Here is a 288,358-nt window from a genome sequence, read left to right on the forward strand (position 1 = left end):
GTAGGGGTAATATGACAGGTTTCTTCGTTTGCAGTTTGAATGTCTCTGGTGATCTTTCTGAGTGGTCACACAGCAACAGGTACAAAGACGCATGAGCTGTCGTAGTGATTTCTCTTAAGTTTACGTCAAGTCCAATTTTAGTTTGTATGGCTTTGGAAACAGAGCAGTTTTTCCGAGGGACTTTATGGTTCCATAAAGTCAACCTTAGTTCCTTAAAGCTGTCTGGTCATATCTGATTCTATCCCAGGCAAGGCCTTAGTAATATAACCAATGTTTCCAATCGTGTCCTGTTGCAAGGAGAACAGATTCTTTTGAACTTATGTACATAATTATATTGCCATGAAAATAAGAACATTCACCAGGAGTTTTTGAATTCCGAAGAAATCAGATAGAGAAAAAAGATAAATCTTTGTTCACAAAGGTGTATTTTACCAAATTGCTGCTAGCTAAGAGAAAACAAGATCCTTAAATATAGAAAAACAAAACATAACCAACGATGTTTCAAACAAAAAACATCATAAAATTTATAATCATCCTCATCAGTTTATTTAGTCCCATGTGATTAATTCTTCTTGATCTTGATCCTTTTTTAAAGCAGTTTTATGAAGCCATTAGTTTCTTCATTAGAGTTCTGTAAATTCTCACTCTGTTCACTGGTATGAGCTGAAGGTTATAAGACATCTGTATCCTAGAGTGCTTGTCAGATTCCTTTCCATGAATCTCTCTGAAGACGAAACACTTTTGCAAAAATATCAGAGTAAAACAATAATTTCTGTAAATGACAAAAGACTATAAGATGTCCATGGTTAAAGACTGATGAGAGCTCATTGCAATGTTATTGACAAGGAAATTTAGTTATTTCTGTGACAAACATTTTAAGATAAAAATTAGAATTAAATGTGATAACATTATACTAGGACATATCAGAATTCTAAGAATTTTATAGTTTCTGGAACACATGACGTACACCTATACAAATAAAACATAAAGAAGGCTTAGTATTAACTACTTATTTAACAATGCTTCCCATGGTATTTAACATATCAAATAGAACTAATTAATTTAACCTCTCCCACTCTCTTTTTCAATGGAGAAAGAGCACTTTGGGGGCAGGTGGCGTTCCAGTGTCTCACTGCAAAAATCTCATTAGTTTGAGGTCAGAAAACTTCATTTAGAGTTTAATTTTTTGAGAGAGAGGAGGAAGTTTGTCAAAAGCATCAAAAAAAGGTTTTAAAACACTTAATTAGAGAGGCTCATTGGTCACTGTGAAACAATACTTAGTTATCCGTTTAACCAAAGTGACAAAGACTTTGTAGCCAAATACATGAAGTTACATAGTTGTCAGAAAAAAAAAACAAAAAACAAAAACCCCAAACCTTAGCTCTTTTAACAAAGAAGACTTGGTTTAAGTAATCAACGTCCTGATGAAGACAGTGTGAAGCACAGTAAATTGTTTCAATAAGGCATAAAATCTTTGCTTTCCAAGCGGATTACTTAAAAAGTAAAGAAAAACTTTCATAATCTTATCAAGAGCTGACCAATGGTCCAAGAAAACTTTGAGCTTTTAGTAGAGGAAAGAAAATTAAGTTTTCGTTTTACATAGGTATATGTACACTAATGATATTTAAGCTTATTAAAAAACCATTTTAATAAATTCATTACATTTTTAGCCAGATTGACTACACCAGGTAAAACTCCCCTTTTCTCTCTCTCTCTCTCCCTCTCTCTTCCCAGTTTTCTGTATCAACTTAGTCTGTCCTTTATTTTCCTCTTTCTTGTTCAGAAATAACCAGTTTTACGTGAGGACAAATTTACTTTCTTAACAAAAATGCACCTTCATACCTCTTACCTTTCTTCCCCTAAAACACATTTTACTTTCTTTGGATACAGAATTCTTTCCCTTATTATTCCTAGTAATTTGAATTACACGTATTAATGAAAAGTCTTCACCCTTAGAAACCTTAATTTCTATGAAAGCTAAGAAATAAGCAAATGTGAACTGTTTCACATACATCCTTTACGCTGACAAATTTACAAATACATTTGATAATTTCTAGGAATTATGCTTCCTTGTAGTGTAATTTTTCAATGTGGCAAAAGACATGTTTACTAACAAACGCAAGAATCTTTAGTTTCTCAGGAGTAGGCAGCCCAAAGTGGATAAACCTGTGTTCAATAATTAAAATTCGCATGTTTTATCTTATTTGGAAATAATCTAGCTTTTCAATGAATTTCCAGCATTTAATTTAACTTAGCAAAACTCTAAGGGTGTAAGTTACCAAAGAGATTTGGGAAACTGTTTAAACAGACATATCATAAAACATAATTATTGTTGAAAAGTTCGCTTAACAATTTTTATCCCACTTATATTTATTTAATTCACTTGTTCCCATGAATCATATCTAGATTACTCACGAAAACTTCATGAGACATCAAAGCAGCCCAGTCATCACCTTAAGTTATTTTTCTTGCTGACAAATTTTGCGACAGAATTAAGACGAGTTTACTTGACTTTCAGCAAATCTAGGTAAGATAAAAGTATTATACTTAATGCTGATAACCCTAAACACATGCCTATTTTAATAAAGCAACAAACTAAAATTAGCTTTTATTTACCAAAATTATCCTAGATCATGTGAACTTGAAAAATATTTGGGTTAGTTTTTATACTTCTGAAAATATGCTTAATTTATATAGTGCCTGTTTGTCTTTAAGCCAGTTAAATGGAGCTCTTTACAAATTAATTTTGGCAATACCATTTGGAGGTAGAAAAATATCATACACATGAGATATATAGATATATGAGATATTTATATCTATCCATATCTATATAAAAGAAAAACATACATCCATAGACATACATGAACACAAAGACAGACACGGAGCCCTGATAGTTTTCGTTCTAAAATTTTAGCTATGAATCAGGTACGACAAAGTAAAACTCACTCATTTATAAATAACAGTTGGAGTAAGTTTACCCACTCAGGTGACTAAAGCGTTTTACCATTTGTGGAGAAGACTTTTAAGATCTGTATTTTGACAGGTCTTATGGAGATTGTACTAGAGTTTGGGCAAGAGAGCTTTTAGAACAGTTTATGTTTTAAAAGCCTCTCCACCGCCCCCCCCCCACCCCACCCTTTCAGTCTCAGGCATTTGTGGACAATATTTTAGTTCTCTCCTGGGGTATTTACAATTCAAAGACATGGTAAGATGTAGATCGTCAATGGACAGAGAAAGAATGTAAGTTTTTTTCCTGGGAGTTTTGGAGTATATTTGTCTATCATCAAAAGTTTAGGGTAATCACTATTTAAAATTTTCCTTCTTTTTCTTATGTGCGGGCCAATTGTACTTCCAATGTCCTGATTTTTTTTTTTTTCAAACAATACCTGCAATTGTCTGACGGCAAATAAGAAAGGGCCTGAGTGGACTTCAAGTTGCTCTCAGAGCTGGGCTTTTGTTTCTCTAAAGATTCAAGTTTAAATCAAGGATTTTTGAGTTGAACTTCTTTTTTCTCTTGCATTCCTACCAGCTGTCATCAAACAATTGGGTAGCTGCTTCCATTATAACGGTAACAGTCTGATTAGCCCACCAAACACACTATTTTGAATTTGCTTTTTTCCTTCAGGGAGAAAATTTCCTACTAAAGCAGAAATGGAAAGATTTCTGTGTTCTGGAGCTTCACGGTTTAGTGCAGTACGCCTTTGAAAAGTCTGTCTAAAGCATTCAACAAAGGCCTTTGGATGTTCTTTCTGAGTGCACAGTTCAACCTTAGACCAATGCACCTTAGGAGGGGAAGCCTCTATTAGGCTTCTATTAGCCCCTGAACCGCGGCCTCCAGCTGATGCATTTCCTGATAATTTGTAGGAGAGCCTGGGAGATCACCTGTCGCCTCCGTGAAAGAGCCTTTGAATGGCCACTAATCTTTCTAATTCCTCTAAATTTGGTAGGATCTTCTGAAAGTGGAGGTAAAAGGGCTTTACCATTTAAAAGGTCTGTTATTGTCCAGGCTACAGAAGTTCTTTTGGTGGGGGGTCCAGGATACACCTGCAAAGGATATTGCATAGGAAGGCCTGATGCTGGGAGAGCCTGATTTAGAACCTCGGAAAGTGAGAGGAGTTGTAAAAGACAGCAAAAAAAAAAAAAAAAAAAAAAAAAAAAAAGCCTTCCTGACTTTCCTGGGCACTTTTGCTAAATTCCTTCCTGGCTTTGGGCATTTACATGAGTAACCTGTATGCCCTGGGCATAGAGACCAGGCTGGAGTGCTGTCTGTAAATCTTGTAGAGAAAGGAAGATTAAAACGGGCAGCTGTGTGTTTAAGGGGTTTTCTGGGGAAGGTGGAGGAATTTGGGGAATTTGCTAAAGAGATGGTGCTGGATTTTAAGAAGGGGGATTTCTTTTGGATGTCAACTTTAATTTTTGTTGTGTTCTAATAATTAGGTCCTGTTCTCTCAGTTTGTTAAGGGAGTCCCTAAGGCGAGCTGACATTCTCTTGTGTCTTCTTTTTAATTTGGTCTTCCTATAAGTATCAATAATTGTTTAGGATGAGAGCTCTTTAAAAAATTTTTTTTTTCTTTCAAATAGAGCCTATTCAAAGGAGCCATCATCTGGCCATTGATGAGTAGGATCTTCTATTAATCCCAATAGTAATTCGAACCAATAAGCCTTTTTATGGCTTAACCACAAACACAAGAGCTGTGCCCAAGGAGAATGCAAGAGATGTAGCCCTCACAAAATGCAGAAGATTCATTCTCAGACTCAGCCTGTGAAATCAAAGACCTCTGTTGTCACAGGTGGTTAAACAGCTGTAGTGCAGACAGTGTGTGGGTCCCCCATGAGAATGTGAGACACATCCAGTCACGAAGCTGCTCATCTGGGACACTGGGCAAGTGCATCTGGAGTGGGCTCTTCCAGCAACAAGACAAAGGTCCCTTACGGGCTGGGAGCCCTTGTGACAAGTTCCCCGGAGAGCTGGCGCAGTCAGACAGAGAAAATGCTGCTTCTGCCTTTGTGTCTCAGAATCCCAGTCTATCTGACCGGCCACCAAGTGCAAGCCTGTACTTGCATATTCCGCTGGCTGAGACCAGAGAGGACATTCTCACTGCTCGTGAGGCCAAGCTCTCAGGACAAAGAACAAGATGAGAGGAAAACCTCCTCTGGGTTCTACATAGGGGACCCACAGCAAAGTTTGTCTAAATAGATGCTGGTCTGGTGAGAACTATGAACTCATCAGCTGGTCAGGCCACCTTGAAAAACAGACTTACAGGACTTATGCCCATATTCTACCCTACGGTTTTCCTCCTTATGACAAACGACACAAAAGACAGAGACCAAAGAAAGCAATGACCACCTCTGGGAGCACAGGGATCCACAGAAAGCCAGAGTACTCATAACAAATCTCTACCAGAATTGCTACACCCAAGTAACTAGCTGGCACTTAAATTTTCTCCTGCTAATCTAAATTTAGAAGAAGAAAAGGACTCTCACGTGCTCACTTCCAGCAGATCCTGCAGGCAGGGATCCGGGAGACGGACATGGTAAGAATTCCTACCTTCTGCCGGCGCTGTCAGAGGTCCCAGGGTCTCTTAGCGGCAGCAGCTCCAGAGCGAGCCACGTCCAGGCTGTGCAGGGTCCCATGCTGGGCGTCAAAACTGTAGAGGGGGAACTTTCCCCTTCTTCCCCTGAAGGTTCTTTGGCTGGTCTAATAATTCAATTGACATAAGACAGATTAACGGGAGAAAAACACATTGAGTTTCATACATATGGGAGTCCATAAAAATATGAGACTCTGAGAAGTGACCAAAGCAGGCAGCTTTTAATATCTTTTAGTAGACAAGGAAACAATCAATTTGTGATGAATTGACAAAACAAAAGATCTAGACTGGGGGGTAGCACATTAGCAAAGAAGTAACAAGATTTGTTGATACAGCCTTTAGGACCTTGAATTCCATACTCTGGTGATAAGGATGCCTTCTGCACCTCTAGTATGGGGAGGGTAACTTCATGTCAGAGATTTATTTCTGCTTTAAGGGGATGAAAGAGGATCAGAATGTCCTTCTTGCACTGGCTGTTTCTTAAGTAACGCTAATTCAAAGTAATCGACACGCCAAAGTGGCACATTTCGGGGTGTCATTCTGTCTCTATCATCATTATCAGTGACCCACTGGGGAAGTTCGTGCTCCTTGTCCCCATACCTCTGGGCTCTAAAGAGTTGGAGGCTCTGGTCTCCAAAAGGGACACTTTCTTGCCAAGGGACACGGCCAAGATGCATTGAACTCCATATAACTGCAGGTTACAGCTTCTGCCAGGGCACTGTGGATTCCTTCTGCTGAGGAACCAGCAGGTTAGAAGACAAGTCACCATACGAGCAGGGGTAATTGACCCTGATCAGTAGGAGGAGGTAGTGCTTCTTGAAACAATGGGGGCAGAGAGGGAGGCAGGAATGTGTTTGGATCCCACATGATCCACGCAGGCCACCTTTTGGTACCTCCTTGCCCCACTGTATCTGCTCATGAACCTGGGCAGCAACCACAGCCTGAGAAAGACCTGATTACCAAGAGAGCAGACCCCATGGGAGTGAAGGTTTGCGTCATGCCACCAAGTAAGCCACTGATTCCTGCCAAGCTGAGGGCTGGTGGTTATTTAGAATGGACGATGGAGGAAGAGGAGGAGATCCAGTTGTGAACCTGGGATCAAATACAGCACCAGACGCAATATTTAACCCCACTAATCTCCCTTTTCTGAGTTCTTCTCTCAGGAAGAAAGGCTTGTGGTGTCCATGGGGAGGGTGCTCCTCCAATTTAAGTGGAGATGGAGACTTGTGCGAACAGGAGCCTATGATCACCGTGAAGATGTGTCTCTCGATGTCCCACTGCAGGGAGCATGTGGACCGCAGACCAGCTGCCGTGCTCTGAAATCTAGCATTACATTTGCACTGAGGTTGGGCTCTCCCTAGGCTGCTCCCAGCCAATGACTTACTGTGACAGGTTTACTAAGCAGGCCGGGACCTGAAAGATGCTGGCCTCCTCTGAAGGGGGACTTTGGCTCAAGGACTCCCCACAGGCCTAGCTGAAACTTTGTTAGAACTATGCTGATGTCTAAGGAGTAAATTCCCTACTCCCTCCACCCCAAGGAGTAAATTCCCTACTCCCTCCACCCCTAGTTTCCTCTTTCTTCTCCTTCACATAGAACTGCATCACAGTCTGATGGCTCCTCTGCCAGGTCCTTCTCCATTTTCCTTCACTGGCATTTCCTCTAGTAAGTCTTTTGCACATATATTCCCATCTTGGTATTTACTTCTTGGAAGACCCAGAGAGATGGCTGTGGGCGTCTGTGGCCGAACGGCAGCTAAGACAATCTTGCATGCTAAGTCTAGTCAACTGGTAGTGGCTGCCAAGAGTGGTGAACTGAGAAAGATTCTAGGGCTGTTTGTGGTCCCTTGTAAAGATGCCATGGTCTATTGGCAAGGTCTGCCATGAGGGTAAGGGAGGAGCGTCTTGACTTTTCATTAGTAGCTACTTCTGAATTGGGATGTTCCCAAATCTCTTTCAAGAACAGTCATGGTCAGAGGGGTATTGTATGTGAAATTTTATTAATGATGAATGATATTCATAATGATAGTGAGTGATTAATGACATCATTAATAATAATGATATAATGCTTACACGATATAATGATGCAATAATATATAATGACTACAGAATATTATATGAATAATGAGAATGCTTAATGATGAATGATAGTTATAAAATGGGGCCTCAAGTGATACTGTGTGTTTCATTATATTATATAAGCAATAATATTTTCACACTAAGATTCAAAGTATGAGGATTTGCTAGTGATCTCCTTCTCTGACTTGGGGTGACTGCTCTGGTGAGCTCTTTCCTTGGCAGGTTTGTATCATGGAACCCATCATAACATGGAGCTTTTCATTGATATTACTCATTTTCTCTCTATCTGATTTTATACTTGCCAAGAAACATTTTGTTATTAGGTTTTATAAGTAGCTTTTCCTACTAGAAAGAGAATTGCTAACCAGTATTCTGGTATTCTAATCTATCTAGCATTTATTTCCTTCCTTTAAAGAATAATTTTTAAAATTATAAAAAATAATATAAGATTATCATTAAAGAGTTTTAAAAGTATAAAAGCTAAATTTGAAGTCCACCTCTTATGCAGTTTCCTTTCAATCCCACTGCATAGGGGTAACACTATTTTTTGTTGTAAATTAATTGTTTTCTCCATTGGGTAGCTGATGCGCAAGGTGTTTTCTTTACGACTTTGTTTAAAAGGAATCTCTTGTGTATTTACCCAGAATGAACTAACAAAACTGAGTTTTTAAACACACAAAACTGAGGATCAACCCTTTCACTGAGAGTCCTTTTTATCTTCATGAGCCAATCTTTTATTAAATTTTTTACACTGGTAAACATTACGCTTCGCAAAAAGCGTAAGCTTTAGTTACCACTCACAGTGGAATATGAGAGATCATTTTGGGAGAACATATGTAGTGCTGTGCTGACTGTGTTTTAAAGTTTATTCAGTCTTATGAACTATGACTCATTTGTTTTTGCATTAAAGTATATTACTTTTTGGTTATTTTCTAGAATAATAACTTTTCACTTCCCCAAGGATAAAATGGGGGGATGGGGAGTAAGAAAAGTGACTTTAAGTGTGAACTCACCTTAAGTAGTATGCACCTACCTGAATAGTTCTGAAAAGAATGCGTGACGACAAATCTGACATAACTTAGGTTGTATATAGATTGGCGCTTTTTAAAAAAAAGAATGTCAATATTATTACCATTGGCCATTTTCAAACTCAAAGCAATTCCTTATGAGAAAAACTAGTTCCCTAAGATGAATAAGGTTAAGCTTTTAGTGTACATGAAATTTAGCTCAAAAGATGTTCCTCAGTGGAAACCACCTAGACCTTTACTGAAAGTGTTTTCATTTAAGAATTTACAAATGACACTTGAACTTAAGATCTCCAAGAGAAATTATTGTTTAAGAAACAGAAAAAGCAACTTACCAAAATCAGGCTGATAAAACTATAAAGGCAAATATAATTTTGTACCTTTGAAAAAACTTCAATGCTGGTTTCGCTCAGTAAGGAATAGGCGACATTATTTTCATAAACACACAAACTTACAAAGTGTAGTCATTGTATTACTTTCTGGTTATATAAGGCAGATAACTTTTAAAAATAATTTCATACTAAAAAATGATAAAATTTTTGTGACAATAATTGTTTAAGGGGGACAAACTATGGTGAACCATAATTTACAAATCTGGTGGACCATGGGGATAAAAATTCGACATCATTCCATGTAGATTAAAAAGATTTTTTTTCTAAAAGCAATTTATTCTCTTGCCCTTTCACAAAATTAGAAATAACTCTTTCAATTAACAGGCAAAATATTGCTACAGAAATAAAGATACTCTAAAACTTTCATAGATCTACCTAATTTTTCTCTTTTTGATTAACAAAAACCTGGAATTATTTTGTAGCATATTTATTAATTGCCAGTTTTCACAAGATGGAATCCTGTAAAAGTAGTTACAAAAATATATAATAGGAATATCTTTGGGGAGAGGTTGTGATTTAGTAAATGCTGCACTTGTTCAAGACAGTCATGGAAATGCAAACCCAGTGCTCACAAGGGCTCTGTTCTCCAAACTTCATTTTCTGATGTTAGAAGTTAGACACAACTTAATAACTATTTGAGGCAAAATTACTGTAGCTTACACTCTTTATAGGATAAAGAGCCATCGGAGTGTGGGGATGTCATTTCAGTCGTGAACCCATTCGATTAGATTAACAGGTTTGATCACCTTCTTTTTGAGATCAATGATGGTTGCTTGATGAGATTTATAGATTTATCTTGATCTTCTCTTTTTAAATTTAAGGTTACCCATGGCTTAGGAAAAATGCCGAAGTCAGTGTGCAAATTTGCACCCTGTCTTCATACTGAGTTTATCTCTGGTTTAGAAGAAACAGCCCTCTGCCCTCATGAAGACAGAGGAGCAACTTCATTTGTCCTAATGCTGTGATTCTTAGTGCAAATGCAACATTAAAAATCCAGTGAAACCACTGCATGGGGTTATCTATTATGCCATTCTGGCACATGATATCAGCTTGTTTTAGAAAGTTCCAATTTGATGTTTTGTCCTTATTTTCATAGATGCATAGAGAGAGACTTTAAATATCAGCATAGAGGAATGGCCTTTTCAGTGTCATTTGCGTTGCAGTAAAAGTCGTGAAGGCATACTTGCTTCCATGCAAATGTTGTCTCATGAACCAGATGACAGCAAATAGATGATAAAACTTTATTAGTAAAGTATTAAAATAGGCACTCAGGAAGATTTTGTTCTTCTCAACTGACATTTCCAGATCTGTTAGGTCTAGTTTTTATAGATCTGATCTAAACTTGACTTTAGAAGAGGGGCCAAATGGATTAAATTCCTAAAGATACCATAAATTTGGGGGCACAAATGAAAAAAAAGCAAAATAAACACATTTGGTAAGACCGACTTTTGGTTGACATGAGGGCCCAGAAGTACTAACCTGCTTTCTGAAAAAATAATTGAGAATACAAACTAATCACACATAATAAACCAGTTTATTAGATTGTCAGTGATACTTTGAGACAAATTCAAGTTATTTTATTGTACTTCATATAAACAGAGGAAGGGAGGAAAGTTTTAAACTTCAAGCTTTGTTCAGCATGTGTGCAGTTAGCATCCACAAAAGCACCATTGGATATGGAAGAATTAGCACCACAGAATTTTAGGACCTAACTGTTAACATGCATCACTGAAAAATTTGGAACATGGAAACTGAAGTAGTACGTGGTATGGTCTATTATAAACAATACAAGGCAATTTATGACTTGTTTTCATACAGTACAATACAATCACCAATCAATGAGAAACTTTTAAGTACAATACAGGACAAAAAACAATTTGTACCCTGTTAACACTAAAGCAGTTACAGATTTAAAAACAGGTTTCTTGTAAGAGGCAGCGGGTTGAAATGTTCCCTCCTCCTCAATTTTTAAATTCAGAGTTATAGAGTTACATGATCTCTTAAGAAAGCATTTTCAAAGCTATGTCTCTCTACCTCAATGCTGACAAATTTTTTTTTGAAAACGACAGGCTTGATGAATTAAAAACAAAAACAAAAACAAAAACAAAAACAAAAACAAAAACAAAACAAAACAAAACAAAAAACCTGACAGAGTCAAGAAGTACTCCAGTGTGGTGGAAGGTATTCCACTTAAGTTTGAAAATGATGCCAATGGTGTTGACACTTTGTCTTCCCTTCCGTGGAGGAATGTCAAGTACAGAAGCCTCGAATTCACGATGAACTTGGGTTCATTTCTTTCACCGAATGCCTTTATTCTGAAGTGTAACATAAGAGTTATTCCTCAACTGTTTTTGTGGTGTCATAGGGCTGTTCCTTATGCTGGATTTGACAACAGTGAAAGGGTTGGTATTCTCTCTGGATTTAGGGTAATTTGTGAGCTAAAGAAAAAATATTAATTTAAATTTAGCATATATGAAATTTTAAAGGGAATTTCACTATTTTCACAGTACAAACCCATAATGAATATCATTGAAAACCTTTCTGTTAGAAAGCATGTAACAAACCCTCAATTTTAAGTCGTGTCTAGGCCAATTTTGGCATATTTGAAGATACTGTATAAAAACTGTGCAGTAGGAGTAGATACAGGTATATTCAGATCTCAATGCATTGATGCCAAGGAAAAAATATTTTTACTTGCCAAGAGAAGAATATACCTTGAAGTATCTATGCAGACACATGAATCAATCATACATCTGCCCAACTTCTAATTCTGGAATAGTGATAACAGGGTCATTTAAGAAAAAGTACTCAATTACAGTACGGCAGCAATTTTTATGTTGTATATATTTAACAGCAAAAACATTTTTGAAAATAGAATCGGTATTATACGGTAAGTTTACAATTCACCATTTCTATACTTGTAATACATGCGTTTATTTTTTTTCCCAGTTTTTAAAAATCCCACTAGGACCAACATCTTTTAGAACAACAATCTAACATTAAAGAAAAACCTTCTAAGGAAAATATTTAGCATCACAGAGATTTGAGAAAAGTCTGTTACTCAGCATCACAAAATACTCAATAGATCTACATTTAAGATTGTTCATGCCAGGACATTAACACACCTTTGGGCTAATATATCTTATTTAAAAAAAGGAAACAAAGAAATAAACCAAAGAACTGACATGGAATTTATCTTTAGTCTCTCCTTGGTAAGAGCAAATGTCTAGTAAACTTGACTTCTTTCTGTACCATGTAATGATGTCAGCATCTGCGAAGCAGCGTTTACATTCGATAAAACATTTAAGATTAGTGATAGGAAAATGGCTGCTAGAAAGGATTAAAAAGAAGTAAAATTATAGAAAAATGGTTTTTTTCCTTAGGTGAACTGCCCCCAAACAAAAAAGAAAGCCAAGTTTGTTTGCTTTGAAATATTCTTCCGTTGAAACACGTTTTTGGATACAAGTTAGCCTATCCTCATAAAGGTCAGAAAGATGTAAGGGTTAACTTGAGAAAAAATTTATCTTTTGAAAAAAATTATCCTATGCTTTTTCTGCTGAGCCAAATCCATTGTCTAAACCAACTACTGATTTTCTGAAGAGGAAACAGCTCTGCACAGCAGCACATCCACATAACTGATTTAAATCTGATAATTTGCCAGGCAAGGCTGGCGTGAGCATAGAAGAAGCAACACTGATTTCTTAAAGTTTTGGGGTTACATTAAGACTCAACTAAGCCAAAATTGAGTAATGACAGGCTGGCTTAATAGTTCTGATTGCTCTTATCTTTTGATCAACACTTGAAAACAAGGCAGTATCAATTAAAACTAAGATTTAAAAAATAAAAGCTGTTTAAAAATTGTTCAATGAAAAAGCCTTCAAATTTTACAACATTTTAACCTTAAATGATTGTAGACTAACTTAGACTAACGGTTTTGCCATGATCACACACTTCTGTTACGCTTGAGTTTTTTTTTTTTTTTCTGTATTGTTCATTGGTTATATTATGTAATGCAATTTTCTGTTCAGTTAAAATAGTTTAAATTTTTACATTTTATTATAAGAAGCTTTAGAAAAACACATAAGTAGGATAAATTTACAAAAGGATAAAGAATAGTTTATGGGATTTTAGACAAGTTCTATACAGACAAATAGCTAGTTCAAGGTAATAAAGTGCCTTCATTTCCAGGTAATTAATTTTTCACTAAAATATTTTAAGGCTTTATAAGAAACTTATTGTTATCAGAACTTTGATAGTATATGGGGTTATGCTATTAATTACCATTCTTTCGTAGTCCTTATTTAATTTAATCTTTTGATCCATTGTGGGTAACTTCTAATAATTAGTAGCTTAAAATGATAAAATTCAACTTGCGAATTCACCTTGTGAGGAAAGGGAAAGATGTATAATTTATAAATGCTGTGATTTGTACATAAGACTCACATTTGCTTGTGAATAATCTAGTTTTGTCATAATATACAACAGCCAATGCCTGCCCACCCCAATTCAACAGAATATTTAATCCATGGAAAACAGGCCATCATTTCATTCATTCATATAGTCTATTGTTTTTACATTTAAAATGATCGTGCAGCCTTAAATGAAAAGGGCCACAGAAAAATCTAAGATAAAGTCTTCAAATACAGGCACAATTAATATTTTTATTGCAATAGTTTATGCATAATCTGTATTGATGCCAACATCTAATGTTAAAGCATTTATATTTGCTTTTATTTTGCTTCTAATACTCATGGATGTATCACAGTAAAATACTGATAACCTAATAGAAATATATACAATAGCCTTAATCATACAGAATTCTATTTCTTTTTCTCATTTCTTTTTGGAGAATATGGGGGTGTTTAAGCACAGCTGTGTACTTAAAATCTGGCAGCTCCAGGTTTTAAGATAAATGATGACTATATGGACATCAACTACTCAATTGGTTATAATCAATGAAAACCAATGAAAATGTTTAAATATTCTTTTTAAGGAATTCATTTTTATCAGCAAATTACTGAAGTCAGATTAAATTGCCATAATATCTAAAATGCTTTTGTAATTGCCACTGGATTAATTTAAAACATTCCTTAAATTAAAGGCTTTGGAGATTAGGATGGAGAAGGAAAAGTACAACTCACTGCAAAGAATGGTTTAAGTTAAATATTCTATATATAATTAGAAAAACAGGAACTACCAGTAGGAAAAAAGTGCTAGTCTTAAAATTGGGTTTGGTTTTGAATCTAAAGCCTGGTAAGAATTATTCCTGTTAATTGAAAAACAATTAAAACGGCATAAACTTTTATCATTGCACATTCCTTTACCAAAGTGCCACAAGTTACCCCCAATTTTTTTAAATGTACACGATGCTACTTTTCAAAATCTAAGTATATAAAGTTTTACCTTTTTTTTAAATAGTATAATACAGTTTCACAAACTTAGCACAAATCTAAGCAGGAAGATGAATGATAACTTTCTAAAAACAGTGTAGTGTCTTAAAAAAATAACTATTAAGAACCTTTGTCGTTATGAAGATTCAAATCCAAGTATAGTTAAAGCATTCCCATAAAATCTGAAAACATCATGAAAGTTGATTTAGGCAAATTTTAGTAACACCCTGCCATGCAATGCACAGACATCATATGCTTTTTTAAAAAACATAGTTAACCTGTGTTTATCTGACTACATTATATACTTAACTCTCTTCAGTCACTGAAGTAACAATATATGTAATAACCGAGTTTTGAAGACAGTATTAAACACTAAGGTTTCTAGCCTTAATTGTTTGTTCGTATTAAGCACAGCAAAATGTTTGATGCATGGGTTATTAATTCTCATGCTTCTATCTTTTTATTCTAAGTAGAAATGCTAAGTAGAAATGGATAGAGGTACTATAATGAGGGCAAAAGGACATTAGTGACCAAAGCATCAACATATGGAATAAATAAAATAATAAGCAACTGTGGCAGAAGTTCTCCATATTATTAAATTTGGTAAATCAGGGGAAGACAATAAAAAAAAATCCCCTTACCATGTAATAATCATATTACTTTATATTTAAAAATAAATGGCATGCACGTCAGGTTATATTTTTAATAGTTTTGTTGTTTGAGTGTGATGAAGTTAAACTAGGGAGTCACCTCATTATAAACGGAGACCAAAGCAAACAAAACATTTTACTGTTCAGACAGAGAAAGTAAAACCATGATTCTCAATGATAGCTCACCTGTCTTTTGTTATGCCTCAGGCTAAACACTGTGCTGTAGTGTCTCATTTAATTAGGGTGAAAAATGCTGGTGAAAATATAAAAGAAGTAATGTTAAAATTAGGATTAGTTCCTAGTCATGGAACATTAAATGACTATCGAAAAAGGACCTTTTTTTCTACAGTTTGAGAATCTTCATCTTGGGTGTAAAAATGACTACATAAAAGCAGATGAAAGAAATGCCCAATTTTATAAATTCTTCTGAGGCTGTAGAATGGGATAGGAATTAATATCCTGGCCCTCTGACAGAAGTAGCAAACTCTGAAAACATAGAAGTAAAATCAGGAAGGATCAGGCCTGATAAATCACTGATGACAACTCCCCCCAAACTCAACATGCGACAGGTGAGTCACAGAAAGGCTCAATATCCACCTATATAATTTAAAGAACCTTCCTGTAGTTTCTGAGTATGAGAATTTAATCTCTTGCTGGTAAGCTATATATAGTTTTGGGTAGTGGTAACATTAAAAATTTTAGAGTAATACTTCAAATAAACATTGAAATGCAAATAGTCTTAATAGAAGCTGTAGATGTGTGGAAACTCCATACGAAATGTGATTTTCCAACTATATTTAGCTTATGTAATACCCCAAATAATACGATTTCACAATTTCTCTTGCTAATACACACAGATTTTTTTTCCTTGATTTTGCAAAAGTTGGGCAGTTGTATTTACCTCATTTAGCTCTTCCTTGATAGCAGTCCTACAGTGTTGACATATGTACTGATTATTCCTACCAGAACCAGTCCGACCATATAATTCAATTCTGTTTTCTATTTTTCAGCTCTTTTACAGCACTTTTCATTTCCAAATGCACCATACTTTGTTATAATAGTCATTTCTCATTGTATCCCTCTGAGGAGGGCAAAGGTAACACGGCTCAAGCCGTGGTGGGACAACACACGTCCCACTGTGACTGTCTCCCACCTGAAGGCAGTAATCCCGCGTGGCCCTATGCTCTGTATCTCTGGGGCCAAAGACTGGCTCGTGTCTGCTGTATAGCCATACCTAGCAGAGTGTCTAGTTCATGCTGTATGCAAAATAAATATTTGTTCATGTAACGAAGGAGAAATGAGATTGAAAAAACAGAGCAAAGAACCTCCACATACTGCCCCCGCATGCCCCCATCCCGCAGCTAAAAGCTGTGCTTGCCCACTCTTGCATCTCTACTACAAGAGGGTAGGTAGTATGACTTATCTTAAATGACAGGATAGAATTGCTCACTCTTAAATCATGATGGCAAAGTCCACATGGTATATGCCCTCCAGAGTGTCAATGACTGGCTGTGACTACAACTCCTCCTAAAACTTTGAGTTAATCACCTCGCTTTTTGCTAAGTATTTAAGTGAAAAGCTGTGCTTCTGCATACAATAGACTAGTCTCTTCTAAAGCTAATTCAGGCATAAAGAATCAAGGAAATAATCCTCACAGCTGCAGTCCTTAGGGCAAGTATGGAGAATATTAGAAGGGAGTGAAAAGACAGTTACACAGATAAGGCAAAAAGAACTGGGGACCAGGGGTTCTTCAGTTTTTTCGGAAATAAGCGCAGGAAAGTTGAGAAGATAGAGATTTTAGTGGGCTAGGAGAATGGTGAGGTTAAATTAGAGGATGTCAAAGCTTTTCCAGCTCTAAAACTCTAATTTGTGCTATCTGGTTCCTCCTCTGATATGATGGTAATCAAATTATACATTTTTTTTAAAGCTCAAATACATTTATTAAAGAAATATTTTTTAAGGAAAAGAATAACCTTGTAGAGTTTTATATTCTGGAACTCTTGAACAACTGTATTAAAAGTCTTCTTTAAACCGTCATTATGCCCTCTTTTGAAACAACACCGTGTAAAGCCTTTTAAATCCTGAATAAATCTACTTAAATTATGTCAGTATAGTGTGGATATTATAATACTTTATATTGTCAGCAAAATTAGTAGCTAGGAGCTTGCTCCTACTCCCGCTACTTTACATGAACGTGTCCTCTAAAGAGAAAGTCTTGCCAATTAAGTACAATTCATGACCTCATTTCCAATTTCAAAGAGAGGAAGGTGAAATTATTTCTTGTGAAAATCGGAGTTACGGTTTTAAATCACACCAGTAGAAAAACAAATGGTAACACTATGAAGCTTGAATCTCTAAACTGTTGAACATGTTAATAAAAACAGCACTATTAATTAGAACATTTGAGAAGTAAAAACATTATTCATTCCAAAATTAAGAAGCAAAAATCTAATTTTTATTAGTCGGAATCATAGATACATGGGCAGAGGAAAAATGATTTATTATCAGCTTTAATTTCTGCTAAGCTTGGACTTTTCAAACCCTTCAAGCTTCATGTACTCACTGGGAAATCAGGCTTATAATTCTTTACTTCGCATCCAAAGATATCTTTGGTCTTTGAATGTTAAACTGACGTCATTACTTATATGGAAACAAGGGCCATGGCCTCACTTCCCACACGGCCACAAACATTATTGACAGTTAATTAAAATTAATTACTACAATCAAAAGAATGATGAACTGCTTAGAGGACTCATGCTTACTGCTCAAAAGTAGCTAATCGTCTTCATAGTTCAGAGTAGATACCCTCGAAGCTGAGTATGAGGTACTGCGAGTCCTCCTTGTGGTTTAAATTACACTAATGAGATTCTCTTGGTAATTTAAATGTAACAGCCTTTTTATGAGAAATAAGACTTAGGCCAAATTCTACACGAAAGTAGGTCATGTTAAAGGGAAGTTTCATTTCAGTATTTTTGGAATTCACAGATCGAAACACGAATGTAGTGAAATAATTTAGGAACATAAAAAGAAATATAATTATCAGAGGGGAGAAAGAAAGTCTGTATTTAATGGTAGGCAGAAAGGCAAAAGACATGAGAAAATAAGTAGATAAGAGGGATTCATAAAATGGGAATAATCTAAACTGTTACTAATATTCTCTCAGTAATCCGGCAAAACATGTCATTTGCATGGCTTTCCATAGAACTGATGCAAGCACTGTAGTACCATATGGTTATTTTTTCCCTTGCTGAATAGTTGTATAAACACTGAAAATGACATACTAACTTTCCATAAAGTTAAGAAAGTGCCTGTTGCGTATGCTCTTGGTATGTGACTTAGTGTTCTGGGACCTCTTTGTGGTTCTGCAGCTTCTCATTTTAGAATCCTCCATGGGAGATGGCATGGACTGGGATGGACCAGCCAAAAACCAGCTTTATCCTCACCTTTAGTTATGTCAAAATTCAGACACCTCTTTGGTATGAACAGGATTCTCTTGAAAAAGACAACAGCAGATAGTAAAAATTCCTCCTTTAGATCTACTGGTACACAATTTATGCTGGCTCACTAGAAGCATGATATAATCTGCTTAAATGTACTGCCATTCTCCAGGATCTCAATGACGCTGTGCTTAAAATGGCAAAATTTAGGTAAATTCAATTAGAACTTCTAGAAAAACAAAAATGCAATCTGGATGTTGCTTTCATTGTATCCATTCTCCTTTCATTTATATAAACTATGGACCAACATGAGTTTCCAATCATAAAACTGAGTTCAAAAGTCTACATTATATAACTTTAAGAGTGCATAAAAACTACCGAGGCATCACCACATTGATAAACAACGAAAGCATTCCTTCCAGCATGTTTTGCTAATAGAGATATCCTAAGAAGTATCTCCTTATTTGGCATTATTTTTCACATTACTTTGTGAGGTCAAAGCAGTAAAGGAAACAGAAATCTTTGGCCATTGCAATTGCTGACATGCACTAGCGCATTATCTCTGTTTTTAATAGAATAATTTAGAGTCTCCCAAGAATACTTCTTGATGCATATAACATATAAGTTGTTTGAATGTTAGGAGCCATTTAATATTAATATTAATATTAGAGGGTATACTTTGTTGCCTCCATTCTTACTACAGGTTTGCTGCCATGATTCAATTAAGATACTCAGGGAGGATCTGCTTTTCTTGCCTGTTTTAAAAAAAGTATCATTAACAATAAAAAGGAACTATCTATTGATAAACTCAACGACATGGATGATTTCCAAACTACTAGGCTGAAAGATGTTAAATACAAAAAATGCACATTAAATTAAATGAAATTCTATAATAGACAAAGGTAACCTGTGGTAATAGAAGTCAGGTCAGTGACTGTTTCTGGAAGTTGGAATAGGGGGTAAATTGCGGATGTTGCCTAGGAAGGGGTACATTGGAACTTTTTGGGGTGAGAAAAATGCTCTTTGTCTTGATATTTGCCAAAACTGACTGGCATAACAAGATCTGGGCATTTCACTGTATGTAAATTATACTTTAATAGCATTATGACTAAACATAATATTCCTGCTGAAGCATCATGAAAGCTGGTGGCATTTTTCTTTTTTTCATTTCAAAACTTCTGCCCTCACACTGTCCCATAGAGAGCAACATATCCTAGAAGGAGGGCCATGGCTAGTCCCCTGCAGAAGACGTGGACTTTGTGTCAGAGCACCAAACTAAAACAGGCTGTTTATACTGCAGAAAACTAAGAAGAATTCTTTTATGGTCCAGAGTAAAAGTGTCAGCTCTAAGAAACGATATAAAATGTCTTATGTTTTAAAAATACCCCAGAACAGAAAAGGTTTTCCAAGTCAGATTTCTGACTGTGAGAACAAATAATTTATAATCGCAGAGAAAAAAAACCAGTACAATTTTGGCCCCAATGCTACTTAAAAGTAATCATGGCAGCATGGCCTTCACTCTTATTTTGGTTCCCCAAAGATGTGTGAATACTGGTGGGACCCCACGAGTATCTAAAGCAGACCGATGAGCTTCAAACACTTAGGCAGGAAGGAAGCAAGATTTTACCTTATGCTACCTGGTGCATAACCAAGTGTATATATAGTATCACATTTTAAAACCATTTTGAATGCCAGGGCCTGATGTATAATGATTACATCACCATTTTAAATCCAAGTGGCCAAGTTCATCAACGTTAAAGAGGTTACAATCAGAGTCAAAATAGTCAATGAATTCCCAATTTCCTACAGAAATAACCCTACTACACTAGCGAACATTTCTAAAAATAAAGTTAGAAAGTTCTTCTGGTTCTGAGGAAAAAAACCCAGAAATATCCTGAAGAGAATTTATCTGCAAGTGATGCCAAGTATTCATGGACAAAGTTAAAACTTTAATTAAAAGCCAGATCATCATTTCTCCAAATTATTTCTTTTTAAATTCCAATTCTAACCCACCAAAGACTTACGATGTCTTAAACCCACATGTCATACAAAGACATATACAATATCTAATTTAACTATTCTTCATCATTTCCCCCTGAGAGCAGAGGAAGAGAATGAAAAAAGTAAGCAATTTCCCTAGCACAGTGCCTATCTTATGGGAGGAACTCAATCAGCACTTGTGAATAAATGAATGAATGCTTTCACTTCCCTTGAATTGTCATTTCTTCCCTCACACAGTGGCTTCTTACTGCACATTAAAAATTCAGTATGATTGAAAAGGAAAAGGATAGGCACATACTCAGTTAAAAAAAACGTAACATGCCAAAACTCCTAAGTCCCGTGTCATTATTGCTGCAGCTGCTGCTGTTAACAACAAAAAAAAATCACATATTTATAAATTGACACAACTGGAAAACAGCAATAATAAATGGATACACCATAACCTAGATTTTTTAGCTATAAAATTTTCCTTTTATAAATTCAATTGACATAAAGGATACTGTTTGCTTCTCTAGAGTGGACAATAAAATTTACATAATTAATAGAACGGATAGTTGTTTTATGTAAATTACTTTTTGAGACAGTAAGAGGTTTAGAGGTTCATAAGTACCAGAGAAAAACAGAATACCAAGTGCTAGAAGATAGAAAAAAATATAGTTCAAGATTATATGAAATGAGGAAAAGCTCAGGATCAAGATGATGGTCTGTAGGAGCCTCTTGACGACGGTAACTGGGGCCTCAATTATAATGGTTCCTCTACTGTCCTGAAAGCAGGGGTTGCCGCGTGCATCAACCATCGACACGCTGTTTTTATCAAAATCAGAAGGGACCCACAAACACAATCTTGTACTAGTTTTCAACTTTAAAATAAATAGGTGAGAAATCTCTTCTAGCTGAGAGAAGAGAACAAACATATTCTGAATGAATCACACATGCCACCTACTGATTTCAAAGCAAAGAAATAGAGAAGTAGATACTGGGTAGTGAAAGGACCATTTAAGAAGGTCTAGCTCAAGTTCTGAAATGACTCATTACATGATTTAAAAAAAAATTTTTTTAAGAATTATTTATTCATTTGTTTTTTTAATGGAGGTGCTGGGGATTGAACCCAGGACCTCATGCATGCTAGGTATGCACTCTACCACTGAGCTATCCCCACCCCTACGTGATTTTGAACAAGCCCTATGACAGGTTTAATATTTTCCCTATTTGTTATAAAATGAGGGTTACATTACTCCAAAGATTCCTTCAGGCAAAAAAAAAAAAAAAAAAAAAATTAAAACTGATGCAGATTAAGACAAGAAAATCACAGGTTGTCAAGTGACTATGGATACTTACACCAATACCAGAAAATGGGTGATTATAATCCTTTTAGTAAGTGGGGCAACTGGTCCCCAAATTATGCAAACTACCTAATGATCATCTTTTTAAAAAATGAAACACAGCAGTTCTGTTTTCCTCCAGCAATAAAATCATCTTTGATATTTCCTTGCCCGTGGATAGCGTATTCATTTTCTTAATGGTGTCTTTTGATGAGTAGAAAATTTTAATTTTGGTGAAGTCTAGTGTTAATTTTTTCTTTTATAAAAGTTAGTGCTTTTTGTTTCCTGTCCAAGAAATTTCTGCCTACACAGTATTGTGCTTTTATATTTTACTGAAAACAGCTTTAAGAGATTATAACTAGCCCAACTTCCTTGCCCCTGCTATACCTGGGAGTTCCTCTGGTAAGAGGCAGCTCCCTTCCAATTTCACAAACTTCTGTTATACTTTCTGGGGAACCATCCATTTTATAGATTGGGAAGAATTAATGATGATGTTTTTCATATTTATTAAATGCTTATCATATGACAGAAAGTTTGCTAACAGCTTCGTGTATCTTAAGACATTAAATTTTCTTTTAAGAGAATTTTGGCTGAATATAAGGTCAGGGAGGCAAGGAATTTTATGTTTTGCTATTGATACATCTCCCTGACCTACGTGATAGTCCAGCATATGGTGAGTGACTGGGAAGTATAAACTGAAGGCTTACTGAATAAATTCTCACAATAACTCTATCAAGTTATATAATCTGCCCCAAGTTATACAATAGGTGACAGAACTTGAACTTGAACCCAGGACTGGCTGACAAAAAAGTCTGTTCTGTTCTATCATTGTACCAGGACAATGACACTGCCTTATAACTGTGTGGGGAACCAGCACCTAGAAATACTGCTGGAATGACTGCTGTTGTTTAAGGGGGTGGGGGAAATTACTTAAACTTAAATTGTTTTAAATTAAAATTGCTGTTTTATTCCTCTCAAAGCAAAAAGCCAATGTGGAACTTCTGTTAAGCTCCTTCTTCATAATCCTAGGCATATTGACCTTTTTATATTTATAGCTATGTGATGATCTGTGCAGATTGAGCCAACATGAAACTTTTATGGCCACAGAAATATATACAGAGAGAAATTCAACCTCCATGTAAGAATTTAGAATTCAGCCTGCTAATTTCTCTATGAGGCTACAAAAGCATGGTTAAGGAACAAGGTCATTTATTTAATGGAATTTCCTAGTCAATAGACCTTTAACCACAATGCCTTCGATCCTATTGAAATTCAAATATTCCTAGTATGTATTATTTTGATTTTCTGCTCCAATAAATACAACATAGTGAACATGATTAAATTTTGTGTGTGTGTGAATGAGATTACCACAGAACTCTAAAATATTACCACCAAATAACAGTATAAATGAAGAAGTTGTGGGTTCTTGAGTTAATTTTATAAAAACTTGGACCATCCCTTTCAAACAGGTTTTTAAAAAAGCCAGCTTCCAACTTATTATGTGGTCATTTATCTCTCGTTCATAAGAATGTAGAGAAAAAAAATCACTAGTTGATTTTTTCATTATTAACAGAATTTATTGTGCAAGTGAAGGAGTTTTCTCTCTTAAATTATCTAAATAACATTTTTTTGAAGGCTACACGGCAATGCAGTGTCCTGACAAGGCATGCGTGGACAGAACAGGAAGGGATCTGTGCTCCAGTCATTAGGAACAAGTTCTGGAAGGCTTGCAAAGGCGCGAAGCTCAGGATAGAGAGGGTCAAAATCTCAATTACTAGAGGCAAAGAGGCTGAAATCCAGGCAAATGGCTTCTGCATAGACATGAGCACCAATATAATGACTTGCTATGCCTTCTGCCAGGGCCAAAATGGATCACAGATTCAGTGCAGAATTGAGCCTAAAAAAAAGATGTGACAAAAAACAGGAAAACACCTAGAAGCCGTTTTTAAAAAAACTATTTAATTTAGCTATAAAAACGTGTGTTTAATTCTACCAAATTTTGATTTCAAGTTTAACACTTTAAAATTTCCGTAGTGTTATTATGAAGGGTTTAATGAGCAATAGGCTCTTTATAAACCTTGGTATTTCATTAGATCGCTAAGTGACCTACAGCAAATCGTGTAACCTGCCTGGGCCTTTTTTCTTCATCCGTTAAGTGACGTTAGTAATACTGAACTAAGCAAATGTAAATCAGTATTTTCATCAGGATGACATGAGATCCAATATATGAAAGAACTTTGAAAAATATGTCAAATTATATGAACATGATTATAATTTAAAATTCTATATTATTTTCACATTTAATTTAATTAGAAAATATTTCAGAATTAATGCCCAGTTATGGGAAAACTTTCATGATAAATGGATCTTTTGTACCAACAACTAATTGAATTCAGCCATTAACAGCTCTTCATTGCAATGAACCTACGGTGAAAATTATTACAACTTCTGATTTACACAGTTATGGCTGAATCAGGCTTATTCCATTTGGATAAGACACTGGTGAGTAATTCACAGTTAAGAACACTGATGGATTGTGTAAATCCAGACATATGGAGAGAAAAGGAGTTTGTGAAGATACTGTATATGTGATAAGAATGAAATAAAATGAAAGTAAGGATGAATACAAAGGCCTGGGGCAGGGAGGGCGAATATGTGATCTCGATGTTACTACTCCTCGCCTTCCTTATGCTCTCCCCAGCTCATTGTCCATGCACACACAGTAATCCCAGCAGTCTTACGATGAGCCTGAATGGGGCTTCACAATCTCCAATCTAGAACTCAGGAAGTCGCTGCCACTTGAACACAGTAGGCACATGAGATGAAACAGAATTATTATTTTTATCCTGGGACATCAAAAGTGACTTGGATGGAGAAGACAGAAATACTGTTTTAAATAGTATTATTGTAGTTCTTTAAGTCTGCATCAATGAAATGTATTTTGAGCACTGTAACAGAATGTAGATGATTCATCATAAAGAATACATTGTTAAAGGGAAAATGACATATAGCATTTTATAATAGCTCCAAACACTTCTCATATATCTACACACTGCCGGGCCTGTGGCAGATAATCAGATGACCATGTGTTGAATGGAAAATGACAGTTTGATTAGACTTCAACAGTTGCTTTGAATCAAATAACTTTGAACACGGAGTACTTAAAGCTAATGGCAGTGGAATATTTTTCTTTTGTAAATCATTGTATCTCTAGTCCCCAGCACAAGGGCTGGCACAGAGCAGCCACTCAGTAGCCACTGAGTGACTACAGGAACAGGATCACTTATCTATTAAGCAAGGGAAAGAATATTCTTGAAGTAAAATTTAGGATGGGCAGGAAACAAAAGATTCCATATTCTACCACACCTCAATTTGTGAGTCAGTCTTTGACGTAAAATGACATGGTATTTCTCGTCAGGTTTTTCAATAATCATTTTCATTCCCACCTGTTACCACTTTGATTTGTTCCTTAAGTACTGTGAGCTTGAAGCAACCAGATTTCAAAGACAAATCAGGAACAGGAACACTTGTGATTAAGTGGAGAGGGATGATTTAAGTCACCAGCCCAGTGCCAGGTGTGGAGGGGAATAGAAAAGAGGAAGAAAAACAGTCTCTGGTTTTAAACTTACATTCAAGTTAAGGAGGTAGGACTTTTATATTGGAAAGTAAGTTTACATTTTTAAATACATTTAATCAAGTTCTAGGCTGTATCCAAAAAAAATCTTTTGGAACTGGAAGAACTGCCTATTTACAGGGCCAAATGATAAGTGTTATTGATAAACACACACATACACATATACACACACATATAAAAAAATTAACTGACAGGGTTAAAAAGCGGACTGGGCAAATTACAGAAACAGGACAATGAAACACTTTACTAAAGCAACTGTAACTAAATATGAAGAATGCCAAGAAGGAAAGGATGCTCAATAAATGTCAAATGAAATAACGGACCTGGAGAAAAATAAGAAGAGGTCACAGAAGGAAGTCAAACATAACTTTAAGAGTAGTTTTAACAATTCCAGGGATACAAGAATCGAAAGGTTCTTCTGATCCAATGCTCACACTGATGGATAAACAAGCTGGGGTCCACAGACATGAAATGAGCTGCCCCAAGCCCAAATAGAAGGCACAACACACAACACAGTGCCCTTAACCTCAACACCATGCTGCTGCACACCAGGAGGGCAAAGGTGAGCCGTTAGCATTTTTTAAATTCCATGGTTGCTTGAAACAGTCCAAATAATACACAACTAAAATGTTTTGGTTTCATAAATTATAGCACAAATACAGTGAGTAATTTGGCACTCACATTCATTTTATAGTTATTTTTGTAACAAAATTATTAAAACTAACTTGTCATTTAGAATTTTTGAATGATTAAAAATCTAATTTAAGAATCCGGATTCAAGTTTACCTAAGATTAATATTTTTCCACATAAAACAAAAAACTTCCATCAAATAATGTGTAGATTTTATGTAATATGTCTCAGGTCAGAAGCAAATCACCTTAATGGAAGGTACTGCTTGAATCCCAGCTTGGTATGTCATTAAATGTACTATCTGGTCTTTTTTTAAAAAATGAGTCAAACAATAAATGGTGATTAACAAACCAAATCGCACATAGTTACCTAATGACCCAAAGGATCACTTACACAGGAGTAGAGTTTAACGTTATTTGAAGAACAATAATAAAAACTAGCTTTAGCTATTTAGCACACAGGTATTCCTAATTCTAAGTAAATTTAATATTAAAATTGATAATGTAGGTAAATAATTGTCAAAAAAAGGCTCAGAACTTGGGGGATTATCAGTCCGCGTTTACTACATTGAAGATTCCTACTGGCAAAATGTTAATGCCCTACCTATTGCTAGAGATTACAAAGAGAGGAAAGGCTAAATTCTAGGTTGTTGGCAGCATATGCCCTGAGGACTGCGTGACATTAAGTGAAGTTCTGTGATTTAAGGGCGGTAATGGTGAGCAATGAAGAAAGACCTTAAATAGTGCTGGGAGGACAGCAAAGAGAAAAAAAAATGCTTAGAATGCTACCGAACCAGATGCACTGCCACTTTTTCACTAAATTTTTTTCAACTCAAAAAAATTTTCCCCTTACCCAGAAAACATTCCTGATCTTACAATGGAAATCAAAGGAATAATGAGATTCAGTTTTAAAGAATTTTCTTTGAAGTAAATGTTACCAATATCTTGCAGCAGATCATTAAAGAAAAATCTGGGTGCTACAAAAATTAGAAAGTTATTTAAAATGTTCTAAATAAATTGCATTTGTCTGAAATAATCATAGGAATACACTGATATTATGTATTGTTAAATTCATAAAATGAAGAAAGTTTCAGTTATCACTATCTGAATCATAATCAACTAGTTTTTGTGTCAGTTCCACAATAATTTAAGCCAAGAAAAGGTAGATTTTGTTCTATGTCAAGATCACAAGCATAATACTCATAATTACAGCATTTCTGGTTATTTAGATAGATGTTGCTTATAGGATTGCAAACTATTGATTTCTTGAAAACTCTTTATGGCGTAAGAAATTCTTAAAGAAAAATTTATGAAAAAGAAGAGTTTTAAAAATGTTTCTTGGGTTGAGTTTTTTCCTCAACTGCCAATGATTTTGAAAATAACATCTGAAACATTTATCTGCAGAAAATGCATTTTTTAATTTACAACTATTTCCTCCCAAATTATGCTTCTAATAAAGCTACACAGTTTCATATTATACTAAGCAAAGATTCTGAAATCATTTAGTGAACATCCACACTGTCAAATTCCAGAAATACCTCCAACCTACTGTATTACTATATAAATAATGAGAAGACAATCCTATAATGTAAACAGGAAAAGTTTAGGAAACTCCAGGATATAAGCCTAATTGCCCTGTTAACTGTAACGTCAAACTTTCGACAAACAAACACAAAGATTCCATTTGGAATTCCTTAGGTCTCAGAAGGAATAAAGGGTTACCTTTCCCTGTAAATCAGTGGAAAGCCTCCAGGATAAAATATCCTTCATTCACAGTCACCCAAAGATTATAAGGATCTCTTATCTTAATAGAAGCACAATTGCCCTGTAATTATAAATCTTTTTTGCATGTGAGAATTATATCAATACAGGATACAAGGATTATACTTGGAGAGTTAAGTGGCAATAACTATAAAGCCATTATTGATGGAAGAAGGGTTAAGAAAATATCTTGCTTATTGAAAAAAAGGTTTGAGAAGAAAGTAGAATGGTGGTTGCCATGGGATGGGGGTGGGAGGATGGCGAGTGTTTAATGAGTACAGAGTTTCAGCTTTGCAAGATAAAAAAGTTCTGGAGATTGGTTGTATAATAAGGTGAATATACTTAACACTAATGTACTGTATACTGATAAGTGGTTAAGATTGTAAATTTTATGTTATTTAATCTTTTAAACACAATTTAAAAAAAAGTTGAACAACACCTGAAGTGAGACATTCAGACTGATTAAGGATATTTTTTCCTACTCCTAGTAAATTGTATGTTTATATCTCAAAAAAAAAAAACAAAAACACAACAGGTTGAGAAAAGTCATTCAAGACTTAGAAGGTCAATTTGTTTGTTTGTTTTTTATGAGGGGGAGGTAATTAGGTTTATTCATTTATGTTTGGAGGGGGTACTGGGGATCGAACCCAGGACCTCGTGTGTGCTAAGCATGCTCTCTACCACTTGAAGGTCAACTTGTGAGAAGGCAAAAGACAAATAACCTATGGATTTGATTCAGGCTGGAAAGACTCAGACTGTTTTGGCTGTGAAATCTAGGGAGTATTCAAGAAGTGGTTACATGTCAAGTAGTTTAAATTTGAATTTAGGAGGTAGGGGAGAAACTGGCATTGATTACTGCCCAGAAAGCTAGCCAATATGTCAGCACAAAATCTTAAATACTTAGATTTGTGTATTCAGCCTCTCTGTGTTTAAAGCAAGCTGTAGATCTTACTTGTTAATAGCATAACAAGAAATCATCATCCGATGGCGCTATGGCTGACAGTATGAAAATCTAAGCAATTCCAGCTGGAAAAATGATATGGAAGAAAGGATGCATGTCTAGGTCCATGATGAAGAATGGCCTCCAGACCACCTGTACCAGAATGAGAAAGACTAAGAAGCCAACTTCAAACCCTACTCTGGACCAGCCAAATCGGAATCTCTGGGGATGGGGACCAGAGCCTGCATTTTTAATACGCCATGTACACTAATGTATGAGAATAACTGGACTAAATTTTTAAAATTCTCCCTTTAAGGCAGAAGCTGCTGTCCTTTTAATGGAGGTTAGAACTCATTAGAGGCAAATACAGAGTTTAATGCTGAAGGGCATCCTTGATGACATTGTCATGGCCATGGTTCTTTGAGTTCTTCAGAGGCACAGGAGAGATTCTCTGCTGTTTCAAAGGAGGGACTATTGGATTAAAATAATCTCTTTGAAGTATTAGAAGAGACACATTCCTAGGTGAGTCACATGATAGTTTGAGCCCTAAGAGCCGGCTGTCTGGCTAAGTTTGAAATTTTCACTGAGACCCACACTGAGAACTTTATAGCTCTAAAGCAGAGATGACAAATAGCAAATATTTGGCACGAATGCTGTTCTTCTCTCTTTCCTCTGGAAGCAGATTTCAAATTCTCAACGCAGCACTTTAGGGCAGCCAATCGATTGTAGTAACAAACACAATGAAACCAATTTGTCATTACTTCCCCAGGCATGGAAGGGGATGCAGAAAGAATTGGGCTCTCTTTATAGTTTTACACATGCACGCACACGGACACACACACACACAATTTCTGTAAAGGAGTAAAATTTACGTGGCTAAATATTTAGAAATGTGTGCTACAGAAATAGTTATAGATTTTGGCATAATATATTTCAATGTACTCTCTCTCTCTCTCAAATGTATTAGTATTTGAAATTTGGAAATGTTAACAGTATTACAGAAAGCACAAATGACTGAAGAAGTGACAAGAAAAAAGTGGACTCTCTAAGTTTCATATTGGTTCACGCTAAATCCCTGAATTTAGACATTATTGCCACAGCTACCCTTATGCCTTTTACAAAGACTTGAAACTCTCCAGTAGAGAATCACACATATTATTTGCAACAATAATCAACTTCCTTGGAAACCTGACCTCTAATACAGATTATTTAAAATGAAATTAGCAAACTGTGGTTTCTTTCCATCTTAAATTAGCAGTGCAAGAAAAAATGAAGAACAAAAATATTATTCTATTGCTTCAAACTTTAAACAGAATTTAATCTGGATTTTTATAAAGAAAAACTTTGATAATATCCAATAATTTGGTCTTCCAATTGACACTGCTATCACTTACATCTTTCTAAGTGAACCCATAGAAGGTACTTTTGATATAGCAATATAAATTCTAAACTTATTCTTCATATAAACTTTTTTAAAATGAATGATTAAAAGTGAACTATTTCTTATGAAAATTATAAAATATTTCATTTTGCAGGGCAAATTTCATGTAACCTATCTTAACTAAATCATTTAATCAGTAAAGCTCATGAATATTTGAAAACTGGTTTTATGTTGTTTTGTGATAACAAGGGGTGGGAGGAAGTGATAAACTTCTCAATCTGTTTTCAGAATAATACTAGGAAAAGTGAAATCACACTTCTTTATCCAACCAGGAAAATTAACAAGACCTCAACACAAAAGTTCCAAGTATTATTTCCAAGAAATTGTCACAGAGTTGAAAAGACTCTTCAAAGTAGTAACAATCCAATTTTTTCTGATTTATTAATTCCCTTTCCACATCCTACATGAGTGCTCATGTAGTTTCTTCCTTAAATAATTCCAGTCATGAGGGGGTAACACTCCGTCTTGAAGTTTTCCCTCATGTTGAGCTGAAACCTTCTATAAACCTCTATTCTGTCTGAAGCCTAACCAGATTATAATTCTGAGGCTTAATTCTTTTAAATCTAAAAATTTAACTGTAGCTATAATATAAACAGGATAGGGAATATTAAGAAAAAGTTACACTGCCCGTAATGATCCTTTTGAGTTGGTGAGCAGTCAATCTTTTTCACAGTTAGGGATTCATTCATTGTTTTGGAGCACTAATCACTAAAGTTGGAAAGAAGTTAATGAACTTGCAGAACTGCCAAGTGTCCATATATGAAGTAATTTAATGTTCCTGATAGGATGTGACCCACTGAAATGACAGGTTATGTATATTCATATATATTAACTATACAGACATATATAAAATATGGTTTTATTAATTTTGATCAACACATTAATTAGAAAATGTCCTCAGGTTGGCAAATGTAAATTATTCTTCAATATGTTAGTTATGTTTTCAAATAATATTCTCAATGAGTATTCAGGTGAAGTATCTCTAAATTTAAATCAATGGGTCCAACTGTTAATTTGAAAAGAGTATCATAAATACACTACAGTGTATATATAGTTCCTCTATCCTATGCATATAGATAAAACATAGGAAGATGGTGAAAATACTGTATGCTTTTAAGAGAAATTAGGTATTTCTTACCACTTGTATATCTTAAGAGATAAGCAGCATTTTAAGCTTTAGCCTTTATTTTCTGTTTACTTAGCCTATTTTAGTAATTATGAACCATTTCAACTAAAGGAGTATGTCACAAAATGTAAATTGAAAGGACTAAACTAATTCCAAGTTCCCTTCAAGTCCTAGTATTCAATATTCCCTAAAACTTAATAATCCTTGAGAATAGAAATTATTCTCTTTCCTTTAGTAAGACCTGTATGCCAGAGTTATTTAATAAATTAAAAATATGCTTCAGTCTCCATAAATTTGGAAGCTAAGTTTTTCATATAAGGATTCATCATGGTTAATTTCTATCCGAGATATCTCAAAATAGCTGTCAAAAAAATCAGAGGGAACTAAGAAGAGTTGCTAAATGTAACAAAAGGACAAAAACAGAAGAAAATAATTTTTTACCTAAACTTTAGTTAATTTATACAAAAGGTTGCTTGTTTTAAGATTTGTAAACTTCAGAAGGCAGCATGAGAAGCACTGAGCTTTTTTTCTATCACAATGTTACAGCTGTTTTGACCCAAGTTTCTCCTTCACTATCTTTTGTAGCTAAGGTAAAATCACATCAGCCTAGAGTATTGGGTCTTAAAGTGTGGTCCCCAGATCAGAAGCATGGGGTCACCTGGGAATGTCAGAAACAAAAAGTCTTGGTCCTCTCTTCACCCCCCATAACTAAGGAATGGAAACTCTGGGGGTGGGGGTCAGCAAACTGTGGTTTAACAAACTTTCTAGGTGATTCTTAATCCCCCTAAAGTTTGAAAACCATTGGCCCAGAGTAATGAAGACAAATGTGTATCTGTAAACAGACCAATCATCTCAGTTTATCCCTTGGGAGTTAAGAAGAAAAAAAACAAAACAGAGGAAACTTGGTAATTAAAATGCGACAATGAATGGAATAATGCAGAAAGAGTAGGATGACAGAAGTTGCAAAAAACCCCAATAAAACTCTCACTAATATTGATGACTTATTGTAACATAACCAGTTGACTTTGGTTCATGAAAATGAACCTGTAGACCCACAGTGAATAGTAATTTGTCTCCTGTCTGCTCTCAGGATAGAATTGGGATGATCATCTGTATTTTCATCATCTGATCCCTTTAAAAAATTATTCACATTTATTTGAAATAGTTGGTTGGGATTAGAGATTCAATCTGTAAACTAAAGATCAAATAAGTTGGATTTACTAGCACCATACTTCAACCAACTAGGCGAACCCTCATATAAGCAAATGTCTTTTGATGGTACCAGTCCCATATACATAGGGAGCAGTTTTGGATAAAATAATTCCCAGTAATCTGAGGCAGACTTATCTATAATGGTAGTTGGGGTAGATTGTGCTTTATTATTTGGGAGTTTAATTTCAGAGTATTAAAGGCAGTCTGGTCTAATTGACTGAGCACAATCTTTGGCTTGGTGTTAATTAGGGTTCAAATATATTAGTCCTGAAATCCTGAACCAGTTTCTAAAAACCTCTGGAAAATTATATTGAAATGGGAATGATAAGAGCATTCTATAAAGATTAGGAATAGTAGTTATAAAGGGCCCAGCAAAGCCTAGTATATGGTAGGTATTCAATACTTAATTATTATTGTTATTAGTATTATAAGTTATTAGTATTGATAAAACTTGATTGACTCCCTTTTGTTACCACCTTCTGTTTAAAAATGGACACGGTGCAATTTTCCTACAGGTTGAATTCATTTTTGAAATTACCTGTCAATCATTCTAGTCAAAATATTTTCTGTAGACCCACTGTGCACTGAAAGGTTGGAGTAGCTGACCTCTAGGTCCATGTCATCCCAAGGGAAATGCTTCCCAGTCACCCTGACCTGTCCGACGGCAGCACGGTAAGTGCTGAAACTAGTCAAGTGAAGAAGTAGCCCTTCTTTCTCAGAGTCTATACTCTAGTTTATTAGGGCAATTTCTAAATTTCCAAACAGAAGCTTTAGTCTTTCTTTATTGAAATGAGTATTCTTAACCACTTTCAACAGGATACAGTGTACAGAAGGGAGGGGAAAAAGGGAAGGTTATTTATGAATGACAGAATTTTAGAATTCTACTTTTATGCCTGCTGATAGCATGGTTTACACTTCTGGGGGAATTTACTAAACAGTGATAGATAAAATTCCATAATAAACTCAACTGGAATTTCAGAGTATTTTATCCTATTGAAATTCTAGAGTAACATCATTGCATAAATCATACTGCTAGTCTGAAGGTCCTAAAGAAAATAAAGCACTTTTTTAAGTAAACTAGCAAAAGACAAGGAATGTTTTATATCTAGATGTCTTCTACATATCCTTATCCTTTTTCCTAAATCATTATCTCATGGTTCCGTTGTTTTATTTGCTGGGTAATTTTGGCACTTAGGTGGGTTCTTTTGGTGAAGTTGCTTGGAGTGTTTGAAATGGGAAACAGAAAATTTTCTACAAAATGGCCAGGGCAAAGAGCTGTCTAAACTATTCTCTTCCATCCATTTAGCTTTCAAACTACACTGAAGAAGCAATCAAGAACCTAAAATGGATCTGCTATTTTGAGAAGAAGGAGAAGAGAGAAAAAAACTTCAACAGCCAATTCACTCCATACAATCTGTTGATCAGATTGCTGCTGTGAACCACCACCAGGCTAAAGATTGTTTTATTATATTGCATGTTTCTGCAATGGAATTTTATGTGCACAGATATTTTTGAAATTAACAAAATACACGTGTGTATATGCACTTCAAAATGCCCTTGCTTGCTCTTAAACACTGTCTTTGATAAAGCAATAGGCACCCAAGAGAGGTTTAGAGAGAAAGGTGTCACTCTTTTTTAATCCTACTGACAATGGTGGTGGCCCTGCATATAGGAGGAGACTGGGGTGCCTTTTAAATAAATGCTTCTAAGTCAAAAACCTGTGTCATGCTTCTCTTCCCCCTCTAATCATCAATCTTTGCAGTTTCTCAAGACTAAAAATGAACAAACAAAAAAACTCAATATGATGTTTTATCCTTGCACACCCTAGCGGTTACAGGTCCTCCAAAGCAGAACCATACTGTTTGTGGTTCAGTATTCTTTGATTTTCTTTGTTAAACAACATGATTTGTAACATAGGACTTTCAGTAGGACCAAGGAGATAGGAGTCAAAGAAAGTACTTGATTCTCAGGGACCACTGCAACGATAATTGCAGTGTATTATTTAGCAATGTAATTTGTGACTATTTCAGGAACAATGGCTTTTCAGAAAGTGATGTTAACTTTAAAAATTCTTCTGCCATGTGGAATATAAAAAAGGATTCCCATATATATAGGACAAGTGATACTACTTCCAAAAAATGAGACCTCATACAGGTAACAAAAATATTTCTTAAAATAAAATTAGAGCATAAGATAGTTACATGGTTCGTATACAAAAACTTGGTCTTAAAGAGGACTAGGAACAAAATTATACTTTGTGTGGCTGAAGAGATTCTTACATGTTATAAAACTGACACTTCCGCATGTTCTTTTTGGCATCATCACAGGTTGCTGCATTATTATAGTTGTTTTTAATATAAAGAGAGAATCTCTTACTCACAATTTCCAATTCTGGTATTATCCATCTATTTTTTCCACACCCCATTGATACAGAATTTAAAAATTTTAGAGTAGGAGGGAACTCTAGATTCTGGTACAATCATGTTCATGTTTCTTTTAAGGGAGCCATCCAACAAAAGTTTTTGCTCAGGGCCAGGCCAGGACACTGGCAGAATTAGGTCTTACTATTCTTTCACAAATGCTCTTTTAAAGATTAAATAAAGAGGAATTTAATTTTGAGAATGACTTATTTCTCCCATTTGGGTTAGACTGATTTCTTTTGTTATAGGCAAGCAAAATAATCAGCCACCCCTTTTCTCTTCTCTATGTCTTCTTTTATATTTGCTACCTCTAGGCAACAACTTCATCAAATCCACAACAAATCATAAATAAAATCCTCAAGAAGAGTGTTATCCCATAGAATCATTTTCTCTACGAAAAATCAAATACTGAGTATTTCTGAATACAGGCATCCCAGATAAAAGACATTCTGATTCTAATCAGATCAAATAAAGTAATCAGATTTATACCACTGTTTTGATAAAGACAAAAACCAACAAAAGCGTTTTTCTCCCAATTTTACACTTTGAGCAACCGTCTCTAGCTTTTACATACTATCAATAGTTTTCTTAGGGATTTCTTTCCCTTCCCTTTTCTTTACTCCTAGTAATTCCTGGGAACAATGAATACTTTGAATAGAATAACACAGAAATAAGTATAATGGAGTAAAAAGAAAGTACAGACAACTCCTATTCAATCTTAGAAAAAAGTCAACAGCGCTAAAGAAGAAACTGTATATTCCATTTAAATAAGTATTTTCTTCATATTCACATTACAAACTAACTTCACTGCAGCAGCACTAATTCATTATGAGTAAGCTTTAATTTACTGGCAGACGCCATTGGCCTCAATAAGAGTAAGTAATTTCTGACAAGGGAAATTCCAAAGAAGGTAAAGTTTGGAAACAATTTACCAGAAAGCACCAACATGGGAAACTCCTTAAGGATGTTAAATTATCATTTTTTAGCCTACTGTTAAGCAAAATTTATTCCCGAAGGTGAATTTACCTTCCTTTTGACCCTTCTCTTTAAATAAGGAACAATACTTATAAACCATTTTAAGCTTAAATAAGTAAATACCCGGCGATCTTTACCAATGTTGCCGATTCTGCAAAGGATAATGAATTATTCATCACTAAAATAAAAGGAGTAAATTCTTTTAAGCTTTCAAAATATATGTTCAAGAGGATGCTGTCTTCTAACAACACCTCTCTCATGCTACAAACAGGAAATCATGCCATCCATTATGGAGATATTATTCTAAAGCTGAAACCAATGCTCTACTTTTTTTAAACCTTTGAACTTTTTCACAAAGTTTACACATACCACTCTGTTAAACACATTCTTTCTAAACCCAAATATTCTTCAAGATATTCCTGATAGTATTGGATCTTTTACTTTGGTTGTTTTAATTCGTAAATAGATAGGATCCTTCAGGGTTCAAGCATGGGACCTTTAATTTTTCAGATAACAACTTTTTTCTTGGTGGTTATTACAAAAGTGACCTTAAAATGCCCCCCATGTGAATAAAAAAGAAAATTATGACTTTTTTGGTGGGGGGAGGGGTTGGGTAACTATTAAAGCAACTTTGTTTACATTTTCAGGAATAGTAATTATGCTAACTTCAGTTTTAAACATTTATTTTTACCATTTCATATTCTTCCAGCAGAGAATGGAGATGATTTAGTTGTACTTCTTACCTCACAGGCCCCAAGTTTTTACTCTTTCCCCAAATCATCATAGAATCTGCTGGTCCCAAAGATACTGGACAGACTCCGGGTCCCTCAACAATTTAAATAATCAGAACTAGTGTTATCCCTTTGCTTAGTCTTGGATTTGATCAGGTGCTAAATGAGTTATTCATTAATATCTTTCTCATCATAAAGATAAAAGCTCGGGTTAGTAAATCAAAAGATTTCAATAGCATCATAACCTTTTGTTGTGGTTCTAGTGCTGATTTGCTCTTATAATGGCAAGGTCTTTGGATAAAAATAATAGTAGCAGAATCAGTAAAAACTGACTAAAAGTGATAATCTGTTAAAGCTTTTAAATATGGGTGTTTTCCCTTAGAGAACACAGTTAATCTAAAATAATACTTGGTTAAATAATTTAACCTCCTGAACTGTATTACTTTAGGAAAAAGACTAATACTTTTTTGAGGGAAGGAAGAGGGGAAGATAGGAAGACAAAAGTGGTTAGGAATAGGAAAGGGAAGAAATACTCATACATTAAAAAATTGATAAATAAATAAATAAATATATATATATTTGCATTTTGAGTAAATTCCAATGGGATTCATTCAAAATTTCCTTGAGGTTCTCTTGGTGTCAAAAATAGTTCAAATTAAATACTATGTTAACTAGATCAAGTATTGAATCTAAGTAAAAGGGGAAAAAGTTCACTTACAATGGCAGATCTAAAATGGATATTACTGGGTACAGGAGAGTGTATATGATACGTTATTAACTGTATATTTAAAAGGAATATATGTGTATTTACACATGTTTGTATATGCAGAGTAACTCTAGAAGGATGCACAAGAAACTGGTAACACTGGTTGCTACTTTTCACTGTCGACCCATCTGGTGCATTTAAATTTTGCACTACTTGCATGTTTTCCCTATTCAAAAATATTGATTAAAAACTCACCCCTTAAACAAATTTAAATTACTTAAAAATCAAGTCAAATTAAGAAAAAAAGATTACTTTTTACATTATACAAGGAAATGTACTAACACAAACTTTTTCTACATAAATTTGGGTATGACAGAGTTAACTATGATTTAAAAACTCAGCTCTCACAAGACATGAATTTAGGAAAAACACACTTTCCCTGTGCCTCATTGTTACAGCATTGTGGACTACAGATTGTCTCGACAGCATGCTAACATCCTCACTCTCTTCCTCTGACTGGCTAACCATGAGCCACCATTTCTGTATGAAATTCAAGAACTCTTTAAGGAAACTTCAGAAAGATTTTAAGAATCTTATTTGGCAGTGATAAATATTACACTTGTATTATTCTGTTGGTACAGAACTAATTTTAACTTTTCTTTGTGGTTTACTTTAGACTTTATCCTGCCAGAGATGTTTGGTGTTTTGGTAAAAGACTTCAAACTACGTGGTGACTAAGCAGAGCTCTTACATAAACCTTGGAATAAGATTTTATAAATAGTTCCAATGAAAGACGTTTGGAAATAAGCAGGAAAAAAAAATCTCACACTAATGAAAAAATTATTTTCAGAACACTACTTCAAATTTCCAATTAAGTCCTATTTACTTAAATATTAAAATAAACCATAAAACAAAAATCTAAAAAAATGATAGTACATAGATCAACTCTCAATGGTAGCTGCTTATTAAAACTGAGTGTCTGAGGGTGCATTCCAATTTCATCCTCTTCAAATTGTGCAGCTCAGATAAATGTTTATTTTACTGAAAATATTTGCAAAATTACAATATAAATACATGATTATATTAAGATAGGATCACTATATATAATGTATTCTTATCCACAGATATAAAATGAATGCAGTAAATATAGTATACTCTCGATGAATTGTTAGTACACAGTGTTTCTTAGTAAAGTACATACAACCTATTATTAAGCAACAATTATCTAGTTCTCAAATGTACATCTTAGGAAGTTTTAGGATGGAAGTATACACTAAATCCCCTAATACCCTTTTTGGTTGGTGAAAGCTGGATTTCTGCAGATTTTGAAATAATATCATATTTATTTTAGCAATTGTTCTTAGGCTCTTGGCATTTCTTTAATTTGAATTTAATTTCTTTAGTCTAGATGTTTTCTTAATGATGCCACATCAGCCAACCATACTTTTAATTCTAGAACAGTATCATGTACTGTCTTTTCATTAGTAATTTAAACACACATCAATAATGAAACAGTATCATTAAAATTCTTTTGGTCTATACAAATTCCCAAAATTCATTTTCAGGGTATTATGGGGAATCTCAATTAGATATAATCTCAACTGTAATACTAATTTGGGCTAGAAATAGTTTTTTTTATTGATTCTAGCCCTTAAGAATACAAATATGAACTCTACTTCAAAATTCTTTGTTAAATGTATTGTGGTTTGTTTCGGAAGCATCGTCTACTCTTGGCCATTACACCGACTTAATGGAAACTTGTTACTACAGCAGTTCCAACACAAACATACGCATGCAAGAGATCACCCTACAGATTCTAACTACATAGTTATCGAAACACACCCCACCAGTCAAGTGGCATAAATGTACATCTTTTATATACAAAAGGTAAAGTGCATTATTAAATTAGTGAACTGACAGATTGTCTGCCTGGACCATATAGCTTTCAAATAGACAAATGTGAAATTCTCCCATTAGAACCAATTATTTCAAGAGGTTCCAACTAGCTTTTCCACCCTGTCATTTACTTTTTGGCCATGCTCTTTAGTGCAAATAAGCTTGTGTTTGACTCAAGTTTAAGGGACATGGCAGTTTGGGGCTTTAACAAGGAAAATTATAAAATGTGGCAGAAGTTTAATACTTTTATAATACATTGCATCTTTTGCATATAAGCAACAGATTAGTGCTGCTTTCAATTGGTAGGAGCACAATGCCAACCATTATGAGGAACCCGTTTCCAAATTTCATACTATTAGCTTATATTATTACAGTTTTGAGTCTGTACCACATTATACTTGGATTATTATGTGCAAAAGTCATCAGTGTTTTAGAATTATACAGTGAACTAGTAATTCTGGTTACTAATTTTAATGCTCACTGTTTGATTTCTAACACATCCAGTTGCCTTAAGAGTTTTATGTCTTCAAGGCAGAGATCCTATTATTTTGAAGAATACCATGTACACTTGCAGCTCCATTTATGTTACAAATGACAATAAATAAAATGTATATTGCACAGAGAAGAATAGTAGCTTATTTTTATAAGATACATGGCAGTAAGCATCCTAACACCAGTGTTTTGGACTGGATCTCATTTGATTATGGCTAATGAATGATTGGAAATTTTAAGTATCAAAAAATCATAGCATCATTTCATTTTCCAATGAGCATTAATTTTGAAAAAAGTGAGACAAAAGGACTGGCAGAAGGCTTAATGATTCTAAAGTATATTCAATTGCCAGCATATATGCATTTATCCAATCCGTAGCTTTGAGATGGTAAAAACTTTGAAGTGTACATGTAGAAAATTTGGCTGCTTAACTAATTCTTTACTTAAATTATTAATGCAAAATTAAACTAATAATATTCATATACAATGAGTTAAAGATATTTAAGTCTGACATAGTAGTGTGTATGTATATATATAACACACGTATACACACACACATATATGTATATATAGACACACACACGCAAATCTTACCTACCAGACTAAAAAGCAAAAAGGAAATTATTTAGACTTAACAGATATAAATATTTTAGAAGGGAAGGTTAAGAGAGTATACAGTCACAGCAATGCAATAGTGATAGGAACACTCGAATATTGGAATAGTCACAGCTCCAGTTTGCCACAATCTGACAGGTTAACTATTATTAATAGGCACTAAGATGGGCAGCAGTACAATCAGTAGTACAGGAATTCAGGTGCACACCACTCCTTCGCAGACCCCAGACCGACTTTTTATCAAGCCTATGATAGTTTACATTTAGGACTGTTTCAAGATCCTTGCTACTTTTAGAGTCTCAACACCCACCATGTGCTATTAACTCTAGTACTAACATTATCTTCTAATCTTCCAAAGTGATCCAGATGGTCCACAATTATAATGAACTAGTGAGATTCCTTCATACTACTTGAGGAAACTGGAAGTACAATCTACAAGCCGACACCAGCATATATGTCTGGGCAACTGATTGCTTGTCTTTTTAAGTAACATAAATCAGTGAAATTAATTTTCTTAATTCATATTAGAAAGGTCTCCTAGGGACCTTACTTAAATGTATTTGGGGACAAACTTCTGGAAGAAAAAAGTTATAGTGATTATGAATTCCTCATCGCATTTAAAAGAAGAGCTACATTCTGATCTCAATCCATGCAGCCAGCTCTCATCAAGGAGAGCTATATTTGAGGGCTGAAATCAGGGTCTGGCTCTTAAAACATGATTGTATGGACTTATTGTGTGGGAGCTGAGTAAAGCCAAGATAAAAGACAGTAATTTCATTCAGAATAAAATGCAGCTCAACAGATAAAATTTCAGGCAGTTCATACAGGGTGGGTTGGTACACATATACATTATATCCACTTGTTTAAAAAATTGCTTAGGTGTTGAAAAATTGCTGTGGCACTTCCCGGAAAGTAATTTTTAATACGAGTAAATGGGTGAGTCTTGCGTAAAGTAAACCTTTTTAAGTATCATTAAGAGCACCTTGGAAAATGCCTGAATTTTCCTTTCAGATATGTTTATAACCAATCTTCACAGAATATTTTTTCCAGACTGAAATTTTATACTTATTCTAAATGCTTTTTAGAAAAAAAGCTTTTTCCCCCTGGAATTAAAACATCTGTAAAAGTCAGGTTTATACTGGAAGTGTTGACATGCTTTGAAGGGTAGCAACTGCAAAATTGCTACTAAATATATTATTCCAGATGTGTTTTTATATAGATAACTGGTGCACCAACCCCTCTGAAACAGTGTTAAAGCAGCAGCATAAAATATAACACCTTGAGTCCATGATATATTTTGGGAAAGAACCTCTCACAGCCTTCAAATTAGCAGGAAAAGCTAAAACATCAAGATTTCCACAGCAAAGCCATAGGATGAAGCCTCCCACGCAACAGTGACATAAAAGTAATTCCTGAAACTTTGGATAGGCAATAACAATATATGGTACAATAATCAGAGGTGAAGATGGGACTGTTAACTAGCTTAGAATAACCAATTAAAACTCTCCCATGGTGTTGATATGGCAACTACAAACTGTAGGGTTACCACAAAATTTGAAATTAGAGAATACTACAGTAACACTAAGATTGGATTCTTTAATGGTACTGTTTAATAGTCAGTGACCCAACGGACAATTAATATATTTCTAACTTGTACTTTTATAAATATATATATATATATATATATATACTATACTTGAAGTCAATTTCTGTTTCTGTGGTAACTGTCCTACAGGTAAGCCTAGCAGCTTTTAATGAAGTAGGAACGGAATACTTTTTGGGGGGAGCTTGTTAAATAGAAATGCACACTTCCAAATTAAGTATATGTATCTTTTTTCAGGCTTATGTCATAGGCAATGTAAATCTTAGTTATGGTATTTAGAAGGTCAGAATGTCACACTTTGTGCTGATTTGCATACTTCAATAGTCTGGAGCAGCTGAAGCAGCTAAACTATTTAGCTTTGGGAAGGCTGGAATTCCCATAAGAATGATTGTGTTCTATGGATAACATAACATGAGAATCAGACTCCTTGAAGTATAAACTACTAGAGGTATTACTAATAACAAAGGGCCAAAAAAGAGGAAAAACTTCTTCAAATGGTTATGGATCAGTACTTTTAGCCAATTTTATGATTTTTAACTTTTGCCTGATGGAGTTCAATTTCATCCTAGTCGAGGCATTCTTGTTCTTCACCACTGGCCCTTCTGCCATCCATTCTCTTTTCTTTATGGCTGTTGCAAATTTTCCTCATCTCTTCTTCATACTTGATAAAATTCTCCCCAAACCTTGTCCAAGCTTTGAATGGAACAGTAATAGTATTACGGTAAGGTGGCCTCACCTCACTTACCTTCAGGAAAATTCCATATTTATTAGAGCCCACATCAAAGTAGAACCTTTTATTGTCCACTCTGAAAGAAGTCCCCTCTGGGAGTTCAACCGGGTCATCGTCTCCAGCTCTTCGTTCCTCGATGTCCCCTTCACCATAGTCTTCAATGAGCTGAACCAAGGCATCCCGAAACTCAATCATCCCCTGTGCTGGGAGGACAATAGTCTGTTCCTGGCCCAAAGTGTGGCCAAAGTAACCTATCATGCCAGTCCCCCGTATCATGGTTTGTCTAATCCTTAGGAAGCGACCCCGCTGATTTTCCTTTAGGTCTAGATAATATTTCCTATTGTCTCTTTCTATGTAGTCTGTTTTGAGGACACTGTGAGGGTGCTCCTCGGACCCCACGGAGACTGGTGGGGAGGGTGCGGAGTGCTTCTGTCTCCTCCTGGAGCTTTGCTCTTTGCCGTGGCCATGCTCTAGTCGGTGGCCTTTCAGGCCCAGGTGGGCATAGTGCTCGATGAAGTCCCCCAGACAGTCCTTCAGCTCCGCTGCCACAGACAGGGAGAGGGTCAGTTTACTCTTTCTGATATTGTCTTGCCGGCCTCTCCCTATCCAGACTTCGGCTATCTTTAGGAACCGGCCCCGGGAGCTCTGTTTCACGTCTAGGTAAAACCTCTTTTTCTGGATGTCCACTCGTTTGGAGGCCAGCTCCTGGATTTCGGCTGCGCCTCCAGCCTGATTAGGGGTGGCTGAAGCCGCGTAGTGGGGGTAGTGGGAGTGCTGGGCCTGGGGATAGAGTCTACTCTTGCTTAGGCCAGGGCCCCCTACATTCTTGCCGCCACGGCCACGGCCGCCGCCGCCGCCTCCCCTTCGCCTGGCTCTTTCCATCTTCAGCTGCAAGTGACAAACAGACACACGGGGTGGGGTGGGGGAGGGGTGTTGAGAACAATCGCAGACGCCCCTCGGCCTGCGCTGCCCCCGCCTCCGCCCGGGACCCCCACACCGGGCCGCGCTTTGCAAGGTGCCGGACGCCGCAACGCCGGGCTCCTGCATCTGCCGGACGGTCGGTGGCTGGCGGCGTCTCCCGGCTCCGCACCGGACACAGAGCATCCCTCTGCCGCCCCTGGCCTCCCGCTCCCGCTCGCCGCCGGGTCGCCCACCTCGGGCTCGGCAGCCCCCAGGTCCCCAGCAAGTAGACACTCACATCAGCACTGCCATCACTGCCGCCGCCGATGCCCTTCACGACCGCCGCCGCCTCCAGCTCTTGGCCCCTCGATTGCAGCCGCCGCAGCCGCCGCCCCCCGCCTGCTCCCCCGCCGCCGCCGCCGCCGCCGCCGCCGCTCGCACCGCCCCCCGCCGGAGCAGCCGGGCAGGGGCATCGCCTGCGGTGCCCACTGCCGCCGCCCCTCCTGCGGCCGCCGCGGGGGCCGCCGCCTCTCCTCGGGCACCCGCCCGACACCCGCCGGGGAGGGGAGGGGGGGCGGGGAGGGTGGCGGCGGGGGGCGGGCAGTGGACCCCGCCTCCTCCAGCACAGCCCGCTGAAGGGAAGACGGGGTCTCACGCTCCCCCTCGGGGCGCGCCTTGACCAAAGCCCAACGCTTGGAATGGAGCGTGAGTGCGAGGTGACAGGACAGGTGTGACGACGTGACTAGGACCGGGGTGGCGAAAGCGTTCTGACTTCTCCAGATTCCGCCGGGACGCAGGACTCTGGCGGCCCACCGGCACCCGTACAGACTACATTTCCCGGAGTGCTCAGCGGCGGCGAGGGTTTCCCCGCGCATGCGCGCCGAGGAGCCAGCTGGGACTTGGGACGGCTGCAGCGCGGCGCCGGGTGAGCGGAGGTCGGGCATGTTCCGAGAATGATGTGTACTCTGAGCGCCGTGACGCCCCGGCGTGCACTCTGCAGCGCGGGAATGAAGTCTGTTGAACTGGTGTCTGTCCTGGATGCCTGGGTTCCAGACCCTGCTGCTGGGGCGTTCCACAAGTCATCCAGCTGAAGGAGAAGTTCCGTTGAACTGGCTCTTCTCAGGGTAAGGTGTCCTCCCTATTCCTGCTTCCAGCTCCAGACCCTGGGGTATCATTTCTAGCCTTCTCCGACACTGGAGGTGTTCATTCCGGCAAAGCAGGCGTCTGGGCTGCGTGGGGAGGTTCCTTAGACGGACATTCTCGTTCCCCTTTCCACTTCACCCAGGTGGACTCCATCAGGGGCCCCAGAAAGCACCCAGGAAAAGTACCCAGATCGCCCAGGCCTTCTCACAGCTGCTGTCAATCCAAAGTGTGCTTACTCGCCCCTCCAGCTTTAACTTGTGCGGCTGATTGGTTGCCTGTCGCGTGCCTTTTAGGATTCTGTCCTTCCGATACAGTCATTACTGCTATAGAATGTGAGACACTCCATGTTTACACAACAGGGTAGAGGGAAATAACTCATTATGTTTAATGTAACAAGTTATGTAGGTTTTTTTTTGAGTTCAAAGTTTTTTTAGTTCAATTCTTAATGGTTTCTTTTTTCTTTTTTCCTGGCTGAATTTGAGTTGTTTTCTGGATATGTTTGAGTATGTAAAAATTCTCCGTAAGGAAAAGGATATCAAAATCCTTAGGATGCTAATTTAGTAGTCTTTAAGCCAGAGTACTTCGGCTTTGTATAGTTTGGTTTGTTAATTTTGGGGGAGTTGCAGGCCGATATGGAGGGCAGTGCAGATTTTGATGTCATTGAAGAGTGGTCTCCCTTTGTTAATTCAACAAGTATTTATTGAGCACTGCCCTAGGCATTGGGGATACCATCAATGAACAAAGCAAACACAAATCTCTCTGCTTTTGGAGTTTACATTTTGTTGAGAGATAGGCAATGTCCAGTGGCTGGTGTTTCAGAAAGTGAAACTCCTGTGGAGAATAGTAAAGGAAAGAGAAATGAAGAGCGTGGGTGGGGGTAGCTGCAATTTTACAGTAAGTGGTCAGGGGAGGCCTGACTGAGAAGGTAATTTATGAATAAAGAGCTGAAGGAAATGAGAGAGCTAGTCCTGTGGTTATCATGGGGGAAGAGACACTGCAAAATCCCTGAGGGAGCCTGCTTGGTGTGTTGGAAGAGCAGCCTGGGAAGCCAGTAAGTTAGAGCAGCGTGAGATAGAGAAGAATTGTAGGAGATAAAGTCGAACAGCAAAGAGCAGAGGGACAGTGATGCAGGACTTTGTAGGCTGTTTTGAGAATTTTAGTTTTCATTCTGAGGGAGAAGGGAACCTCCTGGAGAGTTTTGTCAGGGAAACACCATGATCTGAATGATCTTCAAAAAAAAAAATCGTAAAATATGTATAACAATATGCCAGTTTAACCATTTTTAAGTGTACGATTCAGTGACGTTAATTACACTTCCTTCACATCTAGCAGGAGCAAAAACACCCCTGCCCATACCATGGAAGGAGAATCCTGATCTTTGTTACAGTTGACTCACTTTGGACCTAGTAATTATGAGCAGATTTGGAGACCCAGAGAACTGAGACCTGGGTTATTGTTCCTTTCCCTGAATCAATTGTGTGGTGGAGGAATGGGATTTCTATGTTGGCCTTAAAACAACTGGATTTCATTCCTGGAATTGGATTTGAGTGGGAGGTCAGTCCCATTCAAAAAGCTTTGCTGTTAAACATTGTGGGTGGGGTGAGGAGAGTTCAGTGGGTTTGTTACCCTTGTCTTTCCTAATAGTGTTAAGGTGATCAGCCTCTTTTTTTCCTCCTCTCATTCTTGGTTTTACTAAAATCATAAGACTATGTTTATCCTCAGCATCCCAAGTTGGAAAAATATAAATCACGATTGATCTCATTATTTACAGAGGCCCTTTATATTACTCTCAAATTGCAAGAAAGAGGTAGATGGGAGTTGGGAGGGAGGGAGGAGAGGGAGAGAGATAGACATGCTTGTTGGGAAACAAACTATACACTATTAAAGCTCTCCCTGTACATATTTGATCTCAGTTCCATTCTGTTCCCTGTAGACGCCCCTATTACCTGGTATGTATCCTCCTGCATTGTTCTTTGCATTTATATACATAAGCACAGAATATCATTTTATATTTTCAAATTTAAATGATAACTACTCCTGATACTTAGTTTTTCCTATTTTACTTGACACCTATGTTACAGAACTTGTCATCTTGATACATATAGTTCTATTTTGTTCTTTTACTGACTGCTTATTATGCCATATTATGGATATGTCCTTGTTTATTTAACTGTTAATATACCCTCCCTGTTGCTTGTAGTATGTTTTATTACAGTCTGCTAGAATGAACATCCTTTGCGTACATTTTGTTCACCTGTGTGGGTATTGAATGGTATGGAAATTTAAGTATTTGCTGAGTTCTACAAAATTTGAAAATGATGAGGCCGGTTTCTTGTCCCTTGCAAATATTGTATATGATTAATCTTTTGAATTTTTGCTGCTAATGGTATATCAAAGTTTTAGATAGCTTTGTTGGTTTCATTTATTAAATACTTTGTTCTTTCTTAAAGATTAGAAATGCCTCCTTATCATATGTCAGATTTCTCTATTTATGGTATATTTTGTTCCATTGATTTATATCTATTTTTATACCAATTCCACACTATTTTAATTACTGTTGTGTACTGCTTCATACTTAATAGAGTTTCCCCTTATTGGTCTTATTTTCAAAAAAAAATTTACTGCTTGTGACCAATTTTTCTTTTTAGTGAACTTTAATAAAACTTGTGTGTTCAGTGAAAAATCCTGCTGACATTTTTTCTTGGTATTGCTTCTTGAGTGTATTGATTTAATTAATATTTACAACTTTGAGACTAACTGTCCTGTCAGTATGTCTTTTCTAGCCCTTTTTGGATGGCTTAGTAAACTTGTCTGGTTGTCTTTAAAATGAGTCTCATGTTTTATGTTAGTTTATTCCTTAGTAGATGGTCATTTTTGCTGTTACTAAGTTTAGATATAAATTATATTTTTAAATTGATTCTTGCTTATATTTAGAGAAGTCCTTTATTTGGATATGTTCATCTTGAATCTAGTCATCTCAGGAGTATTATTTTAGGAGACTTTAGCTTTTTGATAAGAGTTAAGCTTACCTTTCTGAAAGCTGTTTAGTAATAGCAGTCTGCCTCTTTTTTTCAAAGCCATTATCATCATCATCACCTTTTTTTTTTTAACATTTTTTATTGATTTATAATCATTTTACAATGTTGTGTCAAATTCCAGTGTTCAGCACAATTTTTCAGTTATATCATCACCGTTTTTATTGTTATCACCAGCCTCATCATTGTTCTGAGTCTTGCGGTACTGCCCTCGAGGATTGTACAGGTTTATCAGCATGTATCCTCCCTCACCTGCAGAGCAGTTAGCCTCTTTTAAAGGTGATTTCCTTCCTTCCTTCCTTTATAAAATGCCGAATACATGGGAGGATTAAGAAAAAGGATGGTTTTTGAATAATTTCTTGAGAAATAAGTGATTAAAATAATTTCACATTCTCCTCAAAATAACTTTCCCTCCTGAGCCTACTTCAAGCCTTTGCTTCTTTCTGACTCCAGTGTTCTCTGCATTTTATGATCTTCCACCTTTAGTCTGATTGGCTGACTCTTCAGGGGAGGGCAGAGATGCACCCTCTCTTTAGGTCTCTCTGAGACCAAGATATGGGATCTTCCTAGTCTATGGTAGGAACAATAGAAGCCATTGGAAAAAATATTTTTGTTGTTTTTTTTACTTTGTTGCTGCTCCTGGGAATTTTGATGTAGTATGAGACCACCTACTGGCACCTGATCTACCTTTTGCTGTTCATTCCTGAAACGAAGGTGCTGGAGTATGTTGGTGGAGAGTTGGACTGGAAGATAACTTTTGCCTTCTAGGAGGTGTACAATCATCAAGTTGCTGATTTTTCCTTTTACTCATTTTACATAAGCTTGCCCTGTCCGAAGAGGCTGTATTTGAAGTTCTTATGAAAGATTTGATTGGGTAAACTTACAGTTGCTTTCAGATTGTGTATTAATTTAACAAATTTTTTCACTCTATCTCTATTTTTATCTTTCACTCTTCCACACTTAAATTGATCTTATTGTAAAACATATGCATTTTTCTTTCTACCTGGCAATGCTGAACTTTAGCCCAATGCAGTTTTACATCCTAAAGTTAAATATCACTCGTTTAGTTAAGTTATAATTATGTGTTAAATTGCTATTTAATGTTATTTTAATTCTTACTTTGATTTCAAAAGGGATTTGAAACTCTCTTCATGTGAAATTATGAAACTTTTGGTATTGTATATTTGTGTGGCTAATTTGTTTATCCTTCTAATTTATTTTTATTTAGGATTGGAGTTAAAGAAACCAAATGATTGACCACCTACTTTCATTTTCAGTTATTTATTTGTATATTAATTAGAATGCAGGCATAGAAAACTTGATTCAAACAGGCTTAAAAATAAAGGAATTTATTATTAAAATGAAACTTGAAGGCTAAGGTAGGGCTGACTTGAAAACTGATTTAGTCTGTCAACTGTGGCTCCATTTCTCATATTTGCCATCTTCTATGTATTTGTCTTCAAGCTGACTTCCATCATGGTGGCCAGCTGGCTCTAGAAGGCCCAGGCTTTTTGTTCTCAAATCGGGGGCACCTCTTCTGGTAGCTTTCTAACAAGAGCAAGATGTATTATTCTTGGAACTCCCCTAAACCCTTCTTTTGTGTCTCACTGCCCTAATTCAGTCATAAATTTTACACTTAACTCAAATCCAGGGGGATGCCTTGAGTTTAGACCCCAGTTTCTGAATCATCATTGTAGCAAAGGGAATGGGATTACTTTTAGATCAGTTGAGTTTACCATGGGAGCTGGAAATGGAGGCAGCTTCCTTGAAGCACATGGACTTCATAGGTAACTGGTCATTAGCTGAATTAAATTTATATTACTGGACAAAGAGTGCAGGGTGGAATGGATGCTGGGTAGGCAACCATCAATGTCCTCTTTTTTTTTTTAAGCATGTTTTAAGGCTTTACTGAGGTACCATTTCAAGATTGATCTTTTTTTTTTAAATTGAAGTATGGCCAGTTACAATATGTCAATTTCTGATGCACAGCATAATGTTTCTGTCATACATATACATACATGTATTTGTTTTTATATTCTTTTTCATTATAGGTTACTACAAGATATTGAATATAGTTCCCTGTGCTATACAGAAGAAATTTGTTTATTTGTTTTATATATAACAGTTAGTATCTGCAAATCCCAGACTCAAAATTTATCCCTTCCCACTTTCCCCCCGATGATAAATTTGTTTACCATGTCTGTGGGTCTGTTTCTGTTTTGTAAATAATTTCATTAGTGTCTTCTTTCTTTCTTTCTTTTTTTTTCAATTAATGTTCTTTTGATAATGAGTCCTATAAAATTTCATCTCAGGTGGTATGAAGTAACAGTAAAAAAGGAAAAGGACAAATAGTCAGCCTAAGCAAGTTTTAAATTGACTTGCTTGAAAACTTTCTGTGCAGTTTCCCAGTTTATGGTGGTTGATTTTAGCTGACTGGCTGTAGCTACTTACAGAACAGAGGAAATTCATTAAAAATAATGAATTATTCAGTTGGGTAGTGAAATTCAGTTATAAAGCACTTCACTGTACCATGGATTCAGTTCAGGTCATGTTCCTGGTTTATGGGCAGTGTGGCTTCTCACAGTGACACAGCACCGTGAGAGGCTCTTATCCTTTTCCCCGTCACTAGCATTTTAGTGGCAGATTATTGTATATATTTGGTTTTATTTGTACTTTATTTCAATTGACTTTATTAATACAAATTTAAATGTGTACTTTTAAAATATAAATTATCTATTACATAATATTTGAGAGTTATGAAAATTTAGTAGATACCTATAAAGAAATAGATCTCCAAAAAAGATTCCTGTTTTAAAAATTGTACTGATTTACTTTAGCTGAACCAAATGCTAATGGTTGTTTTATTTAGCTTTTCTAGTTTGCTTGCTTGGGTTATTTGGAGGGAAATTAAGATTAGCAGAAAAATAGCAATAGAGTAATGAAAGTCTTGAAAGCCTCTTTAATTAGGAAATTTAATGAGGGCTTTGTCATGGATTCTTTGATTCTAATATTTTTTTCCGTCTGCATGCATTGAAAAGTAGAATTCTCAAAAGCAATACAGGAGAGAATACCTTATACAGTATATGTTCTACAATAAATTAATAGATTTTGCATGTCTGTTTATATATTTGTGTGTGTTTATGTATGTATAGATATATGTGTATATGTATATATAAAGTAGTTGCTAATATATTGGTTAAGTATAGATAAACTCAAAGGGCAATATTACATTTTCAAAAATATGTAATATAATAAATTAAAAGAAATCAAACCCAGAATTTTAAAAATTCATTGCATTGATAACATTTGAAAGGCTTTTTGATTGGAAACTGCCTCTGTTAGTAAAAAATACATAATTGTATAGGTGAAACCCAAAATGTCCAACCAAAATTAGGACATTGGTAACTAAATTGAATTGCTGAATCAGTTAAGCTGGTTTGGATTTATAAGCTTTCTATGTTAGGTTATTTGAAAATTTATAAATCCAATCTTCCAGCTTATCAGTCTTTGAAATTTCTTCTTTTTCTATATTCTTTTTTACTCACATGAAAAGTAAGATGAGTATATGAATACTACCGTTGTAATTTAGATTGTAATTGGAAAACTCCTAAATATAGTTTGTGAGGTATAATTACAGAGAAAGAAAATAGATCCATGTTGAAATTCAGTACCCCTTGGGTCAGGTCTGAAGGGTAACATGAAGTCTTTTTGGATTAAGTGAAACCATTTCTCTTCTCTACTTGGATTTGTCATTTAAAAGAACATTCTGCCTATGAAGCACTTCAGTGTTTCATTAACTTTTGATAAATTTATATACTTTGTCTAGTTTGTATGGATTTGGTGTCTCTTTCTGCACCCACAGATTCCTGATCCCTCTCAGTATTCTAAAGGGAACGAGGGATAATAGCAGTAAAAGAGCTATCACTGTTCCTATCAATATACCAACTTATGTACAGTTACAGTTTAAAAGATGTCACATCATGGTTAGCACTGTTCATCTTCACATCAATCCTGTGGTCAGTAAGGCAAGTAGTATATAATGTAATAATGTAATAAGGCAAGTAATATAATGGCAGTTAAATCCCATTTAACAAATAAGGAAATGAAAATTTAGAAAAGTAAAATGACTTGTTCATGGTCACATGGATGCTAAGTGGCCTAGGGTCAATGCATAATTTTCCAAAAAATGTTAAAGACCAACTCTGATACAAATATACAGTGCATATATGTCACATTTATTTAGTTCATTAATGAGGAAACCAACAGGAGATAAAATTGATTCAAAGAGGAACGAAGATGATACAGATATTAGGGTTCTCTAGAAAAACAGAACCAATGGGATCTTTACAGATACAGAAGAAGATATTTACTGTGAGGGATTGGCTTGTGTGATTATGGAGGCTGGAAAGTGCCACAGTCTGCTGTCAGCAAGCTAGAGGCCCAGGAAAGTCAGTGGTGTTGTCGCGTCCAAATCTAAAGGCCTGAGAACCAGAGGGGCCAATGGTGTAAAACCTGCTCAGAGTCCAGAGGCATGAGAACCACGAGTGTCTCAGCTCAAGCAAAAAGCAAGTGTCCCCTTCCTCTGCCTTTTTGTTCTATTCAGCTCTCAACAGATTGGATGAAGCCCAGCATGGTGAGGGCAATCTTCTTTATTCAGTCTACCTATTCAAAAGCTGATCTCCTCTGGAAACCCCCTCCCAGACACACCCAGAAATAGTGTTTGACCAGCTCTGGGCTGGTAACCCTTAGCCCAGTCAAGCTGACACAATAAATTGACCATCACATAAAGACTTTGGAGAAGGAATTTTGGAATAATTGTTAGGTTAGATTACAGAACTGTAATCTACTGGACAGAATTCAGTTGCCTCTTTACTAGACAAAAATTTGCAAGTTAACATGTAACTTCATAAAGTGTGAGGTTTTAATCAGTATAATTATATCAGGATGAGTCAAGTAAAGGTATATTCCATATGAATTAATCCTTGAGTGGGGCTTAAGGGGCTTGTTTTGAATATGTGGTATTGGTGGTGACTTGGGCCAGTGGACCAGAAATCTTGACAAGGCTGAAGAATGACATATGACATTGAAAGGACATGTTGCCATCTTTTTGTCTTACTTCTAACTTTTGGATATATTTTCTTGACACCAAGCAACATTGGAGCCTGGGTTTTCTGAGTCCAAGTCTGGATTTCTTTCCTCTCTACTTCCCTGCTTCTTCATAGTGTAATTTTTAATGCTGGAGCAGTCTGCTAACTTTTGCAGTCAGCTAGCCTTTGTTACTAGTGTTCCTAATACTTTGCACAGTGATGGTGGCACAACTTTGTTCCTCAGAGAAACATTGTGAAACTCAATGGATATTTGTAAAATTTACATAAGTGCCAAAAGTGAGAAATTGAAGTTTTAGCTTATACACCACAACTTCTTTTTTTGACATTTTGCTAGCAAATTTTAGAATAATTTCTAAAGGAAAAGTGAACATTCTTGCATTTTTGATTAAATAATCAAATTTTATAAAACAGTGTATTTCATCAAGCTAGCCTTTATATATTTTGAACAAAACAGACCTGAGCCATTTTACGTAGTAACTGAAAATTTGTCCACATTAAACAATATAATTATCTCTCAGAGTTAGTCATTGAACTACTTACTGATAAGCATTTCTAAGCCCAAGAAAAAATTACCTGTATGTGCCATTTAACTTAACAGTGTAGTGTTTTTTTTGGGGGGGACGCATTTCAAAAAGATTGGGGTACTTTACTCAGTTTAGCTCTCAAGCTCTTAGGCAATTCAGTCACTGATAATAGTAGGTATTAATTTCCTTATGTTTTGAGCAAAAAAAATAGTACTAAATTTCTTTTAAGAGACTGATAAAATAATCAGATTGAGATCAGGAAGCTAGTTACAGGATTGCACAATTAACAAAGCCCAGATTACCTCACTAGTTTAACAGATCTGCTTTTTCTCCCCTGCCTTTATGGATTACTGTGTTTGGGACCAGTGAGGCAAAGGAAATGGAAAAGTTGCCATTTTTCAATTATTCTATTAGATGATATGTTGAAGATTTGTCAAGGACATAAAGGCAATACTAATCCAGAATATCAATGAAAAAAGTGCTCATTGCAGTTATGTATTTGTTAGTATTGGCAGTTGTCTTCAGTTAGAACACTGTATAGGATCCTTGAAAAACACCTAGAAAGACATTATTTCCTTGGCAAAGAAATTCCAAAACCAACTGGAGATGGAATATTCAAAGTGAAAAATGAGTATTTTGAAACACATGAGGTATTAAGGAAACAGTGGGAAGTTGGGACTGGTAATAACAGGAAGGTATAAAGGCTTTATATCAGTTCAATATAAAAAAAAAGATATTTCAATACGTTGTCTTATTCACAGAGAAACTCTTATATATTAAAATTTGCATGTAGTTCTGAATTCTACATTGAATGATGTCACAAAAATGGTGAATCTAATGAAATCCAGGTTGCTACAGTACCTTCTTTTCAGCTTTAGGTGAAGAAATCTGAGTAGCTTTTCATTACTGAAGTGTGTTGACAGTCCAAAGGAAGTTTTATAACCTAAAGGGAAAATTTCAAATTATTCCTTGTGAATGACCCTTACTTTGTGGATTTGTTGAAGTATAATTATTGGCTTCAAAAAATGGTATCCTTAACCGACGTTCTGAGCACTTGAATTAACTAAATCAGAAGTACAGCGATCTTGTGAAAAATATATTAATGTGTACTGACAATATTTATGGATTCAGAGTAAAAATTCAGCTTTGCCAGAGTGAAGTTAAAATAATTTTAGAAGTGATTGTTTAGTTGGTGTTACTTGAATCCTGAAGAAGGATTAATAATATTAGAGCAAAGCCAGTATGTGCCTGAGACAGAGCTTTTGCATCACATTGAAATACTTCATATAAAAATTTCATATATATTTGAAGCTTATATACATCATCAGAAAGAATTAACATTTTCAGTAGAAGAAAAGGAAGGGCATTAGATTTGAAGAATTTTAGCACCCGTGAAGTGCAATTTAAAGAGATTGAATTGTTGGGATGCTGGTTAACAGTGAAAAGAGAGTTTTCAGTGTATTGGAGCAAAGCCTCTTCTTTTGCCATTTGCTGCTACTTGTGCTAACAAAGCTTCTTTGTGATGATAGCTACATAGAATATTAAGAATATGTTGTTCAAGGGTCTTAATCAGGAATTGTGTGTAGCCATTTTAAGCATAAAATGTAGTATACAAAAGTTATATTTAATCAATTTTAAGTTTGTTATTTAAAAAGTTTGAAAATTTTAATTTTTATAAAGGAGTTTATCTTTTACAAAATTTTTATATTTACACTCCCGGAACCCTTTCCCAGCATGCCATAAAAACATTTTCATTTTCTGAATGTGCCACAAACTTGAAAACGTTGTCAACTTCTGGTGTAGAACTTCATTTATAAATGAAGTGGGCATTTGAGAGTCATCATGTATTTGAGTAAAATCAACAGATATCAAGCTTAGTAAGCTGAATAGTTGACCCTTGAGAAAAAGGAATTCCTACACAGAAAAGAAGTTAAAGTCACTATAAGTATCATCAAAGGATTCGAAAGGAAATGTATTAATCAAAGAACTGAAAATAGTAGAAAGGAAAACTGGAAGATAAGAAAGGAATTAAAATAGTATTTCCTAAATAAAATGCTCAATAGAATTACTGTGGTAGAACAGATGATGGCTGAAACTTTAACAGGTATTTGTTGAATGCACTGAACAACTGATGGGTCCTAGGAAGCCTGCTTGATCTTTCCTGTGTTAGAGGACTTCCAGGGGAGTTGTACTGATGGGCTTAGTGTGCTCGTGGGCTAGACCTTGAGATTTACAGCTTTAGACGCTTGTGAGTAGAGAAGTTGCCTGCCAATGTTTCAGTGGAAGACTGGATAGTGGATTCAGTCTTCAGTGGATAGTCTCTTGGTTCCCCAGTTTGCAGCCTCCTAAGGGATCCTAAGAGCTGATGACTGCTGATGGTGAACAAGAGTTATACAGGCAAAGGAAAATAGCAGTCCACCATGGAAATCCAGCAGCAGTGGAAAGAAGACCCACAGAACATCCAGAATAGGAAACTCTTATTGAAACAGATCTTTAAAATAGTTAGATTCCAACTTTTATAAAAGAAAGAAATAAGCACACTTAGGGAGACTCAGCTAGAGTACCAAGAAATTTTCTGGAACTAACAGTCAAAATCTTGTCGACTGAAATAAATGCGCAGCCAAAAAGTTAAGAGTTATGTTTTATTTGGTGGGAGGACTCGAGCCGGGATGACAGCCTCTCAGATGGCTCTGAGGTACTGCTCCGAAGAGGTAGGGGAGAAGCTAGGATATATAGGAGCTTTACAACAAAGACCAGGTAGTTGGAACAATAAAAGATTACTTGTTATCTAAAGAAAACCAGGCATCTCAAGTTAAAGAATTTAGTGCTTTTCTATGTATGGGAGGAAGCAAACATTTGGGCTCACTGAATTCATTCCTTTGACAAGCACCTAGCTATCTAGGGCCAGTATCCTGTCCTTTCTTATTCTGAGTCCACTCAGAGTGCACCATTGTGAGTGGCTGCAGAGGCCGGGCTGCAGGCCTGTCCCCACTGGGGGGTGGCGGCAGCCACTGATGACTTGGTTTCAGCATTCTTTGTTTACTGATATGTTTGCAGTAGTTTCACTTACATTGCAGTATTTTTGTTCACAATCTTAACGTGAAAATTCAGTAGGCAAACTGAAAAAGGACTATCACTGTTGAGAATGAAATTAGCATCATAGACATCAAGTGGAAAAAGTCTCTTGAAATACAGAACAAAATTAAAGAGGTGGTCATCAGAAAGGAGAAAATAGAGACAGAGAAGAAATTCAGGCAAGAAGAAATTCATTAGAATGTGACTAAGTGCTTTTGAAGAAAAAAGGAATCGATTGTGGCAATTAGTAACTAAACCCCTAATACTGAAGTAGTAGGGGTATATTAATTTGCTATAGCTGCCATAATTAAGTACCACAAACCGGAAGACTAAACAGAAATTTATTGTTTCACAGTTTTGGAGGCTAAAAGTCTGAAATGAGATTATTAGCAGTTTTTTTTTCCCCCTGAGGGCTGTGAAGGAAGGTTCTGTTTCAGGCCTTCCCTTAATGGCTTGTAGATGACTCTTCTCCCAGTGTTTCTTCATATCACCTTCCATCTGTGCATGTCTTGTCTCTGTGTGCAAATTTCTCCTTTTTATATGGACACCACTCATTTTAGATTAGGTACTACCCTAATGACTTCATTTAAATTTGACTACCTCTGTAATGACTCCATCTCCAAACAAAGTCACATTCTGAGGTACTTGGGGATTAGGACTCCAACATTTATTGTTTGGGGAAGGGGTACAATTCAACCCATAACAAGGGGAAAATTTTCTGATCTTAAGTAAGGACTTGGAAAAGAGTCCTTTCCAGGAACTCACTGATCCCAAGGAGAATAAAGAATGTACACTTAGGCTCTTTAAAATAAAAGTATCCTTAAAAGTCTTTCAGGCTTCCAGATGGGAAAAAGATTACTCATAATTAAAAAAAAATCTGAAAAACAATGGGCTTCTTACTTGAATCATTAAAAGGCAGAGACAATAAGAGGATACCGACAAGCCACAGGCATTCTCAGTTGGCTGGAACTGTTATGCTCAGCAACACGTTATTCTCTTAACTATTTGAAAAAAAATCAGAGATTTCAGGGTAGGACAAGGTGAAAGAAGAGGAAAGTGTGGTATGCAATACAGACAGACATTTACATGCATATTTAAATTTATATAAACATTTATATTAAAATGGATGAAGAAATTTGTAACACAAGTGTTTAGAAAATAGTAAGCATTCTTGAAATAGAGGAGCAATACTAAGAAAGCTAATAGGCAGTAACCAAATCCATGTCAGTAGAAAACAGTAGTTAGAAGAGTGAGGAAGTCAGAACATTCTAAGAGTTTTGCTGTCCTACGCAGAGGAATGGTGCAAATGTAGGTCTTGGTGGGGAAGGGGTATAGTTTTATTATTTTGCTGAGGTGCCAGAGTGATGGTAGGATGGAAAAAATGAAATTTTAACAATGGGAAATAAGTATGAGTGGTAATTTCATTCCAGTCAGGAAAAAAATGGAAAAAAAATTAGAGGAAGCTAAAGAAAGGAAGATAAATACCAATCAAAGTAAGATGAAAGGGAAAACTCAAGTTCTTATACCGACTGTGAATGAGATGAATCTCCTTATTGAAAGACAGTCATGTTCAAATTGGACTATTCAAAACTTAAACCAGAAAAGTAAACAGCAGAAGTTCCAGGTGTGTGCTGTTTAAAGCCAGCCTTTAAAAAAGTGATAAAGGTTGGAAAGTGGCAGATAAATAGGCAAGATTATTCCAGGAAAGTCTAAACCAAAGCAAATCAAAATACATTATTCATTTCAAAGAGGAATTTAAGATCCTTTAACGGCACAACTTGGGGCATTATGAAATGATAAAAGACTTGATTTTAGAAAAAGATGTGTCACAGTTGTTCATACTCAACAACATAACAGCTAAGTATATAAATAAAAAATTCTGTTATTCATTGACTTGGATTCCTTCCAAGAATAACCTTTATCTGATCAACGATGAAAATCCTCATGTGTGTTGAAGAATTTCCCTACGTCACATCACTCTGCTACTTTAATTTTCTAAATGCTTTCTATCTGTTCCAAGATATCAGTAAATTTGACAAAAATGTTAGGTTTGTAAACAAGTTTACTTTCAAATTCTTTGCCTGAAGGCATTCAGACAAAATCTTGTGTGCGAAGAAGAGTATTTACATCTAAAAATTAAGACATTTTAAATTAGAATGATTTTAGTGGTTTCAGGTAGCTGTAGGGAAGAGTTATTCAGGTTTACTTTTGTTTTAGCAGTGTGAATGAATTACTTACCAAATTCTAAGATTTTATAGTTGTTTTTTATAGAGTCGTTTATTTGCAGAAAACAATTTTCTGGCAGTTTTGTAAATGATCTACTCTGTATATAGCAAAAACTTATTTTCCAGTTTAATAAAAATATATTTTAAGAGTAGACTCTCTTTTGTTGTATGTGTGTGTGTGTGTCTATATATATATATTATATAGACACATATACATGCTTTGGGATCAACTTTTGACTCTTACGAAGGGTTTTGGATTTGTGGCATATATAAACTTAATTTAAAACCATTAACATTTGTAAAATGCTTTACAGTGGATGCAGCATATATATTTTATGTATTTTATCTTATTTAATGCAGGTGGTAGCGCTAAGATTTGAGTTGTCAGTTTTGGTTCAGTGAATCATAGATCTTCCCCAGTGCCAAACTTTGCCAATGATTCAAAGAATACAGGCACGCACCAAGTGCAGATGGAATATTCTGTTTTGTTTTTTGAGGAACCCCAAACTCTTATACACAGATTCCAGAGATGTCCTTTTCTTCTGCATTAGTACATGTTATAGTTTTGGATTAGCAGAAAAGCTTTGAACAATGTGTGCAAAAAAAGTTTTTGCACACAGGAAGTTGTTTTCGTTTTGGAACTCCTCTTTCATATTTTCTTAATTACAGCTTGCTGACTACCTGCCATTTTCCAGCCGTAAGTTAATAGATCCATAATTCCAGGCTTATGTATGATAAGCAATCCAGGCAGTTTAGCTATATCTGGCTAACAGCATTTTCTAGATAGGTACTCTTTGGTAGTTTTCTGCTGATAAATACCATTGATAAATTTACAAGGCTACTACCCAGTTTGAGGTTGATTAGCATGTTTGCTGGGATCCCTGGTTGAAGTCTTTCCTTCCCGGTCCCCCAGAGGGAGGGTAAGTTAGTAGCCTGCTATTAACCCTTTCCTTCCCAGTGTTTAAGACTGATACTTTGTTCCGAATGGACAATTTAAGTTTGCTAAAGTAATCTTTTAAAAACTTCTTCCGTAAGTTATCAGTATTCTCAGTTTTGGGGGGTTGCGCTTGGGAAAATGAGCAACTAAAATGGATACTTGCTGGATATTTAATTCCTTCAGAGTGTGTATCGCTCAACATCAGTAGGGATAACAGTTGTCCCATAATCATAAACAGTTGCTTTAACTATTTCATAGTAACGTCATGTTTCATTCATAAAAAAATTCAGGTGTATTGTCCGAACTGTTGTGCCTTAACTAGAAATTTGAGATAACAGAAACTAAGGTTGGGGTTTGAAGGATTTTTTTAAAGAACTTAAGGCCATGTCAGTTAAGCATGTTAAGTCACATGAGGGTGTGGAAGTGTTTGACCACGAACAGGTAGACTATGTCAGGATTACCCCGTTCATTGTGTTTTCTGTCACCATCCTTGACATTTGGTTTACAATGAGGAGAGCCCTCAAAGCTCATAACAGATTTTTAAAAAATATTCTCAATGAAACTCTTATTCTTAGGGAAGCTGGTTCACTTGTTAGGCCAAGAGTGTAATAAAAAAACTTAATGTAGAAAAGCTTATCCATCTCAGAATTCTCTTCAGGTAGACTTGTGAACAAATTGAACAGATTGCCGAGTTTACTCAGCTCTTAGGAAAGATGATGAGAAAATTAAAGATGTCAAAAATTTATAGCAATTTACACACGCAGGGATTCTCATTGTAAATGAGATAAGGATTATTTTTTGAAAGGATCAAAGTCAGATAATAATAGGGTTTTGAAACTGTTAGAACCTTAGAACTCAGTTAAACTGGCTCACTTATTTTAAAAAGAAGAAATACTAAACCTATGGTTATTAGAGCCAGCATATTGCATCTGTATTTTTCTTTTGCGATTCCAGCTCCTATATCCTATATTTGGGCTTAGATGCCGTAACTTACTTTAAATACGTATGTTTGGTTCTTCAATCATATTGATAGGTCTATCTCTGAGTTTTCTTACAAAGACTGTATTCACAGAGTAATTGTTTTTTGGATTTTACGACTAGCACCTTTTAGAAATGAGTGAACAAACATTGGAAACAACTCCACAACATCGGGAACTTCCTGAATGGATGTCTACACAGAATAAGAGATACACTGTAGAAAAAAGAAAGGTATGCAGTTCATCAGTTATTCTTTCAAGTGGAAAATTTAATGTAAGCCTGACTGTAAAATGAGTCAATCGCATTTGTAAACTTCAGGCCATTATTTACATTTCGAGTTGCTGTTGTGTGGGCGAACTCTGGATCTAGTCATTGAATGGAAAAACGGGATTAAATTTTAATTGGTTTTACAAAATGAGAATTCTTATTCTGTTCTTCCCCTTTATATCTGGTTTGCATGGTTGACTTTACAAGTTTGTTCCAATTCAGATAATAATTCAGTCAGTATTTAGTTTGGTGAATTTTTATGGTTAAGAGAGTTTTAAGTCTTTATAGCCTTACAGCTCACCAACCATTTTTCAGCATTTTAAGGCAGCATTATTACATCTAGAATACGAATATAATTGAAGAAAAAAATGTAATAACATAAATGCCTTTATGAAGATAAGATTAGAAGTTTGCAAATAAATTTGTTAGAAAAATAATTTTATAATTGTTGGCTTTATCTTTGTTCCATTGTCCATGTGACTTACTAGTCTATAAGGCATTAGTTGATAAAACTTAGAACTATTCTTTGAAAGCTTCTGTGAACTTTATTATTTCAAGGAACATTTATTATTTAATGTGAATTTTATTTGTGCCTTTTTGGAATTTTGTTTAACTCAAGACATCTATTCAGAAGAGTGTTTTGGAAGATGATCTACCCTTCTTAGAATTCACTGGATCCATTGTGTACAGTTATGAAGCTAGTGATTGTTCTTTCCTATCAGAAGATATTAGGTAAAGATTTAAATTTCCTACTTTCATTTGAATTTGGACCCTTAGAAGATAACTGTTACGATAATATTTGTTAAGTGTATTGAATTTTACAGTTGAGGTGTATTCAACAGATAATTATTTACACGTATAGAATATCACTGACAAAGTCTAATTCTACTTTTAAAATAAAAACAATCATTGAATTAAATTTATCATGTAGCTGTTTGTTCATTCACAAGCCTTTCTATTACTTTAGATAATTTTTTACTTTTCAATACTTAAAGATATTATATATAGAACCACTGAACACTTTGTTTCACCAGTTTAGGAAAAACATGCAAGAATTATTCAACCTCTAAAATGCTTCTTTCCATTTAATTAAAAATACCAGCATAGTATTACTGAATAATGGTTGTGATTGGCTCTGTGATGTTTAGTTAGCAACAATTATAGCAAGTGATCCTTAAAAAGAACATTAAAAATGACTATTAAAATTTTTTAAATTGTCTAGTTAAACTAGGACTCTGCAATAGTGGAATATAAGGCTCTTGAAGCATTTTACAAGAAGTAGTAGGGAATTTATTCAGATCTTCTTTGAAGTTGTTATACTCATCTTTTTTTTTTTTTAATACTATTACACATTGGCTTAAAAGAAGCAGTGGTAAGTTATTTATTAATCGTCTTCTGGTAAATGTATTCTAGAAATAGCATTCAGTTGTCCTCACTCCTGCTATAGTTATCCAGCTCCTTTTGAGTCTCGTGAAGCAGAACTCAGCTTGTCTCACAGAGTAGGTAAAATCTGTTATTTATGATTATGTGTTAACTCCACTGTCTTACTTTGACAGTATGTCCTGTCTGAAGGCAGTAAGCATAAGTGTTTTGAACAGTATGTTTTTTTTTTAAATTTCTATTTTTTGGGGGTAGGGGAGGTAATTAGGTTTATTAATTTATTTTATTTTTGATGGAGGGTACTGGGGATTGAACATGGGGCCTCCTAAGCATGCGCTCCACCTCTGAGCTATACCCACCCTCCTTGAAGAGTATAGTTTTGATGAATTGTGTGTTATTATGGAAGGCAGACAAATTTTTTCCCTACCTCCTATGGCCACTTTAAAGATTTTTGCTATTACAGGTTTTCAGCAATTTGATTATGATGTGCCTTTGTGTAGTATGGTTTGTGTTTATCTTGCTTGGGGGTTCAGTAATCTTTTTGGATCTGTGGGTTTACAGTTTCATCAAATTTGAACAATTTCTTCAAATATATTTTCTCTCATCCTGTTATTCTCTTTTCCTTTTGGCGCTCTCAATGCATGTAAGTTAGATTGCATGATACTGTATTGTATAAGGCTCTCTTTCAGTCTAAAATAATTTTTTTTTCATTCTTTTTTCTCTCTGTGCTTCAGTTTGGATAGTTTCTTTGGCTATGTCTGCAAGTTCACTTATTTAGTTTTTCTTCTGTAGTGTCTGATCTGCTGTTGTCCCATCCTGTGAATTTTAAATTTTACTGTATTTTTCACCTCTAGAAGTTCCATTTGTTTCTTTTAAAAAAAAACTTCCTTTTTGGCACATATCATATTCATGTTTTAATCTTTGAACATATTCAGCATATTTAAGGGTATAGCTTAGGGGTAGAGTGCCTGCTTAGCATGCACGAGGTCCTGGGTTCAATCCCCAGTACCTCCATTAAAATAAATAAAGAAACCTAATTATCTCCGCCCCCAAGAAAATTTAAAAAAAATTAATAAATATGAAGCTTATTTATAATAGCTGTTTTACTGTCTTTGTTAATTTCATTGTGCTAGTTATTATTATTTTTTCTATGAAATGATTTTTATCCTGCTTATAAGTCATGTTTTCCTATTTTTTTCTCATGGCTGGCGATGTTTGATTGGTTGTTGTGATTTTTCTTTATTAAATTTTAGATTTTGTTGTCTTCTTTCAAAGAAAGGAGCTTTGCTCTGTCAGGCAGTTAAGTTACCTGAAGATCAGTTTTACATTTTGAGGATTATTTTTAAGCTTTATTAGGGCAAATCTACAATAGCCTTTACTCTGGGCATAATCTGTCCCCATGATACGGTGTGACCCTTCTGGAGTCTTTGCTGGCTACCCCAGGTGATCAACAAGAATCTCTGTTCTGACTTTTCAGAACTTGAATGACTGCTGCCTCTGTATAAGCCCTAGGAGTCGTTCAGCTTACAGTGCCCCGGTTGGTCTTTGTCCAGCCTCATAGTTTCACTGTATGATTGCGTGTCCTTTCCTGCCTAGCTCCTGCCTCTCCAGGACTCTACCCACAACTTCCAGCTGCCTCACCCTCTGTGGTTCTGACGTCTCTCCCCAACTTGGTGCTCTGCTTTGGATTCTTCTCCTTGTTCTGTTGTCTGGGATGTTCTAGGCAGAAAGCTGGGACAGCATTAGGGCTCACCCTTTGTTTCCCTTCCCTCAGAGAGCGTATTCCAGTACTGTCTATTGTCTAGTGTCTGAAAACTTTTTTATGTATTTTGTCCAATTTTCTGTTTGTCAATGGAGGAAAAGGTGTGTCTGATCACTGTTTTTCATCTTGGTCCAAAGCAGAAGTTGAGCTTTAAAAAGTTTTTAAAATATATGTTTAATTTTTAAAAATTGTGAAATACGTAAATATAAACAATAATATAACAAGTACTCATATTCCTCCTGCTAGCTTTATCAAATCTTAATAATCATTTTCTTTTTTTCTTTTTTTAATGAGATTTACTTTTTAAAATTTTACTTTTTATTTTTATTTGGGGGGAGGTAATTAGGTTTATTTATTATTTTTAATGTCAGTTCTGGGGCAGCTGAACCCAAGATGTTGTGCATGCTAGACATGTGCTCTACCACTGAGCTGTACCCTCCCCCTATTTAATACTCATTTTCTTTAAATCTTTATTAAGACATCAAATAAAATACAGCTGAAGCCCCATGTATCCTCTTTTTGATTCTCCCGTCTGCAGTCCTCTGAGAAAACTTCTGTCATGAGTTCAGTGTTTAGCAGTCCCTCAGATGTCTTCTAGAATATTCATAATTTTATATCTCAAAATATCATATACTGTTATTTTGCCCATTTAGAAGTTTTAAAAAAACTGTCAAACTGTATGTATATTCTGCACCTTGTCTTTTTCACTCAACATTTTATGTTCTTGAGAATTTTTCTTTTGGTTTGGTATGTGAAGTTCTGTTTTAACTTTTATATAATATCCCATTGTTTCAATATGTCACAATTTGTTCATTCTTTTGTTGATGGAAATGTAATTTGTTGCCATTTTTGCCAGTAGGGACAGTATTGCAATGAATATTCTTAAATATTTCTGTCTAGTTGTACACATGTGAGAGTTTCATATACTGATGAGAAAGACTTGCCAGGTCATAATGTTTATACATCTTCAGCTAGATTTTGTCAAAAGTTTTTTCCAACAGGATTTAACCAGTCTAAATATTCCCCAGGGAGTGGTCCCATTGGTAGATAACCTCAGCATTTGATATTGTGAGGCTTTAGTTTTTGCCAGTCAGATGTGAAATTGTATAGATTAATTTTACATTTCTCTAATTTCTGTTGAGATTTCATGTCTTCATATATTTATTTGGAGTTATTGGCTATTTGAATTTCCTTTTGGGAATTTCTTGTTCATATTTCTCTTTTTTTTTTTTTAACTGGTTATTTCTCATTTTCTTACTGAGTTTTCAAAGAATTTTTAATATTTTCTGACTATTCATATCAGTTGTGTGTCTTTGGCTTGTCCTTTAACTTTGTGAATGCTGTTGTCAGTTATGCAGAAGATAAATTTTTAATATAATTAATTTATGCTGTTTTTTTCCCCCTTTAGCACCAGTCTGTCTGATGGAGATGTGGTGGGATTTGACATGGAATGGCCACCAGTGTTTAAAAAAGGGCAACTGAGCAGAGTTGCACTAATTCAGTTGTGTGTGTCAGAGAGCAAATGTTACTTGTTTCATATTTCTTCTATGTCTGGTTGGTATCTCTCTTTATTTCGTTTTTATTTGGTAGATGATTGTATTACATCAGCTTTATATAAAATTAGGCTCTCGAATTAGCTGCTGCTTTTCTCATCACTTTATGTTTATTTAATTATTTATGTCCTAGCTGAATTACCATATCTCTGTTCTATTTAATTTAGACATCATCTCTGTCAGGCTTTGATACTATTCCTATTTTGGAGAATAGAGAACTAAGTGTTGAGGGGTTAAGTGATCAGGAGTATCCTGTTAGCGTTAGCGGCAGTAGAATTCAAATTAGCTTTTTTTCTTAGCGTTTCTCAATCAGTACTTTCTGCTTCAGGTAAGAAAAGAAACACTCCTGGTAAGCGTGTTTCTGAATTTAAACTTAAACACAAATTTAAATATAGAATGTTAAGAAGTAGAAAATAAATCTATCATATTTGATAGAACCTATGGAAATAAAATGTTACAGGTTTTCCTCAGGGATTAAAGATGTTGCTGGAAAATGAAGCAATTAAAAAGGCAGGTGTAGGAATTGAAGGAGATCAGTGGAAACTTCTACGTGACTTTGACATCAAATTGAAGAGTTTTGTGGAGCTGACAGATGTTGCCAATGAAAAGGTAGACATAATACATATTTTATTTTCATAAACAAGATAAATTTGTGTTTCACAGAATGTCCCTTTTTTCTGAATGTTAGATTTTTCTGAAAACATAATTTAAGTTGTATAATGTTTCTGTAAAAAAGAAGTCCCAAATGAGTATTCCATAAGAAAAACCTTCAGTTCCAATCCATTGCCTTAGCAAATAGTTTCTTTAAGCAAGCACCTCCTCCCATATTTAGTAGTGTTTCACTTTGTTTCATATATTTGCAAATCTAAATACTGTTTTGCAAATTTAAATCTCTTTAATCCATCTATATCAATGCCTTTTTTTTTTTTTTTTTTTAAAGAGCATAATGCAGCTCTTGTGGTATGATGCGCTTAGGGGAAGTTTGCCTATCACTTCCATCACCCACATTTTACATATTTCATTAATGTCATCATTAAGTTAAATTCTTATATTACCCAAGTGTTCATTTGGCTGAGAAGTAGAAAACTGACCAACCTATTCATCTTTTGTCCATGAACAATACTTCTACAGTCCAAGAATTTTAATTCCTACATTGGGGAAATTCCAGAATTAAATTCTTACAGCGTGGATTGCAAATGAGGTTTTTAGTGACAGGAAATCTATGAAGGACTATCTCTGCCTCATGTTGGTATAACATTTCCATCTTTATGTGTGACATGCTCATTTAGTATCAGATATTTAGGAATGTCTGAAAATGAAACTAATTTTTGCTGAGTTGATTTTTTCATTACTCCTAGCTGAAAAGTACAGAGACCTGGAGCCTCAATGGTTTGGTTAAACACCTCTTCGGCAAACAGCTTCTGAAAGATAAGTCTGTTCGCTGTAGCAATTGGAGTAACTTTCCCCTCACCGAGGGCCAGAAACTGTACGCCGCCACTGATGCTTATGTAGGTACCCAAGACCTTCAGACCATGATGTATTTTTCTCAACTTCACAATAAATTACTTCACAAAAATCTTCCTGTGGTAGCAGCACAGACTCAACTGAAATATTTTAAATCAGTTTGGCATAAAAAATACTTAGGAAGAAATTTAGACAAATTCTGTTAATTCTAAATATTAATTAGCAAGAACCAATCAACAGATTGTTCAAAGCTAGTCATTTTTATTGTCATGAAGCCAAAAATAGTGTCCAATTTGTATGTAAAAAAATGTGTGTTCTTTGGAAACGTGAAAGGCTAATAATAATAAGCTCTGACTAAGCGCAAGCGATATTGATGATTTATTTGATTATAAGCAACTTCAGAGTAAAAATAACTATGAGACAGTTTCTATTTTGAAACTGTCCTTATTTCTTCTGTTTATATTTAAAATGTGGGAAAAATTGAGAAAGGGGGCCTCCAAGTTAGCTTTCCACTGCTGTTAGTCAAATTTTTATGTTGTATTTTTATGTTTACATATTTGTACATAGTGAAATCTGGGCTTATCTAAATTTATAGAGCTGTAATTTTTTTTTTCAAGAAATATATTTTATATCCCAGTAAACTTCTTTTTCCCTAATTCATACTTTTATTTGTAGATGAATGTCTTGTTTCTTGTTTTGCACTTGTTTTTAGGAATGGAAGCTCCCTTTATAATTAGGAGAAAATTCAACTTGTCGGGAAATAAAATGATAATTTTCTTTTATGTTCTGTTTAAAAAAAGTCAAAACTGGTTGAGAACTAGTGTGAGTTCTGTAGCATTTTTATTCATGAACAATCAGTGTGACTTGATTGTTCCTATTAACAACACCTAGAAGGAAGACTATTTATATACTGACTTAAAGCTGCTTTAGTGACATAATGGGGCATGGATATCTATAGTCAAACTTTTCCCTTACTCAGTTATCTTTTGTTAGATTCCATTTATAAGTTATTTGATTTGCTCATGATATTGGATGTTAAAATGTGAATACTTTTAAGATATAGACAGCTGTTTCTCCGTCTCACAATTGGTATGGTGAATAAATGATGACATTTAGATGTTTGTGTAACTTAATACATTGAATTCAGCTTTTTGGGCTCTTTGGGAATCATTATTTTGGATTTTTATAAAGATGGGACATCAGATTTTATTTTGGTGATCTTGAGTATGCTTTTCTCATTCTTCTGTTTTCTTATAGGCTGGTCTCATCATTTATCAAAAATTAGAAATTTTGGGTGATGCCGTACAAATATTTGCTATAACTAAAGGTATGTTATGATCTGAAAATAAAAGATCAAATTTGAGTTTGCTCATTTGTGAGGTTCACCTCCAAAAAGACAATGTTCACACATGTGCAAAGTATTTAGCATTATTACACCTTGTTGCGAGTCTGAGCAGTGCTGACATGAAGGTGAAGTCTTTTTGGCCAGAGCGTAGGGCTTCAGTCATGTTGGTTGTGGCAAAGCAGGGCTGACTTTTCCTTTGTAGCATTGCTGTTCATGAGGCTTCTAGAACTGGGGCTTTGTGGCTTTGACAGCATCAATGATGCAACCAGCCACCTCCCAGCCTGGCGATTGTACATCTTTGCTATAAATACTTAAAGTGTGTAAGATGCTTTATAGTGCCTTGGTTTAAATTTCTAAATTTTCTCAAGAACTCCGCTGTTTTTCTCCAAAAAGAATGGCCACTGTATTCAACTCCAGTTCTCAGATCTCTTGATAGTCAGTGACAGCAGGTCTACAGAATGGAGTGAGAGAGCCCAGACTTTCGTGTCACATAGGCCAGGGGTGAAGTCCTAGCCATGTGACCTGGACTTTACCTGTTTGCTTATGTTTGAAATGTGAGTGATGGCATAATACTTATTTCACAGAATACTTGTTAGCACTAAAAGGAACACCGTATTCAAAGCACCTATACTGATCTGCATAGAGTTGTTATTACTATTCTTGTAGCTTCCTTTTGGAGGTTTTAAGTAATTGTGTTTGTTAAGATGTTAAATAAGGTGATTTTGCTAAATAAACTTAAAAATATGGCATGTCCTCCTTATATAAAATTACATGATCCCCTTTATGATTGTATTGAGAAGGGATCCACACCCTCTGTGGGAGCCTTTCCTTCTCTAACATGTTCAGGACGATTTCTTACACTTTATCTCCCTGGAGTGCCTGCTGACCCTCTGTAGCCAAAGGCGCTGTGGCTAGAAATTATCTTGATTAACTGAGGCAGATGGTGTGTTTTTGAAGCTGATCTAGAGAACTAAATTCAACAGAGGGGAATTCATGATTTTCTGATTTTGTGGTTTACAGAATTGCTTGTGGGTTACACTTACAATTTTGTCTCTTGTGAAAATGCTTCTGAGGAATGTTTAAGATATTTCTCACTGAAGTAACAAATATTTACAAGTCCTGGTACCTGTTGTTGCAGTGCTGCGTTTGAGGAGAGAGTGGTCATCGGGGCACAAAAAAAGGGTCACAGGCTTTGGTAACTGAAGGTGCTATAACTGTAAGCAAGGGTGGAGTAGTGGCGTGAGGTGGGTGGAAATCATATTGACGTGAATAGAGGACTAAGCTAGATCTAAGGAAAGTGAGAAAGCACCTGTAAATAACTTTTTTTTTTTTTAAAGCTTGGTTTGGAAAGGGAATATTCATTTATTCACATAACATATTTTGGGGGTATTTATTATGGGTCAGGCACTGTTGCACTTGCTGGGGAAAGTGCAGCGGAATGAATGAAACAGACCAAGCCCCTTCACTTCGTTTGACTGAGTGAGGGAATGAGCCACATGGATGCCCCAGGGAGAACATAGAGGGCTGGAGGAAGAGAGAGCATAGCCTGTTTGAGGAACAGTGAATATAACTGAGGTGAAATGAGTAAGGGCGAGAGGAACAGGAATTGAGGCCGGAAAAGTAGCTTGGGCCAGATCAGTTAGGGCCTTACAGGCAGTGAATCTGACTTCATATTTTACTAATTAAAATAAATACAATGATGAGTCATGGGAAATCCTTATAGGATTTGGAACAGTGGAATAATGTGATTAAACTTTTGTTTTAAAAGGATCTTCCTGGCTGCTGTAAGAGGGCAAGTGTTTAGACACAGAAGTCAGTCAGGAGGCTAGTATAATAGCCCAGGCAAGAGAGAATAATTTTTTGGATTAGGTTGGTAGCAACAGAGGCAGTGAGAAGTGGTAGATCTTGTATATATTTGCTGATGAATTCTCTGCAGGGAGTGAGATGGAGAGACTGAGAGAATAATCAGGATATTTTGGTTGGATCCACTGAGTGAATGGAAGGGTCAGTTACAGGGGAAAGATTATGGGAAGAGCAGGTTCTTGGGTGAGACAAACCTAGATTTCAGTTTTGGACATGCTGAATTTTAGATGCTTATTCATATCCAAGAAGTTATCTTAGTTGGAAAGGTGATTCTGGAGCTTGGGGAAAGGCTGAGGTTAGAGATGTAACTGGGGATTGTCAGCATGCAGATGGTAGTTAAACTGGATAAGATAAAATAAAGAGTGAATGGAATAAACAAGCAAGAGGCCCAAAAATCTATGGAATGCAGCAGAAGCAGCTCTAAGAGGGAAGTTCATAGCAATTCAGGCCTTCCTCAAAAAATAAGAAAGATCTCAGATAAACAACCTAACTTACCAACTTAAAGAATTAGAAAAAGAGGAACAAACAGAACCTAAAGCAGAAGAAAGGAAATAATATAGATCAAAGAGGAAATAAAATAAAGATTTAAAAAATCAATAAAACCAAGAACTACTTTTTTGAAAAAGTAAACAAAATTGACAGACCTCTGGCCAGGCTCACCAAGAAGAAAAAAGAGAGGACCCAAATAAAGAAATGATTGAGGAAATGAAAAGGATGCACTCTTAGATGGCACATCTCTCTGAATGTTGAAACAGCAGGAATTATCACAGGAGTAGTAGGGAAGGGAAAGACAGTGAACAAGAGACTACAATCTTCAGCGAATGAAAGGATGCGATTTTGAGATCACAGGGTAACTGCAGCAATCAGGAATAGCCGATGGTTTAATCCTATGTCACGTGCTTCCGAGAAGCTGGACTCGTTTAAGGACAAGAGAAGTGGTGATGAATCATAAGAAATTCTAAGCAGGGAAAGGGTTTGGGGAAGGAGGGCAGGTTTTGTGGTATTGATGGAGACACCATCAGACAATGAAGTTGAGTGTTTGGAAGATGATCCCTGATTAGAAAGGCTTGCATCTTATTTTGTGATGACTGGTAATGAGGGCAGTGAGAAACGGCTGTCAGGTAAGGTTATGTTTACCAAACTATTTAATAAGTAGCCACACGCATGGTGTTATATTGATTTTTGACTTTGAAATAGTGCAGGTGGGCTCAGATTCTCACTTCTACCTTCTCCTGCCTCGGTTTGAAAACCACTGGGTTGTAATATGTATTAATAGAGATCACTTAGAATTTTTTCTAAAATTTAAGAGCAGAAATTTGGAAGAGACGTAAAGTGACTTGAGGTGATTTGGAGATAGGTTAAGGAAGTCTTTTTGTTGGAATTCATTTAAAGAAAGAAAATGAAAATTTAAGCCCTGATGCTGTTTAAATGAGTGTCTCTGCTTTGTGGTTGGAAAATTAGTGTTGATTCTTTTTTTTCCAGAGGAGAAAGTACTACTTAGTGGTCTGAAGAAACAGTTGACTTCGTTTTCTGAGGAAATGATGGATCTGGCTAAGCATCTTCCTGACACTTGGGGAAAACTGAAAAATCCACAGAGGTTAGATGTTACCTGTTTTTGTCAATTGTACTTGTTCTTACGCATTTTCCTATGTATGGGGAATTACTGTTCGTTAAGGTAGACTCATGTATGTGCTTGAATACACACACAAAGACTAATGAGTATGCTTCATAAATATCTTTCCAGTTATTCAGTTGTGCATCAAAAAGTTTAAGGCTTTTCTGTCTGCTTTGTAGGGTATTTTATGAAGCAAAGCACAAAAAAGTTCTTAAGGACACATGAAGGAAAATATTTAAAGTTTAAAATTGTCTTTTTATTTCTGTTTATGGGCCTCTTTCATTTAATTATATTTATAGTTTGGTTACTTGAAATCTATAAATAAAAAGAACTTTTTAAACTGGATAGCCTCGTTTTTCTGATTATTATCTGATATTACATAAGAATTCTACCTAATAGACTATTAGAACAAGAGGCACTCAGATTTTAAAGATTACTTTACAGCTAAAGCATTAGATAACTTGAAATACTTGGATTAATAGACGTTGGACTATTGGTGCCTAGTAGCCAACTCTTCTTGGAACCAGGCCTTGCCCGACCCTTAATTGCTGAATAACTCTCTTATCGAACCTCTAAAAGCAAGAGTGCTCTTGAATGCTGAATGATTACAATGTGGACATAGAATTTTGAGGCAAAAATCCTTTGTAGAAATGTGAAGCAGTTAGTTGAAATAGAATTCTGCAGCATGCAATGTTAATGTATTCCTTTTTTGGATGAGATTTGTGATATATTTTGATTGAGAGATTTCAAAGTGTGAGATAGAAATTCAGCTCTTTTTCAAAGTAATTTTTCCCCTAGCAGTTTGTTTTAGTGGTTTCTATGTAACTTTGAGAATTTCTGAAAGAACTGTCAAATGGGGAAGGGTACTGATAAAGCTATTTCATATTAATTTTTACATTTTTCCCTCCATGAAAGAAGAAGAATCACCATTTATGTGAAAAATTACTGTTCACATGCATTTCAGATTTTTTCTAGGAATTAAAATGTCTATTGGATATAAGTTTACATATGCTTAATGCTTTGTTTTGTAATATCAAAGCTAAATGGGTTTTCTTAAAGTTTGAGAATAAGAAATACTGGATTCATTTTTAATAAAGGTAGATCTTGTAAAATTTTAGTGTCAAAACAAGAACTAGTTAAATCTGTTATTTCAGGTTCTTTGTAACAAGTCTACAGTTATACTTCACTTATTTAGATTACACCTCTGAACCAGGGGAGAGCAAAAAAGGCCTCCAAACAGCCAAAATACATGCCATAAGCGTGAATTCAAGCTCACTTAACTGCATTTCCAGTGGAGTGAGTGCATGAGGCTACATTCAGAGCTTATTTGCTTTTTGTTTATAGAAATAGTTTGACAAGCTTGGATACCTGCTTAACATGAAAACCAGGTATGGATAAAGAATGACACCAGCTGAAAGTTACAGTTGGCAATCCATGAAGAAACGGATAAAACTATAAAAATTAGAATTTACAGCTCTTAAAATAGAGCAGTTTGAGGTTTGTTACAGAAGGGAACAGCTTTATGCATCAGTGGACTTGGAGAGTATTGGATACTACTTAGTCATTGGTTTAAGCTAAGTACATATCTGTTGTATTGCTGATATGTACTCGTCATTCTGCTGGGTGCTAAGGTATCTGCAGGCTGCTAATATACATAATGACAATTCTAATAAAGAAGGAAAAGTACATTATGCCTTACTGAGGAAGGCAGGACAGCCTTTGATACTTTATAGAGCTAATAGTTAACTTAATGAAACATATCATTCTCTGATGTTAGCGCAGGAGAAATAAGCCCTTAGAGTCTTGTTGGTTAAACCATGAGTCATTGTTGCTATGCTTAGTTGTTACAGCATTCCCTGTGCATTTAACAATTAAACTGTGTCACATGTCTGTTCCTACTAAAGTATTTACATGCAGTTCTTATAGTTGAATACCTGTGTAGAGTGCTAAGTGTTCTTTATAAGATTTGAAGAACTTTAGAATGTTAGAATTAGTGAGTTTTTATTTTGAATTTAATTTTGCTTTTGCTTTTGTTTGTATTGATATAGACTTTGTCAGCTTAAGCTCGAGCTCAATTTTGGAGTACTGTTAATGGTGCTGTTTTTGGTGTGGAAATAACTCATGAATGACTCAACACTTGATAGTTTATTCCCATGAATGATCAAATTTTTATTTGAATCATTAATATAAAACTTTAAAGGTCATGTCACATTTTATTAAGTATTGAATACAGAAAAATTAGAAGAGCTAAACAAAATCATTGGTTAAATAGTAAAACATATCTCTTTGCACATCATAGGCCCTTTTCTCCTTCTAGTTTTTACTTTTATGAAGTAACTAAAAATTGCTTTAATAAACCCTGATTTGAGATAATATGCCTCATTTTACACTCTAGTAGTGGTTTTCCTTTCCAGTTAACCGGGTTTGGATATAATATAGCCATTTTAATATAGTCACTTAGTTAAAATGTTATATTAGCAACTATAATTCAGGAGTTAAGAAATCAGTTCATGTTTATTGACATACATCTTCTCCATATTTTCTTAATGGTTGTGTTTGCCCACAGTTAGGAGATTTTTTTTTCCTTTTCCAAAGAATACGTGTCTAGTTTTGAGATTTTTGAAGATGTAAAACAGCACTGTTTTTGAGTTATAACATAACTATTCTTATGTGTTACAGTTGGCACTAGTAATTGGTCAGTAAATTGAAAATGTTAAGTAAAACCTGGGGTCATAAAATTTTTCTTTTAACTTAATTTATGAGTGTGTATCTTGTTCCCATGGCTTTTTAATTAAATATAGGCCTGCTGTTTGGAGTTTTCAGAGTGTTTCTTGTTTAAAGTGCACACATAAAATATCATCTACAGTTTCTGGTTTCAGTTTCTTTAAAGTGGAGTGAAAATTTAAGACACTTGGAGCAATCTGAATGTAGAGTCTGAGGAGTTTTAAAGATTTTTCTTACAAACTTTCTAGTTATTTTATCAGAACTTTTTTCAAAAGGAAATTTGCTAAGCTTTTCCACTTGTTCAACTTAGAATTCAATGAAATAGTGGTTTTGTGTGTGTGTGTATGTGTTTGTGGTTATGTGTCATCAATTTGATACATTTAATTAAATTAATAACCATAAAAAGTATAATTGGCATAAGCACTTAGTTTGGGACCAAATACTACTGACACTTAGTAAGCATGCAAGTCAACTGTTGAATATAGAAGTACCTTGCTGTACTAGGGAGCAGCCCGGGAGCTGTAAGCATATAGTGGGTGTTAAAGTATGAAGAGCAACTTTAATCCAATGTGTTCTTTAAGTGAAGGTCAGTTTAGAAAGCTGCTTATTAAAAAGCATTAAAACTTGTCTTTAGGGTTAACACAATTACAGTTGAATTAACTTTTCTTAAATTTTGTTTTTAGGGTTTCTATGCTATTGAAGTATATTTCAGAAAATCTGTGTTCATTGAGGAAGATGATACTTGGTTCTACTGAGAATGAACTGAGGCCCAGCAGTAGTTTTCATTTATTACAACTGGAAGATCCAGCTGCTGGTGAAGTACAGCAGGAACAAATTAGAGAACATAAAATTTTAACTACAGTTAAAGATGAGTCATGGGATATGACACCGGATAATTTAATTGAACATGATGGGGAAAATGTACTTGGAAATGAAGTGAGACAAGAAGATGGATTTGAAGATGGACTAGAAGACAATAAGTTGAAAGAGAATACAGAAAGAATTTGTTTGAACTCGTTAGATATTACAGAAGCTGAACTCCAACTTTTGGAACAACAGGCTCAGGAAAAATATCTCAGTGATGTTACTTGCAAGTCTCCTGAGGTACTAAATAAAGAGGAAACAGTTTCATTTACTAGCGGTGGTTGGCTGGTTTTTTTCTGTAGAGGGGCAGATAGTAAATATCTTAGGCTTTGCAGCCCATACAGTTTCTGTTGTAACTACTCAGTTCTGCCAGTTCATTGTGAAAGCAGTTACAGACAGATAGCCTGTCTGAGTTTCAATAAAACTTTGTTTACGAAAGCAACAGGTGGGCTGGGTTTGGCTTGTGAGCTGGAGTTTGCTACTCTGACTAAGTATGATAAGCAGCATTTTATAGCGGAAAGATTTTAGTGTCAGTACACAATTTTTATAATTTGCTTAGCATTTCTCTTGCTTTTCACCTAATACCTCTTATTTTTGTGGATTCCCTACATACCTACTAGTGTTTACTCTTCTATATTTAATTTTTGAGAATAGTTTTATTTCTTCATATGGATTTTCTTTACTTGCTATTGTGAGGGTTTCTGATAAACTGTTTTGCTTGACGCTAACCTTTACTGTCACCTGGAGAGTCAGTAACCTATATTTTTTTCTTAATAGATTACTGTTAAACTTTCCATATTTTCTCTCAACTTCATGTTTAAATTTCTAATTATTATGTTATGATTTGAGTAGTTTAATTTGTGACATTATGTTTTTCTACTGGCTAAATTAAGCATATATTTTGAAATAGTAAAGTTGTATTGGAGGACTCATTTCTTTTATTGTGAATACAAAAAGAGACATATATAGCTGTATACTTTCTATCTCAGTTGTTTTTATTAACTTAAAAATTTACCTGTATTGCCTATATTTGGTAGAATTTTATAAATTTTCCTTTATAATAATTAAGTTTTAAATTTTTAAAAATTAGATTTGAAAGTCATTTAATAGGATTATTTCCTCAGTTCTCTAAGGCCAAGTCTCAGTATTTCTCTATGGTATGTATGGTAACTATATTAGCAATCACTTCTATCAGTATATAAATGCATTTTATTTTTACATTGTTTTCAAACTATTTTCATACCAACCATTTGTAAAACAGATTCCCCTTTTGGGAAATATCTTTTGTTAATGTCTGCATTACCTTTTGATTTTCTGGAAATTTCCCATTAGGTATTTACTTTAAAATGATATGGTTCATATAATGATACAGAAATATGATAAGGATTTCATGATCTGACTGACATCTTTTACCCCAATTATTGCCATTTTTTATTTTATAATGGTTATTAGCTCATAAAAATTAATTCAAGACCTCATTTTAAAAATAAAAGAATTTTTCTTTCCCTGTATAAAACTTATTCTAAAATCTTTTTTTTTTTAAGCTTAATTTTTACAAGTTATTTAAGGCTGTACTTCATTTTCCTACTTCCAATTTAAAGATTAGACTTTGTTTTGGATTCTTTTTTTTTCCTTTTTGTGGATTTCTTTTATGCAAATTCTTATCTTGTTAGACACTTGGTTCCTGGGGATTTCCAAATGATTGTAGTTTCCTCATATCCAAACATTGGCAATAGCTGAATAAGTAACTTATCTGACCCTGTTTTTCAAATACATGTAGATACTATTTGTAAAATAGCAGTTTATTTAAAGGTATTAATTATAATCACAGTAGCTTTTTGTGATTTTTAAAAATCTGTGGATGTAAAAGAACACCCATTGTTCCTGGCTTTGTATAGAATTTTTCAATACTGCAGAGAAGTTCTTGTCCTCAAGAAGTTTGGGAAACACAGTTTGAGATTTTTAAACCCTAGCTGAACTTGTCACTATGTACTCTCATTTAGAGAGTGTGGGCTTTAAGTCTGTTTATCTATCTTGTTTATCTTCCCAATTGTATTTCTTTGTCTTTTTGTTTGGTTCTTTGTTTCTTTGTTTTTGTGTTTATTCCTCCTTCCCTTTTTCCCTCCTGACCATTCTCTCTCCTTTTTTTTCTGTCTACCTATCATAAAAACATATAAGCATGTATTATAAATTTATGTATAGAGAAGAATAGGAAATGGTCTAAAGATATTTAGTGCATAGAAGCCTTATTTTGCACAAAAGAGGGTATGGAGTCAATTATTACTGGAAATTAATGTTTGAAATACAATTTTGTTAAAAAAAGCATTTGTCTTCCAAGGATAATGAAGAGGATACATCTTACGTAATTGAGAGTGATGAAGATTTAGAGATGGAGATGCTCAAGGTATGTTTAAAATTAGAGATGGAGATGCTTCAAGTATGTTTAAAATTATGGAAAATTACTCCCAGTTCTTTCCAAGGGGCATTAATTAAGTAAAACATTACCTAATTCTAAACTGATCCCACCAAAATGAGATTGCTTTCACTTTTGTAACATTAGATTTTGTTTTCCATTTCGTATTTCTTTGTATCTTCATATGGTCTGAGTAATGTGGTGGTGGTGGAGGTGGAGGAGGAAGACGAGGAGGAGGAGGAGGAGGAGGACGAGGACGACTAATTTTGACATACCAGAAAAGCATACTAATACGTTTTCTGTCCTTTCTTAGGTCAGTTTCTTTTAACCTTTGCCTGGAACGTGGGTAGTGATTCAGCTGTCTAGTCCTGAAATAGGTTTCTCTTTTTTCTCTGTGTACCCCCTTTCATTTGGGAATTCTGTTTTTATACATTCCATATTCTCCTTTACTTCCTTTGGTCTTATTTACTGTGGATGTTTTCTGTTTATTACATATAATTTCCTAATGTTTTATATGGTTCAGTTTCCCCCTATTTTGTTATCAGAGTTGAAAATTTTACTTTGTAATTTATGGATTTTCTACTTCTTCACCCAACCTCCAGTTTCTTTGTCAGGTCTTAGAAACCAAGAAGGACAATAAGAAAAGCCTAAATTTAGCTAAATTAAGTGAAAAATGAAGAAAAAGACAGACATTCACTATTATGCATACTTTTTAGTTCTCATCTTTAGGTTGGTGGGATTTTTCTCTGTAGGTAATGAGATGAAATTCCTGGTTCTTTAGTTTTGAGGCAACGTAGTGAGTAGTGATTAGAAATGTGGATTCTGAATGTAGATGTGGGTTCAAATTCTAGCTTCTCCATTTCTTAGCTGTGTAACTTTGGGCAAGTTTAGCTTTTTGATACTCAGTTAACAGTTGTAATTGTTATTAACGTGTTACTTGTGAAGAGTTTACAGAAGAGCCTGACATTTCCTAAGTGTTTAATAAATACTAGCTAACAGTCATAAAAGAACATGAATGCTAACTCCTGCTCCTTTATTGATTAGCCATTTCTCTGAGGAGGGCTGGTAAAATAGTGCATTTATAAGATACGTGTGGATGTCTACAAACCTATATTATGTATTGAACCTCTTAGAAGGCAGCCTGGATGCCCATATGAGAGGACTTTATTTCCAAAATGCTTTTTTAAGTATATTTGCTGACTTGAATAAAATATCAGAAAGAGAAGCACTTTTTTTCCTTTTCTAGGCCCGAAATGATTACACTTTTAAAAAAAACCTTTAAAGTTAAACTTATTAAGTGGAAAGTTTAATAAAAAGAGAAAATGAGAACTGTGGTTTAAGTGGTTCTTCCTGTAATTTCTCAGTAAAAATTTTTTACAGATGAACAGTTTTGAAATATCCTAACATTTTTTAAATAGATAATTTTCATTTAAGGGAGGAAATCAGATGTCAAGCCGAAATGAAAATAAACAAACTTCATTTCACATTTGTAATATTTCTTTCCTAAAATTATTTGAATCTTTTTGTTGTTGTTTTGACAGTTCCCAAAACACATTTATTGTTTTCTTATAGTTTAAACCTTATGCTTACTCAGAAGGAAGATGATATAGAGAAACTCCTTACAAAAATAACATGAAAACCTACATTTACTGCTTGGGAATTGAAAACATTGAAGTATGATAAAGAAAAAAATGTTTTAAATAATCTAAATTCAAAATTTATGATAACTTCCCCTAGGGGCAGTTCATTATATGCTATTAATGAACCCTGTTTATGCTGGAAGTATTCCATCTTTGGCCTTGTGCCTCAGAAACCATTCTTGAGCACATATTTAAACTGGAGCACACATGTTCTTTTGTGGTATTGCTTGCACATCTGCCAGCTTTGAACAAAATTGTAGGCTCTGTTAATAATAGTCCTTTTGTGTTTGCTGAAAAAGATACGACACTGTCAGTGATTTTGCTTTTAAAATTTCTTTTAAACATTCAGTCTTTAGAAAATCTAAAAAGTGACACGGTAGATCCAGTTCATTCAAAATGCATGGAAAAGGAGAGAAATCTGGGTCTTCCTTCTGAAGAAGATGACGAAGATAAGAATGAAGCTATTGAAGAGGAAGAAGCTGATGAAGGTAAGCACTGTGATATGTGTGCAGTCACTCACCTCTGATACCTACCACTGATTTTAACTCAGCATCTATGTTTAAACATTTGGGAGGTCAGGAACTTTGTGGCACGTAGTTAGGTCCTAAACACTTGTCATCAGATCCGTTAGTGCTTTTGGTCTTCATAAATCACAATCTTACTGTTTATAAAAATAGAGTAATAGAAGTGTTGTGTCACTGGGTAAGCATGGTGATGTGAAACTTTTCATCCTGAATTTTATACTTTGTCAAAATCATAAAAAAATCATTAAGAAATCACAAATTAATGACTGATATTATTAGACGTTATTGTAAATGGCATGGGTACATAGTGTCTCTCCTTCAAGAGCTTATTACTTGGGACAAATGGCACAGTGTTAGATGGCAGAGTGGACACATTTTCATCCTGTGTGTGTGAATTCTAGTAGAGAATCCACTAAACCAACCTTCTATCATTTAAGTGTAAATGATGGTATTCATGATGACAAGCTGTGGGTGTGTTCTCATGAAGTAGAACGCTCTCTAGAGCTAATTTTGGTCAGTGTTATAATATGGAAGATTTAAAATGCATTTTTAGGTGAAAAGTATACAAACATAACTCCATTCTGCTATGCAGTTGGAATTATGGTTAGAGATATGGTGGAGTGGTAGTTAAAATGAAGATTTTATTTTATCTGTAGAATTTATTTGTGACCATAATGTAATTTCTGCTTACTATTAATTGAAAGTTGGTTATTGTATAAAATTTGGAATAGTATTTTGCTTGCTATGGTTGGCTTTAAATGTTAGTTTTTAGAAGTATGGCAAATTCCAAAACTGGTTTTTTTTAAAAGGCTGTCAAAATGTGACCCACAACAGAGTTCTAATCCTTAGTATTAGGTAATTAATCAGAGGGTTTACCCAGAATCATGACTGGTATACAGAGGACCAAGTTGGGTGAATTTAAAAGGCAGAACAGTAACTTTTGGTACCTACCACTATATTCTTTAAAATAAGTCAATGAAATAAAACTTATTCCTTCTCATCTTGTGTACTTCTGTTTTAATATGAATGCCCATTTTATTTTAAGACTGTTTGTTACCAGGACCTACTGCAGAGCAAGTTATTTGCCTCAAGACATACTTTGGCCATTCCAGTTTTAAGCCGTGAGTATAATCTTAGTTACTTAAATTGCATACTTACTGTTTTCTTCACAAGGAAAAAAAGCAAATAAATTTTATTTAATAGTAAAAGCACAGCTTCAGTATAGTTTATACATACCACACAGTATTTCCTCTGAGTGACTGCAAAATTATTTTGAAGTAATATTTATGTAAGATTCATATCTGCAGATTGTTTTTATAAGTGAAGAAAAAATTTTTTTTTCTTTTTACCCTAGAGAGTTCTGGGTAGAAACTACTTTAAATACATTAATTAATCTTAATTTAATGCTGACTTGTGTTTATTAAATAAGTATCTATGTGCCTGTTTTGTGCATCTTATTGTCCAATGTATGTTGATGTAATAGAAATTCATAAGACAACAATTTGAAGAACAGTGATAGGCTTCTCAGTTTTAACATATTCAAATGTATTTACATCTAAGGGGGCACATTTTAAGTATTAAAATGATATGAATAAATATGAGATGAAGAACAAGTAAATTTGAGTAAAACTAATAAGAATGTAAAAAATCTAGACTATTTGTCCTGTTCTGGGAATTTAAAATTTAATCCATGGAAGCATTTCTTTCCTTTTTCTTTTTGATCTTAATCATTTTTTTCTTTTGTTAAACTACGTCCTACGCTTAGAAAAATGCAAATGTACGGATCAATGAATTTTCACGAAGTTGGCACCGTATGCAACTGAGTCAGATAAAGAAGAACAAACAGATCATTAGCCACATACTAGAAGGTCACCTTTCTAATTGATTTTTCCCTCCCTCAACATTTTATTGAAAACAATTTGAAAGATACAGTGAAGTTGAAAGAGTTTTTTTTACTGTGAATTCCTATACATTCACCATTTATTCACTATTGACATTTTACTATAATTGCTTTATCACTTATTGATCATGTCTCTAGTCAGTTTTTAAAATGCACCTCAAAGTGAATTGTAGACATCATTATACTTCCCCCAAGTACTTCAGCATGTGAATCTTTAACTGTAGTTAAAGACTGATTTATTTATTTTTACTTTTGGTATAAAATTTACATGCAAGAAAGTGGCCAAACCTTATGTATTTAACATTTGCAAATCTTGTGTGCATGTGCACACCCATCTAACCTAAACTCTTTTTAGAAATACGAAACATTACAGTCACTCCCCAAAGTTCCTTCATTTCCCTTTTCAGTCTGTCCTTTCCCTGAGAACATTTCTCTTATTTATTTTAAATCGGTGATTCTGTTGGATATCTAGGCTGAATCTTGGAATTTATTTTATACTTCAGATAAATATAATAAAATGTAATATATATACAAATGGAAATCCTAGTTGTTCAGTCAGCTTGAATGGGAGGTTGGTCAAATGGGGCTCTTTGTCTTAAAGTTCCAGGGTTCATCCATTTTTATAGATGCTCAAAAATGTAAAAGAAATTCTGTTAGAGGAAGTGAAAAATTTAAATGGGTTTCAACTTGTCCCTTGGGTTTTTTGTTAGTAAAACAGAACAGCTTTTTGCTTTTCATCCTCCAGGGTTCAGTGGAAAGTGATTCATTCTGTATTGGAAGAAAGAAGAGATAATGTTGTTGTCATGGCAACTGGTAAGTTGTACTTAAGCAAATAACCTAATGCTCAATAATAAAATGTAAAGGTTTTGAGATGCTTAGTATTTCCTTAAACTCTCAAAATGCAAACACAAATGCAAATGGTACAAAATATAGAAGAGAATGAACTGAGGGTAGATGGTCAAATATGTGCTTGAATTATCTCTTAGGAAGATAGCACATTAGTAGTGACCATTCATCTCATACAAGTACATTGTAAGAAGAAATCAAAGTACCAAGGACTTGGTTTTATTTCTATGAGTGTATTATTTTTATTTTAAGGATATGGGAAAAGTTTGTGCTTCCAGTATCCACCTGTTTATAAAGGCGGGATTGGCCTGGTCATCTCTCCTCTTATTTCTTTGATGCAGGACCAAGTGCTCCAACTTGAGTGAGTAATGTTTTCATTACTGTGTTACCCCCCTCCCCAACTTTTTTTTTTCTCCTGTGAAGGAAATACTTGGTTTATCATGCATGTTAAAACCTAGTTCCCAGTAATATATTTCTTTAAGTGTTGCTTTATCTTTATTAGCACTAAATGCCACTTCAGTGGGAGAGCTCATCTTCTTTCTTGAGTTCTCTGTAATACAGGGCTACCAGATGGCCCTGATAAAAATTTTTTTAAAAGCAAATTTTATGCCACTTTACATTGCATATCTCAAAATTCGTTTCTGTTTTGGTTAGCCTTCCTTTTTGGCTTTGTATAAAGTATATACATGAAGGTATATTTTTCATTTATGAAAAAAATTTAGATTTCTTTCACCTGAGCTTGCAGTCTTTTTGAAAAAGCCATCTTAACCACCCATCTTCTAATACAGCCCTTGAAAGAATTTAGTTATCAAATTAGTGAGTTACAAAAAGAGATTGCAAAGAAGAAGAGTGTACATCGTTGTATTTCTTTGTTCCTTCTCACTTAAAAATGAAGTTGATACTTGTAGTGGGGACAGGATTCCAGAATATCTGCTTTTCTTCTTGCAGAATGTCCAACATTCCAGCTTGTTTCCTTGGATCAGCACAGTCAAAAAATGTTCTAGAGGATATTAAATTGTAAGTAATTTATATGCTTTCTGATCATGTGGTCAGGTGTCTATTGTATGTGAGAGAATTTTGTACATAAAAAGATTTTATTTAGTGCATGAACATGTCAATAATTTTAAAATATTTCAAACTCATAGAAACTTATTTTCAATTCTTGGACTGGAAGATTTGCATTGTAATCATAGAATTGAAAAATTTTGGTTTTTAGAAGAGAACTTGAAGAGTATGTAGTCTTGTCTCAATTTACAAATGAGGAAACTTGAATCCCAGAGAAAACATTTTGCCCGAAGTTACCCTATGAATTAATGGCTGAGTAGGGGCTGGATTCTAGATCTCTTGCCCCACCAATCCTATCGTGGCATAATTCCTAACAAGATTTATATCTCAGACACACACAAAAGTATGTGTGTATATCTGCTAACATATACATGCATATAAATATTACATACACACCAGTTGGGTGACTATTTCTTTAATTGTACTATATTTCCTTTCCTGTTTGTTTTCGTAGAGGCAAATACCGGATTGTATACATAACTCCAGAATTCTGTGCGGGTAACTTGAACCTACTTCAGCAACTTGAGGCTAATATCGGTAAGTGGTATGACAGGATCTTTGTAAATATTTATTGAATTGAGATATGGTTTAAACTTATGGATGGATACTTTATTTCACTTTTGTTAGGTTTATTTCAAATGTTGTCTCCTCCAAGTAACCTCTGCCTCTCCAACTTGGTGTCTTTCCCATCTTGTCCCATAGTACCGTATAATTCCTTCTGCTATAGAAATCAGGCTCCTGCATTCTAACTACCTGTTTTTGTATCTCTCTTCTGCTAGACTAAACTTTACAGGGACGAATGCCATTCTTATTTATTTATATTTCCCTAGTGCAGCGCCTGGCACACAGGAGGCATTTAAATGTATTGTAGAATGAATGTTGAATCTTCGATTCTGTGAAATTATAATTTCCTTTTTTTCATATTCTGAATCTAAATTAAATCAATATAGTGGCTTTCTACCCTTGTTCTTCATGAGAATCACCTTTCAAACTTTAGAAAAATGTAAGTCCCTCCAACCTTGAAAATTGTGATTTAACGTGCCTGGGGTGAGTCTGTGGCATCTGTATTTTTTTCACAGGTGTTTCAGGTTGGAAACCACAGTACCTTTGATTATTTGCTACCAGGAAGTATGACTAATTAAAAAAAATAGATACTAAGTCAGAGACTATTTCCTAGAAAATGTAAATATAGAATTAGCAAAAGCTGGCACCATTTTCTTTTGTACTTAAAAAATGTTTGTCTGTTTTTCCCTTCTTGATGGTTAGACTTAGTAATCCAAGAGTTGCAATCACAGCTTCTATTCCAAATGCACATATTTCAAACATTCAGTAGAACCAACTAATCTTAGTTTTCTAATATAATATGATCCCGTTGTATAATTATGCATTAAAATAATCCCTAATATGTAATGTTTTTAACGTTGGGACATCTCATTTAATGGTTACTTGCATATAACTCTAGGAAGACATTTAACAATTTCTCTAACAATATAATGAAAACAAATATAGATCTTTTTAGTATGTGTTAAATACCAACAAAAGAATGGAGGTAAAAATTAACATTTGATTAAATATTTATCAGAAAGTACGTCTATCAGCTGTTTAACTCCTTTATTGGCATATTATATTTTTGCCTTTAACGGAAAACAAATTTGGTGTGTCTCCTTTTAGGTTGTATAAAGTTCTTGTATTTCACTTCAGATTAAGCCAAATAACGTTAGCCATATAAATTCTATGGTTTTATCGCAAAAGCTAGCTAGGGTCTATGTCCATAGTGGTCTGGATATATTTTGTTCCATTTTAGTATTTGCTTTGTTTCTCTGATAGAGTTAATTAATAATTAACTTCAGAATTTACTTAGATACTTTTGACAGGTAATTAATTCTATTTTTATTTTGTAATTGATTAAATTACGAACACTGCAATTATTAGAGCTGAATATTCTTGCAGAAGATGGAGGAAAATGCTCTTTTTGGTTGACTGTCAATAGTGAATGAAATAAGATAATATCTTTGTGAAATATTTTAACTTGGTTTTTGTTTGCAGGAAATTGTAAAACGCTTGCAAGAGTGACTATACTAAGAATTTTATTTGTACAGTAGTCTGACATTTAGCTAATCAGATTTATGATTTTTATAAGTGTTACTATTTAAGTAGTATGAGTTTATAACAGAAGCAGCAAACAGAATTTTATGTAGAGACTCCTGTAATTGTCTTGTAACTTTGGAAAAAAGGCGTGAAATGGCAGGTGTGCCAAAATGAAATATGTACTGGACCTGGGCAGACGCTTGAACTTGCATATTTAAAGCAGAAGTTGGCAGATGCTTGCCTAAACTGATTGCAAGGGGCAAAGTTTGGTTCCATTAAAAGCCAGTTAGTCAAACCTATAGTTTTACGGAAGGTTTTAATTTAATATAAAGGAGGAAGCTATCATCTTTGTTTTAACCTATTTAATTTAAAATCTGGGTCATTTTGTTTCTAAAGCTGAAGAAGTATAGTGATAACACTGAATTTTTCCCAGCCACTCAGCAGTAAACAGAATTTTGATGTGAATCAAACCATATTTGCTCGTATTTAGTAGGTTCCTTTCTTTCTTCCCTTTTTTTTTTCTGCTTTCTTTCTTTTCCAACTTTGTTGTAGTTGGTAATCTCGACGAATTGTAATTATATGCTTATCTGTCTCTTAGAATTTTGAGCGCCTCAAGATCATGGATTGCATTTTGTTAATTGTTTTATTTCTAGAGATGTTTGGAACATAGTGGGCATTTAATAACAACAAACAACAACAACAACAATAGTAATAGTTTTTAATTTTATTGAACTGTCTTTTATGCCAGGCCCTATCTTAGCATTTTATCTCGATGATCTAATTTAATCTTCAGAGTAACTAAAAAATGTTAGGCACTTTTATTATCTGCTTTTTATTTGTGGGAAACTGGCAGGTGGAAGCTTAAGTTATGTGCTCAAGGTAATAAAAGTGCTAAGCCAGGTTATGTATGCAGGTAATCTGACTCCAGAGCACATGTTTTTAATCTCGCCACTGGTGGCAACACCTTGTAAACACTCAGTTAAGTACCAAGTAGAGATCATCCCCATTGAAGGAAAAATTATTTTTGTCTTAAGTATTGGTATTTGGTAATCGAGGGCAAAAGCATTACTGACATTACTTTGAAACATCTGAAGACATTTTAATGGGTGGTTATGTAATAAAGCCCTTTTCTGAAAGGCATTACTGTACACTGTTGATTCCATTTCGGTGTGAGTCTGTGGCATGGGGGTGGAGTAGAGGGGTTGCTGGGGGAGGAAGTTCTTTCTTACCTACTTTGTACATAATGAGGTTTAGTTCTTCCCTTATCATTTTATATTAGAAAATGTGGATATCATCCTGTCTTCCAAAACTGACATTTCAGAGGAACTCTCTGCAATATAATATCTGATTAGTCATGGACAGTGTTGCATTTAATCTCAGTAGAAGTGTCCTGACTTTATCTCTTTGATAGCTAATCCATGAGATAAGATTGAAAGTATTACCAAACAGAAATAGAGCAGCTCTTTATTTTTAGGGCTTTATTGTTGCAGATGAGTGATAGCTTTGAGGACATAGTAATAGGAAGCAATTAATTTCTCTGGGGAATAATGCTGAAAGCTGAAATTTCATAAAGATGTTGTTTGCAAAATATGTATTTCCTTTTTTTATCCGTATGCCTTTTATCCATATATCTCCCCTCATCTATTCTCAATAATGATTTTTGGTGTTATCTCATGTTATTTATGCTTATATTTTTATAGGAACCAAATACTTTGATTTGAATTATGTATTTTGCTTCCTATTAGATTTATATGTTCTAAGTGAAGACAGTGATAATGATTTAGATGGCTTACTTTTTTTTGAACTTCAATTTTTATTTTCCTCATTTATATATTTTTCTTTGTTTCTTTGTTTGTTTTGTTTCTCTATCTTTTTTTTTTTTAATAGGTATTACAGTTATTGCTGTGGATGAGGCTCACTGTATTGCTGAGTGGGGACATGATTTTAGAAGTTCATTCAGGTCTTTGGACTCCCTAAAGGCAGTACTCCCGAAGGTAAGCTTTGCCAAGTGCAATGCCTTGAAATGACTTTCTTACCAGGGGAGAGTGCAGGATTGGGGAATGGCCAAAAAGCTGAAGATTTCTCTGTGAAAGGGCAAATGGATGATGTAAGCAGGGGAAAGATTTTTTTAAAAATTCTAACTTTGGCTTCCTTCTAAGGTTGGCATGTAATTTATTGAGGAATACTATAGAACAGCTGGCAAACTTTTTCTGAAACAACCAGATAAATATTTTAGGCTTTATGGACCCACATATATGCTCTCCATTACATTTAGTCGCAGCTCCATCCTTCTGGTGCTCGGGCCAGAATTTTTGGAATTTCTTCAACTCCTCTTATCGTCACAGTCCATCCCACATTTAAACAACAAAGAGACCTCATGAGGTCTTCAGGACATGTACAGAATCTGATCACTTCTCTGTCCATCCCTACCAGCGCCTGGTACCAGGCGCCGTCTCCTTTCATCTGGGCTGCTTGTTACAGCAGCCTCCTGGTTGGTCTTCTGCTTTCACTCTTCCCTTCCTCAGTGTGTTTCAATACAGCGTCCAGAGTGACAATCCCAAAACGTAAGTCCAATAGATCATGTCTTCTGCTCAGAACCCTCTGGTAGCAGACCATTTCACTCTAAGTAAAGGCAAACACCCCATATCTGTTTTCTCTTTGACCTCACCCTCTGCTGCTTGTCTCCTCTTTCGCTGGGTTCCGGCCACACTGTTTGCTCTCCTTGGTATTGGTCCTCCTACCGTAGGGCTCTGTTCCCACTCTTCCCTGTCCCCGAATAATTTTCATCCAGGTCATTCACATGGTGTGTCCCTTACTTTTCTCAGGTCTTTGCTGAAATACTACTTTTTTATTTAGGCCTCCTAGGCCACCACATCCAGAATTTCACATGGACCCCTCTACCGCAACTTCTAACATTTCTCGTATTTTTCTGTTGTTTTGTAAATAGCACTTACTGCTGTCTAGCTTAATGTACTGTATTTTGTCTGTTGCCTGTGGGTCTCCCCCTAGATATTCTTTATGGGGAGGGTTTTTTTCTTGCTTTGGTTTATAAAATCTAGAGTCCCTGGCACAGAGTGGATGTTCTATAAATAATTAAGTAAATGAATAAATAAATTCTGATGAAAAAGCTGAGAATCTGAGAAAGAACTCTCCCACACAGGCAGTGAGTGGTGGGGCTGGGCAATGCTACACCATGAGACATTGCTTGCTGCTAAAGCAAATGACTTGAAAGAAGTTTTAAATGGGTTTTGTCCTAAAGTAGAGCATGGTCCAGTAAAGGAGTTTAGGTTTGTACCTATAAAAGTAAAAAGCAGTAGTACCAAATGATAAATGGTGTATGGAACAGTGAATTTTATAGGAAGGTTAATTGTGTTAATAGCACTTGTAATAGAGAAAGAAGAGACTTGTATGGCAGAAGTCACTAGTTTTAGTGTTCCTTGGCTGCTTTCCCTTAATTTGGAACAGTTTAAAGTAAGCTTTTAGAACCTAGCAAGATTGCTTTCTGTAATCCTTTCCCAGGCCTTCGCTTGTAGAGGGACCGTATTAGAGGAGTTTTAAATATTGTATGCAGTTCTCACACACTCTTCAGCATTGACTTAAGTCTTTTATTATGTCAGGCTGTGGACTCCATTGGATCATTTTCATTTCTCGGAATGATTCATTTTAACACAGGATGTTCCTCAAGCAATGGCTGAGAAAACCTTGTTCCCCTGGTGTTTTCATGAATCCTCTTTATTAGCTAAGTGGTGAGAAATACCACCTGGTGGTTATGGGACTCTCATTTCCCTCACTGTGATAAATTACACTGGGACAACTGGTGTAAACCTGTGGTGTTTCTCACCATTGTTATTAAAGCACATTCAAAAATAGCAAAAAAATTTACTAACTTATTTTGCATAAAGACCCCCATTTGGAGAGAATCCGACAAAATGAGTCTCAAGAAAGCAATCAGGTAGAAAACTCTACATCAGCCATAAAGTTCTATAAAATTCAAATAAGAGGAACTGTGAGATCTGTGTGACATGCTGGATCTTTCCATTACTTTCTCCCCAGCCGGTTCACAGATCAGCACAGGGTAGACACTCAGTAACCACTTAAGTGAGTGAATGAATGAGGCATGATATCAGGGAATACAGAGTTAGAAAGAGCTACACGACCCAAATTTAGAAGCAGATGGACTGGCTGTAGTTCTTAGAATATGTATGTGTGACACTGTTGAAGTATATGTCCAAGTCATTCCTAAATTTATAGTCACGAGATTAATTTATATTTTGTTGCTTAACAAAGCTTGGTACTTATTACCAAAGAAACCAAGATTTGCCAGCTGAAAGAATAAGAGTTTCACGAGTTGAAAACTTGGTATAACTAAGTGACAGGGTAATTTATCGCCCACACCAGTTTGCTTTTGAAAATTAAAGGGTGCAAGCTATTAATGACTGTGCCGTGATGACAGCGTACACTGGGAGTCTCCCAGCAAACCAGGATGTGCGGACACCTTTCTCATAACCGGCCTGTGTGTTAGTTTTAAGCTTCATCCTAGTTTGTAACTTTTAAATGTCATAAAGCACCACAGGCTTCTAATACGAAAGATTCTGCTCATTTCTGAAGTGAAGGTAAGTAACTATTGTTCCTTTAATATATTCCATTGCTTTATTCTCTTTTCTAAGTTGTGGAAACAACATTCTTAAGTGTGACTTCCCAGAATGTTGGCGGCAGAAGAGTGAATATACCTATTAGCAGGTCACTAGAATGAGGAATTTCTAGTGGCAAAGTGGGAAATTTTTAAGTTGAAAGGGAGGCTAACATTGTGTAGCACTCTCCATCTCATATTTTGATGAACCCTGAGGCCAGGAGAAGTTAGCCCTCGCCAGAGGCAGCAGCAAAGCCGGGAGCAGTGCCCATGTGTCTGAGTTCTTGAGCAGAATTCTTTTCAGTTGCAGTGACAGTTGAGACTTCTAGAGCTTACTTGCTGTGTACCTTGCATTACGCCCAGCACGTTACACCTTTTATCGCAATGGTTTTACGAGGTTGTTGCTGTTACTGCAACTGTTTTATGGACGAGGACACCAAGGTTTAGAGAATGAAATAAGCTGCTCAAACTCTCACTTCTAGTTAGTGGCAAAGGCAGAATGTGAACTCAGGCAACTGATTCTAAGCCAGATTTTTGTGCTACTGTGCTGCTATTTTGTCTGATTTTTTTCCACTGTCGTCTTCAAAAGGTGTCATGATTCATGCTTATTTCCTTATTTTCACAAATGCATTGCTTGTCTGTTCATACATTGTATTGCTTAGAAACACACCAAGCCTTCTTTTCCCGTAGTCTCTATCCTGAAAACTTATGTCTTTATCTGCATATGCAGTTAAACAAGCATTTTTTAGTGCATTTATAAATTGTTTGAGTAAAGCACTTAAATTGATGAAAGTCAGTTGTTTTAAGGGCGAGAATATACTTGTCTTAAGAACTTCAGTGTTTAAACGCCCCTTATTCTCAGCCTTATATTTGATATAGGTATTTTCATTTGCTATAAAGATATATCAGATGTATACAGCTATATTAAGCCTTGATAGAGAAACTAACTTATTTATAAATTGGCCTGTTCCTGTCAGTTGTCAGGCAGATGCCCTCTAAATTCAGAGAATAGTCTGATTGTAAGCCAGAAATCAACAAAGTTAATTTGGGGGTTATATTTTTAAATAATTTCACAGAATTTAAGGATAGAGAGTACAAAAATGCCAATTACCTTGTCACATTGATTTTGATATAATTTTTTGTACCAAATAACTTAAGAACTACTCCCAAACTTAAACTGATTTTTCTATGAGCTTTGAGATAATTTTTAATTCAGTAAACTACTGATTGTAAAAACAGTCCATAGTTTTAAGTAAGTTATATCTTGTTTTTCAAATTCTATAATTGTTTTTTTTACAAATTACACTGAAATTGTCACTTATATACAAGATAATTGCTTAAACTGATTTGTGAAATAGATGTAGTGTATCTGGAGAGCTATGTTACGAGGTTATTATTTACTATATTTGTATATTGAGCCAAAAAGAGTATTAAGAAAGTTGTAATCTTGGATATAGAACAGCTAATGTTATTGGAACAATGACTTAAACCATTTTTCTGATTATGAAATAATAGCATAGTTGATGAGAACTCCCTATTACAATAGTGACAAAAATATTAAAGCTAGTTTCATGGGAAGTGTGTTGTTATCCTGCGTTAGAATTTCTGAAAGGTTACATATTCATGTTTTTCCTGGTACCTGCTGTGTTCCCTGCTTTGGCTGCTCACGCAGTCAGGACGTCTTCATTAGACTGAAAATAGAACATGACTTCGTTGCTCAAGGAATCATTTAATCATAGATGTTTCATTTTTTTGCATTTTTCTTGTAGATAGTATGCCATGATTAACCTACTAAAACTGGTGAGAGGTTATACAGGTCATTGAGAACTTTGCTTCTAGATCTGAAAAGCCATTTTTAATATAGGAGGCGGAAAGAAAAAAAGACTTGGGCTTTGTATAGTTAGATTTTTAGTGAATGAAGGATTTATAATTGGTGAATTATAGATTAATCAAAAATAAGTGATAACATACCTCTTAGTTATATCAGCATAATTACAAATGTAAAAAATAATAAATGAAGAGGTAGATAGCTAATAAGTAGACTTATTTAATAACATAAGTAGATTGCATTTAGAAATCTTATGAATTTAGTGTTTTGTTTGAATGATTTCTGATTTAAAAAAAAGTAAATATTAACAAACAGCTCAATTGAAAAAATGGACTGAAGACCCAAATAGACATTTCTCTAAAGTAGGCATACAGATGGCCAACAGGCACATGAAAAGATGCTTAACATCACTAATTATTAGAGAAATGCAAATCAAAACTACAATGAAGTATCACCTCACATCAGTCAGAATGGCCATCATTAAAAAGTCTACACATAATAAATGCTGAGAGGATGTGGAGAAAAGGGAATCCTCCTATTGATGGAAATGTAATTTGGTGCAGCCTTTATGGAGAACAGTACGGAGATTCCTTAAAAAACTAAAAATAGAGTTACCATATGGTCCAGCAGCCCCACTCCTGGGCATAGATCTGTAGAAAACTCTTAATTCAAAAAGATACGTGCAACCCAGTGTTCATAGCAGCAGCATTTACAACAGCCAAGACATGGAAACAAGCTAAATATCCATCGGCAGATGACTGGGTAAAGAAGTTGTGGTATCTATATATAGTGGAAATTACTCAGCCATAAAAAAGAATGAAATAATGCCATTTGCAGCAACATGGATGGACCTAGAAATCATCATACTCAGTGAAGTAAGTCAGACAGAGAAAGACAAATATCATATATGACTTACATGTGGAATCTTAAAAAATACAAATGAACTTATTTGCAAAACAGAAATAGATTCACAGACATAAAAAACAAATTTATGGTTACCAAAGGGGAAAGAGGATTGGGAGAGGGATGAATTAGGAGTTTGGGATTCACAGATACACCCTATTATATATAGAATAGTTAAAAGACAAGGATCTGCCATATAGCACAGCGAACAAATTCACTGTCTTGTGATAACCTATAACCTATAACAGAAAACAATCTGAAAAAGAATATATATGTGTATATATAACTGAATCACTTGGCTTAAAAAAAGTAAATGTTGTACTCAGAAAGCTGAGAATCAAGTTAAGTAGGAAGCGTTTTTCTTCTTCTTTGAAAAGAATAATTTTAAAGTTGCATTTTAAGCACTGTCCTCTGTTCCTCCTGTAATTGTCTTCCAGTCTCTTTCTAAGAAGGCAGTAGAAATGTTGAGAATTAATGAGCTCTATCCTTTGTTAATCAGTTTTACTTATTTCAGGTTCCAGTTGTTGCCTTGACTGCTACAGCAAGTTCTTCAATCCGAGAAGACATTGTACGTTGCTTAAAACTGAAGGATCCTCAGATTACCTGTACTGGTTTTGATCGACCAAACTTGTATTTAGAAGTTGGGCGAAAAACAGGAAACATCTTTCAGGATCTGAAGCAATTTCTTGTCCAGAAGACAAGGTGGGGATTTCATGGTTGATAAATTTTGCTAACTATTTCCTTCTTTTTAAAAAATACACTTTATTTTATTTTTTATTATTTACTTGTGATGTATATGTAACATGTTTCACAGTCTACTTAGCTTTGATTCAAGTCAAGTGTGTTGTAATCAAGGCAGTGAGTGAGGATATAGGCTAGTTTTGAAGGTAGAAACTAATTCTCATTTTTTGCACTGCATACTGTTATTTCAAGAGGATGTACACTTTTAATAACTGACAAATAAACAACAGAAAGAAGTGAGTCTTTTATCTGAATCCTGTCTAGTTCACCAATTATATGACTAACTTGAGTTTTAAGGAATTTAAAAAGTCCATCTTAATAATAAGTAATTTTGATCCTATGTTATGTGCCAAGGACTATGCGAGGCGCTTTATGTAAATGGTCTAGTTTAGTCCTTACAGCTGCTCAGTAAGCTGTGTGTTATTTTCACTTTACTGATGAAGAGACTATCACTAGCACTTCTTCCTGTTCATTTTGTTTGAGAACATTTTATATGTACACCAAGAAAGCTTCCCTTAGTCTTAGTTCCTGATCTGTCTGCTCAGTGAAAAGCTTATAATTTGCATGTTATGAAATGTGTTTTTAAGTCAGAATACATGGAAATAATGTTTATCCTACCAATACAAACACAAAACAGATCTAGGTAAATAGAGTTTAAAGAACATCATTAGTGTTTCCCTTTTCAGAAAGGGATAAAAAGAAGATGGATCCTAGGTTAAGGAAACCCTATGGTAACTCTTGGGGTCCTTTCGCGTGAATTTAAATGTAGAATTCACTGTTCGCTTGATTGTCCTGTATTCAGATTAAAGCAAGAATGTAATGAATGTATTCTGAGTGTTGTGGCTGCTCTAGTGAGCTCTCAGAGAAGTGAACACTCAACTGTACTTCACTTTCTTTCCTAAAGGGAAAGTGTTCTCTTGAAGAATGCTGTTTATTTTAGCCTAGAGTCTCCACAATCAGATCACTTTCCTAATCTTGGTCCTTTTCTGTCTATCTTATTCTCAATCTCTATGTCACTTCCCCTAAGAAGCCTCTCCTTTTTGAAACTGTGTTTACTTTTTTTGTCCCTGATGTTGTGACACTGTGATTATATTGTCCTCTTAGAATGTCTTGTGTAAATGCTTTCTTCTCACCATCTTTCATGTGAATTCTGCTCATTGAGGCCTTTTTACCCCAGCCTCTTACAACGTCTCCTTACAGACCTGCCTGCCCCTCAGGCCTCCTTTGCTGCAGTCTATACAATTTTCAGACTTTCCATGTGAAAGCACATCCCGGAGTCTTGGTGTTTCCTTCCTGTGGCTCCCTCTTTCCTGTGGACTAAAGGCCGCACTCCTTACGCTAACTTCCAAGGCCATCCAAGATTTTGATATGTAATGTGACAATGGTGTTTCTAAAAAGCAAATCACGAAAGATTTTGTACCCGTTTTTAATCTTCCAACAAGAATTGTGGTAGCCGGGAACCACTGAGAGTCAGAATGCTTTCTGTAGCTATTGGGCAAATAGAAATTTTCCTCTTAATGAGCAATGGAATAGGGGATAAATTAAGACTACAGAATATTGCCTTTTATTTTCATTTTCTTCCTTTCAGTTAATTCTTTCATTTGTTTGTCAGTATTCACATTTTTTCCTATTCATTGTGCTAACATGTTTCTTAAACTCTGACCTTATTTGTTTTCTATATGCATGATGCATGTAAGTTAGATAAGCTTCTCTCACCTATCTAATTTATGGTTAAATGAAGATAGATTCTTTTTTCCCCCTCAAAAAACTGTCGTGAAGAAATAACAGTCTTCAGTAAACCACTTGGCAAGTAATGAATCTTTGTAATAGGAATTTTTACCCCTTTATTTTTCTGCCCTATAAGTTCAAATTTTTGTATTTTCTACTTTTTTTAATGTGAAAAGTGGTACATAATGCTAGTATCAGTTTGAACAATACAGATGCATATAAGCTGAAGGGTATTTAGATCTTCCAGTCCCATTCTTCAGTTATTACTGTTGATATTTTTGCATTTAGCTATTTATACACCTCTGTTCTCTGACTCCGTACTGTGCAAATAGGTGCTCCTAGTTTTTATTTTTTTTCCATTGTTGTGGTTGTTAAGTTGCTACAGAAATGGTTTCATAGTATATGCATTATTTCCTGTGATTTTCTTCTTTCATTTAAAGTATCTCTGCTGTCTTTCCATATATTATGTTTTCTTAAGTTAGGCCTTAATGTATAGGATGTTACAATATTTACATTTTAGTGAACAATTTTTCCTTCTTTGAAAAATTTTTTTAAATGAGTTTCTTGTACACTTATAAGATAATTTGTATTTTTTTCACTCCTTGGAGTTATCTACTATGAATTTTTGATATGGAAACTGGTCACTATAAAAAATTTCTTTGAGTAGATCATTCAGTAATACTTTTGGCATGAAATCACTGCCTTATTTTTCCCCTCTAAGTTTTCAGTGACTTTTACCATAGTTCTTCTTAAAAGTTTTTTAACATTTACTTTTAAAATATTTGTTTCATATCTCATAATATGACTGTACATAATGATGAACATTTGGATTATTTTTTACTATTACAATTTTGCTGTGAATGTTTGTGTATAAATATCTTCTAGCAGATTGCAAGTATATTTGTAAAATAGATAAGATATTCTATCAAAGGTTATATGTTTTAAAAATTAAATGAAATAACTCTTCCTAAATTTAAATAGTACATTCTTTTTGTATTGATTAGGTAAACATAAATAAATGTATTTAGGTAAGTGAATATATTGAGAAATTAAATATTCTTATGGAAATCATCATTTACACTTTTAATAAGTAAGCACAGGTTTCTAAAACAGACCTTCTAGCATATTGGTTTTTTTTTAAACAATAGTAATCACAAGATTACCAGTAAATAGTTCTTTGAACTATAGAAATGGTCTTTTGATATTCCATGAATGTTCTTGCTTTTTTAGTAAACAACTCAATTTTAGGATCATAAGAGGGAATAAGAGTAATGTAATATAAATTTTATCCCTTCTATGTAAACATTCACTTACATTTCTTACATAAATGAAGACTAATTGTTAATCTAGTACTTTGTATTTCCCAAAGTACGGAAATTGCATTTCCATTAGTTTAGAATATTTTAGCAAGGCCCTGCTTAAATAAATAAACTTGGCTCTGGTTTTAACTTTAATGTGAACAGAAAAATGGAAGGGAAGTCAAAGGTGTTTGGGATTTAACATAATTTATTTCCACATTTGACTTTCCAAAATGTTTTAGAGTTTTGCGTAGTTAAATATATTATTGGTTTTTATATGCTTTCTCTTTTTAGTTTTTTACTGAAAGGAAAATTAAAATTTAAAAATTAAATTGAAATTAAATAAAAAACTTAAAAAGAAAGGGAAAATTAAATAAAATGCAAACTGGTCTGAAACCTGTATTTATACACACACACACACATATACATATATGTATGTTTATTCTTTTGTTGTTCTTTGTCTTTAGTTCTGCCTGGGAATTTGAAGGTCCAACTATCATCTATTGTCATTCCAGAAAAATGACAGAACAAGTTACAGCTGAACTTAAGAAATTGAAATTAGCCTGTGGAGCATACCATGCAGGACTGAGTGTTAATTTAAGGAAACAAGTTCATCATAAGTTCATGAGAGATGAAATTCAGGTCTGAAGACTGATCATCATTACTGTCTCTTCCAAACATAGCGGAAACAGATATTTCTCTAATATTTATTGAGGAATAACATTTAAAAAAGAAAAATGAAATTAGAAAATTGGAATTATTATTAGATTGCTTACTTATTCCTATATTTATGTATTTATTCCTAAGACATTTACCCCCAAATAGAGTGAAACTGCCTAGTTTTGTTTACTCAAAGCTTTTCTTAATATTATTTCCATTCCTATATTTATTTTTCTTTCATTATTCTCATACTCCCTTTTGTTTGTTTAGGTTTCTTTTTTCTACTCTTGGTCCATACTAACACAGTTTTTTTTTTAATGGCATTTTAATATTTATCAGTTTTACACTCACATAGTTTAATGAACTGAATTGCTCTCCAGTGCTTACAATGAAAAGCATCAGCCTCTCATTCCTCCCCTGCCGCTGTTTCCTACTCCCAGCTCTTTTAGCTTATTCTTTTGGTGTTTGCCACTGTATCTTGCAGAACTGCTTAGTTTTTAAAATTTATTTGTTTATTAAGTTTTGGCATTATCTCTCTATTTCCCACTATGAAAGATGAAAGTATATATCTCTTTCATATCCCTTCCTGCCTCACCCTGTCCAAGAGTTTCTACCCCCTTTTCTCCCAATGTATTAACATTGTATTTTTGGTTAGATCAATGTATTTCTATTCAGATACTGTATTTTATTTAATTATTTCTCTATAAGCACTTTTCATCTCTAAGTCATGTAGTACATTATATAATTACTTTTCATGTACATCTTTTCATATTCTTATTGTCAATCCTTCTTTAAAAATTTGTTTAGTTTTTTTGTACTTACTGCTAATTCTTCCCTAAAATTTCCCCCATTCATGTAAATCTTATCCTGGTATACTTATTCGTATTAGATATTCTACCAACTTTATCCTTCTAAAGATGCAGAGATAAATTCATGTTTCATTCTACCATCTTTAAAGAGAAGCTTCCTTCCATCTCAGAATAATGCTAGAAAATATTAAGGTACTGTGCAGTCTTGAAACTTAATAATAACTCAAAGGCTCATTTAATGTAATAAATATTTTAAGAACCTCTTTTGTATCTGGTACTTATAGGTGTTCAGAGATACTCTTTATTTGCTACTTTTTTAAAGAGGGAACAGAAATCCTGTTTTATGGTCACCAATCCTTAATCTATAAATTGGGCAGATAATCTATTAATCTATAAGTGATTGGTTGAAATTATATTAAATTCAGTTTCATGCCAGGGACCTTAGTTATGAACTAATTATTCTTACCAGAAGGTACATATGTAAGGTTTTACTTCTGCTAAACGTTTGTCAAACTGTGTGGTTATTTATTCTCAGTGTGTCATAGCTACCATAGCTTTTGGAATGGGCATTAATAAAGCTGATGTTCGCAAAGTCATTCATTATGGCGCTCCTAAGGAAATGGAATCATATTACCAGGAGATTGGTAGAGCTGGCCGTGATGGGCTTCAGAGTTCTTGTCACGTACTCTGGACTCCAGCAGACATTAAATTAAATAGGTAAGAGCATGTCTTTCACCCGTGCAGATTTCTTTCTTTCCATATAAGCTTCCAAAGTATTTGAGGCAACATCCAAAAGTTAAAGTAATATGTATAAGTGCATTTAAAACAAAATAAAACAGAAGGGCATCTAAGAAGGACATTTGTGGAGTGTTGCCGCCCAGAGGAGATGAGCTGATTTCATCCATACCTCATTCAGTGTGGGGAATGAACTAATCAGGACGATACCCGGAATGTAAGGTCTGTCTTTTGGGACACTTTTCTAATATTGTTCATCCATGAGCTGTTTTTCCTCCTTAGGTTCCCTCAAGTTTCGATGTCTTCAGCCATAGTTACGTCAGATACCATTTATTTTGTTACTGTTTTTTTCTTCCTGTGCTACCATCGGGCTTATTCCAGGGGACTTCTACCCGTCTCATTTTTGACTCTCTTTACCGTTTCTGTCTCCTTTGTTAGTTTTATATTGTGACTTTGCAGGTTCATCAATAGATATGGTTCCTGTTTATCTGGGTCTTAAAAGGTATATTAAATGATTATCTCATTAAGATTTAACAGGGAGTAACAGTGATTAGTAGTCAAACAGTGGTGGTAAAAAACCCTTACTGAATCTTTAGTACAGACAGGTTGTTCTCTGCATCCTTGCTAAGGGAAATAAAACTAGGGATAATCAGCATAGAAAAGAATTCATCAAGGACTGAGGATGGATCTTTGTTGTCCTTGTGACAGACTTCTATTAGAAAAAACAAACTTTAAGAATAAATGGAGTAGTTGATTTTCAACTGAAAAGCTCACTGTGAGTCAAGAAATTTTTAGTCTGTCGTATGCTAGAATCCTGTGACTGAGAGAAGAAACTTGTCCAGTCATCAGTGTAAACGTGCAATTTTATATTTTTTATTGCAGAAGCCATACCATTGGCAAAGTCTCATTGTCTGCATTTGCCATTATTTAAAACAGTCAAACCCAATAGTTACTATAATCTTTGTTTAAAGGGAATAATTTGCAGATTAATTTCAGTTTAATGGATTTTTCCACTGGCTGCAACTGATTTATACTTATGGTATTTTTAAAATATTTCTTCCTTTTCAACTTGTTTTTATTTTGTGAAATATTGTACGTTAACTATTTTAATAGTCCCCCCAAAAGAATAAATACTCATTTGATTTGGTCTTAGAGACTTGTAATTTTCTTTTCTCCAATTTGTTACTGGAACTGATGAGCTTAGTTAAATGTAGGTCATCTGAACCAAATATGAGAAAGTAGCCAGTTCTCATTTATTTCCTTTGTTTTTTCTTTCTGAGAAGAAGGAGGTGAGGTAAACAAACAAAACAAAACAAAAAAAGGAATGATTTGTAGCCCACCAGCTAGGAATAATGAGATTAGGTGGTGAAACTGGGAAGGAACTAGAGTCAGTAATTGGAAGAGACTTTTTAGGGAAATTACATGCAAGGGCATGGTGGTTGGTGGTGTCAAATGATAAAAACATTGTTGAATAAGAGATCATTTGTGTGTCCAGACGTTGTGTCATCCTTGAATTGTACAGAGGTATTTTTTTTTTAATCAGTCAGAAGGTTGTATAGTCAAAATATCAGTGAGTGAGGTCCATTTTGATGAGGATCAGTATCATCACGTAGGTCTCATAGGTAAATTATTGTTTTCTTTCGAAATATGTGAAACCCATTCAGCTCAAGAGACCACTATTTATTCTTGGAAAGATGTGCATAGCTGTTTGGGAGATTGTCATCATCTGATATCTGATAGTCATGGAGTTTCTTCACAGAGTAAACTGAATCAAGATGAGGTATAGTAGCATTCACTTTTTAAAACAACAACAACAACAACAAAACACGTCTTGAGCGTTATTTGACAAGTTTTTATAAATTCAATATTATGGGGAAAATGGCTAAAATTGTTTGAAGAAGGAACTTAATTCTGCTACTTTACTCATGGCCCATAATACAAAGAGGTAGTTTTAGAGGGCTGAGAATTTCTCTGAAGATCTAAAGTGATGAAGGATCATATTTGGATCTTGAGTCTTTTTTGGTATTCTTTGTATAGATGCTTTTAGTTTCTCATATTAAAATAAATTAAAATAAAGAATAACCTTTTATTGGGAAAAGATGAAAATCCATGTATAATAGATTGCCAAAAAAGCAAGTAGCATATAAATCAAAATGAAAAACTTCAGAGTTTATAGTAGTTTTTCATAGGCAGCTAGAAAGTTGATGCTTGGACATAGGTAGAATTCTTTCAAAAGTAATCTTCATAAAGATCAGAAAAATGCTTGCCTTTTGTTGGGGGCCATTGACTGGGAATGTACACAATAACTTTCTGGGATGATAGAGATGTTCTTTGTCTTATTAGAGGTGTGGATGTTATAGGTTATGAAAAATAAATAGTAATAAATGCAATAACAAAATTGCTAATACAATTTTACATATTCCTGTGATATTTTTAATTGACAGGTACCTCCTTAGTGAGATACGTGATGAAAGGTTTCGATTATACAAATTAAAGATGATGGCAAAGATGGAAAAATATCTTCATTCCAGCAGGTGTAGGCGACAGTAGGTATTATTTATTTAATGTTAGTTACTGACAAGATTTATAGATTGTACTCTTAAGAAAAAAGTTTTGCAAAATAATTAGAAATATTTAGGAAAAATATTTTGTTGGTGTTACATATGTGCTGAATTTTTAAGGGAACATTCTTTGTGCCTCAGTAAACTGAAGCCAAATAATGAGGTCCTAGGTGAATCAACTAATGATAATTTCACCACATTATTTTTAGCAATGAATTTAACATATACATTTTTATTCTTTTATTTAATTTTTAATTTTCTCTTGATAGAATCATCTTGTCTCATTTTGAAGACAAACAACTACGAAAGGCCTCCTTGGGAATAATGAGAACTGAAAAATGCTGTGATAATTGCAGGTCCAGGTAAAGTTTCTTCTAGATGGACATTCTAAAAGTATTTGTCCTCCTTTTCAAATAATTTTTAATTGAATTTTTGTTGAATGATACGTATTGCAATTTTTAAAAAACAAATAATGAGTTTATTTATTAAAATAGAAGACAAAGCAAACAATATTACAATATTTTACTTTTATAAATAGGTAAACCAATAAAGTGGTAGACCTAAATCTTAACAAATCAGTAATTACATTAAATGTAAGTGTTGTAGAAAAGCACCATTTAAGGGAAGAAATTGTTAGAATTGGTTTAAGAATATGACCCATTATACTTCTGGTATAATTCATTATACTACTGGTGTAATTATGTAGGTAGATTAAAAATAAAAAGCTAAAAACTGTATACCATAAAAACATTAATGAAAGCTGGAGTTTTTATTTTAATGTCAGATAATAGAGACTTTGGGGAAAGAATATTACCAGGGTTAAAGAGGGACATTATATGATGATAAAAGGGTCAGTTTACCAATGTATCAGTCAGGATTCTCCAGAGAAACACGCACACGCAGATTGAGAGAAAGGGAGGGAGAGAGAGAGGTTGATCTTAAGGAATTGGCTCATGTAATTGTGGGGTTGGCAAATCTGAAATTTAGGGCACGCTGACAGGCTGGGAAGTTGGGCAGGATTTCCTTGTTACAGACTCTGAGTCACACAGTCCTGTTCTCTAACAAACCTGTCTTTGCTCTTTAAGGTCTTCGTCTCATTAGATGAGACCTACTCACATTATCAAGGATAATCTCTTTTAAAGTCATCTGATTGTAAATATTAATCCCATCTACAAATTCCGTTTACCTTTAAAGTCTAGATTAGTGTTTGAACACTGGGCATCATAGCCTAGCCAAGTTGTTACATAAAGATCACCATTATATCCAAGAGTACATGTTCCTAAATGTGCATCTACTTAACAAGAGAACTGACAACATTGAAAGAAGAAGTAGATGTGGCTTCAAAATATCTCAGTAATTAATAGAACTAGTAGACAAAATCAATAAGAAAATAGAAGAAATGAGGACTGTCAACAGACTGGATCCAATTAACTTTTATAGAACATTCTACCCAACAACAGCAGGTACACATTCTTTTCAGGTACAGATGGAATGTTCACAAAAATAGATCATATTCTGAGTCATAAAACAAACCTTAACGAATTTAAAAGATTTGTATTTATACAGAATATAATTTCTAATTAAAATGGAATTAAACTAGAAAAAAATCAACAATGAAAAGATTATAGGAAAATCTCCAAAAACTTGAAAGTTAAATAACACACTACTAAATAATCCATTAGTTAAAGAGGAAGTCTTAAGGAAAATCAGAAAATATTTGGAGTGGAGTGAAAGATACAAAATGTATGGGGTGCAGCTAAAGCTATACTGAAAGGGATAATTAAAGCAGTAAATACTTATAATAGAAGAAAGGTTTCAAATTAGGAATTAAGCTTCCACCTTAAACAAGCAAATAAGGGTAAAGAAAACTAGAAGGAAGGAAATAATAAAGATAAGAGCATAAATCAATGAAATAGAAAACAGATGAGCAATAGAGAAAACCAATGAATTCAAAAGCCCATTCTTTGAAAAGGTCAATAAAATCTGTAGAAATTTCTAAAAGGAGAGAAAGATGCAGATGATCAATATCAGGAATGAAAAGAGGGAATTTCACTACAAACCCAACAGGCATTAGTAAGATAATAAGGAAACACTATGAATAATTCACATATGTTCACTGCACATGTGTTCAGTAATTTAGGTGAAATCAACCAATTCTTTGAAAACCTCAAACTAATAAAACTCACCCACATTCAAGTACATAACCTGAATAATGCTACCACTGTTAAAGAAATTGGATCCTTGTTAAATACTTCTGAAAATAAAGTTCCCTAACCCAAATTGTGTCAATGGCAAATTCTACCCCAAAACAGAAGGAAATAGTGCGAGTTCTACAGTATGATTCTGTTTATATGATACTCTCAAACATAAAACTATACTGTAGAGTCGAAGAAAAGATTAGTGGTTGCCAGAGATTAGAGGGACGGGGTTGAGGTTATAATTACAAAGGAATAACACAAGGGAGTATTTTGCAGTGATGGATTTGTTGTGTGTTCCGATTATGGCAGTGGTTAGAAGAATCTACGGATGTGCTTAAATTTGCAGAATCACTTTAACTGTTTATTAATTGAAAAAATAAAATACAAATGGTATACCTAGTTGAACTAACCATATACCTAGGTGTGTGGTAGCTGTATTACGGTTAGACAGAAGAAGTTTTCTTAGGGATGAACATGTTCTTTATGCAGTGATAAATGATTCCTTCGCCAAGAGGACAGAATTGTTCTATGCACCTTTTAAAAAACTCTACAAATAAGTAAAGCACAAATTGACAGAGCAGCTGAAAGAAATCAACTAATCTACCATCAAAGTACGAGTTTGATGTAATTTTTAATTATTGGGAGGTTAAGTAATCAAAAAATTAGTAAGCAATAGAAAATCTGGTCAATATAGTTATAAGTTTGATTTATTGGACACATAATATATAAAAGCCTGCACCAAGCAAATTAGAGCAATGTGTCTCAAACAGGTTTATTTCCTGACCCATGCATTAATGATAATACTTGTGTAGCACATGAGGCTAATTGAATCCCGGTTCTGTCCAGAACCCTGAGGTCTGAAGGGATTAACTTTCAGCACACCTGTAATCCATTTGCAGCACTCTGGGAATTGGAAACTACACTTCTCAAACATAGATGGACAATTTATAAAGGTAACTTGGCATTAAAGCAGGTGTTGGCATACTATGGCCCATGGACCAAATCTACTTGCTGCCTGTGTTGGTAAATAAAAATTTCTTGGAACACAGCTGTGCCCTTCTGTTTGTGTATTATCTGTGGCTGTTTTTGCAGGGCTGAGCTGAGGAGTTGTGATACAGAGATCTTATGGCCCACAAAGCTAAGCTATTTACTGTTTGGCCCTTAATAGAAGACAGTTTTCTGGTCACTGTACTAGACTGTACTATGTCTCAAGTTTTCCTTGTGTTGGTATCAAACACACCACATTTTCTGGCCAGAATACAATTGAAATTTAAGTAAACAAGAGAATAAAGAAACAAACAGATTCTCATTCATTTGGGAATTTAATGCTTTAAAATAACTCATCAGTCAAAAAAACTAGAAATTAAAGCATTTTTAGAACTTAGTGAGAATTACAATAATTTACATTAAAATTTGTAAACTGTACCTTAGGTGGTACTTTGTGGGAATTTGATAGCTTTAAATACTCAGAATAGAAAATTAATGAGCTAAGTATCCTACTAAAGAAGTTAAAATAGGAGAATAAACCTAAGCATAGTCTCCCCCCCCAAACATATTATGATGTCTGGAATACTGAATATATTCTTAATGCTATTTCAAGATACTTATTATAAAGAAAGCAACTAAATTAGGTACTTGAACTATATTAGTTGATCTTCTCTGAGTCCTTTGTTCTCAGCCTGTTATAAAGAATTCTCATTTATATTAATGATAGTTTCAAATCTACCTGAAGGATAGCTTAGGAATTTAACTTCTAAATGGACTCAAATGAAAAGTTTATAATCTTTAGTCGTATTTTACAGTCATTAGGGTTGAAACTATTTATTGCATAGGAGATTTGATTTTTCAGTTAAAAACTTTTTCTTTTTTTCAATAAACCTTTTCTTCCACTAAAACCTAACACACAAGTTTAGTATTTCTATAATTGATCAAGTGGGGTTGTTTGTGCTGTAATCCTGCACTCTGCTTCCTTGAACCTCCTTCTCTTCTGTCTGTGGTCAAGGTACCTCCTGCGAAACTTGGGTTCTAGGGCACTCGGGTCAAGAACCATCAACATAACACACTTGTTATGCTATTTTATAGTTTGTATTTCAGGTTTTACCTACTTCACATGCTCTTGGCTCCAATAAACTTTATTTGTAGCTTCTGAAGCAGTTGGTTTATTTGAGATATGTTTTTACTTGGGTAATTGTTACATTAAATGTTTTTATTTCTAAAGGTACGTGACTTGATTAAGCTTTCTTAACATACTGTTTTTATTTAGATTGGATCAGTTCTCTTCCATTGATGACTCAGAGGATATGTCACAGGACTTTGGTCCACAAGCATTCCAGCTGCTATCTGCTGTGACCATCTTAGGAGAAAAGTTTGGAATTGGGGTTCCAATTTTATTTCTCCGAGGATCAGTAAGTACCTCTGAGAATCACCCTCAGAGTTCTTTTACTCCTATCACAGTTTTCTTCAGAGATTTGCTGTATTGTGATTGTAACTGGCTTTAAATGAGTTTTCAGAAACTCAAGAGTCATATTAAGTTCCAGTTGAGCACTGCATTCATTACTTTTGACAAATCTGTGTCACTAATACAATGCTTCCAGGCTATTTAGTTTGTTACATTGCAGTTGGATGAATCCCTAGGCTGGTCTTTTTTAGGGTAATTAAGAAAAGTTAACTTTCATGTGTCAAGGGACAGGTAGAAAAAGTTTATATCTTTTGGCGCTCTCAAAAGTAGTAAATTTTTTGAGCAAAATTTTAATTTCAGTGATTATTTGTAAATAAGTTTAGTTACAGTATTTGGTAGTATACTGTTTTCTTTCTTTCTCTTCTGTTTCTTATCATAAGTATGTAAAACTCCAAGAAAGTTTTGTTTTGTTTTGGTTTTGCTTTACCAATGAATAGTTAATTCAACTACTTTTTTTCCTTTTGAGTGATTAGTGTGCCAGCATTATGCTAACAATTGCAGGTACAAATATGAGTAAGTCCTTACAGTCAAAGAGCTTTTTCTGTAGTCCTTTTGTTTATATGATTTCATTCTTGATTTAGAAATCTGTATTATACATTGATATTAGTTGAATTAACCAAAAGTGGGAGGTAGAATCCTTTGCAGCTATGTATATTTATTAAAAATATACTAAAAGCAGAGATTAAAATTCCTACTTTGTGTGTAGAATTTTAAAAATAATTTAGATCAGCATTTATCAAATGTACTCAAATACTTCATGTAAATATTTACTTTCTGAGTTTTTGTGTTGTTTCAAAAGGGACATATTAAATTAGTTGTGAGATATTTTTAATGAAACACATTGAAAACATGTTAACTACAGTTACTGGTGTTAGGTTCTGAATAGCGTTAAAAATTTTTTTTCTTGAATCCCAAATTTGATTAGAAATTTAATGGAAGAAGCATTGACTAAGAAACTTGATTTAGCTGCTACTAGAGCTGCTGTACTTTTTCAGAAAAAGATTTTAAGTTGTAAGAGATAGAAGAAATTTTCATACATCTCAGTTGTATTTAATCTATCTCTGTCATTTTCAAAACCTGTGTATCTCAGTTGAATGTATGATTTAAATTATAAAAATTATCCTTGTTTTAATTTGGTATTAACCAGCAGTATCCAGTATCAGCAGATAAGTGGAAGTGGGCTCCTAGACAAACTTGAACTGGTCACAAGAGGGATCAGATTTCACCTGTTATTTGAAAACCAAGTCAGACCGCTTATACCGACAGTCTCTTTTGGGAGTCCACAAGTTAAGAAGTTTATTCTTTGTGAAATTTTATATTACCCTTGCTAGATAAAGGTGTAAAACTTTTTAAAAAGTACCACTTAACGAAAATTTGTTGGCATTAACTGCAGTGAAAATAAGGCAAGTTTTTTTCCCTCTATTTCAATGATCTTGATATCTACTGGGATATTATTTTTAAAATTATAATTGTTAATTCCTTTGAGAGTTTAGTGAATTGTCCACCTTAACTAATTTAGGAAAAAATTATTATCTCTGTACATAATTTTGTTTTGCAAGATAAGCATCTTAAACTTAAAACTCTTGGAGTTTATTTAAAGAGATAATATTTGCACATTTGTAACAAATATCATCTTAGCAGCACTTGATTCTCCTTTTTTAGATAGGATTTTTTTAAAGTGTATAAATGATTATCCAGGCTATTCAGGTGTTCATGAATGGAATTTAAAGTTTTGTTTTTAAAGCACAAGTTTTGTTAGAAATTAAATAGTAGAAATATTGCCTAAGGAACTCTGTTTTAGGAGTCTAAATAGCTCACCACATAAAAATCTTTAAATGCCCTTTGTGAGTAAGTGTTAAGATATGCAGTTATCTTAATTTTGTAGATTAGAAAGCAGATGCAGTCATTAATATGCATAACCAAGAGCTTAAGTGAAACTTCTTCCCTGATCACTTGATCAAAGTGCCAAACCTTATGGTGGCTCCAGAATTAGAAAACGCTTTTTATAAACGATGCTTTGACTATAGACAGCCACTGGAAAACTATTGGTAGTTTTAATCACCTTTTATAATTTTCAAACTTTCTAACAGGAGAGGTTTATTCATTTAATTTTCTGGGAAAGCTGTTAAGTCAAATTGAAATATATTCCTAGAGATAATTATTATTACTTTATATTTTGGTTTTATTGTTCACATGGAATAAGTCTCAGAAATGACTTTTTAAGCCTTGAAATGGCAGCGGTGAGCTTCTTTGGCCTGTAGGAACTGAGAAAGAGTCAAAAGAAAAAAATTAGTTAAAATATAAACAGAAACCTGTACTTATTTTGTACTTTAAGAACATAGGAATTTAAAACTTCTAGAGTTAAGAGTTTATAATTTTTTTCTAACTATCTGTTTTTGTGGAAGGCACTGTACTCTGTTCTGTGGGGAATCCAGAGTGGAATTAGATGAGACTTACCATCTAGTATGGAAGTTTACTTGGGAAGAAATAAGTGTATTGCAGTGTAGAAGGAGATAAGGGACTTGTGAATAGATATAAAGTCTGGTTTAAGTTCTGAAGAGAGAGTGCTTGTTAATGGTTGCAGAACTAGAGAAGTCTTCCTGAAAGCATCACTGGCGCTTTCTGTTTTGTGGGTGAGAGTAGATTTTGGCATTCAGAGATGGAATGAGGGAAGAAGAATGGAGGGGAATGTGGGGTTCATAGCAGAAAGAACTATCAGAAAAAGCAATTGTATTTTTAAAGTTAATTCAGAGAAGTGGCCAGTTTGTTTGTTTTCTCCATCAGATAGTGGTGCAAAGATTTGGCTTTAATCAGAAAGTGATACTTTGGGGCGTTTACCCTGGCCAGTCAGCTCTCTTTATTCTAACTCATCCATCCATTAGTTAGTGGGTTTCCACATTTCCTTCATGCAGCAGTTTGGTACCCCTTATTTTTCCCATCTGCATTTTAAGGGAAAAGAATGAGTTGATAATTTGTACTTTTTCTAAGTCCTATAGAAGTATAGACTGTTAGGGCAAAAAGATTATTTAACTCTACCCCCTTTTTATACAGTGGTTGATACTAAGCCCCAGAAAGTTAAACCACCTGCCCCCAGTCATCACTTTGTGCTAGAATCAGGATGAGTGACAGCTTTCCTGACTACTGTTCTTGTGCTGTTTCTGTTTTACTATGTGGTTCACATGCAGTTTTAAATTTGTATTTTTAGATTGAATGATCTAGAGATACTGGAGTGAAAGATTTATGATTGGTGAGGGATGTGTTTGTAAAATTGTGTTCTCCTTGAAGTCAGTGCCGAAATCCCTGTGTCCTCTGTGGCAGCTTTCTTATCCTAGGCAGTTTTACTTCATCAGTGGGTTAACCTGGAGAGTTAAGTTAACTAGAACTTGTAAGCAATTAATGGAGGATGCCTTGCTCAGAGTGAGAAATTGTTAGACATTTGTTGTTGAAAATCCTTATTGTATTCTGCTTTTTTTTTTTCCTAAAACCTTACTTGGGTAAGTTTGGATTTCTAGTTGAAAAGGGACTCTGATTCCTTTAACACAAGAATGCTCCGTATCAAAGAGCAGAGATATTTCATTTTGTGCATAGTGATTACCATGGAAATAAGACAGTGTAAACTTATCCACACAGTGTGCAGTATTCCCAGTGACTACTTATCATGAGGGTAAGGGACATTACTTCCTACTGATTGGAAAAACATCTCATTGCTTCATAAGAGGAAACGTGTTCATTCACTTCAGGTTGTTTTCTGCTTATGAAAAGGAACGTTAGAGGAATAATTTTTAGAGTCCAGATTGCTAATAAGTTAGGCAACTTAATACCTTGGGTGTTACTAGTCTGCAAGCAGTAGAATCTCGTACTGCAAAGGTAAGTCCCAGCAGGTGTAGAATGCCATTACTAGTGTTCCCGGGAAACTGACTAATACTGAGTCAGGGCTTTGCTTTTATGTTAAGGAATTCAGGTTAAGTTAAAGGATCAGCTATTAACTCATAAAAAAAGTTACTATTATTGAGCCATGCTCTGTTCTGGTTACCACTTAATCTTCACAACATCCCTAAGAGATAGAAAGTATTATTATACTTGTATAGCAGCTGAAGAAATGGAAGCACAGGTAAGTTAAGGAACAAACTTGCCCCAAATCAGAAAACTAGTAAGTACCAGAGCTATGACCTGAACCCAAGTGGTCCAGCGGCACTAACTACAATCAGTATATATGTATATGTATGCATATTGGTATCTCTGTGTCTGTGTATGTATACGCATGGTAGTCATACAAAATTAGAACTAATGGTCTGGAGGACTATGTCATACTCCTACCTCGAGGACCTTAAGCTACCCTTTAACATCTTTGAGCCTCTGGTTTTTTGTGTACAAGTGAAAAATGACTGGGTAGAATCAAAGCACTCCAGTGTTCCTTCCAGATCTGAAATTCTGTGATGTTTGATTTTAAACATTCTACTCAAATCAAAGCAAAGTCAGTCAGTATAGGTAGTAGAGGTTGTAATGGAAAAAGGTACGTGGGTGTTTCCATTTCTCTAAATCTTGATTCTCAGACAGTTTTTGTAAATATAATCATCATGATACTAAAGCTTCTTATTTATTTTTAAGGTTTAATAGAATGCATGTTACAGGCTCTGTTAACTAAATCTGTTAGAAACCCATGTTTAAAAAAATCTCAGTGTCTAGGCACTGATGTGTCCCTGATGGGAACTTACCCTAATCTAATTTCAGGCTAGGTTCCTTTATGTGAGAGATTGGCCTTTTTAGGTTTTTTGCACTTGTATTCACATTTTTGCTTGTATTGTTTGTTTTCTGAGGGGGAGGTAATTAGGTTTACTTCATTGATTTCTGCTTGGAGGAGGTATCGGGGATTGAACCCAGGATGTATTCAGATTTTTAACATTCCACAGTGATAAACCTGTAACCATACCATTCTCAACAGCTGAACAAAACCAGTACATTTGTGATAGCAAGGCTTATAGTGCCTGAGTTATGTCTGCTGGAACTGATCCTGTGTATTCTTTTAATTTTGATTCCTGGATTTGAATATGCATTGATTATTAAACCATCATTAGAATATAGATGAAATGTAAAAATATTGAGTAACAGGCTGTAACTATTTCTGAAGTTTTAGACTGTATTTCATATAGAAATTTTTAGAATGCAGTAACCTCTTGACATACTGAAGTAGTGAATGTTTTTGAAATGTGAATATAACCTAAAATACAGTATTTATATTAGGAAGCTCATAATCACTCTAGCTAATTTAAACAGAAGGGTATTCATTACTGGATTTTAAATGGCTTACTGTATTATTGATAAGGTTATACTGCAAAGTAGTCTGCCATGGGAGCTGCTGCCTCTTCTGTGTTCAAGAAGCTATGTGTCAGTTTGGGAAGCTCGCACTATAGCCCTTGACCCCCAACTGCCCTGAATGGGGAGCTGTAATAATCAGGAAGGTTCTACTTCTATTTGCTCTGGGAGCACTTTCTCTAATCTGTATCAGCAAAACGAATGTCTCTTGTTACTTAGGAAGTCAGCAGTTGTATGCTGGGTTCTTTGCTAACACTTTCTCCTAAATAGCAAGTGCCTCTACAGTCGTGCACACCTGCAGAAATAGCAGAGTAGCCCCCTTTGCCTCATTCCTGCATGTGCATGTCGTGCAAAAGTACCTCTGCTCAGTGGAACTTAAATCACATCCAGAAGCCTAGTTTTTAGGAAGTTTGAGAAATAGTGTTTGTAGCTTCCCAGATTCTGTGGTAGGAGAAGTCATAGCAGAGGAAGGGTGGAATGACCCTTGAATTATGATCTGCCATATTCACTACAAATACATTACGTAGGAGCAGTTTTCCGGAGAGTCCTATGTTTATATAATACCATACACACTTGAAAGTAGTATTTAGATGTGTAGGATGGATGAAGGATGTAGTCAGAGGGCAAAGTGAATGGAAAAACTACTCTGCAGAGAGTGAGTGTGGGAAGGGTCATCTCCACTAGAGGGCAAGAGAATTGTGTATGATGGGCTAGCTTCCTCAACATTTCTAGCTCTGGATGGCCATGAAGAGTCCCCCATCGGAATCCTCTCTTCACTTACGGAAAAATATCTCAAAAGCATCAACTCTAGCATGCTTTTCCTGGTGTGTCTCAGTGGAGTAGCTAAATCAGAAATGACCAAGTAAACTTTGCCAAAACATCATGAACAAAAAGCACAGTGACAACAACCACGCGGTAGAAACCATGAGTGGGTGCACCTCACTTATTACCAGCTGTGGTCACACTGCCTTTTAACCCACGCTTCTATTCTTGATCCATAGATTCTGATCACTGTTTTCAAACAATAATGTGAATATGTTAATAAAAGTTCAAAATAGCAAAGATTAAATGTTCCAAATATATCCAAACCTATACATTGGGAAATGCATGTGATTTATATGTGAAGTTTCCTGCCATTATTTAAAACAGAAGAGAAACACTATTTTGAGTATGTATTTATTTGTGATTTAAGTATGCAGAGCAAGCAGAATGGGTATAAACATTTCATAGGTTTTTAAAACTGAAATGTAGTGTTAAATCCAAAGAATCAATAGATGGTTTTGTGTTTTACTTCTGCTTAATTAAGCATTTTAAGTCATTGACTTTACTCCTCATTTCAGAATTCCAAGCGTCTCGATAAATACCGCAGTCACAGTTTCTTTGGCACTGGCAAGGATCACTCAAGCAATTGGTGGAAGGCTCTTTACTGTCAGCTCTTAACTGAGGGGTTCTTGGTAGAAGTTCCTGGGCAAAGCAAATATATAAAGATTTGCACCCTTACAGCAAAGGTAAACAATGTAGAAGTCTGCCTGTTTGATTTAATTTTTCTCGCTGTGCCTTATAAGATTGTTCTTGTGTTAATAGGGTAGAGACTGGCTTGCTAGGGCCAAAACGGGATCTCCTCAGAGACTTATCCTTCAAGCTAATGAAGAATTGTGTCCAAGGAATTTTTTGCTACCAAGGTTCATTTTTCTTGTTTTTAAACTTCCATTTGTTTTTGTTGTCATATAAATGATTCATTTTATACTAACTTATAGGCCTCACACAGGGTAAAATGAGTGAAGATACTGTTTTCTGCATACCTCTTTTAGTCACTTGGGAGTAGGGGGTCATTAGGGAGAAAGATAAATCATAGAACAGTTTCTTGCAGGATAGAAAGTTGAGTGTTGTACTCAGAAAGCTGCTTTCCTGTTGATTAAACAAGTAGCACTGAGCTCAATGTTGAAGAATTCACGTACCCTATTTCCTTATTATGTATAGAAGGTGGAGAGGGAATACACTTGTTGCCCACTTTTTAGTAACTTTACATGTTACCAATCATTTATCAGTTTTTCTCCTCTTTTTTAAAAATTGAGATATAATTGACGTGTAACATTGTGTAAGTTTGAAGTGTGCAACATGTTGATTTGATACATTTATATATTACACTGTGATTCCAGCGGTAGCATTAGCTAACATTTATTAGCTAGCATTAGCTAACACATGACTTGAGTATCATTTCTTTTTTGTGTTGAGAACAATTAAGATCCAGTCTCTTAAGCAACTTTGAAGTTTATAATACGGTGTATTGGCTATAATCACCATGCTGTGCATTAGATTATCAGCTTTCCTTTTAAACTTACAAAACTTTAAAGAGTTTTAAATTTATACTTGAAAGAGCTTAACTTCTTTGGGGAAAAATTAATTTTAAAAATCAGTTCTAAAAGGATGATATAATCTCATCTGCTTTTTAAGAAAGGAGGTATGATGATTCATGTATTAGATAGTTAGATTTTAACATTTGAGATAACTTTATTATTTTTCAGTTCCAAAGCTGTATCTTCAGGCTCTAAACAACTTTCCTCTAATCAAGTACCAGTTGAATTAACTGCAGAGAAGGTTTGTTTTCATTAAAGAGGTGGTTCTTACTTATTTCATTCTTTATTGATGCAATTCCTATTTTAAATTTTTAGAATTAAATGCCATATATAACAAAATATAAAATTTGAGAAGAGAAATGTTATGAATAAAATAAAATATGCAACATATGATTTCTAGGGTTAAGAGAACAGAAGTATTTGAGAAAGGAGCTTACTTTGATTCTTTTAAGCCTATTTTACTACTCATTTGGTTTGGAGCCTTTTTTTAGATATTCTAAAACTTACAGTTGATGGAAAAATAAGCTTGATTCCTTAATGTTCTCGTTAAAGTTACAAGGACACACACACACACACACACACACACACACACACTCACACACTCTCTCAGGTACACACATAGATATTTTCTTGCTTTGTTTTGGATCTTAGGTAATTATTACAGATTAAATATTTACCCATAGGCAGACTTCACCAATTAGAATACTGGAGTAATAGACAAATGTGCTAAATTAAATTTTCTGGTGAACTTTTTCTGCTGTATTAAATTATGCAGAATATGATTGAATCATTTTTGTGACTTTGGCCGTGCTGTGTCTCAAAGAGTTCCTTTGATCATATATTCTCTATAGATTTGGGAGGAATGGGATATTATATTGTATTTCTAACTCCTCTAAAACCCTAGAAATTGATAATTCATGGGCTTATTTTCAGACAATTTATTTGATGACTTTGTTAATCAGGAAAAATTAACATCATGGTATTTTTATCTTTTTTCTTCATATTTAAGTTTTGTAAAACTTCTCTTTCTTTTTTTTCTTTTTTTTGACCTTTATATGTTTAAAAGAAGTCTAAGTTGGAGAAGACGGATTCTTACAAAGCATTTGGTAACATTTCTTCTGTGAGTAACAGTCCTAAAAACAGGTACAGAATTTGCAGTTTTATTTTCCATACTCACTTATTAGCATTGTTTTCTATTTCTTTCCTAAAAAGAAAGGTTTATTAGGTGTTGGGCTATTTCATTGGTAGAAGGAAGTTAAAGCATAAGCCTCCAGTATTATACTTATTAAACTAGACCTATAAAATGATAGTATTAATATTAATTTAATAGCTAACACTTCAGGGTATTATTCTTTGCCAGTCTCCGTGCTAACTGCGAAGCATTTTATGTGTAATATCTCATTTAATTTTTACAACAGCCTATGAGTTGGCTACTATTATTTATCCTCATTGTACAGTTGAAGAGACTAAAGGTTAAGACGTTAACTAGCTTGTTCAGGGACATACATCTTGTAACAGAGCTGACTTTCAAATCTATATTTGTTACTTCTAGCATCTCAACACCAATTGTATTTGTATGAAATACATATATTTCACTCCATTTTCAAAAAAAAGATCTATGGCAACGTGAAATGGTAGGTACTAGGGTTGGTGGAGAATAAAGGTGATGCACCTGTGTGCTTTCATGCTTAAGATTTGACTTGCTGACTTAGTAAAGTGTGGAGGATGTACAGAATTGCCAAAGATCTGAAGATGGAGAATTTAAAAAACTTACCAGGACGTGTACCCAGATCAAATGGACTATGTTTCCGTATGTATCAGGTGAAAAAAAATGCTTTGCTCTCTAATGGTTTGCTCACTTAGATAATGCTACTGTGGATCTGATAGAAACATTTACCAGAATGCCATCTCCCACCCAAATAATTTCTTTTTGTTTGGATACATCATATGTGATTGCTATGTTTGATGTAAACAAAAGGTTTAAGGGGTGTGCAAAACAGTGTACCCATTCAACATGTGGAAGCATTTCTTCATTTAAACATTCCCTGTGTTTTTGACGGACATCATCTTTGTGCCACGTACTATTCTAGGCAGTGGCATTCTGTGGGGAGTAATAGAGACATAGTCACTGGCCCTCTCAGAGTTTACACTCGAGAAGGATCGACAGGTAAGGGAGCATAAAACTACAATCCAGAGTTCGAATATGTTGGGGACACACTTTGGAGGTGACACTTGAGGCTTCATTTGGAGTTAGGTGAAGTGAGGGGATGTTTTCTAAGCAGAGGAATGGCCCATATACTAAAACCTGAAAGCAAGAGAGGGTGTTGCAGGGCTGAAGGGCTCAGCTGTCTGCTAGCAGTTCCCTGTTAGGGGACAGCGAGAGGGTGGTAGCACTTAGGACGGGAGAATTGAACAGGGTCCGGAATATCCCATTCCCTGATCGTAAAGAGTTGAGCACTAAGGAAAGGTTTTAGGCAGAGCAGTGACATCAAAATTATGACTGAGTACAGGGGTTGCACAAACATTTTCTGCAAAGGATCAGATAGTGAGTATTTTAGGCTTTGAGGGCCATGTGGCCTCCGTCTCAACTACACAGCTTTGCTGTTGGGGTCTCAAAACAGCCATAGATGATTTGTAAAAGAATGAGTGTGGCTGTGTTCCAATAAAACTTCATTTATGGACACCGAAATTTGAATTTCGTATCATTTTTACATGTCACAAAATGTTCCTATTTTGATTTTTTTTAACCATTGAAAAATAGGGAAAAAAAAAAAGCCCTTCTTAGCGACAAGCCTTACTGGAACAGAGTTGGCCCGTGCACCCTAGCAGGCCGGCAGTGATTGATGACTCTGGCTGTGGCAGGAACGGGCTGCAGGAGTATCAGAGCTGCAGAGACACAAAAAGGGATGCCATTGTGGTGGCGTCTGCAAGAGATGATGATAGCTTAGACAAGGGAGGTGACACTGGGCATGGAGAAAAAGAGATTGGTAAGGCATTTAGGGGATAGGATTGTTAGGATTCGGTGACTGAAGATAGGTGGGTGAAGGAAAATGGAGGACTTGACTGGGGCGCTGAGGTCTGTCTTTGTGGGTGAGTGCTGCTGTTTCCTTTGCTGGGCGACGACGTGAGAGGAAGACGGGTTTGAGGGGTTGGATGTTCAGGGGATGAGGTTAAATCAGGAGTTTAGTGAATAAGACATACTGAATTGGAGATACCTATGGACTGGCTCAGAAGCTAATTTTAATACATAAGCTTAGTGTATAGAAGTGAGAAAGATACTTACATATCAGTAACTGCTGTTTTAAAGTTCATTTGAATTTTCATTATGATAATACATGTACGTTTTCTACACATATTTCTGCTTCAGGGATATGTTACAAAAACATCCAGAATTTTGCCAGTATATATGATAATAAATTTTTTTTGTGTGGAATAACTGAAAATATCAATTTGCAGATAGTACTTTAGTATGAAGATTTCCATAAATACTAATATAAAGGTAAAGGTATTTTAAAATAAATTTATAATTGTCTTGAGTCACCTGATATTACTAATTCTTTGAACTGGAGTTATCTTTTCTCATGTTCAAAACTGTTTATTTACAGTGATAGGGTCTGATAATTGTAAAAACGAAGTCTTAATTTACAATGAAGATTTAAAATTTTTGCAACAGAGAATTTTATAAACATTCCTTAAATATCAAATGTGTTATTCTCCCCCCCCCCAATCAGGAATTTATTTAAATATGACATTTTTTACATAGGCTATTCTATACCACTTCATGTTTATAACTTTTCCTGTTTATAATTAATTCATCAGTGAGAAATGCCTCTTGTAGAAACTGGTTTTCTAGGTAGTTTGCTGTCTAGCGCTTTTCATACCATGTTATCTGCTAAATGGGTGTTTTTAATTCTTCTTTTGAGGAGTCAAAGGCAAAATTACTGCTTTTGGCTTATTTTTGTTAGTTGGAATTTGAAGAAAATTGTGAATAATGTGATTAATTCCATGCTAATGTTCCTCAACAGCCAAAAGTTAGTGTCATCGCAAGAATAATTGTAGATTGTATCCCACTTGGTTAAAAAAAAATGTTTTTGACTTGGGTGTAGATAAGGAGTATTTTCTTTCAAAGCATTTGACTGAGGAGGAGGGTGGAGCAAATGTTATTCTTAAGTACACCGATTTTGTGATGAACTCAAGTTGCAGTTTTAACTTTACCGGTATAATGAAGGTATTTGATGCAAACTGTTTGAAGTCTAGGCTGTCATTTAAGTAACAGTTGCCTTACTGGTGTTGCAACAAATGAACGTTAATACTGATTTGGAAAGATCTCTCATGGGGGGAGAGCAAAATAAAAAGTGAACTTGAGGAAGGAAAAGCTTTTATTCTTTACTTTCTTTTAAATGTTTTAGCATCATGGTGTCATCACCAGGAAAATGTTACAAGTCCTCAGATCCTGTTATTTCAGCTCAAGAGCAGGAGACCCAGGTATGGCTTTTGTAAAAAGGCAGTTGGTTTTTGAGAGGATAGTTATGATTTTATGCCTGCTAAAAATTCTTCTTTCCTGTATTTTAAGAATTGTTCTTTAGCTAAGAGTATAAGGTAGAGTTCAGTTTATTTTTCATCCTGAGGGGAAAATGTAATATCTGAAGCTCCAAAAATAGAGGACGGGATTTTTCTAAGTACATATAAAAAAATGCTGAGTGGTTTCTTTGTTCTTTGGCAGACTACGTTATATGGCAAGTTGGTGGAAGCCAGGCAAAACCATGCCAATAAAATGGGTTTTCCGCCAGCTATTCTGGCAACGAATAAGATACTGTTGGATATGGCCAAAATGAGGTAAATGATTTGCGTATTTCTAACTTATTTTCTTCTAACAGAACAGATTTGTAAAATGTATCATTAAGCAATAATAGGGCTGTGGCTCCAGCTGTCACATCTGGCAGGTAATTCCCAAATCTCCCCTGTTGCCACCAATGATCTCTTCACTGAGCTTTAGTCTTGCATTTCTCCATGAAACCAACTGTTTTCAGCAATCAGATTGAGTATACATGAAACCTAACTCATTACCCTCCAGCCCTCCAGACGCATTTCATGCAGACACCAGAACTCTTCTTCATGAATTCCTTTTTTTTTTGATAGTCACACTGTCATGTTCCTAATCACACGTGTAAAACTTCGTATTGTTTTTACTCTTCTGACATAAATCCCCTTCTTTCTCTTTTTAAAGTAGTTTTTAGGCTTTTTCATGTAAGTGTTCCTAGTGTGTCTGTCTCTGCCTTCCTCCCTGTTTTCAGTGACACCACTGCTAGTTTAGACCATTACTCTTGGACTATTGCAAGAGCCTCCAACTAGTTGCTCTTTCCTCAGTCTCTGTCTTTCATCTGATACGTGTACACCAAGGTACTCTCTCTTTGTCATGTGATACTTCTACTTAGCTAAGTTCCCACTGTCTTAACTTCTTTAGCTCACAATTCAGGGCCCTCCCTTTATGGATTTAAACCCACTTTTCCATGGGAGTCACAGAAATTTTAATGGTTTATCTTACCTGGATCATTTACCACTTGTTTATTTAAGTCCCCTTTTCAACTTCCATATACTTATTTACAATGTTGCCTCCACCTTGTCGTTTCCTTGATTGCCTAAAACCCCTGTTAGAAAATCCTTCAACATCTGGCTTTATTATTCTTACTTGCCATGAAGTTGTCCATGTTCTTAGCAGCTAAGTGATTCCTCTCTCTGGAATTCATAAAGAACTTTTAAATTTAAATTTAAAAGATGATTTTGTGGCACTTACTACATGATTTATTCTTTGTTATTATTGGCATACATGCGTTACGTCTTCTAGATTTTAATCTCTGTGATAAAGATACTATATTCCTCATTTTTTTGTGTGTTTTCGAAAGCACCTACACAATGCCTAGTAATCACTAGGTAGTTAATAAACATTTAGAAATTATTTCCCCAAGATAGTTGCTTGGTAATTTCCCCAAGATAGTCAGCTTTTGTACTTCCTTAAAAAAAAATTGTTTCTGTTACTAAATTTCATCCAAGCAATGTTACTTCAGAGTAGAATTTTCTAATGATATTACATAGTGCTTATATCTTACAATAATTTTTTTGTTAAAAATAAATATTCAAAGACACACTTAAATATTCAGTGAAGATACTTCAAGGAAAGGGAGTAATCATTAGATTGGCAGATTTTTTTGAAAGAAGGCACCATACAGTCTCTTGCATATTGGACACAATAAAAAATGTTGAATTAAAAGCCTGAAGTAGTTAGCAGGTTTATTGTTACAAATAAACACTGTGTAAATAATGAATGAGATTTTCTTCTGAGTCTCTTAGCCTCTTAGTTGTCCTCAGTTAGAATCTTTTCATATGTATGAAAATAATAGTAATGATAAGATCAGTAATCAGGTAGAAATTAGCCTGTTTCTTTATGATAATGGCATGTTTACCAGTTAGTATTGTGTTTTTGTGATGCTGTTAATGGTATTTTTATTCATAAATTGCTAAAAAAAAAAACACCCAAATCTTTAAATGGTGGAAAGCAAAGAAAGACATCATAAAACACTATTGCTTGTTTTATACATGATTTTTGGTTGTTGTGAAAAATGCATGTTTATTGAGTGTCACTGTGAAGCTAAATGTCAGCTGTGTTGCTGGAGTGGTAATGTCTCATTGGTTTTTGGACTTTTTCATTTTCTTAAACAACAGACCTTCTACAGTTGAAAATGTGAAAAGGATCGATGGTGTTTCTGAAGGCAAAGCTACGATGTTGGCCTCTCTGTTGGAAGTTATCAATCATTTCTGTCAAATAAATGGTGTTCAGGTAAAATACTGTGGTTTGCAGGATCCCTGAGAGAATCAACTTTTAAAAAAAAATTCCAAAACACCTTTTAAAAGCAACATTTTCTCCCTTAAATTTCATTTCCACACTGGACACTTGGAAAATGAATTCAGAAGGCATGGTATAGCTCAGTAACAGAGCACAGGCTCAGCACACACGAGGTCCTGGGTTCAATCCCCAGGACCTCCATAAAACCAACCAAAAAAAAAACCCCTCCCAAAAAAACCCAAAAATGAATTCAGATAGTTTCTGTAGTAAATCGGTTATAAAAACATGTTAGTTACATGGAAGTACAGTTGACATCCAGTGTTACACTAGTTTCAGATGTACAACGTAGTGTTTTGACATTTTTACAAATTATACTCTATTTATCATTATTTTAAGATAATAACTGTGTTCCCTGTGCTGTACATTACATCCTTATAACTTATTTTATACCCAGTAGTTGGTACCTCTTAACTCCCTTCCTCTCTCTTGTGTCTCCCTCACCTCTTTCCCTATTGGTAACCGCTAGTTACCTAATTTTTAAGATGATACTAAAGCAGTTGTCCAGGCTGTTCACGTCTGTCTATTTTGTTGGGAGGTTTTGTTTTAAAATTTGAATAAGTATTATATTTTAGGTTCCTTTCAAATGTAGGTAGAAATTAAAGCTGTAAAGTTACCCTGGCTCTCAGCTGGTAAGGAGCGTAGCCACTTGGTTTTCCTTACTGTTTGTTGTAGTCCCAATATAAAATAGAGCCCAGTGTTATATATTTCTGTTTCTGTTTTAAAGCGTCAGAATAGTTGTGTGTTGCAGTTTTTCAGAAACACGCATCAGGACAAAATACACATTTTCTGGAGGAGCTTAGCCGGCTACTCACACTGTGGTGTTTGCCATGGTCTGGTCTAGTGGTCAGTCCTCATCCTTGTAATCTTTGAAGACTTAAATGTCTTATCACAGAGTGGCTGTGTTTTGGGGAGTAGATTTGCATTCTTCTTCTCTGTGAGCTTGCTTTTGTGTGTGTGTGTGTGTGTGTATAAACATAAATATAAGTGTAAGTATTAGAATGCAAACTCATTCAATTTAGAGTGAGAAATACAACTGGGAAGTTTCACTTGACCCAACCAGTGTGTTTGCTCCCAGCGAAGGAGATTAGATCTAGGAAGCCAGCTCATCTGAAAGTTGTTTAGCAGGCCTGGAATATAACTGGGGAAATTCTGATGGTCTTAAGTCGTCTCTCAGCAGCAAAGGCAGAATGAGGCAATCTCATACATGGCCGCCAAGGAGGCTATAATACGGGCAGACCTCGTTTTATTGCACTTCACAGATAGTGCACTTTTTTTTTTTTTTTTTAACAAAACGAAGGTTTGTGGCACCCTTGCTTTGAGCAAATCAATGGGCACCATTTCTCCAACAGCTTTTGCTCTCTTCTCGTCTGTCACATTTTGGTAATTCTCACAGTATTTCAAACTTTTCATTATTATTACGTTTGTTATGGTGATCTGTGATCTGTGATCTTTGATGTTACTATTGCAAAAAGATTACAACTCACCGAAGGCTCCGAAGAAGGTTAACGTTTTTCAGTAATGAAGTATTTTTTAAATTAAGGTATGCATATGGTTTTTTTTTAGGACATAATGCTGTTACACACTTAATAGACTACAATATTGTGTAAACGTAATGTTTATATGCACTAGGAAACCCCAAAATTTGTGTGACTTGCTTTATTGTGATACTTGCTTTTTTGTGGTGGTCTAGAAACGTACCTGCAGTATCTCCGAAGTCTGCCTGCATTCAAATCTAGTTAGCCAAGACGCCGTCTCATCTGAACAGTGCTTGGATTGGCATTACCAACTTTTGCCCTTCTGCCTTTCCTATTTGTGTTTCCGTAACTGATCTCTCTCTGTTCACATAGTGTTCTACTTATGGAGAGCATGATCTGATTAGAGTTTTAGAGTTTTGCTTATTAGAATCACATTCTAGCCCTACCTTATTGAGATTATTCCACTCATTTCACTTTGCTGAGGGTTTTGGATGTTCCTGAACCCATTAGTCACACACTAACAGATGATATCATGATTTTGAAATCTTGATGGAGTTGCCAGTATGAATCACAGTGGCCTCATGTCTAAGACCTTGGTAGAGGGGTAGCCCATTGTTGCCTCCAGGTATAGACTACACTGTGGTCCTAAGGAATCTGGCTAGTGGAGTTTGGCCTTCCTAGAAAGTTAAGGCCAAATTCGACAGCGTTAAGGTCCCAAATGGGAACACTTCGCTGTCACTTAATAAAAAATGTTCTTCCTTACAAATCTAGGCTCACCGAGAAACAACCTGTAGACTTTCGGGCTTGTGTTATCTGGCCTCTTTCTTCCCCAAGCTGCGGTTGTCCCAGAGAGCTGCGCACTAGTGTGCACCCTGACTTGTTTATGGTGGGGCTGGACTGGTGTGGGTTACAATAAGCCAAGTTCTCTCAGATTTAGTCCTTTTAATTTAGTATTAGTTCCCATGTTTTGTAAGGCAGAGTTGGCAATTAGGAGGGAAACTATTCATGTATTTCTGTGAATCATCCATCATACAGTTCTATCATAGCTATCATTTGGTCTTTTACCTTCTTTTCAGGTTTTAGAAAAATTCTAGTATTTCTTCATTAATCTTATTTTTCAGTCTATCTCCCCTTTTTTTCTTTTAAATGTCTCTTAAGGAACCATATTTTAAAATTTACATAATGCTTTGAGTTTACAGCCACGTTTGGATGTATCTTTTAAAACTATATATAGGCGCGTGCATGTGTGTGCGCACACACACACACAGACACACATATAGTTATGATATAATCCCTTATGATACATTAGCAGAATTTGTGACTATAGTACCTGAATTTGAATATTAATTCTGTTAATTCATTCAGTATTCACTTCCAGGGGATTACGGGACTAATTCAGAGGCAGAGTAGTCCACATTATAGATCATTTTTTATTCTTTATTACTGGCTTAGGGAAGACTAGGAATTTCTAGTTCTATAGCCATGTTTGTCATTATAAATATTTTATTTAAAACTTATTCCCTCTAGCCTTACTTTGCCATTTTAAATCAATATTTTAAAAAATAAAAAAACTTCTTCTTGAGCTCCTTATAAAACGGGAATTTGGGGCTGTTCCTTAGAGGTTTTATTTGTGTTATTTTTTTCCCCTGATGGCTAATGATCATGTTGATATTCTATCACTATATTGATATTATTATTGATCATTTGTGGTCCATTTAAAATTTTGTAGACAGACCTCTTTCCAAGTACGAAACCTCAGGAAGAACAGAATAGAAGTCTGGTGGGGAAAAATGAAGCACACTCACTTTCACAGTCTGAGGCCATCACATACTCTTTATTCCAGGAAAAGAAAATGTCTTTGGTAAGTGTTACTTTCAAATTAGAGGGAATTTTTAAATTTATCTAAAATGTGCATTTGGTCAGCTTTTCAATATTAAAGTTGTGACTTTGGATAAATTTATTCTTATCCTACAATATTTTATATTGTTTCATTTTATAATTAACTTTAGAACAGAATGTCATTTTCTTTTCCTGCTAAACCTACTTCTGTCAGTTAAGTGAAAACAGCAAGTATAGTTTGACCATGATTATTTTATAGAGGTTGTATCAGAGGTACTGATGAACACATTTATAGCTTAGGGATACTGAAACAGCTGTATTTTAAGACTCTATTAGTATATGTACTGATATATATAACTATATATATATTATATAACTATTATATATATGTAACTATTCTTACATGTACTGATAAAGAAATAATCTCCAAAATATATTAAGTAAAAACAAAAAAGGGAAGATGAAGAGTGGTGTGAACACATACATGTAAATGTATGTATGTATACGCACGTTTATATATTCACATATCCTTGTGTATGCACACAGAGTGCACAGAGTGTCTCTGGAAGGATATCCAAGAGGCTAGAAATTAGTTTTAAAAAAAATTCAACAAACTTGCTTTTCATGCTATCTCCTCTAGTGTAATGTTCTCTTTCTTTAACTATGTCTACTTGTTGCTCTTTGAAAAAAATCTGATTACATGAAAAATGGCCATAGTTAATGTTTCTTCATTGTTCTGGCATAAGTCTTTAAGGATTTGTTGAGTTTTTTTTTTTTTTTTTTTTTAATATACAAAAGGAAGAGTATACATTAGTGGAATGAGGCAGAATGAGGCTTGAGCTCAGTTTAACTAGCTTGCATTCCTGTTCTCTTGGACATTAAATTGATTTGGACGCAGCTCTGCGGTCCAGGGCCTGCTTTTCCTGTTCTGTGTCCCATACACTAGGCTCTGTTACACACTTTGTCTTCTGGTTAAGGTCCAATAGAAACAAGAATAAACAGTCCACAGCTTGTCTTAGTCACTTAATAGATGTTCTAATTACGTAGTCAAACTCCTTAATTAAAAGTACAAAAGCCATTACACAAGAAATCAAATTAATTCCATTGTACTATTTTTGAAACAAATTACATGATAAATAGGAACTTTAAGTTCAATCTCTTATTTAAAAAAGCTTACATGTACATGTGAACATGCTTGTATATATACAATTTGATCATATGTGTATGGTATAACTGTATATAATTACTAAGAAAATATGGAATAGCTTCCAGAATTTCTGAATAAATTGTATTCCCTGACTCAGCCGGGCTGTGAGGCTTCATGTATTATGTTACATATGCATAGGTAAAAGTGTAAAGAGCTCTATATTTTCATTTATGTCTTTTGCTATGATTTGCTTGTAAGTTATTGTGAAATATCGTGGTGTAATTATCTGTACCTCCCAGGAGTCTGAGGAGGTCTTGCCAGTTAACCACAAAATTAAACATGTCTAAGCGCTAATTAATCAGGAGCAATAATATAATTAGTTTTAGGTAATATGATGCCTGGTATCAAATAACCCTGATATTATGCACACATGGTGCACACTGTCTAGTAGAAAAGGGTAGACATTTAATGAAAGTAACTTAAAACCTACCTTTAAAGGATGAAAATATTGCTTTAAATGCTCTGTTCTGTGAAGGTATCAACATTCATAGAAGTACAGTCCAAATTCAGACTTTCAAGGTGTATTAAAAGAGAATATTGTGAAATAATTTGGAGCTGACTGACTAAACTTTCTGAATGTTTAAAAGAATGTTTTATCTAACACACATCTTAAATGGATTTGGAGCTACATTTGTTTAAAAGCTACATAAATATGTAACAGTGTCCTTAATTTAGCACAATTCATGTTAAATTCAATACTTGGCAAAGGATGACAGCCCTTGTTAAATTGTGGTTATTATTATGTTATGAATAGAGCCAGTATAAAGCACCTTTTAGTCTTCTTGAGAACCTTTTATAGAATACACTTGGAGCTTTATGTATCACTAAGCATTTAAGGATTTGTCTTCTTGGAAATTCATGTAATTTAAGTACCATGTGTTATTTCAAGTATATAGATTATTGGATTATGGTTTACTACATTTTTAAAAGGTTGTGGCAGCTATTAGACTTAAATAGAATGACTACTCTGTCACTAATTTTAAAAGCGAATAATTACGGAGGGATGAAGACTGATTTCTTAGCTAAAGTTGGGAGATTGTTTTATTCAATATACGAAGTATAAAAAGTAGCACCTGTGGCATTCTATAACATGAGTAGTTGTAAAGAAATAGTTAAGATGAAGAATGTAAGTGAAGGTTTAGTTCACTGTTTATTTCTCAGTGAACCTTTACTGCAAGTTTTGGACAGTGTATTTCCATCCAGTACAGTGGAAACGTTGAAAAACTCACTGGTTGTCTTGCTGCTGTTTCTCTAGGAACATATAGCTCAGAACAGGACTCTGCCTCTCACAACAGTTGGCACGCACTTGTCCCAAGCGGTGAAAGCTGGCTACCCAGTCGATGTGGAGCGAGCGGGCCTGACTCCACAGGTTCAGAAGATTATTGCTGATGTTATCCGAAGCCCTCCCATCAACTCAGGTGATAACCGTGCCCCTGGCCTGCAGCCTTAGTGACCTGAGTCACTGAACCCAGATGACGTAAACAAGCAATCCACTAATAGTTTCCACTCTAATAGCATTAACCAGTTATGCTACTAGGAGAACTTAACTCTTGTAATGCGTTTTTACTGGTTTAGAAAAAGTCCTTCTTCCCATTATCACTCAGAGGAAAGTATGAATCTTGAGAAATTCTTGTTTTCCTTTTCAGCTTCAGATTACAACTTCCACACCCATCTCCGAAACAGTGTGCTTTCATCCTTTTCTAATTTCCACCTCATCACTGGAAAAAAAAATACATTTCCCTCCCCATATTCATTCCCCTTAGCTTACTGACTCCTAGTTTTTTCCTAAACCTTTCTGATTCCTTGCCATTGGTTTCACTTAAGTAGCCATTCTAGTCATGCAGTCAGTGGTGTCAGTCACTGTGGCCTTGAAGGGATGGACCAAGCTCTCCTGGGCCCCTTGTGGAAAGGCTTCCTCTTATCACTTTGCTGCAGAACAATGTGCTCATGGGGATCAGGCCCCTTTGCTTGTCCTGCAAAATATTTAAAAATACGCCTATTTTAAAATTATGAACCTTTTTTTTTTAACGGAAGTCAAGGTGAGGTACATGAGAAGGACTTCCCCCTAAATGTACAAATGTAAACTAAGTGTGCTATAATTCAATAAATCTGATAAATTTTTTTTTAGACTGTTAGGACAAAGCAGTGGACATACAAAAAGTCTTATATGCTGTAGTGCAAATAATTAAACTTTTTATTACCTCAAATTCTTTCCCACTTGGGAACAAATATATAGTTCTCCCCAAAATTTGGAAATAATGGAAAAAAGATCACGCTCTGAAAGCACAATTAATACTATACTTAACTGATCAGAACAAAAATATTTAAGTCCCCTTCAAAGGCAGCATTTGTTCTAGGCTTGAGCAAGATTTGACTCAATGTCAAAAGAAGGAATACCTCCATTTCTTCTGTTACCAACTTCAGAGGTGCAGAATCAGGAGAGACTCAGAGGCGAGTCTGGGCAGTGGTCATCTGAGTTAGTGCCTGGGAGCTGAAGTTTCTCTTCTTAGTTAAAGCATTTATTTTTAGTACTATACACTGAGTATAGCAGATATATTTTCATTCAGAGTTAAATATTAAATTGCAATTACAAAGAACCATAGAAGATACTTTAAATTATACTTATCAAACACATTTCATCTTCCTGTCAATACACTGTACATAGGTTGTACAAATAATATGAAAAAGTACATTATTGTGGTTTACTTCAAAAGCCAAAATTGAGAAAGTTAAGATGAGAACCATGAACTCTAAACGTTATTTCTTTTGACTGTGTGTTTATAGTCTGTAAAATATCATTTATTGATGTGAAATTTTATTTTTGAATTCTTCCTTTCCTTCATAAAATACTGTTTCTTTCCTTGATAAAATACTGTCTGTTCTCTTACTGGAGGAAACATTGTTGAGTTATAAATTACAATAAGAAATGAAGATACACCTGCCATATTAAAAATTCAGATATGTTATTTTCATCTTTTTACTTAACTGTAGCCATATCACATAATTTGGTGTCTCAGTGAACAAGTTTGTTGGCATTTAAATTATGGCAATGAATTGAGAATGTTCTATATTCTATTATAACATAATCTTATACCTAAAAATAGTGTATTCATGAATTGAGAAATTGTTACCTGTTATTTTCATGCTACCTTATTTGCTAAGTAGGTTTTGTTCTTGTAATCTAATATTTTAAGGAATTCTGTACCTTTTTATTCTTTTAGTTTTTTCCATGTTTATATGATTTTAAGCTGCTTTTATGGAGTTGAGAGTCTAACTATGCTTAATAATAAATGAAGCAGAGTATTTAATGAGGTATCTGGATGATACTCTGAATAATTTCATTCTTTATGTGCATGTAACCGGAAAATTAAGGGTGGCTTCCAAGGGACCTGCCACAAAAGTAGGGGTAATATGATCTCTTTTAAAGCACCTAAGGCTTGCAGGCAGTCTTCATTATTTTACCCTTCAGCACTTACTTACATGGAAAGTTAGGGCAAGTAAGATCTGAAAATAAGCTCTGTCTTTCCCAGAAAACTTATTTAATCAATAGGCATTTTGAATAATTGATGTGTTTTGTTATGCTACTCAGTCCATTGAAAGAATCCTTTTTATTAGCATCTATTTACAAGTATGATTAGCTTCTATTTTGAGGATAAGTTATTTTCTTAAAATTAACTTATACTTGATATTTGGGATTTGAAGCATAATTCCTTTAGAAACAATTCTGTGTATGGTGGGTTTGAGTCTCAGGGCAGTCCTCAAAAGACAGTTTGAAACATAATTTATGCAGAGTTGATGGCCTGACCTGACTTGGGGTCTTGGAGGCAGGGGTGCAGATGGTACAGGAGTGAGGGGACATGTTTTACTCCATTTCCGTTCTGTACGGGGATAGGCATTTGAAAGAAGAACGTTTTTTGGCCACCTTCCTCCATCCTTTCTACAAAATATTTCACTATTTCCAGCTCATAGGTTTTTGGCAGTGTTCTGTGTAGTTTATTTTTAAATCTTTTTTTTCCCCCATCCTTTATAGATGTAAATAAAATTAAACTAATTAAAATGTATGTTCCTGAAAACATTGACACATACCTTATCCACATGGCAATTGAGATCCTGGAAAAAGACTGTGACAGCAGACTGTTCTGCCAATCTTCATGTGATTCCAACAAGAAGAGGTGTTTCCCCAACTCTGAAGCAAGCTATTCAAATTCTAAGAGAAGCAAGGAAGAGGCAGACATTAATTCCAAGGTGTTAATTATATGTGGAATTTTCATATGGTGTCAGACTGTTCAATTTGCATACTCTAATACCAGAATGCTGAGTTTTTGAACTGTTAGAAATTCTGATATAAGGTTACTTTTTTTTTTTTTTTTAATCTGGGTGCTTTATTTCCTTTGCATTTCCTAAGTCTGATCTGAGAAAAGACTCTTTAAAAGACACAAAAGGGGAATACAGCCCATCTATTTAGCTTCTTGTGTGGAATATCAGCTCCACTTCTACCTGCTATTGACTATATAGCCGGGAAGTTCTGTTTCTTTCATAGATGTATTTCATATAGGCTTTAAGCATATGGTAGTTTATGTGGTTAATGAAAATAAAGACCAGCTCTATTATAAATACCTCCTCAAACGAGTTAGTCCATCTTTCTGTCATTCATCATGCTCTGTTCCTGGTGTATAGAATATCTCAGGTATAAATATAATTGTTACTAATGGTCCATGATTAGAGAAAGACCATGAATTTAGTATTATTTTACATGGTATATTTTATTAAAATCAAATGCTTTGAAAATTACTGCTCTATATGTTATATGAGGTAAATAAATAGTAATCAGAGAATAACATCTTTGACAATGTGACTCTACTAAATGATTGTAGAGACTTGAAAATTTGACCTTTACTATTTTCTAGGTCTAAAGTAACTTGATTGTGTGATAAAAGTTTGTGAAAACTAATAATTAACTAAAAAATTACTTTAGTTCCTAGATGATAAATTCAGAATGGTGGTAGGTGGTTGCTAATATTTATATTAGAGAGTTAGGGACTTTATCTCAGTTCTACGGTAATACTTATAGGATTTCCAACAGTTAAAAACTCCTTTCTGAATAGCTTAAAAATAAGAGGAACTGGTCTTTTTAAATTCTGTACTTCAGTTAGTTTTGTATATAGTCATGTCAGAATAATGTGCATTTATGCTCTACTTTTTTAGGCATAGTTTTTTAACCCCTAAGAACGTAGTGCGTGCAGTAACTATTTTGTATTCCATAAACATTTTAAAGGTTGATGGAAAGCATCCGTATGATTTTTCACTGAAAGATGAGAGTCACAGAAATTCACAAAAACTAACTTTTAATGAGCCACTCAGCAATTCAGAAATGGAAGAGTTATTTACAGACCCTCCATCACAGGTAAATTGATCTATTTAAAATAGTTTTTATGACAAATACATTATGCTTGATAATTTATATGCCTTGGTTTATCTTAGTTTTTAGATGAAATAAATGCAAATATAATGTACATTTTTCTCTGTTGCTTAAATACGTATGTGCACATGTAATCAGTAAATGAGTTACTGTTTTGTATTCTCAACTTAATGATAGTAGTTTGTTAACAGAATTTGGAGTATCAAAAAGATGTAAAAACCCACTGACATTTTTATTATGATTGCTGGGAATTTTAGTCTTCTACTAATGAAGGAAATTGTCACTAAAAAGCATTGTTTTTGTTATTAGACCTCATAATTAAAATCTCTCCAGATACTTACTGTTGAGATTTACACTCAATGTAAGTAAGCATTTCCCCCTTTCTCAGTGAAATAAGATCATTATTATAAGGATAGGACAAATGCTGAAGGTCATATTCCATACAAATGTTACAGGAGAGGAAGACATGAAATACTAGCTACCACTTTAATAAGTACCAAGGATGAATCAGAATGTGTTTTGATATTTTATGTATATTCTCATTTAACTCTCCAGATAATCCAGCGATATTACATACTGTTACTCTCATTTTCTGTGTTAAGAAATCGAAGCTTTAATAACACCCATAATGTCATACATTTAGCAAATGACTCAGAACTCAAACCTAGCTCTGTCTGGTTTCAGAGTCCCTCTTATTCCAAAGTATTTAGCTGCAATTACAAGACTTCCAGTTTTTCCCTCTGCTCTGTTACTGTTTGGATGTGCACTCTGTTTTACTTTTTGGCTTTGTCATCATTTTAAGTGGTTTCCTTCCTCCAGTTGCCCTCAGGGGTTCAAACTCTAATTGCAAGCAATTACAGTTGTCTGTGGCTACAAGGGATTTTGATTATTATGATTTGGGGGGGAAGAAGAAGTATTTCTGGGCCAATTTTATCTCTACCCAAGTGCCTTTTCTCTATGCTATTTATGTCCCTAATGTTTATTATTTGTAAGTCAAACTATACCTGTTCTCCTGGTCTTCTCTTCCCTGTGAGAAAATGGTACCTGAGTTGCTATCTTAGCCAGTTTTTCTCTTTACCTTTTGCTAAAGTGTGGATAACCCTTTCTTCTACACTGGATTTATTTAATTAAGTTGGAATAGCTAACAGTTTTTACCTTTTTAAAATATGAAGTTGCAGTTTTTTGCCAAGGATCTTTTATTTTTTTCCCCCTCACCCTTAAAAATTTTGAACCCATTTTTAAACGTAGAAAACACAACAAAACTTAGCAAGCAGCTGATCAACAGTACATGGATACGGTCTTTGTTCTTGCAGTGGAATAAACTGTACTTGTGTATGAGGCCGACAGGCCTGTTGTAATTTACACGAGGCCAGCCGATCATAAGGGCCTCCAGTGCTGCCAGTAACTCAGTGCACTCTGCCCGATTTCAGGGTGTACCCGTTTAGGATTTCTCGGTCATCTTGGTTTGAGGAGCTAGTGCTCAAGCTGAGATAACACGGATTAATGCCATTTTTAACTTATGGAACACTTACCTATTTAAAATTGTTTTTTTTGTGTGCAGATCATACAGTGCACAACCACTGCTTTTGGGTGTACTTTTTGTCCCAGGGACTTTTAACTTCAGGTTCTGAGGCTTCATTTGGTGCTCAAGCCCCCTAAAAGTATGCAGAGTATCATGTACAACTATCTTTTTTTCTGAAAGTGGATCTCTAGTTTTTACCAGATTCTCAAGAGTCTGTGAAATAAAAAACTTTTTTTTTCATTTATTCAGCAAGTGTTTTTGAGTACTGCTTCGTTTTCAAATGCCTGATATAACTGTGTGTGTGTGGTGTGTGTGTACACGTGCGCGCATGTGCACGTGTACGTACATGCCCAGGCACGTGCCCCGCTCAGAACATTAAATTCACCATTCTGGCCAGCCCAAATCAAGTACACCGTGGGACATAGATCTGAAATAATATTCAGTTCTTTCCTTCTTAAATGAGAGTCTACACTTAAGTGTCTAAGAATAGATAAGAGGATGGCAGGTAATTGCCTAAACAAATGGCACAGTGATTTTGTCTCTCTCATTCATTTACTGTTAGATCCAGAAATAAATTCTGTAGATCTCATTACTTTATTTGGCAAGGGAAGGATGTTGGGTGTGTACACAGTAACCCATGTTACCTTTTGCAACTGAGACACATTTTTCAGCAGTACAAATATATATGTATTTTTTTGTTTCTTTCCTACAGACTTTGTCTGAAACCTCAAAGAGAAAATTACCTGGGTGGTTTGCCACAGGAAATGAGACCTTACCTTGTATCAGCAAGAAATCAATGGGCAAAACAAAGCACAAGGGTCTTTTTAGTTGAACTGGCAGTGGCCAGAGGAATTGTGTGTGTCTTACTGCATCAAAATAGGGAAGCTGTATTTCATTTCTGAAGAGAGTGGGGAGTAATATTTCTGTTTAAAAATTATTCTAATCTCAAAGTAAAACTCACTTGTTTAGCGAACCGCTGGTATCTTAAAACAGCTTTGTGCAATTCCCATAAAGTTGAATCTTCTGAGAGCCTGAGTGAGTATATCATAGAATGGAATAGTAAGTTAGTTTCCCGTAAGATTGCTCTAAGAAACTGTGTTGCACTGTCCTATTTTTAATCTCTTTACTTAATTCAGCAGTATATTTGGAAAACATAATGTGCAATGATTTAATATAGATAACAGACTAGTAGTTGTGTAGTGATTGTGTATGTGATATAAAACATTCCAATATTACCAAAATTCTGTCTTGTAAATGAAGAAATCATAGTTACTTTACAAATTATATTTACTATTGTGAGAAGAACTCTTATACACATTTAAAAATGGTATTAGTGGACCAGACGAGTGTAAATGAAACATTTTGTGTTCCATATAAATAGGGAAAAGAATATAACAAGAGACCAGATTACACCAGACAACTATGGATTTTGTGTTTTATAAACTATTTCTATTATTTTTCAAGTAATAATAAAAAACGTCCTTCATACTGAATGGTATAAAGATCTGTGTTTTAACTTTGATTTACTTAATTACCTTGCTCACTCTTAATTTTTGACAATGTCAGAATTTGATTCTGCAATCTCTTTTTGTAGCACATATAACTGAAATATCCAAAACACAAATACTCTGACATGGAGTTGGGTAAAATCATACTTAATACAACTTTAAGCAATTCACCATATGGTATTTTATTGACTTTTTTGTGAATAAAAATTACTGTTGTTAATAAAGGATAAATATATGTTTGTTGTAGAAGAACTAGAAGATATGGAAAAGCAAACAAAAAAAGAAAAGAAAAATCACAGTAGTTCCACTAGTAGGTAATCAGTTAACCCCTTTCGTATATCCTGCTAAGCCTTTTTATATTCACTTCTTTTCTTACTTTGTTATATGGATAATACATGAATGAGTTTTCTTGGTAAAACCTTCAGGCTACACTTTTAAGTATACCTAAAGTATGATGGTCGTCTTCCAGAAACGCACTTGTTTGAGTTGTGAATTGAATGAGTTGCTTTTTCCTGTGGAATATCAATTTTACTGAAAAGAATGATTGACAGAAAATATGGTTGGCTATTCAGCTTTGAGGTTGGTGGACATTTTCTCAAAATTGAACCGGGTCAGCCCCTCACTTCAAGATGATGGTTATTTGTTGCCATTGATAAAATTTGAAGTTTCTAGCAAAGTTTATAATTTTGGAAAACTTGGGCATTTTACAGGTTCCCATAACATAAAGACTGTTCTATGAGATGTGTAGGATGAACAGTGTTTTTACATTAAATAATGATTTTTGTCAACATTGCATAACTCAGTGAATGTGCATAACTCAGTGAATCAGTGTTTTCTGGATCTGGATGATCTTACAAAATCATGCATGGGTGAAGGATTCATGTGAAGTGTACAGTGGACCAATACATTTTAATGTGGCAGAGTATGAAAAAATTCCTTTATACATGGCTTCAGATTATGCACTGTAACCAATCTTTAAGAAGCTAACACTTGTCCGGTTTTCATATAGTTTCAAAGAAGAATGTTGACAGTTATCTGGAAAGGCTATTAAAATACTCCCTTTCCAACTAAATACCTGTTTGAGGTCAGACTTTTTTCAGATATTGAGCCCAAACCATGTTGAATGCAGAAGCAGATCTGAGAATCTAGCCACTTCTGTTAAACCAGACAATAATGCCACTCTTCTCACTATTTGGAGGGGGAGGAAAAATGAAGAGGAAGATATATTTTTTAAGGTATTCATGTTAACATGTAATGGATTTACTACCCTATTTTTAAATGAATTAATAAATATTAAAATTTTTTTCAGTTTTAATTTCTAAGATGGTAAGTAGTGATATAGCCCACATTAACAAAAGCTCTTTTGGGTCTTCAGTAATTTTTAAAAATATGAACATGTTCTGAGACTCGAAGTTAATTATTATATAAATGTACTATGAATTGTTTAACTGATTTCATATTGTTAGACATTAAAGTTGCTTCCAATTTTTTTCTGCCATTTTAAGCACTGCTTTGCATATTCTTGAAATGAATTATGGCATAATCTTGTACCAAATACACAGCCGGAGGGAAAGAGTGAATTTTTTGTTTCTGTTACCATCTCTAGTGGACTTTATGCCTTCCCAGCTTTCGTGGCTCTCGAACACTGGGTTGGTTCCAGGGAGAGTAATTCCAAGCTGGACGTGGGATTGGCGTTTATGACCTCACCTCATCTAAGCTAATCTTTGGCAACAGTGTTTGGACCTGGGATAGACAGGTAACCCAGGAATTGCAATCAGGGTGAATCTCGGGGCTTTTCATGGGAACACTGGAATAGACGTGAGCTAGTTCTCCCTGCTGTTACCAGTGAGGAAGCACAGGCCTTGGGAGTGCTGAACAGGCTTAGGACCATGAGGAATTGTCCTTTGCTGAAGCTGACGCTGAGGTAGCAGGGTAGGAACACGGCACCAACATCGGGTCATTGGTGATATTTCTGGGCTACTAGTTCATGCCTTTCCTGAAATCAGATGTATCTTTGAATATTTCAGAGATACATGGAACATTATTAAATTCCCTTCACTTAACGTTAAATCTGTTTGAATGAGGGATTTTGTTGTTTGTTTTTAACTTACGATTGTGTGTAGTCATCACAACAGAACAGTCATGTGATTGACAGAAAGACCCTCAAAGATAGAAAAGATACAGTTTCCTTAATGACAGAGGATATGAAATCTCAGAGATGGTTTCACTAAGTAGAAGACAAAGCTGCGTGCTCCCAGGTGGAGCTCCTAGGGGCTTCCTGGATCCCCCAGTGCTCCATTTCCCCTGAGTTTCCCCTGGGGTTTTTGTATCCTTCCTACCTCCGCCATCCCCACGCCTGACTCCCTACCACTAGAGTGTATTTTGGAGGCTGTGTTTATGTACCTGCCTGATTGCCAGGCACAAATGACTGGTACGAAAGGACCTCAACACATAGCAGGGGATTTACTGGAAGAATAGATGGACTGAACTATAATTTCCTGGATGAAGCATGTTCTTCAGCAGCCTCAGGCCTCATGGTTGCCTCAGGTTGATTCTTAAAACCAAGGTGTTCCTTTTAGGGTATTATTCTTATGCCTTCTCCTCCAAGAAGTATTAATTACTTTTCCTTCTGTGTTATTTGTCATTGGGCTCTAGCACTATGACAGCAGAGTCAGACAAATCCCTAACAGTTATTTAGAATTCAAAAGAGCTGTGGTCCAGAGAGTTAGAAGAAGAAAAGAACAGAGGATTCTTCCTATTCAAAGAGGTTGCTTTAGAATTACAGCATGAAAGATCCAATGGAATGACCTTAAAGTCATTTTAGTGCTTACTAGACATTCATCTGTCTTATGGAAAGCAAAGAAATGCAGCACCAACAAGACTGAAGAAAGTTCGCCACCATCTTGATGGCAGCTTTAGACTGAAGGCATCTCAGCTTCTGAGATGATATCCTCATAATTTTGCTGGGGAAGGCAATCCAAAACTCATTTGGGATAACGTACTAAATTCCTTACCAGGTAAACATGTTTAAATCTAGAAAAGATGAGAAATAAATAAAATTCAGAGTAAATTAAACCTTTGGTTGTAATATTTTAGGGTTGAGGAATAATAAGTACCTATTTGGTATTGTAAGCATTTGTAATGCTTGAGATAATTTAACTTACTAGAATGACATTTTTGTGACTCCAATTTAAACTGTATCATTGAAAAATTAGTATAGGCTTATTATTCTTAAGTTGAGATCCTACCAAGTTTGAAACATTTTTGGAATATTTAATGAGAGTTTTAAAATTTGTTACTGTGTAAAAATACTGCCATCAAAAATTTCACTTCCAATGTAAGAGGAAAAATCTAGTATTATGCTAACTATGATTACTAAGGTTAATATTAACATCTATTCATTAAACCCAGAGCTTTTATTGTTTTTTAGAAGTATTAATAGAACTTCAGCCTCACATCCAGCTTCATTTTCTAACTCAGCTTAAAAGGATAATTGAGGAGTAAGTACTCATGTAGGTCTTCATTCAATAAACATTTGCATTTATAATTTGCAAGACAGTATGCTGACTTCAGAAAAGATGGAACAAAGATGAGAAGAAAATGCGACGTGGATCCCATGCTTAGGTTTCCTCTGTGAAGAGTTAATAGGACATCTTACTAAAGTATTTTCTTACAGGAAACACAACATTTTAAAGAAAATATTTACTTCACATACTCAGTAAGATAAAAGAAAAAAGAACGTGTGAAAGACATTTTGCTCTGTAAAAGAAAAGAAGAGATCACATAAAGGAATCAGAATAATAGCAATCAGAACTAATAAGTCACTAAGCATTTGCTCCGTGTCAGACCTGCGTAGTTAATCAGTCTGTAACCTGAAGAGTCAGAGTGACATGCTGGCCTGTTTGTGTACACAGAACATAAGAGTGGGGAAAGATTACGGTCTATGAATATGTAACCAGGTGGGGTTAGAGGCCAAGTGGAACTTTCCTTTTGTTTTAAGCGGAATTTTCTTTTTCCTCTGACTTTTGACTAAACCTAGAATTGATAGCAAAAGGTACTGGATGCTCCAAGTTCTAAACTCAGAGCACTTCTAGCTGTTTGAATGATAGTGTCTTTTTAGCAAAACTGGCACTCCCACTCCTCCCCCACCCCCTGTGAAAGAGGGGTATTGGGGGAGAGAGGATCCCCAGCGTCACAGAACTCCATGACACTGGGGGACCTACCCTGGTGTGGGGACAGGTTTCTCATGACCCTTCCTGCTAGACCCCTGAGCAGCTGAGCCTTCATGAGAAGACGTCCCCCACCTTTTCCATGAGGAGGAAGTTTTGGGTCCACGGGCTCATACACATCTGAGCCGATACCTGTCCCCCTTTTCTAGACCATGCTTCCAGGAACCAGGACCCCCTAACACCTGGCCCAAACATTCCTGAGGTCCCTGGGGCCTCTGGCGTGGATTCACCCACTGGTAGGCTTATTTCTCGGCTTGAAGGGTAGTCAGAGAATGGCTGTTTGGAGGAGTTGTGGACAAAACTTGTACGTTCAGGCTCAGTGTTCATATTCAGGTGCAGGAGGCCCTCTGTGGCACAGAACAGAGCCAGAGTGGAAGGAGTGGGCTGTGTTCCCTTCACCAACAGCACAGTCTCCCTTTGTAACCACGACTAGACCTCAGTAGGTTGAAGGGAGAAAATGGGGCTGCTGGAACTCTAAGCCTTAGACAAGATGTGGACCTTGACAAGTCCTCCATATCCTCCTTGTCTTAGGTCCTAGTAAGGGGCAGTTTATTATTTTCATGACTCACTTGAATTACACAGTTTTCAGCATCCACCAAGAACCCATCAGTTCACTTTCTTTGCACCTTTGTGTCATCGTTTTCACACGGGAACTAAAGGAACGTTTACTTCGGTAGTTCAAGAGCACCACCTGCTGGTCAAGTTTGGTAATTTCAGATGATACGGTACACAGGAAAATCCCGTGATTTGTTTAGGTTTTGGCTTCAGGTGGTGCAAGAGTCAAGATTTGGGAGGACAGGGAGAGGTGTTTACTCTGAGCCAGTTTTTATGTTCCACAGAGAAACTGGAGTCTTCATTTATAGAGCAGCCAGAATTGGCATGTAAGTCTAAGTCTGTTCATCAGCTCCAATGTGCAGGGCATACTAGGATTTACTTCTTTACTCTCAACTGGAAACTGTCCTTTGATTTGTATTGAGAAAATTCTCTGGCTCCCCATTGTCTAGAAAGGAGCTGCTTACGCTTTCTTGTCTTCTCACCTACCTCACCCCGCAACACAGAAAACAACCCACAACCTCCTATACAGAATGAGAGTAATGCTTAGTTACCGTTTAATGAATCTCATATCTAGCCTCTAAACCGAGATTCTAGGTCTGGAGCGTAGAATTGCCCTCTTGTAGAGAGCATCCCTGAAGCCTAAGATAAGTACCATACTGCATACTGTCCTAGATGGGACCTACCTTCAGGCTACCCATCCCCAGCTTTGATGTCCGCAGTCTCAGGCTAACCCTGTGTTACGGACTCAATCGTGTCCCTAAATTCATACGCTGAAGTCCTAACCCCTCAGTGCCTCAAACTGTGACTGTGCCCCTGTTATCCTATTTTAAATATTGCAACTTTATAACATTAACATTTGCTATAACAAATCCTTCATCATCATTTTCAAAAATTTCCTGGTTATTCTAAATTTGTCCATCTAAATAAATTTAGAATTGTTTTGTTAAGTTTCAGAAAATTATTTGGTATTTAAAAAATTGTGCCTGTGGATTTTATGGATTAATTTGGGAAGGAACTCATGTAATATTATCAAAATTTTCCTGTAAGAAATGCAACTTATTTCTTGGTTTTCTCAAAATTCTTTTATGCCTCTCAGTAAAGCTTTGCCATTTTCATCTAGGCCATGTATATATCATATATCTTTATTCCTTGGTGATTTTTGTCGTTCTTGCTTGTGTTGTTACTTTTCCCATTACATTTTTAGCTGGTTGCTATAGAAGGACTGTTAATTTCTTTGAATAAGAACTGTTAGTTTTATAATTTTTTAAAATTTGATTTTGTATGATATTTCAAGTAGGCCAGCATTTCATTTGCCAAAATTGATAGTGGCTTATCTTATTGTGCCCTATGAATATCTCTTAATTCTTCTTCTTTTCTAATTGTATTGGAAGAACCTTGAGATCGGTGTTAAGTAATTGTGGTGAAACCAAGTATGCTTATCTTCTTTCTGGCAGTAATTTTATTTTAATCATTAATTATATTAGTGATTTCTGATGAATCATTTTTACCATATCCAGGGAATTCACTTCTATTTATAAGCTTTTAAATTTTTTTCCCAGAATTTATGTTGTATTTATTGTGTGCCTTTACTGACAACTGTCCAAAGAGTTTACATACTTTCTTTTTAACATTTGGTTTATAAATATGAAGAATTATAAACATAGATTTTTTTTATAATATTAACAATCCTTATTTTCCTGGTAGTGGTAGATTATTTATTTAAATTAGAGCCAGGCTTAATATAGTCATATTTTATTTTATATTATGTCCATAGATACAATTCATTATTTATTTCCTTCCTTCCTTCCACTCTTTCTACATACCTTCCTTCCTTTGATAGGTTTCAGTATATGACTCCCAGCTCCATTAAAAAATTGAGATGTTTCTCTTCTTTATTTATATTTTCTACCATTTTTGTTCTCAAAAAGTTTAATTTATTCTTGAGTCAACTGCAGTAATTTGTATAGAAATTATTAGTTTCATCAAAACCATCACATTTACCATTAAAAAAACTGTATATATCTTCTAACTGAAAAATTTTCCTCTGTATCTGTGACTGTATTCCATGTCTAATTCCTTATATTTTCACTTTCCTCCCCTTTTATCCTGGTTAGATTTGCCTGTGGTCTGTGTCTTTTCTTGGTCTTTTCACTGAACAGACTTGGTATTTATTTATCAACATATTTCTTTTAAATTTTATCATTGACTCCTGATTTTACCATAACTAATTCCCATCTTCTGCTTTCATTTGGTTAATTTTGTTCTGTTTTTCTAGTTTCTTCAAGTAATTTATTCATTTTTGTTAAAAAATTGGTAATAAAAATAAAGCCCCAAATCTTACTGTAGTATTTTGGGGTTATTTCAAGTGCTTTGGTATGGTGGTAGTAGTAGTGTAAGTGTTACAGGTGGCATTTTAATTCTTACCACCTCTTGTACCCTAGGATGACTAAGGAGACTGATTTTAAATTTGCAAAGTGTTAGACTTTTAAAAGTGTCTGCATCCTTTTTTTCTCTGGTATTATTCGTGTAGCTGACACTGCTAGTAAGCTACTTAATATCCGTTTCTTCCATTTTTTTCTAGAAACAGAACTCAGACTTTGTCAAGGATAGCAAACTATCCAGGAGAATTAATCAATTTTCCAGTCTACCTGACAGCTAGTTATGGCACGTAGCATGGTTCTGACAGTGAGTTCTTGTGCATAGAGTTTCTTCTCCAGAAGTGACCACAAAGAACAACTGGATGCAAATAACTAATATTTAACTGCCTCCCAAACACCTATGACCTGCCTTAGTAACCTTTAATCATCATACAGATCCTTCACATACCCTAGGCTTTTATAGGCTGAACTTCAAACACTAAAACTAAGAGGAAGAAATAATTCTGTTATGATAACACGAGGGTTACACTTTGACATCCCCCCAGTATGAGTGTGCTTCAGATTACCTGAATTTTAGCAAAATCTTTGTAAAAATGAGTTTTTTAAAAGTATGAGAATTAGCTGTATTGTAAGTCAAAAAAGCACGTTTCTCAAGCCTGCATTGATCTACGAAGACTTCAGCTATCTGTGTCCACAGGAGGCCAGGGCAGCCTAAATGTTTTGCTAAGAGACCTGTGAAAAAGGAGAAAAATCCAGATCGCAAAGGAGTGCACTTTGGGAATAAACGTATGTTTAACATTCTGAAGGGATCTTTCAGTGCAATAAGCAGAAGGATTTTCTCTTGGGCTACTGAGAAAATCTAAAAGATGCGTTTATTGGGCTCTTCAGCATTTGGAAACCCTGTTGTTTCCCCCAGATGAGTTTGTAGGTGAAGTGTTTTGAGAAAATGCTCTTGTGTATAAACTTTCAAAGCTATTTTCTGAACTGTTCGGCACTTTTTCCACCTTGAACACTTTGTTATACAGAGCAAATCTCTTGGGAAAGAGATGATTCCTTTTCATAGTCTTACTTTTAATGTGAATCGGAAGATTGCTCTCAGCTCTCCCTGCTCAGTCAGTATGGAGTGTTACTCTTTCTGGCACTCTCACCCTCATTTTTAAAATTATAAATGGGGAGGATTTGGTTGCACGATTTGTGTCTTTCTCTAGATTATTTGCTAAAAGTGATGGGAAGGAAACATTGTAAAGTTTGACTGCCTTCTCCTCTAAATAATGATGGTAGGTAGAATACTGTTTTATTCTCCCGAGATAAAATCAGCCTTGGTAGATGGGAAGAGGGGCATATGATCTCTAGCAGGAAATGACCTGCAAAGCCGACTTAATGTTGGAATCATGAGGATGAAAGAATCTTGAGGGGGTGGCTGAGGCCTTTGTTGAGGCTGCGTCACAGCTCAGTGTCCCTCTGCCCATTGGAGTCCTCTCCAGTCCCCTCCACGGGGGTTGAGTCCAAGAGCTTCCTCTCATAAGCTTACCACACACGAATCTCTGTTTCAGGGTCTGCTTACAGGGAACCCGATGATAACAATTTTCCTTTCCTAGCCTTGTTGGGGAAGACAATCACAGACAAAACTGAAAAAAAAAAAAAAAAAACCCCAAAAAACCTTAGTTACTAATGTCATAATACATTTCACAGCATTGTGCTTTAGCACGCCAAAGTTAAGTTCTCTTCTTTGCTCGAGCCACAAAAATGGGTTGGTAGGGCCACCAGACAACTGGTAGAAGAACAGAGTTTAAGAATTTTTCACAGAGAAAAAATTTCCAGAAAGGACCCACTACCAGGATGGCAACATTGGAGGCAGCTGCCGGCGGGGCTGAGGGCACAGACAGTAGATTGACTGGCTTAGTTTGAATCCTTGCTCTACTATTAACTAAGTCTGTCTCTGGGTCACAGTCTTCCTCGTTTGTAAAATGAGAATAATAGTGCCTGCTCTTTAAGGTTGTGAGGGACTGAATGTACGAACAGGGACCAGACCATGTACACGAACAGAACTCTGACCCCCAATCCACAGCAACTGGCTCAAGGAACCGACCCATTATCTACAGGAAGCAGCCCAGGAAGCCAGCCTACTATCTGCACGTCAGACTTGGGGGTATCAGACCGCTATTTCTAGCAAACAATCCAGGAAGTCAAACAATAACCTCTGTGACAGTTGGCCCCAAACAGCCAGGAGTTGATTGACAACCTAATTTTTATCCCTGCCTCCATCTTAGGACCAGCCAGAAAAAAACCAAACGTGCCCCTCAGCAATCAAAAAGGATGCCTTCTTTCTAGTCAGTCTTCCCACAGCTTCCCCAACCCAGCAGCCTCCAGTCAGGGCAAACTTGAAGCTGTTCTTTCCTCCATGAAGCTTTTCTGCTCCTGGCTGCCAAATGCACGTCGTGGTGGCTGACTCCCTTGCTACAGCAGGTTCTGCGTAAAAAAGCCTCTGCTGCTTCTCATTCTAGTGGTTTTTGTTTATTTCACAGTGATGGTAAGGTCCCTCGGCGACCTGGTTTGTACTATCACTGCAGACCCCAACCTTCAACCAGGTGCAATAGTTACACAGAGGCCCCTTGTCCCTTCTGCTGGAGGCTTGTCGGGTCCGTGAGGACTGGTCAGTCAGTACTGGGTATGAACTCCGCTCTTTGTGTTAAGTTCCTTGACCATTTATTCTCAGTTTGGTCCTGGGTTTCATTATCAGTTCCCATTCTTTTTGGTACCCTTGATGGAATCAGGTTCCTTTCCATCACTTCTCGCTGTCCTTTGCATTGCTGTTTTGTGACGTGCTTTTTCAAAGTACTGTTTGTCCGAAGGGGAATCATCCTGGAACACAGGCACGGGCGTTAGAAACCCGCTGTTTGAACCTGCGACACAGACTTTGCGGTTCTCACTGGCCTGCAATCTGTTTGGACAAACTTCGCTGTGAATCACCAATAAAACCCGCTGAACTTTTTCCTTCCACGTCAGTTTTGTGTCCAGAGAGCTTGGCTTTCATCCAGAGAGAACATTCTCTGGTTTTCTGCCTGGAGTGGGGGTGGGGTAGGGTGCAGAGTATCAGATCGCTGCTTTCACTTTGCCGTGGTTTCGGTTAAGCAGGGTCAAGCGCGGTCTGAAAACCTTAACTGGAAAATTCCAGCAGTTCTAAATCTCGCTGGGTGATGAGTCTCGCGATGAAATCTCGCGAGGTCCCACTTCGTACCGCTCAGACGGGCATCACCCTTTGTCCAGCGCATCCCGCCGGTTTACCACTTAGTAGCCGACTGGATTATCAGATCGACTCTTCTGGAATCGCGGTGTTTATGTTCAAATAACCCTGATTTTACTTAATAATGGTCCCAAAGCGCCGGAGTAGCGATGCTGGCGATTCGAATCTGCCAAAGAGAAGTCAAAATGCCGCTTGTAAGTGAAAAGAAAGTTCTCGACTTGACGGGGAAAGAAAATCGCGTGCAGCGGTTGCTAACCTCCACGGTAAGAACGAAGCCTCTCTCTGTCAAATTGTGAAGAAGGAAAGAGAAATTCATGTTAGTTTGGCTGTTTTACCTCTGCATAAGTTCTGGCTGCAGTGCGTGATACGTGCTTAGTTAAGATGAAAGAGGCATTGAATTTGTACAATAGATATTTTGAGAGGCCATATTTGCATAACTTATTACAGTATATTGTTATAACTGCTCTATTTTATTATTAGTTATTGTTAGTGTTACTGCGGCTAATCTAGAAGTTAAACGTTATCGTAAGTATGTACGTATAGGAAAAAAACCAAGTATACGTAGGATTCGGTACTATCCACAGTTTTGGCATCCACTGGGGGACGTGGAATGTATCCCCCGTGGATGAGGGGGAGCTGCTGTACCTTCGTGCTGACCATTGCCACATTTCATGGGGTTGTTTAAGTCTAAATCCTCTCCTCTGCCAGGAAAACCTCTTACATCTTCTAAGTGCTCTTATCAAAATACGAATTCTTATTCTTGTCTTTCTAAATGGCATACCTCTACCGAGATCCACGTGGGCCTTCGGTGGCCACTGAGGGAACATTTGACTTGAATAAAATCATTCATTTGAGTGGTGCCTTAGAAAAGAAAAGGGAAAAGTTTTCAGGGCCCAGTGGGCAGTGTTGTTTGATAGGTGTGCAGAGGCCTCCAAAAAAAAAAAAAATTCTGAGTCCAAAATTTCTTCCCTAAAAGATTCTCTGGCCAAGGCGAATGAGCAGTTTGACAAATGTGAACGAGGACAAACTAGGCTGACTCTCCTGAGAAGCCCTCCCCCTCCGGTTTTCCAACTTCCTGCCTGAACCAGCTCTCCCTCTTCCCACTTATCCTCCTGATTGCCTCCTTCCCAACCGTCCCTACCCCTGCCATTTCCAGACCCTACCTTTTCCTGCAATGCCACTAAAACCCCCGCATGCTTCTAAAGAGCCATCCTTCCCGTGACCCAGCCTTGCAAGCAATTGTAGAATTTAAGTTTTGGATCTGAGTGCAATTTAGAACTGTAATGAGACTTCCCTAAATCCACACAAGACTAGAAAATATTCATAGAAGAATTCAGAGTTCTTTTGGGTTCATAGGAGGCGGGGTTATCTGACTTACATCTACTTGTACGCACATTGGAACCTCAGGTGCTACATTCTGAACGACTAAAGCTGACTGGACTAACTCGGAACCCCGGTCCTCTAGGCATCTGTAAGGTCCCTCTTTTCACAATAAACCTCAAGGTCCAAAGAGGGCCAGGAGAGTAGGTCAAAGTCTCTTAAAAGCCATACCTGAAGCATTTCCAATAAGAATTGATTGAACCGCAATTCAATCATGCAAACACACAAAAAGGTGAAAATACAGATTTTTGGGCTAGACTAGCAGACACCTCCCAAAAACATTTAGAAGCTAAAGGAGGTGCTAATGTAACAGCAGCCTTTCATGCCATTTTGTCAGTGGAGTTAAACCTAAAATCGTAGACAATTTAAAAGCAGAAATTAGAATGTGTGATGGTTAATTTTATGTGTCAAGTGGACTGGACCGTGGGATGGCAGCTGTTAGTCATTCTTCTGGGTGTGTTTGTGAGTGTACTTCTGGAGGAGACCAACATTTGAATTGATAGATAGACTCAGTAAAGCAGGTTGTCCTCCAGGATTATGTTGTTGACAGGTGACACATGACCCAGAAAATACTCTCTGCTGTTTTTTTTAAAATGGCCTCATCATTGCTGATTTAAAATGCTAACCCCTTTGTCTATCCCACGATGAGTAATTTCGTGGAGAAACTCAGCCAGTTTCCAGTTGAAATCACCTGGTGCTACCAAGCAGCCAGGATTATCTGAGTGAAGGGCACAGCTGGATTTTTTTTTTTTTTTCGGTCTTCCTTTTCAAAATCAAGGGCTAAATAATATTTTATAGTGACTCCCTCCAGAGATTTATCTTTTGGGGGTTTAGATAGGATCATAATTTTGGTAAAAGCAGGTTGTTTGGCATAATAATCTGCTAGGGCATGTCCATTAACTTCCATGTTATCTTTGTACATGGATCTCAATCCTTACAACAGCCACCTTTCTGGGAAGTGGGAGAGCATCGAAAAGCATCTTAACTTGCTGTTTTGAATGGGGTTCCAGCAGAGGTGATAAACCCTCTGTGTTTCCAAAGCATCTCAGAGTCATGTACTACTCCAAAAGCACACCTGCTATCAGTATATATCTTTACTCTCTGCTCTTTGGCTAGTCAACAAGCTTTAGTCAGCGTGACAAACTCATCTGGGCTGATTTTACCTCAGGCCAAGGACAATGTTTAGATAAGCGATTGCATATCCTGCTTGATAACTTCAAGTTTCAGATTGGGGGTCTGAGCCGTCAACAGATAACATTGGGTCAGTATGCTCATTAATGATGAGCAGATGCCAGTCAGCCACTTTGGTTCCTCCCCGTTTCAGCCAGTTTTGTTGTGTGATGAGCGGAGGTGGTTTTAACAGGCTGCTTCCCTATCTGCTGTCCTGTATGACAGGGCTCAAGGATTTCTTTTAGTGACGGGTTCTTTACCTCTACCCCGCAAGGTTTTAGAGTCATTTATATTTTTCAGAAAAATATTTTAGAATCAGATGTGTATTCGTCAGGGTTCTCCAGAGAAACAATCAGTAGAAACGGAACCAGAAATATATTCATTAGTTTATTAATTGCAGGAGTTGGTTCATGCAGTTACGGGGGTGAAGTCCTACAGTCTGATCCGCAAGCTGAAGAACCAGGAAGGTTTCTGGTGTAACTGAGTCTGAGTCTGAAGGCCTGGAACCAGGGTTGCTGATGTCAGGGCAGAAGGAGGGTGTCCCAGCTCAAGAAGAGAAGAGGGAATCCTTTCCTTCACTGGCTTGTACCACTTGGGCCTCCAAGGGCTTGGAGGATGCCCGCCCACTTTGGTGAGGACCACTATCTTTACTCAGTCTACTGATTGATACGCTAATCTCTTCCACAGACACCTCACAGGCCCATCCAGAGTTAATGTTTTACCGGGGCGTCGCTTCCTCCAGTTGAGCTGACACATAAAATTAACCATCTCAAGGTGGTTTATAACAAATCTGTGCTGACCAAGGGTGTGTTAAATGGAGGTGCTATAAAGGATTTGGTCGAGCTGCTTACCATAGCTTTCAAAGCCAGCTGTGGGCCCAGTGTCACAGAACAATTCCGCGCAGGCCAGCCTGTGCGGATTCTGACGTGGTCCTGGGAGCTAGTTCTCTGATTGTCAGGAAAGAATGGACTTTTCATCATCAAGCGATTGTCCATAAAATCATGCTTTAAACCTGCGCTTTTGGTCAGCCTTGGGTGGCAGAGTTGTGAGAATGTGCTCTTTCACAGATTCTGGGTGGATGATACGCTGCTTCCAATTGGAGGCTGACACGTAAGTATTTATTAATTGACATATATATAGTACATATATACTATACACACACATATATATTATAGTTGAATTGGGAGTAGCCAGTGTCATGATTTGAAATCTGTAAATTTTTTTGTGAGTGAAGTACAGTTTTAAATTTAATTACATTTTACTTTAATCCCCTGATTTTATTTTCATAAAAATATGAAAGAATTTCCTGCAAAAACAAACGGGACAATGACTTTCAAGTTTTCATACAAGATAGTATGGTCATGATAGCCTTAGGACTTCAATATAAATAGGAAGAAAAGGCATCTAAGTTTAATATTAGTTTTTAGTGAATCTGTAAAGATAAAGTAACTGTATTACATACCCCTCAGTAACTAAAGAGACTCACAACGTGGGGTTTTTAGGCAGTTAAATATTAGGTGACATTTACCAAGACCTCAGATTTTGATTTCTGAAGAGTTGATTTTGAGTAATACCTTCAGCTGGCAATTGGATGGCAGGGCCAGGTGTGTATTGCCTTTCCTGGTCTGTGGATTGAAAGCTACACAACTCAACACAAGAGCATTCTTTTTTCTTTCCATTTTTAAAAAACACAGCTGTTTGTGGTGATATTTTAACATCTGAAGCAAACAAATCAGAAAAGCTGAATTCATTGCTGACTCAAATAAAGGAATCTTCATGAATCTTTTTTCTTAAAAAATGCCATCGGCTAGACTCTTCCTGTTAGAACTGTTAGACAAATATCAGGGACTGGGTTCCACCATTAAAAGTGGTTGTCTAAGGGGGGAGGGTGTAGCTCAGTGGTAGAGGGTGTGCTTAGCATGCACGAGGTCCTGGGTTCAAGCCCCAGTAGCTCCATTAAAAAATAAATAAATAAATTCTTAAAACAGTGATTGTCTAATAATTCTGAAGGAAGGTACTCTCTCTTTGGTGCTCTAATGTAACTATTATTAAATTGAAGAACAATAAAACAGAATATATAAAGTAAAATATTTGACAAGGCCCTACTGCTCTCCACCCCAGCTTCTGGTTTTGACTCTTTTAGCTTACTCCTTTCATTTCCCCTCATATTTCTAGATAACATATTTATATCATCATTTCTTGATTCCTCCCTCCCTGATTTCCACTGTTAGGTGACTCTTTTGTACTTTTACACCCCCCCCCCACCCCTCGACATACAACGCCTCATCCTATGAATTCGATCACTTACGTGATAAAATCAATACTTATGCTTATTTTATTGTGACTGTGTACACATTGTTCACAGCGGAGCAATGTAGTGTACTGTAATTTTGTTTACTTTTTTAGACAACTTTTTGTTTTCTATGTATTGAATTTGCTATTTGTTTTAAATTTTCTAACGTTCTATGGATCTATTTAATTTAGTCCCAAACTGCATCTGTCACATGGACAAATTTCATGACAACAAGGAGCATTCCCTCTTCTCTTCTTGTCTTTTCTTTCTTCTTGTCTTTTTTTCTTCTCTTTTCTCCTTCCTCCCTCCCTCCCTTCTACCCTTCCACCCTTCCTTCCTCCCTCCCTGCTTTCCTCCCTCCCTCCCTCCCTCCCTCCCTCCCTTGCCCTCCCCCTCTCTCTGTTCCCCTTGATGACTTTCTGTAGCCCTGAGTTTCTCCTGCCTCATCCTGGATAGATTCTTCCCAAAGGCTTTCTGAATACTGGTTTTCCTTTTATTACATCCTGGAAGTTCTTTTTGCCTCTTTCCTGCGTTAGATTCCATGCCTTCCTTTTTCTCAGTTTACTACCCTACTTGGTCAAGCACATCCTCCAGGAACTTCTAGAAGAAGGGTTAATTTTTTGAGATTTTGCATGTGTGAACATGTTTTCATTCTGCTGTTATATTTGAATGCCTGCAACTCTATATTCGTCTGCTCAGGATGCCATAACAGAACACCACTGACTGGGGGTGTAAACGGCAGTCACGTATTGTCTTCTTTTCCCTGTATGTGCTCTCTAGGGCAACAGAAGCCAGCTGCCCCCACAATCTTTGTAATCAACCCACACATTTCATAAACACTGTTGTTGCCACAGCAGTGACAGGTCCCCGACATTTTATTTCTCAACAACTTGCCTCCTACCTGCAGTGCTCCCCCTGCCCTGTGGTGATTTGAGTAATGGTGATGCCAACACTTGCCATGGATTCCTTGAATCCCATTTTCCCTTAAGAAAGAAGTTATCTGTGAATTTTGCAAGTGCCAGAATTCCCTTGTACGGTCGTTTCCCTAGGACCACTCCAGGCAGCAATTACTGTATCAGGCAGGGTCCTGTCAGAAGACAAATGGTACCTCCAACTAGTTATTTTGAGGAGGGTTTAATAAAGGACTGTTTATAAAGGCGTAGGTAAGGTTTAAGGGAACCAGCAGAGGATAAATGTAGGACTGTGGGTTAGTAATTGTGGGGAGCTGATGCCTTGGCCTGAAGAGTCAAGGGGAGGAGGGAGTTACTGGGACCGGGAGACGGAGGCTCCGTGGAGCAGGCTGCCGGCTAGAGCTGGGGCCTTGGAGAGGAGGTGGCAGCCAACTCAGAGCAGCCTGGAAGGGAGGGAACTGAGAGGGAAGGGAGAACCGTCAGTATCTCTCTCTCCTCTGATCTCTTCCCAGTGCTTTCCACTGGCTAAATCCTACCAGAAGCCAGAGGCAACCACTGACGTAGTCTCTGCCAGTCAACCACCTGGGGCTCACACTGGGGTGAAGAAGGGTTGAGAGTAAATATAAGAGGGTACATAGAACATACCCAGCATAACATAGTCTAAACTACTGGCCTGCCTGGCAGAGATTGGTGTCAGATTTCTCCTAGGCTTATGATCTATACATGCAATCGGTGCTATCTGGTTTAGTAAATGTGTATAAACTTTACGAGTCATTTTCTGTTTTAGTTGACATATGTCCCTTGAAGAAAGTTCTTTAAGAAAGTAGTGGTTCTATTTCTCAAGCATTCCAGATAAAGCCTCACTTGAAATTCCAGTTTTAAAACAGAAATAACTAACTTACAAAATAAAAAATAATTAACCTTTTATTCTTCCAAATAGAAAAAAAAACCCCAATAAACAAAAACCCCCAAACCCCAAAACCAAAAAATAAAACACCAAACAAACAAAAAGATCATCATCACAACTAAAAGAATTCAAGTTTGTAGCCCAGGTTGAGGCAGGAGAAACTCAGGGCTACAGAAAGTCATCAAGGGGAACAGAGAGAGGGGGAGGGCAAGGGAGGGAGGGAGGGAGGGAGGGAGGGAGGAAAGCAGGGAGGGAGGGAGGAAGGATAGAAGGGAGGGAGGGAGGGAGGGTGGAAGGGTAGAAGGGAGGGAGGGAGGGAGGGAGGAAAGCAGGGAGGGAGGGAGGAAGGATAGAAGGGAGGGAGGGAGGGAGGGTGGAAGGGTAGAAGGGAGGGAGGGAGGGAGGAAGGAAGGATAGAAAGGGAGGGAGGGAGGGAGGAGAAAAGAAAAAAGACCAGAAGTTTCTCAGTCATGAAGCACTGGGAGTAGAGAGAAGAGACACATTTTAAAGATTTGAAGATGCTTTAATTGTTAAGCTTTGGAGACTAGATTGAGGGGAGTGTTGGGGAAGGGAAAAATTTCCCTCTACGTTTTCTAGGTTCCTCTGGCTGATCTGAGAATTAAATTGACGTGAGACAAACTAACAGGAGAAAATAAAATTTAATTATATATGTATGGAGAATCCTCACATCATGGGAGATTTCAAAAACAGTCAGGCAAAGTCAGGTATGTATGTCATTCTGGCCTAAGGAGAAAAAGGCAGGGGTCTGGGACTTCAAAGGGAAGGAAGGCAAGTCATAGGAAGATAGAAAAAGAACAAACAATACAAATGTTTTCTGGGCCATGTAGAAACAATGGGACGCAGAGAGACATGTTAACATACAGTTTGCTAGGTTCTTCCCTCGTTTTTACTATATTATAGCTCTCTCTCTTCCTGGGAAAGGTCCCCTATCTAAATCCTTTCAGGCAGTTAAGGGGCAAGACATAAAAGTTCTTCCTAAGCCTTTTGTTCTTTTAAAAATAACCAACCTAAAATAATCTGCATGCCAAAGAGACACATTGTGGGGTGGTAAGTTTTGCTTCCCTGGAGGAGGAATCTGGATTGGTGCCCAGTTGCTCCCTTGGGTGAATGGTTGGATGGTGGTGTTTAACCAAGACAGGAAATACTAGAGGTGTTGTAGGATTGGGTAGGGAAGATATTCAGTTATGTCTAGGTTGAGTCTAGAGGTACTTCTGAGACATGCAGGTAATAATGTGGAGGAGACAGACCTTGGGAACGCAGGAGGGAGACTTTAGGATGTGGGAGAAACACTTTGGGAATTCAGGAGAGGGTTCCAAACTAGGGATACAGATTTGGGTCCTCGGCTTGGAGGTGTTTCTGTGACTTGGTTAGAAGTGGCCATGATGCTAATTCTCTTTAGAAATATCCTAGCAATGAGACAAACCAGAAAAATCACATCTTTCTGGGGAGGGGTTCTGCTTCTGCTCAGGAGACGAAAGGGGCTGGAAGCTGTACGTTGGGAGGATACCAGGGGCACACCCGAGTGGTTCATGGTTTTGTCTTGGGCTTGCCCAGATAATGGTTCTCAAGTAAATGTCGTTGCAGGGTGGGGTGGGGGGCTCTGAGCTGCCAGCCTCCAAGCTGGGTTCAGTGTGACTCATTCTCTGTGACAGTGGGGGGTGTTGAGACCAGGAAGTGCCGGCCACCTGCCTCCCTCCAGGGCTGTAATTAGCTGAGGCTTTTCTGTCTTTTGTCATGTTAAATGGTGCCTGCGGGTGCCTGGCTTCCAGGAGGCTTGTGCTTAATCTGTGAGAGAAAAGAGTGACTCAGCCCCCTTTCCCAGGCTGCTCTTAAAGAACCCGGGCTTTCCTAAATGGACCCCAGGGGAACCCCTTTGGGCTTCGTATGAAATTCATCTTTATTTCTGAATTGCTCACTCCTGTCTAACTTGTTCCCACTTCTGGGAGGGAAGCAGCCCTTGGCCTGTTTAATGCTTGCTGTCTGGGGGTCCTGTATGGATTTTTTCTGTTTGTTAGGGCTCTTCCAGTGCCGCATAAGCTAAAGTTCTCTCAGATCTTGCTTGGTAAGCAGCCAACCTCCGCATCTTTCAAACGCACCGATGGTTTAGTAGCCTGTCTGTATCAATCCAACCTCCCAATGCTCCCAGGATAACGGCCACAAGGAACGGAATGGGGAGAGACCCCATGTGCAGAACAAGCGTCCATTGTCAGTGTCTGCTCAGGGTCACCAGAAGGTTCACTTCCCCAGGGCTTTGGGACTTAATCTTCCCTTCGACGTACACTTTGGTCTCTGAGTTGATTTACTAACAGAGCCTTCGCCAGATGTGGTGCTGCTCGGGCCATCTGCCTTCAGGTTTAACGTGCTCTGTGCCTGATGGAACCGGAATGTGTCGTCTCTCCTGATCCAGGACTTGAGGTCACCTTGCGATTTTAGAGCAGCAAGCAGAGAAAGCAATAGCTTTGCTCCTTAGGTCCCAGGACCATCATCGAAAATAGCTTGAAGTAACATTTACAGTGAAAAAGGCTTAAATTGGACAGATCGCCTAAGGAGCTGCTTTTTAAGAGGCCGCAGAGGGGGTGGGGAATCTAGAACCTTCCTTTTTAGCCTCTTGTAGCAAAAAGGTGGTGATCTGTCCTTCAGGCCAGGCCCAGTTTCCCTGTGGCTCAGAAAGGCTGGCATTTCTGCTAGTGGAGTGTGCGTGTGATGGGGCTTTCCCGGGTGGCTCCTGCTGGAGCCTTAGCTGTAAGAAGCAGATTTCCCTCTATTTCTGAGACAGGCGGGAAGGGGGCGGGCACAGCTGTGAAAAGAATGGCACAGCAGTGAGCACCGGGATGGCAGAAGACTCAACTCCCGGGAGACCTTGAGCTTCCTTATGCCCTCCTTGTAATACAGGAGCTGCTGAACGGACCCACAGGTGCTGTGACAGCTTCAGGGCTGACCATGAAAGAAGTGGGTGATGGCCCGATTCCTGGGAGTCCCCTCCCCTTCCCCCAAGTAGCTGGGATGACCCTCCCACGTGCTAGCCTGTCAAGTTACCGAGCCCATGAAAGCTAACACCCCGTGGCCCGTCTCCCTTTCCTTTGAGGCTGTCGCCTCTGGCGATGGCCGGCATCCTGCCTATGGAAAGTGTATCTCCTAGGCTTCTCTGTCGCTCTCCTTTCTGAGGTGGCCCCCAGTCTGTCTGCGGAGTGTGTATCTCTCTGAACAACTCCACCTTCGCTCGGCTATGACTTGCTCTTGAGTACTTCCCTGAATGAAGCCAAAGACCCTCACTTGGTGGGGCATGTCCCAGGGACTCACCTGGGATCTGGCCCTCCTCTCGTGCCCCGATTTTCCTGTATCACTTCCCTGTACCCAGATCCACCCACAGTTTCCTGAGACGACTGCCAGCGCTGGAGGATGACAGAGGTGGATTTTCCTTTGTTGGGCCCATTTCAGATTTCAGCCCGGAAGCTCCTGAGGTGGAGGCCCCACATGCTAGGGGACAGAGGTGTCTTGAGTGCCATTCTGGGACAGTGTGCAGTGTGTACAGGGGAATTATTTTTCCTCGGAAGGGGGATGCATAGGATCACAGTAACTTTTTGGTGGAGTATTTCTCTTCGTGTGAATCTGGGTTTTTAAAATCTTGCATTTTGAGAAGATTTTTGTTGGGAGTGAGTGTGGTAGGATCTGGCCCCTGGTGGTTTCTACATTTTGTGCCTGGCATGCTAACGCTTGGTGTCTTATGTTTCCAGTTTACTCTGACTCTTCGGACAAGTGGTTTAAGGGAGAGATTTGAGTTTGGTTCATTCAGCGTGGAGGTGGTGAAGGAACCCATTCTGTAAAAGCTGGGCTGTAGCTTCTGGAGCAGGGACCTGACTCTACCCAGGCGTGGAGGTGAGAGTCTCTCAGACTAAGCAGAATGAGAATTTGGGAGGGGAACCAATTTGGGGACTAATTTTTTCAGCTATAGCATTTAAGAGGATTTAATTTCTAGAGTCCAAGTTCATTCTCCAGTGCTCACTATTTGAAGGGACTCATATTGTCTAAGTCTGGTGCATAGTTGTTCTGCAGCTGAATGATTGGGGGATTAAAAAAATGCCCTTTGTGGCCCTTGCCCACTTCTTGGAGAGCTCTGTTTTGGTGCAGCTGGGCATAATTTGAGATAGAAAATAGGTAGGAAGTGAATTTAGGCTCAAGGTGCAGGTTGGCCTTGAAGTAAATTCGGTAAACCTTCCATTTTGGCCATTTCAGAGCCTTTAGGTACAAACATCCTATCCGTGTGAAGATTCAGAGTGGTGTTAGCCGTGGACAGAGAGTTCTCATCAAATTGGATGGACAGAGCCGTGTTCCTAGTTCGTCATGGGCTTGGTTGTCCTAGCCCTGCAGTGCGAGGAAAGGGTGTGTGTGCTGGGGGTGGGGGGTGTTACTGATGGTGGTCATGAAGGGTAGGCTTACCCGTTATTTTTGCCTGTTGTGAAGGGAGTTTCTCCTCTGTGAGTCCTGCCTTCAGAGGTTGAAAATGCTCTTCCGTTGGTCGGATGATGCTCTTCTTTCAGGAGGGGGTGAAATCCACCAGAGGTCGCTGCTCTTGCGCCACCTGCTTAGTACCTTGTCCTGCTTCCTGGAGGACCTTCCCATCAGGCCTTGTGCCCCTAAGCTTCCTTGAGTAGGTTTCCGTGCTCCAGGCTCCCCGGGGTTTCTACCTTGTGCTTGTTTAAGTCAGTGGGTAGTTGAGTTGGGTCAGACCTCTGCTGGGGCTCAGGGGTTGTAAGGAGGCGAATATTGAAGCTGATAATTTGGTACGTGTGTCAGGAGACTTTTCTGGAAGAGTCCTGCCCGTCCAGGTTAAGACTCTTGCTTTATCTTTTACTTCTGTCACTCTTTCTTTTACCAGGAGGGAGAGGGACTTGATAGGCTGTCACTTTTGTTCCTAGAGCAAAGCCTGAGCAGTTTCATTCCAAAAAGTTTGTTTACACATGTTGCAGGAAGAGAAAAAGGGACAGAAGAATGAAATAAACCCTAAATTTCTTATGTCTTTTGCTGTCTGAGAAAGTGACCCAAATAAGAAAAGTTATAATTTTATCTCATCATGCTCATCAAGTTGGATGTAAAAGGGAGTCAGGAAACGTCACTCCTGGGTGAGAGGGAGCAGTTCGCATACCTGGGGCTTGATACTGGACAGACCTCTCAGTTGGCCCTTCCTAAGATGAATAAAGGAGGTCTTTACCAATTAGACATCTGAGTGAAAAGAAAGACCCCTACCAGCAGCGGTCTGGAAAAGAAGCTCATGCGATGCTTGATTAGCACTTTAAAATTTGAGTAGATCTTGATCATTTGAGTAGTAGATTTTGACTGATGTCTGTCTTTTAGAATTTCGAATTTTTTCGTTGCTTACTTGAAATATGCCAAAGGAAAGGGCATACTCCCTGATCTTTGGCTAAGAAAGCCCCCAAACATTTTGTTACATTATTTTTCTTTATTAAAATTTTAAACTTGTCTGTAGTCAAATTGATCTTTTCCTTATGGCTCTGGGTTCTGTGTTCAGGAAGGCTTTTTCCTCTTTGATATATCTGTATATGCCTGTGTGTATTTATGCATTGTACGTATACATATGTTTATATCATCCATATTCACACATTCATCTGGTTCTTTGGTTTGGCTTATATTTATTGTAAGGAATACTGTTCTCAGATTGTGTCCGGCTGCATTGTCTAATATAACTCCCCAAACAAGTATGCAGGGATGCAGATTTGTGTAGACTTTATTGGGCAGCAATATGGAGACTGGGTTGGAAGGTTGCAGATGGGACATGGATGAGGACAGAAAAATCAGTTCAGGCTGTAGTGATAGACTCAACAGAGAGGAGAGGAGAGGGTGGAAACTCAGTCAAGTGGTAGCCTGGGTCTGATTCAGTGACTGTCAGATGTGAGTGTGCGGGACGGGGGAGGGCTCGGGTGCCTGTACCATGGGGATGACCAGATGGTGGTGCCATTCGCTGAGAAAGCAAATACCAGTGAAGGATCAAGTTTTGGAGGAATGATAATGGGAGGGAAAGATTTTAGTTGTGTCTGCTTAAAAGGAATGCGACATGGGTGGAGGGAGTAAAAGACTGGACGGGCCTGGCAGCAGTGGTAGACAGAGGCTGGCAAAGATGAGAAGCTTTGGGTGCGCAGGTATCTGCCGATACCCTTGGTGGGCGGGACATCAGGAGAGGGGAAGGCTACCGCAGGGAAGGAAGTTGAGTGTTGACCCTCTCCCTACTTACGAGTCTACCTACAAATCCCACTATCTACCTTTTTTTTAGCCTCATCTCAACTAAGAAGGTCCCAGGCAAACCCACCTTAGGATTAAAGTAACTGTTTCCAGAAGGGCGTTCTTATTCTGGAGTTGGAAGTTGTAATTAGCAGTGCCTGTGATACTGAAGGATGAAAAGCTGTCCTATCTCTAGTCTCCCTAAGTACTGTGTGCGTGTCTCTGCAATTTCCTTGTCAACCACTGGATGGCGCGCTAAGCTCACAGAAACACACCAATCAGCTCACCAGAAGCTTCTTTTTCTAACACTGTTGACAAAAGGAAGACTGTTATAGAAGGCAAGATTGGCTGCTCTGTGGAAGTGAGAGGATAGAAACTTAAAAAAAAGAAGACCCTTTTATTGAATAATCAATTTGAGCATTTACTGCTTGATGTGCCTTCCAAAAGTTTACTGCTTTTTTATTCCCCATTCGTCCAGGACACTGAATTTGAGAAAGCAATCAATAAAGATTAATTTAAACAACCAGATGCCACAATTGCATAGTGATCAAATTCTGTTCCTTAACAAACAGACTGCTTTTTTCTTTTCTTTTCTTTTTTAAATAGAGGTACTGGGGAATTGAACCCAGGACCTCATGCATGCTAAGCACACACTCTACCACTGGGCTATACCCTTTTCCCTACAAGCTGCTTTTCCATTCCAGGACCCCAGCTATCTAATGTACCCTTTAGTCCTTCCTAGGGACTGAATTGTGTTCTCCCTCACTATGACTGTATTTGGAGATACGACTTTTAAAAGGTAATTAATGTTAAATGAGGTCATAAGGGGAGGGGTGCTAATCCTATATGACGAGTGGCCTTTAAAAGAAGAGGATTCGACATTTCAGTTATTTTAATGATGAGCACTGGGGAGCTGAAGAAGCCCGAAGACAGAAGAATAGTGGAATATCTTTTCATTACCCCCAACTGTCTTAAAACAAAACCTCCTAAAACTTGTCATAAATACATTTTATATAACATATTTACATTTTTATTTAGGAAATTATTAGATATCCAACTGCACAGAGCCAGAGAAAAGTTGACAGTCTGTGGCAAAACTTCTGGAATCTCTCCTGCCAATTTCCCCCATGTTTGCTAAAATTCCTTAACTGGTGCAGAGCCTTTGATTCTGTGATTTGGAATGAGACTCAAAAGTGCATGTCCCCAGAAAGTTAAAGCATTATCTTGTATTCATCCCAAGGTGTAAAGAATGAATTCTTTTACATGTGTCTGCTATGAGGAAATGGTGGTGGAGGGGGCGGTGATAATAAAGGAAGGGGAAGGGTGAAGAAACGTATAGAGAACAAACAGGGGTAAAAAGACTCTCCCTTTCGGAATTAGCCAGGCCCAGATCAGCTCAGGATCCTCCAGATTTTGTTGTGTCATTTCATATGCTTATTTTCTATCTGTATATCTTATTTGGTGAGGTGTCCATTAAGACCTTTGGTCTATTTTTAAATTGAGTTTTGTGTTTTCTTATTGTTGAGTTTTAAAAATTGTTTATTTTGGATAACAGTTCTTTATCAGATATGTCTTTGGCAAATATTTTCTCCCAGTGTGTGGTTTGTATTCTCATTTCTTGAACATTTTTTGATGTCTTTTGCAGAGCAGAAATTTTGGTGAAGTCAGGGTTATCAATTATTTCTTCGTGGACCATGCCTTTGGCGTTGAATCCAAAAAGTCACCCTCGTACTCAAGGTCATCTAGGCTTTATCCCATGTTATCATCTAGGAGTTTCATAGTTCTGAATTCTACATTGAGGTCTGTGGTCCATTCTGAGTTATTTTTTATGAAGGTATAACGTCTGTGTTTGGATTCACTTATTTGCATGTGGGTATCTAGTTGTTTCTTCACCATTTGTTGATAAGATTGTCTTTCCTGTATTGCCCTGGCTACTTCGTCAGTAATCAGTTGATTGTATTTATGTGAGTCTATGTCTGGGCTCTCTACTCTGTTCTATTGATCTGTCTGTTCTTTTGCCAGGACCATGCTTCCTTGATTACTGTAGCTATGTAGTAAGTCTTGACATTGGGTGATGTCAGTCTTCCCACTTTGTCCTTCCCCTTCAATGTTGTGTGGGCTATTCTGGGTCTTTTGCCTCTCCAGATAAACTTCAGAATTAGTTTGTTGGTATCCACAGAATAACTTGCTGGGATATTGATTAGAATTGCATTAAATGTCTAGATCAAGTTGGGAAGAACTTGAGTCTGCCTATCCGCTTCATATTGTCTTTTGAATCGCAGTCAGTCCTCCATACTGTGGGTTCTGCATCTATGGAGTCAACCCATTGCATATTGAAAATATTCAGAAAAAAATCTCAGAAAGTTTCACAAAGCAAAACTTGAATTTGCTGCTCACCAGCAACTATTTACATAGCATTTAAGTTGTATTCACAACAATTTACATACAATTTACATTGGATTAGTTATTATAAGTAATCTAGAGATAATCTAAAGTATACAGGATAATGTGTATAGGTTGTGTGCAAATACTACACTATTTTATATAGAGGACTTGAGCATCCAAGGATTTTGGTATCTGCAGGGGGTCCTGGAACCAATCCCCCTGTGGTTACCAAGGGATGACAGTAACTTCTTGTCATTAATTCTGTTTTCAGTTGATTAATATTAATAATTGTTTTTTTCAGTTTCAGAATTTCTATTTGATTTTTAAAATAGTTTTCAGTTTTGAACATTTCCATCTTGTTTAGATTAAATATATCAGCCAAGGTTATTTTAAATTTTGTGTCTGACAAGGTCAATATATGGATTTCCTATGGGTCTGTTTCTGGTTTTTTTTTTTTTCTCTTAATTTTCAGACAATTCTTATCTTATTGATGCTTAATAATTTTAGATTGCGTGCTCTATATAGCGTATAAAAAACTATAATGAGAAGTTGAGGTTCTGGACAATGTTACCTTTCTCCAGCAATGATACACTTTTGCTTCTGGAAGGCAGTTAGGTCGGGCACTGATTGCCTCAACTCAATCAGCTACTGAGATGTTTCAAAGCTTAGCATCAGTCTTTGCAAAGACTGGCTTCTACTGACTCTCTCAGAAGACTGAGGGGTCTTCATTTGTCATAATGTTTCCACCTCCAAAATTGAATGGCCTGAATTGGGTCATGTGCTCATTTCTGAATTAGTCACTTTGACCTAAGGAATGCTATTTACACATTGGCTAAGGTCTGGTTTACCTTAACCACCCTGATTAGGTTAGAACAGTCAGGTCCCATCCCTGGAAGTGGGTTCGGTCCAGTTCTCCACCTGCTTCAGGACAATGTGGAGGGGGTCAACAAGGCTCAGGGAGAGAACTGCAGTTTACCCTTGGGCTGATGGCAAAGACGTTAAACCAAGGCTTGACTTGACCACCGGTTTGAACATACAGGCCTGGGTAGCACACAGTCTGTCTTTAAACTTGGAAGTTTTAGTCAAGTTTGAGAGTAGGATTATGTTCCATACAGATGTGTTTCTTTATTTTTTGGAGGCCAGATGGGACCAAGGTTACTTCCACAATATAGCGTAATTATTATCTGAGGTTCTGGGTAAGAGTTCACTTGGTTAAAGGGTTCCTCAGCTAAAGAAATATTTAAAAATGAGTGGACTAAATTATTTTAAACATCTTCAGTTTTATTCTTTTGTAGATGGAAATTAATAGTCCAAATGTAATTTTCTGTTTGAATTTTTGGAAAAAAAAAAACTTTAATCACATCCTTTTTGATCTCTTTAATGAAAAGACAGCACAAATTTCATTTCTAGGGGAAAAACATACACCCAGAAGCCTTATGATGGCATAATGTAACATGTGCAGGCTTTCTAGTAACATGACGTTGTAGGTGAAAGGAAAATAATAACTCCTTTATATCATAAAATAATAAAACATTGGAGCTTAGCTGATGTTTTGCAAAGGTAGGCAGAATTCTACTCCAGCCCCCCAAGTTCCTGGACCCTGATGTACATACACTTTCTTTTAGTTAAATGCTAATGTTGGTACTACTTGGAGAGATTTTCCTGATATAATTAAGATCCCAAATCAAGTGACCTTAAAGTGGAGGGATTATCTGGGGGCACCTGACCTAGTATCATGGGCTCTTTAAATCTGAGCCTAGAGGTCAGAGACAGAGGAAGCCAAAGATCTGAAGCAAGAACTTTTCTGTTGCTGACTTGAAGACGCAAGGGGCCCCATGGCAGGGGCACCGATGGCCTCTGGGAGCTGAGAGTAGCCCCTGGCTGGCAGCCAGCGAGAAAACAGAGACCTCAGTCTTACAACCACAAGGAACTGAATTTCACTGCAAATTTGTGAGCTTGAATGACGTATGGTCTACCATGGCTGCCATAGCAAGATCCCACAGGTGGCTTAAAGCACAGACATTTATCTTCTGCCAGGTCTGGAAATCAAGATGTTGGCAGGGTTAGTTACCAATGAGCACTCTCTTCCTGGCTTGCACACAGCTGCCTTCTTGCTGTGTTCTCACACGGCTTTTCTCTGTGTGCATTCACGTTGGGAGAGAGAGAGAGAGGGAGAGGGAGAGGGAGAGGGAGAGGGAGAGAGGGAGAGGGAGAGAGAGGGGGAGAGAGGGGGAGAGAGGGAGAGAGAGGGGGAGAGAGGGGGAGAGAGGGGGAGGGAGGGAGGGAGGGAGAGAGAGGGAGAGAGAGGGAGAGAGGGAGAGATTTCTGTTGTCCCGTCCTCTTCTTATGAAAGGACACTAGTCCTCTCAGATTACAGCCCCACCTCTGTAGCCTCATTAACCTTAATTACCGCCTAAAGGCCCTGTCTCCAAATAGTCATATTTGGGTATTAGGGCTTCAACATGTGAATTTTTTGGGAGCACAATTCAGTCTGTAACAGAGGAAGATCCCAAACTCTAGATTAGAATTGCAGCCCAAGCCAATACTTTGCTTTCTGCGCAGTGAGGCTCTGGGCAGAGAATCCAGCCTTGCCAAGCCTGGCCTTCTGGCCTTCAGAAGCTGTGAGGTAATGCACTTGTGTTGTTTCAAGCCACGAAGTTTGTGATAAATTGTCATGAAGCAACAGAAAACTAAAGTCACCTAGAAATTCTAGGCTAATCTGATCTTATTCCTGAAGAAAAGCATGTCCAGAGAGGTACAGAGAGTGATGTGATGGGTTGGCGTTTACTCTGCAGGTTAGCGCTGAGGAGAGACAGTATCCAGCAGCGTTACACTCAGTCCAGAGCCCTTTCCTCTCTGGTTTTTACTTCTTGACCCCCTGCTGATGTGGCCAGTGAGGTTTTATTCTAATTTTTTTTTTTTTTTGCCTCAAAATCCCCTCCCTCCTGCTTTCCAGAACTATGCACAGGTCACTTGGAAGGCAGAATCCTGCTTCTCCTTCTTTCATGATTCCCACCATCTCCCTCCAGAGATCTAACTCCCAGCTTCTAGAAAGTTCTTCGGTCTGGCTCACTTCTGCGCAGAGTTTAGGTAAATATGGGCCCGCAGACCTCCTCTGTTTGAATCGCCTGCGGTGCTTGCTAAAAATGCAAATTCTTGGCTCCCCCTTTCCCCGAGGGAGTTGGATTCCGCAGATAATGCTGATACACGCTGAAGCTGCAGAAACACTGTTAACACACTTTATGCCGCAGCGTGTGCCCTTTCCTACTTGTTGGCTCCTCGGAGGAGATGGAAAACATCTGTTCATCATTCTAGGCATAATAAGCCATAGCATAATTTTGATTACCTCCTTCCCACAAGACTCCAGTGAGATGGGTTTATCTTGTCACGTTGGAAAGTCTCCAGCGTTAGGAGCCTCGTTTTCTTACCTCAGCACGTGGCCTGAGTCCCCAGGCTGCGGACATCTCATCTTCCTCTTTGTTCCGCTCTCTCCAGCCAGACCCCTTACAACCACGGAAGAACGGCTAATAGGAAACACCTACATGACCCCCAGTGATTGAGATTCTTCTATGGAATAGTTGGGGTTTATAAAGAGACCCTGATGGTTTGTGTTTCAAGTGTGGTTAATATCAAGATATTTGTGTTTCACACCAAAATGTTTTTTTTTAACATCACTTAGAAGAATAAACAGGTGCCCCTGACACACCAAAAAATGCTGAGATCATGTTAATTAGACATAATGAAAAATAAAGAGCAAATACATGGGAAAACATGAGTTCCAGAGATGGAGACAAACCTAGTTCTCCACTGGAGAGTGAAACACTAAAAGCAGCCCTGCAAAATGCTGAACCAGAAATGTAACGAGGCAGAAACCACCTTCCTGAAGTCTATTTAAAATATTTATTATCGCTTATTATGAAGCTATAACATTTATGTCTTCACAGTCCTGGCAGATAAGTAAATAAATAGATAATGCAGAAAAATAACTTGATATAAATAAGATCAAATACCTTACAAAGGAGGCAAAATAAATCAATAAGAAGCACCCCTGGGGGAGAAGTGGATGGGGTGGAAGGAAGAGGTAGGTTTCTCGGTCCACCTGTGCTGGACTGTCCTCAGCACCTTGGAGATGAAGGATCCCGGAGGAAGGAGGTGGACATGAAAGGGAAGTTGACGTCTATGGGAACCATACAGTGAGAAGGTAATAGAACTCACGGGCTGAATATTACGCTTGGTGAACTGAGGTGGACTCAAAACTGCTTTTAGGCCAGGGTCGTCCCATAGTTAATGGCAGTGATGCTTGCTGGTGATAAGGACACTCTTTTTATTTTATGTTCTTATAATTATTGCAAATCCTTGCATAGTCTTTAGAATGGGTCATGGCTGCAGAAGAGCAGACTCCTGGAGGGAGAAGACTGATGGGTAGGTACCATGGAGGGTGAGAATTAGTCATGGGGCTAAAAACAAGGAAGGAGGATTACCTGGAAGTTTCTGTGTTATAGGGTCTGACCACATCCCCTCCCCAACCTGAAAAGTCAGACCTAATGAGCTCCAGAGAATTTAAAATGGAAACAGTCTGCTTTAAGGGACATGAGTTATGTGTATACCTGCAAATGTATGTATTTTTAAAAATATGGACAGTTAACCCTTGAACAACATGGATTTGAACTGCACAGGTCCACTTATATGAAGTTTCTTTTCAATAGTCAATACTATGGCACTACATGACCACTGTTGATTGACTCTGTGGTTGTGGATCCCTGGACATGGTTACGTGGGTACGGAGGGCTGAGTGTAAGTTATATGTGGATTTTTGACTGCCCTGAGGATTGCTGTCCTAACTTGCCCGTTGTTCTAGGGTCGACTGTATATATATTTGATTTCTTCTGTCTGATTGATACACTTGTCATATACTCCCCAGACTACTTTTATAACCTGGGAGGAGGGAGCCTAGGACAGATTTCTTTATGGTACACAGGATAGTATACAGAAAGGGCCAACCATGAGTGAAAAATTGATAAATTGGACCATATGAACATTAAGAACATGTTCGTAAAAAATGATTATGATAGTGAAAAGGCACACCTCAGTTGGAACTTGCAGCCACAAAGTTTGATAACACCTCCAAATTAGTAAGAAAAATGCAGAATGACAGGTAGAAAATAGATAAAAGATATGACTCTAAAAGAGCATATCCAAATGGTAAGAAACATATGAAACAGTGGTCAAATTCACCAGCCATCAGGGAACTGCAGATTAAAATCACAACGTGGCACACACATACAGAAGAGCTAAATTGAGAAAGTCTGTATGGGTCAAGTGCTGACAAGGATCGGGGCTGGAGGGGGCAGTTGGAATTCTCATACCCTGCTGATGAGGGTGTAAATTGGTATGGACACTTTGGAAATTATTTCACAGTATCTACTGACATTGAATATGCACATATCCTATGACCCAGTAGTTGGTATATGCCCCCAAAATACATACCTGTTTTCATCACAAGACATGACCATAAGAGTAATAAAAATAAATAATAAAATTAAGAGAACTGGTGAGCGGATAACATATCCCAGTGAATTCTCAGAGTGGAATCCTAAACCCCCTACTAATCCACCTCCTGCAGTTCATCCCATTACATTTTCATCACATTTTTTTTTTATGAATTTCTTATTCTAACCTGTTCTCTCCACATAGCAGTACTCTCTTGTTTTACAGTGGAGATAAAAAAATATTTTATTGAGAATGCCCAAAAGTTATGTGAAGTTTCCTGCTGGATCCTGTACTGAATAACTTCCAGATATTTGTTCTTCATTTGATCCTTCAGAAAGGTAATTCCTTTCACTGCCTTGCTATATTTTTCCCCATTGCCTTCATGCTAGCTTTTCTTTTTGTTGACTGTCAAATGTGCCGAATCCTTTCAATTTCACTCTATGTCAACATATAGTTTGCCCCTACTCTGCACTTGATTTATGGTTAATTCCCCTCCAGGACCTAACACATTCATATGTATGTTCTTTGTCATGGAGGCGTCTACAACCCACTGGCCAGTTCTTTGCCGTGTTGAGCCAGTGTAAACGTGATACACTTCAAGCCCCAGAATGCGGCACCACAGCTAGATTTCTTCCCATCTTTATCCCCATCCTGCCGTGCTTCCTCCCTTGACATGAGCTTGGAGGAGACCCAGCAGAGCTTTGGAAAGCTCACTGGCGTGCTTATCACGATATAGCACGTATCCTTAAATGCCTTCTGTTTTTGTGGCTTTACAACTGTCGTTAGCTTAGCCTTCTTTTTTTCTCTTCTGTCATGAGCACTAGCAGGTGGTTTTCCTTGGGGCACCATTTGCATAATCGCTTTGGGAATGTTGCTTCATCTAGAAGGTGAACGCTGAGACCTGCAGAGCTATTTTGAGATGTGGGAGCTGGGCTGTCATCTGTGCTCACTCATTACTTCAGTGACTCATTTCAGGTCGCCAGCTTTACAAGGTGTGCCATACCAATCGGTGCTTCAGTCAACTTTTATGTTTTAGGATTTTGAAGTTAAAATATCGCTTAGGTTGTTCCTCAGTGGTCTGTCACACGAATTGCTGTTGGTGCTTTCTCAGTGGAATCCCAGGATCGTTCAGGAGTGAACGAGACAGGTGCTTTGAAGTACAGGGGTCCAAAGAAAGACAAGAGCCTCAGTAGAAAATTACAACCATCGTTTCTCTCAGGATCTGGTTCGCTCGTGTTAAACCTTGTTTCCGTGATTCATTTCTGTCAAGCTGTTTCCTTGAATCTGTCTTCCTACTTCGACCGAAGGATCAGTAGCCGCGTTTTCTGTCCTCCACTTTCAGGGCCTGGTCCCAGGCCCCGGAGCAGGCTTGGTTTATGTGGTCTCCTATACTTTGAATCACTTTACAAGGGAGAGTAAGGCCAGACCTAGGAACAGCTGTGAAACAAACGATGTCTTCCCCGCCCTCAAGTGCGCTGTCCATTGTGCCCGGCAGTTGTCCTTTCTTTCCCTTCCCATCTGATTTTAATAAGTATGACTTATTATCGTGAAATACCTCAGGAGCACTGAACCGTCTGGGAGGTAGAGTATGAAGTTACGGAAACAGCACAGTAGCCACCTGCTAATGAAACTGATGTTGGAGGAGCTGATTCTAAATTGCTAGGTTGGTTTCTTAAGTGAGATAAAGTGGGTAACCTGATCTGAGCACTTCTGCTTTTCCACTTACACATATATTCTTATAAGAAATTCCAAAGAAGTAAGCACATTAAGATTTACAATTCATCATGGAAGCCAGTGGTCAGCAAACTTTTTCTGTAAAAAGCCAGATAATAAATATTTGAGGTTTACATGTCATACGATCTCTGCTGCAACACACTCAGCTCTGCTGTGGTAGTGGAAAAGCAGCCGTGGACGGGTGTCAATACATGGGTGTGACTGAGTTCCAATAAAACTTTATTTGCAGAAGCAGATGGAGGGCAAATTGACCAGTAACTGTAGTTTGCCAATCCCTGCTTCAAGCCAAGGTGACTTGTTCTCTTGGGTTGTACCAGTTTCACCTCTCCCATGTCCTCCCATTCTCTTAAAGAGAAACAATATTCATAAATTAAAAAATAATGAGTATTCCACAGTATAGGGATGTCATGAAACATAACTGAAATTTTCAGCCTCTTAGGAAGTTATTCTCCTGTTACTGAGTCTTACTTTTGAATTAAAGTTATTTCTCGGGCTACATTTCAAGTCCCTGCATATGACTTCTGGAACTGAATACAGTACATTCTCAAGGGAGGACAGATGCCTCCACATTGAATTCACCATCTGGTCAAACAGAGTGGGAACTGATTGTCTTTGAGGGTAAGGTGCGAACACCTGTTTTTTTCTTGAGATCAAGGATTTACTGTTTCAGGTATACGAAGGTGTACTTGTCCGTAGCTATGCAGTTAAGCCTATTTTTTAAAGCTTGAGCAAATACACCGTCCAGCTGGGCCACTGTAGGTTGATTTATGACTCAGGAATGCTAAATTCCCACTCTGGAATCTGACCAACAGTTACATTGTTCTGTACACTGTCTGCTGCTTCCTACACAGATAATTACCAGAGGCTAATTTACAGATGCCAGCAGGAACGGAAATGGACTGAATGACTGCCCACAGAGATAGGAATTGGATTTTATCAGGAGTCGTGGACAATCACGTTTGTTCTCAGAAGAAAATAAAAAGTCCAGAAAAGTGACTAGTTAAGAAATATGGTAGCGAAATGAGTTATCCAAAGGGCAGTGCAGGATTTAAAAGCATTGCTTTCAAGTTAGACAAGCTAGGTTTCAGTTGTGACTGCTCCACTTAATAGATGGGAACCCTGGCTGAGTTACTTAAGTCTCAATTTCTCACCTGCAACAGCAGTGTAATAGAATCTATTTCAGAGTGCTGAGGATTAAATAAAATAAACACACATAGAACATTTAGTTTAGTATCTGGAACACAGTAAATAATCTATAGATGTTAGCTGTTACTATATTCTGATTCATGCCTCCAGTCTAGTGTTTACTCTTAAGTTTTCTTCTGTATTCGACAGTCATGAATAAACTTTTTTGTCTTCCTCATTTGCTCAAGGGTATCAGAGATTTCAAGAGTAATTGATTGCTTACCTTACAGAACAGAAATCAGAGATCCATGAGCTAATGCAAATTGCCCAAGGTTAGAGGTTGATGGAACCAGAATTAAAACGCACCCATTGATTCTCTTATTAATGTAGAATTTCCCAAATGTGAACTTCTCCAGATGGTGCATTGATTGTTTTATTTATTGATTTATTTTGACTCAACTTAGTTCTCGTTTATTCCAGTATTCCATCACTGGAATCAACAGCTGGAGTCATGGAAGTAGGTAGGCCGTGGTGACCAATGTCGTCATTTTCATGAGAGCATCAGTAATTAGAATTAAAGGTGGGTTCAGGATTGCAACTGTCGTGAAGACCGGCGTTTCTTGCACCTGCAGGATGTCCTTGCTGTTGAATTTGATGCTGCGTACTGATGGTGATTCCAGGCTACCCCAGAATTTGCATCATGCTGTCACAAGGGGTGGGCCGGGGATTTTAGAATTTGAGGAAGACTTTAAAGTATATAAAGAATAGTTACGAAAGTAGTGAAGTATGTAAATAAGTGCCCTTTTTCTCACTGAACAATTACTTAGGCAAATTTATTTTTATCTTAGAAATTGTTAGTCACATAGGTTCTTAAGTTTACCATGAGAATGACGTTATTTACAATTCCCTTTAAACACCCCACACGAAGCCCACTGACTTCACCAGCCACGTTTCCCCACGTTCGGGGCGTTTAAACGGAGCTGCTTCATGTTTTAGGAGGAATTTGGTCGTGGAGCTGAAGAGGGCTACCTAGATTCCAGTGTGGCACTCAGATCGCTGAATTCAGATAATCTTGTTAAAAATAGCATGGGGAAAACAGCGCAGATATTTAACAAGACTCTTGCAGAGCTGCTCAGAATTGTTAATTAGAATGGGATATTGTTCGTGAATGTAAAGGATAACTGAATAACGTAATGCATAAGCAACGCTGCTACTGCTTATAAAACGAATCAAAGCTAATACTTGGAATAAACATTATCCTTGATACACACACTTTAAAATCAAGAGAGATTTTCAGAGGTTTATGCATTTTGAGAATTATCTCAGAAGATGGATAATTCTCTGCAATGTGACATACACTGTTTTATAAAACCAGATGCATACGTAACCTGAATTAGACAGTCAAAACCGAATTACCATTTTCTGTGCTGGAACCTGTCACACGCAGGCGGTGTAGTGTCGTGGCTGAGAAAGTGGGCTCTGCAGTCAGGCAGACTTTCATTCGATTTTGTGATTTTTATGCTTTGCCCTTTACTGTGTGACCTTCAGGAAAATCCTTGACCCATCTGAGCCTCAGTTTCCTCACTGTGAAATACAGAGAGTAACGGTGACTGTTTCATAGTTGGTGTTGAAAAAAATTGGGATGATTTCCTGTAACCTGCTAAGTAGTATTTACCAAGTGCTTTGCACCTTTTTTTTTTAATGTCCACGTAGCTTTCAGATCCCTGTTTACAGCAGCCTTGGGTGGCTGTGGTGGCCTTTCCCGCTCACTCCATTGTCCATGACAGTCAGAAGCCAAGTGAGCAGTGAGCAGGTGATGGTTACAAGCATGCAGGTGTGGTGAGTCCTTAAATGCACTGATGGAAACATTTCAAGTTTGCATCTTGAAATGAGATGCTTTTTATTTGCTTTTCCTTAGGTGTAGAATTCATTTTTTGAATTTGGTGGATATTTAAAAAAATTTTTTTCAGGGGGGAAGTAATTAGATTTTTTATTGATTGATTGATTGATTTATATGGAAGTACTGGGGATTGAACCCAGGACCTCCTACATGCTAAGCATGTGCTGTATCATTGAGCTATACCCTTACCCAGCTTTGATGGATATTTCAAACCATCTACATTTGCCCACCTCTTTTTCACTTCTCTGAATCTAATCCTAACCTCAGCAGAGATGTGTATTAGAAAATTAAATCTGATAGGAATTATTTATCTTTTTGAAATTTAAGATGTAAGGAATAAGAGAATTCCTTATAGAGTTTTAGATTTCTGGAAGAAAACTACAACTAATATGTTCTATTAATTAGAAGTAGAATCTATTTTTGTCTGTTTATATAAAGAAAGAGCCATTTTTTTTAACATTTCCACTTCAGAAATTTAGATTCAGTAATTATATAATATTTTTTTTACCTCAACTGACTTACATACTATGGTGGAGATAAATTATTCTTTTTGTTTTTACATAAAAGCTTCATTTTTATATAAAACTCCTTTGGAGTTCATTTATATATATCATTTCACTGTACTGGGGTGGAACTCTCCCTTTTGATGGTAGATAAGACCATCTTTCACTCACACTCAGAACTGGCAAAAAATGTAGATAAAATAAAATATAAGGTGATAAAGAGAAAATCATCCCAAGTTAATTAGAATAGATGTAAAAAACTGTTTGCAGTTAATATATACAATGCAAATGAGTTAATATATGTGGAAAACTTAGAATAATGTCTGACACATAATAGGTGCTTAATATATGCCAGGTTATTTTATTATGTCAAAGGAAAATGCAACTGCAAACAGTAGAATAAGAAAAAGAATGGATTTTCCTGTTTACTGGATAACATGACTGATTTCAGCTTGATCTTTGATAACACTTAGCAACAAGTGCTGTTAGAATAAACAGAATTTAGGGTCCTAATTTATTGCTAAGAGTGCAAGTGCTGGCATATTTATAGGGTTTGATTTTTTTTCATTTGATTAAGGAAATAGGTATATACTTTGTTTTTCAGAGAATTAACAATCTACAGGGACCCCCAAAGGACAGCAAGTATATTCTGATTACCAACGTCATGTTATTTTATTTAACTGTTAAGTATAATTGTAGCTGACAAATTTACTGAATCCATGGACCAGAAATGTTCTCCACATTTAAGAATTTTGATGGCTAGACTTGTAGGGATTTGACTTTCTGTCTAATGCATGGTCCACATCAAATAGTTCCTTTTTCTAACACAACTTTGGGATTGTCCTTTTTATCTAGGGAGGCAACAAACCTTGTAGAAGCAAACTCTGAACATTTAAATAGTATTTTTACTAGCACCACGCTCTAACCAACTGAGCTGAGTGGCCAAGGCTGGATAGTATTTGAGAGTCTACAAAGCGTCATCACGTCCATTACCCCATTTCCATGTGAGACAAGCTGTATGATTTCCCTTTTAGCTTTGATTCAGAGAAGTTGCTTACTCCAGGTCCCTCTGTTGGCAAAACCCTGGGATGACTGCTCTTTCTACCACATCAGATCTTCTCGGGAGCTTATATGTTTAGACGTATCACAGCAACACCTAGAAATAAGTAACAGCTTTAACTAGTCTATGTCATCCAGTGACTTTGGCTAAATGTATTTTTTCTGTGCTTACTTTCCACTTGAAAGCAAAGGGCAGATACTTTCACTTCCCCTTTCTTCAGTGTTATCTGAGGATGGAAGCAGGAAGGCATAGCGGAATAAAGAGCAATGCCCCCTGCCCCCTCTGTTTTGTGTGTGTGTGTGTGTGTGTGTGTGTGTGTGTGTTTAAAGCTGTATGCACTGACATCCGGGTAGGTCATGAGAAAAGTAAGGAACTGGTAGACTGTGACATCAGTAGGACCCAGGAAGCTGGCAGTGATGAAGAGGCTACTACATTTTTAAGAGGATGATCAGTTAATGGGGAACTTTTCTGAGAGTCTTTTGCAGTCACTATTTTTATTTCATTTTTAAACTTCTCAGTCACACACTGAGACTGTAACTGAACGGTTACAGTCTCAGTTTTGCAGAAAATTAAACCAAAGTACAGAAAGTCTTGCAGATTTACCAAAGATGAGTGGAAGAGTCAGGAAAAACCTAGTGATTACTGGCCTCTCATAGAGGCCACAGCTCAGGAAATCAGGCCTCTGAGTCAAAGGGTTCTAGGAATGTCCTTTGTTTCCCATAGCTTCTGAGAGCCTTTTCATGAGAGGTGAGTCTCCTGAAGGCTCTATTTTTTCTCTTTCTTTGACACTGCTTTCTAACTTCTTATACTATTAAAAAATAATTTTTCACCTTTTCTCATTGACTGGTTTGCAAAATCTAGATTACTTGTCCTGTAGAATTTACCCCATTTTGGTTTTTCCTTTGTTCTCTTTGTGATACTGTTTAACTTGATCTGTTATCCCTTGTATTTTATGTGATGGGAGTTATTCTAGAGGATTGATTAAATTCAAGTTCAGCTTTTGGGGCAATAGTATTACACAGGTGGTTCTGCGCACTTCCGAGTGCATACAACCGTAGGCACACGATGTCTGGCTGTTCCCATTTGAACCTTTAAGTAGCTAGCTGAAACTCTGGACTTCACCATTTGCTTTCTGCTTGCCAGTTAAAATGAGGCGTGAGCCACGTTAACTAGAAATTTCAAAGGCAACAAGTCGCTACTGCCAAGTGTCCATTGAAAAGGGATTTGAGGTACCTTTTATGAAAGAGTACCAGTGTAACTCGAATGTTAAAGTCGTGTCGTCGGCATGGAGTGGAGGGAGAAGGCGAGGGAACGGCAGAGTGGGACGTGAAGATGGATCGGGGGCTGAGACTGTGGAGTCAACCCCAGACAAGAAAGCTGCTTGTGTTCTTCAGCCCGTGAGCGTGCCTGTAAGTTTCTGGTTGAGATGACTCCGGAGGCTTCCCTGAGTCTCCAGATGTTGAGTTCAATTCCACAAACATCTACTGAGAGCCTAGAGATTCAGACTTTGCTCATCTTCACGGGACACTTATGAAGATGGGCAAGTGAACAAGTCAATCTCCATCCCTTAAGATGCTCATAATTTACTGGGATGACACACACCAGGCAGCTTTGATACAGGGCAGATGGTGTTAAGAGCTGCAGCAGAGACAGCTATGTCAGGGCTGCAGGGGCCCAGGAGAAGGAACAATCAGCTTCTGGCAGATAGGATAAGGGAATTCCACAGACGATACGGCATTTGAGCTGGACTGGAAGAAGATAAATGGATTTCACTGTGTGGAAGGAAGAAGAATTTCAGTCCATAGATACAGCTTGAACGAGACACAGAACTATTTTAAAGTGTATGATGATATCAAGGAATGGCAGAAGGTTCACTCTAAAGAAGAGGTTAGGGAGGTGGCAATGGTGGTGGTAAAAAGTCAGAATCTGTCAAAAGTCTAGATACGTTTGAAGGTGGAGCCAACTGGACTTGCTAATGAACTAGGGTGAGTGAACTGTTTGGGGCCAAAGCAAAGTACACGCACACCCCGCCCCCCTTTCTCAGCACACCTAAAAACAAAATACAGAATAAATATTTTTCTTTAAAATTATAAAAAGTTTTCTTAACATAAAATATTAACAATATCACCTATTAGGTGGATAGAGTCCATTTAGACACCTGATCTGCAAAACTCAGTGACCTAATATATGACAATTCTTTATTCCTTTCCCACAGCTAAGCAGAAGGCCTTTGGAGGTGCTTTCTTCTAGGTTCAGATAACGAGCATTTTCTTGAACACCAGTGCATGCGTTGAATCTCGTAACTGGCCAGAAACGCCTTTTCATCTCCCCTTCAGCCAAACTGGAGTCCCTCCTCTCTGTCAGTGCTGGTCCCTTCCCCTACCTGCTGCGAGCTCCCGTTCACAGTTTTTCAAAAAGCCACTGAACAGGCAGAACTGAGATTTTTCTAGCCTGCCTCCTGCAGGCAGCACCTGCGTTGCTGGGGCAGGAGCTGCTGTCGAGCGTGGGAGACAATCTTTTTGTCTTTTTCCATCTGTCTGCCACTGCTTACATCTGTGTCAGATGGGCAGCTCTCATCTCCAGTGACAAGCCTTCCAATTCTCTTTTAGAAGACAATCCTAAATTATTGTCTCATCACGTGGGTGATTACTCTGAAACCCGTATCTCTAGGCTTGACCTCTGTCCTGCATTCCAGCCTCACATTTTCAAATCCCTGACACGTGCCTGAGCCTCGTGCCACCAGGCCTCTCCCTACCTCCCCGGTACAGTCCACAAATGGCACTGCGTTGCTTTGCTCTTCTCATTGTTTAACCCAATAGATGGCGCCACCCAGTTGGTGATGGTACAATCCTGGTCGTCAGCCTTCCTTTTCCCTCTAATATCTCCCATGTCCTGTCTGTCACCAATTCAGATGGTTTTCTCTCGCAAATACACCTGCTCAGCCTACTCTGTTCCGTTCCTGCTGTCACCCCTTGGTCCAAGCCACCTAATGAAGCTATTGTGTTGGTCACCTATCTGGTTCAGGCAGTGTTCTCAGAAACCAGGGGGCATTTGGTAATGTCTGAAGACAGTTGGGATTGTCACAACTGGGCACAGGCTACTGGCATTTAGTAGACAGAGACTTGGGATGATGCTAAGCATCTTCTGATGAACAGGACGGCCCTCACAACAAAGAATTATCTGGTTTAAACTGTCAACTGTGTTGCTGTTGACAAATGTTAGCAGAGGGGTATCTACTCTTACCATCTGCCTTTTTTCTCCTGATAAAATTTCTCCAAAGCAGTCTGTCTAAAAAGGTAAAAAGTAAACATATAATTATCATTATTTTAAAATGAGAGAAATTCTCATGCACCACTGTAACCCCAAATGGACATCTGTTTTATACTAAAAGGAAAAAAAAAACCTATGAAATAAACTCAGTTATTTCAATAATTAACGATTGTTTCAATAGTTAACATTAGGAAAACATTGGTTATCTTAACATACACTCGTAGGTAATTTTCTGCATTAATTTCTCTATAATGAGGCTGTGTACCTGCTCTTGTTAATTTCTTTTATAACTTATGGTTTTTTTTTTATATTTAAGAATATTCTCACCCCCAGAACCTGTGTATGTGACATTTGATGTTTAGTAATTAAACTTAATTTAAAAATCCCAACAAAACAGTATATACCAAGGAAATAAAGACAGTGCAAACACACCGACGTGGAGGGAACAGTAAATGAAATGATCACTGCTATAAACTGTTGCTCGAACTAGCTAAACACCAGTACTCCAGAAGGAGCACTGAAAGTAACACGGCAAGTTGTGTAAGTCAGGGTAACCCCATCGCGGCTTTCCTCTCCTAGTGGCATGGCGTGAGCTCAGACTCCCAGCAGACGAGGGAAAAATGCCTCTTAATTTGAGGTAGGATTTCAGGTGGAACTCCAGTGAAGTTGGCTTCTCCTAACTAAAATGGATGCCGCAGGCCATGGCTCTATTAATTTTTACATTAAGCAACAATATACCCATGAGCCTGATCATGCCATGTCTCTGCTTATCCTTCAGAGGGTTTCTTTGCCCTTTGGAGTAAGTCTAAATTCTTGACAAGAGCTTAAAAAGCTATGCAAGGTCTGATCTCAGCCCACGCTCCCCTCTCCTGCCTCTCCAGAATTTGGCCTCCCTGAACTTCTTTCAGATGCTTGCGCATGTAATGCGCACTCCTCCTCTTGCCTCTGTTACCTGGCAGGTGCTTTTTGCTCTGTCGGGACGTTCTCCACCCAGCCCCCACCCCTCCTGGCAGGCTTCTCTGTTGCCCTTACCCTTGTTGTTTTCCGACTGAGAGTGAATCTATTGTTTTGTCTGCAGTGCTGAAAACTCCCAGATGTTTCCGTGAATCTCATTTACATTTTCCAGAAAGTACAGCTTCCCCTTACTCCACCAAAATATAAAAAAGCAAGAACTATTATAAGCAAAGTAATAAGTATTTTATCGGTATCTGTAAATGTGCTCTGTTAATAGTAATGTTATCCATTGACCTTCATTTACAGTTTTTGGGTTTTCCACAGCACGATTATGCTGTGCTAGTGTACACCTGAGTGAAGCCCCCTATCATTAATAGTAAAATAAACGTTTATAGACATGGATAAGAAAGGAAAACAAAAGAATGCATCACTAGGAGTGTTGAATCCGGAATAGACTTCAGACTCCTTGAACATTCTGTATGATATTCCTGGTCATTCTCCAGCACTTCCATGACAATGCCTAGGGAGGATCACTTTCTTTGTATGATGCTGGTTCCCTGTCGTTTGATTCTGGTTATGTTATTATCATCTCTTAGTTAATTATTTCGGTACTGTTAAAAAAAACTAACTTTTCCAAGGTGGAATTTAATTTTCATCCTGAGGATAGTGGGTTGACCTTCTCACGAGAAGAGAAAATGTGAAAACCATCCTACTGCTCAGGGATTGGTAGGCTGTGTTGCAGACTCACTCTGTGATGTCAGGAAGTCCATTTTGGCTCAGGTTGAATTCTGGTTTCCAACAGGCTGTGCCCTTGCTCTACAAGTCCTCTGAATTTTAGCCTGTACTATTAGGGAGTAAAATACCATAATCTGTCAAACTGTCAGTGAATGCTTTCCTTAAATATAATTGGAGCTTTATGACCAAATGGCAACACTGTTTGAATTCTATTTTATTTGAACAGCGAGTCTGCATTTTTGCATAAGACAATAGGCTGTATATATAAATTATGGTGTCTAAGTAAGCACAGAAGTGTTCCAGAGGTTAGCAGTTTAGAAAGTAAATCCTTTATGTGTTAGGAGCATCTTAACTAAGATTCTGAAGGACGTAGATATTTGAAAGTGAAAAAGGAGCAGTATCAGAGATAGTGTACATTACTTTATATGGAAGCTAATTGTAACTGGAATATGACTGTTGTGCGCTAGTCATTAAGGATGTTCGTCAATAATTCTTCCCACCTTCCAAGCACGTTCTAGGCACTCAAGTGAGACACAGATACGTGATTTGACTTGGCCAAAGTGACGAGCGGAAGTGATGAGGGTCTTTTCTGGGTAGAAGCCTGTTAGAACCAAGATGGGATTTCCCAAGTGCCTTTATCCTTGCTCTGCTAAATGGCGATGTTCCAGATGTTGGAAGCATCATCAGCCTGCATCCCTCAGTGAGGACAATGAAGCTGTGTTGAAATAAACATCTATCGTGTTGAGCCATGTGCTTTTGTTACAACAGCATAAACTAGCCTATCCTGACTAATAGAGTGGGCTGTTGTTACCTTACCAAGCCTGAAAAAAATTAAGAATGTGAGAGTACATTTGATTTTTGGAATTACAGTTTTATTTTGAAGCCATGGGGAGAGTGTATGAGAGAACAAGTTATCAGATATCACAGAGCTATGATTTTTATATATGATACCTTTAACTAAGTCAAATAAAAATAGAGCTAAAACTACTTCTTGCAATGTATTCTACTAGATAATTATGCTAGTTTAATTTAATAATTGCTTAATGTGATTATACTTTTATTATTTGCTTAGAAACTGAAAGTATCATATCTCTCCATGTGTTTGATAAATCTAGGAACTCCCAGGCTATTTGGTTACATATATTCAGAGTCCTGGAATATGTTATCCTTTGGAGTTAGAGTACAGAATAACTATGAGGGACATCTTTAAAAACTAGTTACAAGTGACCAGATTCTCTTTAATTTTCAAATTGTTGCGTAAAGATTTTTTACACTATGATTTATATTATCAATTTTAAAGATCACACCTGGTTACCAACTAGATGGTCCTTTTTTTTTTGAGGGCAAAGACTTTTAGTTGGATACTTTAAGAAGTTTCTGGCTCACAGAATGTACTCTGAAATGTATTGAATATTTGAGTGCTTAGAACTACATAAGTGATAACAGTTATGTCATGTGAATGGTGACCCACAAAAGTGTATTAAGAAGACAGTGTCAAGGAACTAATGATTTTTCTTTCTGGAATAGAGGCATAGCATAAATTCCCATTTGGGGGATAGCTTGTTTTGGAGAATTAATTTGGAGTAAGCTCTCATTCTGATCACAGAGAGCACGTTTTTATTTAATACTGTGATTTCTTAAGCTTCAAGAAGCATAATGGTAGCTAAGAGGGTTGAAGGGGTGTCACAGTGTAACCTACCAGGATACCTTTCTATCTAATTGTGGCAGTGGCTTAACTCAAAAAAAAAAAAAAAAAAAAAAAAAGAGTGCTCAATCTGGAACATGGATGGACCTTCAGGCCCAAAAGGATTAACGTTAGACAGACGGTGAACTGGAGAGCCCTGACCAGCTGTTAGTAGTTTTGCCTTGTGAGATAAGCCAGAGTGAATTCTATGCTAATACGTTTACTCCTATACAGTATTAGTTTAGTTTTGGCTAGAGTTCAACTCAGAGTTGGGTGCTTTAAAAAAGAACGTCTTATCTTTAATACCACAGACTTTATTCGATGAGTTCTGATGTTTATGTCATGTTTCTTAAATTCTGAGCTTGGATTAGTTCTTTAAAGCATCTTCAGTGGTGCCAAATGGGCAATAGCCATTTGGGGGCCAGTCTAAGAGATGTCCATGTCCTAATTCCCAGAACCTGTGAATCTGTTACCTTACATGGCAGAAGGCACTTTGCAGATGTGGTGAAGGTTAAGGACTTCAAAATGAGAGATTAGCTTGGATTGTTCAGTTAGCCCCAAACTAATCACATGGGTCTTTATAAGCAAAGAACTTTTCCAGCTGTGATTAGGAAGAGACATGATGGCAGAAGAAGGGTCAGAGATGTGACATTGCTGGCTTTGAAAATGGAGAAAGGAGGCCAGGAGCCAATGGATGTGGTGGCATTTGGAGGTTGGAAAATGCCAGGAAGCCACTTTCCTCCATGGCCTCCAGAAATGAATGCAGCCCTGTAGACGCCTTGCTTTTAGCCTAGTGGGACCTTGTTAGATTTCTGACTTCTAGAACTCTAAGATAAAAATTTGTGTTGTTTTAAGCTACTCTGTTTTTGACAGTTTTGTTATGGCAGCAATAGAAAACTAACACAGTTCCATAGATAGTGTTAGAACCAAGGATTTACACCAGGTCTGTCTGACTCAAAAATGCATGCTTTCATTAAGTAATACTGATGAACATAAATTATAGCCAAGAAAGCACCTTTCATCTACTTTTTGACTAAACAGCCTCCATTTTCCTTTTTCCTTGTTCCAACTGCCGACAATTGTTTTGAATATTTACTTCTTTCCTATTGGATATGGTAGATTTGTTAATTGACAAACCTCTCATTGCTCTGAGGGGTGGGTATGCCACTCAAACTGGGTTAACCGTAGACTTTCTCCTGGGAATTTGAATCTTGGCTGGTATATCAGTTAAAACAGTATCTACGGCAGCAAACTTGATACTCATAGTACACTTTGCTGATATAAATTTATGATAGATAAAGGTGGAAAAATTACTGCATGTCTGTGATGTCAGGAAAGTAACGAGTCTGAGGCAAGAAATTCAGAGGAAGACAGATTTCAAAGGGCTAAGCCAGCACCGAAGGCTGCGTTTGCCCTAGATGATCTGTTCATTCTGGGTGGTCTAGAGTGGGTATTTCGCAGTCATACTTGTGGGAAACAAAGACAAGCGTAGGACCAGAGGATGAGGTCTAAGTGCATGCCCTCTTCTCCCCACCCGCTGCAACTCACATACAGTAAAGCCAGGTTTCCAGAAGGGACAGCTTTAGTTGATCAAGCAGAAAAGCAAAACTCACCGCACAGACGGAGATAGTGGATATATATGTCTGTCTTAGCTTTGGTGCTAAGCAAGTGAGAAAAAGAGAAACGTCTCACGGGAGTTTGGGCTAGAATTCACACTATCTATATGGTCTCCAAAGCTCTAGGTTGGAAATCTAGTTTAAAGTGGTCCTAGCTTTGTGGAGGTAAACACAAATCCTTCGTGAAGGTTGACAACACCGGCCTAGACGTCTAAGAATTTCGACAGAGGGGATTCCAAGAAACATAAACTTATGATTTAAAAAAATCACTAAATAATAGATTGTAAGAAGATATTCGCTGCACACATAACTATTTGTTAAAATCCTTAATATAGAGAGATTATCTGTGATTTGGTAAGAAAAGATAAATGGTCTAATAGAAAAATGGACAAAAGACTTACCTGGGCATTTAACAGAAGAGTAAATACAGACATATTGAAAAAATATTAATCTCATGAGATAGTTTTACCCATAGTTAAACCTCAGGAAAATGAAAAATGTGAGACTTTCGCTTTCTTTTCATAGATAGATAAGTTCATGTTTTTCACTTTTGCGCAGCATCCCCTTCTCCCATTCTTCATCAGCCGTCTTCCTCTTTCTCATCCACTGCTTAGCGTGACAGACTGGTAAGTAGAATGCAATCGTGGAAGTCTTAAGTGGGTTTGCTTCCTTTCTCAGAGTAAAAGGCTGTTTCAGACATGATTTGAGTCAATTTCCTAAGTTTTGCCTTTATCTCAACTGAATGAGTCATGCTTGCCTGTTCAATGGAGGGAAAAAAGAGGAAATTGATCAGTTCCCATTGTTTAAAAGTCACTGAGTTTATAATTGTATATCTCCAGCTCTCTGATTTTTAACAATAGAGAAGGAGACCCAGGTTAAGAGAATTATTTGGCTTAGCCTATTGATTCGTGCCTGTGGCCTTTAGTACACCCAGTTATATTATTATTACTATTCCGGGGAACGTTTCCTGTGCTACCATTTGTCATTTTCTGTATGTAAATAATCAGTTCACTGTTCCCTCAACACTTGAAGTTTTGACACAAAATCCAACACCATGGGAGCAACTTAAATTTTATTGTCAAGGGCAAAAAAAAAAAAATTCTGACTTAGCTACAAGAAGAAATAATCTTTATCTGCTTACTCAGAGAGTTCAAGTTCACGGGAGGGCCTATCTTTTTTTGCTTGAAGCCCCTGGAATAGAGGGAATCCCTTGCCTCCCAGAGAGATTCATTAGTTCCAGAGAGCAAAGGTATCTGTTGTCACCTACGTGCTCAAGAGGAGCGCCGTTAATGTTCAGCTATTTTCAAGGGGGATGTGCAAGGAGGTTGTGGAGATATTTGGGAAAGGAGAAAAATGTCATAATGCATGATTTATAGTCAAAATTGGATACAGGCTAGTTTTTTTTTTTAATATCATGTGATTTCTGCCATTCACAAATTCTGTATTCTGGCCCTTTTTCCAATTCACCACTCATGCAGTTTTCAACACATTTACTGAACACCAAGTACATGCCAAGTCTCCTCTGGGTGTTTGTGATACAAGATTGAACAAAACTAACAATACTCCTTGCCTTCATGGAGCCTGCATTCTAATAGGGGAGGACAGGCAGTCAACCATCCACATAATGAATAAGTGAACTTGACGCAATGTTGGAAATCGGAAATTGGCACGTATTACAGATACAAGGACAAGCGCAGGGTGGGGGACACTGGATTTGGACAGGGTGGTTGTAGTCTTGACTATAGGCTTCCATAGAAAGGGGACATCTGAGCAGAAATTAAAGGAGGCAGAGGAGTGTGCTGGGCTGATACCTGGAAACAGCGTTCTGGTCAGACGGAATAGTCCGTGCAAAGGCCCAAGGGCAGGAGCGTGCTTGGGTGCACTCAGGGACAGCAAAGAGGCCAGAGTGGCTGGAGTGGCGTGAGCACAGGGGAAGTGAGAGGAGATGAATTCTAAGAGTGAACAGCAGGGAGGGAAGGTCAAGAGTTGGGGGAAGGCAGATTTAATAACCAGGCCATCGAAATACCATGAGCTTTTACTCTAAGTTAAATGGGTGCCTTTGGAGAGAACAGACCGCTAGGGAGCAAGTGAGGGAGAGGAGACCAGTTAGGATCCTGTTGTGGCGCCAAGGAGGAATGTTACTGGCGGGGGCCAGGGGCTGACAGTGGAGGGAATGAAGGTGGACAGCACTTCTCGACAGACTAGACGTAAGATTTAAGACAAAGATCAAAGTCAGGCACGACTTCAAGGTTTTGAGTCTGAGCAGCACCAGAATGTTGCCTTTGACAGAAATGGCGGGCAGCATGCAGAGCAGATCTCGGGGATGGGGGAAAATCAAGGCTTTGGTTTTGACTATTTTAAACTCCTTCTGCCTATTGGAAATTTACACGGAGCCGAAGAGAGGGGCCTGGGCTGGAGACACCCATGTGAGTCCAGCCACGTATTGACTGCATTTAAAGTTGGGACTCTGGGCCAGGGGAGTGATTAAGGTTAGGAAAGAGGTGATGGAATAGCTGGGGCACTCCAGGGTTAGGCGATCAGGGTGACAATGGGCAACCAGCAGAAGAGATGGAGACAGAGCAGCCAAGGAGGTAGGACGGAACCCAGCAGAGTGTGGGGATCTGGTGGCCAAGTGAAGGAAGGGTACCAAGGGGGCAGGAGAATCAGTTATATTAAACACGGATGAGAATTCAAGTACCTAGAGGACTGAGAACTGGCCTTTGGGTTTAGCAGTGTGTGGGTGGAGGGGCGGGTCCTGGTAACCTTCACAAAGAAGAACAGTTTCCCTGGTGTGATGGGTGGTGAAAACCTGAAGGATCAAGAGAAATGAGAGGAAGGGATTAGAGACAGTGAAACAGCAAGTACAGACAACTTTTTTGAAGATTTTTGCAAAGAAATACAGCTGGAGTTGGCAGGGGAAGGTTTTTTTGGGGGTCTGTTTTTGCTTATTAGATTATTGTAAGAGAGAGAAATAAAAGCAGACAAAGGGAACAATCCACCCGGGAGGGGAAATTTGATAATGTGGGACAGAGAGAGGAGTTTTCAGTGCTCGTTTCCTTTTCTACCATGAATTTCACTCTCTCATTTCCTCAGGCACAGAATGCACCTTTCCTTATTTTCATTTCTTATTTCTTCCTTATGTCCTTAAAATGGATTTGTTCCTTGTGTATCTGGCCAACACGGGCTTTGGAACTTTACCAGTCAGCACTTGTCTTCTCAGTAGGGCAAAAATGATTCAAAATATAGGAAGAAGCATCTGTGGACAACCAACAGCAGGTAATGGATGAAGCACTTCAGAACTGAATGAACTTTGATTAAGCACAAAAGCCCAGTTTTTAAAGATTTAAAGATTTCATGGGTTACAATACAATTCTAGGAAGAAAGCATAAAAATAGTGAGGCTGTCTTCTTGTCTGATGGTCTAGGGCACTTTAGCAGCGCCCGGAAGAGTTTACCTTCTCTGGTCAAGTGCTGAACAGTGATTTGCTGTCGTGTAGAATTCAGCTTCAGTGCTGGTGGTTTCTGTGGCCTTCAGTTACCAGAAGCTGGAGATAGAATTGATGCTCTATGGAAAACACCAGAGAGTGGGGACAAATGCTGAGATTATTTTCATACAGTTCCTGTTTTGGAGCCTCCTCTGTGACCTTCAGCAAGCCATTTAACCTTCGTGCTGACCAGTCCATCAGGTTCACTCTTAAATCTGAGTTGTCCATGTTGTCACGTGTTTGATTTCTCATATTAACAATGCTCAACTCTTTGCCCTCCTTAGGACTCCATCATCTTGTAATCATGCAGGATTTCAAGTGTAGGGTGTTTAGTGTTTGGGTCATTTGATAAAATATACAAAGCCTCATAGCTATTTTAACAGCATTTTTGCATGGATGTGGGGGAGTTGTTTTCTGTTCCCCTCCTCTTAAGGAGAATGAAAAGTATCTTCAAGTTGAGAGCTCACGTATGAAATAGTGTCTGTTCAGTGACTATGTGTTTAGGAGATGCCTCGGAAAGAAGTATTTTGGATCTTTTTAAAAATTCTAATTTCCTCTCTTTTTTTCAGCATAAACATCTCAAAGTCTCAGCACATTAACCATTTCCTAGTACCATTTTACTACACTGAAACTTGAAGTTTGGAAGTGCTGATTAAAGAATAAAGATATAAAAAATATGAAGAAATAAGAATAACTCGTGCTAATAACTATCATTAACATTATTTTTGTGAAAATAAGTTTCACGAAGCAACATCTATTCCCCAGTGATCATTTTACCATTTGAATATTCTGGGAACTGTGAGGACCTTTTAATAACCTTCAGTGCTTACTGATTTGATGCTATAATTTGATACCAGCGAAGTGCATCATGAGAGAACCCAGCAGCAGAGCCATAAAAAACTTTGATTTATGTCTTGGGGCCATCTGAAGTGCAATTGCTTTCCCTTTGTGGGCTGGAGAGAGAAAGAGACCTCATCATTGGTAGGAAAGAGATTTGAGCTTTGTACTTTCCAAGGAAGATCAATTTTCATTTATTAATAATATCTCATTATGTGGTCCTTAAGTGGAGGATAAATAATTCTTCCTGTATCACGGGGATTCCATGGCACTTTTAAGTGCTTTTGTTAAGTGCTTTCTCATTTAGTTAGAGAAGGCTAAAGCAGCTGCTGAAGAATCCTCGTTTTAAGACCTGGCGATAAATTATTGTTCCCCTGTAGCTTTCCTGGGCATATGCTTAAGGAAAGTTGTGGAGGGTAAGAAAAAAATGCAGGTATGTTCTCTTTCCTTGGCTAGGAAGCACCAGTGTGAAAACTTTCTTGTAAGCCTGATTCTTAAAAAACAAAAAAGCTTTGTGGCAAAGCACTTGATTAAGAGGGAAAGTCTTGAGGATGATGACCTTTCTACAATGACAGAGAAAGATTAAATTGGTTTGAAGTTTAAAAAAAAAAGAGAAAAAATAAATAGAGAGATTCATGAGACAGTCTAAGGTTGCTATGGAAGGTGACTTTTCCTACCCCAATGATTGGAAAAATTCTTAGCAATTTTTAGAAATGGCTCAGGAGAGTTATTGAGAGTATGGTTACCAAGTTCTAGAGAATCTCAAAGACAGAAGGGGAGAACTAACTGATTCCTTGTGAGTTCTACCAGCCAGTGACCTAGTTTAGAAACCAAGACATATGTTGACAGTACATCTAACTTTACAGAAATCTAGAAAAATGGACAGTGAGAGAACAACTTGGATTTAATTTTCAAGTTACATAGGTTGTGAGGAATGGGATTTCCTTTCTGTGGCCCTGCACGAACGTAATAGTTTATTTATTCCAAGCCGTGGGTGGCAACTTGGAGAGAATGTTGGTGCCTGACTATATGGAGAAGGATTCTGAGGCCACTTCAGTTTCAGTTGGAGAAAGGCTTTGGTTGATTAGTGATGTCAGGAGGAAAGGGTACTGGCAAGTGTGTGGTGTGTCAAGTATCCAGGTCTTAGATCAGAGGCTGGCAACCTTTTTCTATTAAAGTCCAGATATTAAACATTTTAGACTTTGCAGGGCATACAGTCACTTAATGCTGCCATTGTAGTTGCAAAAGCAGCCACAGGCAGTATGAAAATGAAAACAAATGAAAGTGACTGGGTTCCAATAAAACTTTATTTGCAAAAACAGCCAGGGGATGAGATTTAGCCCGTGGACGGGAGTTTGCTGATCCCTGTTCTGTAGACTATGACCCAAGCCTTCATATTTTCTCCGGACAGTGTCATCTTTGTATGGATGCTTCGCACCCTAGAGAATCTATTTTGTTTTCACTGAGATTGTTTGACAACAAATTTCCCCAAGCGTAAACGCTACAAAAGGAAGAAACATGTTAGAGTGAAAGCTGATGCTTTGTCAAGGGAAGTGTTTAGGCAGCAAGACTTGAAACGCATGTGCTCTGTGGAAAGCACATTTCCGGAGGAAGTGTCGGAGCACAAAATGAGGTCTAGTTGGGAAGGAATGCAAGCTCCAAGGTGAGACTGAACAGAGACCGCAGGAGGAAGAAAATTAACAGTGGGACAACTTATGAGCTTCAAAAGTGCTATCTTTTCTATAGGAATCAGTGCTTCCTGAGACCATTTTATGCAGTTTATTCAATCTTTCTTGCTTGAGTAGGTTAGAAACTCACCCTGTACAATTTGAATGAAATGACTCCAATTATAACAATATCTTCTATTATTTTGCCTCGCAGTACTGCCAAGTCACACCTGCACGGGCCTGATTCTGAACAGGGTGCCTTTGTGAGCATACCTCCTAGAAAGGAAACTTTCACCCACTCCTAGTCAAAAGGTAATTCTAACTTCCTGCCAGGACAGTTGTACATTTTGGCCGGCGTGTAAGCCAGTTGATAAGTTTATAAGTCCCAAGATTTGAGCAGTATAGGTTGATCTGTTGACACATCGTCTTCCTCCAGAATTTACTACAATGCTTGAGATTTCCAAAATTATAGTCAATCTTTAAAGCACTGTATCTAAAACATACAAAACAAAGGCAGAGAGTAAGAAGGAAAGTAAGAAAAGATGCTTTAGGAAAAAATTTTCCAGTTTTAGCAGAGAAAGAATGGGAATAATAACATGATTGTGAATTAGGCATGTCAGTTTCAAGAAAGATGCCAAATTCCTTTTGGAAGGGGGAAGACTTCCAATTTTGTAATGAATCTGATATTCAAGGTCTTTGGTGTTACTATTTTTATGGCATCACCTTTCCAATCTCAATAATTCATCATTGTGAAATAGCAATCACTCCTGATTTAGAGTGAAGGATATATTTGGAACTAATACAGAGAACAATAAATAGTAAAGGCAGTAGAGAGAACTGAACACCACGGAAATATGGCAGAGTTCAGCGCTTCACATTGCAACTCAGCGGTGCCCTGAAGGCAATATCCTTCATCTGTCTACAATTGGGGATGGTGGAGAAAATCCACTGGAGCCCTTACTTTTGCTGCTAGTAGGGAAAAAAAAAATACAGACTTATACTTAAAGGTCTTCAGTCAATTTCAAGTCAATTTAATACTCAGATTTCTTATTAGGACTGTTTGTTTCTCTGTTCTGAAAAAGTCTCCCCATACCTTTTATCTGTCGTAATTTGGCATCAGGCACGTAGAGAAACCTCACAGCCTGCAGGGAGAGGGCTCCTTGGTACAAGTACTGTGCTTCTTCACCAAATCCTGCAGGTATCTGCTCTACCTTGGGTCTCTGGGTTATTTTGTCGATCTTTATTTCATGCCTTCTTGAAGTGACTATTGTTACTTGAGGTCTGTACTATCTATGTGATAAGAGACAACCTTCGCTGCCCCACCCAACTGTGATATGAGCCCACCTTGGTTAGATAGATCCTCTGGGTCCTAACGAAGTCAACTCTCCAGCCCCTGACTGGGGCCACGGACACAGGATAAGATCAGAAGCTATAAAGGCTTAGGGTGCAAGTAGGTAGATCTGTGTATTAGACTACCACGTTCAAATTCGGTTTCTCTGGACACTGGGACCAGATGAGTTTTCAGTTGAGGAGAACTTGGAGGAGCAGGGAAGGTGCAGGCAGGTGAATAGGACTAGGGACATAGCTACCCAAATGCTATTTTATTAAATTGCCTTAGAGGCTGCCTACAGCCACCAGAAGCTTGTTTTATCTGAGTATTGGATCCATTCATTTACATGTTCTTTTTAAATAAATATTTATTAATTCTCTGTTACTTGTCTGCACTGGGTGCTGAAGATACACTGGTGAAAAATTACGGTGATCCTAGGGACGTGGTTAGGCAAAGCCTGGTAAAGCTCTTGATGGGACCAGCGGCCCCATTCCTACCTTTACCTGGGTGGGGCTGCATGTTGTCTAATCTCTCAGGCCTCCAGATGATATAAACACAGACATTTAACTTCCGTGAATGGCTGGCATGTGAGCTCAGATTATTTCTACATTTGCAAGGCTGCTTTCTTGCTTGTCCTATAAAAGATGGTGTCTTTTCAGGGGGACCGGAAACCCCTCCTGGAGTACAAACCACGACATGTCCTGGCCTCCTCTCCTCGGGCTGCTGACAACTTGGAGGGCTGTATGCCTTATCTTATACACCCCCTGCTTATAAATTTCCCAAATAGAGTCAGCTTTATGCCTACCCTGCGTAATGTTGTGGAGTTTGCTTGCATGTATCCTGCCACACTTCCATTTGCATCTGAAACACAGGCAAATGATCAAGGTAAACCTCTGAACAGGTGTCTGAGCAAACCAGCACAGACCCAGAATTCCATAAGCACTGCTCAGTGTTATACACAGATTGGAAAATAGAGAATTGTGGCCCCCCTCCCATCTGGTAACCTCTGTCAGGAAATTAAATAACCCACAGAGTACGTGCTAAGTGTTCTGGTCACCTGAGGTGAGAAGGAAAAATTAGAAGATGTAACATATATTCTCTTGGAGAGAAAAAGCTATTTAGTGGAACAACCATGCAGTACTGGAAACAGGAGACCTATGATCAAATTTCAGTTCTGCCACTCTGAGTTTAAGTCATTTAACCTTGTAACAGCTTTAAAAATTGGCTAATACTAAGAATATGTTAAACTTGTTGTGCTAAATAAGTAAAAAACAAATTAATGTAGCAGCAGAATGCAGAGCCTGGAACAGAACTAGAGCTTCGTAAATGTTAACCAAATTCAGAATACTAACACATACGCATTAATGGTAAAGAACCCCAAACAGCATGCAGCACAGCATACAATCAGGTGCTAAATTGTGTGGAACCCAAAGAAGGAAGTCATGAGGGCTTATTCACAAGTGGGCTTGATGAAAAATTAGCTGTCACATTGGGGTAATGAATTTCGCATGGATTCAGTCACAAGCTGCAGCCATTTGGATGCTGAATTCATAATTTTAGTTTTACACCAGATAAAAAGTATTTACATTTTTTCCTGATTTTAAAAGCAGTATAGACACCTTGTAAAACATATGAGCAATACAGAAATATTTAAAATCAAATCAAGTAGAAAACTCATATCTAGAGAGAACCATTATTAATGTTTTAAAAATGTGTACATATTCTGTATTTATCCTGTTTTTTTATGTCCTGCTTGTCTTTGACTTACATTGTGTAGTGAAACATTGCTTGTTTCTTTTTAAATTCTTGAAAAATGCTGTTTTTAATAGATGTGAAACACGGTATTTCATTTATAGATGTGCTCTATTATGTTACTTCTTCTCTTGTTCTACTAGAAATGTTTCTTTTCGCTCTTTTTTATTTGGGGTTAACAACTCTGAGATTCAGTCTTTGCCAGTATTTCAGGTCATTTTCTTAGAGTCCTGGAGGTGGAATTGAATTATCAAAGTATATGAACATTGTAAGTTTCTTAATATGAATTTCCAAATTGCTTTCCGGAAAAGTTGTACCAGTGCGTGTCTGTTAGGTGCAATTTATGAGCAAATCCATCTCAGCACACCTTCATGTGGAAGTGTAATTATTATTTTTAAAATGGTGATTTGGTAAATGAAAAGTAGTTTAAAAAAAAAACCGTGTATTTCCTTGGTTTAGGATGAAGTTGAATTTTTTTCTTAATTTTCTTTACCCCTTTAAATATTAAGGTAGTACTGCTTTTATCATTGATTTATGAAATGTATTTACATAATAATCCATCTAACTTTTGAAAAAGATACTTTGTGGGAGGGATATTTTAAAATTTGTCAATAAACTGTAAAATGTTATCTTTTGAGGCAAGATTATATTACTTTTGTTTTCTCAAGCCAAATGTGGAATTTTTTTTATAACATAGGATTGGGTCAAGTTTATTTTTATCACTATTTTTCTTTACATTTTAGATATAATATAGAAAATATATGTTAATATATGTGGATGTTTATGATACATAATGTATATGTTTACATTGTACATACATGCAAATATATACATTATTGACAATGTTCATTTCCAGACAAACTTTATAGCCATTAGTTATTTAAACTTATTTTAAAACAATAACATGGGCAGTTTATTTTATATCTTTTCATTTTCTTTATCTATGAATAACTTAGCTGGGAAAAAAATTTCTTAGATTAAAACATTTCCTGCCAAAATCATATTGACTTTGCTCTGTTGAAATCTGGTATTTACTTCAGAAAAGTCTGAGGCCAATTTGATTTTTATTTCTTTTCAGATAACCTTTTTTTCTAAAAATCTGGATACTTGATATATTTTTTCCTGTTAGCCAATAATTATGAAAAATCTGGATGTGGGTCTTTTTCTCATTAATTTTTCTTAATGTGTGATGGACCCTTTCCATCTATATACTTTCTTATCAGATGTTTTTCCCTCAGAGCTTTTTATACCCATTATTGGCTCATGGGGTTCTAGAGGTCTTTTTGATACCTCTAATTTTCTCTTTTCATAGCAAGTTTCTGGGAGTTCCTACTCTATGAGGGTACAAATCTAGTTCCAACTTCCTGTTTGGACAGGAAACTCCACCTCAAAGCTTTTAAGCACATATTTCTCCATAGATCAGGGGCAGATACCTGGGCAGGGCAGGCCACTGAGGCAGAGTTCAGTGGAAATCCCAAACTCAGGCCTCAGTGAACTATTGTCTAACCATCTTCCGCTCAGGAGGTAACGGGCAGACAGCGGTGTCAGGGACATTCTGGGTGCTGTGTTGGGGTGGGCAGGATATGAACCCAGGGAAGTCGGAGCTAGTTTGCTAGATTGGGGCAGATCAAGGGGCAGGGGTCGATCTGAGGTGTCCAGTTCAAGGGAAGCAGTGGAGACCAAGAATGAGATCCAAGAAAAAGTTTTGCATGGTGAGTTGACAAAAAAGGAGTGATCCCGTCAAAGAGACAGAACCCACCCGGATTCTGGAATGAAAGTATACCTGGCCAACAGAGCCCTAAATGATGACGGAAATGCTCTGTATCTGAGCTGTTCAATGTGGTAGCCACTAGCCGCTGTGGCTGTTGAGTACTAAGAAACTTGATTTTAAATTTTATTTGATTTTGGCAACTTTAAACGTCCCACGTAACTAGTGGCTACAGTGTTGAATAATGGAGCTCTAGAGTGGCTTCCTCTTACCAGGAGGGAGCCAAGGAGGCTGCAGGGTCAGCTTTAACACTACCAGCTTCCTAGACAGTGAAAATTCCTCCTGGAGTTGGCAATAGATTGATTGTCAGCCTCATTATTTGATATTCAGAAGTTTTATCATTTTCTGCATCTTCGTAGGTATTTTGGTGGAATGTTAAATACCATTTTAGAGCTTAAGTCTACCGTATTTCCCCCTCCCCCCCTCCTTCTCCCCTCCTCCCTCCTTCCCACCTTCCCCTCCTTCCCTTCCTTTCTTCCTTCCTCCCTCCCTTCCTTTTTTCTTCCCTGCCATAATTTTGCAAACGATGATAAGATTTCTTAGCCCCAAATTGTATAATCACTTTTTCCTTCCACTTCCTTCTTTTGGCCCTTTGGGAATAAAATTTTTATTAGGTATAGGAAAATAAATGCTGAATTTTCTTTGAATGGCAGGTGGATAGGATGGCACATAAAGAAGACATTCTTTCAAATTCTCAGTTCGGAGCTCTTCTTCTTAGCTCTGATCATCTTTACAGTATTATCCTAGATAGTCTATACAATATTATCTTCCTTAAGGGTATTTTAAAATAAAAGAAAATAATTTGAATTTGACAGGAATGAGTTTTCAGGGAATTCACTTTATTATATACATTCACCCACTAATCGGTTAATTGGTTCATGAAGTCATCAGTAAACATGGTGAGCTTCTGTTTTAGGCAGGTCTCTGCTGCTTACTCTGGAAGAGAAAAAGGGGATAAAGTAAAGTGATAGATGCACAATCTGGAGGATACTTAAAAATTTTTTTTAATTAAAGATCCAAGAAAGATAAAAATTAAATAACACTTGATTATGTATTAAGTATATTGACTTTACAAAAAAGAATGTAATCATATGAAATTTGAACAGTGCTGGAAAATCTGAGACATACGATTTTTATATGCTTTGAAGCAGTTCTTGCTTTGGAGAAGTCAATGTTCTTAGCTGAGGAAATAAGATATGCACAAAAATGTAGCCGCTGAAGGAGCAAGGCTGAGCTCTAGCAGGTTCATTTTTTTAGAATTAAAACTTGATAGTTGTATGTCATTTTTGTGACCTGCTTTCTAGAAACACAAAAAAACTTCTTTCGTACTCCTTCACCTTCTCTTCTTTATAATTTTATCTCATGTGCAGCTTCAGTGTTTCTTTCACGAAAAGTAAGATCTAGGGTAAATCAGAACGAGTGATGCTCTGAACTCCGACGTTCCACACGTATGTGTTGTATCTACCACATGCCATGCAGTGGGCGAGGTGCTGATCAGGGAATGAGATGCCCCTCACCTGGACAATACTGCAAAAATCGAGGCTGGATTGACACTTGACATAGTGGTGGATGTCTGCTACATAGAGAGAAGAAAGTAGGAGGGGATCTGAAGAGGGACTTGTCAACACAGGGTGAATGTGTAACTCTGAAGTCAGCTGGAAAGCTTTAGTGTCATTTTTTAAGTCCTCAAAAGACCTGTATTTTATTTTTTCTGCTTTTTCCTTGGTAAGCGTTAGCATCAAATTGAAGCAATTTTATGTTTCAAGGAAGGAGTGAATGAAAGGGAAGGAGACCCTTAAAGGTCAAAGATTCCAGTACCCACTTCGCAACCACTGTGACATGTCAATTACAGAACGCCTGAAAAGTTTTGCTTTGACTGTAGCTCTCTCTGTGCTGACCGTCAGTGGTGCCTCTAAAGCTCATAGAAACAGTTTGGATAGAATAAGATTTTTTTTTTCCCTAAAGAAGGGAAACTAACAGTCTTGCTAATCAATACTTCTTTGGGGGCCAGTATTGATTTATTAATAGGTCCATGTGTCCTCTCTTCAGCGTCTTGGAGGGCGAGTCCCAGTTATTTGTAAGAAGACAGTAGAGAAGGAGGGAGAAGAAGAATGCAGATCATAAGGCTTCCCAAAGAAAGGAGCTGTGGTGAAGTACTGGGCTTTATTCTGTACAACCTTGGCATCTTCTAGTTTTGGTGAGTTGCGTTTCGCTGTATTTCTTTATTCTTTTCCTAGTTATGACAGAGAGAGAAGTGCAGATGACTGGCTTATTTCTACAGCAAGCTAAGGAGTAGTATAATTCAAAGTAGATGAAGGTGATCGGTTTAGGGTCAACATGTGGCGGGGCTGGTGGATGCTCAGGTGGGCAGAAGTAATGACCCCTCATGCATCAAAGACTGAAAAAGATGCCAAAAAACACGAATCAGTTGCAGGGGTTCTGGAATGCAAGCTGAGACTTGGATTCTGTTCTGGGTCCTAGGATGAATTCAGGGAGGCTGGTCTGCGGCACAGTGACTTGCCACGTCTGCAGTGCGTGAGGCTATGGAATAGAGTTTTTGGACATGCCGCTCCATTTCCCTGTTACACGTGCTGTTTCTTTCACTCAGAGTCCTCTGCTCCAAAACAGAGTCAGGAGTTTCTCCCTCCTAGAGCGGTCTTTGAACTACTCTGGGTGTCCATAGGCTGACCAGTGGCCCATGTCAGGCTTTCAGATGGAGGAATCTTCACAGAGAAGAGTATTGTCTGCTGAGACAAATGGTCTTGATCTCTCAGAAATATGAACCAGTATAATCCACATGGGAATGGTTAGTTGAGGGTGGTTATTGGAGCTGAAATTGCTGGTAGTTACACTGATGTGGTCTCTTTTTGAAACCAAAAGAACCTAATCTAGATGAGGTATTTTAAAGGTACAGTAAAAATTGATTTGATTTTTTTATCCTTTGGTTTCTGTATTGGTCAATGAAATTGTTTGCTCACTTTTTTTTTTCTTTATGGAATTTCCCCTAGAAACTCAATATACATATTTTTTATCTCAGGGCATCTTTATGCTCTTAAAAATGATTGAGGGCCCCAAAGAGCTCTTGTTTGCATGGGTTGTATCTATAAATATTTACTGTATTAAATTAAAACTGATAATTTATTATTTATGTGTTTTCTTATTCATGTGTTTAAAAATAATAAATGCACTATATGCTGCTATAAATAACATTTACTTTATGCAGAAACCTATATACTTGCCAGAACAAAAAAGTAGTGAGTGGAGCAGCAGCATCTTGTTTTTGTGTATCTTTTAAATGTTTAACTTAATAGGAGACAACTGGATTCTCACATATATATTCAATCTGTTGCCGTATGTTTTTCGATTGAAGTGTATGAAGAAAATCCAGCCTTACACAGCCCGGAGGTGGAAAAATAGGAGAATTTTTATAGTCTTTTCAGATAGTTGTGGGTAGTTTTCTTTGATACTATTTCAAAATTTGACAAGTGATAGTTTCTTAAAGATTAATTGCAAAATAAGCCATAAAACCGTATCAGTGGACTTTTTGTACTTTGTTATATCAAAACCCGTTAGTCTGTGTTACACTTTGAATAGACTTTTTACCCACAGCTGATTTTGTAACATTATGTCTTGGTCATTTGTTGAAAATATTGGTTTATTTAGTTATTGAGATATGTAACATGTATATTTCATTCTAAAATATAAAAAAATAACATTCATAACTATTAACACTGATCTCTGAAAAGTCATTAAGGTCAAGATCATTATAATGGAGATATTTTCCATAATTCCAATTTTTGCTGAAAAGCTGAAATTTTATCTTTAGTAAAACGCAATCTGTTTTCCTCACAGCAGTAGGCTTCATTCATTTTTGAGAAAAAGTTTTGCGAAATACTCAAGTCAGAATAACCATTGTTTGTCAGTCATTCTTTCCAGTAAATCTGATGTTTCAGAAAGAAGTAGCTAGTTTTAGTTGCAACTTAATTGCACAAGTGCTCTTCCTCAAGACCACCATTGCATTAGACGCGCAGCAGAAGAGCTCTATGGGTGCTTCCATTTTGGCACATGGAGGGTTAAAGAGTGTACTCAAGGGAGTGAGAGTTAGTAAGATTCAGAATTGCTTCACCAAGGACATTCTTAAGTAGAATTGGCTTTTTTTTTTTTTTTTTTTTGCAAGTGCATATTGGTGAAGAATACAGTGACACTGGTACAGTTAGATGCCACTCACTGCCTTGATTTAATGTAACACAAGCAGTGTTTTCCACCATTGCTTTTATACCCTCAAAGCAAATGTCAACACAAGGAAAAAGGCAAATAATGCCTTAGTTTTATTATGAAAATAGTTTTGACCCTGTGGACCCCCTGAAAGTGTTTCACAAAGTCCCTGAAAATTTCCCTGAGGACCCTAGGACTCTGTGGGTCACACTTTGGGAACTGCTGCCCTAGAGGGCAGGTGTAGGTTTTAGCACACTGACACTTAAAGTTTTGTGTTTGCATCACACTTTCTATTACTGGAGACTGGATGACAAGAGTGAGGGATTCAAAAGTAAACACTGTTTTTTGGTTTTTGTTTTCCCCGAAAGCACATTATTGAAAAGTTAAAAGAGATGCTAGGAGGCTAAATAGACTTCCTTGAGGATTTTATGTTTCAATTTTCCCTAAACGCTACTGTGTAATTTTAAGTCAATAGCATGTCAAGTGTTCCAAGGAATATGGGATCATAAACTTAGGAAAAAGATTGTCTCCCAATGAGAGAAACACAATCAACCTCAAACAAACACGCAGATTTCAGATTCAGGCAGCTTATGCTTTGGGGAATTAGAAGAAAAGACCTGCAGAGTTACAGAAAATGTGAATTTTGTGTTACAGATGTGTTTCTAGAAAAAGTAAGATTAGGGTAAGTAGTAAATAATTACAGTGAAGTGAAGGAAAACATTGTCTAAATTCTAAGAGATTTTAATGCCTAAGACTGAACTATAAAAATCTGGATGGTAGTAATTAAGATTTGGAGAGAAAGGAAAATTAACTTAAGCTTATTAATTAGCATGTGCTAGTAAGATTCACAACATTGACAAAGAAGAAGGCTTTAAAATAACACATTATGAGAAAAGGCCAGCACAACAGTGTATTCATGGAGAAAATGTCAAATATTTGGAGAATGTTAACAGTCTGTATAAAAGAATGACTTATTTTTAATGCATGTGATTAAATCCAGACCACAGAAATGGTCATTTTGGGGGTTTTGTTTTTAAAAATAAAAAATCCTTGAAGTGACATCCACTCTAATAACACAGTCAATTAACTTTATTTTTAGATCTTCCCCAAACCATGCAGTGTGACATTGATACAAAGTTATTTCTACCCTCACTCTGAAAATAGGGGATATTTTTGGAGAAATCTTATTGCATAATAGTATTTTATTATGTGAGAATCCCACAACCTATTTGTATACTTTGCTCCATCTCTACAGTAAAGTATAGTTTGCTAATACCTTTTTTCAGCATAGTTACATAGAATTCTCTTTTTTTTTTTTTTTCTAACCAAAGAACTGCCACAATCCACAATGGCTTCCATATCTTAAGTATTTCTCACACCATTATAAGTGATGGCACACAATACATAAGTTTGTGTCATGACAGAGAATGATGTAGAATATACTAGTGGACTCGAGTGAAAAACTTATGTGTATGCTTGCTAATTATATTACATTTATATGTTAGTTAATGCATAGAATAAAAAGATACACACACAATTTTGACAGCAGTTTTCTTCCTCTGAGAGGTGGCAAAGGTGGTGGTTCATGATTACAGGGAACTTACACTTTTTTCCCTCTCATTTCTATGATATTTGAATTTTTCCCTAACAAGTATATATCCCTTCCAAAATCAGGAAAGATACATTAAAAAATAAAAACAAAAGTAACCTTGCATTTTGTTTAGAGTAGAAAGTTTGGAAAGTCTTAAGTTAGAAGAAAAGAAACCTCTTAATCAAGTTGGAAAGATAAGACATTAAAGTAAGTAGAATTCCAGGTAGGAGGGTCATCCATATGTGAGTATTCCAGTGATACACTTTGGCACCAGAAACTGCTTCTAACTGTAAGATCAGAAATCACCTTATTTCATCTTATAATCGTGGTGCCAGATACAAATTTCACTCCCAGATTATTTTTCTGTCCTTATGAATGAATGAAAGTATCAAGTCAGGATGGAAAAGTCAAATGCTCTGAGAGCTTTCAGTGTATACTATTGGTAAACATTTGTTTACCTCGGTTTGGAAACACACTATGAAATCAGTTGGGGAGGGGGTACACCACCCCCGTCCACTGTAAATAGACAAAACCATCTAATTATCTAATTTCTGAGAACCTCTTTGCCTTATGGAGCAATGTCATCTTTCCCACGGTCAGGGTGGCTGGTAGGGACAAAACGTGCTCTAAAAAGGCTTCGTCTGCACAGAAGTGAGAGAGGAAAGTGCCTCTGAGTGTTATTCGCTAACTGATCTTAACAAAGCCTCATGTAGGAAAGTGGTCTGGCCCTCGCCAAAATGGGGGGCAGGTGGAGACATAAACAGGAAAGGACATGGAGAGACCCTGGGTCCAGCCCGAGAGACTGCGCTCACCAGAGAAGCAGGTTTTCTGTTCCCTGGTCAAATCCTTGAAGAAAGAGGGGCTCGTTTCTCAGAACATTTTGTCTGTGGCGAGGGTGGCCACATGTCCCACTTTCCTCAGGATGGTCCCCCATTAGCTCCTGTTTCCTTAGTGTCATTATTAATAGGCTCCTCTTTTGCTCTCAAAAGCATCCTCAAAGGCGAACTCTTCTTACGGCTGAACTGTGGAGGAAACGTCTTTGTGGGTGTGGCAGACTGTGGCTCGGTTGGCAGAAAGGTCATTCCCAGCCAGCTTCTCTTCTGGCACCATCCATTACGGGGGCCAGGAAAGTGAGATACTTTGTGCAGCCTCCTTGCAGCTAGGATCGGCCATCTTACGCAGTTTTGGCCAATGAGAACTTTCCGGGAAAGTTTACAAATCTCTTGTTACTGATTTATCCCCTTCCTTTTATTTTGATTGTGGACATGATACCTGGAGTTGCAACGGTCACCTTGAAACTGAGATCCAGGAGATCGCAGAGACCCAAGCCCTAACGGCACTGAGCACCTGATCCTACTCCAGCAGTCAGCTAATTCTGAGAACAAAGTATAACTGTTCGTTTCGGTTTCTCTTAGTTGCGTGTTCTGTTACCTGAAGCTAAAAACATTCCTGCTTGACACCATGGGTTATTTTCTCTCCTTCCCTTACATTACTCAGGCAGGTGTGTTAGGCCTGGAACTCAACCTTGCTTTTTGGCATGCAGCCTACTGCCCTTTGGTGGTGCCAAATGAATCCTTTTAATGTCTCCCACTTACAGGCGCTGTGTCCAAATACCGATACGCAGAGTGACTGAAAGAGCAGAGAGGGAGTGGGGGCGGGAGGGAGGCAACAAGTTTCTTCTTTTATCAGAGGTATTTCTTATTTTGGAAACACAACATTTATTTTCTGAGAACTCTAAGGACTGCGCATTTGGCGAGGATTATTCATTTTTCATCTTCCTCACTAATGTCTTAAGGGAAGAACAAGATAAATCTGAATGTCACCAGCATACATATGGAGCTGAGGGCCACAGTCACTAATTAAGTCCTCTCCAGAGACCCACTGGGAAGTCTCAGCCCAGGAGAGACAGCTACCTGCTGATGTCTTTTTTTTTTTTTTCCTCTTAGAGTCAAAAGACCCCAAATTATCTTGGGTTAATGAGAGTGGTATAAGAGGGCTAAGGTACACCTTACAGTCACCCCACAGTGCTGGCTAGATGGTTAGGTCCTGGTTCCCTGATAATTACTACTTTAGGGGGATAGGCATTTTATTGCAGTGCTACTGAGGAAGCAAAATTCCAATCATAGCAAGCCCTGAGGCAGTTCAAGTGCGGCAAACTAGTCCCAAATAGAATTCACTTGAACCTTGCCAAAAATAGGAATGTCATTCTCTTGAAGCTTAAAGGAAGAGAAGAGTAATTAGGGAAACAGACAATCCTTCGAAAGGGCCTCCTTTGCCTTCCTGAAGTTCATATTTCCACTGAGTTCAACAGTGTGGTAGCTTAAGAAAAAAAATCTACTTCAGTCTGTGTTTTTCCAAAGGGTTCCCTCCATCTCTTACTAGTTCCTTCCCTTCAGCCACGTTGAGAACCTGACATGAAGTTATCAGTGCTTCTCCCAAGCCTGGTCCTGCTCTACAACATTCCCAGCCAAAATCAAGCCAAAATGATTCCAGAACTCATTTTTATGAGACTAAACAAGAGTGTCTTTCCATTCACATCAGACAGCTGGATTCTGATTTGATGATTGACCTCACATTTTTGTCAACTTTTTTCTTTTTTAACCTGAAAGCTAGGTGGACCCTACATTTTTGGTGGGGAAAGTACGTTAATCTAGATACACAGTTTATTTTCCTGGAGAAAGGATGAGCAAATGGCCTATTTTTTCCATTAAATTTGCTCTAAAAAATGGATGTATATCCCTAAAAAGGTTTGAATCTGGTCACAGAGGATGCAGCCCTTTTAGCCCAAATCTCTGCTTGACCCTTCTTCCACTAGCTAGCTTTTCTTTTTAGGAAAAGTTAAGAATCACTGAAATTTAAAATCTGATTTACAGGCCGACACAGACAGCACATCCCCATGAGAATCTGTTTTTCTGTTTGGTTGAAATAGAATGAAACATTTACAATTTTGGGTATTTTCTGTATAGGCTAGGAGGGTGATACTGCTAGCCCAAGAAGATTAAAAACGAAATCCACTGGGCAACATCTAACCAAATACCAGGATGGAGCAGGCCACCCGTGAAGGTGAAATCAAGTTCTGTTTCAGAAGCAGGTCTAATAGAGACAAGGAAGTAAATTATTCCAGTTTTGCTCCAGGATAAAAGCGAACATTTGTTTCATTGATTTTTGCAGAGCAGAAGGCAGTATTCCACAATTCTGTAGTTTCTACAGCAAGTTTCTAATATTAGCTGCATATCTATAAATCCTCTGTTCATAGGAAGGTAATTATTCTTTATACGGCAGATGGATTCTATTAGGTTATCTCTGTGACATCAACAAATAATGACATGATTTCTCAATAAAAAGGACTCATTTGGTAAATTTTCCCAGACAGCTATATTCTTGCTCTCTGAGGACCTGAATATTCTTTACCCATTTGTTTGTATTAAATTGAATTTGCATGATTGCGAGGTGGGTAGGGATTCTCCTCGAATTGTGGAGAGAGGGACAAGCAATGTAAGTTGAAAAAGAAATAAAATTCTCTTAGGAAATTTGTTTTAATTGTATATACCCATTCCATCAGCTTTTCTCCCAAACGACTTGCCTTTATTTTTCTATCCTGACTTCTGAATTTATAGTAAAAATTAGGAGTAGATAGAAAACTAATGTTGAGTTGATTAATGATAATGAAAGTTAAGATTCACTGGCAGATGGTCGAGGAAGGGGTCATAAGCTTCAGAGAAGTGGGAATGTGATAGTGGATAAACCACGTAAGACCAGAAAATCCTATGCCTGACAGTATTCTGTGGGAGAGTCCAGAGACCCTCAGTTCTCTCAAGTCATAATGAATCACTGAGAGGCTCAGAGGCTCTGTCGACTGGGCGGACAGTAGGAGATGCTGTTATAGAACTGGGCTCCTGATAGTAATGGGGGTGAGAGAAACTGAAATATTAGGGTTCAGGTGGCAGTTTAACCATCGGAAGAAGGACACAGACAGTCATCACAGCAAGTGGCAGAACCCGAGTTGCAGCCAGGGGTCTCAGCCTGCAGGGAGCCAGGGAGATGCTGAATGGGAGCAGCGATCTTAGAGGCTCGACAGGTGGGCAGTAACAAGGCTATCACCTGATCTAGACAAGCAAAATAAACCAAGGACAGATGATGAGGAAGCGAGGAGCAATCACCCTAACAAAACTGAAGATCCACTGCTCAGTTTTTGGACCTTAGCCCGTTCTCAGAAGTAAGACCCACTGATTGAAGGAGAGGCCAAGGCTGTGTGAGGAGGGACCCTGCAACCCCATGCTACATTTAATCTGTATGAATTCTCTGCATCTTGCCCTAAATAGACCTCCAGACATTTACTAGCATAACTTTCACTGGGAAAAGTGGAATGCTCAGATTTTTGAGGATTGTTGAGCACAGAGTCTGATTCTCATTGGTGCCTGAAGACCCAAATTGTCACCATGACCTCCCTGCACAATGAATGGAGTCTTCGCTCCGAACTGGCTTACTGTTGACTCTGCGTGGTCCATGGGCCCACACAGATGTTACTTCCTTGATTCCCCAAATGTGTAATTCGAAGGAACAGAGGTGGCAGAACACTCACATTTGTTCACTTGTTGTGAGGTAAGAGATCTCATAGAAGGAAAGGCCAGTTGAAAGTCTCTAAATCTGACCCTTGCTCCAAGCTCCCCATCTCTGGCCTGAATAGTAAATCAAAATAAATACCATATCCAGTGGGGAATATTAATGCCACTCTATCAAATACTTAATGAATGCAGAGTTGGTGGTCCCTGCTAGATCCCCATTTAATTCACTAGTCTGACCTCTACAGAAACTACATGGTTCACACTGAATGACAATTACCGCAAGTGATCAAGCAGTAACCTCAATTGCAGTTGCTCTACTGGCTGTAGGATTTTTTTTGGAGGGGGAGCAGATTAACACAGTCTCTGGTATGCGGTTTGCAGCCATTTATCTAGCTAATGTGTTATTTTCCATCCCTCTTCAAAAGGAGGCTGAGAGGCAGTTTGCATTCACACGAGGCAGAGAAGAGTATAGATTTAGTTAGGGCCTTCCCCCAGGTCGTTATTATTAACTCTTCCATCTTCACTCGTGATACAGTCCAAAGGAGTCTGTATCGTCCAGCCGTCTGTGGAACATCCTTTCATCCGCTACACTGACAACACCGTAATTGAACCAGATAAGCAAGAAGTGACAAGTACTTGATAAGACACAGGTGCTCCAGAGGGCGTGTGATAAACCTATGAAAATTCATGGGCCCTCAGTGAAGTTTGCAGAGATGGAGAGTTTTGGGGCCTACTAGGACATCCCATCTGAAATAAAAGACACATTGCACCTCACACTCCCCCATGACTAAGAAGGAAGCCCCATACTTGGTAAGCTTCTTTGGTTTCTGGAGGCAGTACGTTCCATATCTGGCAGTGCTGCTCCGTTCCTTGTAATGAAGAACACCGGCAGCTGCCAGCCAGCTTTGAGTGTAGGAGAGTCTGCAGCCGGTTCAGGCTGTGGTGTAAACAGCCCTGCCACCCAGACCATAGGCCGGGTAGGCCCTGTAGTACCAAAGCTGTCTGTGGTGGCGAAGGACACTGGGGACTTGGTAGCAGGTCCCAGAGGAGAATCACCCTGTAGAACCCTGGGGTTCTAGAGCGCTATGCAATAATGGAACTTTCTGTGATGTTCACGTGTTCTCTATCTGCTCTGTGCAGCATGGCAGCTCCTAGCCACATACAGCTACTGAGCACTTGAAACGTGACTAGTGTTATTCTCTCTCTCTCTCTCTCTCATTTTACTTAATTTAAATTTAAATTTAAACTTAAATAGTCATCTGTGGCCAGTGGCTATCATGTTGGACAGTGCAGATCTAGAGCAAGTCCATTTCACCTGCTGCACAGATTTATACCACTCAAACAGCAGCCCCTGCACGCTCCTCGCGTGTGGTAGAGGCGGAGCGTCTGACCAGGGTGCTGTCACGTAAGTGACTGTGTGGCCAGAGCTATTTCTTTTGAGCTGGGTCCTCTCCTGAGTGTTAGTTGTGACTTCCAGATCAACAGCAGCATCAGAGTTTATCTTACTAACCCTTCTCTTGTCATTTTCCCCAATGAAGAAGACCAGCCAGGATCCTGGAGAAGGTATTCTCAGATGGAGTGGATTTAGGAAAGAAGAAGTGGCTGAGGGTGGTGTTAGGTATGCACTGTAGTGGATACTGTAGTGCACTGCTCTTCAGGACTGAGACTTTCATCCCAAGATGATGGAGATAATGGCTGCAGACAGCTCAGTTTGTCTCTCACTGGCAGTTGTGCTCAGCCACAGGTAGCTGCTTCACCAAGATTTATGGCCCATGTCAGTGTTGACCAGCAAGAAATTACTGGTGGTTGCAGGATGACAAAAGCCCGGGCCCCTTACCTTTATTTGGAACACATCTGTAGGGTCATCCTACTTCTGGGTCTGTATGTAAGATCAGCTAAGGCATTAGTTGCATTCACATTGTGGGACAGCTTCTCCCTTGGCCGTTCCTGCCTTCCTCACTTTTTTTTACAGGTATATCTTTCTTAAGATTACTTCCTAGTAAATGTACACGCATGTCTCCATCTCAGATTCTGTCTCCAGGGAATGCAATCTAACACGTGTGTTAATCCTTTACATATATTACCTTACTTTGTAGGGAAAGGATTTAAAATTGTCCCTGACTCCCACCCCCCAACACCAGATTCTCCAGATTCAAGAGTTATTTGGCAAATAATGAGTGAGTATAACTGCCCTTGGCACTAAAAGAAACACTGCTACCATGGTCACTTGCTCAGTATTGCTACTGGATGGCTCTGGGGAAGACCAAAACTTCTCCTGGGTATTGGTCAATTGAAGAAAGGCTGATTCGACAAGGACCTGATTGTTAGAATGGGAGGAGGAACCTGCACACAATGATTAAAATAGTGCACAGTGTGACTTTTGGGCAGTAACAAGGTATGCTGATGCCATCAAGCAGTGGACACCATCCTTCCCTGTGTGTGAGGTCAGATAGAAGCTTGTTTGGTCTCCAGTAAGCATGGTCTCACCCATCTCACCTGCCCACGTACATGCATGTCAGGGATACGGACGTAGGGAACCATTTTCAATCAAGCACTAGGGACAGCGTTCCAGCTACTACTGCTGCAGCCACCACCCCAGAACTTAGTGTCATAGAGCATTCTGCTCGTGGGTTCTGTGGGTCAGCAATTTGGACTGAGCACAGTGAGGACAGCTTGTCTCTGCCCCACATTTTCTGCGGTCTAAGCTGGGAAAACTCAAAGCTGGGAGTGGCTCGGTAGCTGGAGACTGGAATCATTTGGAGGCATCTCACCCACGTGTCTATAGTTGATGCTCACCTTTGCCTGGGACCTCAGCTGGTCTGTCTGCCCGGAACACACACATGTGGCCTCTTGACGGAATCTCTGTGTGATAGTTTGGGATTCCTGCCAGCATGGAGGCTGGCTTTTATGGGTGAGCCTCCCAGGAGAGCAAGGCAGATGTGTATGGCACTGTTATAATCTAGCATCAGAAACCATATAGCTTCACTTCTGTATCTTGTGGCACCCTGTTGGTAGAAGCTGTCTCAGACTTTCACCCATAATGAAAGGGAATGGGAACCTAGGGACCTCCACGTGGTGGGAGGACTCTCAAGGTTGTGTGGTGTCTTAGTCGTCTCAGCTGCTGTAACAAAATACCACGGACCGGGTTGCTTAAGCAGCAGACATTTATTCCCCACAGTTTCGGAGGCTGGGAAGTCCAAGATCAAGGTGCTGGCGAGTCCTTGGTGAGGGCACTCTTCTTGGCTTGCAGATGGCTGCCTTCTCGCTGTGTCCTCATATCGCAGAGGGAGGAAGCTCTGGTTTCTGTTCCTCTTCTTGTAAGGGCACTAATCCCATTGGGGGGCTCCACCCTCATAACCTCATCTACACCTAATTAGCTCCCAAAGTCCCCACTTCCTAATACCATCACATTGCGGGGTGGGGTTTCAGCATGTGGATTTTGGGGGGGATACAAACATTGAGCTCGCAGCACATGGTAAGAAGGGCGCATGAGACTGGAGGTATTGCTGTGGGCGTCTGTGGAAAATGCAGCGTGACCCAGGTGACTCCCAAACCACATGACTTCTTAAGATCTCCCTTCCTTACAGGCCTGTTCTGTGTGCCAGAGCCTGGCTGGGTTGGGATGTTAGGATGAAAGACTGAATTCTCCCTATCTCTTTGTTGAACCAAAATGAATCAGAGGGATTCCGGAAGGTCTTGCAAAATGCGAATGCCTGTAATGAGGACACGTGGCATGGTACCTTGCTCCTGGCTTCTGTCCTGGTTTGTTTTGCCCTAACTTCCAACCCAGACTCCTTAGAATAATAGGCACCCAGCAATCTGGGATTTTAGCAGAACTCACGCCTGACCGAACGTCACGGTGCGTCTGGGGAGAACGGAGGGTCCTTTCCCTTTAGAAGAGAGCAACCGCTGCTCGGGATCCCTGGGCCAGGAATTAGGAGAGCTGGGTTCCCGCTCGGGATCTTTTGCTTTCTATGACCTTGGGAATTTAAGGGACTTAGTTTCTACCACCTGTAAATGGGGTTGGTGGTGCCGAATAAGAATTTCATAGGATGTTTGTGAAGAACAAATGAAATATGTTAGTGAGGAAGTCCTCACATTTGTACGGCCCTGTATGGGGGAAGATGTCACAAGGGGTTTATTTATTACCTCTTGTCCAGGATTTGGCTCTTCAGTGGATAGGGATTCCTCAACATATTAATAGTTGCTTTTTGGGTAGAACCACCCTGAGCGAAGCTCTTGCTGCCTGACTGCCAAGTGGTTGACCTTGGACCTGCCTGCCAAGCTGGTGTTGTACCTGGCGAGGCTCACCCCACTTTGTGGCTGTCCTTTCTACCTCACACGACCCAGATGAGTTCATGTTCACATCCTGCTGAGGCTCATTTCCCTCTCTGGCCAGAACATTACTTGGACGCCAGCTCTCAACTTTCCATAGAGACATTTGGTATTTTAAGATCCCTCAAAGACAGTTATTGTCAGTAGATGATCCCAAATAGCTCTTAAATTTTTATTCTTCTAGTGATGAGAAAGAAGAAGGAGGCTGGAAAAAAACTGTGATTTTCATGAGTCAAAAGAGTTTCATACATTTAATAATTGCAAGTGACCATCACCACCAAAGTAGAAGAAGGAGGCAGACACTGCCACATCCTCTGCCGCTCTAATGTCTAAGCAGCCTCCTCCAGGTCTCTGTTTCTGCTGATTGGAGTAAAGCCAGCATCTGGGCACGAGTAAACATTCTTACAAAAAAATCAAGAAAAACGTGAGCTCAGACTACAGACAGAAAAGGGAAACACCGAGTTCTGGAAAATGATCTTCCTGAAATCTCAATATGAATAATAAAATCTACACAGAGCCACAACACTTAAGAGTGCATGGTGGGGGCGGGTGGGTAGAGCTCTGGTAAAGCTCAGGGAAGGTGGTAGAGTGCATGCTTAGCATATGCGAGGGCCTGGGTTCAACCCCCAGTACCTCTGTTAAGTGGAAAAAAAGAGTTCATGTAATTCCACATTCCTAATGAGCTGACTTTTAAATCCATACTTTGAATTTATTTTCCAGTTAGCTTACTCACTGTCCTTTTTTGATCACTCTTTACATGCATGTACACACAGGCACACACACACACACACACACACACACACACACACACACACACACACACACACACACACACACACACACACACACATCATACAGACCATATTCTATTTTATTGCTTGGAACTTCCTAGCATTTTTTTTTTCCAGTTTGGTGAAGTTTGGGTTTTTCAGGGATATTTTTAACAAAATGAGGATTGGGGGTTAAGTGGCAAAATGAGGAGGAAAAATATTGATGGCGTATTGCTTTGGTGCAGAGAGGCAGCCGCATTCCGGGGCAGGATGTGGTTATGGGCAAGTTTCGTGCCATGAACGTTTTCTTGTGATTCATGGAAACACCCAAAGCTTTGGTTGCACATATTCAATATGTTTTGAGCCTACACTTGCTCATAGGCAGAAAATTTCTATTTATAAATGGAAGGCAGAAAATGTTTTAATTTTGAACTCTAAACATAATTTTGTCTTGACATAAGCAAGACAACAAAGCCATGAACTCTGCCCGAGAAGAAGCTGGCTCCGCTGCCTTTGGGGTGCCCCAGTTACACAGTCTGAGCCTTATGCAAGTATTTCACGTGGCTTACTGTTTTGTTCCACTTGCAACATTCAAGCTCTTTTGAAGTCCCTTTCTCTGACTTTTGGAGGCCTTTCTTCCTAGTAGGAAGGAATTATTTGATAATTGGCAGTTTCATAAATACCAGCTCTACTTTAAAATTGTTTGTTTAAATAAGGAAAGTGAAACTGATATCAGATTGTCCTTTTGATTCCTCACAACATTCTTTCAATAATCCTGATAGAAATTCTAATTTATGTTTTTGGGCAGGTACTTTATTAAGTTCTTAAATAAATTATTTCGCTTGTCATCACAGTTCTGTGTGAAGTAGGTACTGTAGCTCCATTTTACAAATGAAGAAATCAGTCTCAGAGAGGTTAAAGAAATCAGTTAAGGTCACATCCGTAATAAGTGCCTGGACTGAGATTTAAGTCTCCGTTGCCCAGTGTCAAAGACCAAGCTCTTTCGATTTTTAAGACATTGCTTCTCAAGTCACAGTTATAAATTTCCTGGCGAGTCCATGAGTCACCATGTCAATGACACAGGTGATGAATTCAGCAAACCTGGCTCCTCTTCCTCCTGGCCCGTGGCCAGACTGCATATCTAAGTCTTCTGAGGAGTTAGTTACAGACAGGTAATAGAGTTCTGGCTGGTAGACTCTACAGAAATTATGTGTGTGTGTGTGTGTGTGTATTTTATATTAGAGATACAATTTTCAGGCCTGTTCCATAAAATCCTCTGTGTGACTCCACATTTTCTTCTCCCATATTCCAGGGGAGGATAGCATCCAGGGTAACCGTGGGAGCCACACAAGCCTTGTGTAGAAGATGCCAGAGCCTCTGTCTGTCTGGGTCCCTATGTGACTATGTGGAATGGAATTCTCTCCTGGAAACAACTGGATTTTATGTGAGTAAGAAATAAGCCTTTGTTGTGAGATTTTGGAATTTATGTTAGAGCAGCTAGTGTTGGTTTTAGGGTACGAATTCCTATGTCATGTAGGTGGTGTGCTGTTGTGATGGAAACCTGAGATGTGTGGCACTGACTTAGCAGTTGGGTGGTGAGAAAACCGATACCCCACACAGAGGAACGCTGGGGTTCCATCGTGCGCAGTGACAGTGTTTTTGGTAAAACTGTCACCCTGAGAAAACTAGAAATCAGATCTTGTACCTACTGAACCTCTAGTTCCAAAGTTCAAGATTGAGAAGCAGGGTGTTACGAGTGTGTACTGATTTTTATTGGCTGCCATTATCAAGGTATTGCAAGAAAGAGGTGAGCTCAGGAAAGAATGGGCTGGTTTGGAAGGAGAGATGGAAGGGACTGGAGGAAGCCCAGAAGTTAAAGACCTTAGAGGTTTGGAAAAATTTTACTGTGCTGGGGCCCAAAACAGTAAGGTGATAAGACAGAAATGTTTTGAGTCCCAGAGACCCATTAAAAATCAGCCTTAGGTAAAAATTCTTTCATTAATAGCCGTCATTTGCATATCTAAAAACTCACCAATGTGCTATGCTAAATTTAACTAAATTGATTATTAACCTTGAGATACCTTTAATGGTATAAAGAACTGCCAGAAGCTATGAAACTTGAAATTTATAAAAACGTATCCTGGATCAAATTCTTAGTCAGAGTCCCCAGTCTGACTATCGCAAATCATAGTGGTGGTTAGGGGTGGCGATGGTGATTTTTTCCCGTTTAAATAAGAAAAAAAATATGTGAGTTATACACTCAGCTATTGAGTACTTCCTACAAGCATGGTATTGGGGTGTGTCAACGGTAATGAAACCAAAATCGATGTACAAAAGCAGAAGTGATGCAGGGAGCTAAAGTTCAAAGTAAAAGATTAAAAACTGCCAGAAGAGAAATAGAAAACGTTATAGGATTTCAGAAGAAGTTGAAACGACTGCCAGCTAGAACGTTTATGGAAGACTGACCTCAGGCAGAGCATTTGACCTGGGCTTCAAAGGACAGGTGGGACTTTGATATCCATGAAGAGTGGTGGGCAAGGACATCGGAGGGGAGTAGAAAGGCAGCGTTAAAGGCATGAAGTGGGAGAGCGTCCTCTTGGGCTCGCCTGTATTTTGGTGAATAAGATTTAGAGACAAGCCAGACTTTTGAGGACCTCGGATTTGACACCAAGAGTGCATTCTCTAGGCGTTGGTTAATGTGGGAACTTTCAACTATTATCAGCAACATAGGCGTGTGGTTCGAGCTATGGTAGTAGAATGTAACATCATTTGGAGAGAGGATAAAATGGACAAAGAAGACTTGTTTGCAGATCATCACTGTAGTCTTGGTTGTGGAAAGGCAAAGGAAGGACAGATGCATTACAGAAGAATTTAATAGGATGAGGGAAATACCCAAATCAGAGACACAGCATAGGCTTAAAATGTAGAAGTAAGAATTATAAGCCTTGATTTCTTGGTCTGTCCTTACATTATGGAAATGTAAGAATGCATTGTATTTTATAAGAATTTCATGAGATCCAAAATCCTGAACTGGTCATTACCTTTTTCAGTTAACATAAGGAATGAAATGTCAAAATAAAATTTACAATCTGTTGCACACAGTTGCTATAAATAAGAAGCCAGGCAGGGCAAACGTGTCGGAAGCGTAAGCCTACTTTGCTGTCTGTATAAAAATCTCCAAGTTAAAGGATAGTTAAGAAGAATCAGGCCTCTAACTATATCCATTACATTTCTAAATCATGGTTGTGTAGGGAATTATGATTGTCCCCTTTAACGTTATTAAAATATTTCTCACAAGAAAAGTGCTGCCGACTATTGCCAGCTTAGGGCAGGTGGAAGGCTTGGGAGGTGGGAAGTTGCAGATGTGACCCCATCACCAGGGACTGACCCAAGCTGGCCACTGGCAGGCGAGGGGCTCTGACCCACGTTGTCACAGAACGGAGACCCGCACCAACACCGTAAGACTTGGGGGTGGAGATAATCAAAGGGATCCTGCACAGGGAATGGTGTGCCTAGAAAGTGAGAGAGAAACACAATAAATAAACAAAATGAGCCTACAATGGCCACTGTGACCTTCATATGAAAACCAGACTGGGGCAGATATAGAGGAAATACAGACATCAGTCTCGATCGTAAGTGTAAATGCAAAAATTTTAAACGGAATTTTAGTAGATTAAATCCTAAATGAACTATTAGTAAATCAAATCCAGCATGGGTGGAAAAAAATTCCAAGCTATTTTCATTAAAGTGAAGCAAAACTGCTAGCTAGAAAGACCTGAGTGGCTTAAAGAACACAGACATTTATTTCTCTGTCACATTGTTGCTGTAAAGCTCCAGGTTAGCTGGCTGTTACATGTGTTCACTCGGGGACCCAGGTTCCTTCAATTATGATTCATCATTATTACTTAGGACAGTGGGTTTCTAACTTTAGTGCCAGTCAGAAATCACCCAGAGAGCTTTAAAAAATTCAGACTGCTGGGTCCCACCCTTAGACTTCCTATTTCGGTAGATTTTGAGTGGGGCCTGAGAATTTGCCTTAAAAAAAATGCCCAGGTGATTATGGTGCTACTGATCTGGGACCACACTTTTACTAGAACATCACTGTCATCTGCATAGTAAAAAGTGGGTCACCCTGGGTTCCAGGCGACAGAAAAGGGAAAAAGAAAGTATAGAATATGTTTGGTTACTATCTTAAGGTAAAATAAACTGCACACATCAATTTCCTTCTCTTATGGCTGGAAAGAATCTAGTCATCTGATTACATCTAACTGCAAGTCAGTCTGGATAATACAACCTCTATAGACAGTGGCATGCTGGGAGAATCTCTTCCAGTTCTGTATTTACTGGTATCACACTGGTAGCTTGAAATTGGTCATAGTGTAAATAGAGCACAGAAACTGGCGAGAGCTACAAATCGTGGCTCCCACCAACCCAAGGGCCAGTATTTAAATGTTTACTAGCACTCTCTTGCTCAGTTGCCATGGTCCTAGCTTCAACTCTATTACTGTGGATGTAGGGGAGAATAAATTTTGGTGGGCAATTAGCAGCTTCTGCCACAATAATCAAGTAGGATTCATTTTAAGAAGACAAAGATAGATAAATATCTATTAAATAAATAACCTAAATAGAAAAATCTATTAAAGTAATAGATTAAATTAATGTAATGAATTGCATGTGATTGTCTCAATAGATGCAGAAAATGTACCTGTACAAACTCAGTTATCAAGTGGGAACAAGAATCTTGATAATGTCAAGGAGGGAAAACTCTTCCTCACCCTCTTAGGTTCAATGATAGAGGGCCAGCGAATTAAATCAACAAACAACAGATTAGCAAAAGACAATGTTTATTCACGTATGTAAATGGGAGCTCATAAAAATGTGACTCAAAGAGGCAGATAGAATTTGGGGCTCATGTATCATCTTCAGAGAGGATAAGGAAGGGCACTTATGGGAAAATGAATGACCTTTAGGGAGATGAATGGGGCCTTAAGAGAATAGATGGGAGATTTGACAGTTTTGTGACAGTTGTCTGTTCAGACAATTTCTTACCCTAGTGCCAACTTCTCTGGTGATAGGAGTCACTTTTCCCTGATTGCAAAACTCCTGGGGAAAGGATTTATGGCCATTGACTTGTTTGGAGAAGCTCTGCTTTTAGGCTGCTAAGGGAGGCTTAGAAAAACACACACACACACACACACACACACACACACACACACAAAATGAAACAAAACTCTTCCCGCATCTATTGATTCTCATATGTCTTCAGTTCAAAATAATCCTTATGCTACAATGGTAGACTCTGGTTCCCTTCAAGAGTATATACTAAGAAAACCTACGGCAAACATAAGGAGACACCTCTTTTTAAGAGCTTTGGCCTAAACATGGCACATTCCACTTGTATTCACATTCCGTTTACTAGAATTTAGTCACATGGCTAAATCTAGTTGCAGGGGAGACTGGGACATGTTATTCTGGAATACGGGTGGGGTGAACAGCCAGCAGCCTCTGCAGTGTCCTCCTCCCTTGCTTTCTTTCTCTCTGTGACGCTTATCACCCCCCAGTGTACATGTTTACTTGTTAATTTGTTTATTGTGTCCCTTGTCCACTAGAATAACTTCCACAAGGGCAGATGCTTCATTTGGTACATCAGTGTCTTTGTAACCTAGTATAGTCCCAGGACTATGGTGTACGTTTGGTAATTATTCATTGAATGACTACTGAATGACTGTGAGAATTTTGTATCCAAAATTAACACAAGGCATCATCCTTCCACAAAGATAACTCCAAGATTTGATTCCATCTGAGTGAGAGAATGATAGTGCAAAGTACAGACAGGGCAGAAGAAGAAACTTGAATTTTTGGAACAATATAAATTTGAATTTTTGGTGGGTGAGTCGGATGGATGAAGTTCTTTGGAAAAACAAAGGACTAGAACTGGGTCTGTAGAATTGGTCATATCTGCATCACTGTGATGGATAAAGCTCTCAGAGAGAACAAGATTATTAAGGAGGAGATATACAGAGAGCAGAGCAGAAACTGTGGAGAAAGGGAAGGATGAGGACCCACTCAGAGGTGGCAGAGATAGTGTGGTCCTGGAGATAAGCATAGTGAAGAATCAAGGAATCCATAAGAGAGAGGATTTCAAGACACATGGCATCTTTAAGGTCTGCAGAGAGTTTGAATAAAGCAGGGCAAGAGAAACCACAAGGGAAGCTGAGAAACTTCATCTAGCTGTGTAATCAGGAAGACCAGGAGAACATAGGTTTGGATGAGGAGCCTTGGATCCACCCCTGGATTAGCTTCCTCTGCTGCTGTAAAAAATTATCACAAACTTGGTAACTTAAAACAAGATACTCTCTCATAGTCCTGGAGGTCAGAAACCTGAAGTGAGTTTCCCTGGGCTGAAACCAAGATGCCTGCAGGTCCACATTCCTTCCAGAGGCTCTAGGAGGAAATCTGTTTTCTAGCCTTCTCCCGCGTATAGGGCTGCATTCCTTGGCTCGTGGCCCCTTCCTCTGTCTTCAGGGTAGCAGTGTAGCATCTTCAGAGTTCTCTCTTTCTTCCATTTTCACAGTACCCTTTCCTCTTCTGTCTTCAAATCTCCCTCTGCCTCCACGATAAGGATATTTATAATTATATTTAGAGCTGTGCTGGGTAATCCAGGATAATCTTCCCATCTCAAGATCCTTTAACTTAATTTCCTCTGCAGAGTCTTTATTACCATAGAAGGAAGCAGCCACAGGTGCTAGGGATGCAGACCTGGATATCACTGGGGGCCACCCTTTCAGCCACCATCCTCCCCTTTACTGGTTTATTCTGTTAACCAAAGGGCCATTGAGAGAACAGCTTCAGCGTATTTGGAGGCAGAAATGGGAAGAGTGGGAAGTTGAGAAAGGGGAGAGCTCCAGGAAATCCTTTTGGAGGGGGGGATGTTGGTGCAAGAATAGGCAGGAATAGTGGCTGTTTCAGGCTGGGGAAGACTGAGAGTCTGTTTGTAAACAGAAGAGAAGGAGTTAGTAGACCTCTCACTGGAAGGCGAGCCTAACACCACGACTCCTGCCCCAATGTGTTCACGGGAACAGGGGTTGTGTCGGCTTGTTCGCCACCACATCCCGAGCACTGCAGGCCCTGCTTAGTACTTCGTATGCACTCCGTAAAACTTTGTAGAATGAGTGGATCATATGTTTATGGAGAACTAGTGTAGACCATTGCGCTCAATCTGAAGAACTAAAGAAACCACTGAAACCTACTTTGAGCTGGTTTAACAATGTAGTAACTGATAAATTACAAAAAAGTTTGTAGGTGCCAAAATGCACTTGGCCAAGCCCAGCGTTTCTCAGATACCTATGGATATGTCATGGTTTCCAACCTTCCAGGGAGCTGGGGGAGCTTGTCACAAAGCTGCTTCACCTGTGGTGTCTCTTTTCTTTTTAGTCACACTGCACATTTTCTATACCCTGATCAGAAGTCCAAAGAAATCATCCATTAACCTATTATGTGTAATGTCTGTGTAGAGATTGGAATATTGATATTGGCATAAGGAAGCCCTGAGCAGGTTTGAGTGCAAGCTCTGAATGTTACTTTGAGGCACTTTGGCAAGTTGCTTTACCTCTCTGAACCTCAGTTTCCTCTTCTGAAAGCGGGGGTACTAATATCTGCCTTGAAGGGTTGTGGTGGTTGGGTGAACTGATACATTAAAAGTGCTCAGAATCTAGCAAACTTTCAATACATGTCGCTATTACTACTGTAGGCTTCTGGGGCTCATGTCCCATGCAAGTACATGAAAAAGTTCTAGAAAGATCACTGTGTGCAACTTGGGGGTCATGTAACACAATTATATCATGCCCAAGATGAGATTAAGGCCTTCAGAGTGAAATCTGGGTTTAGGCACTAATTGTGTGCCCTTTAGCAAGTAATTTCATTCCTGTGGGCTTCATTGGTAAAACAAGGGGCTTTTGTTACATAATTTCCAGTATCCTTTTCAGATTTACTTTTTCTGGGTCTATATTCATTGGACTCCCTGCTCTGCAAGGCAGGAATTATGGTTACTTTATTTACCCTTATTCCTGAAAGTGCACGGTACCCAGCACTTAGTAGACCTCAAGAAATATTTCTTGCATGAGTGAATAATCTAGTTGCACTGAAGTCCATCTAATGAAGGGACCCATGGACTGGTTTCATTTTTGCTACAAAGTGAATTTGTACAAGTTGAGCTTACGTCTTATGATGTCACTGTTCCTCATCAAAAAATTGAAGAGGGTAATGGCACGAATCTGCCACCACAGATCTGGTGTGGGGTGAGCATTAATCAGTCTATTTTAATTAATTGTCTTTGAGGGAAAAAGCAAGATCAAGATTAGTGACAATCAGGGGTATTTTTCAGCTAGTGATTCTGAGATTAGCAGTTAATGGTGTTTATACATAAGAATAAATTCATAAATATAACAACCTAAGACTTAAAAACTTAAAACTTGAAAGCTTACTAACACAACAGTATCAGTAGTACTTGGTGGCAGTGAAGGAGAAGGAGGTGTTTCCATGCTTGGATGGAAGGTGGAGGCTACAGGGAAAGCACATTGGCTACAGGAAGTGAGGAAGCTTGGAGCGGGCACTCAAAAGAATGGACCATGGGCAACAACAGATGATGGAAGCCAGTGCCTCTAGGGAATTTTCAGAAATTTTGATGTGGGTCTGGGCTTTCTGTAGTCACATAGGATTAAGCTTCTGTTAAGCTGAGCTGGCACAGAGGGAGGTGGCGCACTGCTGGTGCCTCAGATTCTTGCTCTTCTTACTGAGACTGAATAGGCTTGGAAGTAGATTTTCTTAAATAAATGTTGTTATATACCCTTAAATCAATTTCCAAAGACTTAAAATGTTGTTGGTTTTTAAAAAGTATTTTTTACCAGCTATGGCTGTTTCACTGGGAGACTGTGCACATCACCATTCCATATATGACACTCTCAATATTTTTTTCCTACATCCTATATACATTCTTGATTTTGCTAGGACAATTGAAGATAAGAGATAATTCATTGAAAATACATATTCATGTAGCATGTAATGTAGCTGGGAAATGAGATTCACGTATATGAATGAATATAAACAGTTCAAGATAATAAATAACTTAACGTCAAGCTAAGAATTGTAAACCATGATCATCAGTAAAGATAGGCCCATAAATGGAAAGTCAAAGACAACCTCATAGTGAAGATGGACATCGAGTACAGTCTTTGAGCTGGGGTGTTGACCTCCTGCCTTCATTTCTGGACTTCGGTAGAGGAGCACCGTTGGTGTAGCTGGCTGGTAGTTGTGTATGTACCACATTAGCTGATAGGAGATAAGAGTGAGAAAAATTAGAATAGTGTATTGCATTCGATTAGTTTGTCCCTGCTGTGTGCACTTTGGATCAGGTTTTCTTATTTGATGTGTAGAAAGCAGTATTTATACAGTGAGATTTAGGTAGGTGAGAAGAACACAAAGCTAGGAGACATGATACCGGCGTCTGCCACCGTACAGCATCATGATCCTTAGCAAGTAACACTTTCTGTGGACGTCAGTGTTCTCATTATTCAAATAGAAGTAGCTTCTAAAGGTCCCTTATTTATTCATTAATTCTTTCTGTAAACATTTTTGAGCACTTACTTTGTGCCAGCCACTGTGCTCGACTGGGAATCTGTAACCTCCGTAAGATGTTATCCTTCTCCTCAGGGAGCTAGCGGGGGGTCCCGAAAGTGAAACATAATGTCCTACTGTAGAGAGTTCTCATCAAAAATGAGATAATGATTTGTAAGCACTTTGAGACACGTAAAAAATATCGTTCTTCCAATATTAGGGGGTGTCCTAAGAGTGATCGTCATAGTCGTCAACAACCTCAGGATGCAATTAACTTACTGTGGTTTTTTTTATCCGTGGGCATTTGGGCTACGAGGAAGACTGTGTTTCAGGTAAGACTAGAGCATCTGTATTCTTCAAGAATGTTTCCCACAAATTGACAATCATTAAAATTAACCTGTGAAGTTAATTACGATGTCTGACACGGATGGCTTTGTCTTTAGGCAGTTATGTTCTTGACCAGATGAGGTCTTCCTTTTATTAGTTTATGAGTCACAGGGCAAACATGGATGTTGTACTGTGAATGCTAAATCAGGACCAAGGAGCCCGAGTTGCTTCTGGCCTTGGAAAAAAAACCCCACCTTTTTGGCATATCTGTTTTTGTTGTTTACTGGGAGTGAAGGCGCCCTTTACGGCCGCTGTGAGTACAATCACCTTCTCAAGTACTTGGCCCCGGGCGCTGCTCTGAGCATCTCCCATTCATCTCTGGTGCTTTGGCTTTTGGAGCTCTGACAGGGTGCCCGGTCTCCTTCATCAGTTCTGATTCCCCTTTCCTTGTGCGCGGTCTCTCTCTCTCTTTTTCCACCGTCAAGGTCTCACCAGCTCTCTGGGAGAAGGATTGCATCATCCTTACCACAAGCCTGCCCGGAGCTTTGGGTGCCCTGTCACTGCATATGTCCTTTCCACTCCCTTCAACCAAGGAGAAGAGTGACAGATTGCTGGCCGAGAGCATCAGATGGCTGTTGGCTAATGATGGCTATAAATTCTGATAATCATAATAGCAATCATAAATAATATAAAACAATAGCACTGCAGCAGCTGACATTCATGCTGCTCAGACTCTTATTTAAAGGATTTTGAAGCATTTCTGGGGAGACTTGTAAGAATTTCAGTCACATGCTGCCTCCTGGCCACAAGGTCTTGATGAGTGTTAAGGAGCCAGCTGTTTCTTGAAGGGAAAACAGAGAGATGGGGACAACTGCCCCAGAGGGTCACCCATCGTACATTAGAACTGCATGGGTGAGAAGTAAATCTCTGTTGTGTTAGGCCACTGAAATTTAAGGTTTATTTGTTACATCGGTGTAGCATAACTTATCCTGACTAGTATGTATCACTTATATCTCTGCGACTAATTTTTCTCATTGGCTAAGCACTGGCGACACCATGGCCAAGTTAACTCTAGTCAAAAACAATCGCCATTCATTCTGCTTTTATCAAGGTAGGTGTGTTTGGAGACATTTTGCAGTCACATAGTAAGTGATTTTTAGAAATCTCGGGAGAATTGTGTAAATTCTGAATTCCAGGTAGGAGATAGTTGCACTGAAAAAGTTAAGCAGTTGTCCAACTCCCATCCAAAGTGTATTCCTGTAAATTCTACATAAGAAAAATCTTGTCTCTCTCTTGCGTTTTGGGAACAAAGCTTATTAATCATGAAACATGACTTACAGGTTTAGTATTTATAATTTACTTAAATTTAACAAACATAAAGCATATAGATATTGGTTGGTTATGTTATACTTTAGAAATGCTGTATAGCATTGTTATCTAAGTCAAGTTTTTCTAATGGGCAAACTAAACATGGTGTGTTAACTTTTATATCCACAGTGCTTCAGTCTTGATTCTTGATTATAAGCAACAGAAACTGTCTCTGCATCTATTTGGATGAACCCATGTGGTCATGTGGTCCAGGGGTAGGAAGAAGGAGGATTCCTTCCTTTTTTGTTCATAGAGGGAAGCAGGGCACCATGCTGTACCAATTCTGCACCCAGTGGAGTGGGAGAATTTCTTGAAAATGGGGGAGGAGATGCCTTCCCAGCAAAGCTAGGTAACCAGCCGATGATGAAAACTACCACAAATGCCCACTTTTCTCAGCAAACCAGAATGCACGTGGAAAGTGTGGATTTCCTAGCAGAGCGAATGGAGGAGCCATTCTTCCTTAATGGGGTATCACCCAATGAGTATATAAAGGCGGTACTAAAATATAGGGTACCTGTTTTTCAAATTTAATGTTAGCGGGTTTTTTTTTTTTTTCTTAAACGGAATACCTTACAGAGCTCTGATCCTGATGCATCAAATAGAAATGGTGTGGTAAAGCAGGCATGGGGGTCAGAATTGTTCCCTTCCTGGCGCCCGGTGGCCACGAGGTGCCTCATCAGAGCTCCAGCGCTCCTGGACTGTTGTTTGGCATCTACTCATCAGGAGGGCTGTTTTGAATCAGGTCTTGGGTTTCTGATGCCTTGAATCTTTTAACTCTCCTTTCCTTACTCCCCACCACCCCACACTTGGGCTGGATGAAACTAAACTATAAAGAGAAAGAAGCAAATGTCAAAAAAAACACCAAAACAAATACAAAGGCAAAGCTCAGACCTGCGTTCTCATCTATTCGAATGGCGGTGGACCAAAAGAGAGAAAAGAAGAAAACCCTAAGTAAGAGCACCTTTCTGCTGAGGTTCCAAGTAAGCCGGCGTCTTCTCTCTTGCATGTGAATTGCAGTTTGGGTTTACGATCAGTGATGTGATGATGGATCCGTCTTAGCTGTGTTTTGTAGACAGTGTGAGCTGCAGATGTGGGTGCTGGGCCTGACAGCGCCCAGCGGTTCCATCATTTCTGGCAAACTCCGCTGGGATGTGCTTCAAATGATCTGGTGGTTCTTCTCTTCGCTAAGCTGACGTGTCCTTCACGTCAGACATGAATAGTGACCGAAGTACTGACCTGTTTAGGGCCCATCCTCCTCTGTGGCCAGAGGAAAGTTAGAGAGCTATTCTCAGCCTGGGTGTGGTGTGGGGATTTATGACCGTTGAGTCCTGAGGATTAATCTTTAGGCAGATAAGGAGAGTTCAGAGGACGCCTCTCCCTGCACTGTTTTTTCAGGTGCCTACCGCTTAAGACAGTCAATATACCAAGTCGCACATTTGGAAGTGGCATGGCCCAAACTCCCACAGCCCCATTTTGGGGGTGGCATATTCTGCTGCCCCTCACCCTGCGAGCTGGGTGAGCAGCAAAGGAGGCCCACATGGCAGATGCAGGTGAGCCAGAGTGAGAACAGGAGGTGAGGGTCAGAGAGGAAACCGTTGAGTCGTAGAGGTAAGCCAGGGTCATACGCATGCACAGAGCCGTGTACTCATTTTTAAAGATGGACATTTTTACTCTGAGTACAGTGGGAGACACTGGAAAGTTTTGAACAGAGATATGATAGGATTTAAAAAAAGAATGAGAAGGTAGAAATCATTGGGCTTTACGGGGAAATGACAAGTGGTATGTGAACACGACAGCCTTTGTGAGTGCCTCCCATGGCCTTTTCACACCGCTCTCCTCCAGGAGAATATTTATATGGGATCTTGATTTATACCCGCTTCCTGCCCAGCTGGAAGATGCCAGAGTCTCTGGGTAGGGAGCCCTCCCACCAGCTTCGCTAAACACTTTTACTTGGAGAGGTTTTTTTTTTTTTTTCTTCAGATTAAAAGACAAAATGCACATCTTAAAATTTGATTTGGACACAATGGACTAAATCTAGTGATTTCCCACCCTCAAAGCATCTTGGAAAATCTGTGAAACATGCTCTTTGAGTTCACCTGATCTTTGCTTAGAAACCAGTATTTTGAAATGATATTGTTGTGCATACTGGCGAGGTTTAAGCAGTGGGAGCTGACTTAATTGACACAACATCGAAGAACTGGCTTTGGAAAGTGGTGAGAACCACGAACGTGCAGGAAAACCAGGGCGTGAGAGTGAATTAAGAATCTCAGAGGTGGTGCCACTGGACTGAATCACTTGCAGTTGTTTTTGTTTTTTCCCCATCCCTGCAAAACTTCCCTGCAAATTCACAGTCCAGACAGATGATCCCGGGTCTCACCTGGGCTGTGGGCTGTGGGCAGTGGGCTAGAGCAAGACGTGACGATGGATGGCCACGGTGACTGAGAGACCATCCCTCCAAAGGATCCCCGGGCACTTGTATTAATCAGCCTTCTCCAGAGAAACAGACCCAAGAGGATAGATGCAGATACCGTATAAACTATTGATAAGTGGTAGGTACGAGGGGATTTATTACAGGAATTGACTCACACGGTTAGGAAGCCAAGAAGTCCCACTACTTGCTGTCTGCAGGCTGAAGAGCCAGGAAGGCAGGTGATGTAATTCAGCCGGAGTCCGAAGGCCTGAGAATCGGGGTTGACAACAGAAATCCTGGTCTGAGTCTGAAGGCCTGACAAGCAGGAGTGAGGGCAGGAGAAGACGGAGGTCTCAGCTCCAGCAGGGGGAGCAGGTTCATCCTTCCTCTGCCTTTCTGGCCTATTTGGACCCTCGTGGACTAGATGACCCCCCCCCCCCCCACTGGTGGGGCCTCTGCTTTATGGGTTTCCTGTTCAAATGTGAATCTCTTCTGGAAGCAGCCGCCACAGACACATTCAGAAGTAGTGTTTTATTAGCTGTCTGGACACCTCTTAGTCCAGTCAGCTTGACCCATAAAATTAGCCCTCGCAGCACTGTCACTCGAGAGCTGAGCAGGCCGGGACGATAGTCCGTCGCGGTCTGTGTCTGCCCTGTCCAACACAGTGGCTACTAGCTGCATGTGGCTATTTAAATTTATATTAAAATTAAGGAAAATTAAAGGAACTTAAGAATTCAGTTCCTCAGTTGTACTAGACACATTTCAAAGGTTCAGGTGCCACATCTGTCTTCTGTATTGGACAGCACATATATGGGACACTTCTATTGCCATGGAAAGTTCTTTTGGGCAGCACAGTTACTATATGTACTAACAGTAATACATCTGCATAAATTTTTTATATTGTCCAAGTGATTGATATAATTAAAAAAATACCCTCTCATTGTCATTACATTATCTCATCCCCATTTCTGCCTTGTGATGTAGACAGAAAGGATTTTATTATTTCCATTTTATAGTGGAGAAAATTGAGGCCAACAAAGGTTGAGCAACTGGCAGTAAAGATCCCCTGGCCAGCGCAAGGCCATAGACTGGGGACCGGGACTGGGGCTTCCTGCCTCCCTGAGCAGGGTCCCTTCTACTGATTCTGACTGAGGATCCCGACTTAGAGGCCCTGATGATACATGGTGTGGTAGAAAGCCGCTTCTCAAGCTATTAGAACAAGGAACAAATGTCTTTGTTGTCACAACTTGAGTCCTTATAAATTTCCCTGTCAGAGAAATAACCATGAGATGCTAGCAAGGTGGGGCTTTTAAAGGCTCCTTTGTCAAAGGGAACTGTGTACCCACGATGTTATAGGAAGAGGGACTGACGGAGAGGACATACTTTATCACAGGCTGGAGGAAAAAATGGGGGAAATTCTCAGACTCCTCTTCCCAAATGGGTGTGGATCCTGGAAGTACTTGGTCCCAGAGCCTGGGACCTGCCGGCCGGCACCTGGGTCTCCTGATGAGTAGGAAGAGGCAGTGTCCAGGGGGTGTAATTTTAAGGTGGAGTCTGTAGGCTCACAAAGCTCCAGCTCTTATCTCCACACTGCAGAGCCTTGGTAATGCAATTATAAAGACATTAGACTTGTTCCTATAAGCTGTGCATAAAATGAGACCTACTGACTTGTGGGACCTGGGGCAAGACCATAAGTGGAAACTCATTTCCCAGATGTCTAACTGTTTCACAGTTATAAATCAAGACAGGCCCATGGCTGGGTGCGTGGCTCTGCTCAGATCTCCCGGGAAACCCGCAGATGAAAGGGGCCCCACCCTCTGGGGCCAGCCCTGCTCCCTGCGAGTCGGCATGGCCACCGTATGGGCCGGGGCTGGGTCAGGGCAGGTGGGAGCCTGAGCCTGGGATCCTTGATGGGTCTGGATGCTTCTGATCCAGGGATGACTGACTCGATCTATTACCTCAAGGAGCCAGGGGACACTCCCCCTCTCCACGTGTCACTTTCTGGTGAAGGGCTTCCAGACAGTTCTAAGCAGCTTTCAAACAGCACGCTTGCAGAGCAAACGGGAGGGAGGAGACTTAGCTATGTGGGAAGCAGGCCTGCCCAGACACCCACTGCAGGGTGACTTGGAGCAGCCAGGCCTCGGGTCCCCGGGGCAGGGGCTGCCCTCCTGGTGGTCCCCTGTGCGGCCCTGTCCCCCAGCACACGCTCAACAGCTTACAGTCCTGCCGGACCTGGTTCGCCTTGTCCCACTCCCTCTCCCATAAGCTCTTTTGCTCAGTAAGTTATTGAACTTCTGAAACATTTTCTTAGAAGACCAACAAAACAGAGCAAAACAAAGCAAGGCAAACTTGCTGTTTACTTACAAATGCTGTTTGTGTGATGAGGCACCCTGTCGAGCAGGGCAGAATGACTCAGAAACTGTTTCATTACTTTATTTAAGGACACTTTATTCCATCCGTGGCTTGTCATTTTGTAGTAGATTCTGTTCAAAGTTAGTTCTAAAATTACATGGCTCCATTTTTTCTCAAAGTGATGCCATACCTTCACCTGAGGGAAACCACACCTACCCCCTTAAGCTACATCCTGGACAAGAGTCAGTGCACCTCGCATTGCTACCTGTCGGTGCCTCAGTCTGACTGTAGGCAAAACAGCAAAACCGAGAGAAACAGCAGCCCCTTAACCCAGAGGCTTGTGGCCTGAGTGCGGTTCTAGGAGTGCGTGCCCTGAGGCAGTTTACATATCCCTCACAGCGTCGCCATGACACCACTCACCACACCTGCTCCAGGATCATTTAAAGTCCAGCTGTTAAGACAGGGCTGATCTTTGGACACCATGGAGTCTACCATTGTACTTAAAAAAAAATTTTTTTTTAATTGAAGTGTAGTTGATTTACAATGTTAGTTTCAGGTGGACAGCAAAATAATTCAGTTATACATATACAAGCATATTTTTTTTAGATTCTTTTCTATTATATGTTATTACAAGCTATTGAATATATTTCCCTGTGCTATACAGTAGGTCCTGTTTATCTATTTTATATGTAGTAGTGGGTATCTGTTAACCCCTAACTCCTGATTTATCCCGCCCCCACCCCTTCCCCTTTGGTAAACCATAGTTAGTTTTCTACAAGTCTATTTACAAACCAGGAATAGACTCATGGACATAGGATAATACCATTGTACTTTTTACCGCTGAAGGCCACCCAGCTAGTTAGGAGCAATTTTAACTCTGTATGGGTTAAACAAGAGACATTTATTTCAAATAGTTCTGCAAGCTGGAAGTCTGGGACCAGGGTGCCAGTTGAGTTCTGGTGAGATCCCTCACAGAAAGAGATAGAGAGAGGGGGTGGGGAGTGGGGGGAGCATGCTCTGGTCTTCTGATCTTTTCTTCTAGTAAAGACACTAATCCCAGCATGTGGGGGGCACCCTCCTGATCTCATCCAAGCCTGATTACCTCCCAAAGGCCCCACCTTCAAATGCTATCACATTGGGAGTTAGTGCATCAGCATGAATTTTGGAGGGACACAAACATCTAATCCATAACATCAGGACAGACTTCATTCTGGTCTGCCACACAGCTGAATATACCCTCACCCAGTGTGCTTTGAATATTAACTTCTAACCATAGACTTTATAATTTTTAAATTTCCACAATAATTTTTTGAATTATAAATGTAATACATACTTATAGTAGACAATAGGAAAAGTTAAAGAAAATAAAACTTACCCACAACTCACCAACTGGAGACTCACAGTTGGGTTTATTTTTTCCTAAATGTATGTATAAGCATAAATATATACATATACATGTCCATAAATAACATTTTAAAAACAAAATTTGATTCATACTATAGAGTGTTTTTAATTCTACTTCTTTACTTGCTTTAAATAGTGAGCCTTCCCCCTTCCCTTAAAAATAATTTTTTACTTTCTCAATTTTTAATGTTTTTGGCTATCTGAATTATGAATTATCTGCATTTATAGCTTGTTTTTCAAAGATATATATTTGCTTTATATCATCTCAGTTTTTAACCTCTAATTTTTTAAATGCATTAAAAAACTGTATTTTTCCTAATTTTCAAGAAAGAAATAGTCTTTTCAGCTCTACACATGAAGAATTTAACACATTCTCACTGCACCTTTCTTCATGACAGAGCCTCAGTTTTAAGGACTGTTAGATGCTGTGATTTTTTTTTAAGATGGATATATGCACATAGGAAATTATTATACATGTAAACCATGCATTTTGTCACAAAAGGTTTAAGTTGGCAATTTTTCTACATTATGCTAATTGTTTCCACAAGGTAGAAATACAGAGGATTGGCTTAAATCCTGGATCCCAGCGTCTCCAATCAGCCCCCAATGTTCTTGCAGATTCTCAAGAGAACTCTCCCTGTTATCATTCTAAAGCATCACATTCCAATGCCCGTGGAGAATCTTGGCTCTAGGCTAGACCACATGGAGCTCGGGCCCTATTTTGTCCCATTTCTATGGCCATGTCCAGAACAGTCCTCCTTGGTTCTGATTCCAAGCCAGCATCACAGAAAGATGAATCCTTTAGAAAGTGCATCAAAGGAGGAATATTTCTCCCTAATATCTAGGGCTCTTGATTTCTGCCAACCACTGCAAACCTCTTTCTTTTCTCCTGGATCCTACGCTTGTTTCTACTTAAGCAAGATACATGAATTTGGAACAAGAGAGTCACAAACCATGTGCTGTGTTACACTGTTGCACTATGAGCCTTTGATTTATTTTTGCTACAACCGTGGATACATCTTGAAAGGATGCTGTTCAATGAGTGAACCACTGAGTTAAGCAGGTCATAAGATGGGCTATAGAATAGGGCTCTGTGCTGGAAATTAGGGGCATGAATGGCAACACCTTGTTGAATTGGTACCAAAGAATAATTCGGGATTCAATGGAACATGTGAGTACTTTGCCTTCTGACAGTGTGGTCATGGTCGTAAAGAGTGTTATTTTAAAAAGTGGCACAGTACTGAAGTGTGCCTGTGTGAACTGCATAATAACTAAAGGCTGTCAAAGAGCATAAGGCATTATTCTCTAGTGGTTTTTGAGTTACAGTTATTCCTGGCTTATTTAGTGTTGGTGTTTTTTGAGTGCCAAAAAATTATAGCATTTAAAAAATGTGCCACATAAGCAACAAAGTTGAGAACTGCTGATCTGGAACCTTTCTGTTGTCACCAGTCAGAGACCAGAGCCAAGACTTCTTATTTTCTGGAGAAAAGGACACACAGAGAGAACAGCCAACCGAAAGAGAAACAAGAAATGTTTTATGGTTTCAGCTTTGCTAGCATACCAGTCAGTCCATGCCAACTTGTTCTGGTTCTACCACCTTTAACTCCTACAGGGAGAGAATTCTCCCATCAATAGGTTAATTGTGAAACTGAACTGTCCGTACTTTGGAAAAACATTCATCCGTGGGCCATGCAGGTTGCCTTCTCTCCTAGAGTTCATATGGGGCATTCCAAAATATAAGAACCTTTCTGATGAGCTTTTCCTTTTATTGCCCTTGTATATGTGCAGCTTCCCAAGTTATTTCTCCTAACTCCATTAACCCCTGTGTCTCAGATCCCCAATCTTCCATTAATGGTGGGCTCTTCCTAGTGATGCAGATTTAACCCCCTTGTGAGCCCCACATTCATTGTGACTTTGCATTTCCTCACTCCAACTTTCTTCTTATTTCTGTACGTTTCCTGACCAGCAAACTTGCAAGGTCTTCTTATCACTGATTTTGCTCTTTACTTGTCTTAAGAGCATGCCTCTGAGGGCACAGTAGGAGGTGGTGTATCTTCTGCCTACCGCTCCCAAACCTTGCTTTTCCTAAAGTCCCAGGGCCCTGCATGAAGTTGCTACGCTGGTGCTCTGGTAGAGCGGAGCTTTGCCCTTCTTATTTACAGAAGGGTCTGGCTCTTGCTTCCTCCGAGTAACAAGCCATTCTCTTAGTTTCATCTAGGAACAGCTTGTAGAGGAGAGGATCTAGAGCATCAGTTACCCGTTGATGTCAAATGTTAGCAGGTGAAAAACCTGCCCAGTGAAACTCTGGACCCTGACAGGCAAGCAGAACTCCTTCTGTAAGACCACAATCCCTGCTGACCCCACAAAAAGGCTGTCCACAGGCCCTGCAACCGGCCTCCTTGGTTCTAGTGGCGTGGGATAGGCAAGCCGCAAGTTATGCTTCTCAGTTACTCCCAATGGTCAGAGAGCCAGTGAAAATTCCTTTTCAATTCTACAGTTTTACAATCTCAACCGAGACTTCCTTGGCTCTGGCGATGAGTCTTCATGGTGTTTTGGCTTGCTTGTAGGAAAAGTGAGTAAGACAGTCACCCGAGATTTGTGGTCTCTTTATTTTTAACTATTTGTACAATGTATAAATCCCAACTTAAATAATTATTTCTTTGCCGGTCTCTTTGCTCACTTAGAAGTCGACACATAATTCCTTCTGAGAGTATGGAAAATTATTGTTTGGTAGTCTCAGTTTCCAATGCTGTTGTAATCTAGTGCTTAAAAAAAAATCTTAGCTAACTTGTGAGCAGGAAGGGAAAGTCAGGGACTGTGAGCCACCTGCCATCTTAATTTGACATCTGTTCTCGCTGCTTTCAAGCTCCTGTGCTTCGAAGTAGTTAAATGGGTCTTTGACTGAAAGGCATTAAAACAGGCTTAAGACAACCAAGAGATCCTTAATACATGTGATCAGTTGAAAGTCAAATAAAACCACCCTTTTCAGCATCCATAGCAAGGAAATCTGGGAAATAACTAACTCATTTTTCAAGGTAGTTTGGTAACTCCTCCATCAGGGCATGTAACATAAAGGAACAAATAACCAGCTGCATTCTCTCTGACCTTTACTTTCTCTAACGATAACTCAAGAGATGACTCTCTTCTTCAGCTCTGGATCTGAAGTCATTTCTGCACTCAGGTGAAGATGAAGCCTGTTCAGATCATTAGTACAAGTAATTTCTCATCAGAGTGTGGCAGTCTACTTTCAGTTACCCATTGGGGAAGGGCGATAGGGTCAGTGAAATAGCAATCATTTAGACACTTGCTATAAACAAAAGTTGTTGCCTCTTTTCACAACTACCTTAAAAGCAGTCTGTTGCTTTAAAATGACTCTTCCACGTTCCCTTCTTCTTCTTTTTTTTCCATCTGCTAAGAAGCAGTGAAAAAGACCAAATGTAAACAGCAGAAATGAGAACAAAGGGGATAAGGATCAGCTGCTTCTTTTGCATCATTTAGAATGCGTTCCTGGCAGAGTAGACACTCAATGCATGCCTGCCAAATTATATAATCTGAATATTCAGGATAAGAATTTGGATGGTTTCATCTGCCTGAACACAAGAGTGGTACTCCTAGAGAATTTGTTTGGCTAGAGGGAAAAACTGTAAGTGCCTTGAAAAAAAAGTAACTGGTTGTGGGGAGTCTAGCACAGTCATAGAGTGCATGTATGCTAAGCACGAGGTCCTGGGTTCAGTCCCCAGTCCATCCATTAAAACAAACAAACAAACAGACAAACAGACAAACAAACCAAATTACCTCCCCAACAACAACAACAACAAAAACATAAAAAATTTAAAAAAAACCCCAGTAACTGGTGATAATGTTGCTCATAACTGGAGGCTGGCACAAGATAACTTCATAATAGGGCTAGGGAAGGGAAATTATTTGGAAAGGCCTACTTGACTCGGTGATGGGTTAGGAGAATGCAATAGTAACCAAATAGGTCAGCCACACCAGGGGTCATCCTGGCTGGAGCCAAAGCAAGTATAAAAACCCTAGAACTAAGTTTATCAAAATTGCAGGATATAAAGTCAGCAGGCAAAAATCAGTTGTATTTCTATACGCTAGTAATTATCAGTTAGGAACCAAAATTTTAAAATAATATAATTTGCCATAGCTCAAAGAAAAAAAAAGAAATACATAGGTATAAGTCTAAGAAAACATGTACAAAGTCTATATGTTGAAGCTGACAAAACACTGATTTAAAAAAAAAGATTGAAAAAAATACCTTTTAGGTAAGAGACATACCGTGTTCATGGGTCGGAAGACTCAGTGTAGTAAAGATGTCAGCTGTCCCATCTAATCTATGCATTTAATGTAATACCAATCAAAATCCCAGCAAGCTTTTTTTTTGTAGATATAGACTAGCTGATTCTAAAGTTTTTATGCAAATCCAGTGGAACTAGAATAGCTAAAACTATTTTGAAAAGGAAGAATAAAGTTAGAGGAAGCTCAGGACCAGATTTGAAGCAGCAGTAATCTAGGCTGTGTTACACCGGTGAAGGGATGGATGCATTGATCACTGGAACAGAACAGAGACCCCAGAAACAGACCTACACAAATATGGGCATTTGATTTTTGGCAAGAATATAAGAGTAATTCAGTGGAGAAAGGGTGGTCTTTTCAATAAATGTTGTTGGAACAGTGTGTCATTTACACACCAAAAAACGAAACTTGGCTTTGAGTTTACACCAGAATTAATTGAACTGGATCACAGATCTGTATGTAAAACATGAAACAGTAAGACTTTCAGAAGAAAATTCAGGACCACAGGGTCTCCTTGTCCCAGTTCTCCTGCCAGGAAGGAACTGTTTTCTCTCAAACATAGTTCCCGCCATGCCCAGGCTGTCCTGAGAGTGCGGCTCTGCCTGGCGTTTGCCTCAGTGCAGGGCAGGGAGAATAAAAAGAGGGAAAAAACGGGGATCCCCTCCCTCACATTCTCCATCCTACAGGAGCCTCTCTTCCCAGTCTTCTGGTTAGAAAGAAAGGGTCTCCTTCTTGGAGATTTTTCTATCTGCACTTGCTGTGCAGTCCCTGGATTTGAGCTGCCCTGCGGTCTGAGCTGGGAGATACCGAGTGGATGGAGTCAGGAAATTCACTGCCATCTGGGTTGTTCTTCAGGATTTGATTTCCCTTCCAAATATGCCTTCTATTATTGACTTGTCAGAGTCCCAAGATGCTTGCTTTATGCATCTCGTCTAAGGATTTTTATTGTAATTTGTGAGAAAGATGGGGTAAGTGTGTGCTTAAATCCATCTCAGTGGAACTGAAACCAGTAATTCTATCCACACCCCCCCCCCTTTTTTTTGAACCAAAAAAAGTAAATTTTCTTTCACTGGTGATTTGTTTGAAGTGGGAACAGTGCCAAGTTTATCAATGAGACAGAAGGGGCATCTGCTTGAGGCTTCTGGAGGAACTTTTTCTCCCTGATGAAAAGAGAGTCCATGGAGAAATCCCACTCTTCCTTCCCGCCGCTGGATGCTGCTGTATGAGACATGGTGCTGGAAACTGAGGCTGCCGTCTTACACACTGAAAGAAAAGCCAAAAAATTATGTAGACGTTAAATTGGAGCTTAGACGTCACTGAGGGGCACATTAGCTGAACCACCTGCCTTTAGACTTTTGCTTACACGGGATCATAAATTCCTAACATGAAGCCCTTTTCTTTGAGGTACTTTTAAAATTATGGTCCAAAGCATTCTAAATGATAAAATAGATAATTCCACTTTTCTAATTTAGAAATTCAGCCATCCACAAGAATAACTGTGATGGAATTAATGAATATCTCTCAGTAATCTTTAAGTTGTATTTTAAAAGAGTTTTTGAGTTGATAGCTGGTTAAGAGATGCAACATATGGGAAAAGATTGATGCTGTGATATTTTAGAACTATAAAACTAAAACATGATCAGATAGTCTCAAAAGAAATATGGATTGAAACAGAATTGTTCTTGGTTCCTCTGTGGACTTGGAGATACGTGATAATTCTATTCGTCACGTTTCTTTATTCACTATTTAAAAATATTAGTAGGATCTACATTTATGGTACTAGAAACTTGTTCTGGACACTTGGGGTATTAAGATGAGCTGGAAGTGGTTGGTATTTTTCAATGGCATACAGTCCAGTAGGGGATAGAGACATATAAACAAATGCTGTGGTTAAAAATGCAGGGTGGTATAGACTGACATGCGGCTATATATAAAATCATTGAGAAATCTAAAACAAAGAGGAAAAAAAATAAAACAAAATCTAAAACAGCCAATTTTGAGGTATTGTTTTTCTGTTCTATGATAATATATTTACTTTTGTCTTATGTGAGTGTAGTGCATTTCTTTTGGTTCTAGATTATTAGATAGTACAATATGCTTCATTTTCGTCATGTGAGACTCTGAAAAGAATATTTTTTTTGCATGTTTCTTGTATACTGGCCCCTGTATTGTTTGCTTCCCCAGAGCAGATTTGGACTGTTAGCTCAAAGCCCACTGGCACCAAACTCAAATTCTTACATACCTGCCGGCTTTTGAATGCAGCTTATGTCAGCGTACTTGCAGCCATTTACAGCTTGTCTACTTTGCATGTCCTGCAGAACTGCACCAACAGCTTCTCGCTACGGATCAGACAAACCGCCATGGCTCTAAAAGACCACAAGTTACTGCTGCCCGTTTGCGTTCTGTGACCAGATTCCCCCGGTGCTGCTGAGCCCTCACTGCATCACATCTGCCCCCTCGGGAACGCCCCTGTCTCCGGGGGTTTCCCTCGCTCTCCTCCCCTTCTGGGAAGAGGCGCCACTCCGCTGTCTTTGGAACGTTTTCTGCTCGGAGAGGCTTTCCCTCTCCTGCAGCCCTGTCTAAGCACCGCCCAATAAAGCTTGCTGTGCCGTGCAGCGCTGCCAGCTGTGGGCCTGTCCTTGCTTTGAGCAACCCTGAAGTCCTCCAGCTCACCACGTATCTCTGCTGTTATTTTTCTTTAGTGTTCATTTTCACAAGTGTATCCTCTGGATTTCTCTTCCTTGTACGTCTGCTAGTTCTCCCACACCTCCTTCAGTGTCTGTCCGAACCTTTCCTTCTCAGGAAGTCCTTCCGTGACCTTCCATCTGATGTCGCAACCGTTCCTCCAGCCTCATCTCCCTGCATTCCCACATCTCCCTATCTTGCTCTATTTTTTCTTAATTCGATAGTATTTATCACCTTTTAGCATACTATACACTTTACTGATTTGTGCTTATTGTATGTCACCCTCTGTTAGAGTGTTATTTCTTCAGAACTTGAAGATACTGCTTCATTGTCTTTTCTCCCTTAGTGTTGCTGATGAAAAGTCAAGGCGTCTCAATCCTTTGTAGGTTGCCTGGTTTTTCTCGCTAGAAGCTTTTAGATTCCTTACCCATGGAGTTCTGAACTGCACAAAACTTTTTATAGAAAGAAGTCTTGTTCTTTCTTCCTGTTTGGTATTTAGTAAGCATTTCATTCTGAAGACTTGGGTCTTTTTTCGGTTCTGGAAGTTCTTCTGTATGTATACACACACATAATATAATACACACACATTTATCATTCTGTGTGTGTGTGTAAATGTAATACATACCCCCGCCCCATGTGCCTTAAATTCTGTGTGTGTATTATATATACAGTTGACCCTTGAACAATGCTGGGGTTAGGGGCATTGACCCTAAACACAGTTGAAAATCCAGGTATGATTTTAGAGTTGGCCCTCTGTATCTGAGGTTCCTCATCTGCGGATTCAACCAAGATCATGTTGTACTGTGATATGTATTTATTGGGAAAAAATCTGTGCATAAGTGGACCCATGCTGTCCAAACCCATGTTATTAAAGAGTCAATTGTGTTAATTCATTTCCTCCTTGCTATTACAGATCTTGTAGATCTGTTTTTCATGCAACTTAAGGCTTATCTCATATTTTCCACCTTTTGTAAGTTTTTTTTTTTAATGCTTTATGGGAGAATTCCTTAGTTCAGTATGAGTTTAGTCCATTATGCCATTCTGCCGATCTGTTGAGTTTTAAAATATGATATTTAAAATTTTAAAGATCTCCGTTTATTATATTTTCGTAGAAGCCTTTTCTTATTTCTCTGAGGATATGACCTATCCTTATTTTATAATTTTCTCTTCCTTTTTGTTTAGGCAGTTTGTTGAGTTTAACTCTTCTCTTTCATGGGTTTTCATTTTCCTCAAATGTTCAGTGATTCTTGTTGGGTAGCTCCTATTTTTATTTAAGAGTCTCCTTTTTTGCCTCTTGGTGGTCCTGAGTGTGGAAATCTGGTCTCAGGTGGTTTAGGGGCAGACGGGATGTGTGGCCAGTGGGTTGTGCGTGGTCGTAATCCTCTGGGTGTCGTCACTCGGGGATTGTGGGTTATGGGGGAGGGCGTAGTGCTCACTCCACCAGCCTGCGTGCTGAGAGTCCAGCCTCCTGCTTCAGAGAGCGGTGCTCAAGGCTTCTACTTAGGGACTGAAGCCAGAGCCCTCTACTTCCTTTCTATTTTTTTCTTCCGTTGCTGTTGCTGTGGAAGTTTAGTGTGACTTTGGTCTTGGCCTTTTATTTTCAGCCCCACCACTTCCACTCAGCCTGTGGTTCTCAGCTTTGTTTGCATATTGGAATCTGCAGGGTCGCTTTAGAAACTTCTAAAGCCTTTGTCCCACTCCCAGAGACGTTGATTTACTTTGTTCGAGAAGCAGCCTGGGCATTAGGATTTTTTTTTTCTTAATTTCTCAGCTGATTCTAATTTACAGCCACCATTGGTAACCACAGAGCTTGGAAATGGCCTCAGGCAGATCATTCATGGAAGGGGAGAGAAAGTTCTTGGGTTTTACCTTAGGGCAGAAACCATTCTTGCCTGCTGCTCCCCAAGAAGCAGACAGAAAGGAGCTGCTCATGCAGTATTTTTTGCCGTAGTTCTTTAATTAAACATTATTGCTGCCCTTCCTTCCTTTGTATGTGTTGAGTTCAACTTAACGTGAAGTGTTTAGAGTCGCTTTTGTGTCCATAGTTGTCTCTTTTTCTTAGTTGTTTTGGAGCAAAGTTTCTGTTTCCATCCTTTCTCCCTCCCTCTGCTGTCACTGATGTCCCATTTCCCCAGATTACTCAAAATTTCATAGTCATTAACACTATGACTTGTTTTTCAGCACAGCTGCAAATTTATTTTTAAGTGCTTATTTTTTTCTGGTTATTTCAGTGGAGTTGAAGAGAAGTGGATGGACACATTTTTGCTCATTCTATAAAATTTATTCCATCTCCCAGTTTCATTCTCCATTTGTCTTTTCCCCCTAATAGACCTATAAAGTGTGGAAAGAGATGTTTTACAGTTTCTCACAGCAATCCTGTTTTTGTTTTATGTAATTTGATGCTTTTATATGAAGCATAAAGGTTCATGGCTATTACAAATTTTATGTAGATTTTGCCTTTTATGAATATAAAATGACTCTCTTTTCCATGGAAACATTTTTTGCCTTCTATTAAATTTTGTTTGAAGTAAAAAGAGCTATACTTTATCTCCTTCTTATTTCACTCATCTGAGAAGCCTTTGCTTATCCTTGAAAAACATTTCTTGTCAACTTAATGTGTTTCTTTAAACTTAAACAGTATATGACTAGATTTTCTAATGGGGAGTTGAAATAATTTAAATTTATTATCACAGCTTGTATGCTTGACCTGGCCTCTGTCATCTTGTTTTATATTTTTGCTTTTTATGCTTTCTTGTTTTTCTCCTGCATTTATGTCTTCTACTTTGTGTACGATGCTCTGTTTGCTTTTACCTTTTCCAGTGTTCTGAAAGGGAAACATCCCTCTGAAAATTTTGTCTTTTGGTTTTTAGAAAATGATATTTCGTCTATTATTAGTCATTTTTTGTTTCAGTAAGAGTTCTTATGTGCAGAAATGGAAACTGACTCTAGTTAAATTAGGCAGAAAAAGAATTTTTTTTGAAGGATAAGGAAGCGTTCACAGAATGATGGGAAGGAGGGCAGGTGCACAGGGCGAAGCCATCGGTGGTCCTGTTGCTGAGCAGGCCACAGCCCGGAGTAGGTCTCAGGATGCCTCGCCTGCCGCTGTTGTCTCCGTATCCACCAGACGCTTCCTCTGTCGCCTGTACTGATGCCACCCCGGGTACCAGACTCCACAGCTGCCACACCAGGTGACTTCTGAAAGGTCTCTGCTTCAGGGCATCATTTGCTTCACATTAATGTCCCAAACGGGAGCACATGATGGACTAAGTGTAAGTCTCCAGCCAGTCACAGAGCTGAAAGAGGTTGGAGGGGGCGTCTCTGGCCATTTCTGCTTCTGCAGTGAAGGAAGGTCCTGCTCACACCGTTCGCCACTTCCCAGGTCTCTGCCTAATACTCAGTCCCCCCGGAGTTTTGTCACAGTCCCTTCTCAGTGTTTTATCGGCGACAACTGAAATGAAAAGTTAATTACTACTGGGAAACACTACATACCCCACTGGGGTAAAGAGAGGAAAGAAAAGGAAAGTTGGTTAAAATATATTCGTAGCAAGGAAGTGTGGATACAGGTTATGATCTTTATTTATTCAGCTGACCAGATGGCTGTGAGTCAGTACCGTCCAAAGGAGGTTTCTGTAACTGTGGAAATGTTCTGTACCTGCACTGCTCAGTACAGAAGCTGCTACCCACATGTGGGCAGGGGACACTGGAAATGGGCTAGTGAAGATGAAGAACTAGTATTTTATGGTATTTAATTTTAATTGATTTAAATTTAGATTTAAATAACTCCATGTGGCTGATGCCTAAAATACTGTCCAGCACAAATAAGAATGCCCTTTCTTCATAAGGACAGAGGAGAACACAGTTGGACCCTTTCCATTCCTAACATGCTCAATGGACAACTTTAAGTGGATGATTACTGAAGCCCTACGCAGACAAGATTAGCCAGGTTTCAGGGTTATCCTGAAATTGGGCAAAGAGCTGCAGTAATAAAATGATATTGTTCCCTTACTGTCAGCCATTCTTCAGTGAGTTGGGCTCTTTCCCAGTCCAATCCTTTGCCCAATTTCAGGATAACCCTGAAGCCCAGCTAATCTTGTCTGCGTAGGGCTTCAGTAATCATCCACTTAAAGTTGTCCATTGAACATGTTAGGGAAGGAAGAGGTCCAACTGTATTCTCCTCTGTCCTTACGGAGAAAGGGCATCCTTATTTACTTTTTATAAATACTGTCAATTACCAGTGACTCTGGTACCTTATTTTATGTATTCACCCAGGGGCAAAGGAAGCACAAATAGCCTGATGGCAGTTCAACAGGATGGTTATCCTCTTCCTTGCAAACAAAACTTCAACGCTAGGGAATAACAAACAGAGTTATGAAATGAGAATGTGTAAAATTTTTGTAGGTGTATTATTAGGTTGAATTCTTGGAGGTGTCATACCCTTTTCCAGCCATTGGCTCCTCCTGAACCCATATTCTGGCTGCAGAAGAAACAGAACATTCAAGGTATCCTTCAAGAGTGCAGTCTAACTTGGCAGGTCTTGTCTCTCGGCTGGAGTGACCGTCTTGCACAGCTCATTACAGTGTTCTGTAAGTCCAGCTGCTTTCAGATGATGGGATACGTGATAGAACCGGTGGTGGTTTTATTGCTTTTTTCATTCACTGTAAAGTGAATTCCTTGGTCAGAAGCAATGGCGTTCGGACAGCACGCCTGTATGTAAGGCAGTCGGTAAGGGCGGTCCTTGTCGGGATGTAGTAAGGAGGGAAAACAAATCCAAATCCATTGAGGTCACATTGCTACCTTTGCCAGGAAGGAAGGTTTTCCATATAGTTAGCCTTCTACCAGGCCGCTGGCTGGCCCAGGTGTATAGTATTATACTGGGGGCTCATATTTGGTATTTTAGCAGGAAAGTTGAGCAAACAGTAGTGGTGGTAGGTTGGTCAGCTTTTGTAATGGGAAGTCCATGCTGGTAAACCCACACATAGCTTCATTCACACATGCCACCACAAATTAGATGGTTTAGCTAGGGACGAGGGGGCTGTCTGTCTGCTTGATCATGAAAATCACCCTCTATGGCGGGCGTTCATGTTGGATATAAATATTCTTCCTTTCTTTTCTGAGAACCCTCTAGAATAGCAGCTCAAATTAGAATTAAAACCTGCTTAAGTTTTGTCCATCTACTCTATTCCTCTAAATCTCAGACATTTTCACTTGGGTCTTCCTTTGATCTTGCTTCCTAATATTACCATCATGCCTCTGGCACTTAAGTGCCCACCCAGTGTGGCCTTTGTCACCCTCAGATCTTCCAATTTTCCTTAAAATCGGGAAACCAATTTCTACTGCATCATCTTCCCCCAGTCTCCCTGCCTCATAAGGAATTGTCTCTAACATGCTTCTTAGAGATGCTTGTGTTCCTTTGCTTGTGAATTTCTTGGGGTCTTTGTGAAAGGAGTCTCTTCTGGGGGCTTTCAGGAGATGTAATGATGCCGTGGATGGGCAAGTCTCTCATTATAAAGACACTGCAGCATTCCACTCTTCCAAGTCCTCGGATTCCTTCTACATCATACCAAAGTAGTTCTGGAATCTCAGATTCAACTGGTGAGAGCCACCTGTGAGTCTAGGTTTTAGTTAACAAACTAGGCAAATAATGATAGAGCCATTTCAGGTGCTCAAGCTATTACAAAGAACACAGAATCCAGTTAGAATATCTTTATTAATAAATTCAGATTTATCCAATGCTTTCATCCCTCTTGGTCTATTGTCTGAATCCATTTCCACATACATTCCTCAATTTAAAATAAATCAGTGTAAACAGGCAAAGCCCTACAGAGAGTGTGTGTGTGTGTGTGTGTGTGTGTGTGTTTAAGCAAGCAAGTTCCTCCTGGGTTTGATTTTGACTTTGTAATTGAATCCCTGGAGCATATTTATATATGGTTCTTGTTAGAAATTTGTGGAAACTAAGGCAAGGGAGCTATGCCGTATGTCAGGTAATATATGTAGGGCTGCATCAAATCAGAGAGTGAGGGCTCTTTTGGCTGGCGAAGACGGCTTACTGGAATTTGAGGGTTTAGGGTATAGAGTTCTCCAAACAGTTTCATGCATCATAATTCCCACTCTTGAGACTGCACTGTTTCTTGATCTATGCTTTGATTTTTACATTAAAAGAGTTCGTGAAACTTAGAATTCAACCAATAACTACATTTACAGCTTTTGGGCACAGACTGTTTTGTGTTTTACTGCCCCAATATTACACCTGTAGGAAATAAGAGATTCTTTTAACACGATTACAAAATACCCCTAAGTTTCGTAAGGGCCTTGATCCCAGAAGTTAAAGATTGTGTTTCCCTTTCTTGAACCCATTAGGTGCCGTTAAAAGCCACTGTCCGTTCTTCTTTGCATGTTTCTGTAGATTAAAGTTCTGAGTAGGAGTAAATGATAGACTCAGTTTGGGCCTCATGTCCACAACGCAGCTGCTGTATTAGAGAAAGCAACTCGTCTCAGTGTCGCCTGTGCTGGGAGATTGACCCTTCTTCCCACCTGTGATTTCCTAGGCATAGGGAAAACGGCTCAGATGCCAGGAAATCTAAAAAAAATTAAACTACTTGAATTATTCACACTAGGAACAAAGCAGTATTTCTGGAGTCTCCTCTGTAAAGCATGAAGAACATGGATTATTATTGTTCTTTAATTTGTCTCATTTCCTAAATCTGGGTTTAAAACCAAAACTGTTTTTATTGAATTATTTTTTAAAAAATATTAATCTTCTTTAAGATTCTATTTGGATATTTGTATTAATTTTAAAAACAAATTTCATAGTTTCTGAGTGCTTAAGTGGTGACAAAACATAGAGTAATTGTTTCTTTTCCCAAACCGTACTTTTAATTAATCTTTCATTTGATGCCAATAGATTTTAAGCAATCATTTTCAAGAAGGGTATTTTACAACTTCTATTTTTTGAAAATTTCAGTTCTGCAGAAGTGCTGAATGAATACTCAAAATGGTTACCTACATAAATTTTACCTACATTCACCAAATCACCACATTTGCATTATTCTTTCTGTGTGAGTATGCACATATACACACACTTATGTTTTCTAAACCGTTTGAGAGTAATTTGGGTCATCATGATACTTCACTACGAAATGCTTCTACATCCATCTCCAGAGAAAGGAAATTCTCCTACACAACCATAAAATTGTCACATCAGGTGGCATATTTTCTGGGCTCTTGGGCATTATTCTATTTGTGGTTTGATAGGTTTTTGATGTAGGTTGAAAAGTGTTTTAGCAGGGAGACCAATTTCTGGCAAATACCATGAGAAGCTTGGTGAAAGGCAGTTGGGAGGAGAGTGGTATAGATTCAATGAAGATAAATCCTGTGAAATAAACACATTCTTAGGTTTAAAAAGATGGAGAGAATTTGTTGCTAGCAGACTCACCTTACAAGAAACAAGAAAGGAATTTCTTTCAGGCTGAAAGCAAGTGACTCTAAATAGTAATTTGAATCTACGTGAGGAAACAAAGAGCAGCAGGAAAGGTGAGTAAGTGTTTAGAAAATGCAGTATTAATGCGTATTTGTTCTCTTTTCTTTTATTAATCGATTTAAAAAGCAACTGTGTAAAATATTATGTATGTAATATATTGCTGGGCCAATCACATATAGAAATGTTACGTACTTGTCAGTAACAGCACAAAAGAGGTGAGTGACAGCAAAGCTGAACTGGGCGAAGGAAACGATTCCAGATGATAACTGGAACCCAAAGCACGAATGAAGAGAACCAGAAATGGAAAGTGGGAAGTTTAGTATAACAAAACTACAAGTACGTATTTGCTTTCCTGTTTTCTCTCAGCTCTTTAAATTTATACCTCAAATCATATAGAGAAATAGTTATAACATTTATTGTTGTATTTTAATATTGGAAAATTTAATACGTATAACAGTAATACAACAAAAAGTGGAAAAAGAGAAAAGAGCTGTGTAAGAGTAATATTTCTATATCACACTGAAATTAGATCTAAAGTATAAATCTAAAGCTGATTCTGATAATTTAAGATGCATTTCATAATCCCCACAGCAGCTACTAAGGAAATAAACTTAAAAATATAGTGGAAAAGAAGCAAATAAATTTAAATACATCATTAGAAAATATACACCTAATGCAAAAGAAAGCAGTAAAGGAGGGTTGGAGGAACAAAAAGACGTAAGATTCATTGAAAACAGAAAGTAAAATGGTGGATGTAAATCTAACAATCATATAGTTATAATTAATGACTAATAGTATCATGATATTCTAAGTAATAATATCACTGTGAATGAATGAATAATGTAATGTAATCAAAGGCAGAAATTGTACTGGATAAAAAATACGATTCAACTATTTACTATCTAAGACAGACACACTTTAGATGTAAAGATACAAATAGATTGAAAGTAAGTGTTGGAAAAGGATATATAGGTGACCCTTGAACAATTCAGGGGTTAGGGGCACGCACCCTTTGCACAGCTGAAAAGATCTGTAGAACTTTATATTTGGTCTTCTGTATCCACAGTTTCACATCCGTGGATTCAACCAACCGTAGGTATGTCTTTTATGTTTAATTTTTATGTTTTTTAGGTATAGAATTTCCACTTGATCCTTTTATATAGTTTTAAATATACTGATGAAAATACCTATCTTTCCAACTCTTTTATTCATTTTTCTCTATTTTCTTGAACATATTAATCATAGTTATTTTAAAGTCCTGGCTAGTTAACTCTAAAATTGCGATCACCTGTGGGTCTATTTCTGTTGATCACTTTTACTCTTGTTATTCTTTACATGTGAAGGAATATTTGAATGAAAGCCAGACACTATTTATTCAAAAATGTGGAGACTTCAGATTCATGGGGAGGCTTGCTTTCTCCTCCTCTGTACAAAGTGGCAGTCAGTTGCCTTAATTCCATAAGGAATCATGAACGGCCATGCCTGTGTAAAGGTCAGATTCCCTCAGGCTCAAGCCTAACCCTCCGTATTTTCATCTAGAATTTTGGTATTTTGATGGGGAGCATTCTTTTTTCGTGGGTCTCAAATTCTAATCTTTGTGTTACGAGCCTGACAACAGAGCTCTGTTGTGTCCTTCACAGGCTTTCCAATTACATTTTTGTCTCCTGCCACATATACTGCTTCAGTATTCAAGAAATGTTTGGAGGGAAAAAACCTGCCATGTGCTTGAAACTTTCCAAATGTCCACCAAAATCTCCCCAGCTTGCTTTCTTTTCCTGAAGCAGCCCTCCTCCACGGGTTGCTCTGGGCTTCGCCTAGACTCTCGGCTTCATCAGCCCTCCCGGAGCAAGAGCCACGGCAGAAGCTGGCTCACCTCGCTGCTCCCCGCCTTCTGAAGTCTTGGTTCGTTTAGTCTGGTCGCCTCAGTAACTCTCTTCTGCTTTCGAAAAGATAACTTTCGTATTCCATCTGGCGTTTCTAATTCTGGGTTGGAGCCCTGGTCTTTGGACAACCATTACAACCTACTTGGAAGTGAAAGTCTTTGTGTAGTACACATTTTAGAATAGCTTTCTGTTTATTCACGCATGAGTTGCAATTTAGCTGATTTCAGAATTTAGGGGACATATTTTTCCTTGAAACTATAAATAAAATCTAATTTCACCGCCTTCTTGGCATTTAGAGTTTGATGAGAGTCTGATTTTTATTCCTTTTGTGGATATACCCATTTAAAAAAATGTCTGTTTTTAAAAAGTCTATCTTTTTCTGTCTTAATGAAAATAGTCTTCTTTCCCCCCCAGGGTGTCTCTTTATGTGGGTCTCTTTTCAGTGATTTTGAACAGTTTGTGGTAAGCGCTTCACACTAGGCTCCCTTGACAGCTTTGAGACGTGTTTTTCACTTCAGCTTTAGGTTTTGCTTCTTTTCTAGTTGTTGTGGTGTCTTCTTAAGAATTCTTACAACACTTAGGCTCAGTCTCTGTTTCCTTTACTATCTTTTCCATCAACTTATTTTTGGTCATTTTGTATTTTTTTTGTACTGCATTCTGAAAAATTTACCAAATTATTTTATGCTGGTATGGTTAGATTTTTCCAAGCTTAATCTTATGCTTCATTGAATCCATTTGCATTTGACTCCTAATAGTGTGATTTTTATCCCCCTTAAATTTTTCCTACTTTGTGTCTCTTTTTCTCTTTCCTACTCATATTTGTCTTTTATTCTTAGTTTTTTTAATCTTGGCTTCCTGCTGCTGTTTCATAGAAGTCATGCATTCTAATAAGTATGACAAAATTAAAAATTTTCTTCTCTTTCCTTTAGCAGTAATTTTCGGAGATTTATTATCCTCGTACATTTTAAGAATGATCTTCACTTTCATTGCAGTATTTTTAAAATGAATTATTTATTAAGGTATAATTTATATTTATGAAAATACATTCATTTTAAACGAACACTTCAGTTAGCCTTGCTAGTTGTGTATATCTGTTTATCCACTACCACAATCAAGAAATGGAATATTTCCACTTCCCTAAAAAGTTCCCTGTACTCCTTTTGTAGTTAATACATCCAACATTTATTTCATGGAACCACTGATATGATTCCTGTCACTGTAGATTAATTTTAGGCTATTCTAAAATTTCATAAAAGTTGAATAATCTGATACGTACTTTTCTTCCCAACTTCTTTTAGTCTGCATACCGTTAGTTTGTTCCTTTTTGTCGTTGAGTAGTATTTCAGTGCATGTGTAATCTAATGTGGTTATCCATTTATGTTATGTTTTGTTTGTGTCCCCCTCAAGTTCATCTTTTGAAGCCGTAATCCCCAATGTGATGGCATTTGGAGGTGAGGTCTTTGGAAATGATTAGGTTTAGACGAGGTCATGAGGGTGGGTTCTCACGATGGGATTAACGTGCTTATAAAAAGAGGAAGAGACTAGAGACCCTTCCCCTCCATGCTGTGAGGACACAGCAAGAAGGTGACCGTCAGGAAGCCAGGAAGGGAGCCCTCACCAAAAACCTGACCATGCTATCACGCTGATCTTGGACTTCCTCGTCTCCAGAACTCTGAGAAATAAATGTCTATTGTTTGAGCCAGCCAGCTGACGGTATTTTGTTATGGCAGCCTGGGCTAAAACAGTTCTCCTGCTGATGAACTCTGGATTGTTTCCGGTTTGCAGCCATTATGAATAAAATTACTGTAAATATTCATGCACCAGTCTCCCTTTGTCCATATTTACTTTTAAATCCTTGTATGTATCTAAAACAGCTATTATGAAGTCCCTTTCTAATTTAGTCATTCCTGTCTTTGTCCATTTCTATTAACTGATTTTTCTCTTGGATTTGGGTAACATTGTTGTGCTGTTTTCATGTGCATAATTTGCATTTGGATGCTGGACATTGCTGAGTATCTGAATACCCCCACCTTATCCTTCCCTCCCTGCCTTCCTCTAAAGATTTTGGAATTTTTCTGTGTCAGGAGGTTAATTTATTTCTAGCATCTTCATACTTTTGAGAATTGGTTTTAAGTTTCTTCCAAGTGGATTTAGCCTAACTCCCAAGGTATGGGCTCACTGGGAATGCTCCAAGTGTTCAGCGATATCTCTCATTGTCGGCTGTGAGAACTCATACCTCCTGCCCTACCTTAGGGAGCTGTTTAGCTTTCAGCTTCCCAGTGCTTGTTTTTTTCCTGGCAGCTGTTCTTTGCCCGGCTTCCTGGAGTCTCCCCCTTGTGCATCACAGCTTACTGCGAAGTCAAAGACTCAAGGAAGCCCCTCTGCAGAGTTCTGCAGCTCCTTCTCCGTGTAATTCCTTCCTCTTCACCATTCCACACCACGAATGTCTGCTGCTCCAATCTCCTTGAACTCTGATCTCTATTTCCTCAGCTCAGAGACTGCAGGTCTCTGCTGGGTTTTCCTTTTCCTGTTCCAGGGGCTAATAAATGCCTCCAGGTGGAGAGCTGGCGCAATCATGAGGCTCATCTTGTTTGTTTCCCTTTCCTCAGAGGTCACAGTCCTGGGCTGCGTGTTATCTAAGGTCTGAAAATAGTCGTTACGTATGTTTTGTCTAGATTTCTAGACATTTACAGCAGGAAGCCTACTCTAGTATCAGCAGTTCATCATGCCTGGAAGCAAAAGTCTTATTTCAGTATTTTCAAGAGGTAAATAAAAATTAATTTTTCTATTTAATTATTTCAAAATGGGAAGAATCTGTCCATCCCCAGTATTTTCTTGGAGTCCAGGTGAGTGGTTTGCTGAGATACTACTGTTTGCCCTTTTGGAGGATGGTTCAAAACTCTTCCACATAGATAGCTCGACAGCAAATTGACTTCGTCATTCTCAGTGAAATTCTCAGCAGTTACTTGTCTTTCAGCTAATATTGCTGAACATGGAATAGTCACACAGGACATAGATCTTTGATGGTCTGAATAAATGTTGTATGAAACCTTGTGGTTCCCAGTATGTTGTGTAATTAGGAATCCTCCTCTTTTTATTCACAGGGGAAATCTTCGCTGCCCTTCTTTGAGGGTGGTAAAGTACGACTCTCTTTCTTTCTGTGTAGTGTGACATGAAGATGTTACATCTTGGCACCACGATAGTAGGTAGAAGGGTGGTAGCCATAGTAGGAAGTGAGCTCCAACTTTAATTTATACAAAAGCATTTATTTAGCACATATTATACCTCAGACACTCTTTTGGGAGCTAGAGATAAAAAACTATCTTGAGCTTGCATTCCATTAAATCAATCCATTGCACTGATAAACCAAATAACCCTGCAGGCGTACTATTTTAGGTTTTTGTAGTTACAATAGACATTTCCCCATCTTTATGGTGTAAAGCCACCTGAGTTAAGTTTTCTGTTACTTGCTGTTAGGAAAGGCAGTCTCCAGTGGGCCCTGGGGTGGGGCTTCCTTACCAAGAGATGAAGAGCCCACACAGCCTGTGTGGGGCTTATTGCCTTGTGTGGGGATATCGTTTCCTGTTTCAAGTTCAGCATATGTGCCTTTGTTCTACTTGAGCATGTATGTCGGTGGCCTTCAGGCGTGTCCCCAGCTTTCCGTATTTCAGACTCCACAGGGGAGGGGCGGGTTCTTCCATGGTGGCGTGAGAGGGATGCATGTGGGAAAGTTGCCCTGCATCAGCTGCTGAGAGACACCCTCTATGAAAGCTTATCTTGCTCTGTCTCTTAAAGTAAAGCATTGTTCATCCAGAACTTGACTGCATTGTGTTTTTCTTGGCAACTCTGATGCCAGATTCAGTGTGCAGAAGTGTTTGGAGCCCTGGGATGGTAAATGACTTGTGGTGTTCTGCTGGACACTACCAGACAGACTATTTAGTGAGTTTATACCATAATGTTGTCATTTACCACTGCCAACTCCCCATCCCTCTTCTAATCAAATTCTTGCCTGGTTACTGTTTAAAAACGATATGCATGCGTATCCGACTAGACTGATAAGAATGACGGCTAAAGTTTACGAGCTTTTAGTATGTATGGAGTACTTTCTAACCACCAAATATGCATTGAATCATTCTGTCCTCAAAACAAGGCAATGAAGGAAGTACTCCTATTACCCCCTTTTACAGATTAGGGCGCTGTGAGCTTTCCCAGAGTCACATTCCCAGTGAGTGAGGTGTCAGGGTTTGAATGTAGGCTACCTGGTTCCAACAGACGAGCTCTTAACCACAGTGCTGTTCTGCTCAGCACTTGCTTTGATTCATTTACTATATTGTGGGTATATTTTTATGCATTAAAATATCCTCTTACAACAGAATTACCCATTACTCCAACACATTCAATCATTTGAATATCATGCTGTATTCCTTTAATCAACATCTTTTTTTGGCATTTATTTATTTCTAATTTTTTCATTCAAATAATAACTTGCCATGTACATTTTTATATATTATTTTTAGAAAATCTCTCCAATTATTTCTTTCGAAAATTTCCTAGAAGCAGAAAATTTGGAACCAAATGTATTTTAAGATTAAGTTGAAAATTGCAAAGTTGCCCTCCAGAAAATATGCATCAATTTGTACTTCTACCAGGAGTATATCTTCCTTGGTATTTTAGTACAAAATTTGGGAAGCATTACCATTTAAACTTGAAATTCCTTTCATTCATTTTTAGTACAGATTTTTTTTCTACCCATAAACATTTTATTTCTTAAAGTGATCTGTCCTTATCTTTTTCTCCTCCCTTGGAGAGTATCTACCTGAATTCTATGTTTTTAACATATATTTTGAGTTTTAAAGGATTGGTCTCTAAACTTGCTGTGGGTTTAAGGTTTTTTCCTCTGAGACCTTGAGACCTCACTAAAATTTTCGTTCAGCAGGACCTTTCATGAGTGGGGTAATTACTTAGATATTGCGGATGGAAATGTTATTAGAAAGTTAAAATAAAAACTGATTTTGGGCTGGAATCACTTAGACTGACAATTTACTTAGATCTCATTAACTAGTTTTCTGTTTTCTTATTTTTTCTTAAGCCTAGATATCACAGTGACATTTAAACTCACGTTCATAAAGAAAAGCCATTTAATAAGTTCAGTATAGTTTATATCATTATTAAGGGTAATGGTGTGGTTTAACTTAAGAGAGTTTGACTTTCATTCTGTTTCCACAGACATTTTGCCAAGTAAAGACTTCTCTTTTGTACCTGGAGTGACGTTGGCTCAATGCACACTTCTAATAACTAATACCTGTGATCAGAATGTTGGCTCTTACTTGTACTCACAGTCCCCCTTCCCCGACTATTTATGGATTTCTTAAACAACAATTTCATCTTTATCTTCAGCTGTGTAAGAAAGCAGGTTTCAGGGTGAAGTAGAACCAACATAAATGAAGGTAACTGCAAAGTTGATATTGATTTTGCCTTTTCCCTTCCTGTCTTTTTAGATTGTTTTCTGCACATTTCTCACATCTCTTCTCCTGATTTATGTGAGGTACTCTTTCTTGCTCCAGGCCTCTCACTGTCTTGAAACATGAAAGGGAACATCAAAGACTTTCCTCATTTTGGGTTTTGGATCTGACTCAACATTGACAATGGTGAGGGGCTCAATGTCATACTAAGCTTTCAAGTTTAGCTCAGCAATGCCCTTCATTTCTCTGTACTGATCATAACATTTCATCCCTGCTTGAAGCTTAGATGATCATTCCTGAGTGACTTTAGACTCATCTTTGGAGTCAGAAAATCCCAGAAAGCATCTTTTCTTGGGGCATTTTATTCTATTTATTGAAAACATTCTGAACAAACACACTTTTCTGGGTATAAAATGCCTAGGACTGTAGATCATACTGGGAAAATTGAAATAAACAATAGAAAGATGCAGTCACATTGTCCTGTTGCACCACAAAATTGTATTTCAGGTTATTTTCTTCTGACAATTAGAAAGTAGGCTCATCAAAATGTAGTTCTCTGTGTCCCAAACTGATGGACTTTAAAAAATTAATATACTTAATATATATTACATATATTATACTTAATACATAGTAATATATATTAAAAATTAATATACTTAATCTACTAGTCAAACATCTAGCTTCAGAAGGTGTTGTTTACACCACAGTCAACTCAACTATTATTATTATTTATGTTGTATGTATGTAATGTTTTTAGAAATAAAAAAGTGTTATAAGAATTTCCCTTGTAAGCATTGATTCAAAACTAGCCAGGGCTTGATATTTTTACAGGATAAATTCTAAAGTAAAAAAAGCAAGAAATCTTTGTGTTTGAACTCCTTTCAAGGGAGTGTTCCCAGGTGATGCTACTCAGTTACTGTTCCTTATACAGACTAAAAGATTACTCTGCTTACAATTAGCAGTTTACATTTTCATACCTGTGGAATTAGGGAAGTAGCCGGCAAGTTCTCCCTCTCATCTGACATCAGCTGTAAGTTTGGGCATCCCCAAGATCACCCTCAGGTTGGGTACTTTGCTAGAAGGATTCACAGAACTCACTGAAACCTGTTATATTCATGGTTAAAGTTTATTACAGTCAAAGGAGACATACAAAAATAACCCACAGGAAGAGACACATAGGCAGAGTACAGGAGATCTCAGAACGTGAGCTTCCAGTGGTCCTCTCCCAGCCGAGCTCGAACTGCATTAACTCCACTGGGAGGATGAGGAACAGTATGCACGTGGTGTTGCCAGCTATGTGTATACTGTGAGATGTTGCTATGTAACACGGAACCTTGGTGCCCAGGGTTTTTATGGGCGCTTTATTGTGTAGACATGGTTAGCTAACCTCAGTCTCCAGCTTGTTTAGAGGTTGAGCTGAAAGCACGTGACCCAAAGACTCTACCATAAATCTGAGTGCTGAATTATCTGGCATAGTCCAAGGCACTCTTATCAGACAGGACATTCCAAGGGCATAGCGCTTGCTTCCCAGGAGCTAAAGGCGAAAGCAAGAGCTCTCTTTGGGCAAGGTTAAATTCTTTACTACATGATACCAAATTTAGCAACTGCCTTTTGATGCCTGTGAATGCATAGTAGGATATGTTTCTGCATGTATTTGGGGTAGGAGCAGCGATCTGTCATTTCGGGAAGGTCATAGCAGGGTGGATTTATGTGTAGGTTAGGATGTTTGAATCTGTAGTTAGTTCACCTGAAACCACCAACAGGAAACATTTATCCTTTGGCCAATATTAGGGTGGTTAATATCAAGTATCAGCAGCATACAACATGCTTACATTAAAAGACAAAAAAAAAAAAAAAACCAAACCAAAACCTTTTTGAGTGCATTTTAGATGAAATCAGTTCTGTCAATGGAAAAGTATATTTGCTTAAGGATTAAGAAAAAAGCAGTGCCAGTTTCATATTTTCCTTAAGTTCATTTCCATTTGTTTCAGAAAACACATCCATTTCAGTTAGGATCAACTTTTTGAGTGAGCAGTGAAGGAGCAGATAGACAAGGGTCTTCCTGAAAGCTCTTACAGATGAAATTCAACAGTAGAGACTTTTTGTTCCTCCCTGTTTCTTCCAGTTCTGGGAGGATTGTTTATCATCTCTCTCAGAGCTGCCCCCTTGCCTCTTCTATTAGATGAGAAGGTGTACACCATGCTGTCTCCTGCAGTCTTCCCGATCTTGGTTAATCACAGTTCCATCCTTCCAATTGCTCAGGCCAAGAACCTTATGGACATCTGTATTAGTCATTCTTGCTGCATAACAAATTATCACAGACATAATGAATGAAAACAGGACCCATTTATTAGCTCACAGTTCTGTAGGTCAGAAATCTGGGCATGGTACAACTGGGCTCTTGGCTCAGGGTCTCACAAAGCCAAAATCAAGGTGTCAGCCAGCTGCATTCTTAGCCAGAGCTTGGGTTTTCTCCCAAGCTAATCTGGGTTGTTGGCAGAATTTAATTACTTGTGGTTGTAGCACTGACGTCCCCATTTTCTTGCTGGATGTCTGCCAGACTTTACTCTTGGGTAACTCCTGTCCTAGCCATGTGGCCCTCTCACAACGTGGCAGCTTCCTTCTCTGAGCCAGCTGGATAATCTTTTTCCCAGTCTGCTAAGATGAACTTTTATATAACATCACCTAATCATTGGAGTGACTAATCCATTACCTTTGTCATTTAGTGCAACCTAATCAAAGGAGTGACTATCCCATCATATTCACAGGTCCTTCCCACACTGAAGAGAAGGGCATAAACACCAGGGGTTGGGAATCTAGGGGTCATCTTAGACTTCTGCTTGCTACCACATCTTTGTATTGTATTATATTATTTGATACAATAATCACACACTGCTTATGTAATCTGAAGCAAAACTTTGAACCAATAAAATTTAAAAGAAAAGGGTCAACCAGAGACTTTAAACATCCACGTAACTGGAAATAAGAAAATAAGAGAACAATTAAAAAGTTCAATAATTCAAAAATTTAGGAAGGGAGAAAACTAAAAAAAAAAAAAATTACATAGTTAAAAATGTAAATTGCTAGAAATAAATCCAAATTTATCAAGAACATCACAAATGTTCATTATTCAACCTGCTGTCAATTGGAAGAGAGTCTTAGGTTGGATAAAAAAAATAGAGTCACAACTACCTGCAGTTGAAAGAGTGCGTCTGAAACATAGTGACATAGAAAGGTTTATCCACTAATTCATCCAACTAATGTCTGTGCCAGATAGTTTCTGAAGACTTGCAGTGAGCAAATCAGAGCACCTGCCCTCATGAAGCTCACATTATAGTGGGAGGTGGTGATAATGAACAAATGAGCAGATACTGTCCTGGAAACGGATCAGTGCCACTAAGGATGAGGCAGGGTGAAGGGATAGAGGGTAGCTTGGTGTGGGAGGCACGTGTCTTTCAGATGTGCTGTTCAGGGATGCTTCCCTGATTAAAAAGAGATCTGCAGGGATTGAGAGAATGAGCCACGTGGTGTCTGCAGGCAGAGTCAACGCAGAGACCCTGGGCCGGGGTTGTGCTTGGTGTGTTTGAGTAGCAGCAAGCTGATAAATGTGGCTGAAGCAGGTGGACAGAGGAGGAAATGTGCAGGGAGAGAGTGTCTGGACAGGTCACATTGGGCTTTCAATGAAAAATAAATGGATGGGGAAGGATATTTATTGAGCGCCCATTTTGTGCCACACTTTGGTGCTTAGTTTTGGAAATACAAAGTGGGTAAGACAGATGTGGGTCTTGCTCTCTTGGATCTTTTGCTGAATTTTGTTCTATGAAATATCACTTCTGGTCACAAAAACGCAAACAATAGCAACAGCTTACCCTCTTTGGAAATGGTAGGTCCATCCAGGCTCACCTCGGGCCACGAAAACCACTAATGTCATTATTTCTCTTCCTTCCATCTTTTAAAAAAGCTGTGATCTTTTGTTTGCTCTTTTAAGAGTTCAGTTTAGAATATGACATGGCTGGGCAGTTTTTGGTCTGTCTTTTGGTGATGAATGACTGACCATTCAGCCTTACAACAACTTTTGGCCAAAGTTGTGTTAACCAGTGGCAGGTTTGCCAAACAGCACTTTGTATGACAAAGCACATTTTATTTGTATGCATCTGAGTTTTCTAAATCATCTTTGCCGAGCATTTATTTATGCCACAAAGTTTCCAAATGCTTGCCCCAGTCATTGAGGGGAAAGGTGTCGGTTCCAGGGCAGTAGAATGGGTTATTTCCCTGCCCACTTTGTGCGTATTTCACCCCATTAAGCCCAGGCATGTGGCATTTAGGAAAGGATTTATTTGTCACAATTCAACTGCAAGTAGGACATTCCCTTCTGAGCGTTTTTGGAAATGTATGGCACTCCCTTCAGAGCTTCATTTGTCTGTGTAGAGATTGCCAAGACCCGCAGTGCTCAGATTTTTGCTAAGTGCAGTCAGGAGAACGCCTCCTTTTTATTGCTGAGCTCTTAAAACTCAGGAGAAAAAAACAGAAAGCCCTGGAGTGGAGGTTCTATGCAGGTGTGGGGAGGGGGCCCCAAGGAGCAGCAAGATGAGCTCTCCCAGTTTTGGGTCAAAACGAGTGCCAACTCACAAGACAGAAAGCATGTTTATGCTTGCCACCCTAATGTTTGGTCTGTCTCATTAGACATAGTGAATCATGTTTGCAAACAGGCAGAGAAAATTCAAGCTGTGTGTGTTTATCTTCTTAGAGATAACTTTTGTAGCAGGAGATTTTTGTCATTCTTCCTGTTGGTAACTGGTAAATACTTCTCTGATTCTGAAGTTGTTTTTGTTTATTTGTTGTCCCATTAAAAAAAGTTCAGTTAGGTTAACTCTGCCCCTCACCTCATTCTGTCCTGGTGGTACAAGGAATGGCATCTGATTAGCAAACTAGATTAATTGTAGTTAGTAATTATATGAATTGTGTATAGTCTTCCCAGCTTGACTTCCTCCTGGGAGGGCGGCTGCCCTGGGAGGGCAGGTGTTCCCTTCTGCTTGTTCTGTCAGCGAGGCCGAGCTCACCCTGTTGTCCACCACTCCCTGTGACCCAGTCAGGTGAGTGCCTGATGCTGGGGTTCAGTGGCCACGTCTTCCTACCCAGCCATTTCCTTACAAAGTTGATGTTTTAGCTCTACCTTTGGCCTTTTATTTTTCTTGTGCAAATGGTTCAGATCCCTGTTTGGAAAGAAGGGTGCTCTTTATTGATGCCACCTCAGAGATTTCCACTGCAGAATCCTCAAAGAGTGATTTTATGGATGTAGAAAGCAGAAACCTGGTTATCGACCATCACTACAGGAGAGAGACCCAAATTCAAGCCAGTAGCTTAAAATGGCAAGTTGCAATAATAGTTTAGCCCTCAAAATAATCTCTGCATAAAGAGCCTGGCAGTAGTCATTTAACCAACAGAAAAGCTAATCAGCATTAGTCCTACAGAAAGAGGTCTGAGCAGAAGAAATCCACGTATCAATGGATCTCTTTGTGAGGGCAAAAGACCCCAAACGCTAATACTCCTCTTTGTTGCAGATGAGTTGCTGTCACATTGCCCCAGCAGTGAGCAGTTCTGTGTAACAACTGCTCACTTGGCTTTCCCTTCCAGAACAGCAGTCACAATCGTTAAGCCTTGTTCTTAAGCTTTAGTCTGCATGCTGGGTTTCAGCCTGGCTAAATGCTATAAATGGGGAGATGCTGGGACTCAGATGGGGCCCATATGAAGTGGAGTTCTTATGACAGGGGTGTATGTGCATCATAAACTTTTTTCCCAAATGTGTAGATGACATGATTTTACATATGAAAATCCTAAGAGATTCATTAAAACAGTGAGTTCAGCAAGGTTATAAGGTAGATCAGTATTAAAAAATCAAGTATTAGATGTGTACACCAGTGAAACTACCACCACGATCAAGATAGCTAACAAAATTGTCCATCTATCAAAATGCATCAAATGGCACACCTGAAATGTGTGTAGTTTCCTGTACAGGAACCACACCAATATAAAGGTGCTAAAAATCAGTTCTATTTTTATATACTTTCAATGAACAAACTGAAAACGAAATTAGGAAAACAATCCCAATTCACAGTAGCATCAAAAATAAAACCTACTTAGGGATACATTTAACAAAAGAAGTGTAAAATTTATATCTTAAACTGTGAATCATTGTTGAACTAAATTAAAGAGGATCTAAATAAATGTAAAAGAAATCTCATGTTCAGGGGTCAGAGGGCTTAATATTGGTAAGATGCTAATATTCTCCAGACTGATCTACAGATTCAGCACAATCCCTGTCAGAGTCCTAGGTGGCTTTTTTGTAGAAATTGGTAAGCTGATTCCAAAAGCATGAATTGCAAGAGACTCAGAATAGCTAAAACAATTCTGAAAAAGAACAAAGTAGGAGGGTTCACACTTTCTGATTTTGAAACGTAACTACAAAGTGATGGTAATCAAGACAGTGTGGTACTGACATAAAGACAGACATATAGATCACTGGAGTGGAATTGGTATTGACATGAGGATAGACATACAGACAAATGGAGTAGAACTGAGAGTCAAAAATAAGCCCATGCATCTGTGGTCATCTGGTTTAGGACAGTTTGTACATTAAGATATTTTTTGAGAGAGAGAGAGATCACACTTACCTAACTTTTATTACAGTATATTGTTATGATTGTTCTGTTTCATTATTAGTTATTGTTAATCTTATTGTGCCTAATTTATAAATTAAAGTTTATCATAGGCATGTGTGCATAGTAAAAAAAATGTAGTAGTATATTTAGGGTTTGGTATCAGCCGTGGTTTTAGGCAACCACTGGGGGTCTTGGAACGTATCTCCCGTGGATTGGGGGGATTACTGTACTAGCAGCAATATGAGAAGTGGAAGCTACTTAAGAGATTTTACCCTATACATTAAAAAAAATTATTTTCCTAATTCTAAAGGAAATGCATACTTAATATGAAAGTTATAAAGTAGAAAAATCATAAAAGACAAAAATTATTTATAATCCAACAGCCCATATTTTACCAATGTGAACATTTTGGAATGTTTGCAATTTAAAAAATGGCTTAGATAGTAAATATTTTAATACTAGGAGTTCATATCCCAGTATTTTAAGTAATAATATGTGTTCCCAGCCCATTCAAAAGCCCCAACCAATTCCTAAAATATGACTAAAATATTCTTAAACATCTGTAGAGAAATAGACAGGAATGTAAAGTATTTAAAGCACCAACTACTTATTTAATACTTGACAGAATCATAAGTGGGTATGTTTGTGTGTTTTATGAAACAGTGCTGAATAGTGTTGGATAGAAATGAAACATTTCTCCTGCATTGCAAAGAACATGCACTGTCATGTCATTCAAACAGTTAAATATGTCAAAGATGCAAAGCAATGCAAGTGACAGTTAGCAAAATGAAATCAACAGGGCAACTTAAAAAAAACTTATTGAAGTATAGTCCGTTTACAAAGTTATATTGGTTTCTGGTGTACAACTTCATGTTTCAGTCACACAGGAATATACATATATTCCTTTTCATGTTCTTTTTCATTATAGGTCACTACAAGGTACAGAATGTTGTCCCTGTGCTATACGGAAGAAACTGGCTTATCTATTTTATATACAGTAGTTAATATCTGCAAATATCAGACTCCCAGTTTATCCCTTCCCACCCACTTTACCCCCTGGTAACCATAAGTTTGTTTTCTATGTCTATGAGTCTGTTTCTGTTTTGTAAAGAAGTTTATTTGTGTCTTTTTTTTGTTTTTTAGATTCCACAAATAAGTGATACGGTATTTTTCTTTCTCTGTCTGACTTACTTCATCTGTGTTGCTCCAAACAGCATTATTTTATTCTTTTTTATGGCTGAGTAGTATTCCATTATATATATATAATGGATATATATATATATATATATATATATATATATATATATATCCATTAATATATATATATATATACACACACACACACACACACAACTTTTTGTTTACCTTAGGCCAAAGATTTTTTTTTTTATAACTTTTTTTGTTGAGTTATAGTCAGTTTACAATGTTGTGTCAATTTCTGGTGTAGAGCACAATTTTTCAGTTATACATGAACATACATATATTCATTGTCATATTCTTTTTTGTTGTGAGCTACCACAAGACCTTGTATGTATTTCTCTGTGCTATACAGTATAATCTTGTTTATCTATTCTACATATGCCTGTCAGTATCTACAAATTTCGAATTCCCAGTCTGTCCCTTCCCACCCCCTCCCCCATGGCAACCACAAGTTTGGATTCTATGTCTATGAGTCTATATCTGTTTTGTATTTATGTTCTTTTTTTTTTTTTTTTAACATTTTTTATTGAGTAATAGTCATTTTACAATGTTGTGTCAAATTCCAGTGTAGAGCATGATTTTTCAGTTATACATGAACATACATATATTAATTGTCATACTTTTTTTTTCCTGTGAGCTACCTCAAGATCTTGTATATATTTCCCTGTGCTATATAGTATAATCTTGTGTATCTGTTCTACATTTTGAAATCCCAGTCTGTCCCTTCCTACCCCCCACCCCCTTGGCAACCACAAGTTTGTATTCTATGTCTATGAGTCTGTTTGTATTTTGTATTTATGTTTTTTTTTCAGATTCCACATATGAGCAATCTTATATGGTATTTTTCTTTCTCCTTCTGGCTTACTTCACTTAGAATGACATTCTCCAGGAGCATCCATGTTGCTGCAAATGGCATTATGTTGTTGGTTTTTATGGCTGAATAGTATTCCGTTGTATAGATATACTACATCTTCTTTATCCAGTCATCTGTTGATGGACATTGAGGCTGTTTCCATGTCTTAGCTATTGTAAATAGTGCTATGAATGTTGGGGTGCAGGCGTCTTTTTGAAGTAGGGTTCCTTCTGGATATATGCCCAGGAGTGGGATTTCTGGGTCATATGGTAAGTCTGTTCCTAGTCTTTTGAGGAATCTCCATACTGTTTTCCACAGTGGCTGCACCAACCTGCATTCCCACCAGCAGCGTAGGAGGGTTTCCTTTTATCCACAGCCTCTCCAGCATTTGTCATTTGTGGACTTTTGAATGATGGCCATTCTGACTGGTGTGAGGTGATACGTCATTGTAGTTTTGATTTGCATTTCTCTGATAATTGGTGATATTGAGTATTTTTTCATATGCCTATGAATCATCTGTATTTCTTTCTTGGAGAGTTGCTTGTTTATGTCTTCTGCCCATTTTGGATTGGGTTGTTTGTTTTTTTTTCTTATTAATTCGTATGAGCTGCTTATATATTCTGGAGATCAAGCCTTTTTCAGTTTCATCTTTTGCAAAATTTTTCTCCCATTCCATAGGTTGTCATTTTGTTTTGTTTATGGTTTCCTTTGCTGTGCAGAAGCTTGTAAATTTAATTAGGTCCCATTTGTTTATTCTTGCTTTTATTTCTATTGCTTGGGTAGACTGCCCTAGGAGAACATTTTTGAGATGTATGTGAGATAATGTTTTGCCTTTGTTTTCTTTTAGGAGGTTTATTGTATCTTGTCTTATGTTTAAGTCTTTGATCCATTTTGAGTTTATTTTTGTGTATGGTGTAAGGGAGTGTTCTAGCTTCATTGCTTTACATGCTGCTGTCCAGTTTTCCCAACATCATTTGCTGAAGAGACTGTCTTTATTCCATTGTATATTCTTGCCTCCTTTGTCGAAGATTAGTTGACCAAAAGTTTGTGGGTTCATTTCTGGGCTCTCTATTCTGTTCAATTGGTCCATATGTCTGTATTCCATTATATATAATATAATATAATATAATATAATATAATATAATATAATATCTATCTATCTATACCACAACTTCTTTATCAAGTCATCTGTCGATGGATATTTAGGTTGTTTCCATGTCTTGGCTATCATATATAGTGCTGCTGTGAACATAGGGGTGCATGTATCTTTTGGAATTAGAGTTCTCTCCAGATATATACAACAGGGCAGCTTTTAACAAAATATTTAATTGCCAGTTAGTAGCTGCCTGAATGAGACTAGTGGGAAAGAGAGCTGGAGGCCGTAGTCACAGCATTGCTGCCTGGGGAGTGAAGGGTGGGTTGGTGGTGGGTGATGGGATGTGTGAGTGAGCTGGAGATAAGATGAGGAAAACAGCAAATATATGAGGTTTCTTCTTATCTAAGTTCAGGAAACTTTGTGCTCAGTCTTCTCTTGTTGGGCTTAAGACACCAGAAATTGGTCTGTTTTCCACAATTCATTGGAGAAGAATGCTGCAACCTCACTCTTAGATTTGCAGTATTGTCTTCCCCAGAGAATTCTATTCCCTTGATTGAGATGTACATTTATGATTTCTCCCTTGTTTAGTCTGTAAAATTAGGGTCAGCCAGATGGTCAGCGTGACTGATTTTACTTTCTACAAGTAACATTAATGGAAATGAATGCCTAGCCTTTCATTTTATGCAGCACAGATGTTGGCTAGTTAAGCTTGCCTATAAATCATATTTTATCCATAAACTCCAGTGTATTCTATTTAGAACCACAGAGTAAGAAACTAATAAATACAATTAAACTCTTAATCCAGGGAGGACTCAGATTTTAGCCTGATTTTTATTCTCTTTCTCTCTCTCTCAATGCTTTTAGTAAAGTGATACAAAATAAATATCCAGGCTGTATGGTTTATATTCTAATTCCTACTTAACTCTTGGAATGGGGTCTTATTGAATTTTGAAATGCTAGTAGGGAAATGGTATTGATGTAGCTTGGAACAAACAGGTGCAGAAAAAGTTTTCGTAGGATGAATTTCTATCTCTATTTTATAAAAATAAACCCCCAGGAAAAGGGATCAGGGTCCGTTAACCTAATCACTATTTCTACGCTGCAAGAAAATGGGCTGTTATTCTTCATTTTTCACCACACTGATTAGTTTAAGCACTCACACTCTGGCTTCTGAGATCCAATGTCTGTTTCCATGGGAACTGCAGTGGCCAGTAGCCCCTGAGTTGTCAGGCGCTTCTGATAATCTGGGGGAGCTCGCATCTGGGTGCAGGTCAAGTTCTTCCTCCAGCATCTTTGTTCATTTAGTGGTTTCTGAGCCTGTAGAGATATCTTGAGATATAGGAAGCTGAAATATGTAAGTTATATTAAAATGAGTGTGTGCATATATGTGTATATATATATATATATATATATATATATATATATATATATCATGTCTGTGTTATAATTTTTACATTATAGTGCATAAGGTATATTTTTTTATGGGAGTAAGAATTGATTGGGGAAAAAAAGGGATTTAAGGAAGGCCATATAGCGTAAAACAGAGCTCTTGTCTTCAAGAAACTTAAAACTTAACTTATTTGGATGGTTGTCTCCTGTATTCCATGCTCAAAACAAAGATCTTAAAATACTCTCTGGAGAATGTTCCAACCAAATGCATGTTCTTCAGCCCTGGCTTGAGTTTCTGCCCTGAATCCTTGCCCCTTTTTCTCTATCATGAACCAGGATGTGTAAACTAGAAAGATGTTTAAATATCCTTGCTTTTAAGTCCTTATGTGTTTCAAGTCTGGGGATATCCTTGAGCAGTTAGAGCTTTGATTTATCTCCTCTGGTCCTTACTCTGGGCACTCTTGCTGCTAAGAAGGAAAGCTGTCTCCCCCAAAGGGTCCTCAAACACATCTCTCCCTGAAGCAGCCTCCAAGAACTCCTTATCAAAATCCCCACGAAGACTCTGCTGTAAGGGCCCCTTAGATTTTACATTGCTCTCACTTAACCGCCCCCCCATCCGTCCTTTCATCCCTTCAACAAATATTGAGAGCTGCCATGTGCTGGGCCCTGTGCTAACTGTGAGTACAAAGTCTGCCTTCGTGAAGCTGAGAGTTTGGTGGGGAAAAGCCGTCACAGAAGTAAACACATACCTCATCTAACAACACGTCACACAACAATACAAACACACACCTCATCACATAACAATAAAGGGCTTCAGTAAGTATTGTGAGATTTCCACAGAAAAGAATAAGGGGTGGGACCTAATTTATACCGGGTAGGATTCATGGAGGTTACTTTCTACACTCAAGATGCAAGTACTGAGTCTGAAATACGTGGGGTGGGACAGATGGAAGAGGATGTCTCCTGGGTTGGGGACTTTCTCCAACTTCCCTCACCACTTTCTGCCTTTGCCCTCACCTCTGTTGAGCACCTTTATGGTGGTCCTTTAGTGCTCTGTCATCAGTTTTGGTATTTAGTTGCATAATAGATTCCTCTTTGAGAAAGGGAGGTTAGTGGGGTTTGGAAGCGGCGATATAGACACTCAGCAAGGAACTAACAACCCAAAGGCACCCACGTATCAAAAGGACAATGCAGACAGCAAGGGTGCGTGAGGGCAGTGGTTGAGGCGGCTGACGAGGGCTGCAGGGGAGGCAAGGACTTGGGCTGGACTGAGAAATTTCTTCTGCACCCAGCCTCGTGTTCTGAGGCAGCAGCTGCCAAGTCCAGAGCCTCTCCAGGGGTGCTCTCTTCTCTGCATGTGGCAGGGCGAGCGTGGTGGTGAGGGTGGCCTGGCTGCAGATCGCTGGCTGAGGACTCATCTGATGACCCCTGGCAGGTCCCTGGCGATGTGATACACTCAGTCACACTTCACAGTGGTAAGTGTGCTGTGGGACAGGATCAGCTCAGCCTGAGAGATAGCCAGTACGTCTCCCCATGTCCAGACTGATGAATAGCTTATGCTGGGTGAACAGAAATTAGTATCAACCTCATTCACTTTATTGCTTGTGAAATCACGGCAGTGACTTTTAGGATGGCTGGTTTTCCCCTTCCTTTTGTGATGTTAAGAGGTCATCCCATCATTTCTGGCTTCTGTGGATCCTGCTAGAATGTCAACTAGGGATAAACTTGGAGTTTGGGACTGGCAGATACACCTACTACATACAGAATAGATGAACAACAAGGTCCTATTATATAGCACCGGGAACTAACTATATTCAGTGGCTTGTAGTAACCTTTAGTGAAAAAGAATATGTATATATGTATATATATAACTGAATCACTATGCTGTACACCAGAAACTAATATAACATTGTAAATCAACAATACTTCAATTAAAAAAATGGGGAAAAATGAAAGTAATGCATTTTTTTCCTCTGACTGTTTTTAGGATTTTCTTTTTGTTTTCTATGTTAAATATACCTATTTTTTGTACCAGAAAGATTTTGCATCCAATGAGTTTTTGGCTTAGTCACATATTATAGAGTAGTTTAGAATAAACAAAAGGTGTAAAATACACTCACAGGTTTTGTTTTACAGCTTTATTGAGGTATAACTTAAATACCATGGAATTCACCAACTGCAAGTTTACAATTCAGTGAATTTAGTATGTTTATAGAATTGTGTAACTGTCACCACAGTCCAGTTTTAGAACTTTTCTATCCCTTGATTTTTTTTTTTCCAGGTCCTTTGCTGTCAGTTTCCACTTTACATACTTTCTCTCTGCCTCCATTTCTAGGCAATCACAGAGCCACTTTTTGTCTCTGTAATTTGTCTTTTATGGATATTTCATATAATTAGAATTACCTATGTAGTTTTTTATGTCAGGTGTACAATGTGTTGATTTGATACACTTACATATTGCAGAATGATTATAACTGTAATGTTAGCTAACACCTCCGTCACATCATATAATTACCATTACTGTTTTGTGGTAAGAACATTTAATATTTGCTCTCTTGACAACTTTCAAATATATAATGTACTGATAGACTATTGTGAGCTATAATCACAATGCTGTGCATTAGATTCCCAGAACGTACTCAGCTTCTAACCGGAAGTTTGTGTCCTTTGACAGATATCTCCCCATCCCTCCCACACCTGTGACTGGTGACCACCATTCTACTGTTACTACAAGTCCAGGTTTTTTAGATTCCACATGTACATGAGGTCATAGTATCTGTCTTTCTTCATCTGACTTATTTAACGCATGTTGTCACAAATGGCAGGATTTCCTTGTCATGGCTGAGTATGATTCCATTATATGTATGGAATATATATAGTTTCACATTTCCTTTATCCATCTGTTCAGCTTGTTTTCATATCTTGGCCATTGCGAATAATGCTGCAGTAAACATGGGAATGCAGATATCTCTTTGAGATCTTTGGATAGACATATACCCAGAAGCAGGACTGCTGGATGGTAGGGTAGTTCTACTTTTAAATTTCTGAGGAACCTCCATACTGTTTTCCATAGTGGCTGCATCAATTTGCATTCCCTCTAGTGCATTAAAATTCCATTTTCTCCACCTTATTGTCAACACCTGTTAATGACACTTCTTGATGACAGCCATTCTAACAGGTACAGGGTGATCTCTCATTGTGGTTTTGATTTGCATTTCCCTGATGGTCAGTGATGTTGTACTTTGTTTCCTGAACCTGTTGGCCATTTGTATGTTTTGGGAAAAATAGCTCTTCAGTTCCTCTGCCCATGTTTTAATTGGATTGTTTATTTTTTGTTATTGAGTTATATGAGTTCTCTGTATCTAATTTGGATATTAATTCCTTATCAGACATACGGTTTACAAATATATGCTGTCATTCTGTAGGTTGCTTTTATATTTTGCTGACTGTCACATGAAGGTATTTTTGGTCCTTTTTAAATGTGGTATATATTGTGGTATATGTATCATAGTATATAACATCCAAATTATCTTCTGTTTTATGTTTTTTCACTTGATTATCAGTTACATTTTTATAACTCTTCATGTATGTAGCAACTTTTTATACTGTGACAATGTGAATAAAAGAAACTTGGAAGTTGTGGGTGGTACTGTTTTGCATTAAAAAGTTTCTCACTTTTTTCTCTTAGGAAGATAGTTTGAGAGGCATGTCACTTCAGTCTAGTCAGAGGTGATCTGTATTGAGACTGGATTAGGGTTTTTCTAAGATCTAGTTTGCCTCTGGTTAATCCCTGGGCTAAATTCTTTGTGGTCTCTGTCTCTTGACGTTTCTCTCCTAGGAAGATTCAATCTGACCCCTAGAGGTTTTGAACATAGCTCTTTAGGTTTTTGCCCTACTTAGCTTCAAAATCTGGTAGACGTCTTAAGGGCAACAATATAAGCCATAAAATACCCTCCTGTGGTATTTTTTTATCTTGAGAACCATGAAATTGTGAAAGTTTTACTCTGCCTTTCCAACTTCGCTCCTGCAGCCTCCCCTGCTGCCTCAGAACCCAAGCACTGACCCTCGGTGAAAGCTGACCTTGCTGCTAGGGCTTATCTAGCTTCTAATAACGTCAGCAGCTGTGACGCCTCTAAATTCACAGCTTCTTTCTCCTTTCCCCAGTAGGGTCCCTCTGCAGGGGCCAACTTCAGTCCTCATGCCTATTTTCAAATTGTTAAGTGACCCCAGGAAAGAAAATGCCTGCTGATTTTCCACTCTCCTGGAAAAGGCTGGTCTGAAATTTTACTTCTTTGGTCCTCATTGACTCCACAGCTTTCTGACATGTTGGTACGTATGATTTTTGTAATTTGTGTGGTTTTTTTCCCCCTAGTTGTCAGGAGGAAACTTGACGTGCCACAACCAACTACATCCTTCCCAGAAGCAAAGTTCATTTTTCTGTTAAAGAGGAAAAGAGAAGTGAACTCCATAATCTGTAAACCAGTAAGTTTGTTTTAGATACCAAGCAAAATTCTACAATTTGTTATTTATGAAGTAGATGGAGAGTTACTATAAACACACACAGTAAACTAAAGCTAATGCAGGATCACTGAGAATAATTATCTGTAAATAGAATAACTCCATTTCTTTGCTCTCCCCGCCCCACTTTGGTCAAGGTTACAGAAAAAAATAGATACGGTCTATCTGAAACCCAGAAAGATATTTGACAAAGTTTTTCATGGTATCCTTGTTAAGATGAAGAAATGTGGGGTTGATGCTAATGCACTGAGATGGCTTTATACTATAAAAGGATCTTAACCTGTGACTCTGGATGACTTTTTGAAGAGATCAGTGTGAGTTTGAAGAAGTGTTTCTGGATAGCACTTGTTATCCAGACCAGCTAGGAGATTTTAATCAGTGAATTTGATGAAGGCAAAGATAGCACACAGATCATGTCAAGTCAGAGTGAATTCCAGTAGACTGAAAGAATCAAGGATCAAAATATTTTTGGCAGGCTGCAATAAATAACTGTAATGGGTACAAATATAATATCCTGCTTTGGAATAAAATAAAAAATAAAAATGCAGGCTGAAAAAGGCATGGCTTACGGAAATACATGTTTTAAAAAATCACTTGGGAATTATTGTTGGCATGATCTCAGAATGAGTCAACAGTGTGCTATGGCTGCTAAAAAGGTCAGTATGATTTAGGCCAGCATTTAGTAGAATGTACGCTACAGAATGAGGTAGCTGGCGAATCCATTGTACTGCATCCTCCTTGGACATATGCTGTAGCAGTTACATTCTGAGCATCATAATTTCACGGGGTGGGGAACCATATCTGAAGCTCACCCAGAAGAGTGTAACCAAGATACAAAGGTGGGGAACATAAAGACAGAAATAATTGCAGGATATAAGAGTGTCTAACTTGGGAAAGAGAAGGTTCTGAGAGATATGAGCATTGTCTTCAAACATATGCAGAACTGCTTTGTCTTTGAGGTTAGAACCAGAAGAGAAATAGGGGGAAAGCTTGCATTTCTAACATTAAGAAGAGCTTTTTCAAAACACTTACATAGGTGTCTGAGTCTTGGATGAGGCTACTTGGTGTAGTTGTGAAGGTCTAGGACTTCCGGATCAGGAAGAATGTAACAGCAGACTCCTCTGTCATTTATAAGCTTTGTGGTGTAACCTAATCCTGTCAGGCTCTCAATTTCTTTATTTCTCAAATGGGGACAATTAATAGTACCATTTTTATAATCATTATAAAAATCAAGGGAAATAATTCAGGTAAAGGGCTTGCCATGGTGTGTGGCACATTCTATATGCCCAATATATGTGAACTATTTTTGTGGTACTGAGATGTGGTAAGAAAAGCACCCGCCGCTTACGCCGGACACGGTTTTTTGTCGGTAAGTACGAAACCAAGCCTCAACTCAGAATTTAGACTTAATGCCCGAAACATAGGTCCCAGTGATGCTGACTTAATCTGATGTTACCATGAGGAGTCTACAGACCATAAAAGGTAATTCTAGAAGACTTTTCAGGTGTCATTTTCACATAGATCTTCTGCTCGGACGAACTCATAGTATGAGTTGAGGAAACATCAATTTATTTATTCCTTCTAGGTGGGCAGTTTTAACCAAATGATGAATACGTATGCAAACACGCATCCTGAATTTTCCAAGTACGGCCAGTTTCAAATAGCTTACTCCTTCTCCCCTCAAAGTGCATTATTACACGTATATGTAAGATGTGGTTGGAAAGACAAGCAGAGTCTATATATGTCGCCCAGTTGTGCTGAGATGGTCAGAATCATTTTCTGTTAAGAAACATGGTTCAGAAACAACTGTGAGGCCCCATTTGACGCTCATCAGCAAAGATGAATGTAACAGCCAGAAAGGATGCAGAGCAGTGGGAATGCAGACTGCTCAGGGAGCGTGAGTTAATAAAACCACTCTGGATACCAATTTGGTAATATCTATTAAAATGGTAGATGAGCACACTGTATGACTCAGCACATCCATTTCTGTATATCTGCCAGAGACACTCTTGCACAGGTGCAAAAGAAGAAACAGATGGAGTGTTCCTTGTAGCATTCAACATAAATGTTCATCAAGTGGAGAGAGAATAAATAAGTTATGGCTCAGTCATCTGAATGAATTTTATACCAAAACTGAGATGAATACACTAGAGGTACATCTGTAAGTGTGGACTTGTTTTAAAAACTAATACTGAGTGAAAATACTCTTTGTGGAATGATGTTTATAATGATCCCACTTATAGAGAAACTTGACTGTAAAATAATGTCTGTGGTTGTAAATATGGAGCAAATATATAGAACCCTTCATGGTTGAGCCTTGTTTTGGAGGAAAGTAAGGAGAAGAATGGGGGAATTGTAAATGGAGGAGGGTGTTAATTCTATCTGCAATATTTTATTTTCTTAAAAAAAAGATAATTCTGAAGCAAATGTGGAATAATGTTAATATTTGATAAAGGAGGATATTAGGTACATAGCATTTTACTATATTACTCTTTTCTTATCTACATGTTTAATATATTTCACAATCCTTTTTTCTTTTTTAAGAAAGAAGGGATCTCTTTTCTATGTCCTTGCTCACTTTTTCTGGAAATGGGTCTGGTAAGACCCAGGGGACTAAGACCACTGGGTGGACCCGAAGAAAGAGAAGGGTCTGCCTCTAGTTTGGTCTCATAACTTGAAAGTCAAAAGGCATTGTCAAGTCTCCTGTTCAGTTCAGCTGGCTCACCAGGTTTGGAGGTCACACAGAGACTGAGATCAGAGTGCTAGAGAGCAATGGAACGTATTCAGAGATCCCTTACAAATCTAGTGTGGTTTTAAGTAGTGCAATGAGACCGTGTGTCCAAAGATTCACAAACCATATACTGTTCCCACTGAGAGATTTAAGTAAAAATAAGTTTCCATTGGAGAGGTGGGTGAAGGGTAAGAACAGAGAAAGGCAAGGTACAAGGAGGGTCTTAGCGGGGGTGCTTCTGAGGAGAGCCCTGGCCAGTGGGTGTCTGCGTGGAGACCCTGTGCACTTGGGGGAAAGGATGAAGGTGGTGTTAAAGAAGGAATTGCGGATGGAAGGCATAAAGGCCCAGTTTGGCAACTTCATCCTTTTGCTTGTGGTTTTCTGGTAATAACTACCCTAGAAAATCCAATCATCCAGACAGGAACGCTTGGAAGTGTAGCTGAGTGATTAATGAAGCTCGTGCTACTTAGCTGAGTGGAAGGATTGCACTTGCCTAAATGTCCAGATGGCAGCTTGTTCCTTTCCCTCTAGGGTCCTCAGAGCCTCGAGGGACTCCCGCTCTGTCCCCTCGTGTGGTCGATGGGGTGAATGGATTCCCAGCGTGCCAGAGGCCGAGGTCTCAGTAAAACCCTCCTTCTGGCTTTTAGTGATTATTCTTCAGTCCTTTTTTAGTGTCCTTAGAGGAGAGCTTTCCATATTCAATAAGAAATTGGTCTCTTTTAGATGCATGAAGTGTTTCTATGTTTGAGCAATGAAGCAAATGGCCTTGAGGACACATGACTAAGTATATCTCGTCATAGAAAAGCATCCCAGGCTCTTTAAAAATGCTATCTTAGAAAGGAGACTTTGCCTTAAGGAATAATGCTGGAGAAAGAAGTTCGGGAGTTTAAGGCAGGCTTAAGAAACTTTAAAATTTAGATGCTTTTCCAGTTTATGTATTTTGGTGTATAAGGAGGAGTGGAGGAGATGTTAGAAGGAGAAAGTGAAGAGGACCAGAGGTGAGGGAGAGTTAAGATGTGAGGGAGGTGATGACAGTGTTGGAAAAGGTTCCTTCATTTCCTGGCATGGACAGAGGTTTATGCTATAAAGAGTATCCATCAGATTATTTCCCTTTTACTTTAAAGAAAATTCAAAGCTTCTGTTGTTAGCCTATACTGCCTTCTCCTGGTTAGTCTCAGCTTAGCAGCTAAGATATAACAAAAGTAAACGCTGTGTGAATGAATCCACATGTAACACAGGCATTGCATTGCTGATTATGCTGCCTGCCTGTTTGCCACAGAGCTGGTGGTGTGTCCATATATTGAGGGGCTGGCTTAGAACCGTAATGCTCTTGGTTCATGACCCTTACCACTGTGACCCCATGCGTATATTAATAAAATGTCTGAGTAGAACATTTCAGTTACTCCAAAACTGAGGAAGGCATGTGTGTGCAGACTGAGGTAACTGTGAGCTGCTTACTTCTAAATGACAGACGTTATACAAAATAGTAAGCATATGAAGGGACATTTCTTGCCAGCCTCCAGAGTTGACTTTAATTTTCTCTCCTATGACTTGGCAGGAGTGTGATGGAGAGATTTAAACTATAGCCTCCAGAATCACAGACAAATCTCAGTTCAGTTCAGAGTATTGGTCCTTTCTCAGTGAGAAGAACTGTCTCCAACAGTCAGACAGATTTTGAGATTCTGAGAATTATATCTATAAAGTGAAAGAAAAGGAAAAGACTGAGAAAAAGGAAGTGGAAATATAAAATTATTGATGTTGAGTAGGTAAAGCCAAAGCTTTACACACACACACACACACACACACACACACACACACACACACACACAGGAACCTGGAAATTGTACAATGTAGGGAATCTATCTGTGAGTGACTTAAGATGGAAAGGAAATAGGAAATGTTGATATGAAAAAAAAATATCGAGGGTGAGGAGCACGGCTTAGGTTCTGTCTCTAGCCTTCTGTCAGAGCATCCCTGCATTTGGAAGTGCTGGGGATGGGGAAAAGTTTACGTCCAGATGGTGGAAGCTTGGGAGGCTGAACACAGAGAGGAATTAAACGCAGGCTATCGCCAACTATACAAACTGAGACAGAATGGGAACTAAGTACAAACAAGGAAAAACAGAAGTAGGAATCAGAAAGCCAATGCGCTGTCATGTAGGAGAAAGGAAACGTGGAGAAGGAGGGAAATCAATCTGGGTCAAATCCCAAAGAACCATAAATGTCACAGTGGGAGCCAAATACACCTACACTGAGCTGAGACAGAATTTAGCTTCATCGTTTCTTGTATTTTCAAATGCCTTTTAATTCCTGGTTCCTCCGTGCACAGAGGTTCTACTCCTGGAGTGCCTAAGGCAGCAAGTGGCTTCTAAGGAACATTGTTGGGAGGACATTAGCTAACCTACTTAAGAGAGATTAGTGATGAATATGTGTACATCGTATTGTGTGTGTGTGTGTGTGTGTGTGTGTGTGTAAAGTCATTGGAACCCTGTTGTTTGTCTTGGTTCTTCTTAACTAATTATTTTGTCTTTAGAGTCTCAGACAAGAATTCCATTCATGTACCTTTAAACCAGAAAGAAAGGTTGGCTACGGTAAACTTGGAGTAAACAATAGAGGCATAATCAGATAAGGTCCCCTTGGATGGAACATCAAACCTGCTGTCCCACCAATCAGATCTTTGCTATCGAACTGATTTAAGAGTAGAGACTATTTCCACCTTGTAAATGATAAGGACAGAAAGATTACAAACATACTGTAAAGTGACCATCTGGTGTTCTTTATAATACAAAAATATGGGACAGTGTTGTCTGTTGTTTGTTGTAACAGAGCCTAGAATTCAATAAATATTAAGTGACAGTGGTAATGTGGAAATCTTCCTGATTGCTCCAGAGATGACCAACTAAACCTCATAGCCTTTCCCAGAGATCTAATAAAAGCTAAGATAACTGATCAGGACAATGAGTGAAAGTCAAGCCAAACCACAAGAAGATGATCCAAGTTAACGTACATGATCAGGCAGGTGGCTTCACCATGTTCCAGTAGGAGTATTTTGATAGCTGGAAGCAAGATGAAAATGGAGTGTTAGTAATCGTCTTTTTCCTTCATAGTTAAGATATCAGAAACCAGTGAGATATTCTGTAGCCGGTGAAGGCACAGTCTCTAAGAGCCAATTTATTTTATTCTAATTGGAGAGGTTGGCAAGACTTTTGAGATTGTTATTTTAAATACCTTTTGCTATTAAACTGTGGTTAGGAAATCCGCTCAGCCAAAATGATGCTAAAACAGCATTAAGTTTATGAGTCACGGAAGCAGGAATGAATCCAAATAGTTCCCTGCACTTCAGCACAGTAGAAGTCCTTGATTGCGATGGAGCACTGCTTTAAAATTGATATAAGACAGGAGCTCAGAATCCTGGCTTCCCTTCTCACCTTGCTTATTGACCAAGGAAAGGTTGGGTGAGCCATTGTGTGGATTCACTTGAAAGACTCCTCTTCTGCAGAATGGGGTTAGTGACGGGCACATTTGGGTCTCCTGGGGCACAGAGCAGAGTGTCTTCAGTGAAGTCCTTTACACACAGGGAGCAGGACTGGAAGGTACTGTGGGTCTGACTCCCTCTCAGGCCCTTAGATTCCGCTTTCTCTCTTCCACTGTCCATCCCTCTGTCCCTGCTCCCTTTTCTTCCTGATTTTGTTTTCATTTTTGTCTTTTAAATTTGTCTACACAGTTCAGTTTAACTTACTTCCATCCAGTGCTCGTCTTCTGAGCAGGAAATGGCAAGTCAGCCTATGGGAAGGCTCATGCCTTAAGTGGATTAATTGGCACAAATAAAATACCAGCACACATGGGTTTCTGGGAGCTCCGGAGGTTTTTGACTGTCTGTGTTCTCGAGGGTTTTCAGCTTTTTCTGTCCCACACATTGTTCCACAAGGCTCAGAAGGGCTTAATGAGATGCATCACTCAGATGCCCAATAGACTGTCTGGCTAATAGGTCAATGAGTCTTACATAGTATCACTTTGAACAGAAAATTTAACGGGGAAAAGGCAAGGGACTTTCTCAGATCTCCATCATCGCAGTGAAAGAAATAGAAACCAGTGGAATTTCTGATACGCTTTTTGCCCCAACTATAAAAGCAATTTATTTTCATTTTAGGAAATTTGTAAAAGGCAAAGCAGTACAAAAAAAAGCAAAAACAGAAAACTGTAGTCTTACAACCAGCAGACACCTGGTCTTGGTTTTGTGTTCTGTTTCCTCCCAGTATTTTAATGCATTATTGTCTTTTAGATGGAATCATATAGTACAGACCGGTACCTTGCTTTTGTCGGGTAGCAAACATTTTCCCAGTTACGAAAATTTCTTAGAACATTTTATTTTTCGAGGTAGTGTAATTCCACCACGGGGATGGATCATAATCTACTTAACTATTTTCTAGTTCTAGATATTGTTTTTATTTTTATATTGTAAATAAAAGTGATGAGCAGTTTTAGACATACATTTTGTAATATTATTGAGATTCCTACATGTAAACTTACTGAATAATCAAAATCTGCCCATTTTAAGGCTTCTGATACATGTTTCCAAACTGCCTTTGAGAAAGGTAGGAACAGTTTACCCTCCCAACATCTGTATTTGAGGAGACCTGTATAACACCGTGGTATTTCACTGGTGTATTAATTTATGGTTTTATTGTTCATGAAGTTGAATGCATATTTTTTGTTTCCCTGTATTTATTGGCTGTTTTCATTTTTGTTTAATTGCCTATTCATATTCTTGATACATTTTTCCATCGGGTGTTTAATTTGTCCTAATTTTGTAACAGTGTTTTATTTATCAGAGACAATATAGTTGCCTATAGTACATATTTGCTCAGTTCGTTATACCTTTGCTTACTTTGGATTTTTAAAATTGTTTTAATTGCCTATTGACAAATGACTGTGTGTGTGTGTGTGTGTGTGTGTATTTACAAAGCCCTTCTCCACCCCAGTACTGTCCAATCATTCAGCTAACATTTAAATTTGTAGTCTCCCTGGAATTTATTTAGATGAAATGCATGAAGCAGAACTCTAATTTGATTTTTCAAATGGGCAAATATTTATTACAGTATCTATGATATTGTAATAAATATTACTATCCATTCTCTTCCCTACTTTATCATGTCTAAACATTTTTAATGTATGTTCCTTTTTTACTTTTGATTAAATTTCTTTGGTTAATTTCTTATTTAAATTCACCAAAAATCACTTTTTAAAAACTATTTGAGTATTTTAAAATCTGTAAGGGAAGGTGCCATTTGTCACTCTTTAATTATGTGTATGTAAGTGTGTGTATATTACTTCGGTATAAGCGTTCTTCCTGATAAACTTTAGAAGCACTTTATAAAGTTTCCAAACAATGACTCCATTTCTCCAGCTTTAAATCACTTTAAATTTATGCATTAATTTGGGTAGAACTTAGGCCTTTTAAATATTAACTCTTCTCACACATGTATTAGGATACTTCCTTATTTATTTAGCTTTATACAATTTTATGTTTTTTTCCACATGATTCCTTAATGGTATTTAAATTTAATTTCTAGATAGTTTATATGGAGATCTAGAAATGTTACTCCTATATCTTCTAGTGTCTTATATTGAAGAAAATAAATCTATGGTCAAGCTGAATTTTATTCCTTTGTGAACAGTGTAATATTTTTTGGGATGCTTGTGGGATTCTTTAATCTTGGAAATTTGAAATTTCTACATGAGTAAGTCTGGTTAATTATAGTTGTCTAGTCACTTTCCATGAAGTTTCCCCAAATATCAAGAAACGATTTCAAAATTCTACAACAGTGTAAATTTCAGGTTGGGAACAATGTCTTCTGTTATTTCTCTGATTATTGATTCTGTTTGTATTTGTTTTGCTTTCTGTTTTTATAGGAGGCAGCATCTTCTAGAATTATTCTTCATGTCCTTCATCTTCTACCTTCTTGCTTTCATCTCTGTATCTTCTTCTGATTCTGGGAGGATTTCTTCTCCATCACAGTCATTTCCTGCAGTATCCCATAGTCTATTTAACATCATTGTTCAGTTTTCAGTTGGTCATTATGTTTCTGAACCTCATTTAGTCCTTCCAGATTTTAGTGAAGTCTTTCTTTCTGATTGTTTCTCAGCTAGGTGGATGCCATGGTTTCTTGAATGTTTTTGAGAAGAGAATCAGATATTTCTAAAAATTTGTTCTGATTTTTAGAATAACTATTTCAAAAGGTGGTACTCCAGCTGATTTTTTTACAATGACTTAATTATTTTGAACACCAGTATTTTTCATGGACTTTGGATTTGCTCTTTCATAGAGAGGGAGGTTCTGTACTGGTTATTCATCAAGTAGGAATTGAGGTGGGCTAATGTTTGTATGTATACCTGCCTCAATCATTTGTAGAAGGACCCTTAAGTAAAAGACCCCAGAATCTCCAATGAGGTGAGAAGTGGGAATTCAGAAGTCTATAGGACCCCTTACAGCCATCATGTAATATTTTAACAATATGCCACAGTTATGGGTAGATTATTCAGGAAATTCCTACCCCTCTTTACTACCTCATCTTTCTCAATTTTATGTCCTCCTCTACTTACGTGGACCTCCATTCTAGGAGGAACCTCAGGCATAGTTTCTCATTTAAAAATTTTTCTGTGCCTTGGGGCTGCCAACTTCAGGAATGCTTCTCAGATTCTTTCAGTGTTGCTAGCAGGATTAAAGTCCAGAAAAACTCAAAGGAGTCCTAGTATCCAACACCCTGTTCCTAATGCCGTTCCTCACTCTTCTGAATTCACTCTGGGGTTGAGTGCCTCTCCTCCCACAGACATCCATGATAAACTGCTGTGTTTCATGGTAGCGAATGAACACATGTATCCTTCTTTCAATTTCATCCCACTCTTGCTAGATCCAACAGAAATTCCTAGAAATATCTACCCTATTGATGGCATCCACCTCTAGTTTCATCCACTGATGTGGGTTTTATTATTTTTAAAAATTAATTATTGATTACAAAGAGTTTGTGGGGGAGCACAAAGGGACAGGTATCGGTAAGAAATAAAAACATGGACTTTAAATGTCTTAAAGCTACACAAAACCAGTGGAAAGATGAGTTGATTCTTAGACAAGTCAAAACGTCTCCTTATACCTTATTTTCTTATCTTGAAGTGAAGGTTTTACATTCAGTTTCTACAGGAGCTTCCACAGACAAGGTTTGGGGATACGGATGGTGATGACCATGGTAATGTTGATGAGCACAGAGGTGATGATAAGTGTAGGGATAATGATGAGCGAGCTCATGGGGTGTTTAATTGATGATAATTGCTAATATTTTTCAGCCTTGCTGCCTATCAGGTACCAGGCTAATTGCTTTACACACATGATCCCAGGAAATCCTTATAACAGGCCCATGAGAAAGATTTATAAATTCTCATCTTACAGATGAGGAAACTAAGAAACAGACTCCTGAAGTGCAGTGCCTGAGGTCACACGGATCATCCCTGACAGCGCTGGGATTTGAATTCAGAACAGTCAGACTCCGCAGCCCTCGTCTTAACCACTATGTGAATTTGCTTCCTATTTGTCTTATTAAAAATATGACACATGATGAGTGTCAGTTACATGAAGTTTCCTTTTATGTGTGAGTGTGTGGTTCTTAAAAGACAGACGAGGGGGTGCACATAGCTCCATAAAAGAGTTTAAGAGTTTGGAACATAATATGGTGATCAAATTTGTGATGTGTCCAGAGCAGGAGGGTAAAAATGGACAGAATAGTCAAGACAGGAAGGTGCTGGAGTTAAGATTAAAATGTCTTAGAAGTGAGAGTTTCACCTTCATTTGCCTGGTGTTTTTTACATGTAAGATTTTTATGTTTCCAGAGCCCAAGGGATAAGATGGAGAATTCAGCTCAGGGTTAGGACATAGGAAATAGTTAAACTAATAGGAAAGAAAAGGTTGCATAAGATGCTCCCGAAAGAACCAGTCTATCTAGAGAGATTAAGATTATTAAGACTATTGGATACCACAGGGATGAATTCAGACTTGAGTGAAAAATATGCCTAGTATTTACTTCTTTTGTACTTGGAGATTCCAGTGCTCTTTGGTAAGAATAACACATGTCTATACTGAAGGGGCAGGTTGGCAGGAAAGGTCAAATGGCAAAAGTCATTCATGGGGGATGCAAGGATGCCTCTGGACTGTGTATGTGTTTGTCTGTCTGTTCCTATTAAGCAACGGTAGGAACCCAGGAAGAAAGCTTTATGTTTGTGGAGAGTGTTTTAATTCACCCAGTTCTAGTACTAAGAAATACGGAGACAGCTACAAGGCATATTTTATCCTATAAGTAATAACAATGTAATGCCTTTAGAATAATTTTGTCATGATGAGCATTTAGAAAAAATTTTTAAATAGAAATCTTCTGTCTATTTGAACCCATAATGTGATTAGGACTAATTATACTATCAGTATAAATATGAACAATCATGTCATTAGAAACTGTAATTGCCTATTTATGACTTGTGCTGATGCGGTGATTTTTGTTAGATCTCAATTTTGGCTCTAGGACTGCTCTAACAAATCTGGAGGCAGAAATCAGAGTCAGTTTTAGTCAAGTCAGGGGCTCTTATTTTTTGGTGGCTCTCAGTAATTCACCAGTAGAATTTCTCCATGAATGGGGGGCCCTGGACTCTTGACTTTCCTCTGCTATATATTTTGTACCATCCCACTCAAAATTTAGATTATTGCTCATTCAAATGAAGTCATTCATGGATGAATATGAAAGAGAAAGAAAATAAAGTTATTGATATAGTGTTTTTTATTAAATTTGCATGAAATTTTATTATTCTTCAAAATCTTCAAAAAAGCTGATCAAAAGAAACTCTTTGTAGATCGAAATCATTCCCCTCACCACTTCATTAAGGTAGAACACTGGGGTGGGATATTCCTAAGGAATCACACACAAAACTAACAAAGGCACCATGTGCCCTGACAACCTTCCAGCAAGCTTCTCATTCTCCTCCTGCCTTCTTCAAGACCGCTTTTACCCCATCTGCCTTTATTTCTATTTGTTTGTTTCCCGGAGGAAAGTCTGACAGGCAGGCTCCCCAGATCTGATTTGGGCGACCGGATATATGGGGCCATTTATTCTGTAGCAGGTGAGATGTCCAGTAGTGCAGACAGCAGAGGAAATAGTTCACATCTCTCTGTCTTTGGAAAATTTGGTGGCTAGCAGCCGACCCTTGTAGAGAGAAAACAAATGATGTCTAGAAATTCCAATTTGGAAAGACTAAGTTTTCCCCATTTTGTTGGTCTGTTTCTAACATTCTAGTGTTTCCACAATGACCAATATGAGACTGGTTCTGTAGGAGTTTGACTGCTTGGAGGTAATCTTTGCTCCTGGGTTTTATGTTTGTGAGTGTTAAAAAAGAGTCTACTAGGGGATTTTCCATAATAAGCCCAATTTGGACAACAGCCAGGATAAACCTATACATTGAATTCTAAATTATAATGTGTAACGTTATAGCAAAACTCCTGAGTCCTTCTCTCTGTGTCCTAGGACATTAGATATTTTTGTCTGACAGGCACATGGGCAGGAGCCCATCTCACTGCAGTCTGATAAAGCTATTTCTGCAGTTGGTTAGCCTGCCAAATGTTTCCATTTCTGCATGCTCAGTTCCCTTGCTTTCCCACTGTTTGTAAACTGCTGGGGAGGCGTGTGAACATTTTATTTAATGTCACGGGGAGTGGAAGTTGTGATGGTGGGAGGCTGGGGTGGGGACGATGTTGGCTCTCTCTAGATAACACTTTTTAAACTCTTCTGCCTTTTTCAAATTCTTTTTAAAGAGGTGGATAAGTGGATGAGTATTAGGTCAAGGTTAAACATAGTCCTAATCACCACAAATCTCTGGCAATGTTTTATAAGATAAGTGGTGAATTAGTTTCCTAGGGTTGCTGTAATGGGGTACCACAAACTGAATGGCTTCACACAACAGAAGTTTATTCCCCCGCAGTTCTGGAGGCCAGATGTCTGAAATCGAGGTCTGCAGGGCCATGCTCTCTGAGAGGGAATCCTTTTTGCCTCTTTCTAGTCTCTGGTGGTGCCGACAATCCTTGGTGTTCCTTGGCATTGTCAACTGAAAAAAAATGCACAACCTACAAGCTGAGGATTATGTTTTACTCCTCAGACTTTCTGAGGACTTAAGCCCAGAAGACAGCCTCTCAGAGAGCTCTGAGGGACTGCTCTGAAGAGGTTAGGGAGGAGCCAGGATGTATAGGAGTTTTTGTAACAAAAACCAGATAGTTGGAACATCAAAATATTACTGTTAATTAAAAAAAAACCCAGACACCTCAAGTTAATGAATTTAGCACTTTTCTAGGTATTGGAAGATGTAAGAGTCTGGTCTCATGGAAATCATTCCTTTGATGTGCACCTTAGCAATCTAGGGCTGGTATCCTGTTTGTTTCCATCCTGAGTTTCCTCAGGCTCACCATCAGGGCAGCTGCAGTGGCTGATGGCTTGATGGCCGCAACATCTTTTGTTTACTGATACGGTAGGCGACATTCTCAATCTCTGCCCCCATCTTCGCATGGCCATCTTCCCTGTGTCTCCCTGGCCAAATCCCTCTCTTTTTATGAGGACACCAGTCATTGAGTTGGGGCTCACCTTCATCCAGTATGCTTTTGCATCTTTGCTTGATTTCATCTTCAAGAATTCTATTTCCATGTAAGGTCACATTCTGAGACAGCAGGGTTTAGGACTTCAGCATATCTTTTGGGAGGATATAATTCAACCTGTAACAAATGGCAAAAAGAACGTTTCATTTTTGCATTTGTTCAGAGAAGAGTCCCTCAAGACTGTGAGATAGTTACTGAGCAGTTTTCCCTAGAAGTCACACAAGACTTCGGGATAAATGGGCCTGTTTTAGATGTAAGAAAGGCTGCTATGTTTCAAGACCATCACATTCAACACTTTATAGTTTTTATAGTTGAAGAAATGTGTTAACACAGTCTTAAATAAGTTGCAAAGTTCATGCAGCTGTGGACGAAGGGCTGAGCACGGGATCCCCTCCCAGCTTAGGGCTCTTCCTGCTGACGCTGAGCGGTTGAGCACTGAGGTGCACGGCAGACTAGGGTTACCCAGGGAGGCAGTGACACACAGCTCCATACTGAATCCATGAAGCCTCTGCGTCACCTGGTGGCTGGGCACCCCAGCGTCTTCTCTGAAAGCGGCAAGGTCTAAACAAATCAAATGAATAAAACAAAAGCTTAAACTGTTATCTTTCCTTTGGGATATTTGCATTTCAAAGGAGCAGCCTGGGCTCCATCCCAGACCTCTTGAATCATGATCCTGGGGGAATCTGTCTACTGCAGAGCTCACCAGGTGACTCATATAATAGGGGTGTTTAGGAAACACTGGAAGAGAGGAATCCTGACTTCTGCAACAGGAGGGAGTAAATATTTAGCAGAGGGGTTTTAGGTAAGAATCGAAAGGGGATGGTGGAGGAAGAGGGTGGGGAAAGTGAAAATTAATTACTCAGTGCCTCCAAGGAACACGAGAGTCAGATGCATGATTCTCTACTCTCTGTGCCAAGTTTAAGGCCTGGTGTCTGCCTTGGGAGGGATCCTCAGAAAAGCAGGTTTTCTGCTCTCAGAGTTCAGTACCCGTCTTAGCAGAAGCAGAATAGATTTAGAATTGCTTATGAAGTGCAGAGGCTGGGGCTCCTAGGAGGCTGGGAGGCCAGTGGCCTGGGGGAAAATTCTAGCCCGACTCTCTTGCCTCCTTTGTTATACTGCAGGCAGCCAGTGTTTATGTGTCCTCTCTCTCTCTTAAAAAGAATTGCTCATTATTTGTCTTGCACCCGAAGTTACAGTTTAGTGTCTGTGAGAGCACACTTGATTGTTTTTAAATGAAGGTGATGGGAAAGGTGAAGAAATGACTAGGGAAAAAATCTGGAGAGCAGATGACAAGATAACAGTGTTTTTGACTCCCTAAAGTAAACATGGTATTGAAAAACGATCCAAGATCCTTTGCTTGAAAAACCCCACTTGCTTCTGAGCAGTATTTTTCGGAGATATTTTACAATTTATCTTTCTTTGAAGGCTGATGCTCTGCAATTGAATCTGAAGGCTGCTTAATACCAAAGTGTGACGTATTTTCTTCTGCCAGGTTTTTACAGAATTCTCTTCTCCATTTAGTGTCAACAAAGTTAATTTTCATTATTTCTGCATTCAGGATGGAAATTCCCTAGTGATTTCTATCTGAATGGGATCCTCCGTAAATGGTGACACCTTTTCCTTTATTTCCTGTTTCTTTGTATCTGCCACCTTTCTTCACTTTTACTCTGTTCAGTAACATTTGGGGAGGCTCTCTGCTAGCCCTGGGCTAGGACTGAGGCCCAAGTTACTCAGGTGAAGCCCACCAAGTTCTTAGCAGGACTTAGTGAGTGAGAAGAATCTGGAAATGGGTTCCTTCCATGCACCATGAGAAGAGACATATGACACACTTTTTCAGGGTGCTCAGGGAACATAGACAAGGTGAGGTGACCACAGTTAGAGGGGTCTGGGAATGCTTCCTGGAAGAAATTACACTTGAGCTGAAACTATGGGTGTGAGTTAGCTAGATATGTGGTTGGGGTGCAGCATCATTGGTACCCACTGTCGGGGAGGAAAAAATTCCTCTACATGCAGTTTCAGCGCTTTGCCTATAAAGTAAACCAACAAAAGGCAAATTGACAAGAGAATAACAAAGAGTTTATGAGTACATGCAGGCACATGTATTGATATGGTTGGGCTTAAGACTACCACCTTGATGTTTAATTTAGAAAATTCCCGTTTGTTCTTTGTTCTTCCATTTTTCCATTCCTGGCTTCTTTTCATTAAATCACATTTTTTTAATATTCCATGGTGTTTGAATTTTTATCTATATCTCTATTATTTTTTATAGTAGTGGCTATAAATTGATTACAGTATGCAAGTTTAAATTGTCACAGTCTATCTTTAAATAACATATTCCTTCACAGACTATAAGAACCTCACAACAGTGTGCTTCTCAGGTCCTTCTCACCGTTTGTGATCTTTTACATATTTTACTTCTTCGTATAGGATAAACCCCACAGTGTATTGCTACTGTTGGTTTTTAAATAAATCAGCGTAAGTTTTAGTGAAGTCTGAAGCTTTAATAACGTTAAATGTTGCAAATTTATTTAAAAAAAAACGTCAAAGGTGGTTTAAAAATTTTAAATATTAATATATCTTTTACTTAGCTTTAACATAACCAACATCTTATGCTATACATTGTCTTAGTCAAAATTTGGATTTTGTAAAAATGTCATGAACTGCTGCTTGGTGACCCAAATGAACAGTGACCATTTGTAATCCTAGACTCAAGATCATCCAAAGAAAATTGTTTTAATATCTACATGATAGTTACCAGTTACCTACAGAAAGTATTTCTTTCTCTTTATATCCTCAAAGAAAAAGGCTGGTGGAGAGTAACCAGGTGGCTCTTATGGCCAAACTAGATACTTCTTATACCCAACTATCTAGAAACTGCCACCCACAAAATATTAAAAATCAAAATTCACAAAATAAGCATTTAGCTTTAGATCAATAAATGTATAAATGAATTTTTTTTATAAGTTTGTAACATTTAAACTTTTCAAGTTATTAAAGCTTAAAACTGCTCTAATAATTTTGGGATACTTTATATATAATAACCTTTTTAAAAAATAAAATGGCTTTTTATTTATAAAAATATGTACTCTTTCTGGTGCAATTTAATTTTGAAAATATGTTTTATCTGAATTTTTATTTCCCTTTAGCTTGAGAAGCTTATTCTAGCTTTCTATGTAATGCAAGAACTTTTATCTTTCTGAAAGTGTTTTATTTTGTTTATATTTCTGAAAGATATTTTCCTTGGATATCGAATTCTAGTTTGAGCAGTTTTTTCTTCAAGTGCTTTACAGATGTCATTCCATTGTCTGTGGGCTTTATTCTTTCCAGTGAGAAGTCAACCATCAATATAATTGTTCTGTTTGTGATATGTATTTTTTTTCGGTCACTGCTCTTAAGATTTGTCCTTTATTATTTTTTTCAGCAGTTTGACGATGATATGTCTAGGTGTGGCTTTCTTTGTATTTATCGTGCTTATAGTTCCTGCACCAAGTTTCTTAGTTCTATAGGTTGACATATTTTGTCCATTTGAGGAAGCTCTTTGCCATTATCTCTTCAAGAATTTCTTCTGCCTCATTCTCTCTCCTCTCTTTCCGGGTCTCGAGTTACACATATGTAAGGTTACTTGATGATGCCTTACACATCTCAGAAGTTCTGTTTTCAGTTAGTTCTAGGGTATCTGAAAATAGTTCATTGAACTGATTCAATCTAAAAAGGAACTAATGACCTTGTTTCCAACAGAAAAGGAAACTCTGGTTGTCAAAGGCATTCAGTAACAAAAGAGTGATTTAAATTATCAGCTGTAGACAACTGTAACCAAGTGCTTATAGAGTCAAGGATTTGGATGATAAATTATTCATTGCTGTGGAGTGAGAGCTATTATGGGAGAGAGAGTCAAATGGAAGCCATTAGAACGTCCTCTACCTACAAAAAAACCCCCATATATATATGTATGTATATTTAAAAACTGCACCCTGGATGGATTTTAAAGTTTAGTAATATCATCATAGACTTGGAAGATGCAGGAGTGGCGATTCCCCATTCAACCCGCCTATTTGGCCTGTGCATACAACAGTCACGAAGATCCGTGGTGGGTTACCTAAACTTAATCAGGTGGTGACTTCAATGGCAGGTGTTCTTTCAGATGTGGTTTTGTTGCTGGAACAAGTCAACACATCTCCACGTGCCTGGAATATAGCTATTGATCAAATGAGTGCTTTTGTCTGTCTACACTTGTTAGTAAAGACCATCAGCGGCAGTTTGCTATCAGCTGGCAGGGTAAGCAGTACACCTTCCCTGTCCTACCTCCAGGCTACTCTCCATTCCAAACCCATTATGGAGTCCTCAGGGGCCTTGGTCCCCTCTCCCTTCTGCAATGTACCATCTGGCTCTAGAAGTCTTAATTCCTGAGGGAAAATTGCTGCTCCCAGGAGACATGACAGTAGTTTCATTCATCAAGAGTTTCCTACTCCACACGCTCACTGGCTACTCTTTAAGCTTAATTTTTCTTTGTACACACACGGGAAATGACCTAAGGATTTATAGGTAGTTTTACTAAGAGTCTGAAAATCAGGTTTTGAAGGCACTTTTATTGCAGCTTAGAGTTCACACTTTTGAACTCTCTTTCATAATTTTTATTATGATTTTTTATTAAGGGCTTTAATTAGTCATTTTTTTTGTTTTATTAGCTTTGCTTTTATTTCATACAGAAATATATTAGTGTGTAATGTTTTCAAATGCTAATTGTATTATGCATCTCTTTGGTAGAAGATTCAAAGCAGTACTCCAGAAAAACTTGGCAGCAAATTCCTCATTCATTGGCAATCTGAAATGTAAATGTATTGGGCAGAAACAATACTTCCTTATCTGATCTTAAGTCTTGGCCTGATTACAACGTGCTTGTAGGCCACCCAGCTGGGATCTGATCAAGTATAGGAAAAAGGCCAATTTACTAATAGAGATTGCAATAATGAATGGGAAAGAAAGAGTAGGCTGCAAAATAGGTATCTTAAGAGAACAGTGTATGATATATTCATGGTGGGGGAGAGGGAGGGGACATAGAAGCTTCTGGGCATATCCCAGAACATTAATAGTATATAAAACAATATATTATTTGATATAGGGAAGTGTGACTGTTGTAAATAGCATGTAACTAGCTTGGATTTAATGGAGGGATTTGATGCAAGAATTTAACTAGATAATTATGTATATCCAGTGCAATTTATGTGTCAGATACCATGCTCCTTATGAATTTCCCATAATCATTATCAAAAGGTAGTACATTTACCAAAGACTGGAAATAACCAATAGTTGAAGAAGAATAATATTTAATGAAAAGATTGGAAAGATTGACTCAGAGTATTCAGAGAAGAAAAACTTAATGGAATATTTTAAGTAGTAATTTGAAGAAAGAAGATAATACAGTTTTCCAAAGAAAAGATGTCAGAAAATATAGAACAAAGTAATTCAGAATCTGAGAAGCAGAGACTTTGTTTTAATAAGAAGAGGGTAAATAGATACATATTTAAAGATTATAGCTGGTAGGATGTAGGCTGTGACCAGAACAGTGAGTCTCACAGCCTACAGAAGGGACAAGGAGGTGCTTCTGAAGGACCTTGCACAGACGGAGAGACACAAGGTCATTGTCAGATTTTTCTGGTCAAACAATCTTATATCTATAAATTTACATTATTTCTGGAAAACAACCAAACTCCTTATGACTTCATTTTAAGCAAATTATTGAAGGTTGTTAATAGTTGGAGTTCATTTAAAAGTTAGCTTATTACTGTAGTTTATTGAGGTCTTTGATTCAGTTTTCTATTAGGTTTCATGAGACTGCTACACAATGTTGAAAACCAACTGGTGCACACGAACACATACTTACTGTTTAAATTTCCACAAAAGTATAAAATCATGACCAAAATGGCAAGATTGATTTGGCATTAAATGTAATATATCACTTGAAAATTAAAGAAGAAAAACCCTACAACTATCTAAGTAGATGGAGAAAAACTTCTCCATCCAGTAATAGTAAAAATTCTTAGAAAGTTTAGAGTAGAAGGAAACTTTCTTAAACCAAAAAAGAGTTGTAACTAAAAACCTAAAGCAAATGTAATGCTTAAAAATTAAAGAATGGAAACACTCGTTCTAAAATCAAGACACAAATACCCACCACATACATTTTCTCTCAGTCTCTCTCTCTTTCCTTTTTCAGTGTTGTGTTGGAGGTCTGAGGCTGTTCAGGAGGATAGGAAAAAATACTGGAATATGAAAGGAAGACATATTTGTAATTATTTATAGATGATATAATTAACCACACAGAAAATCCCCAACAGAGAAATTATTAGATTAACAAGAAGGTTTAGCAACAATACTGGGTACAAGAACAATATATAAACCCAACTATGCATCTATACACAAGGAAAAATAGAAAATATATGAAACAAATATTATTTATAAGAGCAATAAAATGATTGAGGGCCTAATAATAAATAAAGATATACAAGACTTCAATGAAGAAAATCTAGAAAGCTTGATTAGAAGATGTTAAAGAATACCTAACTAAATGAAGAGATAGATCATGTTTATAAATAGGAAGACCTAATAACATGAAGATCTCAGTTACTTATATATATATTTCAATACAATTCCATAACAACCACAAACACTAATTTTTATTCAATTATACATGCTGATTCTGAAATGTTCATGGAAGAACAAAGGGCCAAGAATAGTCAAGATACAACTGAAGAAACAAAATTAAAGGGATTATAACATAATAATTAAGAATGGATGGATATATAGATTCATGGAACAGAACAGAAAGTTTAGAAACCGACCCATTCATTTAGGGAAATGAACCATTTGGGAGAGGTGGCAATACAGATTTGTGAGACATTAACTATTTTATTATGTTTCCTGGGACATTTAGTATAAATAGAACTATATAATATATGGTCTTTGTGTCTGTTTCCTTTCATTTAACATAATATTTTCAAGTTTCATCTATGTTATAATAGGCATCAGTACTTCATTCTTTTTTATGGCCGAATAGTATTTCATTGTATGGATTATACCATATTTATTTTTCCATTCATCACTTGATAGACATTTGATTGTTTCCATTTTTTGGCAATTATGAGGCTGCTACATACATTGATGTACAAGTTTTTGTGTGGACATATACTTTCATTTCTGTCGGGTCTCTACCTAGGACTGGAATTGCAGGAATATTTGGTAACTCTACATTTAATCTAAGAAACTGCCAGGCTGTCTTCCAAAGTGGCTGCACTATTTTATATTCCCACCGGCAGGATTCCAATTTCTCCACATCCTCATGGGCACTTGTTATTATGTGTCTTTTTGATTATGGCCATCTTGGTAGATGTGAAATGGTATCTCACTGTGGTTTTGGTTTACATTTCTCTGGTTGCTGAGGTTGTTGAGCATCTTTTCATGGGTTGATCTGCCATTTATATGTTGTTTTTTTTTGGTGAAATATGCTTTCTTTTCAAACACAAACTGTTTCATAATAATACAAATTTTAAGACCAATAGAAGAAACATGAAGGGAAAAACTGAAAAGTTTATGTAGACAATTCTTCAGATAAACATGGCTATGAATGATAGCAGAGGAAGGCGATAACTCAAAGGAAATGAGAGTCGAAGGAAGACGGCAAATATTTTGGCTCAGCATTTTTTTTAACGCCATCGTGGTAATTGTAGTCTGTGGTCACCGTCTCGGTGGGCAGGAAAGAGGAGGCAAAGTGGGGAACAGTAACGGGCAGGATGAAAGTGGGATGAGATGGATTTCATTGCAGGGTTAATGCCTGAGTGGTAGACAGTCGCATTGTGCGACCGAGTAAGTGTTGGCAGTAGGTCCTTGTAGGTGCAGACGGAGAGCTCGGACAAGCAGACTTATCCCCTGTGTGTCAGAGGCTCCAGTCACTGCTTGCTTCCCTGTCTCCTCAGGGTCCTTACTCCCCCTCATTTCAAGGAACTAGCTAAGAAAGAAAGAAAGAAAGGAAAACACCTCAGCTAGCTTTAAAAAAAATCACACAATTCATAAGAAGCCCCTCAAGAGTATGTTAATGTAAGTACAGCTTATACCAAACCACTTGCCTTATTTAAACACACAATAAGACCTTATTAAAAATGAGTTTGCTTGAAAAAACCCTGGCATGCATAATCCGAATAACTGAACCGATGAAGGGTGAAATTAAAATAAATGTTTTCAAATAAAGATAGGCAGTATAAGTGAAGAGAACTAGGGTTCAAATTCTGAGTTTTATAAAAATTATATGTAACAAGACTACCGAAATGATCTCAAATGGCTATTGTTCCTACTTCTTCACTTTTTGGTGTATAATGATGAAGAGCAATAAACCAAATAAAACCTTTTTGATTCGGATATAGAAGAAATGCAGGCTATGGGAAGTACAGTGTGACCGTCAGTGTACGTACGTATATACCTACGCTGGCGTTAGGCTGTTGCTTTAATGTCAGTCCCTCCCTTGTATCCTCTGTCTGAGCTGCAGGCCCAGGGCTCTGTAAATCTCATTTCTCTTGTGCCATCGGCTACCTGTTAGGCACTGCTGTTTGGCGGATGCTAGGGACAGACTAGAAAGCTGAAGGAGGAAGAAGGAGCACATTCTTCCTGTTGGCTTCTTCCTGCTTTCAGTGACATCCAGCAATTGTTTTCATCCCAACAATAGTTTGTTTCAAGGGCAATGGTTGGTTCCAGTTTGTAGTTTTGATAACATTGCTAGAACTAGTCTGACTGTGAGGCCCCCTCCTGCAAAGTGTGGGCCCCAGCTCTGAGTCACTCAGCTTCTAAATTGTAATAATTCTAACCTCTTCTCTCTGTCCTCTCTGCCCTAGGAATGGTAGCCGCTTCCTACAGTTTCCTATTCCGTGATATTTTCGTATCCCCCTTTGCCTTTTCAATTCTTCAATATTTGGCTGGCTAAGAATTCTTTATATTAAATTGTCTCTGTAAAAATAACTGTTGTGTTTTCTATTTTATATCTTAAGGGGACCCTGGCTGAATGACTATATATAGTCATTCAGTTTACCAGAGCACAGTGAGATACAGTTTATGTAAAATTAGTATATATATGTATTTTATAATATATTCTTATTTTATTACACTTCAGTACTGAGTCAGCTAAGTTACAAATTTTGTTTATATGTTTGTCAGTGAAAATAATTGCCTTTCCTCATACTGTCTTTTTCTGGGTTTGATATTAGTCTTATGTCCTCTCTGAGGAATGGGCTAGGAAGCTTAGTATGTGTTAATTAATTAATTATAATAAAGAAATTCTTTTTGAGAGCAGTATAAGGTTCATAGCAAAATTGAGTGAAAGGTACAGAGATTTCTCGTACACTCCCCACCCCCCAAAATGTACAGCCTCCCCCATTGTCAACGTCCCTCACCAGAGTGGGACATTGGTTATGATTGATGAACCTACATTGACTCGTCGTTACCACCGAGAGTCCATAGTTTACCTTACGGTTCACTCTTGGTGTTGTTCATTCTGTGGATTCGGACAAATGTCTAGTGACGTGCATCCATCATTGTGGTATCACACAGAGTATTATTGTTATTTATTCCTCCCCCCATTACCCCAACCCCTGGCAACCACTCGTCTTTCCATTGTCTCCACACGTTTACTCTTTTAGCATGTCATGTAGTTGGAATCATACAGTATGTAGCCTGTTCAAGTTGGCTTCTTTCACTTATTTCATGTTTTGAAATAACTGGTATAAATTGGAATTATTTGTTTCTTGAAAGCTTACGAAATTCATCTGTAAATCCATCTGGGTCTTGTACAATTTTTAAGATAGTTCTTCAGCTGATGTTTCAATTTCTTCTAAATCTTTTTCTATTTTCAATTTTTTTGAGTCAGTTTTGAGAATTTTAATTCTCTTAAAAGTGTCCTTTTTTGTCTAGATAAGTAATACAGTATTTTTAATAAAATTTAAAACTCATTCCTTGTGTTTCCACTTTTCATTCACATTATTAATTTATATTTTATCTCTTTTTTAAAATTACACTTCCTGAAGTTTTTTAAGTGGGTGATCTTTCCAAAAATCACCTTTTGGTTTTACTAATAAACTTATTTTCTAATCTCATTAATTTCTTTTTTAGCCTCAAATATTCTGCCCCAATTTTCTTAGAGTTGTTTTTTTTTAAATCTAGTTGAAAGCTTAGTTCAACAATTTTCAGTTACTCTTTTTTAAAAAAACTGCTTTGGTATATAATGCAGTGGGTGTGTCCTCATGTTCTCATTCTCACGTTCTCAGTAGTTCTGTACAGCTGGTAATTTTCATTTTGTTTCCCCCTTGACCTAAGAGTATTTTGAATGTGATTAACAATTTCCAGTTATTTAACTCTTTTTAGTGGGAGGGCTGTGTGTTTCTAATTTTTTGTATTATCCTTGGTGGTTGCTATGATTTCCACTTTTGAGAACTTGTTGAAAAACCCTCTGTGGCTGGATAATCCATGGTAAACTTTTGTCAATGTGTCTTTGAAAAAAGTGTATAGACTTTGAATTTTACATATAATATTTTATGTGTTCTAATTATTTTTGTTTTGTCTCCTTGTTTCATCAGTTTTTGAGAGAGCTTTGTTAGCATCTTCCTTTAGGATTTTTTATTGTTCATATCTCTGTATTTATACAGATTTTCTTTATGTAAATTTCAAAGCTGTTTTATTAGCTACTTACGGATTTATTACTATTGTGTCTTCTTCTTGGAATCTTCCTTTTCTTAAGGAATCATTGAATATTTTCACATTAAATTTTCCTTTGTCTTGTATACTTTTATAATTTGCCTAATGTGTATTTTCCCATACTGTTATTTTAGATTTTCCCTTGTACTTTCATTTTAAGGATGTTTAAGGATATCTCTATAAACAGTTTATAGAGGGTTTTTCTAAACTAATCTGTAAGGTTTAACCTAGTCTGTAATCTTGCTTTCTCTCAATAGATGAGTTTAACCCTGGCATCTGTATTATAAAGAACAATTCATTTAACTTTTTCCTGAAATTTTATTTTGTTTCCTATTTACCTCACTTGCTATATATTTCTCTTTACCTCTTTTCCAGCCTTTTGTTAGATTGATCATTTTTTCCCCCTTTTTTCCTCTACTGGTTTGGAAGTTAATTCTGGGTAATTATGTCTATATTTCTATTGTACAAACATATATTTAATTATCCATGGTTGCAGTCTTCCCCATTAGTTAGACAAGTACCTCTGCACATTGTTTGGAATTTGAGTTTGATCATTGTTGTGGTTTTATTGCTCTGTCCTATCAAGAAGTTTAGGCAACTCTATAAATGTTCTTCTGTTGTTATTGTTCATCGTTAATCTTTGAATCCCACTTTTTCTTATTTTATTTTTAATCTTTCCTTTCTCCTTTTATTTCTTTTCTCTTTCTTCCCATCTCCCACTCATTGCATCCTCTAGTAATTATTTCAGACAGCATTTACAAGCAGTAAATAATGTCAATCTTTCTGTCTCCTCCTGTGACTTCTATAAGTTGGAAGTTCTGTATTTATTTATCTGGTTAGTTTTTATTTCTGTAGGCAAAACTTCAGTCTCCTCAGCTTCTTGTTGGTTTTATTTTAGGATGAAATATTCTCTTGAATCTTTTGTTGGAATATTATCAATAAGGATCAGAAGTCCTGGCCTACACACCCTATCAATTTTCTTTCTTTGCATGTAAATTTCTTCTCTTTGTTCAATTTCCTATTGCATTTTTATGGTGTTGGCTTTCTTTAAATATTTGATGAGTTTTGCACACCTTTTTAACTGAAATTCTCTTAAACTCAGAAAAGACTGCATCTGTATTTGCAGTTTCTTGATGGGAGAAGCAGGACCAGTTTTGAGTGAGATCAAAGGTAGATAGAACTCTGTGCCCAGGGCTCATTGTTCTCCCAGATATTGAGAGTTGCCTGGGACACCACCCTCTGTCTCCACCCACACTCTCACTTACCTGAAGGAGAATTTTCTTATTTCTCTTGCCTGGAGCTTGGGCAGGTTGGGGAGAGCAGGGAAGATGTGTGTGTTCTGGGCCCTCTCCTGCCACCTTCAGTCATGGGGGGCACCAGTGTGTCTCCCATCCTTTCCAGCTTCCCTCTCTTAGTTGCATCTTGGGCTGTGGTCTCCTTCGAGGCAGTTCTCTGCTTCCTGCTTTTCATGGAGTCCTCCTAGTCTCTCCTTTCCTTGTTTTCTCCTGTTGAGATGAATTCACTTATTTTGTTTTCTGTTTTCTGGCTTGTGAAGGGACTTGTGCTGGAAAGGAAAACAACACTGTACACTCAGCCCACCATCCTGAGCTGGGATCACCCTTCATTCCCCAGGATAATTTTCCTTATGCAAAAATAGCAAACTTCACTAGTCTGTTTTACATCCTACATGTAGTGTTTGGCTTTTTAACTACAACTCACAAAGCATAAGGGTGGCATCTGGAATTAACATCATCAGCTAGCAGCTACTTAGGGCTATCGTTTTGGTTATGTTTAGATATTCTGTATTTTCATCCTCTGTTCTCACACTCTAGAAAAAATAAATCTTGGGCTATATCTATATATTTTTAGTCTCAGTATTTAGTCTCAATATTTTTTCTCAATATTGAAATGGAGAATAGGTGTTGGACAGTTTTCTCATTTGTTTGCCAACTGGAATGTTTTCTTCTCTGTCACTCAACCAAATGAAGATGCAAAGCAAAAATATTTTTGTGAAGAAGGTAGATATATCCAAGCAGTGTTTTTAAAGCATGAGGTCTAATTTTTTTTTGCATTTTATTGTCGTCTGAATATACCCCTACGTAATACTAAAATTGATGAGAGATGTTTGCTAATGATCCCAAAGGAACTTTGCTGATTAGGCTCAAATACAAAGATGCCGTGTGATGATCTGGAAGGCTGGTTAAAGAAAGCTGCAATATTGGCTACTTTGTTTGTGTACTTTACAGAGAGCGTCCCTGGAATTCAATAGGGGATTTTTATTGTATTCTATGGTCTAGTAAGAAAAATTCATAAAACTTTTTCTGGGCTGATCCCCTGGCATATCAACATTTAAATAATCTATGAAGTGTTGGTGGGTGTGTGATTTTATTCTTGGAATCTTAACAGGTTGTTAAGTGGGTGTTTGCCTCCATACACACCCACCTCAGCTCCTCATTCTCACATGTGGCTCTTTCCTCTTGCAGTTTTAAAAATCCTTCAGAGAAAGCTACTAGATAATATTAATCTCAAAGCCTAATATTCCACATGACTGGCATTATTTCCATTGCCTCATCTCAATATTTTGGACTACAGGATAAACTGAATTCTTGTATTCTTTCTTTAGTAGCCATAATAATAATTACTACTACTTCGGGGGCATGACTTCTCAACTTGTAAATATAGGAATGCACCTGGAAGTTATTTGAAAACTATAAGGCAGTATTCAAAAATATTAATATTATCCAATGCTCTTACTGTCATTAGTGTAATATCTTGTTGCCAGCATCATTGACTTTAAGGATGTTAGATTAAAAAGGAATGAGAAAGTATATGTGTGTGTGTCTCTTCCTTTCTCTTTTGGTAAGTTATATGGGTCTTCTCAATATCAGGAAATAAAATAAAAGACTTCTTGAACTTTCCAGCTAACAAATTGATAGTTTCATACACCAGTTGGCATGAAGATAAGGCGTTAGCATGGGATTTAAAGAGTGTAAGTTGTGGGTGAGTTTG

At 37.8% G+C, this 288,358-nt stretch overlaps 2 protein-coding genes across 3 annotated transcripts; one reads left to right on the forward strand and one right to left on the reverse strand.

The window, feature by feature from the left end:
* Window positions 1-10,599: 10,599 nt before the first annotated feature.
* Window positions 10,600-44,150, reverse strand: PURG (purine rich element binding protein G). Its single transcript, XM_074353612.1, is given in 4 exon segments — window positions 10,600-11,486; window positions 11,489-11,522; window positions 42,812-43,684; window positions 43,995-44,150. Coding segments are annotated over 3 exon segments (969 nt in total). The 5' UTR covers window positions 43,679-43,684; window positions 43,995-44,150; the 3' UTR covers window positions 10,600-11,418.
* A 433-nt stretch (window positions 44,151-44,583) lies between these two features.
* Window positions 44,584-134,109, forward strand: WRN (WRN RecQ like helicase). Of its 2 annotated transcripts, XM_010953216.3 has the most exons (35): window positions 44,676-44,820; window positions 60,845-60,952; window positions 61,608-61,720; window positions 65,539-65,684; window positions 66,144-66,292; window positions 67,042-67,191; window positions 68,405-68,474; window positions 71,838-71,952; window positions 75,378-75,798; window positions 77,897-77,962; window positions 79,961-80,099; window positions 81,181-81,256; window positions 82,781-82,848; window positions 83,134-83,242; window positions 83,830-83,898; window positions 84,401-84,483; window positions 87,922-88,028; window positions 93,910-94,097; window positions 97,630-97,804; window positions 99,167-99,348; window positions 101,811-101,912; window positions 102,197-102,289; window positions 106,389-106,530; window positions 113,237-113,404; window positions 113,481-113,578; window positions 114,422-114,494; window positions 115,320-115,396; window positions 118,663-118,738; window positions 118,977-119,089; window positions 120,974-121,088; window positions 124,359-124,490; window positions 126,931-127,093; window positions 129,706-129,920; window positions 130,951-131,079; window positions 133,329-134,109. In XM_010953216.3, the coding sequence occupies exons 2-35, from the start codon at window positions 60,857-60,859 to the stop codon at window positions 133,446-133,448; spliced, it is 4,338 nt and encodes a 1,445-aa protein (XP_010951518.2). In that variant the 5' UTR covers window positions 44,676-44,820; window positions 60,845-60,856; the 3' UTR covers window positions 133,449-134,109. The 2 variants fall into 2 exon arrangements, with proteins under 2 accessions (XP_074209712.1, XP_010951518.2); XM_074353611.1 differs by lacking the exons at window positions 60,845-60,952; window positions 61,608-61,720 and having other exon boundaries at window positions 44,584-44,820.
* The last annotated feature ends 154,249 nt before the right edge of the window (window positions 134,110-288,358 follow it).

This window comes from Camelus bactrianus, chromosome 26, assembly GCF_048773025.1.
Source record: "Camelus bactrianus isolate YW-2024 breed Bactrian camel chromosome 26, ASM4877302v1, whole genome shotgun sequence".
NCBI classification, from domain to species: Eukaryota; Metazoa; Chordata; class Mammalia; order Artiodactyla; family Camelidae; genus Camelus; species Camelus bactrianus.

Excerpts from the sequence above, each read along its gene's own strand:
- WRN (XM_010953216.3), top strand. The coding sequence starts at position 60,857 with ATGAGTGAACAAACATTGGAAACAACTCCACAACATCGGGAACTTCCT. Across the intron at positions 94,098-97,629 it reads TTTCTTGTCCAGAAGACAAG|TTCTGCCTGGGAATTTGAAG; the intron begins GTGGGGATTTCA and ends CTTTGTCTTTAG. Across the intron at positions 119,090-120,973 it reads TTGGATATGGCCAAAATGAG|ACCTTCTACAGTTGAAAATG; the intron begins GTAAATGATTTG and ends CTTAAACAACAG.